At 42.6% G+C, this 242770-nt stretch overlaps 1 protein-coding gene across 3 annotated transcripts; it reads right to left on the reverse strand.

Annotated features, from left to right (window-relative positions):
* Window positions 1–21866: 21866 nt before the first annotated feature.
* On the reverse strand, window positions 21867–237286 carry LOC130148743 (sodium channel protein type 5 subunit alpha-like). 3 transcript variants are annotated; one of them, XM_056337668.1, is made up of 28 exons: window positions 237123–237286; window positions 197084–197402; window positions 195247–195365; window positions 189828–189917; window positions 186273–186401; window positions 181368–181459; window positions 173065–173295; window positions 157026–157089; window positions 143915–144056; window positions 142076–142273; window positions 138005–138187; window positions 135199–135600; window positions 125791–125923; window positions 122010–122248; window positions 116865–117038; window positions 115076–115432; window positions 92827–93297; window positions 79038–79184; window positions 72096–72216; window positions 62636–62790; window positions 58576–58749; window positions 43390–43512; window positions 36779–37060; window positions 29781–29834; window positions 28094–28231; window positions 26668–26772; window positions 25914–26184; window positions 21867–24157 (listed from the first exon to the last, which is right to left on the reverse strand). In XM_056337668.1, exons 2-28 carry the CDS (start codon window positions 197348–197350, stop codon window positions 22923–22925), a joined length of 6096 nt encoding a protein of 2031 aa, XP_056193643.1. In that variant the 5' UTR covers window positions 197351–197402; window positions 237123–237286; the 3' UTR covers window positions 21867–22922. The 3 variants fall into 3 exon arrangements, with proteins under 3 accessions (XP_056193643.1, XP_056193642.1, XP_056193641.1); XM_056337667.1 differs by lacking the exons at window positions 135199–135600; window positions 195247–195365; window positions 197084–197402; window positions 237123–237286 and having other exon boundaries at window positions 189828–189910; XM_056337666.1 differs by lacking the exons at window positions 79038–79184; window positions 195247–195365; window positions 197084–197402; window positions 237123–237286 and having other exon boundaries at window positions 189828–189910.
* Between the last annotated feature and the right edge of the window lie 5484 nt (window positions 237287–242770).

A 242770-nucleotide genomic window follows, 5' to 3' on the forward strand; every position in this document is an offset into this window, starting at 1 on the left:
TGCCATTAAAGTTGTAGCAGGAGCATGTTTATATAAAATTTAATGAAGACCTCCTTGGCATCAAAGAAGAAGGGTGTGACTTCAGCTTAATTACTTAGACCAACAGAGGTAGAACTTGTATGTTTCCGAGAATTGGCTGCAAGCAGCGTTCATAATTCAACCACCAAAGTGGACCTGCAAACAAAGGCATTCACCATACACCCCGTGGCTGTCCTACAGCGTTTACCAGCATGGTGGCTGTACATTTGATGACAGCTGAGACATAGCTCTTACGACATTTTTACTGTTTACATTACTCAATTGATTAGACCCACAATTACACTGTGGTAATTGTTAGCCAGGAACAGAGACTTCTGCTCTAAGCAGGCAGGTAATAGGATGTACCATAATATTAGGTTCCCTTGAAATTCTCAAACCAAGAGCCAGATTTAGGAGGTACTAAAATCTTGCTCAGAGCTGGGAAATTTGAACTTCATGGATCCTACCATGGCCAACATCTGTTATCCCTGTTGGAGGGCCCTGTTGCAGAAAAGGTGTTGGTGAAGCTCCCCCTTACTTGTTTTCTTTGCAGAAAGAGGTCACTTTTCTGATTTCTGAGTCATTGCACACTTGGAAGAGAAGTCTAATTTGCCTGCTCATTGCTAGACACATCCCAAGCTCATCATTTTCTACCAGGAGGCAGAGAGAACAGCCATTAAACGCAGCAGTGAAAGAAGAAAATCACATGCACAATTTGCTGCCTGTGCCTCTCCCCTGGGACTTTAATGCAATTTGGTGTATCCCAGCCAGTGGTGCTTGGCTGCTTTTAATTAAAAAAAAATTAAAGGATTTATGTTGGGATTAAATGGGATAATTATTGATTGATCTCTGCCTTCTAAATTGAAAAGCATTTGGATTAATCAGCTTTTAAGTAGGAAATCACTCAGCTCTGGACAGGAAGCCAGCTTCAGGCCCAGCACTTTGCCTCTAGCAGAGCTTTATTTTGTCCTCTTCCCCCAAAACCAACAGGCAATATTTTCATTTCTTGTCTTCTTCCCGATTCACACTCACAGCTTAGAAGAAAATTGCCTTCGTTGAGACAGGCTCTAGGTCACGAGTGTTAAGATCACCCTACCTTTGCAGGTTACCTTGCACTACACACAGAGAAATCTGCCAGGCTCTGTAGCATCATGATGCATCTGGTTAGGAGGTCTGCCATCCTCCAAAACCCTCATGCTGGCAACTGGGCAACCCACCTCCCAGGCAGGTCAAGTGAGTGCTGAAACACTCCATGGATGGAAAAAAGCAAGTTTGTACCAGCAGCAAGGCTGGTAGATCTGTCTTGTAGGTCAAGCAATGCAGATGGCCAAATAGTCAGCTCCACAACCAGAAGGGACATGTAAATAAAACTGTAGAGCTTGCTCTTGGTTTTGTTCTGGAACTGTGTATGTATCACTCCATCTAGAAAAGCAGTTGGAAATTAGGTTAAACAGGTGAGAAAGGTGGTAGGGCAGTATGAACTAAAAATAATAATGGCACACACAAAATAATAATTGTCTCCATCCCCAGCTGCAGAAGTAGGCTGCTGACCTAAGCACTGTGTGTTCAGGTTTCTGCATTTATATCTCTACTTGCATTGTTCCACCTGCACGAAATCAAAAGTCTTGTTAGCTTCCAGATAACCCTAAATGGAGAATTTGGAACAAAAAGTTTGCTATTTCAGGAGAAATACTATTTTAAAAGAACAGGGAGTTTCAGTGGGATTTTTCAGCTTCTGAATAAAATTCCCAGTTCTAATGAGTCATGTTCCCAATGCTAGGACTTCGAAGCAGGTTTTAACTTTACCCTTCATGAATGAGGAGAGCAGTGCCAACATCACAGTCTTTGTCTTGCAATTTATCAGGTGTTGGGAAATTTTCTTGTTTCATTTTAAAAAGTTCCTCCTTCCTCTGAAAACAGAATCCCCTTTTGAAACTTTTTTTTTAAGATTCCCCATCAGAAAAAAAGGAGGATACGTATCCAGAGAGACTACATTTTTCTAGGAAGCGTTTCTGCTGAAGTACTCCAAACACTGCAGTGCTGACCCAGTGTTGACTCACACATGAACCTCCCACAGCTAATCTGGTGGAGGTAGGTGACCTGGCAGCATGGTGGCAGATTCCATCCCTTTGCAGATGCAAGGTAATTCATACTTGAAAAGATGATCAGAGTTCCTCAGACAATAGTCAACCCTGTATTAATTGGGACAAAAGACCTTTCCTCAGCTCAGTGAGAGCCTCTCCTCCACAGACAGCCAAGCTCGGAGGGCAAAGCACCCATGTTGTTTCAGACCCACTCTCTGAGTGCCCTAAAATTATAACCACCCTAGCTATAACCCCTGAACCAGTCCTTCTGCACAGCTTTGTGAGCTGATCAGCCTAGCTCATGGGTGCATCAAGAGCTACTGATGAGGACAGGTAATGACAATATAAAAATGGGTAAACTGTTATTTGAACTCTAAAGTTTTTTGTCTCATCTCAGAGGGAACAGCCAGTGCATTTCCTCAAGTGGCCTGACCCTCAGATTGAATTTACATGTCTTGGGTACTGTCACAGCACTACCAAAACCAACCGGCTGCAGCAAGGCTTTTACCACCCCATCCCAGGTTAACTTCAATAAGTAGTTCCCACACCTTGCCCCAGCACAGCCACCAAGCCCCCCCAAGGTTTCAAAAGTTCATCTACTGTCCATGCTGTTTCTCCTTCCTCTTCAGGCCAGTCCACCCTGCTTCTTGCCTCTGCTGTGTCCGGATTACTTCCTTCTCCAAGCTCCTCTCCCAGCCAGACTCTCCTTATCTGGGTCCCCTTACTTCTCTCCTTGTCTCGCCTATATCTGGAATGCTCTTACTCTCTCTGCTTCTTCCACATCTCTCTTCATCCAGGGCTCCCCTTCTATCCCCCTCAGTGCTATTTAACTACTCAGCAGGAACCAGCCACAGCTGCACCTTATCCACGTCAGCCAACCCACGGCCCCTGAAGCCAGCCCACAGCTGTGTATTATCAATGTTAATTAACCTGCCTTCATTCCTCTACAATTCCTCTACAGGGTACAGGGCTCCCAATAGGATGCCTTCTAGTGGACATCAAGAGGTGAATGAGCTCCACCAAATGTGGACCAACTCCAATGGGGCCATGCAAGCCTCTCTGTATCATACTCCTGGTGCGTGTACTGGTCTGTATTTGAAGATAAGCACAAGGGAGAACAGTTTTGTCTACATGCCTATGCAGGCATATATGGATAAGACTGTGTGCACAAGACTAGTCAAGTGCATCAGTGTCGTGACTGACCCACCGGGAGGAGCTTTACAAGAAGGGTCCTGGTGGGTAATGAGTTGAGCAAGAGTATGCAAGGGTCCCTCGCAACAGTGAAGGTCTACCGCATTTTGGGATGTATGAACACAAGCGCAGCCAGCATGCCCAGGGATGTAATGTTTTCCTTCTCTTGAGCCTCATAAGGCCGTATCTGGATTGCTGTGCCCATTTTCCAGCTTCCCAATTCAAGGGAGATATGACAAACTGGAGCCTGTCCACTGAAGGGCCAACTTGATGGTGAGGGTGCTGGAGGGCACAGTGTGTGAGAAGAAGGGGACAAAATATATTTTCCTCAGCCTGGAAGGAAGAAAAGACTAAGAAAGGACCACGCTGCTGTTTTCATCTGCCTGACATGGGATCAATGAGAAAATAGAGCTGTATTTTTATTCAAGGATCGCAGTGAAACAATAAGAGGCAATGGCACAATTTGTGGCAAAGGAAATTAGATACAAGGGGTAAAAATCCCCAAAAGAGTGATGCAGCCTGGAACAGGGACTCAGGGAGCCTGTACCATGCCTGTCCCTGCTGATATTCACAACATGAATAGATTCAGCTCTAAACAACCTGATTTAACATCAAACACTTGAAGCAAACCCTGCTTTGAGCAGGGCATTGGACCTCCGGAGGTCCTTCCCAAACTAAATTATCCTATGATTTTATGGCACATTACTGACTTTCACTACAGAAATCAAAGTTATAAACCATAGACTTTATTCTAAGAGCTCCAGGCAATCTTTCAGATACTTGCAGTCCATGCTTTTAAATGCTTGCAAAGTAGAGACTAGAGACTGGGAATCTGATCTAATATTCCTTAGGCAGCGCGGGAAGCAGAGGAGACCTGATGTGAGTGCTGGAACCGGTATCACCAGGGAGACACGCTGCGGTCTGGGATTTCCCACGCGCTGGAGCCCATGCACCGGGCGCGTTGTACTCGGTAGCTCAGAGGTAGCAAGATGCAGAAGACAAGCTGCATCATGGTTGGCAGAGAAGGATATTTGGTCATGAGACAACAGAAAGACTAAATTTCTAGATGATGCTTGTTGTGTGTTCATCAGGTGTTGCTCGTGGTAGGAGGACACCGTGCCTGATGCCTGAGGAGCCTTTAAAGAAGCAACTAAATTGCCCCTGCAGGAGGGTGTAGCACCGCTAACCCCTTACCACATCCTTGCAGGCAGAAACTGGGGCAGGCAGCAGCTACTAACGTCTCTTCTGCCTACATCACTGTAGCCTGCTTGAGCAACTGCTTCTGCATTTAGAGCCAGCCCTGCTACAGGATGACTGCTCAGAGAGGTAACCTTCACCCATCTCCTAGGAGCCTCGCCATGCATTTCTTTCTTCTCCTCCCCCATCACTTTTCCATGACCTCAAGCTCCCCCTGGGAACTGTCAGAGTTTTGAATTATTTATTGCAGTAATGGCAAAAGCCCTGCAGAGCCCAGCTCCTTCTTCTCCATAACCGCTGGCTGTTTGGGACAGCTTAGGTCACCAGAGGGTGCTGCTGGGGCCCTCCAAGAGCCAGCCTGGTGGGTTGAAAGCAAAATAAAGGTGCTTTTCTGCCCCCACTCCTTTTTTTCTGTGCCGTGACCTGTGTATTTTCAGGCAGGTTGGCCTTTTCCTCTGCGCACTGCCCATTCCTGTGAAGGTAGGCTGTGTAAAGCTGCCTGTCTTTGCAGTCTCAGTGTTGCAGCATCCTGCAGAGAGATGGTACGTGCTCTCCTGAGATTTTGCTCATGCTTTTTCAAAAATTCATTTGGCAGCCCACCCCCAATCTCCTCCCCCTCCCCAGTACAGGAGGAGCAGGAGGATCTGTAAGGCTGGGTGGCTGACCATGGTTATGAATTAATAGGGTGTTCCACCACCCCAGGGACAAAAGGAGAGGGGGCGTGTGTGTGTATCCGTGCACGTGTGCTGTGCACAAGCACATACAGAATCACTTAAAACCAATAAACCCCAATGCATTAGTTCTGTGGAGCAGCAGGGAAGTCCGTCTGGACCTTTTGGCTTCTCGTGTCTAAATCTGCTGTTGCAACAGATTATCCTAGCAGTTTCTGAGGCATCCTTGAATTTAGTCTTACATGTTTCAGTACTGTTTGGTTTCAGCCAAATTAATCCTGGCTGTCACTTGAGTACAGTTAATGATGTTCTACTCAGAGATTTGCAATTGTGCATAATGGGTCCCTCCCTGCATTCCTCACGCTGCTTTCAGAGAGCTTCTGTCGGGCAAGCAGCAGTCCCTGAACTTTTTGTAAAGGAGTGCCTGAAAATTAATTCTGCACTCCTAAACGAGCTGCTTTATAATCCTGCTATCTGCTTCAGGCTGTCTCAGATTAGCACTATTTGCCAGTCACTTACCCCTCACTCTAAAAAAAGGCACATATTTCTAGCTTCTCAACAAACTGACACATTTGAGTTTCTCTTGCGTGTAATCCCACTGTTACCAATTCTAAGTGGTTTTTGTTGTTGTTGTTGGTGGTTTTTTTTTAAACTCTTCATAAGTTCATGTAGTCCAGGACTGGGAATTTAAGATCAGTAGTTCAAGCAGCTAGTGGATATATGCATGTGTACACAGTTCAAGCTACCTACGGATACATGTGCATTTATAATACTTGCAAGGGACACAGCCCCCAGATTTCATCAGGGGGAAAAACCCACCCAGGTAGGTTTGTAGAGTCACAGAAAGGTTCTTACAAAAGACAAGCTCTGAGGTGGAGTCGGTGGCTCTCCCCTGCCCACGGGTTTCACGTGCCCTGTGCAGGACAGTTGTGGTTATATAATACTGGCTCCGGAGCAGATGCTGCCGTGTCCGGGCTGGGAGATTATAGCTGGCATGCACGAGTAATGGAAGCTTTCTGACAAATGCAGCCACCCCTGTCAGGCAGGGGATTGCAGCGAAGCAGCCGGTCTCCAGCCTCTCGCTCGGTTGCTCTTCTCTGTGATCCCGTGCAGCTGGGATGGAGACGGGGACCAGAGCGGAGGTTGCAATGGGACCTGGCACTTTGCTGCGAGCCGGCAGCCTTCCAAAGCAACAGCAAATTAAAAGCAATAAATTCAGCAAATACTCTCCTGCTCGCCCCATGTATGGCTGGAGGTGCACTATGGGCTACAACTGATGGACTGTAACAGTTGTCAGGCATGGGTGTCTCGTCTGGAGGAAGATGATATACTGTGTCCAGGATGGTTAGTGTGTTCCTGTGGTTGAGTATCTGATTGAATATTTCTTCATGTTCCTTTGTGATTCACCACATGTTTGGTGTATCGAGTGTCTCATTACCTTTTTCAGTGCCGTGACTTGGTGCTGTGGCATGTGCAGCATAATGCCACCACGAAAATGGAACAGGCCCTTATCACAGTGTGCTGGGTATAGCTCCAAGATAGGCTTTCACACTTGGGTATTGAAAGGCTATCTTAACAATCCCCAATCTGCTCTGACTCTGCTTCAAAAAATCTCATGCTTCACCTTTTGGTGGCACAGGCTTTTTCCAGGCAGGTAGGAGGCAGGAGGGAAGCAGAAGCCAAATCTCCAGCTGCTGTTCACAGCAGCACTGCTCCCATCTCCACCCTTGACAGACTTTCTATGACTGATCAATGCCAGTCCCTGCTCTCCCCGACGGGCTGCAAACACAGCGTCCTGCCTTCTGACAGACACAGCCATCGCAGTCGTCTGCCTCCCAGCACGTCCCTCCAAAACCCTGGGCTGCTACACAGCATTAAAGTGATGGGCGAGGAAGAGCTGTAGCAAGTGGATTCAAACCGCTCCTTGTTAGTGCTTAAAGGCTGCCTAACGTCTAGATCCCATTAAAAAATCCTATCCGGTTTGGTTACCGAGTAAAAATCATTCAGGCATAAGACTAAATGAGCAAGCATTTCTAGTACGGCCGGTATTGTCTGGTTTGAGATGTCCCACTACTGATGCCCTTATGCTACCTTTACAGAAAAAACTAAGCTCTACTAGGGATAGCATCCAGCTGGAGCCTTTTCCTCATGGCATAAAATAATCAACAGGCCACCTCCTACTTATCCCCATTTGGCAACTTCCAGCTTCACCTCTTCTGCTGTTTTCTGGCAAAACAAGACTTTTGCGGTCGCCACCTGCATCTCAGTCAAGCAGGGAGATGGTGGGGGGGGGAGTGTACATTGCCGTGGCTTACACCGTGGGACATCCCATCTGTCCAGACAGAGCTGTGGGAGAACTCCCAGGTCACCTCATTCATTTCCTAAATTCCCACTGAGAAGGGCTATTTCTGAAAATAAAAGCAAAAGAAGTTCTGAAAGGTATGCAAGTGCCTTAAATTTGCTCATGACATCCCTTGGGAAGGTCTACCAGGAGGTTCTTCCTACCTTCCAGCCTCAGCTGAGTACCCATCTCTCCATTTACAGGCCGGAACAGTTACCAGTCAGATGTGTTGGAGCCTCAACCAAAGGAGGATTGGACCTTGCTGGGCTGCAGACACATGTGTTAACTTCTAATTAACACTTTAACGAGTCCTTTTTTTGCCCTTCCACCACCTCTGTGCACATACACTCCATCCACCCATTTCACAAAGGGCAGAGAAAGCAGACAGATTCCTCTGAGGGTTAATCTGCAACGTAACCCTGTGGTTGCACTTCAGGATCTTCTAGGGCTAGGGACCAGCGCCACCTGAACTCGTTTCAAGCCTGCTGGCCCGCAGCAATTTAGTTCAAACAGCACAGAGGTCAGAATGGGCTGCATAATTTACCCAAGACAGTGGCTGAATCAGTAGCTGATGCACTCTGTGCTTCTGTCTGTGGTTACATTGCCACCAGCACTCGAGCTATGTCATGCTCGTCTTGCAAAGGCATGTCTACATGATGCAGCTCCCAGCACTGGTGTTACCAGAATAAAATCTTGGGCTCCAGCCACCGTCCAAACCACAAAGCCTCCCATCCCTTCGTAAACAGCAGCTGCTTCTCTTCCCAGAAGTGACCACATTTCAGCAATGGCTGTCGCAATGTAAATATTTTCTAACCCACCAGAAACACATGGGCAGACTGTACTTCAGGGTTTCAGTTCATGAAGTGAGAGGTGCAAGTGTGGAGCAGGATGGTCTTACTGAGTTTATTTGTTCATAGGGACTGCAAGAACAAATGACCACATCTTCACTGTTTGAGAGCAGCGCTATCAGCTGAATCTGACTCCAAATGGTTCAGTCAGTTACTTACGCAAGAGTGTTAGAAGCATTGAACCACAGGAGGAAGAGCAGTGATCCTTTCATGAACCTAATTGTAGCAGAAGGGGGGCAGCTCCGTGATGCCACGTGTGGACAGCAACGCTGGCACTGGGCAGCCCATGCCACGTGTTGGTACCCCAGCTCCTGTGCTTCATTTGGAAAGCAGCCAGAGATGGGATTGCAAGTCATTGTGACTGCACAGACTCTGACAGCCCCACAGACCCAGCAATACCCAAAGAGGCAATATTTCACTGTGCAGCTAGAAGGAGGCTACAGAAGAGATTATTAACATCACCACCACCACCACAATCCTCTAGCACTGTGGTGATTTTCTGGACCTGTTCTGAGGAAAGCAAATGTGGCAGAAGGGCCAAAATATGTCATGGTAGATCAGGCAGGCTTCAGGTGACAGTTTTCAGTTGCTGCTTCACAGCAGGCTACTTCTTCATTCCCTTTTTCAAATTTGCATGAAGTTGGACACAGTTCAGTTGTTAATGGCATATAAAGAATATCTACAGGCATTTGAAGAGATTTCAGGTGACCTTGGTTCTTTACAGCACCAGCCACCGAGGACAAAGGCTGTCTTTATTCATGGCCAGGGCTGGCCTTGACATACGGTGTCCAGCAATGCGTTTGCAGAGGAGCAGGCTGGGTCTGGGCAGAGCTGGGGCAGCTCGTCTGCCTCTGCCACCCCGTCTGCACAGTGCTATGCTGCGGCAGCTCACAGCTCGCTGCTGCTCTAACAGTGGAGGGATGCTCTCAGGTGCTACAAAAACCCTAATGGGCAATGGAGACTTTCACCTCCATGACATGGTACAGCTTCAGGCTGGAGTGCTACTAGAGAGGAATTAGATTCTTTGGTTCGTAGCACTGACAGTAGTGCCAGGGACATCTTACGTGAGCTGGATGCCCAAGCTTGACCAAGGCTTGACATTCTTTTAGGCTGAATCTTAATGAAGCAAAAGGCAGATAAGGGAACAGTGTATTCAGAGAGAAAACAGTGGAGTCCAAATATTTGAGCATGATAGTTCAATATGACAACTTCAGCCAAAGCTGCCCTTAATAAATATACATGTAGTTTTGGTTCAGCCACAATGTTTAATATAAAGTTGACCAAAAGATTTGAATTAGGGACTTTGTTCAACTATTGAAAGAAAAACATCTGCTGGCTGCACTTCTTTCCTTGGAAGTCATGGAAAGTCCTGGCAGAGAATCATTATTAACCAGTGATGAGCTGGAGACCTCCATGCTGAGAGCCTGGGGGAGGGAGAGAGGAGCTACGGTGTTTCTGGAGAGCACATCAGCATGGTTGATACCCCCAGACTGCTACGTGGCCTCCCGTGAAGCATCCTGTGGCCCACCAAGACTTGAACACCAGCCATAAGCAACTCAGGGCAGACTGCCTCTGCCCTGTGGCTGGAGGATGTCAGTTGCCGGGGCTCTTTGGAAAGCATCTTGCAAAGAAAAGGGGAATCCTTATTTCCCTCTCTCAGAGCATGCTGAGCATGCAATCTTTATAGAGACTCTGAGTGTCAGCAGAAAGCTAACTCCTGGAGCTTGCCCACTGCTTCACATGCTGATTTGTGGCAGAAGATTACATTTGCTCTACATAAAAGGCTTTGCTTGTGCACAGCTGAATGATTACCCATTTTTAATGTGCGATGACAAGGACGACTAGGTCTTGAACCTTTTGGCCCTGCTGCAAGATTGCTTTTAGCCTGCAGTGCAGTTTGAGTTTTCCTGCTGAGTGTGGCAGGAGACATACCAAGATTTCTTAGATGCCTCTTTGCTCTGAACAGAAGGACAGCTGCTGTTACGAGAGATGCCCAGAGCACCCTTTACAGATCAGCAGCAGTCAGGCTGCACGCGGGGAGAGGAGGAAAGCTGATTTACTGCTGAGTCAGATCATTTGTCTCACTCTGGCCCTGGGTCCTGTGATGATGTTGCCGTCACTAGCGAGATGAGTTGTTTCTAGCATAGGAAGCCTCCTGCCTCCCTCCGCGATCCCCTATAAACAAAAAAAGGCATTTAGCAAACAGCAGGCAACAATAAGCGCAAACTGCACTTGCATCTTGGGTCACTGGCTGCTCAGGGCAGGTTTCTAGCCCAGCAGGTTTTCTCCCCAGGAGTGGCAACAGCAGTAGCCAGATTGTGCTTTGCATTCTTTGTGGTCATCTTCTTGCAAGCCAGCAGACATTTGAACTTCACCAATATTACATTTTGTGGTCTCTTTGTAATGCAAGTGTAATTGAGCTCTTTTATGGTTTTGGCTTAGTTAACATTGCACTCATTTTTAGAGTATAAAATAGCCTACCTTCTCATCCTCTAGAAATGAAAAGCATGTTTTGGCTCAGGGAAATATCCTCAGAAACCCAGAATGGAGACATGGAGTCCTCTCCAGGTAAATCACTCACAAATTCCTCTTGCAGCCGTGTATACACACACATGCAGACAGAGCTTTGCTTTTCTGGTTTTATTTTTCACAATATGATGAGATTGGTTAGACTTGTGAAAATAATAATAATAATAATAAAGTAATCAGACAGCCATTCCCCAAAGTCCTCAATTCCTAGGAGCCTACCAAGGAAAACTCAAACCGGTATATACCACACTTTTTGGTGACTTGACAAATTAGTCAAGTTCCTCAACAGGACTGAACAGATGGAGGAGCAAGCTGTCTGGGGAACTTCCCGGGTTGCTCCCCAGATGTGCGAGCCCTTTGTCAAAGCAATTATTCCCATACCACTAGATGAGACACAGCCAGGCGCAGACCTCAGTGCTGGCACACTATCATCTGGACTGCAAAACTGCTCTGAGCACTGCCTTCACTTGCTCCCTGTGTGCTTTCTGATAGCGGTAGCAGCTTGGTGGTGTCCCCAGGTCATCCCATGTCACCCACATTTAATTCCCCTGTACCATCACACTCCTTCCCAGTTCTCAGTGGTTGCCTCTCCTCACCAGATGCCTGCTCTGCCTACATTTATTTTCCCAACAGCCACTTCCCCTCTTGGAAGCTCTCGAAGCTTTGGTGGAGGCTGGTCTGACAGCATCACTGATAGATGAACAGTGAAGAATCCCTGGGACTGTTCTGCTCTAGGTCAACCTGCATCTCCCAGACTGTTTTTTCAGGGTTTAGGCTGGCTAAGGACTGCTCCAGCTAAGCAGGTTGGAAGGTAAGACCAGGCTCAGGGAGATCAGAGTTTAGTCCTGCCTTCCTATTTATCCTCTAGGCAGGAACAATGACCTGTGACTGGTTTTGGTTACCAGCATGGGTGTAACCTGTACGAGTTGGAAACACAGCCCAAGACATGGTCCATGTGGGTAAACAGGTCCACCTGGCTCACTGCTCCAAAGCTACTGATGTCTGAGATTAACAAAGAACATGCTTTCATTGGGCTTACCTAAATCCTACAGCAGAAGTGAAAAAAAAAAAAAATTAGTCAGAAGTTAATGTATATCTTTACAAACAAGGAAATCAGTAGAAAACTAGCGCTTGGAATCAGTGTAGGGGATCTCAACCATTTTGGAAGGGTGGGGGAATGAAGCATGTCTCATGCTGGATGTGAGGCACTGCCTTGTGCCCGGTTGAACAGCGAGTGCTGTAAGTCAAGGGACGCTTGATTCGTATTGAAAGGACCACCTCCTCATAGCTTTTGGCAGTGACATGATGCCCTTAAGAAAATCTGCACCTTGCAGGCAGACCTGTCTGACCCCATTAGCTTGGGAAAGAGATGAGTGTTTGGAATGGAAACTCTCATCCTGACTCTTTCATAGACCAATAAGACAGAGCACCAAGGTGCAAACATGAGAGTGACTCATAGCAAACAGCTGAAATAGAGATGATATCGAAGCATTAATAACAGCATCTTTGCACCCAGTGCTTAGAAAACCAGCTTTAGCGATGGCAAAGCAGAGTAGAAAGCAGACTTTGAGGGTAAAAAAGCTGTTTGTGGGCCTGACTGGAGAGCATGAAGTCTCCCTCCTTCAATAAAGGGATTTATTTGCTGAAAAGGTGATAACATCAAACTGACACCCTTGGAGAGCGAGCGTCCCAATTTAGGATAGCGTCATGAGTATATTTTGCCAGTCGCTATGAAGGTATTTACGCACATTTAATCCATGCAGTCAGCTGGTGTGAGAGTCAAAGCTCTCAAATTAGAGCTGGGTAAGGACCTTAAGCTTCAGGCTTCAGGGATATGGACACAGCTCTGAGACTAGAACCATGATCCTTGCAACCATCAGCTACCTACATCAAGAAGGGAGAGGATTACAAAAGCTCTGATTGCTAATTGCAAACATGATCAGATAAAGAGATTCCTACAGGATCATGTTGTATCTCTTTCCTTACTCTGGGAAGCTCCCTTTAACTATACTTGGGGTTTGCTCCAGGACAGCTTGCTAAGGAAGACACATCCCGGTTGCCTGCACAGAGGTGCTAACATGGTTTTACTGAAAATCCCCCCCACCAGTTCTGAGCATGTGGAGTAAATTCCTTTCAGAGGAACCTAAGGAGGATGGCCTGCTTGGAGCATCAAGGGGTGTGCTTGGTCCACCCTTCCCAATACGCATTGTGACATTGAACTGACTTGAGAGGTGGAAGCCAGCAAGTCACCCCCCACTCCCCATGTCACATACAACCTTATAAAGCAACAGCCCTACTGCCCCTGTTAGATTTGGACATGGGCCACGTTTACCACCTTCTGGAGCCTGGGTAGCTCTTCACCTTCCCCCTGTCAGTGTCCAGGAGTGTTTCTATGCCAAACACTCCAAGAATGTGAAGGCCAGCTAATCTTCAGCCTGATCTTCCCACCCTTCCCAGGGAGGCTGAGGTGTGAGAAGATCGCAGCTGCCAAGCAGCAGGTTCATGCTCTGGCCGCTGAAGCTGTTAAATCCTTGAGATCCTACCCGAAAATAAGCTCTGCAGCCTTTGTGGATTATGGTCCCCAGCCTATGCATGCCATATGCGAAATGGTGCGAGAACACGGGTCAACAACGGGGTGACAGACTGGGGCTTTATTCTTGGTGGCCACACCTGACTGACCCCCATGCACTCCTGTTTTCACCAGGGACAACAAATCCTTGGCTGCACTAAGGCTGCCCAATGTCAGGCTCAGAGACCCAACTTCACCCAGCCGAGTGTTTCCCTTTCTGGTTAACCGCTAAAAGCTTGCAGCAAAATGTAGAAGACCTCCCTGCAACCCAGCAAGCCTCCCTCCGTGAGAAGCCAGGTGGTTTTTCTGCCAGCCTCTGTTGTCTTGTCAGCGGATCAAGCGGCATCACCCACTTAGCATGGCTCTATTGCAAATGCTGTTGCAAGGAGTTGCTTTTTTGCCAGGCACATGCTCCCAGCTAAAGAAATTTCACCATGGCTTGAATGGCAAGAAACTTAGGCCTTAAATCAGAGCATTTTAACTGCATTTTTTCTTTCTTATCCTACCCCAACATCCAGCTGTGCTGTGTGCCCTGTTATTTGGAAGAGAGAGAAACAGCTTGGCTGGTAACTGCCAGCCACCCCAGAAGGGCTGGGGTTGTATATTGCAAGGTTCGTTTCAGAGGGATTCCTCTGACAATGAGGATAAATAGGACTCGAATCCAAGTTCCCCAACACAGCCCTGAGTTTTAACAAGAAAATAATGAAAAAGGATCTTATTTTCAGTGGACATATTTTCTAGCCTACCAAATCGTCTCTTTTGGCTTACTGTATCACAGTGCTTTGTGATACACTTTGTGGGAGGTGAACCTGACTGCTGGAGCCCCAGGGGCAGGAGCGCATCCAGACCGCTGCCCTCAGCACCTCCCTGCTGCCTGGAGAGGACAGGCAGGGCAGCCTTTTGTGCCCTGAATCCCCCAGTCTGGAGAGCCTGCCCAGCTAAATCCTGCAATATTTCTATGGGGATACACGAATGCTGGAGCACCAGCCATGCAGATAACCAGTTATCTGTGCTGTGCACACACAGAGGCATCCGTCGTGGCACTGCACGCCACCCTGAGCTGCTTGCAAGTCCGCATCACTGCTGATGCTATTGAGAGAGATGAGTGTCGCCCGTTGCAAGCGATTTGTGCCTGTGTCACCACCACTGAGCTTACCCCCTCACCCACCCACCGCGCTGCTCAAGAGCTGCTTGTACCAAAGCAAATCAAGGTGCTTCTATACTCCTACCCCCCACCTTACTTCTCCCCATATTTTCTTAACTCCTTAAACTTTTGATGAGAAGCACTGTCGGCAAGAGAGAGAGGTACAGGGCTGATCTTACTTCTAAGGTGCACAGCCATCCTCCCAGCTCCTTGTGGAAAACGCAAAGTACAATAGCTTCTGTCTCAAGCATCTTCCCGTTTGATAGTGAAGGCAAGCCAAACAAATCTCAAGGCACCAGAACATCAGATTTCCTGTGTTTCATGCCATGGAATTGATGGTCCCTGGTGGTTAAGCAAGTGTAAATGAATTGTTCCCCCTACAAATTGAGGCATTTATAAGATCTGCTCTCTCTATGGGCATGTTTTATCTTTCCTTATGACCTGAGCTCTTTTTACAACCTTTCCTGCTTGCTGAAGCCTTAGAGTGGATATCTCCCCAACTACTTATTTTTGCAGAATTCATAGGAATTGACTTATCTTTGAGACTCCCCACCCCCACCCCCCCAAATCAAAGCAGACTGAAACAGACCGGGGGGACAGACACAGGCAGGGGCAATGGATGCTGTGAGCCCTCACAGGCTCCTGCCCTCCTTTGAGGGCTGGTATCACCATCAGTCTTACCCTTCTGGGTTATGGGCTCTCTTTTCCTGCTGTTCAAGGGTAACAGCTATCTTCACCCCATTTCAACCACAGGCTTTGGAGAAGACCCTGCAGATCTGCAGCACCTCAGCACAGCACTGCTGAAGCACTTCACACAGCTACAGACCTCCTCCTGCAACCTCAAGAGCACCCCACCTTCAAACCACAGCCCCTGACGTTGTCACAGGCTCAGGAGGACCTACCTCTTTCTCTTCTACTTCCATCAAAGTCCTTCTAACAAACTTCACACTAATTCCAGAGCCCACAACAAACCCAGCTAAGCCCCAGACCATCCCTTCAGTCCCATAGTAAGAGAAAAGAGCTTGTTTAAAGCTGCCTAGCTCTTTCTCCACCTTGCTTGGCCTGTGGGGTAAGGCAAGGACAGGTGTAAGTAATGTCCATTCCTCTGTAAAGTTAAACATGGCTGTGACTGCAAGTTGTGGTCTGCAGTCTCCAACTCAGTAAAAAAAAGAGAATATTAAATTCCTTCAAGACCAAAAAAATGCATTTCAGAACTGACAGGGGTACTGTTCAAGCACTGCCATGCTCTGTTGTGAGAAAAGGCAGCCCTTTGCACCAGCCTGGGAAGGAGAGCAGCCCTAGGCATGCCCTGGGGATTTATCTCTCCCTTCAGACCTTGCCCCACTCAGGTGCAAACTGGGAAACAGCTATAGGATGGGGAGCATCATCCTGTGTGCTATAAAGGTGCAGAGCTGACAGGGGGGGTGTAGGTTTCTTGTGGTGTCTGCTCCAAAGCAGGAATGCAAGCTTTGCTTAACCTGAAGCTCTTTAGCTCAGCCTGCAGCATTTCCATGTCCACTTGGAGCAGGTTTGGAGTAGTACCTGTGCTCCTGCAGCAGTTCTGCAGATCTTCTGAAGGAAGGGGGTGAACAGATCTGCAGCTGTAATGTGGTTTTGTCTCTAAGCGAGACAGCTTTGAGCTTTGGGTCCACTTTTCATTATGCCTGGGCTGCAATTGCACGAGTAGATTCTAAAAAAACAACCCTGTGTGATGCAGTGAGTTTTTCTCCTTCTCGGACATCATGAAGACAAACCATGCTCTGGGTTTCTTCCTAGTAGAACTTAGCTGGTCCTCAAAAAAGTAAAAACTTCAGTGACTCCAGGTTTGTATGCTCTGTAGAAATCTTTATCACCTGCACAGCTTGTCCCTGAGCTAAAGATGAAAATTATTTTATCTGTGCTTGGTCTGCAGGTTTGGGAAGATTAAAAACTAAGACAAATGTGAGCAACTGGGACAGTGTATATGGAAAAAAAGGGTTGGAAACCTGGCTCCCTGCAGGGCAATTGCTAAATTCCCTTTGGCTTTAGAGTAACTGGGGTTTCACAGAAAACACAGGTATATAGTTCAAGTCATGTTTTAACAGATTACAGCATTTTAACTCATTTTAGGACCACTTTGCATGCTTTTATCATAACTGTCTCAGTCTTTGGTGTTTTTCTCTTAAAGCCCCAGGTTTGGTTTTTTCCTAATAGAGTTTTTAGAAAAGCAGATTGCTTGAGAATATGGCCAGGACATACCCTTGACATTTTTGGGAAATAAAAATAAAATAATTAAAAAACAAAACAACCAAAAAATACACCAAACCAAGAGATGTTCCTTTTGAATTAAAATCTCACTTTTCAAGCCACTCCAATGATGTTTGATCACTGGATGGTGGTTTCTGGGACTGTGCAGTGTTCCATGTAGTTATTCTCTAGAGGAAAAACGGACCTGCTGATGCCCTGGCCTGGCAGGGACTCGCTACCCAGCATAAAGCAACGAGACTCCGGGGACAGCAGCTGCAGCAGCGGTCTCAGAAACTTTGCCGTGGCAAAAGCATGTGGGCCAGGAGCTGCTCAAAGCTCTGTTTGTCAGCTGGCTAAAATAGCTCTGGCGGAGGTGCTGACAAACCCATACTCGCACTGCAGCCCAACACCTCCAGCCCTCGTGGGGTTATCAGTGACGTTTGACTCTGAAGCATTTTTTCACTCGCTGCCAATAGCTATTCCCCTCGGACTATTTGCTTTCACATGCTTTCCCTTTGACACGGCTGCTATTTCTTTGCAATATGTAAACACTCAGAAGGATTTCCATGTTTGTTCTTCACACGGCGCAGCCAGTCTTTCACAGCTGGCTGGGAGAATTGACATGAAGAAGCAGCCGTTTTCCAGGCATTTGGGGTCGATTTTGTTTTGTTCTTTTTTTTTCTTTTTTTTCTTTTTCTTTTTTTTCTGTGGTCCTGTCTGTTTTCTCTCTTTTTAAAGCCTGCTCTGCTCTTGTCTCAGCACCCCAGCAGCAGAAAAATGCATTGCTGTTGTCAGAAACACAGCACTGTCATTCTACATGGGTGTCCTTTGATACTAGAGCCCGGTGGAGGCTTCACACTGCAAAGCATTTATTTTTTATTTCTCCTCTTCCTACATCATCTTTTGATGATTGCAAAAATCCTCTGTAAAGCAAGCTGCTAATGTGTGGCTTTTCCTAAGAAAACTGCCTTGGTTTGCCTGTGCTGCTGTAACTGTCTGCCTTAACCCAGACTAGTTTCCAAAGTGGTCCTGGTTATTTAGTAAGACCACTTGCATCAAAAGAATGAACTGAAACCACTAAAAATAGATCTCAAGGTGAATGTGGAAATTGCAGGCCATGACTGATCTCACTGATTTCGCATTGGCTTGATTTAATAGATTTGTGGCTTTGCAAAATCAATATAATTTCATGGACTAAAAAAACCCCAAACAACATGCACAAATTTGGATTTACTGAGGAGCTAGTCCTCTAGGTTCCTTGCTAGGGCTGGAAAACAAGAAATCCCATTGGCAAAAGTTTTTTAAAATTTCATCATGAAAAACGGAAAATCTGAAAGCCTTCAGAAACTCCCCCAAGTTCTGCATGAAAATGAGGCGAGTCCTGCAACCCAAAGCAGCCCCTAGCACAGTGATGGGAACACACATATAGGAGTTAGGTCATTCTGGTAAAAATCTAGGCATGGAAAATTTTATAGCAAGGATTATGACCCTGAATTTCCTTCCCATGGGAATTTCGACCACAAATTCTAACCAGGTATTCCCTTAACTAACCAGACAAGGCTCCACAGAGTTCTCATCTCAGCAAACTGCTCCTTCCAACCAAAAATATCTTGCTGAAAACTTTTCAGATTTATTCTACATACACGATTACTCAGAAGTCATATTATTATATGATACATTTGAGCAAATCCTTATTAAAAAAAAAAGTATTTTCCACAAGTCAGACTGCCCCAGGTTAATGTAAAACATTATTATAAACTGATTTTATTAAACTAATTCAAAGGACTGAGTGGACTTTCATGGCCGTTTAAACCAGCTCTCTTTTTTTTTTTTCTTTTTTTTTTTTTCCTGTTTTAGTATGATTAGGAACCTCCCACATTTAAATAGAAATCAGAGCACTGAAATAGGGTAACCAAATCAGTGCTAGCCTGGGCGAAGATAAGGCTGATTCTATCAATGCTGATAACAGCTAAAGGTTGTCCCCCACCCTTCTGAAGCTCCTCCCAGGATCAAGGCATACATGCGTTGGGAAGGATAGTACTCTTTGTTTAGTATGAATTTTAACATATAGCTAATATAATAATAACCAAAATGCAAATTAATATAATTCAGCTGGAAAGACATCCATATTACCATTAAGCAAATATTTGTTTTATATATTTATTTTTTAATCTCAAGGTAGGATCCCGTATTTCCAGTAAAACCCTTCTTCTTCTAGCTAATCCTTCCGGGCAGAATGGGTTAAAATATCAATGATGGGCTCATCCTATAAATTACTCTGCTTGAAGAGAAGTTTTCAGGTCTGCTTCAAATTCATCTGAAGTACCCAGAAATTCTCCATTGATTTCAACAAGCTTTGGCTCAAGCCTTTAATGCCCTGTAGTTAGCCTTACAACGCACGCTGAACTGGAGGAGTTTCCTCTGACAAGCCTTCTAACAAAAGTCAGCCTGCATTTCCCAAACAAATGTGCTGAGAAAGTCTCAGAGAAATAAGATATATGTTGATAAAATAAAATAAAATAAAATTTAAAAAAAGGCACAGAAAATATTTGTTATCCTTATTTATTTAATAAAGAAACATAATAAACTTGAATTTTTCCAGGTACAAACAGCTTAATATGTCCTGTGATATTGGCTGATATTTTCCTTGCTCTTTTTGCAGCTTGAGTGATTCATGTGGTAGCCTTCATCGAACAAATCAACAGAAAAAAATGGTAGCACTCACCATGCTTATAGACAGTGTGGGCCAACTACTGAGTTAGTGTCTTTAAATCACTGCACTGGGAGGTTGTGTCATTGCTAGATTCAGATCAGCATCTCCAGTAATAAAGATCTGCAGCTGAGGTTATCAGACGTTTTCGAAGGGAGCCCTGCATACTATACAAAGACACCGTTCCCTCTTCAGTTCTAAAGAAATGTGCCACAAAACAACAGAAAACCCAATTGAAACCCAACCTTCCAGTTACAAAGGTCTTGAAAGTAATTTACAATTCAGTTTTAGAAAGTTGCACTGTAAACATCTATAGTTAAGACCCTCTTTCAGTTTGGTGGGGTTTTTTTGCATTATGATTTTTTTTTTTTTACAGGTTTTGGGTAGAAACCAGAATTGTTTGTAATTGCATCAGTACTGTAGGGTGTCACAGCAATGACGATGAAATGTTCGATGCAAGGGTGAAATGACCAGAGGAAAAGCTCTTCTCTGATATTATCAGTGACCAGCTAATTGTCCCATTACATCCCGACCGTTACTGGGCCTGACTCTTGTTGAATATTTTCTAATATAAGTTGAAAATAATCAAAATATTTTAAAACAGCATCACCAACACTGCACTGCTGAGTGCTGGCTGGCTTTTTCCTTGGGTTTTGAACAGTTCATATTGTATGTGAAAAAATCACATAAGAAATGCTCCTTTTTCTTAGTATTTCCCCCTCTTTTTTTATTCTAAAGCTTTGAAAGGAAAATAATTTTACCAGTTGTCAGCCAATAAATGCTCGTTCAGCAAGTAATGAATGTACTATTTTCTAATTAAACAGTTTCATTATAGGCAGCAGCTTGTTGCTAATGATCAATAAATCCCATTGAGAAGAAAACATTTGAATCAGTAAGTTGTGTCCTCTGAGTGTCAGCCACTCTATAAACTCACAAGATACATATATATGTATAGATATACGTATGTGTGTGTATATATATATATATGCATATAAATATAAAAATCACATACTCTTTCTGGGTGATATGTACAGTCAGAATAACATTACAGCGTAAATACACAGGGAATCTGTATAAAGTTTCTCTAATTTGAGAAGCCTTGAGTAATTTTGTTTGTTGAGAGGGGTTAGGGGTGGGGAGGGAGGAAAGAATAAAGAGTGTTTTCACTGTAAGGAACAAAGAGTAGTTCCCTTAAGTTAGAATCTAATTACATACAAGATTTAAAGGCAACAAAATGCCCAGAGGAACAGCCCTATGTTGTACACCATAGACATGGGGTTAAAAGGGCAAGAGAGCATGATTATAATAATACTTATATAGTACGGTTCGTTCCCTTATAGCACTTTGCAACCAGAAAGTCTTACAACACCCCTGTGAGGTAGGTAAGTATTATTACCCCCATTTTACAGATGGGTAAACTGAGGCACAGATAGGTTAAATTATTTGCCTAAAAATCATGTAGTAAGAATCAGGAATAGACCCCAGGAATCCTGATGGCAAATCCTCTGAATTATCCGATAGACCACTCTCAAGTGAATGCCTGAGACACCTCTCAATGAATGGAGAGAATATATTAGCCCATATTTACACAGATACATCGGCATCCTTTTGACATGTTGTGTTTACATATTCTGACTTGGTTAGGGGACAGATAACAATGGCCATAGATAAACTTGACTGTAACATGTCGCTTTAATTCTTGTTGCCAACTCCGTGTGGATTTTGACTCCTTTACAACCTGGGATGCAACTAAATGTCAATGACAATACACCTTAAATACATTCTTGATATCTTTGCTTCTCCAAGGTGAAAAGCACAATTACTCTTCCTTAAAGTGCAATGGCTCATTACAGAAATCTCAAGATTTTCCATGAAGTCCAACCAAACCCAAGTACAATCAGTCTGAAGGTGAAAAAGAAAGTCTGTAATGATGGACTTGTCTCTATATTCCATAAATACTTTCTCACATTCTATGGAGGCTGAAAGTTTAATAATAAATATGAGTCTATGTTAGGACATAAAACCTCTAATACTTTTCTACAGCCACACATCTACCTTTCACCCTGTTGTCATTTCTTTGGCCTGAAGCTGATGGACACATCAACCATAAATATTACTTTGCCTACAGGAATGAGGATATATCTATTTTCTAGTAGATTCTTTTTATCGGTTCCTGTACTTCTTGTCCTTCCCCGGTAATCTAATTGTACCATCTGAGATAATGAAAGATGGACATTGAGTAGAAAGGATTCAAAACCTCAAAATTTATATACAGATCCAGAGGAAATTCTCCTCCCACCTTCCTGAGCAGACTGTCGCAGCCCTTCTGCATAGTCCAATTGGTGTTGTTGTTATTATTATTATTATTATTAGTAGTAGTAGTAGTAGTATTTTTGGAGTAATACTGATGCACAGAGTTTCCAATAAGGCTGCTTAGCTCAGTGTTCCTGGGGAAAACATCACCTATCCCACTACCTTAACAGAAACTTTGCTTTGGAGCACTACACACAAACGTGATGCGCTACTTCTATGGCGAGTTTGATTGTGGTATTCAAAGCAGATTCTTGAAACATACTAAAAAATGAGTGCTTTTATTAACAGTTTTACAAACAGAATCCATTACTGTCTAGTTTCCTGAAGGATAGAACAAGCCATTTCTCTCATGATTTTGACATTATTTCCTTCTCTAGGTTTTTGTGTTTCTGCTGATGAGCAGTTGCAAGTCCCAAGAGGGAGGGCTTAGTGTAATAGACAGTTAAAATGCTGCTAATTTGATAGTTTACTTTGCAACAACTTTCCTCTTCAAGCGATGGGGATCCCGCAAGTTCCTATTACCTTGACTCAGAGTTCATCATGAAGAGTGTAAGGATCATTAATCTCCATGGAAAAAGAGACTTTTTTTTTTTTAAGTAAAAAAATATCAAATATAATAAATTTATGAAAGACCATTCACAACATATACAGTAAGTGTTACATTTTGCTACAGCAGCTGTGATTTTTTTTTTTCTTTTTAGAATGCAAGGTCATACATCGCCATAAGTAAACACACTAATATGAGTAAGACCTTAAATGAATGTATACAGCCAGGCTTTATCTGTGGATAGATATACACTGTGTTTACTGTTTTACAGTCTAGCATATTCTTATTCACACCATTGATATAACAGCTATGACCCTGCAAAGATCCTTCCTGTGCATATATAAATATAAATATTGAGCCAAGTCAAAAAGAGCAGGGTCAAAGGTTATATGACTTATTAGACTCCTGTAGTTAAGGGTAAAAACTCCACTGTTTCTTTTGCAACTAATTTTTAATAAGAAGGCTGCTTCAATCATTGTGTAGTTACAGCATTACATTCTGTAAACAATATTTTAAAGCATTCTAAGCAAACATTTAAACAATTGATTCTTTATCCTTGTCTGGTGAGAAGAGACAATCTATAGCCTCATCGCTTTTGCTCGAGTCCGTCATCTTCAGCTGGAGATTATCACTCGTACCTCTGGTGACGCTGTCGTAGGATGGAGGGAAAGATGTGGAGGACAGAGTTTCTGATTTGTCTATTGGCCTGCCATAGTTTTCGTTCATCATGAACGCAATAAGACCCTCCTTCTCGGGTGCATCGTCCTCGAGGATGCTGCCGTCAAAAGTTCTGTGCCGATACAAGTAAGATGCCTGCTTCATGGAGCGCCGAAACAAATGTCTCCTGTAGGCTCGCTGGATGACGATAGCAGAGACCTCTTCTTGTTTCCGCCTGAGAGTTGTTGTAATCGGTTCGTAAGAGATCTTAGACGGATTCGCTGCCATGAACTTCTCTTCCATCTGTATCTTAAGGGCATCCATCTCTCCGGATTCTCCTAGCACCCTTTTGGTAAAAGCAAACAAAATATCCAAGCAGTGGATCCTGTCTCCACTGACCATGGGCAGGTCCATTGCTATGAGTTTGATTTTGTTTGGTTTCGCTATGCGCAAAGGTTCTGACAGCGCGTCTGCAAAGTCTGAAAGTGCAGAATACTCAATAAACTGAGTGGCTTCAGGGTCAAACTTCTCCCAGATTTCATAGAACATATCAAAATCATCCTCACTTAGAGGCTCTGTACTTTCCTCAGTGGCTACACTGAAGTTCTCTAAAATAATGGCTATATACATGTTTACAACAATGAGAAATGATATAATGATATAAGTAACAAAGAATAAAATCCCTACGGCAGGGCTTCCGCAGTCTCCCTTTGAACCATTTGCATTTGGAAGGTTTGGGTCACAATATGGTGGTCCGGTGTTTAAAATAGGGTTGAGAAGACCATCCCAGCCAGCTGACGTGGTGATTTGGAAGAGACAGAGCATGCTGTTAGCAAAGGTTTGGAAGTTGAACATGTCATCAATCCCATGCTCCTTCTTCACATAGGCAAAGTTAGCCATGCCAAAAATGGCATAAATGAACATGACCAGAAAAAGCAAGAGGCCAATGTTGAACAGAGCAGGTAGGGACATCATTAAGGCAAACAGGAGAGTTCGAATTCCTTTGGCTCCCCGGATGAGTCTTAGGATCCGGCCAATCCGAGCCAAGCGAATGACTCTGAAGAGTGTGGGAGAGAAGAAATATTTCTGGATGATGTCAGAAAGTACGGTGCCTTGGAAAGAAAAGAGACACGCAGTGAGTTAGTACATGGGAAATAATGCCAGGCTCCTCTTTAAAGCAATCAGTAGGATTATGGACAAAATCAATGAAAAATTCTCTGGACTGGAAGAACCATGATAAAGGGAATGGCATTGTCATTAGTGTTTTCATGCCTATTTAATCTATGCAAACTTTCTTGAGGCTGTGAGCAAAGATGTCAGTGGTAGTGACAGTTTTATTAAGGGAAAGCTTGTCTACTGGGAATGAGAAACCAGGATCAACTCAGACAGGACACAGATATCTGCAGCTTTCAGCCATGACCCACCTGAGCGATTTATCTTGAGTGCGGCTGGTCAGAATTTTTCTGATATGACAGTATTTCTGTCTGTGAAGTGTTAGCAAGTCAGCACTGAAGAGCTGTTGTGCTGGGCTCGTTTTTCTGAGCCAGCACCACAAAAGCGCAGGTTTCTACTGGAAAGCTGCTTGGTTGATTGGTTGCTTATTAATTTTTCCCATTTGCCTGATGGGCTGGGAGGGAATTAAGGGCTAAGATTGTACTTGCAAGGAAAAGAGCTTGCATCCCTGTAGCTGAACTCTTCCTGCAGAAACAGAGCAGCTTGGTGGATTGTTTAATGACAGCAATCCCTGGCTGCACTGAGCTGCGCTGAGCTCACATCTCCCAGCCCAGCCTGGGACAGGTCTCACTGGCATGGCCCAAGTCCTCTGACACCAAACAACCTGGCTGATCACGCGGCAGCACAATGGCCAATGTGACAGGTCTGGTTAACTGGCTGTAGTGGGCATATCCAGAGCACCCAGCACCAAGGTTCTCATGGCAGCTGCATGGCAGTGATGTTCCATGGGTGACCCAAATCTGTGAAATCCAGGCGGTCCAAAGTCCCCAAAGCACAGGCTGCTCTGTGGGCACCAGAGATCTCCTGCACTGGGATCTTGCAGGTTCTCTGGTCCACCAGACAGGGTTCAGAGCAACAGGAGCATCAGTCAGTGAGAAGATGGCTCTGTGTTCTTAACATGACACCTTTTCATTCACCTATTCCCTCCTTCAAAATGGAAACTTTTTTTGAAGAGCTGAATTTCTGAGTTCCTTCTGCTCTCTGGATCAGTTGATCATCTTCCAGTTACTACTTTATTTCCAAAGTAAATGAAAGCTCTTTTGGCAGGATTTCAAATTCACATTTGACCTGTACAGAGTAACACCTAACTTACAATCTCTGGTTGGGGCTGCAGAGCAGCAAAAGACACAAATTAACAATAAAATGGTGTCTTTCTGTTTCTTCCCTTGGACATATGGGGGTGTGGAGCTCTAGTAACAACAGGGCTGAGAACAGACAGACTCACGGCACCTGCCCAAACCTGCCCTGAAGGACTATTTCATACTGTTTTAATAGAAAGTAAATAGCACAACAACAACAATGCACGTGTCCTTTTCATGTGGCTTTTTTACTTCTCTGTCTTTGGCTGTTATGCAGAACCAGGGTTAAGTGTACGGTGCCAGTTCTGAATGATGTTTTATCACTATGAACCATTAAGCGTACGTTGAAACCAAACTGTGTTACGATAAATCTCATAATTTTGCTGATTACACAAGTTATTGTTAGGCAGTAATTGCATACTAAAAAAATATGCTTAAGATCCAATTCTCTGAACTGAAAGTGTATATTATTGCACAGAGCCTTTAACTTTGTTTAATTAATTTTATGTCTGACTTTTAAACTTTGGAGTTTGGGTGAAAATGCAGGTTTACCTACCTACGATAGACAGAATCACGACAACAAAGTCAAATATGTTCCAGCCGTTGGTGAAGTAGTAGTGTCGCAGTGCCAGCATTTTGATGATGCACTCCCCAGTGAAGATGGCAACAAAAAGCATGTTAATTTTATGGAGGATGTTCACTTTTTCTTGACTTTGGTCATCCGTTTCCACCATCATGGTAACCATGTTAAGGCAGATGAGGATCATGATGGAGACATCAAAGGCTTGTTTTGAGACAACATCAAAAATAAAACCTTGATATTTGTTCTGGAGGGGAGGAAAATGTTTAGTTAGGGAATTTGAACCATGTCAAAATGATGACATCATTGTCTCCTGATTGATCAGAAAGCAGAGGAAAATAGACAATATACTACTTCTGATCGGAACTTCATAAGCTTAAAGATGATGACCAATGGTTGTATGATAGGGTTTTCAAACCCATTTACTCCTAATGCATCTTGAAACTACTGAAGAAACACCCTGGACTGGTGCCATGAATTGATTCAATGCAGGCATGCGGCCATGGGCATATGGAAATTGCAATTCCAGTCAATATTTCAGAACAGTGGGAATTTTGTGGCACAGGAGACTGGACTTGCAAATACTGTCCAAAATCTAAACATGTAAATACTAAGTGGCTTTCATCTGGCAGTGATCACTGCTCCTACACTGGGAAGTTGAATTGCATTTAATCTATTAAATACATATTCAGCTATTACACAAAGTTGAACCGAATTATGCCATTCTTACCAGTGGCCTTGGGATTGGCTTTTGAGGTTTCTTAGATCCCAGCTTTTTCATTGCATTATAATACTTTTTCTGTTCTTCTGTCATAAAGATGTCTTGGCCACCTAAGTATAGGGTGAGAACAAAGACATTATTTTTGATGAAAAGAGCTCCACCGCCCTCATCCAAAGTTCAGGGATGCATTCTCTTCTATTTTCTTCTTTCCCTTTTCATGTAGCTTTCACCAAAATATCTAAGAAGGTATCCTTCCTTGCCTGGGATGGAGTTAATTTTCTTTGTAGTAGCTGGTATGGGGTTATGTTTTGGATTTGTGCTGAAAACAGCGTTGATAACAGAGAGATGTTTTTGTTATTGCCCAGCAGCCTCACATAGAGCCGAGGGCTTTTCTGCTCCTCACCCCACCCCACCAGCGCTGGCTGGGGGGCACAAGGAGCTGGGAGGGGACACGGGTGGGACAGCTGCCCCCCACTGACCAAGGGGACATTCCATACCATACTACGTCATGCTCAGCACATAATGCTGGGGAAGAAGAAGGAAGAGAGGGGATGTTTGGAGTGATGGCATTTGTCTTCCCCAGTCCCCGTTACTGGTGCTGGAGCCCGGCTGTCCTGGGGGTGGCTGAGCACCTGCTTGCCGTGGGAAGTGATGAATGAATTCCTTGTTCTGCTTTGCTCGCACATGTGGTTTTTGCTTTAGCTGTTAAACTGTCTTTATCCCAATACAGGAGCTGTCTCACTTCTACTTTTCTCACTCTCTCCCCCATCCTGACATGGCAGGAGTGATGAGCGGCTGCGTGGGGCTGAGTTGCCTACTGAAGTTAATAGGGGCATTATGGGATGCAGCACTAGGAGCTGCCTACAGCGTGGAGGCAATGGGCATGAGGCACAGAGCAGTGCAGTCAGCCAAGGAGGAGTAAGACTCAGATTCTGCCTGCACTTGAGGAAGGTGAGAAAGGAAAACACAAGAACCTCAGCCCGTTGTTTAAAGCCTACAAAGCAGTGAGAAACAGAGCTCTCAAGCCAGGCTGCTCCTCCCTGACCCTGGCTGCACCCTGGGGCAGGCAGGCGATGGACTGAGGGGAACACGCTGGGCTGCTCTGAGGGACAGCGGTGTTTGTGTCGGGGGGACACCAGGGTGCTCTGTGCCCCTGTGGCAGTCTCTACCAGGGATCCCGTCTGCATGGAGCTGCTTCCCTGATTTCTGTGGGGAATGCAATCCCCCAGCCTGTATTTTCAGGATGCTCATCCTATGGGGGCATCAGGGGCTGCTACAACTGTGCTTCTGGAAAAGTCCTGCAAGGTGGTTTCTGTGCCTCTTCTGTCAATGCTAATCTCGAGACTAAGGTGGTAAAGCCACTGCTTGGAAATCTGTGCCTTGCCCCGGTCTCTGCAGCAATCCCAAGTGGATGTGTAGCATGTGCACTACTTATCTTCTTCTTTTGTTGGTTGAAATTGTCAATGATGACACCAATGAAAAGGTTCAATGTGAAGAAAGACCCGAAGATGATGAAAATCACGAAGTACAGGTACATGTATAAATTACATTCCCATTCAGGCTGCTCCTCACACTGCAAAGGGAAAAGGGAAAAGGGAAAATGTGAAAATGACGGCATCTCTGCACACATCAAAATACTCATGCAGTTCAAAGAAAACTGCTCATTGGCACTAAAGATTATGAAACAGAAAAAATAGCGTAACTCCCACTAGCAGAGTCAGCGCTCCTCGGTCTCTGAAGTTTACTACTGGCATCTGCAATGCCACGGTCAATTCGGCTGCATTTCACAACACTGTCACAGCCATCACACTGCTCCAGAAAGTGCAACTTCAGAATAAATCCATTAAAATGTTCTCAGTCTGATCCCAGAAGGGGAAAAGAATCAATTTTCTGATTACCCCTAATCTCATATGAGCCAATGGTACTTACAAAAACAGAAGTATGATCACAGTATAGCTAAAAGCTACTGAAAAACACTGCATTTAGAAGTACGATTTTTCTTTTATGGAGGGTGGAAATGAATAAGATCTCTTGCTGAAGAACTGAGCAATGCAGTCCAGTAATCTCAAATCACATGAACCACATTTGGCAAAAATGCTGAGATTTGCCCCAGCAGCTCCAGGTATCTAACCGAACTGCCAGAAGCTCACATTTCCCTAAACGCTGTATTTTCTCACGTGTAACCCATGAGTTTCATTCAGCAGCAGGGAGGATACACACATGTGTACATGTACTACAAGCATAAATCAACATCATGAGCTATGTTATGCAAAGGTGCTTCCCTGCCCCTATGATACCATGAGGTTTTTCTACCCCCTAGTCCTCTGTTTAGGGCTTGACTCCCTGTTACTCAGTTCAGCCTGTCAAATCAGCAGTACCAGATAGCTACCTCAAAAATTAAGAGTAAGTGTGATCTTTTTCCTTTAATATTACTAAAAGGGGGAAAGGAGACAACAGATCCTTTGATAAAAAAATAAACAAACCACGTGTGATGCAGCAGTAGCAAGGGAAATGCCTTTTTTTTTGTCTTTAGGAAACCAGAAAGCTGCACAGGAGGCAGGTGAGACCTGGGCGGTCACCAGCACCCAGATCTCCAGCACATCTCAAGCCAGCTCAGCCCCTTTCCCTGCCAGGAGCTCCCCCACCCTCCTTGACTGGAGCTGCCGGTTGCAGGGAACAAACTTACTCATGGTGAAGACATAGGGAGGGCTGAGTATTTGGGTTACAAGGGGAATGTAATCTAAACCCACCACTTTTAAACAGGTTCTATCATCAAAAGTTAGAACCTGAGAAAATACGGCAGTCAACAGGGAGACTGGAAGGAACAGAGGGGAAAATTTAGGGTTTTGGGAGACAGTCTCACCTTGGAGGTACCTCTCTGTGTTGGGAGTTTTGCAGTATGAATAGATAAATCAGTTGTGCAAGAACTGAGGGCTACATTTGTTTTAAGCTGAGCGTTGTGATGCCTTAGTAGCAGCTGCAAAAAATCAAGGTCTGCAACTTTCTTAACCAGAGAAAGACAGGGACTTGTAACCTGCATGTATTTTTTTTGTTGTCAGACACCACAAATGCTGCAAAGGTCAACGGGGAAGGAAATGATTAGTTTCCTTGTAGTGACTTACCTCTCGTGAATCCACTGCTGCATACATAATATCCATCCAACCTTTAAATGTGGCCTGAAAGAAAAAAAACGAAATGCATAATTAAGCATATTAAATAAGTGTATATTTAAATGATTATATCATTTCTGTGATGAGTTTTAAAAATGCAACGTTGAGCATGTTCTTCACAGTTAAGGAATTGCCTCTCTTTTAAAGCAGTATGTATCCCTGAGTTTATGATCATCTAGGTGTTTAAAATCATTCCAAAATGGCTTTCTCCTAGATTCTCTTATTCATGTTTTCTGATTTTCTTGCCTTGTAGGGGTAAACTAGAGGTTTTTGAAAGAGATTTTGAAAAGGAGAAAAAAGATGGCCATTAAATCTTTGGAAGTTTTGACCTTAAGAATTTCAAGTAATGAAGAAATAAGACTACACAGGACAACTCGGAGTGCTCTCCTGCACAAGTCTCGGACCAGCTGACACGCATCCCATCCATAGTGCTTGTCCAGGCTGACAGGCAGCAACTGCACTGTAGGATCCCACTGAAGGTTGGATTCTGCCCTCTTTTAAAACAGGGTAAATCAAGGCAAAGTTAAAGCCCAGGGAGCTGCATAAATCACAGCTGACTGGAAGGGAGCAAAGGCAATCAGCACCTGCTGTGAGCCCGGACCTGGAAACAATCTGCTTTACTGTTCAGATCTGATTTTTTTTTTTACATCAAGGTTTTTTATTTTTTTTATTTTTTTTAATTATTTAAACAAGGAGGGATTCTACAGAAGTCAGTGTCTCTGACTGGAACCTGCAATGCAGGAAGGGTAGTGGCAACACTCCTAGGAGAAATACACAGAAGTGATTTTTTACTATTCTGTAGCAAAATCATGACTTTCTGCTCTCACTATGTGCATCTCGTCAGGTGCAGCCTGATGCCAAACACACCTGGCATTGGGTCTGACCCTGGCCTAAGCCACGTTGCCTTTATATTCGTTCTCTGGGGTTGTTTCTCATTTGACTTCTGACCCATTTAGATTTAGCCTGGATTTAAAACCAGTGTGAGCAGATAATCAGGCATTTTTGGATTTATTCATGTAATCAGATTTACACTAGCATCCATGAAAGACCCACACCCAATATTTTTTTGCATCCTACTGACACTTAGGTTGAATTTTCTCCTGGTACGTAGGCACGCAATTCCAGATAATGCTAATATGAATTTGGCCAGTGGTTCCCAGGAGAAGCCCAGGCATTCGTGTTCAGCTAGGTACATCCAGTGGTTTTAGAAATGCTCCATTATCCACTCTCCACTATTACACTAAATCCTGAAGGTAACGCTGCCTTCCCATTTCCCTCTGAAGGCTACTGAACTAAAGCAAAATGCTGTACAAGAGGTCAACCGTATTTCTCATTCAACTATAAATAAAATAATGTTTGAAAGGTTGCATTCATTTTTGTCTACTGGTTGAAAGAGATTACACCCCCCCAACACCCAAATCAGAACACTTTGGAAAATCTATTCCATGGTACAGTGTTTTAAAAGCCACTTTAGATATAAAGTGTTTACAGGAATGATCAGCAGTTTTATAGAAACAAATAATTATTTGAAGTTGTCATGCTGATCCTCCTTAACTGTTCTAATATTTTACTTTTTTGCTGTTCTCTTTCTAATCTGATGAAAAACTTTCTGGTGTCATTTACAGTCACTTGCAGCTTCCAGCTCCAAGTGCCGTTCAGGAAGGGAGGGTGGGATGAAACAAGAAATCCTCTCTGTGGCACAAAACTATATGATCTTAGCCTGTACTTTTCTCCCACTTGGGAAGAAATCTTTTCTCTTGAGTAGCTGTTTTACCCTTCAATGTGTACCACAGACGCAAGAGACTCTACTGCCAGGCACAGTGGTTTATAGTGGTAATGGATGATGAAGTGATCTGACAAAAATAAATATTAAGAGAATGAAGTACTGTGATTTTCTGTTTTTCCCAGTTGTCCAGAAGTAAGAGAACTAAAAATCCATGGGGCTTCTGGAAAGCTTCCCTAGACACTTCATCTGCAGAGGGTAAAAGATACTGAGAATGAAAGAAATATAACACTGGAAAAGAAATTATTTATCTGGAATTAGTAACCACTTACAGTGTGGATAAGGAAGTGACAAAATCTTCATGGGAGTGTTTGTGATATTATCCTGCCTGGAAGCTATCCAAAGAAACACCACTTTCCACTGAAACTGTCATGTGATGAGATTATCTACTGATAAACTCATCTTGGGATGGGATTATGTTTTGTTATTTGACTGGTGGTTATAGCTGCAATGCAGTAAATTAGTGGGGAGGAGGATAGGTGGGATGGCACTAGCTGGAGCCTTAAAACACAACAAGCCTTTATATCTGTGAGTTTACTTGGGGTTTTGGGGGGGGGGGGGGGTGTTATAGGGGTTTTTTTTGTTTGTTTTGGTTTTTTTTGTTTGGTTGTGGGTTTTTTGGGTTTTGTTTGTTTGTTTGGTTTGTTTTTTTCAAGAAGAGGATTGCATTAGCGCAATAAAAATGGCTGCTTTTGACAGTAGAAATCCTGGTCTTTGCATTTCCAAAATACTTCTTTAAGCACTACTGTTGGTGAGAGAAACTTCTGAAAACTAAACCAGGCACCAGCAGTACAGCCAAACTACATGTCTGTAAGTTGGCTATGCTAACTCCACTGTCTGCTGGCTTTTCTGTCATATTTTTCAGTTTGTTCAATTTTAACATAGCAGCAATTTTATACGGAACATTTGTTTTATATCTACTTTGTGTTAAGATTTGGTGGGGAGGGCACCACTGAGCATTGGACCCACCAGGGCACCCCAGAGGTCTGCACTGCGCTGGGCTGTGTGGGCTCCAAGGGCACTGCCTCTGCTCCCTTTGAATTTCCACCAGTACTTCCTCATGGAATTGGACACAGGATCTTTGATCTTTGGACATATGGAGAAATCTACCCTGGTGCACCAATTTATGGTGTGTTCAGAAGCACAGACTTTTTGCACATTTTTCATCCACAGTGAGAGTAGAATCTGGCATTGCAGTTTACAGAAGTGCAAGAGATTGTGTAACTCTCATTTTAGACACACACTGCTGTCTCATGACAGTTTTGTAGCTGATTTATGAGCTCAGTCATGACTTCAAACCTGGGATGAGAGGCTGATTTAACTCTGTGGCTCCTGATTGCTGTACTGGTCTAGGAGTGCTTCTGTCATCTTCCCATCCCTTCTCTGGCATCCCAGAGTGAGAAAGAACTGTAGGACGTATTAGACGTAAGTCTATTCCTGTCTAAGGAGAACTTTTCCAAGCAAGCCAGATGGTATGGGAGAGACAACTTGTCTTCTTGGTGTTCTTCAATAGATTCCCAAAATTTCAAGATACATTGCAAAAAAATATTTGGAGGTGATCATAACATGAAAGGAAGGATTCCACAAGGGAAACGCAAGATTCCTACCGGAAATTTAGGCTATTTCTTTGTTCAGCTCAAATACAGATTTATAAAACATAGGTGCTGTGATCTGCAAAGCAATTCTGGGTATATAGAAAAAACATTACTGAAGCACTAGGTTGTAGCAATATTTTTTTCCTAACAGATTAGGGTGTTAAGGGTGTTCAATCCCCTGAAGAGTGAATCATCCTTCTTGCAAATTAAAAAGTCATTATAATAATGATCTTTTCTTCCCTGTGAATGAGGTATTTCTCTTGCTTGTAGAGTGAGCAGAGGCTACCTCCTATTTTAGTAATCTGTTCTGAGACAACCTGTTAGTTGGAGAAGCTTGAAACTTGACTGACCACCTCATGTGAATGTTTTCTCAGACTCATAAATTCAAAGTGGCATTGTCAGAATGTGATGGATCCTAAACAGGGTAGGAAAATAGCAGAGAATATTTGGGGAAAGTTTCATGTAGTTCTCAACCAATTGTCAGAAAGTTTGCCTCTGGATAGTAGGAAGCCTTAAAGCTTCCATAGTAGTAACTTCTAATTTCTTTAAATGATGTTGTAGAAGTGAAGACAGAATACTAGGCAGGCAGATTTGTTTTACATATTTCCATTTGGATTTTCAGACACATTCAGGCCTTCAAAGGTAACTTCAGAGTCACTTAAAGAGTATGTTGCAGCAGGAGAAAAAGTCAGCAGTCAAAAGACAAGTCCCACTTAAAAGCTCCTGTTTTGGACCCCGGCTGGTTGTAACCAAAATGCCTATCTCATCATTGCTGCGCACTGTCTCAGCCTGAAAAAAGATGCCTGGATGTGCCTGTCTCTTTAGGAGAGCTGAGCTGTTAACTGATCCCCTGCAATTCCCACGGTGGTTTGCTCATGAAACACAACCCCATATGGAGGATATTTGGCAAGGAGCACCTGTAACCGACACTCCTTGGCTGGAGTCTGGCAAAGGAGATCCAGATGTTTGGGCCCCTTCTCTGTGCCTGTCATCTTTATTGCCTAAGACTGTCATTAGCATTAGACATAAGAGCTCCAGGTGCAGGATGAAAGCTAAAAGCAATCCCCTAATGGCATCTGGCTCCTGCCTTTCCTCCTGGAAGAAGTCAGTGCCTGCTGTAGAAGCTGAACAACGTTTTGGGACTCCTTAATTTCCTACCATAATCAAGTTTGTCCTGCACAGACTCCACATTTACGGCATTCCTTTTGTACTACTTCTCTGCTACCCAATACAGGATCACAGGTTTGAAAGAAACGTGCAGGGTCATCAAGTCCATTGGCAGCTGGAAAATATCAGCACTAAACTGTCCCTTCATAAATGTGCTGAGGTGCCGAGATCCACCTTACAACCAGTTATGCTTCTTCTGCCACCACTGGTTCCAACAGAAGACAATCCCACCTGCTGAATGCAACCAGTATCACCAGTGCCATGTGCCCAGGAACTGATGCTGCAGAACAGTAGAAGACAGTGCTTCAGGATATTCCTTAGCAACACCCATTTATGAAAAGTTGCAGATTTCCAGAATGCTGGAGCCTGTGCCTTATAAAAGAAATGATGAAGGAGTAACTACTGTTCTGATGGAATTTTTTCACCAAACTAGGCATCTGTTATGTAGTCGTGGAGGAGATAGGAAGCTTCAGGTAAGCACAATATTTTAAACCGGGGAAATTTTGCTCAGCTACGTTGGATGTTTAAATAAAAGAAAAAGAAAGCACTATATAGAACGGAAAATCTAATTAAAGACGTTCAAAGTGAATTAATCTGCCCTGCATGGGTGAGCTGGATATCATAATTACATGCGAAAGATAAAAGCTTTCACTCTCAGCAAGTTCAGCTTTATGTCATGGAAAGAACCAGAAGGGGTTGTGCCCATTCTAACCTTTCTGCTTTCCAGAGGGTATGAAAGCAAAGGCTCGATGGACAGTGGTCAGAAAATCTCACACTCCAGTGTACGTGTACCAGGACACAGTGGATCAGGATAAGCATTTCTACAAAAATGAAAGCTACTTCATGGAGCTATTTCATGCATCTGTGACTGGGGGGTGGGGGGGGGTGGGGTGGGGAAGATCTGGGAGAAAGCAAACCTGTGTGATGGGAAGGAGTAGGGCTGGCAGATCCGATGGGGAGCTGTGGGAGGCTCACGCCCTCTCAGAAGGGCAGGGGGGACCCAGGGCAGCACCCTATTGCACTGCAAGGGGTGAATGTCTATACGTGACAGCTGACTTGAGCTCCCAGCATGCAAGTTTTTATCCCAGAAGCAAGGAATGCCGTCACAGGCAATTCAAGAAAGTAACGTCCCTGTCCAAGGGTGTAGCGAGGGACTTGTTTAATTCCATGAACATAAAATGCAACACAACAAACATTGCTAGTGCGTATCCAGCCCTTGCCATCACTAGGCTTCAGAGCAAGTTAGGAACAATGGAAATAAGTATTGTTACCACTATTTTACATGAGGGGCACGTGGAACTGAAACACAAAGCAATTTGTCTAAATTCACTCAGTAGTCTGGCAACAGAGCTCGGACAAGAAGATGGAGTCTCCTGTGGCTCTATCCATCGGGCTGTGCTGCATCACAACACAGTAAATCTCAGCACATATAACTCATTTATCCATGTTTTACATTTGCTGCTGAATGTTCTGTCTTTATAGATCAAGTATTGCCATCGGTTTTGAACCTCAACAGTCTCTTCTCTGATATGCTCTTGCCACCTTTCTGGAGACACCAGGCTGTATGGAGCACAGCAATCTGATCACCTCCACGTTTCACAGTTAGGTTCAGTCTGACTTGTGAAGTTTAGCAGGTGGAAATGAGGTGAAGAACCAGAATGAGAGGCACAGGTGTCTCTAACATCTCCATGGAAGGTAAGCAGAGGACTGTAAATTAAGACTCCTTTGTGATTACAGCTTTATGCAGTAACTTGAGCTGAGTAACCGAAGGCACTGCAACTTCATTTTTTCCCAGCAGAGCGTAGTGAAGTTCCAGGCTTTTCAGGGGGGCTAGTACACTCTGTCTGCATGAACAGTCCTTCCTGGGCCATGACTTTTTGTTTCTGGAACTGAACTTTGCTCTGGATTACAATATCACAAAATGGTCATAGAATCGCAGAATCATGGCATCATAGAATCACAGAATGGTTTGGGTTGGAAGGGACCTTAAAGATCATCTAGTTCCCACCCCCCTGCCATGGGCAGGGACACCTGCCACTAGACCAGGTTGTTCAAAGCCCCATCCAGCCTGGCCCTGGACATCTCAAGGGATGGAGCATCCACAGCTGCTCTGGGCAACCTGTTCCAGTGTCTTGGTCTTTAATTCTCCTGAACAGTCCAATTGCCTCCCAAAGGGCTATATTAGTGATGCACCAGAAATTCAAACTAAACCCAGAAGCTGCCATAAACATCCCTAGGCCAAATTAATACACCAAATATGACTCATTTACATTTGAGGAAAAGCATTCCCTGATGGGTGAGGGTGAAAAATTCTGAAAAGCATAGATGTTAACCGAGCCTTTAAACTGTTGATTTCAGTGGGAATAAGCAACATTTGCCCATTAGTTTCTGATGGTCACACTTACCACTTGCAGCAGAGCCAGGTACCCAGCACCAACATTATCAAAGTTAACTTTAACTTTTGTCCAGTAAAATGTGCCTGACACGTTATACAGTATGCAGTCACTCATGTTGTTAATAATTTTTGAGTCTAAAGGCATATCTCCTTCTGTCTTGTTAATGCATTTCCCAAACTTCCCAGCAAACAGGTTCACTCCCATGATGCTAAAGATAAGCCAGAAGATGAGGCAGACAAGCAGAACATTCATGATGGAAGGGATGGCTCCCACGAGAGCATTGACCACCACCTTGGAGAAACAGGAGAGGAAAAAGAGATTTAATATCATCACTTACCCAGATGCTTTGCTAACAAGTTGTTGTGCATCCTTGATTAACTAGGCTGAACCCTCACATGGTGACAGGTGGATAACTACTAACACTACTTGAGGAGCCAGACCACCATTGAAGACTTCACACATGATTATATCTCAATCACTTTGTAATTGAAGAGCTAATCTGTTGGCATCCCATGCATGGGATGATGTTTTTTCAAGGGAAATTTTTTAATTCAGGACCAATCTGTGAAGTCATCTTGACATCTCAGATCCTACTGGAAAATACACTCCAAACTATCTCTCATAATCATATGATTAATTGGAAACAGCTGGGGTACATCACAGTGTCTTAAAATAGACCAAAAAATAAGATTTCTGAAATCTTTTACTGAACTCAGGCCTCCATAGTCCTTGGAACGTGAACTCTAGCTGTGAAAAATATTACTTATTTAAATAATAACTGATTGAGACATAGTGTACGAAGGCAGCTTCCCCTGTCTGATCAGTATGCATGATTAAAACAGTGAAGCCTTTCTAATTTTGAAAAAATATGCATTATTTTTTCCTGTGGCATGCTGTAAAGTTCCTACACACCAACCCAGGCAGGGCTGTATACTTCTGTGTAAAATCGTATGTAAAAATAAAAGGTAAAAGGAGCTTTTAAGGTATTGGAATGATGGCACGGGCAATGAGCAACACTCTGAAGCTATGCAAAAGCAATAAAGGTCAGACCATCTACAGATCCTCTATGGCTGCCGGGTTTGAACGCAGCGTTATAATACCAGTACATCAACAAGGCAAGCTGCACATCATTTACCAATACTTTCTGAGGGAAGAACACTATCACAAAATATATTTTTCCCCTTCCTATGTCAAGAAGGTTTCTCCATATTCACAGCTTTTGGAGATGCTGCAGTTGCACAGTCCAGGCAGAGATGCCTGAGCGCCCTGCTGCAAGCACCAGCCCCACTGCGTGAATTTGTCTCCATCTCTGTCTCATGCTTTGGAGAATAAAATCTGGTAGGCAGACATTAAGCTCTTCCTCTTCTCCATCTACATTTCTGAAACCAAGACAAGGTGATATTGATCCATAAAAATTAAATTTTATTCAATTGTGAATCTGATTATGGAAAATATCAGCTCTTGGTTTCTCTTATATTAGTGTCCAATTTTCTGGCAAGCTAATAATGTAACATGCGTTTCCCCACCATTTTTGCATTGCTGAGGAAGAAAAATAGCCGGAGGAGTAATATGGGTTTCATGCATGTATAGCAGCAGCTTCATCTACAATGTACAATACAAAATTATGTAGCTCTTTCAAAATCCAGATTTATATTTTGTGCATTTATGAATGAAGCTAATTTTTATACAGGAAAAGCTGCTTGACCAATTTTTTATTTTTTTTCTGTATAGGCCCATTCCTGATGACTATTCAATTTCTTTCCTTTTTTTTTTTCCTTCTAATTTTATCTTTCAATTTGGGATGTTAATCAATGTCTAGCTTTGTTGTTCTAAGACCAAGTTTACTGTGTTCACCAAAATGCCAAATAATTTCCAAATCAAGGGCTTATTTGGATATAGCTTTGGCCTTTGTCAAAGTAGCTTTTTTTTCCCATTTGCTGTTATGCAGGACAATATTTTTGTTCAATTTTAATCCATGACAGCACAAAGCCACTGCACTTCTGTTACACATGCCGCTGCACCCAGCTCCCACCCACAAGCCCTGTGACAGGACACAGACATCCAGGTTTCAGCAGTGCAATCAATGGCGATGCCCGCATCCTGCTTTTTTCCTTCTGCTGAATTATGTTCAATGGCTTGTAGATAACAAAACACGACATGAGGCTGGAGCAAATCCTGTAACACCTCTCTAAATTAATTATTAACAGGGGCTTTCATTCTTCTCTCGCTGCTTCTGCTCTTACACCAGCCTGATGCCATTTGGTCTGCTGGAAGCACTCTTGATTTGCACTGAGACAAGTGAAAGGACTTAAAGACCTGGATACATAAAGGCAAGTTATTATCATAAATTCATTTTAGAAGTTTAGCTGCAAACCTTGCCATGGAAAGGGCTGAATTTCTGCTGCATGCAGGAACAGCAACATATATAGCCTCGTATAAGAAAAGGTTTCATACCTCTTGGTTTCCATCAACACCTTTACACGTGAAACCACCTTCCTGGTGACTTCTTTAGAGAGAGCCTGGAAACCGAGCCACCCCCTGCCCTAAACCACAGTGGGGCATATCCAGAGCCTGTGCCTGGCCCCTAGCTCTCCTGATCTCATGGGCGACTTCCCCAGCTGAAGCCAATTCAGATTTTCAACCCAGAAATAGACTTGCACAATGTGTCAATCCCCCCTTTGCTACAGCAGAGCCCCCCAGACTTCCCGCAGTAATTTCAGGCACAGGTTATAACACCTAGCCAAGCCTGGGCACAGCTTGTACAAAGACATCTATCTCATTTACAGTGCCATGATGTCAAATAATGGCCAAAAATTATATTATTGGATAATCTATTCCTGTGTCCTCTGTCCTCACTGTTAGAAACAGGTGCTGTATTTTTAGGTCCAATTTGTTGAACTTGAGGCACTAGTGATCTGCCATTAGGTATCTTCTCCTATCATTTCCATCTTTGCTGCCGGTGAGTTAACACTGAACATTGCTTTGGGTAATTAAAAAAAACCCAGAGCTTCTAACTGTCATGGTTCCTTCAGATTTCTAATCACACTCATAGCTCCCTGCAGAGACTTTCCCATTTTACCACCCCATTTCCAGCAGTTTGGTGGAAATCCAGTATTGAAGCATTGCCCTCTCCTTCTCCTCGCTAGGTTGTTTCCCTGCATCTTGAGGGATTTAGTAGTCACCTCATTTATTGGACCTGCCCAAAAGCTTGTGCCCTGTTGAACAGTCACCCCAACCCCTAAGCCCTTCTCAGCTTCTGTTTTCAAAGAAATGACCCTTGGAGTGACCTACTTTCCTCTTCCCGAGGTATACGATGTATATGGTTTTATTAAAATGCATGTTGTACAATTGATCTGTTTTTCACTGTGATCCAGATCAGTCAGTATAATTCCCTTATCTGCAATATCACTTACTGCTCTGCTCACTTTGTGTGTTGTCAGCAAAGATTTTATATTTTCTTCCCGAAGCTGTTAAAGTTCAGATTAAGGACAGTTCTCATTCTGAAGGATCCCTCACCCTGAGACACGCATCACTGAATATACGGTGTCATCACTGTTTGCAATTACTCTTCGAGATCCATCAGCCATTTTAAATTAATATAAAATATGTTTACTTGGCTTGGTACAAAGCTCATTTTTTCATCACAGTGTCCCATGGTATCAGATTCCTCTCTGAAATCTAAGGATATTATATCAGCACAGTTACCGTCATCAGCATAATTTGTAATCAAGTCAAAGGACCATATCACTTTTACAAGAACTATTCCCATGAAATCATGCTAACTAGCATTAATTATGCTATTTCTTTCCTGTACGTATCTTGTAGCAGCCTCACCATAACTTCGCCTAGTATCATTTTCACATTAAATGGTCTATCATCATCCCACTCATCCTTTTAAAATATTGCCATAGCCTCCTTTGCTGGGAAGAAACTTGCAGGGAAGTGGTGCCTCTGAAATCATTCCCTGATGGACAACAAATGAGGGGACATCGGAGATTTCTTGATTTGGGACAGACAGACCCAAGTTCATTTAGGCTGGGCTCTGATTTGGCCTGGAAAGCAGTGGGTCAGGCAGGGGGGTGGCATGTGCATGGGAACCCCCAGGGTCTACAGTAACTGCCAGGTGGGATGCTGGTCTTACTGGGGTCTTTTCTGGGGACAGAGGGGCAGGATGGCAACAGCTCAGTTTTATTTCCCAGAGCTCTCATGGGACTTGTGTCAAACTCAGAAAGGTCCCAGACTGTCTGCAGACAGGGAAAGGACTCAAGTCTGATGGTAACTGGTCCCCTTGGCCATCCGAGTGCTACTCTGTGCCTTTGCCTCAGGACCAATGGTTTCCAAAATTTAGGTACAGTGTCAATGACATAAGTGAAATAAGTCTCTTACTGCAGTATAAATGAGAACTTTTCTGCTTCTGTTCTAATCACGCAGAGATCTTTCAATTATTCAAGAAAAAGACATTATAATAGAGCAAACTATTATTATTTTCTTACTGTCAGTGTTTGCTTCTCAACATTATCATTATTTAGTCCATCACTGTGCTGGCAATTTTCCTGTGCATTTTGAAGCATATGAACTCCTAATAATGAAAGGTCTGACTGTCCCTAGTCATGTTAAGTGTGGTTAGACAAACTAAAAATAAAATGGTTTGATTTTCCAATAGCACGTATTCTCAATTACACTTTATCATCATTTATAAGCTAATTCACTGCCTCTGATAGCTCGGAATGACTTAATATATTTCAGCTGCAGCAGTAGTACAGGGAAGAAATAGGATGTTGAGTCAAGAACGAGGGGTCCTACAAGTATGAGCATGTTAGGAAGGAAACTTGCTGGGGTGATGCATGGGTCTATGCCACGTAAGATCTCCACCAAGCCAACCTCTTGCTATTCTCACCTAGAAATGAGAACTTATTAACGTTATTTCTTCCCTATTTCAGTCTCACTTTTCTGATGCTTTGGGCTAGTCATCCCACTGCTTTTCAGGTTTGAATCCAATTGAGTTAAACTGATGCAAAGTCATGAGTGAACATTCTTATGTCAGCTCAGAATACGTTAAAGGGGTTTCACGTGAACTTGCAAATCCAGCAGCAGAAGCTAAGCCTTCATAAGCCAGATTTAAACTGATTTGAGAGAGTCGATGCACAAATCACTCCAGCAGTTAAACCAGTGCAGCTTTTGGTAATACCAACTTCTGCTCAAACTGCAAATGTTTAATAAAGACTTGGAGTGAGGTCGTCAGGTGACATAGGAGTGAGATCTTTTATTAAGATCAGTAGTGTGACATCGCTTTGTATCAACTGAGGATCTGCTGTTGGCTTTTGTTTTATTTTGTGAATAACCTTTAAAATACTGCCTGTGTTTGCTGAAAAGAGAGTGGTGAACAAAACAATTCAGGCTTGGGTGCCCAGATGAACAGAGCCTTTACAATCTTTTTGTCTTAGTACTAACACAAAGGGGAGTGATATGCAATCAGATTTGTCTGATCTTCATCCACAAAAATAATGTGATTTAGATCAACACAAGATATGTGGGACAAAGCCATAGATCCCCAGTTCTGGTCATCCACAGAAGAGGAAAAGTATGGGTACAGGGTTTTCATAAATTGCTCTGTCACTGTATTTCCTGGGTTATCTCAGTCATTAAGACTTTTCTAGCCTTCAGCCTGCCTTACTGCAAGGGTATTGCATTGAGAACAGTTAATTGCTAGGAGCCCAGTGCATGGACTACACGTTTTAGTCACTGATGATTTGGACCAATATTCTGTCTGTAGGAAAAGTTTACCCTGAATATACCTCACTATGAAAGCTGTATATATAAAAAAAATTTTTATGTGTAATTTTGTCACAGATTTGCTTTATCTTGCTATGCACTCTGCAAGATTAGCAGTAAACTCATCTTATACAGAACACATCACCATCTGCAAGTCATGCATGGCACAAGATGTTAAATAAAGTGCTTATCTAGAAATAATTGATTAGTGTAGCAGGTAGGCTTAACAAATAAACAGGTATGCTGTGTGGATATAGCCATGCTTGCAAAGGAATGCAAGAGGGAAAGAGGTGGATGCACAAGGTGGAGCAACAAATACAAGCTACATGGTTTTAATGTTAATCCTGACATTCCACATTAAAACTGCAATCTGTTCAAAGGAAAGCTTTTATATATTCATTCATTTGCTTTTCCTATCTTTAGCATTTCTAATTTTTGCTTTAACTATTAGTGAAAAAGTCGTTAAGAACTTTCCCAGTCAGTCTCATTTTAATACATGTCAAAAGCAGGGAGCAAACTTGTAGCTTGGTTATTCCCCTGATACACCTTATAATTGAGAGGTAATTGTTAGCCAGATGCTTCCTCGGACAAAAAGCTGTTTTTTGAAGTGCAATATGACAAGTTAGGCAGCAGGATTAGTTTATTATTAAATCCACCAGAGGATAAATCTGTAACGATACAATTGCAATCAAGACAAAGAAGGGTTTTCTGATTTTGTTGTTTTGATAAAGCATTATCATTAATTTCCTTTGGCATACAAAATGAAGACAAAACCATGTGCAACAGTTCCCTGTTACATGCTTGGTGTCACACAGTTGAGCTTTGATCGATGCTTTATATGCTCTTACCCTCATCCCTTCAAATCTTGACAATGCTCTTAATGGGCGAAGAGCTCGGAGGGTCCTGAGGGATTTAATGGGACCCATCTCAGAGTATCCAAGTGTATTGGCGATGAGGCTTATTAAAGAGACCTGAATGGAGACAGAAAGCAGAATGCTTAATGGTTAGTACACGCCTGGCATTTCCCTTCTCTTCTGACTTGCCTTCCTGAAAAGAAACTGCTGATTAGTGGAACAGTGGGGAAAAAAAACCCCTTAAATGGAAGCCATTAGATTAGACCAACACAGAAAAAAAGATTTTTACATCCACACGTAAACAGAACTCCACTTTAATGGAAAATTTTTAGAAATACAGTCTTTCACAGTTGTTGGTTTTCTTCTAACCAAGCACACAGGGATCTTCTTAACGTCAGCTTGCACAAAGTGGGTGAGAAAGGAGATACCACTACAAAACCACCGTTCTGTGATGCCCGTGCTATAGGTTTGCTGTATGCTCCACAAAGTGTGTACATCTTCCACTATTGAAAATATGAGTCACACATTTTCAATGTGTGTTATAATTTAGGGCTTTCAGGGTGAAAGCACCTGTAAGATCTAACCATTTCCAGCAGAGATAAAAGGTTTTACGATTACCATTCAATTACTAATCTTGAACTTACTGATTAGAAACAAGTCTTCTAGACTGCTGATAGACATGACTTTATACCATAGACTATAAAAGAACGATGTGCATGACTCTCTGATTCTGCACTTTTTCATTTTTTTCTGCTTTCTGCACAGCCTCTAAAGGAGAAGGAAACTTGTCAGGCACTCAGCATTGAGGTTCATACCTCTCAAAGACTCTTTCATTGAAATAAACTATTTCCAAATCTGGAGACAGCATGGAGGGGTTCCAATGCTCTTCATGTTCTCAGAGTTTTAGTAGTGCCCAGCTGGTCAGAACTATCAGGCACAGGACTGGAGTCTGGATGAAATGAATGGCAGTGGAGATTACGGGTCAGATTAACAAATACATGGAACAACTGAGTTTTGCATGCTCAAACCGGGGTTCACAGCCTGTGTCCTTACCAAACAGGGTGTGAGAAACAGCTTTACAATGCCATAGGTATCATGCCAGTTTGCATGGATTACAAAAAGAACCAAAATTAGTTACCACATAGTGTAAAATATTACTTTCTTAGAAGAGAACTACGCATATTGCTCATCACAATTCCCTTACTCCCATCTTAGCTGTTTTCACAGCCCCAGTTATAGTATTGCATTATCTCACACTCACCAGTGTGAGTGTGCAAAGCTGACCTGGAAGCAGTGTGCTCTACCGGCATTTTAAAGACAGCAGCTAAGCCTAAACCCAGGGATTCTTCTTCACTACATATAAAAAGTAGGTGCTTAATGTAAGAGGAAACTCTAAGCTCCCCCGTGAGGATAGACAGGTCTAGTGGGAAACCTGCCTTTTCATTTTGGGATGGGATGATTCTTTCTCTGAATCCCACTGCCATCTGACCAGCCCACCGATGGATGACCACCATCACCGACGAGGTTTGTGATAAAGCAGGGTAAGACAAGCCTGGTCCCCTAAGTCCCAAGCTAGCATCCTCTATGGAACAACCTTCCTCCTGAATATGCATATATTAATGTACAAGCACTGTCTGTACAGCTAAGCATCTTTGCAAAACTTGCTCAGTTTGTTAAATTATTTACCTATTGGTAGCTTTATTGTGGCATGGCGGTGACAGCAAGCCTAAGGGCAGGAGGTCTCAGAGACACCAGATCTGGGCTGGGGCTGGATGCAGCAGGTTGGATATCTTCTGGGATAAAACAGCCCACCTCTGCAGACTAAGTGGCACAGAGGCTGGCTGTCACGCTGTAACATGTCACTCTTCAACAAGGTGTGACATAAACTCACCTCCCGTGTACAGACCCAGCAGCTGACATGGAAGAAAGGTCTTAATAAACACTTCTGCATTTTAGTGGGGAGTGTATAACAACATCACAACAGACAGACAGACTAGAATCAAGGTCTAATGTCTTAGACCCCTTAGACACTGCGGAGGTAAAAATCACCGGGTGAAGCCATTTCTCCCATCTCTAAGAAAGCAGATCTGAACCCCTGACATGAACACACCCGAGAAATGATTTTAAGAGTAAGTAATGCTATAGGTTTGACATGCTGCTTTCACCTCAATCCTGCTCAGTCAATGCTCACAGTTAAAGATGAAAATCTGGGTTTGACTTAAAAAACACCTTAAACTCACCAATGCTTCCAAACTGAGGCAGCACCCATTTTCTGTCTTCCTGATTTCTTACCAGCCCTGGTTACCTCCTGTACTCTGAAGCTGCATTAACATACAGTCCAAAGCCTTCTCCTTTCATTCCCTCTCCCCACTGACTTAATGTTGCCTAAACAATAAGAAAGGGCTGAAGGATTCATCTAATAGCAGTAAGCAAATATGCTTATATACATACTTCTATATATATTAGAGTGTATATATATATTATACGTTAAGAGTATAGCTAATATACTAAAGCCATCCAAACAATCACCTTAAAACTGTAACGTAACTGGCATTATTGAGATACCATGAAAGGACCAACACTGTGGCACATATTTCTGACTTTGGTGGAAAGTTTAGTGCAGAAAATGGCCTTAACCCCACAAAGCCTTGGAGGTTCCTATCCAGAAAGGCTGGAGGTGTAAGAAAAACAGCTCAATCACAGCATGCTCAATGATAGAAACCAAGAACCATACCATACCAAGGGAAGCTGGTTCATTTGTAAAATGAATGTACAGATTTAAAAGAAAAATAATCAAGCACCCAACAAGTGCCTTTGCTAGCTTCACCCACAATGATTGAAAGCCAGATCTTCTCAAGGTCTTCAGACTGCCTTGGTTGGTGCACCTGCATGCTTCCTCCCGCATCCTTGATTTATGTCCTGTAATTCCCCTTCCCCTCAAAGTAGAAGGTCTTCTGTTCAAATCCTGCAGAACCAGACTTCAGATCTGAGGTTACCGTTTTCTTTAGAGTGCCATAAATGTCACCCTGAAACCCATCACAGGTGCTGTTGTCCTCCTGACACAGATTTACACAGCATTAGATCTCTCTTCAGAGGATTAGGCTGCGAAGCTGTGTGATATTTAGCAATGATTTACAAGGCTGGAGTCAGAACTGATTCGAGACAAGTTGTTTAAATGCTTGGATGTTGGTTTTGAAGGTATCCCCATCAAATTTTATTTATATGAGAAATACTAACACAAGAGACTTGGCTGCTTGGACTTGATTAAAAGTGACCCAGAAGGCTATTTTTAGGAAAAATATCAAGCAGTTTTCCAAATTGGTGCTGACTGCCCCACATAAGCACAGCAAAAGGTGAAGTCAGCTGTTTGTGTAGCTGTTTTTTTTCTGTTACAACAAGGCTGCGCAGCTCAGAGCTGCTCCAAGGTTCTGCTCTGTGCTCCGCTTGGTATGGAAAATGTGCTGGCACCCAGAAAATGCCTCCAGGGTCAACGTAACCTCCAGATTCACAATACGGTGCACATTTCTAATCTTTTCAGTAACCATTTGTGCATCATTTTGTAGGTTTTTCAGAAAGAAATACCTCTGAAGACCAGGGAGCACAGTACCATTGTGGAGAGCAGGTGGATCCTAAGGAGTCGCTGTTGCCTGGAACCATTTACCATGGGCTTGAGCTTTCACCTTCACCTTTCAGGTGGCATGTGTGCTAACAGGTAATCTGCAGTGTCTCTCATACTTCTGTACACTTCTTCTGACCTAAGAAGCCATATCATTCCTATGATTGCTCTCTGCTTCTAGGATTTCCCCTGAGGGTCTTTCCAGAAGCCACTAAATCTTACTAAGAAGCTTTCACACCTTTCCAGCTAAACCTTCCATACCCTTAACTTAAGCAATCGTATCCTCCACGTTAGCTCTAAACTGTTCCTTACGCCCTTGACTTGCTGTTCTTTTGGTGCCTCTGATGTCCCCAGGACAAAGTCATCAATATTCTACATGGCATTAGCCTCAGTGTCTGGCCTGGCCAGCAATGAGGGCCCCTAAGCTGGGGAGGGATCCCCATAAATCAGTGTATGCAATCCTGTCTCCATAGATGTGAAAAGCAAAAGTTGCACGGCCTACGATTTCAGTCATGTGGCATCTCCTTCGCGCTCTTCACATCATCTCAGAACAGCCCAACAAGATCCCAACCTCAATGCTGTCAGCAACTTCCCAAAATTTATTCCGCTTTGTAAGAGCGGAGACCTGGAAAGAGTCAGCATTTACTGCCCAGCTCAATGGCAGTTTCCCAGCAATGCTCAGGCTCTAGGCAAAGCCACGTTGATGTTACCTACACAACTTGGCTTCTTCTTGCGATTGTGGACAGGCACAGGGTGTTGAGCACCCTCTGATCCTGGAATTTAGGGAATATTTTTTGCCCCTGTTCCTTACTTTCTTAGCCCAGGGATAGTTTTGTCTATGTATTTATGTATCTATGTATCTATAAATATATATACACCTATAGACCTGTATTTCTATACTCCTACGTATTTCTGTATGCAAGTTTATCTATACAGATTTTACAACGGTATTTATGACAGCCTCCTGGAGCTGTGTAGAGGCAAATGAACCCCACAGCTTTCATTTTTGCTATTTCCAGTATTATGTTCAAGGGGAAAATGAGAGCTTTTAAATCTTGCAACTGCATCGAACACTGGCAATGCCAGCTACGGGGATTACCAGGCCTGTGGCTGGTATTTGGAAAGCCAAGGTCGTGTAATCTATATGGCTCTGTGGCTTTAGCAGCACCGGTCTAGAGTGCCCCATCATGTGACATTCACATGTGTTTCCAGGGCGAAATCCAGAAGAATCAATGAACTCAGACTGCTAGAACACAGGCAGTGATCTCTGAAGAGAGGCTACCCTCACTGATAACTGTACAAAGTTACTGCTAATATGTTCTAATAAGAGTAACGTCTGAATTTCTTAATTATTTTGACAAGCCACTACTAGATTGTATTTGACCAAAAAAACCCTGTTGTCCAGGAATTGGGGATTTTTTTGGTAACTGCTTTTTTTTTTTTTTTTTTTTTACTATTTTAATGGAATATTGTTGTTTTTGAGATGTGAAATATGAGTCATGTATTTGTACCCAGGTGACACCCCTGTAGAGTTAGGTTCCCAGGGTGCTCACAGCAATTCATCGGTTAACAGATACGCAGCGGTTTTGGACTATCAAATTGTTCACTATGAACACACAGAGATAGTTATACAATAGGTATATATGTCTTCATTATCTGACAGTGACTTAAGAAACAAGTGTTATAAACCAGTGTAAACCCTAGTAAAGCTGTCAGAAGAGAATTTTAAGGCTGCCGAAAAACAGTTATAAAGTTGGAAGTGCAACGATGCGGCTTCCTTTCAGCACACACAGGGGAAATGGTCTTTAATCAAAAGATCACAGACTTTTTTTCCCAAGGAGTTATTGCATTTATAACAGTAGTGGGGTTCCTTCCTATATGCGTACATTTTCATAGCATATTAGTTGCATGCACAGACTCCCTAGCCATGAAATCGTGCTGGTGGCAGTAACCCAAAGGGCACAGTCTTTGGGAGCAGTGTTCCATCCGAGGCTGGCAGAGTTGCCTATAGCGAGGAGGTGGGTTTGAGCTGGAACAAGGGCTTCTGCTCTCTTTTTTGCAGTCCTTCACACCAGCCTAAAAGCACATCATTCCAGATAACCAGCGAGCATCCACTGGACCAAGCTGGAAGCAGACCTGAGCAGCACCATTCAAAGGCAGATGCTACTCAGCATAGGCTGCATTTGTTAATTAACCCCAGAGCAGCGCTGAGATGAATTAATAGCAGAGCCCAGGGAACAAGGAGTTCTGCCTGAGAAACAATAAAAATCCTCCTTGGCTGGTCATATAAGTCCTAAAACCCACTCTACTAAATGTCTGCCTGCTGCAGCACACAGCTGTGAGTGATACCCTGCAAGCTGCTGTCTCGGGGAGAAGAGGAGACCTCCTTCCCAGTTTGGGCAACAGCATATGTTTTATGCAGCTAGGGTTTTATCAAATTAACCTGCTTGTTCAAATTAGAGGGGAGGGAGCAGGGAAAAAAAAGGACATCCAAAAAGGAACACAGCAGCTGAGTTGAAAGCTCTAGCCACTTATTTAAATAAGCAGTTCTAGCTAACGCAGACCCCCAGTGCTTTCAAATAGCTTTTTGTGTGGCCCAGGAACACCTGTCTCTCCCTCTCTAAATGTGTGGTAAAAAGAAGAAAAAGAAAAAAAAGAAAAAAAAAGTAGAAGAAAGAAAGCTTGCATTAATTTGGGTGCCTCTTTTTTAAGCCAGTCTGGTTTCTCCTGTCCACTGCTGCCAAGGGTAGGATTACCTAAAAAAAATCTTCACTGCCTGAGCAGCAGCCCAGTGTCTCTAAGAGCCAGGCCTGTGGTCCCAAGTTGCTCCCCTTGATTCAAAAAGGAATGAAATCAGGTCTGTACCCCAAATGCAAACTGGAAAAACTACAGGGAAAGGGGAATTTGCAAGTAAATTGAAATACATGGAACTTCTTATTGCCACTCCGAAATAGTGTTGGGAGAAAAGGGCTTGTAATGAGGTTGGTATTCCCTTTAGCATCTACCATTTCTGAGCAGCTGTTTATTATTGCCTTATTTTTTTCAAACGTATCTTTACCCTTTCACTTTGACATTGCGTTTTCTCCCATATAGACGCAGAACTGTGTGATTGCACCTGCCAATCCAGAAATTGCCTGTTACGAACGAAGGGCATAAAGTTAAAGGAAAGTCTTAAAATGAGGACACTAGAGAGAGACTAAGGTGACCCAAACCAAATTCCCATCCCTGCTACCTGTTTCCTTGAATCACAACTCTCATGCTCAGGTAAAGACTATGAACCCCTTAGGGCTGCTCCAGAGTCAGCCCACGGCACGGAGATGAAAGCGTGTCTGCAAACGAGTTAATGAACAGCTTCCCTCACCAGCAGTGGAGTTCATTACTGTGTATGGAGTGCTCTCCTGTATTATAACATGATGGGCCTAGATTAATTACAAACAAAAATTATCTGCTGGAAAGCCTGGCGCTACTTCTTATAACTCAGGTTAAAAAATGCTTTCACATCATCCACTCGTGGTTTTTTTCTCCAGGACGTGTCCCCTTCTTTTTATGTTTGTATCCCCATCTAGTACTCAAACTAAGGCTGTGAAACTGCACATATTCTGACTTCTTGGGTTGTTTCCTTGTCCTCATGTCCACCCCTTTCAAGGCAATATTTCCTTTTCAGAGGGCAGCCTTGTTGCAAACAGCATGTGCCACTCCTGTTGGCTTAAATGCTTTAAAATAAATAATTATTGCATCCTAATTGCTTCCCTGGTGGTTTCCAAAAGAACCTCTTTACATCTCGCTGTTCTTTTAATCTGTCACCTCCTTTACACCTGCTCAGGCTTTACTAACAACTCCAGTCCATTCCCAAGGCAGGTGGCTGGGAATCAACTAAACCTCAGCTAACTTCTGAGGGTGAGTCAAACGACCTGCTGCCATGAGTTTACACCCAGTGAGATGGCAAACTGGCTTTCCAAAAGGATTTTCAGCTTGTCTCAATTCACCTTTTCACTGCAAACAGACACCTTGGCCAGACCTCCGGGTCCTGTTTATCAGCACTGGGTAGGTATGGCAGAGGGATGGCTGTGACTTTTGGGGACCACATGACAGTCCTTGATCAGACAAACCTTGGCCAAGACCCGAAGCTTTTCTCCTTGGTGCAGCAGCAGTGGCTGTGCGGGTGCAGATGCCTTGAAAGTCTGGTGTTTCTGCTGGGGTTTAGAGCAAAAGGGTTTCTCCATCAACTACGTTCTGCTTCTCATCCAGACGCTGTGCAGAGACAGCCTTGATTTAGGGCAGCTGAAGAGGAAAGGTCCTCTCCCCTTAAAAAAAATCTCAAAAAGCACCACATAATTCATCCCAGGGTACCCTCTTGATGCTGAATGCTGTTGTCAGGAGTAGACGGGAATATGCTTGATTATTATTTATTATTTGAAGATAGTGTCATTACGCCAGGGGTGCACATAGTGATTACTGAGAACATTTCCCTGGGGGCTCAGCCTCATTGACTACACTGCACTTCTACCCCAGCCGGTGGGAGCTGAGGTGCTGAGCTGAAGGCGTGCTTAATTCTGGGCAGGATCAAGATCAAACCTACTTACATATGACACGATGACAGAGAGAGAAAAAAATATGTCTGGGCTGTTTCAAAAGGTGGTGTTCTAGGTTTACTCTATTCCCCAAAGCATTTATTTAATCAGATGTTCCAAATCAATATGAAAAATACCAAGTTGATGTGGGAAATATGACAGTCCCAGCTTAAAAATCACCTCTGTTTATTTGGATTCTTGAACCTGATTGATCCTGATATTGTATTGAAAATGCGAGGATGGAGAGCGACTGAAAAATTATAGGATCCCCGACTTCTGCCAGAAAGGACAACGGTACAAATAGGAGCACATACTACAAGGAGGAATCCTCATCATCGTTTGCCTTAGCACAAAGCACCCCAAAGACAGTCAAACCAGGGAGGAGGCCAGCACAAAGTCTCTACACCACTGGGACACAGCTTTCAAGTTTAATCCCTCTGATCTCTCCGCACAAAAATAAAGAATCGCTAACTCCTCCACAGGCTGTTTCTCTCCATTAATTTATTCCTTCCTTCTCCTCCTGGCACCAGTCTTTTCAGCTGCACCTGCCCATCCTGGATGGAGCCCCAGTCATGGTAGGAAGATGTTTTACAGTCTGCAACAGCTGGGGTTCCAAAGGTGCTGGTCATCCAGGAGAGGAACTTAGGACAAGCCTCTCCTGCCCCTGCAGAGCATGTGGGACTGTCTGGACTGTTAAGAGCAGTCTACATGTCCCTCCCAGCTCTGATCCTCCGTGCAAGGGAGAACATCACTGTATAAGGAATTTGGCTGCTACAGTCACAGTAATGGAAAGGGCCAAGCAAGCTGCATGCAAAAGCTCCATAATTCATTAATTATTTTCTTTTTAAGCATATTCTTCTAAAAAAGGACATAGAGATGTGCTCCTTCTTTAAATAACTTCAAGAATTAAAAAATGGTTGGTAAACCTACTTCAGCACAATCAGAGCTGAGATGGGTTTTTTACACTACTTTCAAAAGTTGAAATTCTTCCACAGTAATTGCAACTCTTCAGTAATTGCAGTAATTCTTTGTATTGCAACCATTTTGCAAGGTGTAGGCAGGCACAGAGCTACTCTTACTGCTGGACTTTCCTCCTCACCCTCGTTTACTGTCCCCGTCCCTCCTGCTGCAGCATGCTTTGTCCTGCTGAGCCTTGCCTGAATCCCAGCTTCTGCTTCCACTTGGCAAAGGCCAGTTGCTCTCCTTTTAGCATCTATGTGGTAACTAACATGAGGTGCAAACCAAGATAAGACAAGACATTTGGATGTTTCTGCATGTGTTACGTTGAGATAAAATGTGGGGTGGCAGAACAGAGATTTACAGCATTGCCTGACCTGCTAACATGCATTAAAACCACTTATCTCATCTTCATGTGGATTTTTCTTTTCATGTATCCTGAATTAGCCAATATGTAGTAAAGCAGCACTTTTTTCTGCTTTCCTTTTTTTTTTTCTTTTTTTTCTTTTTCTTCAAAACCAGGCTCCCTGGCTTCATGGAAAGGGATTCTCTTTCCTGTTAGTTATTTGGGAGGTTTACGCCATCAGCAGAGGCTCAGAAGAATGTGCACTTGAGACATCTTCAGAAATCCCACATAAGCATTTTCTTTGAGGAAATGGAAGAAAACTAGTCAAAAAAGAACTCTGAAGTAATAGTACTCTGTTGTAGCCCATGGATTTTTGATAACTCTCAGAGAGCACTAAAAAGTTCACTCTTAAGATGTTCTCCAAGTGACAAGCTATATTATTTTTGTTTTGCCTCAGCTGTATTTTTGTCATTCTGTTCCTGTGTGCTTTTTCTGAACAGAAACTAGACGAAATTTGCATGCTTTTAGGACATTTTCCCAAGAATACAAATTGGATTTCAGTGCTGTTTGGGAACAGCTCATTACAGCAGATTGTGTAATTACTGGTAAAGCAAACAGAAATCACCTTGCTAATCAACAGGGAATACAGATGGAAAAAACAATTAATGTAATCATAAGCCATTAATATTTACTTCACGCAGCAAGTTTTTAATTGTCACTTAAAGACAATCCAACACAAGGGCATAATTTAATTCAATTCAATTTTTAACTAGGGATAGAACGACTGTTTTAAATTGTTCGTCTCAAACTCAAAGATTATTAGCTGCTGCTTAACTCGTCTGGCAATGAAGTATCCAAAGTAGAAATCTCAGAGCAAGCGCTTTCCAGGAAACTATCTTGGAAAATTTAATATCTGTATTTTTTTAAGCATTTAGTGAAAATGATGGTGTATTTAATGACTGAACATCCATGAGCAGTTCTCAAACAAGCAAACAGGAAATTTGGCAGCAAACAGGAAATTTGGAAAGCTGCTCAGTGGGGAATACAGATCTCTAAGTACAAACTCAGCAGCTCCAGGCGAACACCAAGAAACATGTTGCGTTATAACCATCCACAAAGGGTAAGGGGGGTGGGATGGGGGGCGGGTGAGCCTTACATATTATTTTGCTTCTGTAAAAACCTCTACAAAATCCTGCCTAGTGGACTTGTTGAATAACTCATTTGAGATGTCTGCCCTCCAAATCCATTGCTGATCCTTGCTTGAGCTATTTTGCAGACAGATACACTGCTTAAAGCTGTGGTGAGCCCCTGCCTCCGCAGCGGTACAGGAAAAGGGATGGAAGAAGCAATCCTTCTGCGTGGTGATTCAGCTGGAGAGAAACTGATGGGGCATCAGGGCAAAAATTGCAAACTAGAGATGATTTTCCCCTCCCTGCTTCAGGACACAGCATCAGGACCCACTGCTGGAGACAGCCGAAGGGGAAGGAGGCTGCCAGCATCTCTAAAATAACAATTTCCTAAGAAAACAACTTTCCCTAAGTATCAAATCTTGAAAGATGGGATAATCTTAGAAAGAATTGGTGGAGAAACCCTCATGTCCCCTCATCTCCAAAATCAGTAAATGACAATTGGGGTCTTTAAGCCTGGATGGGGACCAACTTTTGATCAATTAAATTGAACCCAAAAGCTGCAATGGAAATGATGGATTTTTGATAACGGACTTTTGTAGAGAGATGACATCAGTGCCCGTTTAAGAGGATTTTTCTGTGTATGCCACAGGCAATGAAACTTGGTTGTGACTGTTTTTTTTTTCCTAACCATTCTTACTGATGAGTTAGGGACTTCACATCCCTTTCCCAAGCTTCTGCAGGGTACTGGTCTCTCCCCTCTGGCTTCAGCGCACGATCCATGAGCGAAGAAGCTGTTGACTGCAACACCTCCAATCTTTGAATGATGCTAAGCTCCAGACTGATGCCTTTCCCGAACTGACCACTGCAATGGGATAATCCATCCGCTGTCAGCAGAGACTGGGGCAGAGCTCAGTATTAATTGGCTGAAGCTCAAACTAGATAAGCTGAAGATAATATTTATAGGTCAGAGGAAACAATTGAAAGGAACATCAAACACGACACCAGCCTGTACAACTGGTGGAGTTTATCTGCCTCTTGTTTTGAACCCCAACTGGCTCTGCCTGTCGCAGGACATGCCTGGTTGAGAGCAGTTTTCAGAAACATTCGTTCTGAATGCTATGCGCCTCCATCTCCGGCCAAGTTCAGAGCCCTTGTTTAATCTGCTTTGTACGAAGAGCTTTTGATTGCATGAATGCTTGGAAGATATCTATTCTTTGTGGAAATATTTGCCTGTGCATCCTAGCAAAGAGGATTTTGCATAAACACCATTCCTGATGGTGATACTGATGTCTGTCTACACTTAGATATACTACGGTCTCTGCTTTTCCCTCATTTGAAAAGAGTTGTGGACTGTGTGCCCGCTGCTCCAGTTCATGAGCACAGAGAGGCTATATTTGCAGCGTACAAGGAGGTTACTTTTAGCAGTACGCTTATTATGTCCAAGGAGGTAACATGTATAGATGAACATCAATGTTGATTTTGAATCTATCCAAATTTCAGCAGACAGATTCTAAGGCATCTTTCCCAGGTGCCCTGAGTTGAAATGAGCCTGTATTTTGTGGTTTGGTTACTCCTTCCTCCCTTTCTCCCAAAGAAATCTGTTGCAGTGTTGCTGATAGGACTTAATTGTATTGCAGTGTATTTAAAAGCCCTTTCTCATGGTTTTGCTACACTAGCACACTTCTTTGAGATGCAGAGAAGCCCATTATCAGAGATCATCCTTCAGGGATTCTACATCCAGCAAAAATAGCTCTTGGTTTGTAGATTACTGTGTGTTTTGATGTTCAGGCTTTGCAAGACAGAATTTTATTTAGTAATCCATAATTGTCAGATGCATCCTTTGCTGTTCCACTGGCCCAAATCAATGTCAAAGGTCTTTCACAAGGCAGGGTAAATAAATAAATAAAATAATAATAATAATAATAATAAAAAATCTGATTCAGCAGCAATATTCTTATACCACCCCGGGTTCACTTCTCATTTAGAAATAGTGAATACTTGCAAATTTTGAGCTGGTTTTATGAATTATTCACAACAGAAAAAGGAATCTGAGTTGCATTTGTACAATTAGAAAACACAGATGATAGATGGTTTCACATGTCCAATGAAAAATCAACCGTCACAGCTTGAATTTTGAATACTGATACCAAACTGCTAATGAATAATCTGCAGATCAGGAATTTTTAAGTGAATAATTTTCAACAAACAAATTTGAGAAAATCAGACAAGTGGTTCATCTGCTTCTTTTGGAGCAGCTAATTCGCCCATTCACTCCCTTCTGCAGCTCAGTTGCAGTGATTTGGTTCTCAAAGGACCAAAAAGAAAATGTAAATTGAAGTAAAAAGTTTGCTGGAAAAATGATAGCAAGTTCCTCTGCCAATTCAGAGTGGCAGGGTGGGTGAGCAATAGGGTAGGAGACGAGCATCTGTTAAACCCGCTAAAAATATAGTACCAGGTTCTCATAATCCACATTGGGCAATGACTTTGAAGAAAAAAATGGGGCATGGGAGAAAGCTTTAATCATTGAGAACACTAAAGAGCAAGCGATTTCCTAGAGTCAATCAATTACTGAAGCAACTCAAAGGTGGAGCAACTTTGTGGCTAGATCTGGAGCCTACAAGAATGACATTTAAATGTGGGTTAAGAAAATAAAAACCTCTGGGTCAGTGAGAAGGCTCTGGGGTGGGTTTTCTGGGGATAAGAGCGGGCAGTGGTCACCTTTCCCCTATAGCACTGTTTTATACCGTACGTGCTCTGGACGTGGGGCCAAGGAGGTGAAGCCCCTTTCCTCAGCCCACCTGTGGCTGCCTCTACAATCTGTCATTATACTTACAAACCCCACCAAGAAAAGGCAAACCTGTAGCTGAATTTTGGGGTTACATACTAACTTTGCATTCTTGTGTAGCTCCTGTTCCAAGAGGGTATTTCTCATGGAGGAAAGAATTTAGAAAGAAAAAACCAGGTTTTGTTTTACTGTCTTTGGTATTAATTAGATGTCATGCTACAAAGTATGTGTTTCTAGCAAGTGTGGAGATTGTTTCAAACTGTTAATGATGCAGCAGAGCTCCAGATTGTTTCAGTGAATTCATCGTGCAAAGTGTTGCTCCTGTCAGGAAGACTTCTACTTATAGTTGTGACAATATTCAGCCCTCATCCAGCCCTTCTAGTCTTTGGAAGCTCATTAAAACCTAACTTCAACAACAAATTCCTGGAAGCCCATATAATACTTTAGATGAGTCCTATTAGTCCCATTTTCGCAGATGGAGAAACCAGGAAAGAAAAGCTATGTCTTGACCCAAACCACAGAAAGCACAGTTTTCAGGGTTGGGCTGCAACTTAGGAACTGGTGGTTTCCAATTTTGTGGTTAGATAATTAAACCAGGCCTTCCTCTTCTATTGAAGCTAATCTGTGAAAAATGAATGCCTTCCCTTTAAGAGGTTTCCAAGCATGTATGCAAAGAGGAATTTATGACCTACAATATATGTAAAGAACTTCCTTCTCATAAATCAGTTTATTAAAGCTCTGGAGAAGCTTCCAAAGGCTCTGATCCAGCAGCGCACTTAGACATGTCCATAACTTCAAACAAGTAAATCGTCCTGTTGAAGTGCTCTCCTGGACTGGGGCCATAAAAAGTGCAGTTCTCCCCAGAGTCAAGTTTCAGATGTAAAATGGGGAAAAATAATTTAGCAAAAGTTTAATAAGTTACACAGTCTTGGCAAAGCTCTGCCAGTCTTCCACATTTATATCTCAAGCTAATAAGAAACGGCCTCGGGGAGATAATTGCCTCCTTATTGATATGCCATGATGAAATGTTCAACCTCATCTGGAGGATTTGGCATTGCTGGCTTCTCCTGAATTTGACAGATCCCACATCCAGACAATGTGAAACCTTGGAAGGGGCATGCCTGGTACTAGCAACACTCCTGGGGCATGAGCTCCCTTTTGTTTTGACTATTACTTGCTTTTAAGGATTATCCTCCCAGCAGAACCAAGCGTTGGGATATTTCAAGTATTTGGAGTATTTTGTAAGGTTTTGAAATAGTGAAATCACTTTGACAAGAGGACTATTCACACCTTCTTCTGGACTCCTTCACTGGTAAATACTTGGGAGATGGCACTGAACATACTGTTACAGGCCGCTGGCAGCCTCGCTGGGAAACTGCGCCAAGGACAGCTTCTCTAATCTGCTGAAAGACTTGTGTGTCGAGGTCATGTGGAGCATGTTGGAGGTAACTGGACCTGGTGCTAGCTGGGAGTGTGGAATGAGATGTTAAATGCTACAAGGAAGAGCGAGTTCCTAGGGACGAGAAGGGAATGTGACTCAAATTAGCAGGGTGACACCTCTATGCGATGACACAAAGCGGTCTTCTCTGCACGCTGATTCCTGGGGGTGCACAGTTACATATCAAGACCTCCTTCGAGCTTTGCCTAAGGTTGTTACTCAGAATCAGAGTGACAGCTGTCGTTTTGCAAATGCAAAGCTGCCAGACTTAACAGCCCATTCTTACGCACTGTAAAATCCAAGACAAGAAGCATCGTAGTTCCAAAATGATACTTACATCGACAATAAGGAAGTCCAACCAGCACCAGGCATTGGTGAAATACTTCTTGAAGCCATAAGCCACCCATTTCAGGAGCATTTCCAGGACAAAGATGTAAGTGAATATTTTGTCAGCATATTCCAGCATGGTTTTTATGTTTTTTCGATCTTCAAGGTAAATATCTTCGAAAGCCTGGAAGTACAAAAAATTGATTAAAACTTCTCCTAAGCTGTGTTGGAAAGTATCAGTGCTCCACTGCAAGTCTGTAGCATTATTTGATGGGATACCATGTAGGGTCTATGATTCTGATGTATTTTAATATTACCATCAGAAGGAGTGCACAGGCACACAGAGGACTGACCCTAACCTACCAGAGATCTGTTCAGCTTTCCCCTGTAATGGACATATGCTTAGCTATCTCTCTCCAACCTCTTCTGGCTGTGCTGACTAGACATCTTCTGAGTGTAAGAAAAGCTTGAGCACCCTAACTTTGGGAATGTGCATCTGTGAGCAAGGTGCCACCCCAAACTGCCCAAGGGCACCCTACCCCAGCTCCCGTTGGCTGTGCAGCTGCTATCAGGGCATCTCAGATGTCCCAGGGCATGGGAATCCAGTCTTTCAGAGGCAGAATCCGACCCTTACATTTAGTCAAAACTGGCTTATTGCTAATGATGACAAATTGGGTTATTAACCTGCCTGTGTAACAGAGTACCAGAGTTCCCTGGCTTCTGTTCAGCCATCACATTTCAGGTAGCCTCAGCTATCTGCCTCAACAAATGCTCATTATTATTCACTTAACAGAACAATTATGTTTTAAAGGTCAAGGTATCTATCTACCCATCTCATCTATCTCTAACTAATCTTAGGCAGGCCATCATCAAAGGACTTTCAGTATCTGTATCAAATGCAAACAACTTAATAACCCCTTTAAATTATTTAAGATATAAACCAATATGTCTACTAATATAAAACAAAGTTGTCTTATAATTTACCGTTCACTTTATAATATATGTGAAATAAAATACAGGATCCTAGTGTCAGGGCGGTGCATATACAGCCCATTTTGGGGCTTCTAAGTCGAGCAGTGTTTATGGTCTGCTTCCCCAGCTCCTTACACCAGCTGCTCCCGTGTCCTGTAACCTGGATAACCCAAGCTTTGATATATTACTCTCGTCCCATCGTATGACCCAGAGCACTTGGCAGCAAGAAACAACGCTGTTTGAGAGGGTCTGTGCTAATCATCTTAATTATCTGCATTTACATTTTTCAAGATCTGTAGCTACTTTCTGAGGAGCTTCAAAAAGTTAGCAAACACCCAGTGCCTGGAGATACAAGAAGTGTGTTACTTGTCACTCAAGCGGTCACACTGCTCTTTTGCCTGCCAGGGAACAGTAATTAAAGTGACAAGAAAGGTTTGGCACCCTGTGCCAAAGCTTGTCCATTTGTCCCCACACTTTGGGGTGACGTTTTCGCTGCAACTCAGTCTCCTATCTTGCCTTCAAAAATGATATTTCAAGGGTGTGAAAAAGCTGTTGGAGAAAGCCACAGAGAACAATACACGTAGAGACTGGAGTTTATCACTTCTTGTAGGGGCTCACTCACTTTGTCAGATGACTTGCTGTACTTTGCAATTACTGCAAAAATAACAACAAACTATTTAGAGTGATTTCCTCCTCTCCCTCCTTTGCTCTCCCTGTTTTCTACTAACTTGTCAAAAAGTACATTGTGTTTTGTCTACTACAAGCACTTGTGAGGAAAAAACAGCTTAATAAGGCATGAAAAATACACTACCTGAATGCCTCAGGTGTGCTGTACATTCTGCACAAGCTAGGGATATTAGCCAAACGACACAACTCTGGTGTTTTGCATTTCTTCACATTGACAATAGATGAAATCTTTGTGATACAAAACATCCTTAAGGGTTATTTATTCTGCTTTGCTTCATGTGTTAAAAAAGGAGTTAATCAGGATACCTGCAGTGTTATCCACAAGTACTATTTAAAACACAGGCTTCCATTTGGGGTGCTTATGGTTTAAATGCATAAGAAGGGGGTTTGGATCTTTTGCAGTAAGCTACAGCTACATTCTGATAGTTAAACTACCAAACACAAATATATGTTCTTAAATTCCCTTAAGAATTTAGTATGCCCCAGGGATGTAGCCAGATGAGCTCAGTTTTTGGAAGAGCTCACCCCAGAATAACAGAAGAACAGAGCCGTGCTGCCTCCAATGTCTCCAGTCCAAATACTGAAGCACAGTGCTGATATATGAGAAAATGCAGCATAATTTGCCCTTATACAGAATTGCGCTGGCTAAATTGAAAATCACAGAAAGTAAATGAATGCATGCAATGAAAATTAAATGAGATTTATATCGCAGCGTTCAGTATCCAAGGCACTTTTAATTACATATGTAAGGAAGTGTATTCATCTAAAGTGTATTATAGCAAGCGACATGCCCCCTTTAAAATGTGTTAAAAAGTAACATGCTGATTCTCAAGCTGGTGCAAAACCTGTCAGACTCCATTGATTTCAGCAAAGCTATGACAATTTTCAGAAGCCTACTATTTACCCAAGTTTTTCAGCCTCTTATTTTTCATAATAAAATAAAATCCCCTGGGTGAAATTTCTGCCCATCCCTGATGGACCTAGAGAACAGTCCATTCCTTTGCTTTTTGCATCAACATTTATGCACTTCCACCTTCTTGTCTCCCTGCAGAGACTTTCTTTAAACTACATAAACCCACTACTTCTGTGTTTCCCCCTTTTTTTATTATTTTTTTTAAATTTTTTAGGCCACTGATAATTTGTGTTGCTCTCCTCTGGAGCTTCTTCAATTAGCCCATGTCTTTTCCAAAGTGCAATGCCCAGAGCTGAAGCCAGTGCTCCAGCTGAGGCCTCCTTGATGCCAACTGGAGTGGAAAAACATGCTTATTTATACAGCCCAGTGGGGTGTTGGGCTTTTGTGTGGTGCTGTGATATAGTTTACTCTACCCTGTTTGTTTCCTGTTCTCTTTCCAGCTCTTTTTAGTCAATCTGCTACCTTACCAGTCATCCTGCTAACGCCTTCTGCCCGTGATTGCCCCTGATGAGGTGAAGCAGGCACCTTTCTAATATGATGCTCCTCTTTACTATTTAAGGCAGATTTATCCATATAGCTGAAGTTAATCCTGACCTGCAGAAATGCACAGATAACTTGTCCAAACATGGCACTGCCTGTGAATTTAGTAGGTTCATTTCTTACTCCATCACTAAGGAGATCAGTGACCACCAGACCAAAGCTTGGAGAACTCTTGAGATACACCGTTTGCTCTATGCTTAGGGAAAAATCTGGCAGAAATCCTATCAATTTGAGTGACATTCCTGACATGTAAATGAGCAACAGGAATGTATGTTGCCATCACTGCAAAGAGCCCAGGGCTGATAATACAGAGAGGATAATGCCAGCACATGGTGGGATCTCAGGAGGAGAGGATCCCTTATCAGGGTCCTGCGCAATGGCCACCCAGCCTCCCATACATACACATTCGGATGCAATCTGGAGCCATCTGTGCAGGGAAGGTACAGGGGTTTAAGCTAAGGTGTATTCAAAACATGGAGCCCACTAGCTCCACGGGTAACACTGATTCAGTGTCCCCTGCTTCTTTTATGATCTTGCTTTGGTAATTACAAAATGTGCTAAAAAAAAAAAAAAAAAAAAAAAAAAAGAGAGAGAGAGAAAGAAAAGGAAAAAAAGCCATCCCTGGAGCAAAATACAAGCCTCCAGATGGGAACTACCATGGAGCAGTGATGGGATGCTGAAGTAGTAACTCTGTGATACTTCCTCACACAGACATGCTTAAGGATTTGCTTTTCCAAACATATGCATGCCATAATTTTATGTTATAACAGGAGAAAGATCCCCACCATGGTAAAAGCAGGTGAAATCAGGAAAGCTGAAGACCTGTTTTGGCCCCAGATATGCTTGGCTTTGAGACATGATCAGTAAGGGCTCATAAGATCTTAGAGACAGCTAACTGGAAAACACCTCTGAGACCCATGTCCACCTTCAACCAGCTAGGAAATCCTGTTACATTTACCAGGGCTCCACTGCTCAGCAGGATCATGAATATGATGAAAGTTTCAAACCAGTTGTGTTCGACGATTCTGTAGCAGGTTTTCCGCAGCCTCCACCAAATTTTGCCTGGAAATTTTGTGATGTCCACTGAACAGCATGGGAAGAATCGCACGCAAACTGAAAAGGAGCAAAACAAAAATAAAGCAATTGTTTAAAAAGCCCATTTAATTCTTAGAGGTGCAATAAGGAGCTGACAAACAAGATTTCTTCTAGCAATAAGCTGCTGCGTGGAGTCTTTCCTCCCTTGTTTTTCTCACCAACCTCTTCTGCTCTGCCTTTTGCTTCCCCCTCTCACTTCTCTATTAAAAAAAACATTCAAAATCACTTAAAATGTGCCCCAGTGATTTTTATGATACAGAATATGTTGACCATGAGTCACTAGTGACCTAGGTCAATCACATTGCCTTGGTTGAGCTCAGACAACACCCCTGGTCAGGAGTAACAACTCCAGCAGGGTATTACCAACAGTTTCCACATCTTTTTGAATGGAGGAAGGATATTTTCTTGTTACTATGATACCACTAGAATTACTGATTAAAAGTGTCAATCTGATGAAAGGGAGATGAAGGGAGAAGGTGCTACAGTGCAGATGGGACCAACGTGCTGAAAAGACTCAAGAAAGCAAAAGCAGGAGCAGATTTTGATCTCTTGGACTCTCATGAGTTTAAACAAGGGATTAGAACAACTTTGGAAATGTCAGCAGAAATTTAGACATCCAGGCCACAGGAGGTTCCCTGCTCATGCTTCATAGTGCTTTCTGACCTTAGTGACAAATAGCATGTGATAGTTAAATGCTGTGGTTGCAATGGGCACCACACAAGGATTTCTGATAGGCAAAACCATGGCCATTTTTAGTTTCCTTAGCAACATTCATTTGTTACAGCAAAGGGATATTACCATTGGTAATGGACAGATCCATCTCTCCCATTTTAAAAAACACCATGGGCATCACCTTGTGCTGGATAAGAACTTAAAACTGTGTGAGAGGACACTCTGGTAGCCAGGACTTTCCTTTTCCAGGCTGGCCATTCAGCCTTGTGTCAGGAATTTGCCTGAAATTTCACAACTTTTGCTAATGAGAATGACCCTCAGAAAAACTTTATTTTCAAAAAGCAAACTTTTTACCCTACATTTAATCCATGTGTTGTATAGAAAGAGTCTTAGTTGTGGAGCTTTATCAGTCCCATCATAAGAAAAAAAAAACCACAGGCCAACTGCCTCCATAGCTGAAAGTTGGCCAAGGTCACTAACATGTCTTGAAGCACACAACAACTGCTCAGAAGTGACAAGGGAGGGCATCTCAGTGTGCTGATGTAATGCAATGTTATTGCAAATAGAAATAATATTTAGGCAAGGAAGCTCAGGAAGGAAAGAGGGTGAGTGCCAAGGTTACGCAGACAGCAGGTGCTGCTAATTCAAGGTGGCATAACTGAGGTGCTTGAGCTGCATGTGATGCACAAGGAGATCAAGTGCAACTCCTGGGATGCCAGGATTCCCAAGCAGCTGGAAGTGGGACTGTGCTGGCAGCAGGCTCATCCAGGAGGAAGAGAGATGCTAAGTCCGCTACGGTCCTTCTGGCACTTTCTATAAGTTTGTATTACCTCGGATCCCTGCTATGGAGCAGCAGAATTGTAGGATGTTTCATACATGAACCATGTCCAGAGCTTCCCTCTCCCTCCCATTTCTGAGATTTTGGTTAGGTGTAGGCTCGTGCCCTGTGTGAGGTTTTGGTATGGGACTAACAGGATAGTAAACCATTTCTGCAAAGGTAATGGGACAATGATGCAAGTAAATAACTGTCCTCTAAATGCCTGCATCACACAAATAAGCGCCAGTTCCCAGTTTAACACTGTATTCTGGGATTCAGAGAAATTCTGGGCTCCATTGAAATACACTAAATTAATCAAACTATTTGAGAAGGACATAATGCTAGGAGAAGATAGAAATGTAAGAACCATCTCTGTGCCTCTTTGTAGGTCAGGTACCACTCCAGCAAAGGCAACTATTATCTTTCTAAGCATTTCAATCCTAGCCACCAAAGAATCACGTCAAAGGATAAAAGGATATCACATTAGTCACTACTTTTTTGCTAAAACCAGTACACTGCTTGTAGATGGTAATGCGTGTGATTTGGGTATATTTTAGGAAGTAGATACATGGAACAGACTTCAGGTGTGCAGTACTGCATGGTACCAGGGTCCCTGAGCTAACATACTCATAAGCTCTGCTTAGAGATGCCCATGAAGAATAATCCCACCAGCATGACATGACAGAGGGGACTTTTAGTTGCATCTCAGCAGCGCTGCCAGAAATCTCTTACACTACTTCTTATCCCACAACCTTTAGCATCGTTACCATATTTCAGATGTCTGCTCCACAATCTGTGCTGGTATGCAGGTATGCTGGCAACCTCACTGTCAACTCAGCTTTGGATCAGGAAGACCAAAGACATGGTCTCAGAGCCCTCATTTGTCATGTGAACAGCCTAATGAGTATGTTGCTCATGAGGTAAATGTGGATTTCTCAAGTTAAGCAGAAATCCCCCTTTGTACTGGAAGTAACCTTTGCTTCTAGCAGAATAAACTTTCCATGAGCTTACCTCCTTCCCATAAACAGTTTAAATTTGGGGAAAAATCTGCTTTTTTCTGACTTCAAACATTTGTCTAGAAACTTTCACCTCTTTTCTCCTAAGTTACTTCCTAGATGGGTACTTATCTTTTTAGTCTTTAGACGAGTGCCTGGGCTCAACTGGTAACAGGCATGACATGCTCTGTCACGCTCGTACAGAACAGAAATGCCCTGCTAGTACTGATAGAAAAGGTTGGGATCTTCCAAGAGGTGGTTTTCCCCACTGTAAGACAGTTGGATGAATCATTCCCTGGAATAGTCTGCCTCTGCCTTTCCACTACACAGGAAGCCTACATGATTACCTGAGCCCAGTTTCAGCTAAAATTAAGGGATCACCTTCAAATTAAACACTAATGAGCAGGGCACTATGAATTCCAAAGTCACTTCATTTGTGATGGAAAATACCTACAAAATGGTAAAAACAGGCTATTGCTCATTCAGTCAGCTTCCATCTGATAATCTACAGGTACAGAGAGGTAGTTTTAAAGACAGAAAGCCAGCTAGGACCACTGATCTTTTTTTTTTTTAATGCTCTTTGATGACTTTCATACAATTCTGATCTGAAAAAAAGTCCTAGTTACTGCCAGTAATACCTTGCAAAATCCAAAATAGCTTCTCAGATGAGTCAGCCCAAAATCACACCACTATTAAATCCCATGGTTTTGATAGAGCCCAATTCAGAAATGTTTAGACCAGATTCTGATACAATTACGGATGTGAAGTAGCACTTCCTTGAATAATCATGCTGGCTGCAATTCAGATGAAATGCTATTTTTAACTATTCATACAGCAAACATAAAAAGAGAAAATGGAAAGAAAAATAAGAAAACTGACCACAAACTGGTCTTTTAATGAATTGGTAAAGTTCTATTTCCATTTCAAATATTCTGATTTCCCCCACTGACTGTTGTTTAGTGCCTGTGCTTTCCTGGACTCTCTCGTAATGGTGGTACCCTACTGTTCTGGTGACCTTGACCCAAGCTTAAATGCTGAATTAGAAGCTTCACATAACCCAACAAAAATGTTTACTTGACCTCGGTCAGCATTCTAATAGGGTTTTTCTCCCCCTCATTTCTGTGAAATCAAAATAATAAAAATATTCCAGTGTGTCTAAGGCATGAAGTGGTTGAGTCTCTGAGCAATCATCACTCCAGCTAGCTTCTATAACAAGGCAGGCGGTCAGCAGAGCCCAGCTTCAGGTTTTGCAAGCTACTTTATCCACACGAAGAAGACTATTCATTAACACCTTTTAGCACAGCAAGTGTCAAGGCAGGAATAAATCCTTTGGCGTTTCTTATAGCAGCATTACTCATACAGCCTTGTCTCATAGATTTGTGCTATCCCCCTGAAATCAATGCTAGTAGGGAACGCGTTATGCAGAAGCAGCTGACCACCTTGTAATTTAGTCAGGACTTAGTTTTGCTGCTGTAATTCATGTTGAGCTACATCTTTTTTGAGAGCAAACTGACTCATTTCCACCATGATCTTTTGGGTAGTAGGTTACTGCTCAACAGAAACACAGAACAGCAGAAAAAGCCCCCGCAAAGGGTCAAGTTATTTGCAGGTAAATCAGTGGAGCTGCACAGAGCTGCACCAGTGGTTAACTTGTCCAAGAACAACATCTGGTTTCAATTCACTTTTGAACATTACATACCATTTCTCAGGAATCAGAGACCTATTTCCTAAAAAACGTTTCCAAATGCACCGGTATACCATGATATTATTTACTTGTTGTTTGTTTTTATAACAGGGGAATTGTTCCCTTCAGTCACTGGGGTGTCCTATAGCACAATCACAAACTGCAGATTAAGACGTGTTCTAAACAGCAGTCTCCACTACAGGTGTCACACAGAAAGCTCTTACTTAAGCATCTGCCACAATGATAAATAAGATACTAAAAAAAAAAAAAAAAAAAGAGGACAAAAAAAAGCAGCAGGAATTTAATTTACAATGCATTTTGTGTAAGTATTTCTTTAGTTCCACATTCACATTTTCTAGCCTGGTGCATTATAACTATGAAGCTTTTAGATGTGATCGCATTACCTTGGTGTATTGGGGAAAAAAAATCTTTGTGAATGTGGGAGCTGTACAGCAAACATTTCCTCCTGCATGCATGACAACCATGCTTATTGATTTCAGGCTTTCTAGTAAAGACTTTACGAATCCACTGCTTGTTCACACTAATATATGCATTTAAATTTACATTAAATTATTAGATATGTTTTGGATGGATTTGGCTGCTGATCCTCTTCAATAAACCGGGAAGACCAATTGATTTCCTCTGTACTGTGGTCCAGTAAGTCTGGTACCTTGTGTTCAAACCGCAGCAATTTTGTTACTACCTTTACACAGGAATTCCTAATTATGGGGACTTTCATCTTTAGAACAAAACAGTATTTTGCTTAGCTTTGAATACTGGTTACAGCATTGCTTGGTATGACACAAGGAAAATACAGCTTCCTCAGCATAAACTCGAGTAGGTAAGTATTTATAACGTGGTTTATATATATATATGTATGTATGTATGTATGTATGTATCTGCCAAGCTGGGTTTCCAATGGCCAGTCTGCCTGGCTGTGCGTGCTCCAGCAAGAGAGCAAGCCTGGCTGTAGTCCCTTTGGAAGTCCCCAGCTGTGTCCCCATGCTGGAGAGAACCTGATCTCTGTGGACCCTCCTTATTTAACCCCTTTCTCGTCTTCTGGCCCCACTAACCCACCGGCATGCCTGGTGGGGTTTTATCCTGTGCAGCTCTAGGGCTGACACAGAAGAGATCTGCATCACTGTCTCCAGCATCCAGGTACCTAAAAATCACATGGAGATTTGAGTCCTGTATGACAATCGGGTCCTGCCAAGAGAGCATCTGACCAGGCCACAGTCTGCTCGATGTTTTTGCTCTCCCAAGGGGTTTACAAGGGTACGTTTCTTGTTTATCTGCTGCTACTCTCCTCAAAACCTATCCTCTTGGAGGTCACTACAAATAATGGTGTGATGCCTTGAAGCAAAGGCAGTGAGCAGCCTGGTCTACCGCTGATGTCAGCCTTGCTTTGAGAGAGGGGGTGGATGAGTTGAAATCTAGTGGTCCTGTCCAACCTGAATTAATTTAATTCTGTGCACGCAATAGGACTGTAAGAGTCTTATCATGTCTGAAAATTGTATACAACAAAATGCTAGCATGCCCTTCCTGATGGAAAAGTACACTGCATCTCAGGTATTAAGGCTAGAAAAAAGATATACTTTAAAACTTGTTTTTGTTCCAAGATTTTTTCCTAGGATTAAAATGAACCCATTTTGTTGGGCTTGGTTTAGTTTTACTTAGCTTTTAAACATCATCTGGTGGTGGTCCCTGTAGCTTAGTTTAGATTTGTTCAGTTTAATGATCTGCTTTTGCTCCTCTCTGCTCTTTCATCTCTCAAGAGCCGCTAGTTGTGGGTGGGGGAGGGCATGACGCAGATCCCATAATTAATCAGAGAAACCTCTCTTTAGCACATGGCATTTTCCAGCTGCAATAATCGCTTCTGCATGGTCACATGAAAAAGGGGGTTTGGGTGTCCTCAGTGTCACGAGTTGCGATCAACCACGCATTGAGCAAGGTAGCTCATTCTCGCACGATCATCTGACGATACTCCCTTGAAACCTTTGCCAGCGGGCTGTGTCCGGGGAATTACGCTTAAGGACATGGTGAAAACTTTCTCCTATTAGGGTCTGGGAGACAGGAGCGTGCTGGGGCCAGGGGGGCTCTCTTTGGATGACCTTCTGCGAGACACAGAAGATAATGTCCAACCAGACAGTAATTTTTGATGCAGAGAAGGCATTCCAATGGAGGTAACAGGACAGGAGTGTTGCAAGGCATCTGGAGGAAAAATACCCAAATAGCTGGCATTGCCTAGATATTGTTTTCCCATCAACTGGCAACAAGAATGATCTCTCTATTTCTATCAGGTTTTTCCCAGCAATACTTGCTAGCTGCCAGAGCTGTGACCCTACCTTGGCTTCACATTTCCTGACCCAAGAATGTTCCCTATTGACCCTAATCAAAGCTATTTTGAGATGATAACGAATTAACAAGTCTCCCCAAGAAAAATGACCTATGGCTTATCTGGGTCACCCAACTCCGGGAAAACTGTGACCTCAGGAAACTTTCAGCAACTATTTCAAGAACATGTATTATCTTCGTTGCCTTTGTTATCTGCAAAAGGGGGCTGAATCCGGAACATATTTGTTCAGGACATAACCTATGCTGGATGTGTTTAGAAATGTCATAGTTTTTAGATAGAAGTCATAGAATGTCATAGAATTTAGATAGCTGGTGAGCTAACAAGTTAAGAACTTAACCCTCCCCCTCTTGCTGTTCCTCTTCATCTCACCTAATCTCCTTCTTTCACAAATATTAGCTGGTCATTATCCCAGATACACCAAATATTGTTGTAGCTCTTTATTGCAAGCCAGTAAAGGCACCGCTAGATTAGCTTGCCCTTCAGGCCCTTCAATACTTCATTGCAGTACTTTATAGCCTTGTCATATCTTAGCTAATTAGACTGTGGTTTGTTGGCTTGCTACTGAAATGACAACTGCATGAGGTTTAATTGCAATGGTAAGTTTGGTTAAAAATAGCAGAAGGTATTTAATAGAAGAAAAGGATAGGAAAATACTTTATTTCCCTGCATAAATAAAAGCTAATGTTAATGTCATTGCTACAAGAATAATTTGGACTTGCAGTTTATGGCACTTTGACTTGAAATTTTATGCGTGAATGTTTACATGTCAAGTTTACGCATTTTTGCCAAATCCCTGAAGAATGGGACCAAGTTTAGTCTACACAGCGGCCTTTGAAAAATCGGCATGGATATGTGCTGCATGGGAAAGCAGAGTAGATATGGTGGGGAGGACATCACTCGCAGACACATCCCCAGCGCCCCTGGACACCCTGCACTGGGCAAAGGGCTGGGAGCGGGTTCTCCTTCAGTTCCCATTGAGGGCTCAAGGCTCAGCTGTCCATAGCCTGGGAGAACAGGAAAGCACCCTGGCTTGAACATGGACTGGTGAGGAAATAGGAGAGAAGAGAATAAATGGCAAAATGCAGGAGCAGGGGTGGCCAGGGGGAGGGCAGCAGGAGCCAACAGGGTGGATGTAACCCAGAGCAAGCTTGGGTCTTGGCCCACACTGCCTTTGCCTCTACATTTGTCTGCTGCCAAGATGGTGAGTCGGCTTCAAAACTGGCTTAACGCTTCCAGTGATCTATTTAGAAGAACACTGCTTGCTATCCTGCATCCCACTGACAGCTGTGGAAATCTGCAAACTGGATTGGTACTGATGTGGTCCTGCATGATGGAGGTTCAGGCAGTTCTGGTTATTTTAAGACAGAGCAAATTACAGAGTGCTGCTGCTCTGGGAATGAATCAGGGCTGTGCACTGAAAGAAGTGATGGGTTGTGTGATGTCCACCTAATTTCTTTTAAAAACTGGAAGGTGATCATGGCCAACCAGTTTCAGAATTTGTAAACCAGCATCTGACTAGCACCAGGCTTACAGCATAGGCTTGTTTAAGCAATTATAATATAATGTCTCACTTTGCAGTGCACAACATAGATTGCTGCTCACTAGCCTCATTAAGAAATATATTGTGAAGGAATGAAAACACCAGGTCTAATTTCTAAATGTTATTCTATGGGCCAGAATAGTTGCACCATGCTTTCTTCCATCAGCTGCATTAATTTTTGGCTACTGCTTTTAAGCAGAGCTGCCAAAAAAATGTTTAGATCTTAGGGACATTTGTAAGCCCTGCAGGGCTCCCTTACCTCATTCAATCATCTTTCTCACAGATACAGAGATGCACATTTTTGCTGACTTCAGGGGCATTCATATACCCAGCAAATCATCTCTGTCTGATCCCATCTGAGCAGCTCTGTTTTTATTTATAACGATCCTTGAATTTTCAAGGAAGTATACTAACATTCAGCTAACCCTATTTTTCCTAACTCAGATTTAAAGGAAAATGAGGAATCTGATGGAGACAATATTTGGAACATAACTCATTCTTGACAAGAGATAACTTAGGATATTATTTACCTATTTACCTTTAGATTTACTTTAAAATAGATCTTCTGATGTAGTGAATTTTAAAACTGTTTTGGAGCAGGCTGGTGTTAAAAAAAATAATAAAATGATGACGTATGTAGGTATTAAAAGAGTTATGTAAATGTGATTTGTTGTTATCTAAAATAATTAGGTAAAATAACCTTTATATAGTGCATCCCTGGTCATATGAAAGTTACTGGGCATGTCAGTCTTAACACACTCTTTAAAACAAATGGAAGCGAGTCCCTGGGACTCATGATATCTCCAGACAGTTTCTGTTAACTGCCTATGTACTTTTAAGCAACAGAAACATCCTTATCTGGTCAGTTGTCCACCAAATTTGATCACGCACACATACTGGAAGGTAAAAATCTTCACTGGCCAAGTTAGAAAAATCAACATTTAAAAAAAAAAAACAAACAAAACAACTTCAAACCTTTATGGCACAAATTATGATGAATAAAAGCTTAGCACTTTAGAAGCTGCACAGCCTTTTAGAGCATGCTTTTGGTTTATCTCACCTTGGAAATCCAAAGACTAATGGTAACAAGTGATTTTGAGTGTGTGCTTGGAGCATTACGGCATCTAAGAAATGAAGTGCATCCAGTGAAATACAACTGCAAGCAGCCAGAGCAACGCAGTGTGAAGGTGGTGAGATGTTCACTAAGAGAAGAGGAGGTTCCTCGCCTCAGCATTGCAGTGAAATACGCAGGCCCTTACCTTCAGGGAAGCAATCCTCAGGCTCCATCAGCTCCTCAGCAAACTCAGGGATCTGCTCCAGCAGTTCTGCAGGATTTGTCAAATCCACTGTGCTGCCTTCAGAAAGACTGATTTCATCAAGCTTGTTGTCAACAAGAGCAAAGACGAGGAAAACAAATGGGTCAATGGCCCCGAAGGAAGTAGCGGAGTTTTTATTCCACTAGCCAATATCCCAGCTAAAGCCACCACACAGAGACATCGCCATGCACATCACATGGTGCCCGCTCCTCCAGGGACAGCTCTGCCTGCACTGCCGTGAGCTAACAGCTGACCCATCCACCAGGACAAGAATAAAAAGTGAACACACAGAACTTACTGTTTAAAACAAAAGAGAAGCAAACCGTAGAAAGATAGTGAACAGCTACTGAGTGATGGTAGGTGGAAGCTTGGAATGGTGGAACCACTCAAGATCTTAAGGCTTGTACATCCTGAAGGCTTATACCTTCGGATGGGGGACCAGAAGTGGGACCTAGCTCCTGAAATGCCGAAGGATGAATCTGATGACCTGCGTTGGGTTTCTGTCTCTGGGGCCTAATGCCTGAGGCTCCTCACCCACAACTGATGGGTGAGATCCGCACCTTGTCAGTCAGAACCATGCTCTGCTCCCTGCTGCGACAGCTTCTCCTCTGAGATGAGCAGAAGTCCCTCTGGCACCAGGGTCCAGCCACACGATGCTACAGGCACACATGTGTGAGGGCTTTTCCATCTGCCTCATCCCAGACCTGACTTGTTCCCACGATGTGATGTGTCCCCTTACCTTTTGGTCACCTGCTTTGATCTCAAGGTGATGCAGGAGGGGGGACACATGGCTTTGGAAAGCCTCTCACAGGCTCTATCGCTTGCCTGAAACTTTTGACACCCCCGTCTTAGGCGCATTGTTTAAATTCAGTGTTACTCAGATCCTCCTCTGCAAAATGGGGACAAGAATATTCCTGCTCCCTGAGACTTTGGTTGTCTTATCTATTTAAAGCAGGAACTGTCAAGTAGATCTGGGTAAAAATTTCTGGGGAATATAGTATTTTAAAAAATTGTTTTAGAGGCTGAATTTGTTATTAAAGGGAATAAGATATATGATTAAGTAAGTCACCCAAATATGAAATAGATATTTCATTTCAAATTAAAACTTTCTTTTAGCAGAATCAAAACATTTTCTTTAGAAGAAAGCAGGATTCCCACCACCACCACCATTTTATTTTACTAGTTAAAATAAAACATTTCCATGTTGTGTTAACCCTAAATTATATTTTACTTGATTATTCAGCTTGGCCACTAAAGTGAAAGCTCTAATATTTGCCCAGCCCTGCTCACAGTTTGTTTCTGACTGTATTAGAGCACTACCTAGTGTAAGTGGGCAACACAGAAGCTGGTATCTTCCAGGGTCATATTAATGCAAAAAAAAAGCCGTAAGCAGGAGTCAGGAGAGGTGGGTTGTTTGTTAACTTCTTATTCTGTTCTCCGAGTACCTCCTGAAATAATTTTGTGCTTTATCCTGCAATACTACCGTCTCCATTTAAAAAAAATGAGGACAACAATACTTACCCATGCTTTTAAACAATCTGTGAGATAGTTATATGAGAGATGGCACGTACACATAAAATATTTTCATGAGGATGATGGTGATGGAGTTAGAGAATAGGTACAGCTTTATATATTTATTATTAATGTGAAAATGGGCCCTCTGTTTTCCAGTATACAGTCAATGCAAAATTTATAGCTGAATTCAGAGAAATGCTGAACCTGGGGTAAAATGGGCAAGATTGAACATTCCAGCAATGCTTGCAAGCAGGGATGGGAGCTACTTGTTTGCAATTAGCTGCAGCATCCAGAAGGTCACAGTCTTGGCTAGGGTTTTTAATGCTCTACTCAAAATAACTGCAAATAATCAAGAAGAGACCTTTTAAAAAGAGTCAGAACAGAAAGCACAGGTCAAAGACATGGATAAAGCTTCTAAAAAATCCATATTCAGAATGCAGCTGTTGTATAAAGCCCATTTTCTACAGATTACCAACAGTATATGATGGTGGAAAAAATGTCTTACCAAGCTCTAGCACAGTCAGAACTTTCTGATACTGTTCATTAGGGAATGCGTTTAGTCATTATTTGTTCTGTTATGAAGACATCAAAACACAGATCACCAAAATAGTCCTAAATTATATACAGCTGTAGGATGTAGAAAATAGGGGTTCCAATGAGAAAAAAAGCCTTGTTGGATACAATTCTTACCAATAGACAGAAATCAAAGAAAACTGTGAGAACATCAGCTTGACAGCATTGTCAGTGAGACAGCTGGATTTAGCAGAGACAGGTTAGGAAATTCACAGAACACAATAGGGTGCAATTATAATAGACTGCAAGGAAAACATCTTGCAGAATCGAGAATTCTTCAGAGTTATTTATCAGGAGGAGTTTTCAGAAAATATTGGAATCCATCATTGTCACAGGGAGATGGGGAACACACAAGACAAAACAGACAGGGTTTCCTCTGAAAAGCCTTCAAAGATGAAAAGGCAGTGAGTGGGATTCCCAAACAGCAGGCAAAGGTTTGAGGGTCCAAAGTGGGACTAGAAAAAGAAGGAACCATACATATGAGAAAGGAGGGAAAGATTAGGAAAGCTCGTAGGAGAGAAGCAAAGGTTACTCTTTGCCAGAACAGTTAGAAGGGATTAAGAAGGTTTTAATGAACTCAGTAATGGGAAGAAAAGAGCTAGAGACATAGTAACAACTGGTGAGGGAGATGTAACTAATCAAAATTCAGTTGCCTAAGAAAATAAACTCTTTTTAAAAGATTCCAACAAGGGGATCATTAAAAAGAGGGGGGAGAGCCTGTTAGAATTAATACAACTGTAAGCAGAGAAATATCTAGAAAGCCTGAAACATATTTAAATCGGCAGATCCAGACACGGCACACGGCAGGGCATAAAGGGACCCAACACACCGAGTTAACACACTGTTAGGGGTCAATAGTGAATGCTCATGGAAAACTGGGAACAGCCCAGGAGAGTAGCAGTAAGTAAACGCAACACTGAGCTTAGGGAAGAGAAAAAGGGAATAATCATGGGAATCACAGATCACTAAACACTTGCTGTAGCTTGTGATTAAAGTAATTACATAAAGACTCAGAGGAGAAAAGGAGAGTGCTTTCTCAGAGTGAAATGTCAGAGGGAGGTAAAGGCAGCAAGGTGGCTCTCCTGTGTGCTAAGGGTACCGTGCACAGATGAGGTGCAAAGAGGCCAAAAGAAGGCAAAAAAGGCAAACAGATAATCTCCTCTTTCTTTCTTGGAATAAGTGAGTGGAGGAGGTGTAGCAGGCAGAGACAATGGGACCATCAGAAGCCCTTTTGGGAGAACCTCCCGCTAATGCCTAAAGTCCTGCTGCAGAGGGTGGTTTTTACTGTATTTCTGGGTGGGGTGGCCGGTTTAGATACCAGACAGGGCTTCCAACCAACTGCTTGTGTCTGCAACAACAGCAAACTGATCTGAGCGGGTTTTTCAAAAAGCCTTTAGCAGTGAGAGGCTGCAATCTCATTGAAAGTTGATGTTTGCTTAAGGCTTAACCCTCTTATCTCCCTTCCTCTCTCCCTCGCCTCTGCAGATCACAGCCTTAATCTATCAAACTGACATATGACATATAAACCTTAAGAAAATACCTGGATGTCTATTATAGAAAAGTCTACTTTTAAAATAAATTGTAATAAGCCTCGATTCATCCATTGCTGCATGGAGAAAAGCCATCCTAAGGACCCAAATATAACACAAACTTTGTCTTCAGAGGACGTGTTCTTTAGGGATTAGGGTTAGCATGATCTTCGCTAAAGGTATAGAAGAGGTACTGACCGATATAACCTTCACGTTAGCTGGTAACCTTAAATCAGGAGAGTACTGAAACTGAGGAAGCAGAAAGAAAAAGAGAAGTGAAACATGGAGAGAATACAGCAAAATGGGGCTTGTCTCAAAACAGTCCAAATGAGAGAATTCCAGGAAAATTTCAGTGGAAATCCTGGAAGCCTGGAGTAATATTAAAAAATTAGAGGTGATTTTGCAGTGGGATAGAACAACGCAGAGAACCTATATGAAAGGATCATGTCTAGATAATGACATCCTACTTCCTCCCTTTGCGGTTCTGTGGAAGTTATGTTTGGAATATTGTGCTTACTTCTTGGCAAAGAAGTTCCCCCAAAAAGGAACAATTGAGGGAGTTGCAAAGAAAGAGATTAAAAAAAAGGACAGATAAGGGGCGCAGAGATACTCATTTACAAGAAATAATGAAATGAAAGAACAATGGTGTGTGACTTCAGGGGGTGAGCCAAAGACAAAAGGAAGCAAAACCCAGTCTATTAAATTAAGTTATATTAATTAATCAAAAAGACAATGATTGATAAAATTGGTAAAAGACAGTAATGACATGGCACTTTGAAAGGGAGGGGGGCGGGGGGCAGGAAAAGAGGGCTGGTTATTGAGGCAATATAACCAGCCATGAGATTTTTTTCTAAGCAAGTGAATTGTTCCCTTTGGTAAATGAAGAGTTATAAGTTGCCTGATACATTTAAAGGTAGATTCCACAATGTTGTACAGAGTATTTTATAGGGCAGTATTTGGGCAGAGAAATCAACCTGTTTGTTCTCTGAACTCTTATCCACCTGTGACACCAATGATTGTATTCCTATGGTGTCTTCCTGATGATATATATGGGATGAATTTTTAATCATATAATGTATCCTTTACTGACATCGGCAGTGTTTTATTCAGGACACGCTCGATGCTTCCTGATATTGACTGCATCACCCCAGGCCCTGCCTCTTGGGCAGACCAAACCTCTCACTTCCTCACAGTTGCTGCCTTTATTTGGCCAGTTGCAAGTTCTTGGGACATTCATCAAAAAGATGATTAGCATGGCCTCGTGTGCGGGCACAAAGATTACTTGGGAATAGGAGGGCAGTGAGTATGTAATGTCCACGCAAGATCTGGCCTTCAAAAATAGCATCCTTTGGGCTCTGCTCTTTCATGTTGGCATTTGCAGCCTCATGTGAACTTCCGCTTGATTTCAAGTCATCCCTGGATTATTGCCATATTCCTCCACCTCTTTCTAAGCAGCTGCAAATAGAATCAATTATACTCTACTATAGAAAGGTGACATTTGTGTCCCAGGACCCTTTGAAAGTTGAGGGAGGAAATGGGGATTATTTCTTTATCACGATGTTGCTGAATATATCAAGGCTAGACTGTTCCTGATTTATCATGACATTTTGCTATAGCACTTAAAAAGGACATCATTTTCCAGCCTCCGTGTTAGGATCACAGGGTTTATTTATCTCAAAAAGACATTTAAGCATGAAGGATACCTAATCCCCTGGGAGAGAACTGCTGAAACGGCCTTCTGATTCCTCCTAGTTATAATGCTTCATCTCATTATTTTAAAGTTTTGGATTTCTTGGTAAACATACATACATTTTTTCCTGAGATTGGATATCGAATATTTGAGCCTCCTTTCTCTGAAGTTTAGGACCTTTTCTTTCTGAAGGTGAAGTTCAATATGCCAAGAAGTATTCTGGCAAGGAGGATTGCTCCTTAAAGGAATGCTTCGTGGCTAGAGGATTTCTGGTTACTCTGAGTGGAATTTAGCTCACCTAGGCGTACAACTCATCTAGTTACCTTGGGCTGCCTTTATAGTCAGCGGAGAGAAACAGGCACTTTTAGAAGATGATTCATCTGACCTAATTTAAATGTTGATTTCAGCCGGAGATGAGACACATTTACCTGACTACATTGGCTCCAGACCCTCATTGACTATAAAGGGGCCTCAGATGACAAGTTCAGATGCAGATGCTTATGTTTAGTTCAGTAAATTCCACCCCACATGCCAATACAAACCAGTAGGCCTGGAGAGCATGAGCTCTGGCTCTGTGGTGGGTCTGCTTCCTGATGTCCTGTCAAGAGTTCTCCAAGGGATTGCTTCTGCTGGGCACCAACTTGCCAGCAGTTTTATAGCAGAACTGGGAGAGATGTGATGCATGTTGATACTACGCCATCTTTTCCCTTTCATTAATTCAGTCCCCCAAAACCACCACTGGTTCCAATCTCAAGGAGCTATGGAGTGCCCCAAACTCCCAGGACATCACACAAAACCTCCAGTTCCTGATTTTGAAGAGAGGAATCCATCGTGCTCTAACAACAAAGGCAACGTTATGTCAATAAAATGCTAAATCTGAATGGGGAAACCCTCCAACAAGCCAGCAAGTAGGGTACAGGGAATTTAAGGCCTGGAGTCACTCAGTGTACAGTAGAAACATGTGTATTTTTGGTATTCATGTTTATAAGGACAACATAGTCCTACAAGCTGAAAAATAGATGTCAGTGAGTATACATCAGCACTGAGCTGCGCTTTGGCCAACATCAACTGAATGATACTGAGGCTTACTATTTAGTTAGTATCTCCATGTCAGCTACTTAAATTGTTGCACATTTCTTGGGTCTGTGTGCTAACAGGAACAGGAATGGTTATCTGTGACAGATAGCGGACACCCTGCAGTGAACTCAAGGTGCGGATCTGCCAAGTCAGCAGATGCCATTCTTAGAGCTACTCTTCAGTGGGAAAACCCTCACATATTTGCTCCTAAAATAAGATGGTAACATTATAGACGATCTTGTGGTTTTTTTTCCCAAAGCCTCTTAGAGTCCCATCTTACTTTATAATGCACATTTTCCAAGCTTTCCGATTATTTTTACAACAACAAAACCCTCTCTCTTCTTTACTAAGACTGTAATACCTACTACGTACTATTGCTTTCCTACCACTTGACAAACACATATTTTTACAAGCCAAACCCCACACAAACCAGTGACATGCACTACGGAGCCGGTGCAATGAATTGCATGCAGTATCAGGTAGGAAAGTTGTTTCTGTTACCTCTTTTTGCCCTACTGGAGGTGGTGGCTCAGCCTTCAACTGCTTATCCACGTGCAACTCACTTAACTCTTCACAAATCTCAGAGTTCTGACTCCGGGCGCCTGGGCTTTGGCATCGCTGCCCCCTCAGTTGCAGCTGTTTTTCCTGCTGGAAATAATCCTAGATGGGTTTATTTTCTTTTTCTTTGATAGCATGCTTATTTCTTAAGGAGAACTATCCAGCTAAAAGAGAAAATAGCCTGGACTATACTTGTCAGGGGAGGACATCTTAAGGAAAATGGCAAGAAACAAGATAACACAAGCTTATGCTGTGACTTTTGAGCTTTAGCAACTGGATATGTCAAGATATCTGGCTGTAGAAAATGGAAATACAAATAGACCAGCTCTTTTTCTGAGCTGTTGTTGCTGGAGCAGGAGAAAATTCCCTTTTAGTCTCCATTTTGAGTCTGGTTTGGAGACACAAGCTTCCTCCAGGGACCTGAGGCACACAGAAAGGTGCTGCCAGTCCGGTCGAATAACCAAGGGGTGTACGCTGAAGTTGTGCGATCAGGTGGCAATACTCAGTGTTTCAGCTGGAGAAAGGCAGGAGTGCAACACCCAACACTGTGCTGCCACTCTACTTGAAACAGCGTGGAAGAAAACCCACCTAGAGGGAACAAGATACACACTGAAGGGGAGGAAAATGCAAAGTTCACTGGAAGAGATAAAAGGTACCGAAAAGTAGATGTGGAAAAACTGCAGGTAGACAGTAAATGGATATGGCTCCTATTCAGCAAAATACTTAAAGACTATTTTGCACCCACTGATGCCAGTGGGACTTAACTGCAGTCTGAGAGGAGAAGGCTTCCTTAAGTACTTCCCTAAAAAGGGATGGACTCTGGAATCAGAGCAATAAATATTTTTCTGCACACCCATCTGACTAGATTCATTGCTTGCTAATATGAGGGGCACCACTAAATCCAGCCACTTCTTCCTGGGGTGATGATTATTGCTTCTGAGCTCTCTAGAAGGACTCCCAGGACTAATGGAAGAGGACAGTATGTTTGCAGGGTCAGTCCCTCCATCTAGAAGCCCACGTTCTCTGCTGGTGTAAATCGGTGTGGCTTTATTGATTCACGTAACCCAGGGATTTCTCTGAAAACTCAATAGGTCATCACAGCACTACCATCATTTGTGACATTTCTATCACTGCTACTAAAATATTAACAAAAACTTTAGCCCGTTTCAAAGAGTTGTGCTGAGTTGCTTACTGAAGGACTTCCATGCTGAGGAAAAAATGACCAGCATAACAGGATTTCAACAGTAATTATTGAAACCTATTTATCTTTCACTTGTCCAGCTATTTTTTTTCCCCTTGGCTTGACTGACATCCGACGTTATTCACGTATTAAGCGAGTTTCCCTTCCCCAGGGAGCCGCAGCCTACCTGCCTCAGTTCTAAAGCCACATCACCACAGGAAGTCCCTCAAGAGGTACCAGGAGCAGAAAAACACTTTATACCAAATATAACTATCTGAAAGAACAGATGACACAAAGGAAGCAGCTGGTTAAGCAAATTGCTCTCCGTCTAAATACTTTTGGACTGTCAGGTTTGTACCAGTCTTTTCAAATGTCATTGCGTGTTTCTAGAAAATTAATTTAAAATCAAATTACTTGTTTCCTGCTTCAGAGGGCATGTGGTCTAAAATATATTCTAACTTTAACAAATTAAATTATGCATGTCCAAGCCTGTACCCTCTGCATAAGAATGTATTACATGCAATTTCTAGGCACAGTTTAGCACCGATTTTCACAGGCCAGAGATTGCTCCTTAACCACTGAATTACATTTTTGTCCCTGTCAAAAAGCAACACTCTTTTTAACGTGCATCTTTGGAAACAGTGTAATATTCAGGGGAGAAGCTAATGTGGAAGGCACAGTATGCCCAAGTAAGGCGCTCAGCCATGAAAAGTCTTTTTTTTTTTTTTTTTTTTTTTTTAATGCAATGTGCATACAACTTAGTACCAAGTAATCTTAATGGCATGTATTGGTTATAGCACTAAAACAACAGAAACAATTGTTTCGTGTTCAAAGTGCAATGTAATCTGGGGTGACGTCTCAAGTTCATTTATGCAGAAAGGTTGTGCACTCAGAGTCATTAGAAACTACACAGTGTATGAGAACAGACTGTGTAACTCAGTTGATCTGACGAATGTTCAAGTTGTTAAGCAAATTATTGCACTAAGCTAGAGTCAGATGCCAAACTTCAACCAATTCTCTTTTTACTAACTCCTCGGTGTGGTACCAAGACTTAGCAAGGCTTTCCTAGAGACTAAACTCCAGGAACCATGGACCCAGCTGCTTCCCAGAAATCACACTTGTGCCAAGTATCCGATGAATTAACGTTAATTAAAACTGATGAAATACATCCTGGCAAATTATCCAATGGGGACAACATGGGCATGTGGGACAATGATTTGGTTCATCCCCATGTGGTTTCAGACTTGTCCTGTAAATTTATATGGTGGGAGAAAGTCTCCAAGAGAAGTAGACTCTTCAAAAAAATCTGGTTGTATAGACTGAGGCCCAAAAGGAATGTGAGGGAATCCACAAAGTTTTTACAAGCAACTGATGCCAGCCCTGGGAAGCCACTCTCATGGGATGCCACAGTCTCCTCTGCAGCCCACAGCACCTGAAGATCAGCACAGACTTGCCTGGGGAAAGGTGCTTTTGGTTTACGTTGTTTAACTTCAGACTGTTTGCTTTTGTTCTGATTCCAGATGATTCGTTCTTCTGGCAGCAACAGCAGCAAGTTTATCTCCTGTCAAGCTCCCTGCCGTGGGTGGTTTATATAATTTGTTTTTAGTTTTTGTATCAAGTGCCATGTTGCCAAGGCAATACACATTGTGTTAATATTTATTGATTCAGTTGTTTTCATAATTTATAAAGTAAAACCATTCAGCAATACAAAAGCTTTGGGAGTGCAAACGGAGGGTTGGGAGGCCAGGCCAGGCTTAGCTCCTTTACAGCATAAACTGGAAGTTTGCTCTCCTCTGCTCTGCTCTGGGCCCTAAAAACAGCTGATCTGCCAACACCAAACCAGTAACGAGCACACAGAGGAGGACGGACCCAGTGTTGTCCCTTTGCCTGCTGCAGGCCAGCCGCAGCACTAGGAAAACAGCAACCAGATTGAAAATAGACCATAATCTGGGTGACATCTCAAGTGTGTTTGTGCATGGACCCACATACTTGTTTGCTGACACAAATAAATACAAAGGCTCCACACTGCATTCTGCCTCTGAAAAGCACAGATCGGCTAATTGTTTCACGCTTAAATGGGGATTAGTGCAAATGCCGCTCCTTTGGAAAGAGGACTTGCTGTTGGCAAAACAAGACAAATACCTGTCATCAGCATGGATTCTCTTTATTCCTTCCCCATGGAAATATCATTTTTTCCACCCTGTGCAAACAAATTTAGAAAGAGGATCCCAGGACTTGTCTTTCAGATGGCGACCCGTTCAAATGGGTTCTCCTGATGCTTCACTCACTCCCTAGATCATGACCCTGGCTTGTAACATTTGTTCCCTCATTCCCTGGCCACGGCTGTTGTGGGAAAGAAGACGTGCAAAGCCTTTGATAGCAGGAAGCTTCCTGTCCCAGGCAGGTGGGGAGGCAAGAAATGGGAACTGGCGCTGGAGCCCTCCCCCTTGCAACTGTCACTGCAGAGCCAGCAAGCAAGGATGAAGGATGTGCCAGGATAAAGTTAATTTAAGTTATTTTATGAGGTTGACAGGGTATCCGCTGTCTCTGGTGTGACAGTGCAAGTACAAACTGCCCTCTACTCAGTCTACAGTGCAATGGGAAGCTTCAACCCTATGTATCTTCTCTACTCCCCACCAGACTCATGCATCCCTCTGTCTCTCCAAAGATGAGTTTTGAGACACTAACGGGATTTCAGGAATGCTCAGGTTCTGTGGTCACTTTCCAGGAATGAGCTGGTCAGGGCATTTCCAGGTGCAGACTCAGGGCAGTGGAGGCTCATCCTGGTTGTCCCACATGCAAGGCTGCACACACTTGACCATACAGGTGGGACCCTGCTTCACCATGGGACATGGTCCATCACAGGAAGGAGCAGCAGCCAAAGATGCTGGCAACAGAAATGTCTCTGCTTTAGCCATTCATAGATGACAGACACTGTGAAATTGAGCCTTCTGAAGAAATGCAGCTCAATAGAGCAGCAATTAGTCCTTTAATAGATGACAAAATATTTTAACCTGCAAAGCTTCCTATAGCCAGTTTCAGGATACCATAATAGGATTCTGAGGAACTTTTCATGTATAGTAAACCCAGTTCAGCAGTGCGACACACATAGCTATGAGAGGATTGTTTACGCTGTAAAGTAATTGTTGATGTTTGTGTTCCTCCTTGCAGACAGCTATGGATTTCATAAAATTACCGTGCCTGGTAGCAATTGGCATCCTTTCTCAGCAACAGTTTGTGTCTAGTAACTGGCATCCTTCCTCTGCAAAGAAGCCAAGAAGTAAATGATCGTGAAAACTGAACTGTTTATATCCTACCTCTACATAAGTGGAGAAGCAAGCAGATTGCAATGCTGCTGAAATATGGCGAGCTTGCATTACTGCCTCGGTGGCACCTGTTTGGTGTGTAAAGTAAACAGGAGACTACAGTCTGCAGAGCTCTTGGGCTGACAACTCTCAGATATGTGAATTTAGTCTTTCTGAAAAGCCTTGGAAAATCTGAGTTAAATGGGAGAGAAATAAATAACCATGAACCAGGCAAATGAATTGTGGGTTCTTGTTACCAGAACAGATAGTTTATGATCTTGGTTCTCCTCTTTCACAAATAAATGTTAATCCTTGTAGCACCAATGAAATCAGGGGATTTATCTTTCTGCACGTTTAGCATGAGAAGAAAAATCACCAAATACATCAGGAAAATTCCCTTGCTTCCTTAATATGAGAAGGGGAAGATTAATATCACTTATTCTGCCAGGAATAAAAGAGGGCTGGTGTGCAGCTGTCAATTTTAAGTGTGCACATTAAGAATCTCTCTAACCTGGTTTGAAGAACTGCTTCTGTAAAGCAGTGTTGCTGCTACTCAGTTTAATGAGAAATCGGAGGAAAACCTGGAGTGATACCACACCACAGCACTAGGATTATAGCTAAGACACAGAGAGGATTCGTGCTACACTATGTTCCTTAACAACTGCATTTTATTAGCAGACTACAGTGTTTGCAATACTGATGTAAAGCCTGTGAAGTCCTACCTTAAGGCTGCAGCACACGTACGTAGTTTAAGAGCTGCAGATTCCTCAAAGAGGGTATGAAAGCAGGAAAGAAATAGTCTAAACCTGATTATTTGAGACTGGTCATCCCCACTTTCCATCCTATGCCACCTGGTCCATCATTCCACTTCACCAGGCATCAGGCTGACTTAGTAGACCAATTTTTGTTCAGTTTTGCAGCCCTTATCTACCCCTCCCAGTTTTTCCTCCTGCCATTCATCTGTGCAAAAGCCAGAAACAATCTGGTACAAAGTGAGCAGTAAAACATCAGAATTAGGAGGTGCTGCTTGTATTTGCCATGTGAATCCATCTGGATATTTTTTTCTTTTTCTTGATCACCCAGCCTTTATAGGGACCCCGTTTATTAAACCCCAAATCACTAACACATGCACGCTGAAGAGCAACATGGGCAAAACAGGTTAAACACGACAGTCACCAAGTTTAGAAACAGCACAGGCCTGTTGCCCAGCTCCTGGGCAGATGAAATTATGCTCCCAACTTGGATGTCCACAGGTCCTAAAGGAGTTTCCAGCTGTGCGGTCACCTGCCAGCATTAAGGCTGCTGAAGTTTGAAGTTACATCTATGTAGCCAAACACAGAACTTGTTCTCCCCGTGGAGCTAAGAAACGCATTTTTGCTCCCAAAAGTCACAGGGTATTTGGTAGAAAATGGCAGTACTTGTTCTAATAAAAAACAATGGTCCTGTGAATACTTAGCTGGATAAAGATACCAGAAATCTGGCCCTTACAATTCAGAATGGTGAAGGCTAAGGCTGGCCAGAAACCACAGCTGCTCAGCAGAGGCTGTTAACAGCAAAAACTCCCCTGGAACCAGCCTGCCCTGGTATTTTCTCTCATTTTTAATATTGGTGAAAAAAAACCTTTGCCAGAGCAATATCATCACAGCCTGTAACTGCCGGTCTCTGCACAGGCGTGGGATGCTCTGCCAAATGTCATCCCTCAAGGAGGGACAGAGCAGTTTAGCAGTGCTCCTTCAAGGATGAATCCAGAACATTTTAAGTGTTTGAACTCCAGCCACAGAGGGGCGAGTCATGTTATTTCTAATGGCTTCTGCACTGCTGGCCTAGGATCTTTTCCCACACTGAGCAACACACGGCCCATAATAAAACATAGATTCATTATTCCAAGGCTTGACTCTTAAAATTAGTCTAAGTGTGAGAACTTGGCAAAAAGATGGACTGCCAAAGTTAATTTAGCCTGTTATCAATTCAATGGGCTTAAATAGGCAGTAAAAGTGTTTCTTAAGTGTTCATTGTTGAGAGTTCAAGCTAATACCTTCTGCTAAATTGCATTTTGAAGTTTAATCACAATCTACTTTATGTTTCTTTTGTGTAATTGGGATATTTCCATGGTATGATATGAAGAACTCAAACTAATGGGCTTCTCTGATGGAAGTTTAAATTTTGGAAGTTTGCCTTAAAGCGCAGTGAATGAGGCTGCCTGAAATAATCTGGAACCTTTCACCCAACTAAGGTGTTAATATTTTGATCATGAAAAAATTCTCATATTATTACAGGTAATAGCAACAAAATAACCATGATTTTAGATTTTTTGGGGTTGGACCATAATTAATGGGAGTAATTTCAAACCCCCGACCCATGCTCGCATGCCCTGTCTTTCTTGGCACAGGAGCTGCGGGGGAACTGGCTGCTGTTCATTTCGTCCAAAACGTTACATGTTGGCATTTTCTTTACCTAAGGGAGAAACGTGAGAAATGCTCATTTCTGGGCAGCATTTTGCTCCAGGGAGGGATATGGATACTGGGAAAAGGCACCCAGTAAGCTGTGACTGACACGTAGTCCATGGTCTGGGCACTTGTCCAAATGCATGTTGTCAAGTGCGCTATGCCTGATATCGGTTCTTTCAATGCCAGGCTTTTTGGGTTTTTTTCTCCCCCCTCTTTCTTCCCTCCATCAGCTCCCTGTGTTTCCTGCACCTTAGGCATTATGCTGTAGATAAATATATTTCCCTGCCACCCTGTACTGAATCAGCACCCTAAAACCTTTGTTCGCAGTGTGACTGCTCTAATCACGTCTGCAGAGTTCTGAGATGGAGTCTTCTCCTTTCTGCCCCATCGTGCTGAAACAAAATAAACACAAATGTCTTTCTATATGTAGAAGCAAAGATGAGGACATAGGTGCTTTAAATCTGCTGTTGTGATTTGTAGTCATTTTTCTAATGGCCTTGCTGCTTTTCTTCCAAAGACAATAAATACAGAAATGTTCTATTTTATTGCTAAAAGTAATTAGCAAATAATTGAGTTCCACGCAGTTTTCAAGAAATGCAAAGCAAAACAAAACAGTTAAAAAAGGGAGAAATCCAGGCAAACTATGTATGTAATAACACTGAACCCCCCCCCCGCTATCCTACTTAATAATCAGAAAAATATTGGTGCACATAAAGCCAGCAAAAAGAACGCTGTAAGATTGATTGCGTGCTGCATGCATGTATACGTGTGGGTTCACTCTCCTGCCAGTAAGAACTGGGGAGTCATCGACAGAATTCAAAGAAATTTTATCCAGTTGCACTAAAAGAGAACATGTCCCACAGACTGGAACTGAAACCAGACAGGATATAAATACTGTTTGAAAGGGCATTACAGTTCCTGACAATAAAGTATATTTCCTGCAGTAAAAGGCTGAAATTAATGTACCCTGTCAAACAAACACATGACTTCATGGTATCTCTGATTTATAGATGTTAGAATTATTAGGAGCATAAGACATTGTCACAAACAATTTTATATCAAAATCTTTATGCACTGGCGTTTTTATAGCAATTTTCAATAATTTCAGCTACCCTTATGTCAACCTGGAGTAATTCTATTGACTTTTACAGAATCACTTCAGGTTTAGGAGCAGGTCTGTAATACACAGAAATTGTACAGTAAAATTTCCACTGTATACAAAGGAAACAGATGGGGGTCCAGGTGCAGATGGTGAACTCTCTGTTACCTGAGACATTTCATTCTTTTTTCTGTCTTACAAATGATGTATCATAGCTAAAATAAACTTACAGGCTCTGTGCAGAAATTAGTGGTTGAAGTCTTTGACTCAGTGTTATGAGAAAGCCAAACCATGATGATCCCAATGGTCCTCTCTGACCTCAAAATTATCAATCTCTTACTGGTAGAAAAAGGCAAAAAAAGTCATCAGAAACATTTTCATCTCATCCAATGAAATAAAATGAGTGAGTAATTCTGAAATAAATATGGGGAAGAAGAGAATAAAAGCTTGGAATTTTGATTCAGGGCAATATAGAAACTGTAGTATTGAATAGAGAGTGCGGAGGCAACCAGTTCTGTCGTTGGCATGCACAGAGGCACTTACTCATCTAAAGTCTGAAAATCTGGTTTTCCTGGGAGATGCATGTGGTGGAGCCTAGGCAAAGGTATGTCTATATATACATGCGTACGTACATACATACATACATATGTATATATATATATATGTGGGGAGCACTGCCAAGCGAGAAAAAAAATGTGACTATCATTGGGAAAGCGAGGCGTGCTCTGGAGCAACCAATACTCAGTCAGTGTGCAAACTCCAGACAATGCACACCCCTTGGGTCCCCTGTGCCCACCCAGACCCAAACCCCTTGAAAATCACAGCAGAAGTGCTGCTCTGCCTTGCAGGGGTCTAGGGAAATCACACTGGGAAGTGCAGCTGTGCAGGTGAGAAACTGGGAAAACCCTGGGAGGCACTAAAAGACACTGTCCCCTTCCCACAGGCACTATTCCCTGCCAGGTCACAGGAAGGTGAGCCCGAGCAGGCACAGCAACAACTCTGCTATTTCAGGATTTCTGCAGCCAGGGGTGAGCCTCAGGCAAGAGGATGGGCCAGCCCTCCGCCTGCTTGGCAGTCTCAGGACGGCACAAACTGGCCAGAGTGGGAGCTGGGATGTGGTCAGGGCAGCGCTCCTACGGTGTGTGCCACGTGTCGAGCAAGGGGTAAGGAGCTGAAGCTGCAAAGCGCTCTGTCCCGGCAGCAGGCAGCCAGCACTTTCCGTATGACCCAATTAGCCACTCCGTCGGAACAAATCAATAATGGCATTTTCTGAAGACAAGCAGGCAAGTGCTGCTGGCTCGGCACTGCGCTGCATGTGAAAACACAAAGGTGTTAGCTCTGCAGAAAGCAGCATCCATCCCTGGCTTTGTCACCGCAGAGAGGGCAAACGTGAGGTGTGGCCAAGAGCCACTAGCCACCGTGGCACGGATTTTCTTCTCAGGGGCATGCTATAGACAGATCAAGTTCAGGGCTGTAGTTTCAGTAAGGCAGGCCATGTAGTAATTACATAAATGTAAGAAAGGGGAGAAAGCAATAGCAACCCTGTCGGGCTGACTCAAACAACAAGGAAAAGGTAGAGCCATCTTCTCAGGTGATATTAATAAAACGTCCTGACTGTAGGAACTCATCAATGCAGAAAAGGATCCCAATAGTGTGCGGAAAGACCTGGGTGTCACTGAAGTCTGAGGTAACAGAAACAAGCCTGAGTCCAACAGTGAAAGTGCAGGACATCATACTTCGGGGACTGATTGAGGATACCCAGCGTTATTTATCTGGAACCTTCTTTTAGTCCGTTGATCACAGGATTCCTCTGAACCACAAAGTGATGTCACCGAGAAAAAGGCACACACTGAGCTGTGGGCACCTTGAAGGTTAAGCAGTACTAAAGCAGGTAATTTTAAGATTTAATCTTTGGACTTATATATCTAATGTAAATGGTACAAACCCCGCTGATGTCTGAAACTTTCAACGTAGTTAAATTGCAGGTAAGTTCTGGTAGGATCCACTGTGTTAGGTGGGCTGGACTGTGCACACTGAATTGTGAACTGTCCCCATAATCTTACTCCTTCAGGAGACTGAAAGCTGATGTCACATATTAAAAGATTGTCTTTACAAGCAATTACAAGACACTCTGCGGAGTTTCAGGAAAATAATTTCCACATTTTAAACACCTAGGAAGCCAAAATAAGAACCCAAAAGAATCTTGAGAAGATGCAGCCAGCATGTTGCTGCTGAGATTTTGTGAGCTGTTTTCCTGCAGAACAACCCATATTTAAATTATACACCTCAAAGACGGGGAAAATGGAAGACAGCTATTCTTGTTCTCATTATAAGGCTAAACTTATCAAATCCTGAAGAAATCTTCTTCATCTGGACTGACAGGGAAACACCTCCCCAGCACTATAGAGCAGGGCAAGGAGGGGGGGTTATGTAAAGACATAAGCTAAAATGTTGCAGTGATGGGCATGAAAACGCGTATCACACAACAATGACAAATGAATTTTTGTCACTCAGCTTTTCTTTCTGATCCTCTCACCATGTGAGTGGGCTGCAGGCATGTGTCTCCTGGCTCTCCGAGCCAGCAGAGCATCTCACTTACATCTCAGTAATCAAAGGAGATTTAGAATCTATCAGGTTGGGCTCGCTTCTTCAAAACCCTCTCAATGACAGTGCCACAAATCGGTAGCTTTCAGGAAGACGGCTGCTGCCAGTGTAAGCTTTGATAATAGAAATGGCAGCTGAAATTTAAACTTAGACATTTCTATTACTCAGAGGAAAATGTGCAGTCACAGAAGGGTTGCTCATCATCTGAAATTTCAAACTCCTGCATGTAACACTGTGGGGCCCATTTCTCATAGCCACAAGGGCTTACTTTAGAGTAGTTTTGTGACTTTCTGGGAAGAGCCCGGCATTGGTACAGGAGCTGTAAGCTGAGCTGATCATCACCCTGAAATACCCCACTGGGATCAACAGCTTTGGGGTTCTGCTGGAGACCAGCCTCCCTTTAGCCTCTCTGTCATGACAGATGAGTCCAGACCGATGTGAGTACCCAATGCATAGAATATGGTCCAGGATCCTCAGCTGACAGAGAAAGTGTAAAGGACATGCAAGGATTGTGTAGGTTCACCGAGCCATGCCCTTGAGAAACATACATACATATACTCCCCCTATAGTCCCTTTTTATGCATCTCCTTTCGCATCCTATCCCCTGCTATTGCACCAAAATCAACATGCATGAGGAGGACGGCATGTTCTGGCAATGTTGCCAAAGGGGCTGCTAAATTCCAGGTCAGCCAACAACTTTAAAGAGAAGCAGGGCACATCATTGTCTTCTCCTGAGAAGCAAAATGTATATACACATTCTCTTTGTACATACTAAAATGTTTAAATATGTAAAAATATGGATTATAATTAGAGGAAAGTTAGAATAGATTTGAATGTTTAGCGTACCCTTGGTAATTCTCATTTCATTTCTGCATGATGCCCTCCACACAAAAAGATACTTCACTGTAATTGTGCCCTTTCAGTGCAATCATGTAAATTTTGCTCTTGTTTGCCTTGTTCTTCCTTTGCCAGCTCTGCTGTGGTTATCATGGCCATCCTGGAGGGAAGGAGGTGAAGACTCCCATGGAGCTGGATTAAAGATGCTGGGAGTGAGTGGGGAAGTTTATTTCTAAGTCCCACATGGCTGCCCTTGATACAAGAGCTAGTACGCTGTAATGCCCACAAGTCTATATTCAGGGAATGGGGATTTCATACTGACCTCCAGGTGAAATAATTTCTTCTGCAGTAACCTATGTGTTGATCAAGAGATTTTTTTTTTGTGGGTCCAGACATCATACGTTTTTGCAATGGGCATCATTACAAATGACAGACTTTTGGGTTGTTTAGTGGTTGCTTCCTCATGGCTCTGCTCCTTATGGAGGGATTTACAGCTGTGCAAATCTATTAGGGTTTTGCAGGAAAGCAAATGCAAAGCTCATCACACAATTACAATTTCTGCTGTTGAGCTTCTTCCTATTTTTGTGTATTTATTATGCCAATGTATTTTGAGTCTTTGAGTTGGAGCCCCCTTGCATGCACACATTTTCCTCTCTACAAGTCTGATAAAATTGTTCACTGCCTGTATGAACTTGCTTCTTGTTTGGACCTTTTCAGCAGCAGACCCTTCAGGCCTGCAGGCAAAGGTTGCAAACCATTGATCAGGGCTACGCACAGCGGAACAGCAGTGACCTGCAACAGCAGCTTGTCAAAGCCTGGAAAACACTATTGACAAAGCTAATTAATAGATTTCTCTACTCCACGCCTTCTAAAAAACAAAACCAGAACTCCAGAACGAAACACATTTACACACTATTTGACGTGTTTACACTAGTCAGTATTTGCATATCAGCTGATACTAAGAAACCCATCTACTATATTGATATTTCACTTTCCAGGTGTACTCTGCTTGTAGGTTTAACTAATGCAACGCTGAGAATAGAGAAGGACTTCAAAGAAAAAAAAACCGTATTATCCATGCCACCCACACTAATCCACAGGTCATTTCAATGAAAGTGTTCCTTGAAAAAGATACAAAAAAGTCCCTAAAAGTGTTTATCAAAAATGTCAGACTGCTTTTTTGTGTTATCCCGGTGTCTGTTTGGATAGTAGGGCTTGATGATAAAGTTTTCTGACCCCTTGTTGTCAGCTCCTCAAGGGGATGATCAGTGTGTAAGACTTGCTGGTAAGCAGATGTACCAACAGTGAAAAAATTTCTGCAACAGAACAGCAGAAATGAATGTTTAGCAGCTGATTTGTGCCCACCTCCTGACACAGAGTCCTTCCTTGGGGCTTTTTTAGAACAGCCCTTCCCTAAGGACAGTTTTGCTTTGAAACTCTCTTCCCCTCAACTGAGAGACTGGGGATCCCTCCTGACAGCTGGATGTGAAACAGGAGCCTGCTGAACTCTGCAGGTCTCAGCCGGCATCGGAGTATGCTGTATCAAGGCTGGAGGGTCTGGAAAACATTAACTAGATATGGTGTACGAAGCCAAGAGGTAAAGCTGGTAGAAAGGGGCGAGGGAGAGAAGGAGATAAAGAAAAGTGTTTCTGTGAAGACTTTTCTTCGTTTCACACCAACACCTCTCACCGTACAGAATTTTTCAGCCTTTACTACTGGCTGCTCTGGGGAAAACATAAATCTGCCATATCACACCAAAAACAGGCAAATAACTATTTTTTTCTGTCTGAATACATACAATTACCTATCTTCTCTTTCTCTGGTGCCTCTGTCTTTTTGGATTTTTAAGAGAACTGCCTGGCCCTCAATACTTGCTGTACAAATCAAACCAAGCCATTGCCCACGCACACTAAGAAAATCCCCTGTCACAGTCAGAGGACCTAAGATTTGTTCTGTAACATTCCCATGATTCAGCTGAAAGAAAGAAAAAAAGAGTCTTCTGTGTGAGAAAGGGTTTAATTGCTTTGGTTAGAAGAATTAATCTAGAGAAGCACAAAGAATACAAAGAAAGGGAATGGCTCTTGTTGGAGACTGAATTTTGCTCTTGGATATGCATCTGTAACTTCTTCTGAAGTTAACAGCGTATCAAAGGCAGGATTAGGCCATGGGACACTTGCATCATGAGCCATGGATCCTGACCAAGGGTGGGAACAAAGGCCATCTCTAATAAGCTGCAACAAGTACACGATTAATTGCCTACCTGCTCCATTTCCGTAAAGGTGCTCTGCTCCTCGTCTTCCTCCTCGATGTCTGACTCACCCACAGCAATAGGAACACAAATGGACAGGTCAGGATTGGTCATAAAATCATCATTGTCTGTAATTCCTAGGTGTTTCTCCCCATTTTTATTCATCCCATCCTCAGCATGGTTCTCTTTGTGATTCTCCATGTCTTTGCCAAGCTCAGCGGCTGTGTGACTGTTCACACAATTGTTAAGGGCACCTGTATTCTGGGCAGCAAGCTTCATCATCGCCTTCTTTTCAGCCGTCGTCTTGGGGTGCCGGAGGACGTTGCAGCAAAAATTCCACATGGTGTGTTTCACGTACTGAAGACCCCTGTTGATCCTAGCAAAAGCAAGCTGCAGGTTGTTCATCTCCCCATCCTCATCTGGTGCTGAGAGGTTGTCAGCGCTGAAAGAGCTTAGCAGCAAGGCAAGGAACAGGTTGAGCACCTGGAACGAATAAAGTTAAAAGGAAATCAATGACCCTTACATGTGGAGGATGGATGTTTGGTCTTGGAAGCAGAAGGGTCCGAGTCTCATCTCATCTGTGTCACCGTAACACCACCATCGTTCGTGGAACTATGACTAATTATAGGTGGTTGCAGTAGGAAAAGGAGGTCTGCAGGCATTTCCAAACACATATTTTCAGGTGCAGAGGCATAGCATGGACAATAGCACACTCCAACATCCCCTTTCCCCCTCCCACACCCCAAAATACAGAAAAGAAAATACAAAGCTCAGAAACAGAATATGGGATAAAATTTCCATTGGAAGCTACATAGTGTAAATGTTCTTATAAATGGTAGTATAATGAATTTCCTGTAATTGCCAGTATTCCATCTTGGAGAAAATCACTAACTGCAACCCCAATTGACATCAAGAAAGGTACTGGGAAGAATTTTTTTTATGATGAGAGTGGTGAGGCAATGGAACAGGTTGCCCAGGGAGGTGGTAGGTGCCCCATCCCTGGAAGAGTTCAAGGCCAGGTTGGATGGGGCTCTGAGCAACCTGTTCTAGTTGAAGATGTCCCTGCTCACTGCTGGGGGTTGGACTAGATGACCTTTAAATGTCCCTTTCAACCAAAACTAATCTATGATTCTATGATAATGTTAAACAAATGCATGGCACAAACCAAATATTACACTCTAAGCATTTGTATTTATTTTCACAGATAATCTTGATTTAAATATCCTCTGGGACATGAAGAAAATCTATTGTGACTCTGAATAAACACCTAAGAGGTCACACAGTTTCACAGTCTTTTCCCACCAGGCAAAAGCAAGCCATCACAAACTGGATTAATGTGGCCAGCTCTGAGCAGGGCTCACCCGCAAAAAGCAGGCTCGGTCCTGGAAATGCTGCTACTAGTCAGGAAAAAAACTATTTGAAAAATTTCACAGGTGTGTGAGAAGATCCAAACTGAACTGGAGACTGTCAATTGGCTTTCTCTTGTTCCTGCAACTTCAGAACTGTCTACCTTTGCTGGTAGGGCACAGCAAGATTAGACACAACTAACATACTTGGTGATTTAAATCTCTTTTAACCTTCCCTCCCCCAGTAAATACAACTTTATCAAATAAATAAAGCCGCCGCCTTCTAGAAGGCTATTCCCGGTAATATATCTTGCAAGCTGATCACCGCTTGCTGTGTGCGGGACATTACACCTGCTCGTGGTCTGAGCAGGAGTGAATTACAGCTTTTGGGCTGGATTGACAAGGGCAAGAAGCTCATACCAGATGTAGATGCCTGGGATGACAGGAATGGGGCAAAGGTGATTTAAACCGATATCAGCTAAAATATATTTACCCCAAATACACTAAGAACAAATTTCCTGGTATCAAGTCATGTGCTGCCTGTACAAGGTGGGTGGGTGCCAGCTCTGTAGCATTGCAAGGGGGAGATCAGTGCTGCAGCACTTGTGCCATTTTAGCAATAAAATGGACTTTGTGAGGATATTTTCTCCGTGATCTCTTAATGCTACCAGAAATACTTATAGGTCCTCTGGCTTCTGTCTTTCCGATAGTATTTTAAATTTATAAAGTCTGCTAGACCAAAACAAACAGTACAAAATGTACTTATATTTAACTGGACCTTACCAAAGAGCCATAAGCTTTTGCTATCATCCCCCCACCCTATTCCCTCTTATTTCAAATATTTAGAATAGATGAGCTGGAATTTTGAAAATCTGGCCTTAATCACTCTGGAGACACTGCATTTGAAGTGGCCTGTCAGTTCTGCTCTGTAAAGTACTCTTTGCAATCACTGTGATTATAAATGAGAGCAGTTGGTAGCACAGCAGATGCCCATATCCACTACAAACTACTGAATAAACCATTGCTGCACTGAGCACTATCCTGCTCTAAAGTGAGATTAAAACTAATTGTTTCTTAGCTGGTCCATCATACTGGACTGTCACTGACAGCTTGTGTGGGTCTCCTCTTAATCATTGCGGCAGTCTGGTATGAAACAATCTATTATTTCATATTCCAGTCGGAGGTATTACAAGTGATGTTGTCTGATAGGTAGTTGAAAACCAGAGCACTGGACACACTGCCGAACAGGTGGGAGCCCATCGGTGAAGGAGTTCCTGGGAGAATCACTTTAGCCATTTTCAACCAAGTTTGATAGAAGTATGGGGTCTCAGAGATGACAAGCATCCTGAAAATAAGCATATGTCTAGAGAAGAGACACTGCCCAATTCACCAGTGCAGACAGAGCTTGGAACAAGCTACAGCATGTCTCCTTCCCAGTGGCAACCTAGGGACATGGGAAGGAGCTGGAGGAAGAGAGGGAATAAAGAAATCCAGAATAAAAATATTCTGAACTTTATAGGTTCAATTCAGTTACCTTAACAAAGGTATCTACTGTTTTTGAGATTTTCTGAGACATCTGCACCAGACCTACAGGAGATGTGCGTCCTCCTAAAGCTCCAGCTATCATCCAGCCAGGGCACGACAGTTGCAGCAGGCAATCGACTGGTGGTGGTTGGGGAACTGAATCACTCTTCAAGGATGGCAGCTACCTCCAGACCCACACACCAAAGCTTGAGGGTCTAATGGGGTATCTAAGCCCTGTTTCAATCAAAAGAAAATAATCACGTAGACAACAGAGCCTGATCAAATCCAGGTGCCCACCTTTGGCTGCATGCATCTGCCAATATGGAGTCACCTAGGGCCAACTGACCCTAGCATGCCCAAGTCATCTTGAGGCAGGTGGCCAACAGGACACACTATTATGGGAAACCTGTGTCCAGTTGGAGGCCAGGATGGATAGCTTACAGTATCCCCAGTGATGCTAAACAAAACTGAGTCAAGCCCTAGAACTCTGCAGACTTTAGTGGTAGCTCAGATGTCTTCTCTGTACATGAATAACTTTACGTAGGTACCCAAATTTTGTTCTGAAGCTGAATTTCCTGCTATATTTCATTCATTCTGCTGTTCACAGAATACCTTGGTTGAAATGCCTTGTTTTACTTTTCTGTGTTTATTTCGGATGTCAAACTACAGTTACATAAGTTTATCCAGATACACCTGCAGGTGTATATAATAGGTGGTAACATTCTTAGTATTGTTATTTACCATGGATTATTAAGGCAATGTTGTTTGCTTCCCAGAAATGCAGCTGACATTTTGCACAAAGAGCTATTTGCACTTCATGCTTTTAGCCAAAAATAAATCTCAAATATAATTCTCTGCTTCCTTTATAAGCAGGTAACCTCAGAGTTGTATTGCTGGACGTTCAAACAGAGTGAACTGCTGTATAAGCACTTTATGTTTACTTATTCCCCCCATTTCCCTGTACACTGCATTTTCCAGAAAAATGTGTGCTCAACCCATGACACACCACATTTCCTGTAAAAGGTTACTAATAATATCCAGTTCTCCTGGTTGCTAGCGCAATGCTTTCAGTTTAAGTAAAAGCAAACTAAAGACTAATTCAGTTTTCAAAAGCAATGGCAGATTTGTAAGTCAGTATGGATCCCCTTAAAACGAAAACTGCTTTCCAGTTACACGGAGCAGCCAGACTCTGAAAGTGGGTCGGTTTTTTGGTCTTTGATGTAAGGAATCAAATGACAGATGCACTCAAAGAAACCCCAACTCCTTTAGCATAATGATGTTAAACATTTACCCTAATGACAATACAGCATGCTTTCACAGACTTTCTCACTTTTAATGCCTTTCCAAAGCTAGTGACTCTGGTTATGCTGCTATAAACATATATATCATACCATATAAACTTCCAGCTTAATGTCAGGTGCCTCCCTGAGATGCTTAAGCTGGAGGGCTTAGGATGTCTCTGCGTGATGGAGACAGTCTGGCATCCCAGGAGATGCTGAAGAGCTGAATGATCTCTGGCAGTGGAAGCATAAGCTAGGGTTTAATATCTTGCAGCTAGATTAAAGTTAGGACACTTACTGATGCAGGCCAAAATAACTAACATAGAATCACAGAGTATCTCAAATTGGAACAGACCCACAAGGATCAAGTCCAACTCCCTGCTCCTCGCAGGTCTATGTAAAACTAAATCTAACAGCATCATCCCATGACTTGTCAAACCCAGCCAGGTGTCCAGAAAGTGCTTCTTGGCGTCAGTCTGGGACTCCATGCTCCAGGCCAGTGGTGGCCAAACTTTATAACCAGGCAACCTTTACCAGGTTAGAGGAGAGCTCGGGATGTTTCAGCCCCAGCCTGAGCAGAGCTGCAGCACACAGGTAGCAAGCCTGGCATTGAGCAAAGTGCTGTGCCAGTTCTGTGGCTGCAGCAATTGAAGAGCACAGAAGCATGAAGCCATGAATTTAATTGCTGGCTCCTCAGCCATGGGGAGAAAGCAGGCTGCTGGAAGGACCCCTCCTCCCCAGGGAGTCCTAGGCAGGGGCTGCTGGTGGAGGCTGGGACCCACATGCGCTGCCATAGTGGGCTGTAGTCGGAATACCTCAGCTCCATCACCTCCTTTTATTTTGGCCAACACAGGACAAAAGCAGACCATTTCATTTCAGATGACACTTTCTCACCAAAACCTCCTTGAAAATATTTCCACAAACTGTTGCTGAAGTTAAAAGACACTTGGAGCAAAAGTGTCTGACTACTCCCTCATTTCCCTTCAATTCTTGTACTTAGCTTGATTTGGGGAAAATGGAGGAATATAGATCTTTATGTATCTAACCTTCCACCTGTCATTCAGTCAAACAGCATGCAGCCCTGCAATCCTTCTGCACTCCTGCAATCTGATTCAGCAATGCATTCACTGCCCTGCACCCTCACTGGTGTCACCCAGACGGAGGGCATTTGGCACCCCACTCAGCACTGTGCCAAACGTCGGCTGGAAACCCACTGGAAAGTCTAAGGCCATTTCTTAGCTGATTGAAAATAATTCTGGTGGGGTTTTTATTTAGCTAGGAGCAAGAATGACATTGCACCTGCACAGGTTCAGTGGCAGGTTTAAGCCATCCCCAAGGTGAGGTCCTCAGCTACTGGTCTTCTTTGATTGCAGAGGATCTCATACGAGCTCACCCATACAGCTTCTCCTGTAGTGGAAACCGTCTTGACCACACACTGCCAACAAAACAAGTAACTTTGATTTTCAAACCCCTGATCCTTTCCCCTGTACGAAATTTAAATGAACTTTCACACTCAGCAGCCACTAAGGCCAGACATTCTCATCTATCTGCCCAGACCACACAGGACAAACCCTAGCAGGCTGCAACTGAAGATGGGGTCACTGCTGTAAGGGGGAGGTTCATAGAGCAGAGCAGTTCAGAAGCAGCTCTCCGAGCACTTGTTTGCTTGTAAACGCACAGGACACTTCAAAGAACCGCAGATGTGTACCGTTCTCTCATCTGAGGGAGACAGAGGACGGGGAGGACAGCTACAGGGGACTTACATCACCTGAGGGTGCTTCTCTGTAGTAGAGAAATCTCCTAGGAGCCAGCTAAGAAGGTTTCTCTATAACAACAGGGTCCAGAGCAGAAAACATGCCCCATCGGTGAATTCTGTCATGCAAAAAAGAGAGCAGTTAAACCCAATTGTATGCCTGTGGCAGCCCACTGTCACCGCTGTCACTCAGCTGCACAGAAAAGCCCAGACAGCACAGCACAGTGAGGCACCTGACAGGATCACCAGCTACTCATCTCATACTTTATTTTGTGGATAAAACAGGACCCATACACCTCAGCCTATTCAGACCCACTTCTCTGGCAGTGCCTGTTAAACACAGACCAGCAAGAAGCTCTTCAAACACTCCCTGAGCGGTGGAAAAAACTGATTTTCTTCTTTCCTGTTTGTTTTCTGATGACAATGGACTTCTGCACTGTTCTTTGGCTAGCACAGGTGGGAAAGATGCAGTTTTCTCTTTGGAGGCCTTGATGACTCCTAGCAAGCCTAACACAATATGTACCAATTATTTTATTTTGTTTAGTGTAGCAAGATCCATGAAGCTGCAAAGAAAAACTGCTCATAAAGGGGCTTTCACTACATCAAGGAGATGTTAGATCTCAGTTTAAGACAGAGACTTGCAGTAATAGGTCATCTGGCCCATCCCTCTGCTACTGGAGGATTATCCCTTTCCTTGGAAGTGTATTTTCCAGTCCTTTGTACATTTTCATCCCAGGGCAAAGTTTACCAAGGGGGAGTACTCCTGCAAAAAGCAATTTACATGATCAGTTATTTTCTATATTCCCTTTTCTATTTTTTCGGCTATTTGTGCTTGGATAAGAAGCTTATACCCTCCCAGCCCAGTTTCTCTTTATCCTGTAGTCAATCTCATAATCCCATTCTCATAATATCTTAGTTTCTCGCTGACAAAATGATCATGATACCCCAGGTATGGCATGAGGTCCTTGTGGTCAGGGCAAGTGGGAGAGGACACCGGTTGGAGCAAGGTTGACCTCCTTCATGCTCCTTGCCCCAGATCAGCTAGGAAAACACACCAAAACGGGGACATGGATTCCCTCTCTTGCAGCCATAGAACTTCCCAAGCGGACTGTGCTTGATCCTACAAGGCAAGCTAGCCATTGTGGATGAAATGTTTACGGAGCACCATGGTACCAGTTTGTTGCAAGAGGAACTTTTGCTTATCAACTCCATGTTAATCTGTTTGGTAAAATAACTGATCTGTCTGTTTAAATATAAGAAAATGCAATATAATAAAAATAATGCACCAAATTCAGCCTATTTCCCATGCAAAATCTGTCAACTACTTTATGGTGGCAATGAGAGTGGGTGTTCTCCACATAAAAGAAAAAATGGAAGTAAATATGGTGGGAATAATTCTTTCATATCCATCTACTAAAAGTGGCTATAATTTCAGTGATTCCATGTGAATGATTTCCATTTTCCCTAAGACAGACGAGAACAAGGCCTGATTTTCCCCAAGCTTCACAGCTACCACGTGCATCCCCTGCCTGTGCAGAACAGTGCTCGCAGGCAGTGGCTTGAGAAGCACAGCCTTGGGCACGGGTAGCACTCACACTGCCTTCAGGGGAGGCAAAGGCATCCGGCCTTCTCTTTGTTGACAGGCTAGGTCCAATCCAGATGGTCAGAGGAGCCTGAGCCCCATGTGTCTCATCCTAAAACTGATGGCTGCACAGGTGAGATGCAGTGAAGGAATCAAAGTGCCTTTTCTCCCCATTGACTGTGAGGAATGGGTAGGGTGCTGGCACAGCTCCAGCTGTCTTCATGGTAGACTCCAAAAACCAGTTGAGATGAATGCGTGAGCTTCCTCCCCCCCAGCCCATGAGTGGGTTTGTGGTATTGACCGTAAGGCTACGAGTCTTGCTGACTGTTCTCCACTGTGGGTATTGACACTATGTTTCCCTGCAGTTTCAGTGGTCTCCTGCACAGCCGGTTGCCCTTAAGTGGTACAAGGCAGAGAAGGGGTGCTGGGCAGCAGCTGTGCTCGCCCCTGTTTGATGGTGTGTGCATGGGTGGGGGGAACAGTCACCCTTGCTTCAGAGTTTAAAGGGCATGTATAATTGATGGGGCAGATTCCTCAGCGCTGTTCTTGCCACTTTACGTGCTCCTTGAGTAATGGAAAGGTAGATTAAGCCCATTAATTATGCTTCACAGCACCTTTGTGTCACATTAGAATTCTTTGAGCTCATTCTAAGCTGCCACTCTTCCCTCCCTGCATTCTGTGGAGCCATAAGCCTGCACTAGCATCGGGGCATGTCAGACCTGGCATAGGTACATCCCATCGAGAGGGGGAGGCAGGCAAAGGGCACCAGCTGAACACTGCTCTTGCTGCCAGTCTGACACTGGACCACACAATGAAAATGCCCCTCCAAAGGGGGTGGCTGAACTGGGAGGGGAGGCTGGTGCTTCCACAGCTCCTGTCTCGCCAGGACCAGCCCCTAGCCTCTGCCTCTCCTCACCGCCAGCCTCTGCAGCACCCCACAAGCAGGCACAGCGAGGGGCCTATGTCCATGTCACTGAAACACAGACATGAGGCAAGCCACGATGCTTCTTACCACAACCTGGTGGATTCCTCATCCTGCCAAGTCTTTTTCATGTGTTATCCACCTACATGGGTATTAGCAAGCACACAAACTGTGCCACTCCGAGTGCTGGTCAAGAGCTACTGAACTGAATTTATATTAATTTTTTTAGTTGATGACTTTCAGTGTTTTTTGAAAGTAATTTCCTTAGAAGTATCAGAAGATGAGTGTCTGGAAACCAAGTGCTTCCTCAGTCACAAAGTCCTATATGAGAGAGAAGGGTGGGATGGTGAGTGAAGGCAGATAAATTCTTCCCACTAGTGAAGCCACAGCATAAAACCAAACATGTTCCCACAGGCTTTTCATCAGATATCAAAACAACACTAATTCATCAGCATAGCAAGAACTCCATCAGAGCTGCTATGGACTTCTCTAACCACTGTCTAGACAGAAAAAAACGTGCTATCAGACAAGTCCAGTTGCAAACCTCTGCCAGCAAGAGAGCTGTGCTCATGATGCTGGAGGCTCAGCACACCCCATAAGCATTAGGGAAACTACAGAAAGTTTATTGATTACAAACAAAGACACAATTACCTTGTGCTAAGTCAACAAAAGTGTTTATCTGTCACGGTGATGAGGATGTCAAGACAATTAGAGAGCAAGACAGTCTTGGATTGACTGAACACGCCTGAGTCTTCGCTGTTGCTGCTCCCTGCAAGGAGTGATGATAGGTGACAAACACCTGTATTATCCCTGGAATATTTTCACTCCTCATATGCAAACACCACCTCATCAACTGCTCTACCAATTATTGAACACAAGACACAAGAAAAAAACATTAATTTTGGAAGTTTAAGCTCTGTTATTCTTACCTGGAGACCACACCAGCCCTAACCCTGCATGACTGGGCTCATGTGAAGGACACTGCCCGGTCAAGGCAGAGTGAGATCCCTGGAGTCATCCCTTTAAAATTCAGATCCTACACCTCCCCTGAAAGGGGGACACCCAGCTGTGACCAAAGGTTGTGCTAACTCTTGCACTTAGTTATCTACAGGCCACCATGTCTCTTGGGCAGTCAGGACCAGAGACCAAGAGAAAGGGGTAATTCCCATTCACACATGGCAGAAAAAATCTGGGAAAAGGTAAGCCAGAGAGCCAAAAAGATAATACATTCCTGGAAACAGAATAACAGAGAAAGAAAACCAGTGGTAACGGCCACAGTAAGTAATGACTTCCTTGCAGCCAATGTATTACACCAAAACAAAATCAATATGAGGGTAGGCCCAGAGATTAGAAAATTAAATCAGAGAGTTCAAGGAATAATTAGTATTAGCTTTGCCTTTTTTTCTTCCTTTGTTTTTTTTTTTGTTTGTTTGTTTTTGTTTTTTGTTGTTGTTTTTGTTTTTTTTTTTAACATGGAGGGGAACACTGTTCCCTTTGAAATGTTGCTTTCTAAGCCATTTCCCACGTTTGGTATTATAATTTGGGATTCATTATGGAATCATATATACCTATTAAGTGAAATGTGAAAAGGGGAATTCGGGAGGTGTAAAGAGGTTCTCATTTTTTGCACTTTGCAAGTGCAGATTCCTGGGAGGGCAGAACAGTGACAGAGCTGTCTGCCAGCCAGGAGGGCTTCTTTCAGAAAAGCTACAAAATAGATTTCTACTAGTAATTTTGAACAATACAAAATCTTCTGCCTTCGCAGCAAAAAGCTGGGCTTGCAGCTTTCACACACCTCTGCTGGAGAAGAGGAGAAGAGGTCCCACTCAAAAGCAGGACAAACCCCTGCCTTTCATTAAAGAAACAGGGCAGGAGCATTTACCACCAGGAGTGCCAGTGGTTTCCAGAATGAGAGCCACCCTGCGCTTGCTAGGCAGGAGGTGCTGACACATACACCTTGCTGCTGTCCTAACCAGTGACCCGATTCCTCTGCCACCATCTGCTCCTGGCTCCCACCGTGCCCCCAGTCAGCAGCCCATCCCCTTTGGTTTCTGACTGGGCTGTGGCTTCTTCTGCAGGTTTCTTAATACCTCCTAAAGCCCCAGGGAGATATTCTTGTTCTTTTGCAAGGAGAGCGAGGCGGTAGATGTCCTTTCTTCCTGCAGTTTATGTCTACAGGATAAAGCTGGCTCTGAGCTGTGCTTTGCAGAGAAGCATTACTAAAACATAAGAAAAGCACTCTGTGGAGTACTGGCTACCAGCCTTCAAATCAAGTCTGTGCTCAACCGCCTGATCAAAGCAAACTCTTCTTTCCAGGCATGATGACCTCATCTTTGATTACCTTCTTCTATCAGGAAATACACAGGTGTTTTGCTGATGTGGAAACCTGAAAATTATTTTATTTATTAATTTTACTCTGGGTGCCTGGCTGAAATCCCAGCAACTGGGGTTGCTCAAAATCTTCTTCAATGCAAGATGGACATAAAATTGGGGAAGCAAAGGAGAAAGCTGGTGGTGTTAGTTGTCCATAAGAGCATTTTTATAAGGAACCAAAAGCTAAATAGCTAGTTCACTTTATGATCTAAAAATTGCATCTGCAGTAGTAAACAAAGACAAGTCAAGGCTTGTTCTCCATCCCTGCGGGCAAGCAGCTGACCTCCCTTCCCCACTCTTCCCCCAGGCAGGATTGCTTCCTGGCTGCTGTCCCCAGCCAGGGCTGTCCCCTGAATGCCCAGGCACCAGCTGGGATGGGGTGACCAGGGAATCTGCTAACCAAGACAGAGGAGGGATACTCCTAATGTTTGAGTTCATACCCTAGCCAGTTTATAGAGGCAGTCATCTGCTTTTGTTTTCAAGCAGAGAGACTTCAGCGGGCATTTTGCACTTGCTGAACCTCCCAGAAATGGGATGGAATGACATCTAAACGTGGGAGACGAGAACTACAGGAGAGGAGAAGTGACATGGAAGTCCTCCTGGAAGAAACACCTACACAAAGGAGTTTGTAGCACAAGGAGCATGAGAGTGCTCTTGCTTGTGTGGCTGCAACAAATCAGTGTATGTGAGGGGGGCAGAAAGAGAAGGGAACTGGTGGTGGGGAGGAGGCAGTAAACAGAGGGGAAGGGGGACAAACTGAGAGTAGAGCTGCTTGAAAAACATCTATCCCTGAAGACAAATGTAAGGGTTATACTTAATGAGAACTCATTTAAACAAGTCTGGCTAGGGATGACCCGAACAAAACAGGAAGAAGAAAAAATAACACACGAAATCTGGAGACAGGGAAACAGAAGAAGAGACTTAAACAGCAGCAAAGAAATAAAAATGTCAAGAGGGATGAAGAAACCACCGGTCTGATTCTCCTTTCCTTTGCAGTGTTTGCAGTAATACAACATGGATGGAGTAGATCTGTATCTGATGGAGATTCTCCTTGCCAGTGTGGACCAGTGGTTTTATTGGATCTAGAGGAGTTTAACAGAGTAAGAGCCAGCCAAGCTGACTTTTGGGAACAGGAGGAAATGTGGGATGGTAGCAGGAGATCAAAGGCAGGTCCTTTTTGACTGCAGGAACTTCTTACTGTTCAATAAGTCCCCCAAAGGCAGGAAACTGGTATCTAATCCTGTCTATTACATTTAGCTTCTTTGGGAAGCCATATACCATGTTGCCACGTACGTGCTAGGTGAAGAAATGCAGATATGAACATGCACTGTACATGGAAAAGATAATTTCCAGGCTTTTTCAAATATCATACACCTCCCGAGAAGGTTAAGGCTGTCATGACTAGCTGATTGTTTCACATATCCCTTTTAACAAGCTATTTCTAGAGGCAACTGTTAGAATGAACTGCTCACCGCTTGGTTTCTGTGGGGAAAAATAATATTTTTAACTTTTTTTTTTTTTTTTTTTTTTAAACAGAAGCATAAGATGTTTAGGATTAATGAATAATGTATTAAATTTGTACCACCTGGTCTAATGTTTTTAACATTAAAGCCTTGCTGTTCACTCAGCACATGCTAGGAAGAACTCTGTTGTCATTACCCTTTCAATGACATCCAGACAACTCACATAGTGACATTAATAAAAAGGGACACATTTAGTTGTACCTACCTTTGTACACTCTTGTCCAATTAAATTTGACTCAGTGTCTTCTAGATTTTTAATAACCACCTGGCTATTAACAAGAACTTAACCACTGACAAAACCCTACTTTCACTATTAACCAAGGACAGGTGTAGTAGAAAGAAATGAGCCATATTTCTGCTGATGCCTACTGTATTAACAGGGCTGCAGTTTTTATTTTGAAAACTCAGCTTCTCTCCAATCCCCAGACTACAACCAAATCTTAACAAACAATCCACTACTATCACCTTCACAAATAAAATATATATATGCACATATACACATGGTGGATCCTATTAAAAATATTTCATTTTGTCAACAGTTCACATAATGGAGTCAATGCTTAAGCAGTGTATTTAGAGAAATATCTCCGACTTGGAAACACAATTAGATCAAAAGGCATAAGGATGGTTTCAAAGGGGCAGGTTGATTGAGCTAATGGATTAGCACTCTTCTTCCTCCATATTTCTAAGTAGTCTCACTCCCATGAAGGTTAATGGGAGATAGTTTCATGTTCCCATATATATATACCTACAGAGGAGCACTAGCATTACTATCAGATTTATTCCTCTCTGATACATCCCAGTGACTCATTTGTAGACCAAGAAGCAATACTTCTACCAATTAAAGAATCAATTTTACCAATTAAAATCTGCACCAAATGGCAAAATCTGCCACAGCCCACCAATGAATCTGATTTGGGTTATTGTTTTTGGGAATTTCTTATTTCACAGATGAAAAAAGAGCCTTAGTCCAATTCTGTTTTCAGCCTCCTTCGAGCTGCACTAGAAGAGAAAGCTTGCTCCCCCTCTGTATGCCAACTTTTAGTAGGATTTTGGCTGTTTGTATTTTAAAAGATATACCTTTCTGTGGAGGGGTGCTGCAGGGAAAAAATTGGCAGATTTTAGTAGATATTTAGCATGGACACCGTATAGTACCTTGAAAACAGGAACTGAACACGTTTGTCCCCTAATAGAAGATGTGTTCTCAGATTTAGTCACCAAGTGCCAAAATTCAACTCTTCAGCAGAAACAACTGAGCCTGTGGCAGGGTACAGAAACTCATAAATCTGGAGTGACAGACGGAAGCAGATTACTTTTTAGGAGTATATTTTGAAAGTAGTTCCTTGTCCCATCTCTTCTCAGGTGCATTTCCCTCACATCTCTTGGGCAAAGCAGCTCTGTATCTCCTGGCTTTGAACGAATTCCACTTAATCTACCATACAATGGCATTTTTGAAACCCAGCAGTCTTTGATGGTTCATCATAAATATCCTGAGGTTAACTCCCCCAGACTTTTCCACACAAGCATCTGGTGTTATACATGAAGGTAGGATATATCTACTCAATAAAATAAATGATAGTAATTATGTAAGCACTTATAAATTACACAAGTTTTAAAGCCTGGAGTCTTAGACAAAAGGTTTGTCTTTAAAGTAACCCATATGTGGATGTAAGCTTTCCACCCCTGCTAGCAGTCATCAGAGGCAACTGGACTAATTGATGGTTGGTGTAAGGATTTATCTTTTTGATTCATCACATGATGCTATCTGTTTCTGGTGGACTTTTCATTACTTTTAAGGATGTTTAATACTTAAGTAGATATAGTCAGATGTTTGCTCAAAAGCGTGAGCTACCTGAGTGCTTTCCTTCCCAGACACTGCTCAAGCAAGGATCGATAATGGGGAATACAAATAGCAAAAATGGCTTTGGACTAGGCTGGTAGCTGCCTTGAAAAATACGAAGGGAGAAACTGGGAAATGTGCTGGGGTTTAACCACTTTCTTCTGAGGTTTGGATTCTCCAGCATTACACTAAATGTACCTGCTGCCAGCCATAAACACACATCAGTAGAAACAAAAAGGATGGTAACGTGCTGACAGTTGTTGTGACTGTTTTGCTTGTGCCCCCAAAAGTGCTTATTCATGTATTCTAGGTTGCTCCTCTGCAAAGCTGCATGTGACTTGAGAAAGAAAATTCGCCTCCCTTATATAAGTGTCCAAATTGATGAAACAGACTCAAATGACACTTCCACTTCTCTCTAATGATCCCTTGGGCTCCCTGGCTTCTTCTGGACCCTCTAACTCTCCAGCCCCCATCTCCAGTATTCCCCCAGCTCTCATTATGGCTCCCGCAGCTTTCTGATGATCCTGCTCCTCCACAGCGTCCCACACGCACTCCGCTCGCCGCTTTGCACATTTTGTGTGTCCTGACAGTGACTGTTCCTGACATGCCTATTCTTGCCTGTTTGTCTACTGGACTTCTCAGCTGATGTAATCAAAACACAAATGCACATTTCCAGAATGTTGGGAACTGCTGAAAGAGCAGATAAGGTGAACAGCAGCATCCAGGACAGAGAGAGCAGAGGGAAGGCAGTGCTCATGCAAGACTTGGGACAACCACAACTTTTACTTTGAATCTCCTCTGGATGCACATTTCCCTGAAAAATGCTGTTCTTCCTCAGCTTTATATAGTTGCATCTTATCCCATTTTCCTTCCATTGTGAAAGAAGTGGAACTGGTGGGCCCCAAGGAGAGTACCAGTTTGGCAGTAGAAGTACAGTACACAAAGTCGAGGACATAGACCTCTACTGTCGTTTGAAATTAAAAACCTAAAACCTAAAATGGTGTCACTTGGGCTTGTAATACTATCTCCCCAAACTTGCTTTAATTTCCAGCTAGCAGATCTAACCTAGTATTTACAATTAGAAGGCACATAATATTTTAAAATTCCAGTTCATTTATATTAATCATCAGGTGCAATGCAAATACTACATTTCCCTCCAAGGAGATTAACCTTTATTCACAGAGTGAATGTCTTAAGTGGCCTCCATGAATAAGAGCATGTTTGTCATTAAATGTAAAAATAATTACTTGAATCAGGGCATCAAGTCTCACTGCAGCTCTTCAGTTGTATATTCCTCTAGGGACAGACAGAAAAACCCACGAAAATGGGGCTTTGGTAGCTCTAGATTTGTACGTAATTTGAAAAGAAAATAAGAAGATAGCTGGAAAAGTGTTATCATATGTCATCCCTCTTCCATTTTAGTGTATTTATTGGCACAAGAAATCTTGATGAATGAGGCCTCATTCCTTTAGGGTAAAGCAGCCCTTAATCACCCTGTGAAAAGCTTCATGGTCTTGAACCCACCTGGTGTAATGTTTCATGTCTTTTAGAAGCATCAGAGTCTTGATGTAGCTTCCTTCAGTGACAGTCCCATCACATCAGGCAGAAACACAAGTCTCATCTGAAGACTTTCTTTGGCCATCATAATATGCTTTGGCTGTCTGTGCTCTTGAAATGTAAAATTATAATCCACTTTCACCTAGGCCTGTTAGATGTTATTTTGCTATTACTTGTGATTTTACCACAAGAGACGGTGATAGTTCTCTATATCCATTTCATTTAAACAAAGAGAAAATCTGACACATTACCATAAACCTCTCTCAAGCCCAGTTGTGGTCTGCTGAGAAATTTGCAGTGATGGAGGTGTATCTGTATTGGGTGAGACAGGACTTTCTGGCTACTTCTACACTAATAAATTAAATGTGCCTAGGAACGTTTTCTGGCACCAAGGACAAAGGCAAAATATCATCTTGCTCCCTATTATTAAACTTCTTCATACCCTGTACTGACCACAAACTTCCAGCTGGGATAGTCCCTTGCCTGTGAAACTCCCATACAGCCAGTCAGCTGATGGATTCCCACAGGGTGGGCCACCAGTTCTCCTCCACAGGTCAGTTCTTTCTTTCTTGCCCTGCTGCAGAGACATGTCTTTGATAGAACAGCCCTGGTAATGTGCCATTTTATCAACAGAATTTGGCTGCTAAAGATCAAAATAGTGGTGAATGAGACCTAACGAGGTTTTCTTGGCACATGACCAGTTTGAGAGTCCACAGATTTTTAACCTGAGGGAGATGTAGCAGCACTTCCCTAGAACATCTCTTCAAGGAACTTCCTCCACTGACTTGTAGGAAAGGTATGTAGGGAGAGGCAAACCTCTTTTTTTCCAAGAATGAGGCATTTCAAAAAATATGTGTGTCACAATCATGGGACATGTTAAAACAGAAAAAAAAAAATCCATTAAGGCTTCCTGAGACGTGGAAGCAGAATAAAAGGATGGATTCCAGGTGTATCTGACTATTTCACAGAAAAGTTTCCACTGAGTTTAACCAAAGTGGGCCAGTTCAAACCTCATCCAAACCATACTGAGCAGCTCTGCTGCCAGGCAGTCAAATTACCGTAGGAAGACGGGACCCTGGAAAGTCCTCTTGGGTCACCAGGTCAGGCCCCCTGATAACATGGATTATTTCCTTCACAAACTAGTCAAGCTCCATCTCACACGTTTCTGGTTTGGGGCTAGTCAGTCCTGGAAAGCCCTCCTGAACAACCTCACTGTGCTGATAGTCAGAAGCCTCCTTTCCAGTCCTAGCCTAAAGGTACCTACAGCGATTTATACTCCCTTGATTTGGGATGAGCCATATCCTGTCTCTTAAGCTCTTCTCCTCCCATGCCTAGCTCTGCATTCCCCTCATCTCAACTTATCAATGTCTACAAATATCTTAAGGGCGAGTGTCAGAAGGATGGGGCCAGGCTCTTCCCAGTGGTGCCCAGTGACAGGACAAGGGGCAACGGGCACAAACTGAAGTTCCACCTGAATATGAGGGAAAACTTCTTTACTGTGAGGGTTACAGAGCATTGGCACAGGCTGCCCAGAGAGCCTGGGGACTCTCCTTCTCTGGAGATATTCAGAACCCTCCTGGACGCAATTCTATGCAACCTGCTCTAGAAGAACCTGCTTTAGCAGGGAGTTGAACTAGATGATCTACAGTGGTCCCTTCCAACCCCAACCATTTTATGGTTCATATTATCATACTTTGCTTTTCCCAGTAGTATTTAATCTTTCTTGAGCACCAGGCATTAATGGGGCGTATTGCATATTCAGTATTGCAGATCGCTGTGCAACAGCATTCATACTCTCCTTTCTCCTCTAATTACCTTCCCTGATACCTATTAGAATCTCATTCACTTTTGTAATAGGTGCAATGTATTGGTGTATCGGTACGTCGCACTGGCTCAATCAGCCAGAGTGATATGTGCACGGAGACAGCTACAGACTTTGCCTCCCAAGACTTCAGGAATAGAGTTAGGTACTTTTAGGGGTTATTAAATCTGATGTATTTTAGATGTCTTTTTGGGTAAGATATTTTATGACTTCACAGACTCCATTAACTAGATCTGACTACAAAGGCATCTCCATGCAATTATCTCAGATGCAGATGTCCACAATGACTGATATGTATATTTTTATTATCCTCTCAACCATTTTTTGTTGGTAAGCTACTTGGTCATAACATAAATTCTTAAACAGGGCTGAGTACATGACCTTACACTTTGCATTTCATAATTCCATGCATCACGTATTAATTCAATGATGATTCAATGGTTATGCAATCCTTCCTACAGCATAACCTGATACTCTAGAAATTGGTGGTGCTTCCTACCTGTGTTCTCAGAAAATGTCACTAATATTTTCTAGAGTGAATAGTATTTCCATGGACAGTTGATAAAAGGAAAAGCCTAGTACTGATCCTAAAAGAGCACTTCCAGCCCTATATTCCATCTTTCAGGAAAATTTGGAAGATGTCACTTCCCGGGTTACAGACTCAACATCTTGGCATGCTTGTGACTCCAGAAAGACAAAATCCACCATAGAAATGCAGCAGGGAATTACCAGCTTGTGGAGGATTGGGGAACGGTGGTGGATTTGTCATGGAAGTACTAGGGGATGTGTGTAAATCAGGCAGAAGTGAGACAACAGTGGTCCAGAAACCTGCAGCCCTGAAACTCTGTTAGCTTGGGTCAACACTAACTGATGCTTTTTGGGTGCTTCCTATGTCACGCACAGCCAAATCGGAGCACAAAGACAGGGAGTGCTTTTCTGCCCTGTGTCCAGCTGCCCTTCACTTGGTGGCATTTCAGGAGAAGCTGCTAGAAAACAGGCTTCATCCAGATGGCCGGCAGAAGAATAACAGGGTGGCGTGGCCAGCATACGTCACGCACACACGATGAGGTTGGAAGGTTGTTGCGTCTGTGATTGAAGTGTCAGTTTTATTCATGCACGTTGTTAGCACCAATTACATGCAATTGTCCCCTGAGAAGTGGCTGGTGTTGTGCTCGACTCTCACATCGGCTGACCCGGCAGAGTAGGGGGCACCAGGGACTGGCTCGCTACCCAAATCCCCCTACATCTTCTTAATAATTCCCGTCTTGGTGATTTTCCTTTCTAACCCCAGTAATACAAACATGTGTAGGAAATATGTTAAGCCTTTTACAAAACTAAACAGTAAGCACAATTATTCAGTTAGCAATTTCAGCAGCTCTTCCTTACAAATGAGGGAGAAAATATTTTATTATCTGGCTGTTCAGCTTTGCCTTCCAAAGCAGCTTCAATGACCCTAAAAATGCCATCTGACAGCAGTAGCACAGTCTTATTGTGCAAAACACGGTTACATAGCACATAATTTTCTAAATGTGTTGTGAAGTTTAGATCTTCGAAGATGACTCAAACATCAGCTGACCAATTGCAAACATCATTTCATGTGGCACTGCACTGGTCCAAGACATTGTCAGGATTTATAAAAACAAACCAAAGATTTAAGATTTACTAAAACTCCTTTCAGAAACATGAAGTTGCCCAGGGCACTTACAAACTTTCCTGGCTTTTCTTTCACCATTCCTTTGAATTTCTGTTAGTGGGGCTTGGTAAGACCTGAAAACCAAACCACTGAACATATCACAGAATTACAGTGGCTGTAACTCTCCCAGCACCAGTTTGCAGCCCTAACAGTAGTTAAAGAGCGTGTCTGCTCTCTAATGCTTAGCCTGCAGCCGGGGAAGTGACCACAGTCACTACCATAAGTACTGGCAGATGTGACAGATAAAGGTGTTCAATTTGGATGGGTGTGCAGATGTGCTACACTGGGAACAACACTTCAGGATTTCCCTCTGTGCCTTCAGAGACGAAGAAAGTGTTCAGAGTCCAAAGGAGATACAATCTCAGGATTCTATTTGTCTTATCAGAACGGACTCTTGAAACAGCAGAGGAACAAGGATCTCAGTGATTTAAAAGAGAAACATTTCTGGCAGAGATTACAGCAGAGTTATAGGTAAAAGATTTAGCACTCAACTCCTTTTGTTTTAAAGAGCTTGCGGTGCTTTTTGGCTACCACAAGTTTTGGGTCTGATGATGTACAGCAAATAAGTGAGTTTGTGATTTCAATCCTCTCACTGAAGAAAGGAAGAGTTTTGCTGATGCCAGAGGAGTAAGATGACTTTCTCTCTACCTGCTAACCAACATCATGAAATCTCTGTGTAACACATCTGATACTGGAGGAGTCCCATGACTGAGAATCTGCTGTTCTTTTTGCAGCTATGAATAAATTATTATTTATTTATTGTGATCTGCAGACACTAATTATTCCTCTTTACCAGCCATTGTCTCATGCTTACAGAAATGCTGGCCGAAAAGGATAAAGCTAGGAATTTTTCTTTCAGCTGACCAGTAACTCCAGTTTATCCATGCTGACAGAGTTTTTCAAGATCTGGTTTTACATCTGGGACAGACTTTTTTGAGCACTGAAGGTTAAGTATGTGTAGTTAATGTTAACGCAACCTCTGCTGAATCAGATTTTATATTTAACAGAACTTACACACATTTATGAGTGTGACAATCTAAGGGCATCAGCTGTTGCAAATTCACATCCTTCAATAATCCATGAATATTCTAAATGCTAACATTCTCCCCAGAATTTACCACATATTTTTAGGTTTCATTATCATACACAATCCATTGCTTAATGGCAGGGGGAGATTAACTTTCTGGATCTCAGGCTAAACTCCCCAGAAAGATTTGCAGAAAGTAATAATTCACCCCCAACTCCTCTAATCACATTTAGTTCCAAGAAAAATCTATAGAAATGGGATGTTAGGGGAAAAACTCAGAAGTTTTAGGCACTTTCTGAGAAATCATGGTTTAATCTTTTGACTTTTATAAAAAAGCCCTATAAAATATAATTTGCTCTTGCAATCAACATTTTCAGTGCAAAACTGATTGTTAACATATAAATCAATGTAAACAAAACAACACACTCTGTTTTCCTACCTCTTTCAAGAATTTTTCTATCCCAGCAGCTGCGAACCAAAACACTGGGTACTTAAAAGCACAACCACTAAAAGCAATCGGTAGCAAAACCCAACATTTTTTGTAGCAGCATCTACTATTAAACAACTCACTACATAAACAGTAAGCCCATTAGGGCTGCAATGTCAAAGATGCTCTGTAAGCTGAACAGGCAAAACATTTCCACGAGGACTGCAAGCCAGCAAAGCGCTCCATAAGATGTCAACAGGGAAATACAATTCAGTCTTAATAGGTTCAGAGCTTATGTAAGCCTTGCTTATAGGATAGTCTATTAAAAAAGCAAGCGAGCTAGTGACATTACTGGAAACACAACCTGCAGCTTCCTAGAACATGCAGAATAAAGACATTCAAAACTCCACGCAAAGTCATTGTGCTGGCTGTAAGGTTCGCGTGTTCTGGACCAAAAATGAAAGGAAATAAAACCATCTCCCAGTATAGTGACAGCCGAGGTGATACTCACTCCTGTATAGAAAACAGATCTGGAAGCCCTTCAGCCCCATGAATGGCTTAAGAAATAAAATCATTACAACCAGCCCACGTGCCTTTCTTCTAGTAAAACAACATCTGTTCTGCAAAAAACAGTAAAGCCTTCATTCCTAATTAGTTATGCAGTGCTAGCAATTTTGTATTTGGGGTATGAACAAGTTTTTCTAGGTGACAACTTGATTCATTGAATTAAAGACACGTAGCAATGTGAGATTTGCTATTTCTGGATAAAAAAATGGTACATCTGCACAACTGTAAGGAACCGATATATTGATAATAGCCTTAAACATTAATCACTGCTCAAATTCAAGCAGAGTTGCTGCAGAAAGCTGTTCTGCTCAGATTGGAGAGGAGCTGAAACAAGCTGTAGCTGCAAAGTGAGCTGCAGCTCCCTGACTCGGTAACCACCAGGCTGTCCTGGATAGCATGGCTTGAGGTCTTGGGAAAGTGAGATCTAGCTAGCGCTTCCCATCCTGGAAAAAACTCCTGTGGTAACACAAGGCAACCACTCATGTGCACAGCAGGGGTTGCCTAAACCCCTCACAGCCACGGATGAGGAGCCCCTGCGACGCCGCTGACGCGCTGAGCTTGTGCAGACACAGGCTCATGCACCCTTGCCTTGTACATAAATGAGGCGTCCTCTCAAGAGCATCAAACTTGAATTGGTGAACGCTCAGGTGAGACCTCCACCACCAAGACTAAAGAGAACTAAAGGGACACCACTGGATCCGGTGGGTGCTGAGATCTCTTCTCCCCCCACCCCCTTCTCCTCTCCTCTCACTCTTTATGGAATAATGACCAGATCTAAGCAACAACGCGGCACAGGACTTGCTTATCCAGTTAAAGTAATCACCACTGAGACATCGTACCTAACCACGTCTTGTATTTTGTATTACTAAATCATAAAACTGGTTGGTTGGTGTCATTCCACTTTAATTCAGTCCAAGGGTATCACGAACTAGGTTGTCAGTCCCAACTGACATCCTAAATGACTGCTTCCAGGTCACAACACACACCCACCATGAAAGGGAGAAAAAAACATTTTGAGAACTCACCACCAGGTTTCCTATCACCATGACCAACAAGAAGACGAGAAGGCACAGTGGCTGCCCAGCTACCTCCATGCAGTCCCACATGGTCTCAATCCACTCCCCACACAAAATTCGGAAGATGATGAGGAACGAGTGGAAGAAATCATTCATGTGCCACCGTGGCAAATTGCCGGTTGTACTTATCTTCTTCACATTGTCAATGTAGCTTTTCCCAAAAAGCTGCATTCCTACCACAGCAAAAATAAAGACGATGATTGCCAGCACAAGAGTGAGGTTACCAAGGGCACCTACTGAATTACCAATGATTTTAATGAGCGTATTTAAGGTCGGCCAGGACTTTGCCAATTTGAAGACTCGCAGCTGTGAACAAAACATAAACAACAGTGTCAGTTCACAGAAGCAACAGACATTTCAGCCAATCAATTATTAAAGTGGTTAAAACATGAAAGATGTTAAATACCCCAGTGTGTGTGATACAAGGTGATTTTAGCTATACCTCCTATTAACCTCACTACGTCTATTAATAAAATATCAGTTGGGCTTCTTGGATGGGAATAAAGTTTTCCAGAGCTATGTTCTGTCTTGCTGGATGTGCTTTTAGAGGCTCTTTCCCCCAGTGTCATGGTGGGGAGAGGATGGAAGGAGGAAATCTCAGGTCTTAATATTTTCTTTTACATTGCTTTTCCTCCTCAAATTAAACAGTCTGGCAGGCATCTGGTGGGATGGGGTTTCGGGCTTGATCCCACAAAGAGAGAAGCAATTCCTCTGTGTTTCAGAGCAAGCCTCAGCCAGATGCTATTAGTTGTTAGCTCCCAGGGTGAAAATCACCTCTGTGCCGAGGATCACGCAGTCTATGCACAACCCACGTCCCACTTAAGACCTATTTTAAGGATGTAAATGGTGCCTAACCCTTGTGCTGTGTTTTCAACTGAAGGATTAATTTCAGGTCTACTGAAGAAGGATTGATCAAAAACTGACAGGAGACCCTCAGCACCTAACACCAGTGGTGAAAAATTTGCATTTTTGAGCAGTGCAGAGAATTTTTGGGGAAAAAAAAAAAAAGCCTTCTGTTAAATGTAACCATAAGGGTTTATTTTCCTGGTCTTTCCAAGTTGTGAAGCCATATCATGGCCAGAATGATTAGCATGGACATCCTGGTACATGAAGTGCAACACAAATCTCAGGCTGGCAAGGAAACTACTTTTCTGTTCCAATATGTCAACAGTCTCTCATTAATAGAATACCACTACCCTGTGCATAACAAAGGAGCTGACAGCTAAGGAGTTCCCGTGAAAGACAGATGCTATGTTATGCTGATCAGTTCTAGAAAAAAAAAATAAAAAATCACTCTGTGAATAATTCAAAGACATTTTCTTTTGACAACGTTTAAAAGAACAGTGGCATGTTTATAACATAATTTAGGAATAACAGCTTCTAAAACAACAAGTTACTGGCTCTTGCATTTCTTGGGCTATCAATTATCTGACTGTGCTAACAGGTGTACAGGTATAAAATGACAGATTTCTATTACAAATTGGAACTCAAACATTTTAAGTGTGCTACAAGTACCTGGCACAGCTAGAAGGAATCAAATTATGTTCTCATTTACCCTGATGTAAATCTGGAACAATTCCATTTATCCTGCAGCCTGTAATTAGTGTCATGTACTGTTCATCAGTTTGTAGCAATTAAGTCTTTATCGGCAGATGCGTTTTTAAGAAAATATGTTGTATTCATGTCAGAGTTTATATGTAATAAACCAAGAGGGGTAAGAACAGAATAAGACCATTACCAGTCGAAAGGAGCGTAAAACTGACAGGTTTCCCATGCTGGACAAACCCAGTTCCATCAGGCTTAGAATAACAATTATGCTATCAAAAATATTCCAGCCCTGCTGAAAATAGTAGTAAGGGTCAAGGGCAATTACTTTGAAGATCATTTCTGCTGTGAAAATCCCAGTGAAGACCTGCAGAAAGAAAATATGAAGTCAAAGCAACCTCTTCAGCACACCTTACTTGCAAACTTTCCGGTAATAGAAGTGAACACAGTGGATAGACATTTTACAATAATACTTTCTTTTTCATGGGTGATTCTTTAATCGCTATTACAACTTCGTCTAGTCTTTTTACAGTAATATTTGACACTGCTGTAAGCTTACAGTGACATCTGGGTTCAAGCTCTGGATTGGAACATACGTTTCCATCTCTTTCCATCATCTGCGTAATCCCAGTGATAAAAAAGAAAGTGTAAAGGTGCCTTTTATTAAGGTTAAATCTATTAATTTCAGTGGAGAAACCCAAATGAATGGAGCATGAGTGTTAAGGGGTATTTGGGCTGTAGCATATGTGCTGTATTATCCCTTTTTATTTTGTTATCATTATCAATACCAGGGCAATGCAAGCCTCCAGTCATTCTGAGGTTATGGCTGGCAGCGGAGGTGATTAGAAACTCTAATTTGAGTCCTAGCCTGGTATTTTATTTATTTTTTTTTTTTACAAATAGTCACAGCAATTTTCTTTTCATAGCATCCCGGGAACACATTGCTTATTTATGACCCAGTTCAAATGTCATATGGTGGAACTCCTAATTGGAACATTTTTCTTTAAAACAACATATAAATATTACCTATGAGGCAGAGGGAGAGGGAAAGAGAAGGCTGCTGACAGCAGATTCAGTTTTAACACATTCCTGCAAAGCATCTCAGAGAATCAGATCTTGTCCTTTCGTCTGCCCTCCTTAAGTAACAGTTTAAATGCACAACGCCAGGCTACAGTCAACTTAAAATGACAAAATGTGGGCACCGAGTTCTTCATATACAGTTTTATTTTCATTCCAAGTCCCAGCATAAGCTGCACAGAGTTTCACGTTTCTGAAAAACTCTCTATTCTATATGTATATTAAAGCACATGGTTTTCTGTGAAACAAACAACATTAATGCACTGTGTTGGTAAAAAAAGAGAAGGGAATCCAGAGCTGACATATCCATAACATACAGTCAAGGAGAGATGTTTTCCTTCCAATAAGCTGAATATTTGCAGCATTATCCTAGCAAAACCGATCAACTCTGAGCAACAGAGATGAGAAACCCATTGAGATGTGGAAGGAAAAGTTATGATTATATAATTGTGTTATTAAGGAATAAAAATAGTCATAAGCCTGCATTTGAGGAATGCCTGACTTTACTCTGTAATGCTTCAGGAATAAATTCTTCCAAGTGACCATTTAACACAATTCCTTATGTAAAATACCTTTTCTTTCTCATCAAGAAAATCATACCTTGCATTGCAGCAAAACCTTAGGCTATAACAACATCCCATCACCACCTCATACCAAGAACCTAACACAACACCCTGTCTCATATTTCTATCTACCCAACAATTTCTGAATCACAGTGGTCAGAAATACCAAAGATTCCCACCAGAACGCTCCAATTTCCCTTCGGACAGAGAACAAGACAAAACTGGATGTCTGTGAAATTGTATCCAGGGGACTGCCTTAAAAACCACGCTACCACGCTGCGAACATTATGCAACCGTCTTGCTGAGAAATGACTCAGGAGGATCACTTTCTTTGCCTGAATCATTTGAATCAATAGCCTTCTGAGAAAGAAATGTCACAGTAAGAAAGCAAAATGTCTGAGCCTTCTTAAAGGCATCAGGAATCATATACGGGTACCAGCTACGGATTTCAAATGGCAGTTGTCAGGTTGCCGGCACCTGGTATGCGGTGACTGCACTTGTCCAGGAGGCCGGATATTTAATATGATCAAGGCTGGAAAGGAAACAAGTAACTTAAGATCCCACCAGTGCCAAGCATGACACTGCTGATTTGGAAGACTTTGCCTTAAAAAAAAAAAAAAAAAAAAAAAATTATCTATAATTTCAGCCTTTTAGGTTTTAATAAAGTATCATGGTATCTGAAGTTCAAAAGGAAAAAAATATTGGGGGAATCTTGCTCTATCTACCCATTATTTAAATGGTGCCACTGCATAGGCAGATGAACGACATAAAGATGTACATGAGCTTGGCTGTCCTGATCATATTTGAAAATGTTGATTCCTGTAACTGATGAACTAAAAAAGTCTGAAGGTAGCAGATGCTGCGTGAAGTAGATAGACAACTAGAACGGGAGATCTCCAATGACTGGCAGCAGACAAAGAATTGCTCTTGGAGAAAACGCAACTATATTCTGCTTTCATTCTTTCCTTTCTCTCAGAAACATTTGTTTTGAGGAACAAATGCCAAAGATCTGCCCTTTTTAATATTTGGCCCCATTTAATGCTAGTATAATCACAGGAGGGTTAGATGCAATGGGAAGGTGACAGCCAGCCCGCGCAGGGGCAGAGGAGGGGTCTGGCAGCCTGCGGCTTAGGGTATGCAGTCACCTGGCAGCCTGCCCTGGGGCTGGGACTCCCTTCACTTGCACAGGAGACTGCAAAAAATGTCATTTTTCATTACTAATGACTCTGCAAAATCCTCCGCAAAATGGAGATACCTTCCTCTGACCTGCTCTACTCGCAATCAATCCAATTATGGAGGTAAGTAACTATGTAGTAAGGCTGGTGAGAGGGAGCTGGGATGGTCTGGCCTCTCACAAACCCATCCTGGGATCTCAGGGGAAGGGGAGTCCCATGCCATCAGCCTGCTACAAAAAATATTAGCAAGCTGTTTTGCTTATTTTACACTTTAGCTTGAAGAGGAGAAATAGCTTTAGGCAGTGCTGAGAAACTCACAGTGAGATTTATTTATTCATTTATTTATTTATTTTTCAAAATTGTGCAAAATTTGCTTTGCAATTCTTCCCTCTAGTCATTGTGTCTCTTGCCTTGTTGGCACTTGGCACAGTCCTGCTCAGCCCCAGCAGGTCTGCAGGAGCTGTGCTGGCAGGAGGGATGCCAGGGGCTAAAGTTTCACTGCCTGTGGTCTGCAAAGGGAGAAGCTGATCCACCAAAAGCAGAGCAAGGAGCAGACACATTTACTATCCCAAGTGCCAGGTGGAGAAACAGCAACGTTGCCACCTGCTCTGGTGGATACTGGGTCCGAAGGAGTTTTTTTAAGTCATCTTAGAAGGCTAACAAATCGTTGAGCAACAGCAAGGAAGGCTGGCTGCAAAGTAGAGCCGGATGCAGTCCAGTGAGATGACTTTCTGAGCTACCCTTATCTACTGCTTTCTGCAGAGCGTAAGAGCATGGGTTTGAAGCAAGAGAGACCCGAACAGATTTTTGCTCAGCACAACAACAGAGGGAGATTTGCCAAGACACAGCAGCTGAAAAACTGGAGACTGGTCCCACAGCCTAGGAGAAGCAGCTCAACCTGGCCAAGGAGGCCTAGAGCTGAGAATAACAACGACGGGGGTAAAGAAAAAAATGCATATATGATGTACCAGATATGCTAGGACTGATTGAAAAAGCCTGATTATTGCTACTACCCACCTAAACCTGCCAGCGTAGGATGCCTCTCACTAAAGGCAGATGTCGCATCTGTGGTGTCTCTGCATACTCCCACTCTAGTCGATGGTCACTATAGTCACTGGCCTCCAGGACATAGTTCACCTTATCCAAAAGTAAATGTCTTTAAAACATCACATAAATCGTGCCTTGAAATTGTCCATTACTCTCCACTGACTTCAAAGGGAGACAAAGGCAACTGGCTCAGAGATTTCTGCGCTGTAAGTATCTAAAGCTGGGCAAGGTGAATCCCACTTTGAGATACTGCAGCCTTCGTTTTTACAGAAATAAAGGGATTTTTTCATCTCCACTGTGACCTTCTCAATGCAAACTTAGCAGCATCCACATTACACGTTACTCCAGATATACTTATGGTATTACAGAATATCTCTGCTTCTACCACTAGATGTTAGGGGCAATTCCACCACGCCATAGCTAGATGGCTTGTGCCTCTTCCAGTACACACCCTTCTAAAATTAAAAGGATTTTAAACACTAAGTTTTAAAGCAGTAAACCACAGTAACTTTCAAACATAAACTCAGAGAAAGAAGATTAAAGAAAAAGCTTCCGTTTTGTACTAACTGCAGAATTTGAGTGGCCCCCTGGGGTAACAAATTGTACCGCATCGCCTCTGGAAAGGCTTTTCTGCTGTCCCTGCAGTTTGGCTGCAGATCTGTCACTCTGCTTTTCCTTGGAGAAGTGCAGTCTCTGCTTACTTCGCAGCTCTATCCCCGGCTGCTCCAGCCTGCACATGGAGAGTTTCCCCTCAAAGCATCAGTCACTCTTTGCTCCATGTCCCCTCTGCCTGGGGGCTTGCATGGGACCCAGCATACACTGCTGGGCAAGGCAGGGAGGCACAGAGGGACATACAAGGACATACAGAAAATGTACCATAGGCACCTTCCTGCATACATATCCAGCTACAATCAAACACCACTCTATTTCCCTCCAAGATCTTGCCTTGGGTTTTTTTGTAGTTTGTTTGGGTTTTTGTTTGTTGTTGGGTTTTTTTGTTGTTTGTTTGGTTTTTTTTTTTTATTAACTTAAAAGTCACTATTAGTCACAAAGAACTGCAGCCTTATCATTGCTTTACCAGAAATCCCAAATAAACCTCATTAACCTTTCTCTTATCTTGTTTCCTTAAACAGATACAAAGTAGATAACTATCAGGAACAGCCCAGAAACATGGCTTTAATGGTTACTAATAACATTAGAATATGTCAGTTTAATAAAAATAGACCTGTGTCCTTCATTCATTTTTCTTCACCCCTGGAAAGAGGTGACTACGTGGACTTGCTTGACATGGGTTTACAGTTGGACTCTATGATTCTAAAGGTCTTTTCCAGCCTAAATAATTCTCTGATTCTATGACATGTCATAGGCCAAGCAACGCTGAGAGCATATCAAAATAGGGTCTTCCCAAACGGCAGCTAAAACTTTAAAAAGTGACAAACACATCTCAGGTAGCACTTCAAGTTTGCATTCACTTACCAAATTGCCTATGTAAAGCATGTGGTCAAACTCTTTCGTCATCTTATAATGCTCCAAAGCCATGAAAAGCGTGTTCAGCACAATGCACAGGGTGATGGTGAGGTCGGTAAATGGGTCCATTACCACAAACTTGACAAATTTCTTGATTAAAAGCCAAAGTGGGCAGCAATCCCAAATGAGAAATTTAACAGCAAAGTGGTTCCAGCAGGGAGGACATTTCTGGTGTGATTCCTCAAGCTCTAAGTCACAAGCAGTAAAGTAACAGTCAATTCACACCGAGTTATATGACAAGAGAACACTTAAAATGACTCATAACATAGAGGAAGACCCCTGAATTACCCCAAACTTTTTTTTAGGATAAAAGTATTTTTTTCCTAATCGGCTGGCAAACTACACACTTCGGGGTTTTTTGCCAGTTGATCTGCACTTAGTAGACAGTGACCTATTCTGAAAGTAATAACCTTTTAAAAGTGTTGCAAGCATAAAGGGACAATCACACTAAATATGTAAAGTCCAGTATTTTATATATATATATATATATATATATATATATATATCTCCTCAGATTTTTACTCTGTTTTCCATTTTGCCAAGTTCAAATGGATAAGAATACAATGCCTTCATTTAACTTGGAGTAGAATACGTTATTTTCATCCTCAGGTCACATTTTAGAAGTATCTTAAGTAACACTTTTTAAGGCAGTTAAGAGATGAAAGAGATTAAATCCAATATTTAGAGCTGATTTAAGCACTTGCAAGCCAGATCATCACTGGTTATCAATAGGGTTTCTGTTCTTGATGTGCAATCCAAAACCACATTAAGCATCTGATTTCTTTTGAAAGGCCCACATACAAAATCAGGGGAGTCCATAAGTCACTTTGAAAATGCTACTAAAACTCCAGTGTGCTTTTTAAAGGTGCTTTTAAAATATTACCTAAAATACAACCTTTATATGTTCATTTTCCTTGAGCACAAAAGAATTGAAATAGCTTCATAAGTATAATTTGCGCTAAACGGTGAAATAGAAAAGCCAAAAAAGACAGTTAATGACTGAATGATAATGATTAGCGGAATTGCTTAATGCTTTCCTTTTCTGATTCCTTTATGGGCATGGAATGCTGTATAACATTTTTAGTCTATATAATTAGAACCTGCACTGATAACAGGAAAACTTTAGCCAAGGCTGTTATTTCAATCGGTTTATAAACAGCCTCCTCTCTCACGTCAGGATGAACTCTCTGGGCATTTTTCTTCATTGCACAACAGAACTACAGTATTAGGTGTCTTCTAGCAAGCTTTCAAAGTATCAGATGATATCCTACATGCACAGGTTTTGCACAGGCATTTACACAGCTCCAAGATCTCTGGCAAACCAAACTGCTTGTGAGAAATAACTATGTCTTTCCAGCCTCCAAACAGAACGTTTAGAGGTAAATCTCTAAAAGGATGTGAGAACCATCCATACCCAAACAATTTCAATGCAAAATCCTAAATTTGCATTTTTTTGGAAAGCCACCTCTGAAAGTAATAGTTTAGGGAGTCACTTCCTAAACGTTCTAATTTTCCAGGTAAATCCAGAAAACACCTGACTACATCCATACCCCTCATAATCACTCCTCAGCAACCCTGCTTATTCCACTGTTATTAATTTGGGGACCTACGTGGTGGACACATCAAATTAGTGACTTTTTCCTGAGGCTTCACAGGACACAAGCCCCTTTAAGCCCAAGTCGCTGCTATAAGGGGTAGTTTCATCCCTCTCACCCTCACCAACATATTATTTCTCTGTCCTTCTGCCAGTTTTTGTGCGCCTGGACCTTCTCAGTGAGCTGGTTCTACCGGTTGACCCAAATGAACACCAACTGTACAGTCAAATCAAACTGCAAGAGCACAGCAAGGGAAGGAGGAAAGTGTGATTGTCCTGTTTTGACAGTGATGTGGCATTAAAATGGTTTAAATCAATTAAGAAGCCACATCCTTTCCCACCATAGGTGATCTTTGGAAATTGCAACAGATTTAATAGTGTTTTTGAAAAAAATCTGCTAAAGGAAGGGTAAAATTGGACTCAACTTTTTTTCTTTTACTTTATATTGTTTTAAAAAATGGTCAGAAAAACACAGTCAAAGTTTGTATTGGAGGTATTTTTACTCTGATTTTTAAATGAAAAAAAGCCTAGGTCCTTCCTTGTCTGCAAGGCTTTACAATGTCTGGGGAAAAACAGCCAGATGATGACTGCCCAAGAGCTGAGAGGAGAAACCAGGTAACTGAAAGGGAAGGGATTACTGGTCTGGCTGTTTCGCAGTTCGGCACAAATTATAGAGCTATTATTACAGGTAAAGCCTGTGATACATTTTATTCTTATTCGATATTCCTCTTGTTAACACGTATTCAGTTTCAATGACTAATCAAAGCCTGGGAGTTAGGAAACCTTTGATAAGGATTGAAACAGTTTTCCATATGAAGCTAAATATGTACAACCTCTGAGTTACCCTAGACTTGATGGTCTCTGTTTCTGTGGTAAGAAATAATAGAAATAACCATTACATAAATAAGAGGTCCAACTCAGACCTTTTAGGCATTCTTGACACACTGCAAAGAAGCAAATCAATCACAAAGCTAATTGCTAAAAAACCCTCAGAGAACAAATAATATGTGGAGTAAACTAAACACTGGAATACATCGAAGTTATTATTTACCTATTAAGAATACAACTCCTTATTTATTTAAACATATATGTATTTTTACTGGGCACAATACTGGTGAATATAACCACAGGCGATGGTAAAAAGCTGAGGAAGAAGGAGGGCTTTGTGGTTTCATGTTGGGCTGTCTCCAAAGGGCTAGGTCCAGTCCCTTTCTGCAAGGTATCTCCCAGATAAGCCCCTCTGGCTTGCCTTGCCTTTCTATTCTTCACTAACACAGACAGTGAGGCTGCAGGAGAATCCGAAATTTCCCTTGCTCCACACTGTGCTCTTGACAAACATTTTCCTATACTCTTAGCTGCTGCCTCGTATCTTGTTTCAATTTACAATGTAGGAGACATGAGGAACTGTAAGGAGCCCTTTCATGCTGCATGTAAAGAACCTAAAATGTGAAGTCTTGCTGTAAGTTGTTGTCTTGCTATCCATGAATTTGTGAAAGAGAAGTGCAAAGTTCCTGTATGTGGAAAGAAAGGGAAGGGAAATCCCTTTCACCTAATGAGCAGCCTAATGAGCAATGGAAACATTTGCTTGGAAATATTTGCATGGACAAATGGGTCCTTTGAGCATCCTTAAATTTCAGAGTGGGATTCAAACACCCACCAAACTGTCCCATTAGCTGCTCTGCAAGGAGGAGACTTTCCTCCCCCACAGCTTGGAAGTTCTTCATGTAGCTGGTGACTGCACATGCCAAGCTTTGCATCAGCTCTGGAGAGATGAGATAGAAATGTACCTACAGTCACCCAGTCTGGTGCTCCCCCACCCTGCATCTTCATTAGCCCTGTGTAATCAAATGCCACGGGAGCACAAAATCTTATCAGATCTGATTTTGGTTATATGGCCAGCATTATTTTTTTTCAGGATTTTTACAAGTCCATGGGTAAGGCAGTTATTATTTTGCCTTCTGTTACAACATTACCTCTGTCATAGGGGTCGCAATAACTTTCTATAATGCCTTCTTGAAAAACAATGAGAGTTTAATATTAGGGTTCTTTGTTCTTTGTTTAATATTAGGTGTCACTTTGTTCCTGCCAATCAAGATGCATATGGCTTTGAGTTGGGCAACTAAAGACATGTCTTACCTTCCAGGGCACTGGTGATGATGCTGACAGCGCTCACTGCCCTCTGCCTCTGAAAGGGTTCATCCGAGTGGTCCACCGACGGGCGGTGGGGCATTAAAAGCTGCTTCTTGCTTGCCTCATCTGAGGGAGAGGTCTGTTTAAATGAACACATTGGATCAGCAGAACAAAACCAAGGCAGATATGGTAGCATTTTCAAAATTGACTAAGCACTATTTTTCCCATTTGAAAAGTCCAAAGCTCACTGATTTCCCAATTAGACACATGCTGACAGAGTACTGCTTTTTAAAACGACACTTTGAGCAATTTTGGAAACTTTGTCCTGCCCTTTACCTTCACGTTTTCCAGTGAAAGATGCAGGTGAAAATAAAGGAATGCTTCTGATGCCAGAGAAACAGCAGTGCTGCTTCAGCAAGCACTTTGCTTGTGAAAGAAGCCCTGCTTAATTACATTAATTAATCCATTATTTCTGAAATGTGTTAACTGTTTAATTATACGGCTAGAAGTGAAAAAGGGGTGTGGGCAACAGCTCCATTACAGGCTTCTGATATCATACCAAGCAAACTGACTCCTCAACACATGTTTTCTCTTGTTCTGAAACACTGCCAAATCTCAGGAACACATTGTCATTCTGGTGATCTTTGGTGTCAGGGATTCTGAAGCTCCATAATTAGGGGAGAATCTCAGCTTCTTTTTTTTCTTAGGAAAAAATAAAAAATAACCCAAGCTCTCTTATTTTCATGTTTCTCATGGAAAAGTTTTTTAAAAAGCCCCAAACCCAAAGAAACAGAATACCAGAAAAACAGAACTCCCAATCTGTCTTTATTTAATGCTTCATTTTAAATTAGTTTTATGCTTTTTGAAGGCTTGGGTTTCAGAAGTCAGCCAGAAACACGGTATAGCTGCAGACACACACTGTAATAAATACTTTATATTGTCAGCTCACAGGAGCAAGATGTTAAGACTTTTATTATTAAGAGGTCCCACTTTATACAGAGACAAATCCCACTAGCTTTACTCCTCTAGTTCTCCCACAGGCAGAAGGAAAGGTGGGGGCCGAGGTATAAGGATTTGGGAAAGCCAGGTTCATCATCATTCTCTGTCACAGGCCTCCTGGTTGAGACACTCACTCTCACAAAATAAATGTTTTAACAGCCTGTCCTGCTCCTCCAAGCATACAGGCTGTGAGTTCTGATACACTATGTAAGCAAGAGAGATGCACTGTAGATAGATGGGTACTGATGGCTCTTGCAGTATAGCTCAAGGAAATGTGAAAGGAGAAGAAATCCTTATGAAGATGATAACTCCTGGTTTATAGAGATGTCAGAGTAGCTGCTTTTGCCTCTCCATAGTCAAATGAGCTACAGGAATTGGATTCAGTCTTCTGGATCTTCTCACCACTTGGGTCTGAAATGGCCCTAACCACCCCCAGTAGCACCCAGGATGCCAACCAAGATATGCCATGGGCAGCAACTCCACAGCTCTGCCACCAGCACACAGAGGGACTCAGGATCCCTCCTCTTCACCATTTCTCTACCGAAACTGCTCTTCAAGCAAGGCAACTCTGTGAGAATGGCAGGAAAAAGCGCTGGAGCCCTACGAGCTGTCTGTCTGGAGTGTGACCTCTTCAGGGCAGGGGACATCCCCTTGTCAGATGGTCACAAAGGACACAGATGCTGGGCCACAGGTTGACACCGAAAATAATAGCTAGAATACTGGTCCCAGGTCACTTCAAAGTACTGTAGTTAAAAATACCAATCGCTGCAAGACCAGAGAAGAGTAAGGACTTAAAACATTAAAGCAAGCACTTAAAACATTAGCTAAGCCAAGAAAGCAGTAATGCTTCAAAACAGCTTTTATTTTTTTTTTCCTTTCTAAAACATTCTCTTTTGTTAAAACAATCGGCTCGTCCATTCAGTTAATGATTCAGTCATCTCCAAAGCAGAGGTGTAATCAGAACCTATTCAAAGAGACTCCTGCTTGTGCATAACATAACAAGAAAATTCTCTGTCCTTGCTTTAGGAGCTGGGGAAACCAGGAACAGTATTTCAGATGCATTAGTTCACTTGATGCCCTTCGCCTTAAAAATATCCAATAAAAACCAAAGAAACAACCACAAATGTTTTATTAATGAAGAAAGCATCTACAAAATTGCATAATCGTTTACACCAGTTTGGAGTACATAACAAATACATGGGGCTGAAAAGAAATAAGTAGACAAGGAGATAAAAAACCATGAGGGAGACAAATTTCTAAGTAGAATAAAATAAAAACGTAAAAGAAAAAAAAGGGGGAAAAAAAGCCAAATAAAACTCTGACTCTTCCAGTTCCCTCTGTCTGTAGAATGAACCATAACAAAACCTCAAATCTCAAATTCCTCTGGATCATCTAACTCTTACACTGTACAATCTTCCCATCCCATCTGACTGGAAGCCTAGGATGTACCAGCAGCATGTCTGTAGGTAGTCCCATCCCCAGAAGTACCAGTTTTCTGACTGTCAGGAAGGATACTATATTCCCCTTTATGCAGGCAGAAGTGCTTTTGCAAAAGTTATGGGTTGGTGGCCTTTCTCTGAAAGCCACGTTTTACAGGTGCAAAAACAATTCACTGCAGAGGTAAAAAGTCAAAGGAAAAACATTCAGAGATTCATTCCTCCTGATTTTTTATTCAACTAAACCGGCGTGTAAATGAAAAATTCAAGTTAAAAAGGTTTGGCATGTCCTGCATAAATAACAATAATAATAATAATTATGATAACGATGATGATGATAACAATAATAACAACAATAATAATAATAGGGGAAAAAAGCAGGGAACTGGCTTTTTCCCTAGGTTTGATGCAGTATTCTCAACCCAACAAGTTTTTTAGTCACTCTTTTTCTTTCCAGCCCAGCATTCTCAGTGCTGTGACCCATGTCATGAGAAGCGGTCCCCAGGACTTCAGGAGCTCTGCTGCAGCCAAGGGGACTGCTAGCAGTCGCTGACCTCCACACACACAGGGGTATTTCCGAAGAAGCCTTGTGATGGCTCCTTCCTTCACCTTGGAGGGGTAAATTTGCTGCTGGCCCATGCTCAGAGCAAACGCTGCTGTAAGTGCCAGCCACTTGCTCGCCCAGCTGCCTGAAGCCCAGCTCCCCCTGCCAGCCGGCAGGCAGCAGAGGGTCATCCCTGGAGCCAGGACACAGGCTCTGGCAATGGTGGGGTGTAAGGAACACTGCTGTGCTCTTGGCAGGAGGACCAGTCTCTTTCCCAACAGAGCTGTTAATCTATCACATAGCCAGCTTGCCGTTTACAATCAAGTATTTTTTCCAGGAAATAAAGTTTCCAACCAGGTGATTTGCTTAAAAATCTTGAAATTACTGAGGGAAGTTCTTGAACTTTTGTTCTTTGTAAAGAATAGATATGTGAGAGGGTTTTTATATATATATGTATTAATTTTAGTACAGAGATAGTTAATAGTCACGCAAGGAACCAGCAACTTTTGCACTCTGAGATAGAGAGCATCTCCAGGAGCGGGACAAAGACTATTATCATCACAGAGAGAATACAGGCGCAGTTGTTCATCATACTTATATTCCTATAGAAATTAAGCAAAAATAACAGCAGTCCCTACAGTTATGCAAGGAATATCCTTAGGACCCAGATGAGAACTCATGATGGAGTTAAAACACGGGCACTTCCAGAGGGGTGAGATTATTTGTGTTGCTCCCTGATTGACTGGAAATGTTTCTCCTTTGGATTAGCTAAATTCTATAGGGACAAATATACAATTCAGTAATTTACATGTAAATGAAGATGCATAACACTGCAGAATTATTTTCTTCTGAGTGCCTACACTTCTGAGCTATGTCAAAACTGTTCTGTGAAGATGTGCTTATACATGGCAGCATTTTAAAGACCACATTTGGGAACTGGGACAAGTTTAATTTTCCTTGTACAGTAAAAATCTTTTCAAGCAGAAAAGAGGTGGACAGGCCACACCATGAACAATGGACCCAGTAAGGCACTAGCACAAATATTTAATGAGATTGAAGGTGACCATAATAGAGCACAGCTTTAAAAAGAAGCCATTCAATTTTGAGTATGCTTGATTATTTAAAGAGATGCACCACAAACTGGAGCAGCTTGCAATATTTGTGTCAAATCTGACTGGTTTAGGCTTAGGATGGGCTAAAGCAAAGTTTGAAATGAGCAGAATCTAAAGCCACGGTGACAACTCTCTGTGTGACAGCAGCAGAGGGCTAGCTCGCTTTTGTCTACACTGGCAGCAATTTTTGGATGGCTTGTTTTGTTGACCTTTTTTCTGAGCATGGAAACTGCTAACATTTTCCATTTTCACCAGTCCTGTGGCAAAGCAAGAAGGGGAAAAAAAGTAATTTTACCTCCAGGCAGTTTTAGGATCAACAAGAAAACCTTACACCAATGCGGTCAGCAAAACAGCTTTTTTTGCTCAGCAACAGCAAAAGTCAAGGTCTTTTTGGTTGTTGTTGTTTTGGGGGTTTTTAAAATAATGAAGACAAAAAAGATAATCTTCTAAATCCTTAGTTTGGCACTTTGATAAGCAGCCTGGCCTTTCTTAAGGGCTCACTCCCCACTAGTTTTCACTCCTGTCAAGCTAGCAATACTCAGCGTTTCTAGTTTCCTAAAATAAAAAAAAAAAAATAAATAAATAAACAAAACAAAACATATGTGCTACCAAAAGGAAATTTAGGAAGAGTTGTAAGTGTAAGAGGGACACCCCGGGTAGCTCCGACCTCAGCCTCGTTGCCCATCCCAAAGCCATGTCACAGGTGGCACGGCTCTGCTCCTGGGCTGATGGGGAGCTCTGATGAGCAGATGCCTCAGGGAGAGCGAAGCAGTGGGGAGCACCAGCTAACAGCCAGCTGCCCACCTGCAAACAACCACCTCCTCAGTCCCGCATCCGTTCCTCTGCCCCTTCAAATCTCAAAAATAACTGGAAAGTCAGGATAAACCAAAAAGCTTGCAGTTCCCCTCCAGAAAGGGCTCCAGTTGGCTTTAGGAGGCAAGAGGGGATGCTGTCACGTGCATTTCTTAACCCTTGAGAAATTCTTAATGACAACGAGTGACATCTTACTCATCCTCATCAGATCCCACGATAAATTGAGCTCCAGGTAACAACTCATTAACTTAATCCAATTCTGTTTAAACAGATCAATACCTTGTGAAGGGAGATGTTACTCTAGCCTCTTAACTAAGAAACATCAAGACACAACAGAAGAATACATAACTACAAGTAAATACCTCAGGAATGCGCAGAAACTTTAGGTTGTAGCGTACCCTGAAGTTACTTACATAATGTATAGACTTTCTCTAAAAGAGGTGAAAGCCCAAACTCCCAGCCCAGCAATCAGCAGGAGCATAAAAAATTTATCATTTTTCAAACCTCTGCATCTCAGGTCAAGTCAAAAACCATTAGGAACTTAAGCACAGTCACCAGGTTCTGCTTCTGTCTTATTTACACTGGGGTAAGTTTGATGAAATCAGCAGCTGCACCACTTGAAGAAAACTGGTAGGAGAACAGGAGTGGCCCTGACCCAGTCCTCTGCAGGATACACCACAGATTTCCAGGAGAGTGACTAGGACTTACGGTGGGTTTCTTAAGACAAGCTCCCTGCACCCCTTGGACTTAAATGCCTGTTGCTCTTCACATCCAGGTGAAGATGCCTGACCCAGAGCCAGCTTTGTGGAGGGTGTTTGCAGACTGTAATTTCATATTGCACTACTTTGCTCTTCATATGACCTCAGTGGGCTTTGTAGCCTGAACACTGCCGTGTAACCCCCTGTGCTGCCAAGGGCAGCCCCCCAACAACGCTGCCACCACTCCTTGTGAGTGCTTTTATGTGGCATGGGAACATCAATGGGGGCAGCAAAGTGTGCAGATATGCATGGGTTCCCTGCAGAGGATGGGATGTCCATCCTCTTACTCAGACTGTGCGCTGAAGGCCCTGGTGACTTGGTAGGACCGCTTTGATGGAGGAGGAGTGCACGGATGGATGCCTGTCTGCATGGACCATGCCACCCATGGCCAGCAAGCCTGCTAACCAGTCAGACTGCCCCAGCTGACAAGGCTGATGGGCCTAAGCACCATCCATTGAGATTATCTGAGATCTCTCCTGTTTCACTAGCTGTATTCAGAGATTAGGGGATGGAGATGGAAAGTGCAAGCACACTTGGTTTCTCATGGGAACACACTCACTTCCATCTGTGCCAAGGCAGCCAAGGCCAAGTGAAGACCATTTGAAAACTGGATTTTTGAGTTTACATGCTCTTCTGCAGCCAAGTGTCAGGAGAACACGCATCTGAGTCACCAGCCTGAACAGCAGGACAATGTGCTGTAGCCACCTCTCCCAGGGGAGAGGGCACAAGCTGCACAGATGCCTTCACATCAGCTCAGCTGCCACCCGCAGCCATTCCCATGGGCACACAGCCCTTGGCTGGGGCACAGGGTAGCAGTTGCAATGACACAAAGGCATGAAAGCTGTTCATCGTGGTTCCAACTACTTTGCCTGGGGTGAAATCTTTGGGCTGAATGTTGCTAAAACTGATCAGGCTAAAATTCTCAAAAGTGCTAGTGACTTTTTGTGCTTTCCCTGAGAAACCTTAGGAGGTCCTAGTTTGAAACCATCTGCTGAAACTATAGTCTGCTTAAGGGCTGCAAGCTGGAAACTCAAAACCAGAGATGGTCAGATCTTATTTGATGTTTACTGTGCCTTTTAAATCCGAAGTGTTCTTCCAGGCTTTCCCCAAACCAGGGTTCAATGGTCTCCCCACTCAGCAGCAATCAGACAGGTCTGTGTTACATTCATCTGATACTACTGAGCATCACAGAGGGACCTAAACAAATGCATCTTCAAAACTTAATGCTGTAAAATGTGTTTTGCCAGCTCCATCAACTCGGACATTGTGTTTACATGAGTGAAGCCACACTTACACCTCAGGAAGCTGCATGTCAGGGCTTAATGCATATTACAGTGATAGCTTTTTATGGACTGCTCCTTCTTTTCTTGTTCAGGGAAGATACAACAGCATAAGTGGGTCCTTATTCATCATGGGCTTACACTCATATAAAATAAATAACAGCAGCAGGGTCAATGCGGTTAATGAGGTAACTTCAGCTTCACCCTGCAACATCTTTCTTTTGCTTCCTCCAAACATACCAAGATTCTACAAAAAGAAGCCAGAGCTGCTGACAAAGAAAAAACTCAGTGTCAAATTTTAAACATGGAAAAGGCAAAAAATAATCAAACAAAAAGCCCAGAAGCATGTTGATTTATCTCCCAGCACACTGAGGTGTTGGATTTGCTATTTCCTTTTGCCTGCACTCCACGGCTGAGGCTGCACGTTTGTGCCCAGCGCTTATGGTTCCTGTAGTGAATACATCTGTACAGCAATGGGCTTCTTGCCAATTAGCTTTTAACTCCAGCTCACATTTTCTGGATAGATTAGATACCAAACCTGTTTTGCAGAAGACACAACATCCTTCACATTGCATCACTGAATGAGCATCTGTTACTATAGCGCCTGGGTGTTATTTCCTAGATGACCAGGGAGCTGCCAAGCAAGCTCATCCACCCTGGCTGTTCAGTTTTCCACATCCATTTTTTTAAAAGGCAGGAAGCTGGCAAATGAAAAGAAATGCCGGCAGAGCTCAAAGCCTCCCTGTCACCTCAGGACCCAATCCTGTAACATACCATTATTTCCTGTGAAAGGCTAAGTGCTCTCGTGCTTTGTTAAGCTTTTTCTGGCATCCAGGAGATCCTCAGCAGCCTGCAGAGCTGCTTTCCTTACAGAGAAAAGAGGGACATCCAGTGCTCATCTTCTGAGGCCTTTCTACTTTGGTTCAGACTTTTTTTTTCTTTAATGCACAGGGCTTTTTTTTTTCTTGCTTGCTTTTTTTTTTTTTCCCCCACCAAGCTAAGTCCAATAAAATTCCCACTATCTACAAATAGTGTTTCTGTTGCTTAGCTGTCTAGAGACTGCTCTCAGGACTGGTTTTCCTTGTCTGCAGAGAGTAAAAAAGGGATTACCAAAGTCCTAAATGAACGAAGGTGTGAACATCTGAAAAAGCAGTAACAGCCTCAAAACTGTCAGCAAAAGAGATAATTCTCACACCAACCAGCTTCCCACGCGCAGCATGGCCTCTCCTCTCATGTACAGTGCGAGAGTCTATTTGCAGGACTACAGGGAAAGCCTGGATAGGTGAGGAAAAAAATTCTGTCCAAAGCTTGAAAGGGAAGAAGCCGCCTGACTCTAAAAAAGCTACTTCTCAATTTACTGATAATCTGACACCACGGCTGGGATCCTTCTCGCTCACCTTTCTCTTTAGGAAATGCCTTGCCTAATACATGTTAGAATCACATTTGCTTATTTCCCCACCGATGCAACCTGGTTTTGGCACCTTATTGCTCTGCTTGAACTTCATCTCACCTGACTTAAGACACCTCTGATAATTCTTCTACATCTTGGGCTCCCCTTGTGGTTAAAGTTAACAGAAAGAGGCACTTTCAGGGAGAGAGATTATTCTGGCCCATTTTCAATCTCTAAAATGAAATAAATCCTGCCCACACTGATGGTAGTGACTAGACCTCTGTTGCATTAAAGACTGTTGAGGGTGATGAGCTCCAGTGCAGATTATCTACATTAAGAGATAAATTCCCACCACATCAAACTGGCAACCTGTCCAAATTGCCTGCCTGCATAGCAGCTATTTTCAAAATAACATCTCATGGTTTTCCAAGTGAATTCATCCTGGGGTCCTAATGTTATTTGTCTTAAGAGTTTATTTACAGCCTTATTAAATATTTTGCAGCAGTGGTGCTTTGCAGCAAAGATCCTGACAATCTGAAAAAGGCTTGAAGTGTGTTGATCATCTGCTCATCTTTTCTGGGTGTTATTTCAACTGGATGCTAAACCCTTCCGGGAACTACCTTTGGACCGTAAGAACAGCCCTTCACAGTAGCTATACGTAATACCAGAGCTTAGAAGCAAACAGATAGCAACCAGTGGGAGAAAAAGCAGTCCCAAGATGGTAAGACTCAAACCGAATCATGTTAAAAACATCATTTTCTAGCCACTGGACAAAGTCAGATATTAAAATGTCAAAAGAAACTAACTTAAAAAATGTCCCTACAAGGAAAGAAAATTCATATCAAACCCAAGACGTAGGTATTTGCCTCCAGCCAGCTCTGAACAGTTAAGTCTCACCAGAAGTCGTGAACCTCTTACACGGCACTAGACACAAGCCCATTGCCTTCCCACCCTGCCTAGGACGCTGGGTCTGGGTTTCTCACTGCAGACTGCACATCGTGTGTACAAATTACAGCAAATCCCAACAACATTTAGAAGGAAACAAGAGTGTGAATCACATACAAAAGTTATAAAGTACTCACCAGGTCGCCTGTCCCAGGTTTTTCCATAATAACTGGGGGGAGCAGTAACCCTGCAGGAGAAGTAGGGTCTGGGTTGAGTGCCCCGGTGCCTCCTCCTATCAGGGAAACCACACCATTGCAATCCACTGAGCTGTTCCTTTTGCCCGTCTGGGTGTAGTTGGGAGTAGTAGGGTGAGAACTATGGCTCACTTGACTTTGCACGCTTGGACGCCTCCCAGATCTTGGAATTAAGAGAGAGCCCCGGTGGCTTTCATTTTCCCCAGCAGTGCTGATCTCATCATCGGCAAAATCTGTTTCGGAGCCAGTGTCTCTGCCACGGAGTCGGAAACTGAATATGCTTCCGTGGCTGGTTCTGCGCTTCACCAAGTTTGCACTGGGACCATAACTAATGCCAAGGAGAGTCTAGAAACCCCCAGAAAGGAAAAAGGGGAAAGAGAAACAACATTTTGCAACACGTTTTCAGGAGCAAGGAAGGTCTGGGGAGAGCAGTAAGTTCCACTTTAAATCAAGTGCTTCAGAGAAAGACTTAATTACACGTAGCCAACCTTTGCAAAGTTAAGAGGTTGAACAGTCATTCCTAGCCATTAGGTATTTGTCTAATACTTGACAGTTAAAGATGTACTGAAACAGGAAGGGTCAAGGTGGCATTCACCTCGTAGTGTGATACTTCCTTTGCTTCTACTCCCCACCCCCGTCTGGTAAGTGCCGAAGGACCCGGGAAGGCAGCACAAGGAGTGGAAAAGAGGAGCAGGGAAGGGGATCCAGCTCCAGTTTACTGCATTATCACACATCTGTGATCTTCATAACAGCTAGGGAAGGAACGTTGCAGTGGGAGAAGAAGAGATAAAGAAACAGGGCAGGAAATGAACTGCAGGGGAAATGAGAAGAAGAGGGAAGAAGAAGAAGCAGAATACGACGGAAGAAGGTGATAAAGGAAAAAAAAAAACGAGAGCAAGAAGAGGGATATGGTTTATTATTCTGTAAAATTATTATCCCAATGCATATGGCTGCTTTAAGGGGTAAGTAACCTCAGCACACAGGAGTCTCCCTCACACTCAAATTTTATCAGCCTTGAGGATCCACTCTGATGTCAGCTAGTGAGAGTGCAACTCTGACAGAGCATCAGGAAGACATAGCCAAGGACTAAACAACCTAAACCCTGGCAGAGTAAAAAGGATGTTCAGAAAATGCGTAAGAAGTTCAAGCCTATCCCCTTCCCTCATATCTGAAGAAGAAATTATTGGAGTAAGAGCATTTAGGCAGAAATACTTTTGATTTTATGGCCTGTACAGAATTGTCAGCTTCTTCAGAACTTTCTCATGAGCCAAGTGTGTATGAAGAGAGGTCAGATCTTCACAGCATCCACAAACCAGACAAACCAAATGAAGCCTGATTTCATTTTGCACAGTAGCTTACACTACTGAGTTATGTAATGATGCTATTTTGTGACCCTGGTACAAGGAAGAGTACAAACCCCAGGCCCCTTCTAACTAAAAACAACCCGTTTGGATTGCTACCAAATTTTAACTGGTCAGAAATCCATGCCTGGGTTTCCATGGCACAGTCATTGAGACTGATTTCTGATGGCAACACACTTCCAGCTGCTCAGATTGCATCTGAGTGATGACTCAGCTTTACTCCCTCCAACCATGCCAGACACAGCCTTGCAGAGAAGATTTACTATGAGCTTTGAAATGTGTCTCCCATGTTTCTCATGCATATGACATCCAGGGGCGAAAAGTGAAAACACAAAATATTAATCTAAGAAACAATGTGCAGCTCCAATCCACGGTCATTCTGGTACATGGTGTCTTGAAACCCATCCAGAATGAAGCTAAAGAGCAATTCTAGCTTTAACAGAAGTGTGATTTGTAACGCGACCCATTCCACCAATGAGAAAACAACAAAAACTATTAGATTAAAAAATGCATGTAATTTACAGAAATCTATCTCTGTGTAAATTTTGTGAGCTGGGGAGTCAGTAATTGGTCACATTTACTTACATCACTTACAACTTTTCTATGAGCTTTTTATGGCTGCCAAACATCCCTAAATTCACTGACAACAAAATATAAAAAGACTTAGCCCATTACATGGCTATTCAAAACAACAAAATAAACTGATTTAAACTTTGCCCTCAGTTAAGCAAAGACTAATTATCTGAAGCTATTTATGATCATTTGATACATACGGCATGTGCAAATTCATATTCATGCATGTCAGTAACATTTACATAAAACCCTATTTAACAACAGTCTCACTCCATTTTTTCCCCCTGCAATAGAAAGTAGAAACAAGTGCCACAAAGTTTTGACTTGAAGGCAACTAGCAAAGGAATATAAAAATGTTAATAACGTCTTTGTATAGCATTTATAAAGCTCTCAGAGACAAGCTTCCTCTTTTCCTCCTCCTCCCTTTTCTTTTTAAGCTTTGCAGGTTTCTTCTAAGAATATTTTATCTCTAGTAGGGATAGGATAGATATAATCAGGTGAATGAAATTAAAGAAAATAAACAAGATTGTGGGTAATCTTGAAGCAGGGAAAAAAAAACAAACCACAAATCAACCCCAAAACTGAAACAACAGATTTGTAAAAATGTTTAATGGGCATTTTTAATTAATTTTGAAAAAAATTTGGTAACATATCCCCTTTCACTGTTCTAACACAGACTGTCTGTAGGTCAGCCATGATATTAAATATCCGATTTTCTTTACAGCTGAACATTTCAGCCTTAATTGCCTATTCAGAGCCTGGCCTAGCCAGCAAAGCGCAGTGTGGAGTAAGTGACATTTCAGACCGTGGCTTACCATTCTCCTCTGACCGTCATCATAGTCACACTTGGGATTCCTTTGATCTTCCCCATACTCTTCTGCCCCCGAAGATTTCCTTTTCTTTCGCTTATTTCTTCTTTCTTTGGCATTTTTGGATGCTAAAGGTGACATTTCCAATGAGCTGAGTGACATTGAATCAATTCCTTTAGCAGCTAGTGCCTGAAACAGGTAGAAGGCGTAAAATTTATTATTTGAGTTAAGGATGTCAGTGAGAACTAATAATTACTCCACTTAGCAATTATTTTTCATTTTAAGTTTTAAGGTTGTGTAGAAGATAAATTAAAAATTTCAGGTGGCCATGAATTGTAAAACTATCTCACGTGGCTGGAACTGGTCTTAACTTGTTTCTAACCTCTACATTTACCTGTAGGAAAATAAACAACAAGCAAGACAGGTTCCTAGTACAAATGCACACAAGCGGGTCTGCCACCCAGAACGGATAATGGAGCATTAGGAATGGCTGCATAAAATAATGTGATTTATGCGAAGCTCACACACAAGGTCCTTCAACACTTTGGGACAGGAACAGCCTGTGTGCACACACCTGTGGGTGTACACTGGGTGCACATCTCTCAAGTAACACTTCTGGTGCCAGCTGAAAAAAAAATGTCAAGCTTAGGGACCTTAGATTAAGCCCCTGCTGAACTTCAGCCCCTTGAACTGGGAGGGCTGGACAGGAGGGCAGCCAAGCTGGCTGCAGGGATTTTTCCTCCCCTATCACAGACGGATGCTAGGAACTGCAAGCAATTCAGCTGGCACGTTTCTGTAAACACTTCTCCCGAGCACCAGCACAGGCAGCTCTGATCTGAGATACACAGAGAAAACCGTGGGCTTAAATGGAGATAAGGTGGACTTTGCTTTGCCATGTGCTTCAGTGCTGTGCTGGTTATCTGGTGGGATTGCTACAGGAGCTGACTGATAACAGACCAAATGCTAGAAACCCAGCAGAAGTCGAATGCAAAAGCCTGAGTACCCAGAGCCACAGTCTTGGAAGAAATGGGCAGCCAGGAGGGAGAAGCAACAGGTGGAGGGAGGAAGCAGCAGCCTGCACCCTTGCACTGGGTCCTCATCCCTGGTGCAGGCAGGAGGAGCCGGGGGGGGCTTTGGGCACAAAGCACCAGGTCAGGCTTTGAGGTGCCAGCGTCTTAGTGGTACACACATCAATGGCCTGGAGACAAGCCCATTTGCAAACCCCCAGCCAAAACACATAAAGTGAGTGAATTATTTTTTTTTAAAAAAAGCCTCTCCAGGTTCCCAAGAAGAGGAGGAACGGATGAATCCTCAGTGCTATTGTCTGTAAGGCACTAGAATCAAACAGGCAATCAGCTCTCCGCGGCAAAATACTCCCTTCCTCCCACAGGCATCAGTCCAAGGAAAGCGAAGGCACTTAACAGCCATGTAAAGAATCAATCATGTATTTCAAGGAGTAGCGGTACCTTATCAAGCTGAGAGCACAGCAAAACTTAATTCCTGTGGGAAATACCTTTCGTGAGCAAGCTGCTTAGAGCGGAGAGGAGGAGGGCTCAGGCACTGGTCTAGGCTGTTTGGGTTTTTTGGTTGTTTTTTTTTTAAGTCAATTGATTTAATTGCGATGCTGAAGTGCTTTCTCTTCATAAAGATTCAGCAAGTCTTTTGGTGTTAAGTTCAGGTTTAGGAATGTGTTAGACCAATCGTGTAAATTGACAGACAGTCCCCAAGCAGGCCTATCAATTATATTTCTGCTGTCTTTATACTGCACAGTGCAAAAGCTGGTCTAAAGAGTTTCGGTTTTCCTTTCTGATTGCCATCATATTTTGATCTAGAAAATATTGTAGGTTATGCTGCTAAGCATGCTGTACTCTTACTGCAAAATAAGCTAATCTTCAACTTCTTGGCATTTTCTTAACTATTGCTTGGGCTGAAATGCTTCTGCCCTCCATACCTTTCTCAGTTACCGAAGAAGGATTTGGAGCAATTTGTTTCTCAGGGCATGGAGGATGTCCCCACATCCTGCCTATCTTCCCTTTCTGGTTGGGTTCCTGTGACTGGTCCATGTCCTGCCCCTCAGGCACTGCAAGCCATAAACCACCGTAACTCCCAGGGGCCGGGGAGTGGTATGGGACCAGACATGTCTGGCAAGGCCGGGTGGTGGCTGAAGGATGGGAGAAAAGCTTAGCCCCCACGGGCCCTGACACAGGGATTATGCGGGAGATAGGATGTGAGGCAAGAACTTAGCGGTACAGTGAGAAAGTTAAAACCAGGATCTTGATAAAGGCTTGGAGAGCAAGATCAAATCTGAGTAGCTCTGGAGCGAGACACCTGAGAAGGAGACCTCAAAGCTATGTGGTACAGCCACCCAATTCACTTTCCTGAGCCTCTTCTTCCAGATGTCTAATTTGAAGCATTGAGGGTTGATTTGCAGAATTACTGGGCTTCAATAATGAACACAATGGACCCCAGTCGCCCTGCTCCTAAATTTCCTTTCCATAAGATTAGGATAATTCTCCAGGAGTATTACAAATACAAACAAGTATTTTCGAATCACACCGAGCCTGAGCATTGACAAGAGGCACTGAAAAACCTCTGAGGCTGTTAGTCATTTTGTCTTTGAAGCTGGCTTTTAATACCTGAGTTGGGAAGTCTGCTCGAGCTGGCCTAAGGCTACAGAACAAATGATGAGAAAGCAAAGAGCTGCTCTTGAGTCATGCACTGCCCGCCCTTTGCACTGAACAGGGCACAGGAAAAAGGAGACATGGCTGGCTGAAGAAATGACTGTGTTATAAAGCATATAGACAAATGGGCACAGTTTAGGTTTTCATAAGCAACCTTCATTTTGACATATTCTGACTTGCAGGGCTTAATGTTCCCATTTTGTGTACATACAGGCTTAACCGAAATCAAAGCCTTCAAAAGAAAATTCTTTAATATCTTTAATTACAGCTGGAGCAAAGTTGACTGTTATTAGGAAGAGCTCAGCTGGAGCCAAAACACATGAAAATTTGTATAAAATAGGTAGGAGTTGGAGCTCAGTTTGGTCCCTTAGGTTACAGCAGAAAGTTACTCTGTTCAAAGTGCCTGTACATGGATGAAATTGCATTTACCTATTACTTAAACCATCAAAAAAGATCTTTTAAAGGACTTAAACGATGTATAAGCCTCTACTAGCACTTTGTTAAGGGTGAATTAGATTTTCTATTTTCTTTCCAAGGATTTAAATAGGATTTGTATTAGGCCCTGAAGTTGTATGTACCCAAAAGAAAATTATGTATATTAGTTTATATTGTGTATCAAGGATTTATTTCTCTGAACCACAGTGCTATGTGCTATTTCAGACTAATTTTCTTATTGTCTTCTTGTTCACAGCACCTAAAATGTTCTCTTCAGCTGTTTAGTAAAGGCTTTCTACCCCACACAAACCACATGCAAATTAACCAGTGTTATTAAGGCTATACAGCTGCATCCACCATTTGGCCTCCCTATTTTGCTTAAACTTAGGACGTAACATTAAATCCGTATCTTCTGCATAATTTTAAAGCTTAATCTCAAGATCTGCCTGTTTGCTTATTCAGGAAGGAAGTCATATGTGCTTCAAACAGGTTATCCTACATCTTTATCTTCATTATCGGACAGTTGGATGTTCATGGCAGTTTGAATGAGACATTGAGGGAAAGAACACGAGCTGAAGTGGTGGTAGAAGCAGGCTCAGCTGGGGCTATGGCTGAGCTACCAAAATAGCTGGTTTGTGCTCAGATGCAGATGTATTATACCATCATTAAAATGTCTTGTATGCCAACCAATATAAATTCCTCTGCTGACAGATGTGGTACAGTTAAACCAGTACTGCTCTGGATATGTAAACTCCGAATGGCCCCAATCTTAGCAGGAAGAGACATCATTTTTCTTTTAGAGAGAATTGTAATAACTTTGTCTAGGACAATAAACATTAAACTGCTTTCAAGTAGAGTCTTACTTGGGTTACCATATAAATGTAAAATAAAGGGAATGTGAATCTCAGATTACCATCTGTTCAAGTTACCCACGGCTAATCATGTCACATAGTTTACTGACCTCCTGCTCTTTCTTTAACATCTCCATGGCTTCCCGAAACTTTCTTTCCTTCTCCTCTGTTTCAGCAATAGTGGCTTGGTTCTGCTCCTCATATGCCATGGCCACAACAGCCAGAATCAGGTTCACCAGATAAAACGAGCCCAGAAAGATGACCAGCATAAAGAAAAGCATGTAGATCTTCCCAGCAGATCTGAGAGTCTGTAAGTACAAAAGTAAAATCACTAACACTTGCTTACAATGTCTTTTACAAGAAAATAATAATAAAAATATTAATATATTTTTTTAAACTTAGATTTACAATATGATTCAATTCAGCCTTTGCTAACAGCCCAAACAGAATCCCTTTGATGATAAACAACAATCACATGTAAGGAAATAATCTTCACACCAATAAATTTTTAAACCTTAGTTAAAAATTATATGCCTTGCAGTAAAATTCATTTATAAAAGAAGAATGCTTTCCTCCTTTACTAAATATCTCCACTGTTTTTCTTTTAGAATAGATAGTCTTATAATCAGCTGTGGTGAAAGCTTCCCCCACGTAGCTCAATCTCTTTTTGCCCATTGCACAGAAACCCTCCGAGCAGGATTCACGTTGTATCCCTTTAGATGTCTGCAGTCTAGGTCCTTTACAGTCAGTGGGGAGAAAAATATACTTTTAGGGTGCAACTCATCTGAATATTATTTAGGCATCTGCTTCAGAATAAGAACCACCCAGCCTTGGGTGCCGTTGACTGTATTGCTTGGTTCTTCACCAGAACTAGGCATAACTGGAGTTTAGGGTACCAGGCTGAGCTTATATTACAGCTATGTCTCATGTTCAGTGACTTGATGCTAGTGATAGAAACCCCTGTGTGATATTATCGGGTCAAAGAATAAAAAGGCGTGATGTCCTTATTTTCCATGACAGTTTCAGTCTTCCACAGTTGTACATGCAGCTCTGTGCCAAGTAAGCCAATAGAGTTGTTTAAAGAATCTTCAGTTTCATTGTTTTGCACTTTCTTGAAATGAAATTGTATAACTGGCTACATGTGAAGCTGAAATCCCTAATACCTTTGAAGATGTCTACCTCAGTACCTTCGGAGTAGTACCTGTCAGCACCAACTCCCTTGGTTTCCTTACGAGCATGTTCTGGTTTTGGCCACTTTGAGATGCAGAAGTAAATCTTCAGTGGCTTCACAGACAGAGTGTATCACTCAGTACCAAGCCATCATACGCAGTTCTTCAGAGTTCACGCACAGGTCATGGAAATACACACTAAACCAAACATTTACTAGCAGAGCACCTCGCACACGTGACTGTAGGTTGACTGTGACTCCATCTGTGGCTGTCAGGTGTCCGTGACAAAAAGCTTGCACCAAGGAAAAGTGATACGTACCAGGTAGTCTTGCCGTTTGCTCAATGTGTGGTCATTATCATGCCTTGCAAAACCAGAAATGCCAAGCACACAGGTGCTTCTCTAGTCCTTTTCTGAGCTGGATTCAAAAGATTAGTTCATGTTACACCAGCCACCAATAAAATGATTAAGTGGTGATGTGCTGATCTTTCTTAAGTAATGAGCTTCATCTAGATTCAGGTGAATTACCCATTCAAAGTATTTTTCAGCACAATTTTCCCCCCTTTCCCCAAGCACTCAGCCTAATGTCTTCTGGTATCATCGCTCCTAAGACAATAAATTAATTGTAAAAATTGATGGTTTTCTCCAGAACAGGCAGAGCACAGTTTACCTAATAACCAGCAATTCTTTCTTGTCTTTAATTATGGGATTTAATTATGGGAACTGTAACAAGACAATGTGTTTATTTTATACTTTTTAATAGTAATAAAACAATCTCATACCTGTTGATAAAGACGCTCCCAATAATCTTGAGTCATAAGACGGAACAGAGAGAGAAACGCCCAGCCAAAAGTATCAAAGCTTGTGTAACCATGGTCAGGATTTTCCCCGGCCTTCAGACATATATATCCCTCAGGACACGCGCTGCAAAACATGAAAGACAATACACGAAATGCATGTATGAAATGTGTGCAATGCATCATAGACGGCTTCAGCATGAAGAAACTGGTTTCAACGGGAACATATTGAATGCTCTGGGTTAAGAGCACAGATCCTCAGTGGTAAATTCCTTCACTGGGTGAAAACACAGGGAACAGGTAGAAGCTGACTTCACAATACCAACGATCCCTGCAACCTTATTTTTCCCTTGAAAGGATAGACTGGAAAATGTTAACCATAGCTTGAGCTGCAACAGCAAACGAGCACCTAGCATTTCAGATATTTGGAATAGACTGGAATCAGGTGCCTAAGCAGGACTTTAGTGCTGAAATATGATTTCTCTTGGCACTTACTCCCAATTAAGGATCATAAACTTAGTGTCTCCTGTTACAGTTGCGGGTAATACTGTGATGGTGATCCACTTTTTCTGGTTACGTAGTCTGACACTGGCTGAATGACACCAGCGTGTGCCATCTAAGCACCCTCCCGATGGCTTACTCTGCCTGACCTTGCACTCACCCCCTGCCAGGACTAAATCTTTAATCTAAGAAACTCAGCCTTTTGTTCCACTCACCGCTGTAATCTGGGGTCATGACATTTTTTTCTATTTCTGCCAGGAAAAGGTTTTCCTTGTGTGCCTTGCAGATTCACCTATTAAATGGCATGCAGATAGCATGCATTTTACCGGCTCTCATCAAACTTTGAGACTCTTTACAAGTAATTTTCTAGCTCCATATGTCAGAAGAGAAAAAGAAGGCTCTCAGTGGTACTATGTAAGTACTGAATTGCATCAAGTGAAACGTGTGGTAGGAGAGATGCCAGGTCAGCGAGCCACCCTCTCTCCCAGAAAGCTGCAATATCATTAGACAAAAGACCCCACACTTGTGCATATCACAAGGTACTTTCCAAACATAAGATATGCTCCATTAGAAACCGAAGACATAGAGCAATATGCAAAGGCTTTACTGCTGTATGTATCACAGGAAGAGAATATGAGATTAAGGACATGGTCAGCGTCCTGGAGCCCTATAGTATTTGGGAATTTATTAGGTGGGAACCACCTAACTATCATCTGGAGCAGCAGCTCTCAGTAGAACTTGTGGTAATGCCAGCTCTCCCTGTTCTCCTTATACTTCACATAGAGATGAACCTGGTATGATTCGGTGCAAATTCTAGCTAACACAACTGGAGATGGCTGGAACAAGAGGGACTGTGAAAGCACTTTGTCAGAGATCAGAGACATTGTGAGAGACCAAGTTCCAGGCAGTGTTTTGATAACAGAGCAATACCTTCTGTCCTGGCAGATGCTGAGCTTGATGTTCTGCCTGTCAGATGGAAGAATCAAGGTTTTCTGAACTGCCTTCAGATAGGATGATTATTGTAATATCCAGCCATTTCAGACACATCACCAGTCATGTAGAGTGTGTTCAATGTGTACAGCTTTTAACTTTTTTTTCTCCCAGTAAAAACCCATAGTGTTTCAGGCACTGCTATTTTTTACCAAAGCAGAATATTCCCACAAATTGAAATGCAAAGTAGTAATACAAATAATGCAAAGCAATTTTTAAAATGCCACCCAAAAAAGAAATTGACTCCTGAGAAAGCAGAGTGTGTCTCAGTGTGAAAATCAAGTTTTTTTGTTTTTTTTTAAATATCAGTTTTTATGCTGATACAAATCAAACTTCCACAGCACAGGATAGCAACCTTGTACTGCATGTTGAAAGGAGAATACATTGCTATACGTTTTGAAGTTATATAAATCTATGGTGTCAGCCACCAACATCAGACACTCAACAACACTCTAAGAAAAATCTTCATTGAATATCAGTAGTCAAACACAAATTTTTAAGTGAGTTGGCTTTGAACGCTGAAAAAAAGGAGTGCTGAAGCATTGCAAAATGTGTGCATATCCTTGTTCGCAGTAGTCTTCAGAAGAAGCAATGAAAACTGAAAAAGAACATTTGATGTTTAATGAATTAAATGAAACACACAAGTGAGAATATAATAAGTGATTCTGTCACCTTCAGTAGAGCCAAGTCAGTTAATGCCAGTTGAGAATTTAGACAATAATAACTATATCTCACAAAGAAAGAAAAAGAAAGACACTTTAATTTTTTTTCCCTGCCAGCCTAGAAATGCCTCCTCTAGATCTTTCCTACTTCGACTACCTATTGTTTCCTGGTAAGAGCTACAATTGAATAAAAATTACAGTAACATTACTGAGTTAGAAGAGAATAAAATGGAGAAATCTCAGCTTTTTCCCCTTTAAATATGCAGAGGCAACATGGAATCTCTTGTATATCCATGTCCTTTTTTGAGGCAGCCTTTTCACTAAACCTCTCCCAAAGGCAGCATCTGCTGTCACTCTCTGCCATAGAGACATGAGATTTCTGTCTCTGATCTGCTGCTGCAGACAGCCTTCAGTGCCCGTGACGTGTTGCTGACACTGTTTAAGAGCTCTGAGTAATGGATCCTCTGGGTTGCAGAGAAGGAAACCCTTTCCGCTTGCTTGCACTAAGACATCGTGTCGGGACAGGACATGAAAATTTTTGTAAGGTTTCTTATTTTTGCTGTGAGAAAATGACTGCACTCACACACTGTGTTTGGCTGGAAACTAAATGATCGTGTCCAGAGGTGTTCAGTCTTAGTCTTCCACAAAAGACCAGTCCCAAGTGGCTCCACTGAGCTGCTCTCATCACTCACATTTCAACGATATTACTAATGGCTAAAAAATTTGAATACAGCTGTGAGAATCTTGATGGCAATTACTTTAATGGTGAATTTAAGCCTAGGCAGGTTGGAAATCAGGTTTCATCCAGAATAAGTTGCCTAAAACTTTGGGCAAACTGGAAACGTTGCCATTAATTTCAATATGAGAAAGAGAGACTTTCCTCTTAATCTCTTCACCATTTTGAACAAGAGAGTCTGAAAGAAAGGCGATATTAGAGGCATTGCAGGTGTATTTTCCTAGGAACCTCTCAGCACTACGAGATTAGAGGTTACAAGGTCACTCTTAGGTTCACCGCCAGTGATGCTTCCTAGGGAAACTCTGTTTTTAATGCAGAAGGACATTAGAGCAACTGCTCAAAGCACTTTACCATAGCTGCTTGGAAAGCCACAGGACATGGAGATGCAACTTGTCTGACTGTTAAAGTGAGCAATGGTAGCTCAGATTAGTATTTTCTGTTTATAATACAGTCAGTATTTTTTAGTGTTTCATTCTGTCTTTATGTATCCCTCAACCTTTTTCCACTCAGCAGTAGATTGCTGGTGTGAAAAGATCTGTCTGACTCTACAGTGAGTGTACACAGTTCTCTAATATTATTTTCAGGTGTAAGAGCATTGAAACGAGGTGTCTTCAGCACAAAAAGCATGAACTTCAGCTCAAAAATGCTACTAATGTTAGCTCACATACTCCTTACAGAAACTAGACACTTGAGACGAAATATCCTACTTTTCAACTCCTTATTCTTGCTCACCCTCTTTTGTAGCTAACAGAAGCGATAACCCGTGGGGTACGGGAACACGTTAAAAACACTGACAGGAAAACAAAACGCTGCTTCCCAGAAAAACACTCTACAGAAATTTAGGTGTATGACTCTCACTTGAGAATAGAATTCTGCAAATGGCACCATTTCCTCTGAAGACTTTTTAAAGGAGTCTCAAGATTTTGCTGAAGCGTCTTTGATGTATAATATTAATCCTTCCCCTTCAGATCTGTTAGCAAACTCCTTAGCTCCTTTTAACTCAGGGAAGCATTTCACAGGATTGCACTCTCCTCTGATGCTCAGGGATGGGCAACAACAACAAGCTACATAAATATAACATCCTCCACAGGAGCCTCACAGGATGCTGTTCAATTGATCACAATGAAATTAGTGTCATTGATTCAGAAAAGTTAAAAGCATCAGTCTACCTAGCTATCCATCAGGCTGTAATCACCATTGTAAACTGGCATTGGTACAGGAAATTAAAGAACATAAGAAACAGCCTTGTTTAAATAACACAGGTTGGGAATGCCAGAGAGTTGTAGCTGAGGGGCATAATTACAAAATGCTCTGCCTCAGGAGTTTAATCTAGGCAAGCCAAGTAACCTGCTGATCCAGACTGTAGTGGCCAGTAGGGCTGTGCAATAAAAGATGATTTGTAAAACCACCATGTGCTGGATTGTAACATTCAGACCCTGAAAGCACGCGGAGGGTTGTCCAGGAGTTAGCATCAAACAGCTGGCAATGTCAGCTACGACATCTGTAAGGCAAAAGCCGCACTTTCATGTGGTTTAGGATGGAAAGGCATATCATGGCTTGCTACACAGAATTGCTTATGAAAGAAGCAATAATGGGAGATAAAGTGCATGCCACAGACACGCCAAAAGTTAAAAAAGCAAAAACGTTGTGGTAAGGGGCCCTTAGTGTCCCTGCTCGGGTTGCAGCTTAAGTCCAAGAATGCAGAAACCAAGCTGAAATGTTTATGGCCGATGTCTTTGACACGTGGCTAGTTCCAGAGGAATGGAAACCACCCTTGTAAGCACGGTGGGGTTCCAAAGCCTGGCAGCAAGAGCTGGCAGACAGTGCCCATGGCCTCCAAGACTTGTTGATGTGCATGGTAGAGTCTTCCTCAACCTGCCTTTTGGTGCTAAAGTAATCAGGCCACAAAAGAGAGGCTTAGATCTCCTTTAGACCACAGGCCTGGGTGTTTTCTCTGCACTTTCAATGTTTTCTCACTTCTCTTGGCTTTGAGGGAGGAGACCAGCAGCCAAGCAAGGAGTGCGTGCTCTGCAGTGGTTGTGGGGCATCAAAGATCCCTAGAACTTTTGCTCCTACCTGACGAGATGAAACTACCCATTCTGAAACAGGGCAACATTTTTAAAAAATTGATGTTGTAAGGGTGACTGGGCATGTAGGAGACAGGGCCCAAAAGGCAGCAGCACCCCAGCCAGAGCCGGGCATTGCTGCCAGCAGGTGCTCAGTCTGCCTGAAAGTCACAGGTCACTCTACTTCCTCTGCTCTTTCTTAAGTTGTTATATTAAAAGAATAATTGTGATTAGAGTGTCTGAATTACATTTCTCCATTAATTACCACCTGAGAGCCAACATCTGGCTCACAGAAGCACCCTTCACATCAGATAGGTCTGACTAGGAGCCCCCAGCAGTTCTCACTCCAGGCATCTAAGGGGTCAGAGAGAATTTGAATGGTCTGAAAGGAAGGAAGTGCAAGCAAATCCAGCCAAATGCTGTAGCGGGGGAAAAAAAAAAAAAAAAAAGAAAGAAAGAAAGAAAAGAAAGAAAGAAAGAAAGAAAGAAAAAGTAGAAGAAGGAAAAGAAGAAGAAGAAAAGATGAGAATAAAGAGCAACATCAACCAGGAGCTGAAACTGGAGGAGAAAAGGGAAGGAGGTGCTCATGAGCAGGCTTGCTCACAGACTCAGAGCACCCACTGACCTGTGCATGCCACTGACTTGTATCCAGGAAATACATTTCAGCCTCCCCCACTGGCTACTTGCTCAGGCAGATGGAAAACCACTGGTTTCAGCCTGAGACATCAGACCCCTCCATGCATGCACATAAGCAGTGAGCGGAAGAACTCCCTCTGCTGCAATGTGGCTTTTTCAGACTTCATGCTACAGCAGGGTAAGGAAACTATCATTTCTTCTCACTCAACCCAGTGACCAAACAGCAGATCTTCTGTCTACCCCATCAAATAAAATGTAGGGCGATAATTTATCATCATAAACGTAATGGTAGATTACTGCTTAATGAAGATTGTAGCCCCTAGTAAGTCTGCTTCTCTCATGTGGCTGATGAGCTTATTACAGCTTTGACTAAGAGGTAATATTACCCATCCTTAAGAATTGAGTGGATTTGGAGTTAATCCCTACTGCTGCTGTTTAACTAGAGACATGATCTTCCAAATACACAGCAGATCCCTAGGAGTGAGGACTGTTATTGTTGCCCCTAAGCCTGTATAATACCTAAAGTTATGCCCATGGCCCCTGCAGCATCTTTCAGGTGACATGCTTTCTGTTTTTTCTCAAACTCAAGTGAGAGTCTTTCTCACCATGAGCAAACCATCCTCATTGTCCTGTCACTGTAACTAACACAGAGTAGATGGAAAAGTTTATGTGATTTACATCAGAATCTAGTTAAATTCACTTAAGGTATGCTGCGCAGTCTGAATGTTTGTATTAAATTCATTAATACTGCTTACTAATCCGGGGTGTAATTACATTATTAGCTCTGGTAGTTTAAACAACACACTTCATTCTTTCCAAAATTCCTATGCTTTTGTGACATTTGAAGAAGTCACACTTGGGGATTGTATCCTTTTCCTCACTCCACCAGCCTTTCCAGTCCAATACCCCATCACACTGAATTTGGTGTTATGAACACACCGGTCCCACTGGGTACATGCCAAAGCTCCCCAGTCCCCCGTTCCCTGTGATGGACCCATTCATGCAGCAAGCTAAACACACCTAAACAGACCATGACCTGCCTGACAGTGCTGGTTAGTCCAGAGATCACCTGCAAGCAACAGATTGTTTCTCCTGACCTTACCCATTCATGTAACTCCCTAGGAGTACGTATGTGTAACTAAGCTGAGTACCATCTCCACCCCACCCATCCATGGACTGCACCTCTGAAACACAAACCCTCCAAGCCCACAAGAGCAGAGCTCTTCTCACCCTGCTTGTCCAGCATCCCACACAACATGGCCTGAATGTGAGGCCTTCTTATATTAAGAAAACAAAAACTAATAATAACAATAGCAGTAGTAATACATTTTTTTAATAAATTATTAATAAGATTTAAGGGCAGGCAACTCAGAGCTGCAGCAGTCCTAATTGCCAGCAGCAGAATAAAAGAACTGACTGGGCGCATTATTCTCTGGTGCAGTTCCCCAGTTTCCAGCACGGCTGTGGCTGTGTTACTAGGCGCGTTTGCTGGTAGCCAGGGGACTAAGAGCTGTGGGAGAGCATGCTGTTTGACATGTTCTTCTGGCAGACATACACATTGTTCCAGGCTCTCTGCCTGCCAAGGGCTGGGTGCGAGCTGCAGCGCTGGGCTCTGCAAATTATTGTGATAGGAGCGCTGCTCCTCAGCACAGTGCATGTTTCCCCTCTACCCTTGAGGGGTGCGATAAGCCTTTGCAAGGGACTTTAAATCACTGCATGGAGGATGCATAAAGGCAAAAGAATGATGCTATATCTCAGGAGATCAAAGTGCTGCATCGCTGTATATGCTGACATGAATCTGCTGGTAGTATGGCAGCACGGAGAACCTCCCGTAAAAAAGGTTGCTTTCGGTGCTCATGGTGACTATGAAAACAGGCATTTGATGCAATTTTATGTGCTGGTATTAATTACCTTAGTAAAATGCCCCACACAAAAGGAAACAAAGTGGGGTTTTTCTGATGATACCTTAGAAAGTGTTAGGACTTGCTCAAAAACTTTGAGAAGCACTAGACCACACGGTCGCTCCTTCATCCCTTATATGCAATAAGCTCAGTGACAGCAGAATTTACCAAACCATATAGAATCTTGCCCCATGCTGTACATTATTTTAATGTACCCTGTTAAGAAAAATCAAGGTCATAGTGAGGATAAAGGTAGCTAAAGTTTCTATAGCAACAGTTACTAGGATGCAGTTGCCAAAGGTGCTTTCTTGTTGCATCCTGAAGTAGCTTTACTGGCTGCTTTTCCTTCCTGTTCACTAGTCTTTTTGGTAATATCAGTACAGACACGATGCAAATGTGCTTTCATTGTCAGTATGATCTTGTAGACTATTCCTGCCCATGAGCTGAATAGATAGGACATATCATGTGAAAGGGGAAAAAAAAATTAAGCAGTCTGACCTTGGGATCCAAAGGGGACACAACTGACTTAAAACAACGCACGCTTTTCTGAAAAGCCAGCTCCCTGTTGTAGTTGCCAGTGAAAAAGTCAAAAGAACAATGATAAGTTCTCTTTTTTGTCAGCTTGTTTACTTCGTACATTGATAGCATCTTGTCTTTTTCTCTTTCTCCTAATGGACAAATTTCCTTGCTGTTTCTATTGCTCTTCCAAACCTTCAGGCAGAAGGGGAAGAAAAAACAGCAGTCTAAGCACAGCAGAAAAATGTCCCTGTGAAATTACAACAGGATAAAAGTGGAAGTGCTTTAGAACTGAAATGTATCTTCCTTTCTCCTGGACAGGTAATTCCAAGATGCTGCAGCCCCTGAAAGTCTTTGTGAGTAAGCACAGGACTCATCTCATTGAAATGAACAGTTAACAGCCATGGCAGTGGAGCAAGCTGTAATTGCAGGGGCGGCAGGAAGCAGGTTGCTGTGGCCTGACATGAAACGCTTCCCACATCCCACTCACTGGGAGATTTGGTCCAACGATCGCAGCAGGGCGATGCCTGGTAGAGGCATGGCTGACCTGCTCCAGCAGGATGCCTCGCTGGACCTGAAGGTGGGATCAGGATTGCATCTTCTCCTGAGAGCAGTGCCCTTGGAGGCTCCCTCTCTTCTTTGCCTGGTGTTGGCCATGTCCCGTTGCCTGAAGCTAGGTGCTGAGTGCCCGGATTTGTCCTTGCTGTAGGTCGTTGGATACACTGTAAAGCATTGCATCCAACTACTGGTCTTCCCTTCAGCACTATTACTGTAAATACTCATCTGTGGATACGGCTTAACTTTGCTCCCAAGGGCCACTTTCACACAGTAGGGTAGATGCCTTCAAAAGGCTCGTGATGCCTGGTTATAGGCAGTGTATGGTGCTGCTCGCTGTTACCTGCGGTTCTGTAGCCCTTGCAAAGCATAGTCCACTTGATGCTAAAACCAGATTTCACCAAGGCTATAGCAGCTTTCAGCTTCTGCTACTAGCTAAGACCTTCCAAATATTTCATCATTGTACCAGATCTTTACTGGATCTTCCTCAGGGCTAAAACAAGGTGTTCAAAATTGGATGAGCGATACACTAGGAATTAAATTGAAAAGCAAATATATGGAATTTGTAATCCCTTTGAAAATCAGACTGTCTGAGCTTTCTCCATGTATTTTAGTCAAATCAAATCAAAGCAGGTGAAATTGCAAAAAGAACCAACTTGGATAATTCTCAGTGCAGCCATATCCAAAGGAACAACCAAATTTAACCCCCAAAGACATCTAGAAACATGAATAGTTATGCAAATAAACTACATTTTTATTGCTAAAAGAGCCTTGGACTTAGCACTGCTTCCACTCTCTGACCAGCCTGTGACACACATCTCTGAGCAGATGATTTTTCCATTAATGTAGTGCTCTAAGTGTGCTTGTTGTGAAACATCGAGCACACATCACTAGCATTCACTTTGTACCTAAGGACATCTTTGATCACAATCATTTGATTTTCTCTCTTCTCCAAACATTACTTCTTATTTCCATTGGACTTTCTGTCCCTTGTAAATACAAAGCAAATTCTTGCAGTACTTCAACGGGGAAAATGCAGTTGGATAAACAAAATGAAAAACAACAGAGAAGTTCTATCTGATTAAATGAAGAAAAATCAAATTTAAAGTATCCTGAAGAAAGTTTCTGAGGCATCACATGGCAAACCACACGGATAGGTTAGTCCTTGTGCAGCTAAGAAATATGCCATCTCCCTGACATTCCTACCGCATCCCTGCAGAGTGATTTTTGAAGAATCTTCCTGAGGTTGCTTGAGCATTCCTAAAAACATACATTTTTTTTTTCTTCCATTTGCCAGGTAAAGTAGTAAAGACATGTTTGCTGCTGCTAAGTGACATACATCTATCCAAATCCCTTCTGAACTAGAATCAATATTAGCTAGATCCATTACCTCCTGCTTTATTGGCAGTTTGGGTGCTTGTTCAGAAAACAGTCCCTCCTAGTAATGTAATAAAGCCCCCACCTTGGAGATAATTGGGTTGTCTGTGATATAGCATCCACTGATGATCATTTCCCTGCTGATTTTGGCCTGCTACTCCAGCTCAGGTTGCAGTCTCCATCACTACACACTGTTACATTAGACCATCTGAGTCTCATCACCTAATAATTGCCATAGTAGATTTATTTAGATTTTTTTTTTTTACTCTTCTATAATAACAGCAACCAGCCAAACCTCAGAGTGTCATTAGCATGCTTTTAAAAATGCACTAAAATGGCTTTGTCAATTACCTCAAGATTTAATACCCTGGCCACAACACAGATATCCCTCACTCTAACAACAAATCCCTGCAGGACTGCACATACAACACTGCCCATTTCCTTTGGGTCCTCAGCATACCCCAGAGGCTAATAAACTCAAGCTCCAGACTGGGAGCAGAAGCAAGCTCCACAAATGCTATGAACACCCAGAAGTGGCCTTGCCAGCTGTCTTTCCATACCCTGCCTTCTTCATGCCTTGATGGGTTCCCAACTTAAGCATCCTCACTTGTCATGAATTTCATTACTAATAGATGGGGCAACCACAACCTGATGCATCCTCTCACTGTTAACTCACCTCCCTTGATCCTGTGGTGCAACCTGTCCCGAAAGGTCCCACACATTCAGATTTTGTGTTTTACCACTTAATGCACTTGCTCTTGGCTTTGACCATTGAAGGGTAAGAGAAAATAAATCCACTCTGTTAGGTGTGTCAGCCTGTAGATTATTGGTCTGTCTATTTTAACAGGTGGGAACATATGACTTTGCAGGTCCTCTGAGTCCTTAGGATCATCTTCCTAATTGTCTTCATGTCATTAAACAACAGGAATGGATGACTGACAGGAACTCTGTGCAAGGTATAACAGATGAGACCACGCTTGCCAGTCCTGAGCTAAAACCCCACTGTAAGTAGGAATATTTATCCCCATTTTAGGCATTTAAAACCTTATCAGGTGGCATTAAATCCTTAACTAAAACAACAAGAGCCTGAAGAAGAAAGAACTGATGCGTAAAGGGAATGTGGGTTTCCCTTAATGGCACGGACACTAATAGTTTTGATGTATTTATCAAAACAAGCACAAAGGCTTTAGGTGTGAGGGTGGCATTTTCATCTTCTTATACACCAGAGCTGGAAGTTCTTCCCTGGCTGTTTCAGGCTGTGACCCTCTCATGGGGAGAGTGCCTCCATTGGAGGTTTTCTTCAGTTACTGCTTTTTGTTGACACGTTGCAATTTATTGACTTTCTAGGGAAGGAAATAAGGGTGGTTTTGCGAATATGCCCTTAATCCAACCCTTAAATCCATACAGGCTACTGATATACAGATGCTCCATGAATATTGCATTAGTATTAAACTTCCCACCACCTGGATGATTCCAAAGCAGTAGTCCCTAAACTATGCCTCACAAACTACCTATAACCTAGTTAACCCTTCTGCCATTTGCTCATGACCTTAGCAGCCTGCCACCACCATGGTTCAGGTCATCAGAGAGAACAATGTAAAATATTTTGTGATGTGCAAAATATTGTTGCCGTGCAGAACATTTTTTTTCCTCCGTATTACTGCCTATTGACTAGCAAAGGCTGAAGTCCACCAGCATAGGTACATTGCCAAATCCTGGGATCCCCGGGAAACATCCCAATAGTCTTGGAGTCCAGCCTGAGCCTGGATAAATGCAATGTATTACAATCAACAAAGCACTTAATTAATGAATGCTGACATTGTACCTTCTGTGGAACAAACAAAGAGGAAAGCATGGCCCTCTGCCCAAGGAGCTTACAGTCTAAATCAGACTGGTAATACAGATCAGACCACAAGACATGCAGAGGGAAGGCTGACACTTCAGCTTTCTCTTTGTCCTATGTAAATACAGATACAGACAGTGGCAGCAGAACATAAAGCATCTCTTCAGGACCCTGTGGCTTTTATTACCCGCCTGTCCACAAGCAAGTTTAGATTTTTATCTTCCCTTCATCTTCCTGCTGCCTCTCTGTGCACACATGCCTCTCTTCTTTTCACATTAAGTTCTTCCTAATTTACACCTTTCTTTTTCCCAGTCTCTACATTTAGTTCTACCAACTCAAAACATCTCCCTCCAGAATTAGATCACCTCAACTCCTCTCCTCACTTGACCTAGGTCACCCACCTCCCTGGTTCAAATACTCTCACATATTTAGATCCAAATCTCATCCATCCCACCACTCTAAGGTCTTTTCTTCCTTTTCCTACAACTCTTAACAGCCTACAAGCTTTACAAGGTTTATAATCTCCTCTGCCCACACAAGATCCCATCTTTCTCCATCACATCCGAACTCTTCCATTCCCATAAAGATCATGAGAACCCGTCAAATAAAATCACACTCTCGGATAATGCACTTAGACCCTGAGGACTGGATGCAGCAGGAACTGTTAGCATCTACAGATGGTAGGGATATGAATGAAATCCTTTATGCAGAGTAAGTCAGTATACCACAGGAATTATTCTGGATCTCTTTACTGTCTATAAGAAAGAGAAACATGTGCAGCCTATAAACATATCATGTACAAATGTAGATCACAACTCAAAACTGAGTACTTCCCCATCTCCAAAGCATGCTATTTTGGGGACTAGAATTTGTTGATTTGTTTATCTTCCTTTGCCAAAAGCCAAGAATTCATCATCAGTCTAAATCCCTCCAGCTTTCCTGTTTCATTTCCTTTAAAATACTCTCCACTCAGCCAAAGTGTTACTTAGTTTTCACTGGGGTTTTTTTTCTGAGAAAATTAAATGTATTGAAAAAGAACTGTAATAAGGCCCCTAAAGATTTCAGACCTGAATAAGTGACAAACACAAACTTCTCTTCCCTGCAGTTCAAAAAATTGAATTGCTATGCACAATATTTTCACTATCCTCTCTCCTATTATGACTGACACAAGGAAGTTGAAATATCTAATTCATGCTGGTAAGAAGTGGACAGAACTGAAGCAAAACATAGGGGGGAAAAAAACCAAAAAAAAAACCCAACAAAAAGTGGCAGCAAAACCAAACCAGAAGTGATGATATTTTTTAAGTACTTACCCAGCATCAGAGCTATTGCCACACAGTAATACATCTTCTGTACCATTTTTTATGAAATAGTTCACTGCAACAGAAATAGAGAAATAGCTTTTTAACAAGTACATTCTGGGAATTAAAACATTCACAAATATCATCCACCAACCAGCATATTCAATTGCAACAGTAATTGAGAGATGAATGGCATACTTTTGCTTTGTTTTGCTAATTTTAACCTCCATAAATTATAAAAAACAAATAGATGTGTTCAAAGCTCTTTAAGCCCTTGCTGTTTGTATTCCACAAATGACCGGTTTAATAAAGTGGCAGCAAGGCTGTGGGCAATGTTTGTAGGAAACATCACCCAGCCATGTCCCTGGCTGCTGTAACCGAGAACGTTGCTACTGAATACAGTATAGCACTACGCAGCAAAAGCAAACCATAAGCTTGCCTGTAACTTTTAAACTCTACACTGATGAGATACATATTAATTGAAGTTTGTGATAGCAATTCTGACTCATAGGTTAAAAATGCAACCAACTATAAGTCAAAATGTAATAATACTAACAAAGCAGCCCACTCCCCCAACCTGGCGGATTCTGCTCAGTGTAGAAAACACACAGCGTGAAGCGAAAGAATCAGAAAAATGCACCTTGTTACAGATCAAACAAACAAGGAAGTATTCATAAAGACAAATATTTGTCAATGTAGTCATCTGTAAAGGCAACGGAGAGAGACACACACTTCTCAAGGCGGACTCAGAGAAGCAAGCTAAATTTAAAGTCCTCTGGATCATTTGCTGGTTGACTATCAATGAGGCTTAAGGAAATTAGCCATCCCCAGGCTAATGAAAGCCTTTGTGTACACACTCCCTCTCCCATCCCCAGCCAAAAAAAGTTCAGAAAAACAGAACACAAGGCAAACTTCTCAAAAGGATAAGCAAGATCAGTTTTCCAGAGAGAGTCTGAAGAAAAGGAAATGTTCTAAAGAGCATCTCTAAAACCTGAAAGGCAGCATGGATGAACAGATAAAAGCATTGCTCTAGGAACATAATAAATGCAAAACAGAGGCCAGTAGCTGAGTGATGGAGGGTAGATAACCTGGTGCACAGAGAGGATGTGATCCCCTGTTGATATAAGGCATGATGGTGGCAGCCTTACGCAGCATGTGTTTGTGAGCAGAGGGGCCTCAGCAGATGATGCTCGGAAGAGGTTCTCCATTCTAGGCTAACCCTCTGTTGTGAAATGTTTTAAAAATTAAGAGTGACAGCTTATCCAGGCAGGCTATGCAAAGAATGCTCAATGGCTCAAGCCACCGAACAGATGTGCTGTGGCTTTCTCAGTAAGCTGCGAGCAGCGGAAAAGCCCTGCCCTGCTGCATGCCAAGAGGGAATTACTGTCCATGAGTTTGTGGTTACGAGGGCACATGATGGTGTTCACAAGTTATCAGGGCGCATATCCTGCTCCGACTGTATGCTTTTCCACTTTGTCTCACATGTGGGCTTTCTACAGAAACACCTTGACTGACAGCAACACCCAGGTATTCAATATGTTAAAGGACCTGTGGTCAATCACCACAGAAGCGGGAAGGATGCCAGGTCTTCCACCTCCTTTCACCCTCCACTTCTGCTAGCGCAAGACTTCTGCATTTCTTAGGAGAGATGCTATCCTTTGGGGGGATACACAGAGTTAGTGACACTGACCCACCAGACTCTGCTACAGAGGAAATACAGCACAACCATGAGATGAGATAAATGACTGCAGAGGTTCTACACCTTCTTAACAAGTGGCATCACTACATGGGGTACCCTGAACTTCACCAACGTGCACTCCCCCCTGGGAACTTTTCATACTGCAAATGCCAAGAGTGGGAGGACCATAGATCTGTCCGTGCGTTAACCACATTCTTTGAGGGCTGATTGAAGTTCCGGAGCACAGTGCTGGTTGAAGACTAAACCAACACCTCCTGGTCAGTCAAATCAGAAGACAAGAACAGAGTCAGAAGACAGATGTGAGAAGAAAAAAAGGAGACTCGGCCAACAAGAAATTTAAAATCTCAAAACCAGACAAAATTCTATTGTCTGTTGTGGACTTAAAAATTTACAGTTCTAAACCCAGCAACGTGGCAGGCACCAAAGAGTGCTATGAACTGTGCTGAGGAACCGGGGTGTAGAAGCTGCTGGGAGGGGGTATCTTCACCACGGGGTCTGCAGCTGCACAGCAGCTGCACAGCAGCGTGTCACAGCTGCCGTGCCAAACCTCAGCCTGAGGAAGAGCCGGATTGCCGATTCCCTGCTGACAAATGAAGGGGGGATTAGAGTATTAGGCCCAAGGAGACAAATCGCTGTATTATCAAAAATGTGCACAACAATCAATTTGTCATTCAAAGCAAGTTGGCTTGGATTTCAATGAAGGATGCCAGGCAATCAGAGGTCTTTAAGAAGCAAACAGTCATCACTCCTGCTTTTAAGAACAAAGCACCTCTGTATTGTATTAACCGGTGGCCTCTGCTTCCCATCAGTTAACTCTAACATGGACAAAGAACATAAAGCTCCTTTTTCATTTACAGTAGGATTTTCTCTTTGAAACATGGACTGCTCAAACCGATCAACGCCACCTGAAACAACAATGACTTTTTCATTGTCTTGCAAGATTGCAAATAGGTTTGGTTTTGTTTTGTTTTGTCATTTTTTTCACTGAAAAAATTCAGCATGTCCGTGGAAAACAAAACAGGAAAACAAAAAAGACAAAACTGAAAACCTCCACATTAGATTTTTTCATTTTTTTGAAGTAAAATCAAGGCAAAAGAGTATTGTTTGTATGCGTGTGTGTGTGTGTACATAATCTTTATACAACATGCCATTCTTTCCAAAGGAAATTCTAATATTTTTTTTTCTATCAGCTTTACTAAAATGTTGATGTCACAGTTACCGTGTATACAATGCCTTTTAGGAACTTTTCTACAGGAATTTCCAGAGCAAGGTAACTACTTGATCATATTAAAATATTTTTTTTTAAAACAGGCCACAATAACACTGGCTTCATATCAGTTTCTGGTCAGTCCCACAATATTTACTACATTGTTGCCAAATAAACTCATCTATTTTTCAGTAATACAAAACATTTTTTGTCAGTAATCAGCAGCCAAAAAATCAACAGAAATATGTTTTCTAATAACCAGATGCTATATTCTCCAAAACATATGCACATTTGTGCCTGAGCCTTATAAATACATGCTAAGACCCTGTATCTCCAATGCTCCTGACATTGCATTACTTGTGTAAGGTTGATTCCGCTACCATGAAACAGGTGTATGATGAATCCACTATGTTGCTGTTGTCTTCCCAGGGCTTGTGTTTTAAAGCTGCTGAGTTCAGTAAAATAATCCTGTAAAGTGAGTGCTCACAAGCAGCTTACTACCTTCTTACAGAGTTTTGTCGACCTACAAATGACAATGAGATAATGGCAACTGCTTCAGCCAAAGTGGCTCAAGGACCAGCAACAGCAAGATTTGACCCAAAGCCAGAAACCCACACCCTTTGCTGTGTACAGGGTATGACAAAGCTCACACTACCATAACCTCACCACAACTAGTCTAAATGGGAAGAAGTAGAGGTTTATCTCCACCTACCATGGATCACCTCTTCCTTAGTATTGACATTAACACACCTGTAGCATCAAAGAATAAACACTCCTCCAATGAATTCCCTTAATTGTTTTCAGGAAAGGGTTAATAACAAATATTATGCAGCACAGTTGTTATATATTACATTATTATTTGGTTGAGGCTACTGATAGCTGTTTTTAGATGTGACATGGAGCCCAGACAGCAACCGTGACTGCAGAGTGGAGTAACGTCTGCTCTTCCCCATCACCAGAGTGAAGGGACCTTACACTAAACACAGCCCAGGAAATTACGTTCACTAATCCAGCTCTCAGTTACAGTTACATCAACCCAGAGTAATTCAATCCCCTCAGCATCCTCAGAGTTCCTGGCTCTCCAGGGACACCAAGAAGCTTGGGAGCAGCCCTAACCATCGGTGGTCCCTTAAGGCTTAAGGCTACAACAGCATTAGGAAGATGAAAATATATTACCCCGTTTTTCCTTCCATGAGTTGCTGTGTCTCCTGCAAATCCATGCTCTGCCTCCTACACTGCTCCAAGCACGCAGCAATGACCGTGTTTTTAAAGCTGCTGTATGCAAGTAGTGAGAAAATACACAAATCCCTCTAGACTATTCTTGCAATATCTTCCTTCCAAAGTCAATTCCTCAAGCTTCTCATCACTGCTGCTGTTTCATTCTGTTTTTTGGTTTGTTGGGGTTTTTTTCCTGATTTATTAATATCTTACAGGTTTCTGCATTGCTCCCTTCCACACCAGGCAATTCTAACAGAGCAAACATTCACAACAGCTCCATGTCAAGCTAAAAAAAACCCAAACCACAAACTTCCTCAAAAAAATAATTAATTCTAATTAAAATTATGCTCCAGCTTATACTTTCCACACCTACATCACACCACTGAGCAGAAAGCCAGTGGGGTACCTAAAGCTGCAGGGTAGAAGTCCTCATTTCTGTGCAAAGGAAAGGAAAATTTTCTAGTTCAGAAAAATGAAAAAGGTTACAGTCCGCTTAAATACATGGTTTCTGAGTCCAGCTTCTCTTCCTCCTTTGAACACCCAACTGAAATGCTATTTTGACTCATCTTACAACAAATTCATTCCAATTTGAAAACCAAGTATATATTGCCACATTTGCACAAAGAGACGCATTCGAATATCATTAGTCACTGCCCGGAGAAGAGTCCTCTGGCTGACTTTCGAACAAAAACTTCAGAGAGGTGTCTGTTATCTGAGACTATTTATTGCAGGCACACGGGTGCTCACTGGTTGGGGGACTTTCTCCCCATGCTATGGCTGGCACAAAGCACTGTCAGCCACCAAACGTCCTGATTCCAAATTTAAAATGCAATTCAGAAAGCCCCATCACCTTACAGTTATGATACGTGACACAGAAACAAAATAGATAACACCCCCTCCTCGCCCTTTCGCCCACCGGCACAAACACACTGTACCTCTTGGTAATACATAATAATTAAAAAGAATCCTTGCTGCACTTGCTGCATGCACACTCTGTCACAGACGGTGAAGTCTCTAATAAATGAAATTGAGTTTGAAGATGAAAAACATGCCTCACAAAAGCGATGGAACAGGCTGTATTAAGGGTATTATTAGGGAAGAATGCTTGGGAATAAATGGCACTGCCAGTTACTTCTTCCTTGTTAAAGGGGACTGCAAATAATTATAATAATCAGTTACTCTCCTGTTGCCCACCCCGTGACAGGGGATCAGCCTCTCTTCTGCTGTCCCCTGGCATTTGCTGCTGCCGACCCTTCTGTTGGGCTTTGCAGGCTCTCAGGTGCTCTCCTTGCTTCCCATCCTTCCCTCCCTCTTTCCCCAGGCACTCACTTCTGGCCCAGCTCTCTCCTGCCACCATACCCCAGAACTGTCTGGAAGGACATTTTCAAAACTCCACTTAAAAATGAACAGGAAGAGTTAGTTGTGAGGATGGTTGTGTGGGTAGAGGGGACAGAGATTAAGGGGATGGCTTTTTTTTTTTTTTAAGAATCTTACATACAGCATTGGCTAATATGTGACTTTAGGATAAATACAGCCCTGAGCTGTCCTGCAGGAGATACCGAGGGGCTGGGAGGAGGGAGGAAAGCAGTCTCCTTAAGCTCTAGTGTCCTTAGACAGGTAGACTCCTACCAGTGCTTCTCCCATGGCTGAGAAAAGCCATAGAAGCAATTTCCCAGCCAGGGCTCAGCAGTCACCATAGCCTAGAAAACACACCCAATTTTGATAGTACAGCTTTTTCCCGCTTTGACAAAAAGCTACTAAAAATATCAATCAAGCCCTCTGCTAGATGGCTCCCGTGCACTAGGAAGAGGCTCTGAAAGCCTCAAGGATCCAAAGTACCTGGTCTGTGCTGCCTGTATGGTCCAAGGGAAGGAAAAACATGTCAGGAGGGAAGGGAAAGCATGTCAGGAGCAGTTGGAGCTGCACACTAGAGGGGAACAGAGAATTTAGATGCTGTCAAATTGGCTTGGGTACCATGCCAAGTCCATGAGCATCCCAACAAAGATGAGAACGGAGACAATAACTAGCAATAAATACTCATGCTGGCATTTAAACCTCTTCAGATAGCCTCCTTCCATGTCTCTGTGTCTGACCAGTCACACAGACCCATGCTCTTAAGGCCGTAGGCTGCACAGCACATAAATAAAAGCACATTTAGTACCACTTGTTTGGATGTACGCTTCACATGAATAGGCAGCAAAATGCCAAAGTGTGCTCTCTGAAAGTTTTGTAGAGGTTTTGTCTTTTGGGGAGGGTTTTTTATACATTTGGCACAAAAGAATTAAAATCAAAAGCTGTGACAAGGCTTGAATGCATTTGTGATTACAGGCAGATGCCAGAAAAATAGCAGAAAATACTCCTGCTTGTACTGTGATATAGAAAACAAATTAATTGGATCAAACACTGACTAAGAGATGGAAGACAAAGGTTAAGATGAAAAGTCTATGTGCCGTATTTCTGTAGGCTAACAGAGAGTTGCATCTGCACCACTTTATTACATTTATAAGTACAACAGAAAGAGAGGAAGAGCAGAGAGATGAAAAAATCTACTCTACACAGTATTTTCCTGATCAATCAACTGCAAGGCCAGGACTGAAGGAGGAACACTAGAAACACCTATTCCACTAAAAAAATTAGTGGAAAAATGCAAAGTTAGGCATTATGTTGTCAGAATGCGAAGTAAAGCGGAGAAGGAGAAATTCTCATCCATCTTCACCCTTGTCAACTTTTACATACCCTGTATCATTTCAGCTAAGAGATATGGATTCAGTTAGGGATCCTTAGCCAATATTTTTGTATAATATGAAGATGTGATCAAAGAAAAGTGTAATATTGAGATGCAGGAAGAAAAGGATTGAGTACTATACAGGAAATAACCTATAAATCAGTGTTTGTCTCATCCAGTGCTGTTTAATACCTTTATCAATGATCTGGACGAGGGGATCTGAGTGCACCCTCAGTACGTTGCAGATGACACCGAGTTGGACGGCGCAGGGGGCTCTGCAGGGTCTGGGCAGGCTGGGCCGAGGGGCCAAGCGAGCTGTGTGAGGGTCACCCCGGCCCCGTGCCGGGCCCTGCCCGGGGGTCACACACAGCATCCCCCCGTGCTCGGCCTGGTCAGGCCGCCCCTTGAACCCTGTGTTCAGGGTTGGGCCCCTCGCTACAGGAGGGACACTGAGGGGCTGGAGTGTGTCCAGAGCCGGGCAGGGGCTGGGGAAGGGGCTGGGGCACAAGGCTGGTGGGGGGCGGCTGGGGGAACTGGGGGGGTTAGCCTGGAGGAGGCGGCTGAGGAGACCTTATTGCTCTCTACAACTACCTGAAAGGAGGCTGTAGGCAGGTGGGGTCGGTCTCTTCTCCCAAGTAACAAGTGACAGGACAAGAGGAAACAGCCTCAAGTTGCACCAGGGGAGGTTTAGGTGGGATATTAGGAAAAATTTCTTTACTGTAAGGGTTGTCAAGCACTGGAACAGGCTGCCTAGGGAAGTGGTTGAGTCACCATTCCTGGGGGTAGATGTGGCACTTAGGGACACAGTTTAGTGGTGGACTTGGCAGTGCTGGGTTAATGGTTGAACTCAATGATCCTAAAGTCTTTTCCAGCCTAAGTGATTCTGTGATGCAGAAGACAGACCACAACATTGCTTTCAATAGGGTAACTGCTGGACTGGAGGGTACTGAGAAGCAGGTAATAAGAATGACTGGGAAAATTTTAATAAGACGAACAATTGGAAGAATGGAAATCTTTTGTCTTAGAAAAGACAAAAAAGCATGTTTTAGAAAACAGAAAAAAAAATAGCATGTTTTCTGGAAAATGAGAACAGGGAGCTTTGTGTGCTCACAGTCACAGAACATGATAACAATGTTTTTTGCCCTAAGAAAATGAAGGGGGGAAACAGGAAAAAAAAAAGAGAAAATACTTTCAAAACTAAAGATAAAAGAAATATTTTTCACTACAGTTGCCATTTCAACTGCTGAAGTTACTGCCACAGGCTGCCCCTGTGGTCAAAACATTCAAAGAGAGTTCTGTTGCTTATCTAGATATGGATATTTAGAGTTATAATAGTTAATGCTAATAAAAAATTAGAAAAATATCTATACTTCAGGGTTTACTAATTTGTTCTGGAACACATGGGGCTGCTCTGAGTGCCACAGACAGGTGCTGCTGTGGGTACACCAAGGCCAGACTGAGCCTGGCAATTCCCCATATCTCATCTCCACCTCACTTGGGTGAATTCAGCATTGATGAAAAGTATCAGGAGAAAATATTTCTTTACTTATTCCTTAGAACCAGTGCAATAAGGGAAAGCAGCAATGCAAGCTGTTCTCTGCTGGTGGGCTCACAGTGCACCTGAACTGACTGTTCCGTGTTAAAAGTGAAAGCTACCTCTTGCCTTTGCAAGGCATGTTATTGCTGAACCCAGAGCAAGCAGAAGTCCATGGACAGGCTCCAAAGGGCACAGACGAGATCCTTTCAAATGCACATCACTGTGCAAGTCAAGTGGTATTTTAGTTTGGGAGTTTATGAACAATTTGAAGGTGCTGGAAAAGTCTGAAAATGTTCCATCTGAATCTTTTGCAACACATCTTTCCTCTAGTAGTTCTTTCCTTTCTATGAGCAGTAAATGTGGTGATGAGGGCAAAAAAAATGTACCTGGGGGACAAATCTTCCTGTTTTACAAACTGTTACAAAATAAGAATTTACTCTTTCACCACAAGGCCAAAAAAAAAAAAAAATCTTACTGAATGTTTTGGAAGAGACTGTGTTGGATACAACAGTACCAATTCCTATGTTTTTTTTGATCCTTGTACTCCTTTTGCTCAGCCGTCCTTGTACTATTTAGCTTAAAACATTAAAGTGCACAGATACAATACCCGTGTTAATAATGCATCAGAAAATTAAGGCTTGAGCATTTATGAAGGTATTTATCAAAAGATCCACAGCACCTGAAAAAAGCCACAATATTTATAGTTAGCAGTGGAGTAACATGACTAGATTCCATGCTGACAAGCACAGCCTGAAAGCCCAGAGAGGTTCTTTGTCTTAATCATTGGTTCATACACAATCATGCATAATAAAACACCTATTCCAGTCTCAACCTGATGTATTGCTTCCCTCTTTCTTCCCATCTCCATAATTACTCATTAAACATTCACTGTCTTCTATTACCACCTCAGACAACACCTCAACACTCCAGCTCTCCCCAAACTTGCTCCATTTGTTATCTGACTTGGACATCATTACTTTCTATACAGTTGTCATACAGTTTCAGAATATCTGTTCATACAGTTCTGTTTCAGTGGTTCTGAAAGCAAAACTGAAGCAATTTGTCAGGTGGAGCTAACAATCAGGCACAGAGCTTAGAGAAGATATATGTGCATACACACGTATATTTCTATATATTCACAGATATATGCCTCAGCATCCATGCCCGTTTATTTCAACAGTGCATTACACCTAGAACATCAAAGAGGAGGATGTGTAAAGGCTCCAGAATGATTTCACATTGGTCTGGAACTGCTTCTGATTTATCAGCTCTGTGGACCCTTCTCGAGCACACAGGAAGACCATGATTTGGATGGGTATCACATCAATGTTCAGCCAGTTGCTTTGCAAGCAGAGATTATCTATGAGAAGTGCTCACCTTCCTCAGCCTTTGGCATCTAACGTGGCTGGTTTTGTTGGACCACCTCCCCAGGCTGCCTACTATGATTAAAGGATGGAAAATGAACCATGTTCCTCCACAGGCCACCTCAGAAAGTTCCTTCTCTGAATCACTCCCATCACATTGTTGTATGTAATTGGGAGCTGCAAAGACTAGGTACCTAAAATAAGGACCTAAACTTCATGTATTTTATGCATCTTTCTAAATATAGAACCTGAAGCAACCATAAGTCTTCCAGGTCTGACTGGAGATGACAAAACAGATATTACATTTATATTTATCTGGACTTTTTCTTCTTAATTAAAGCTTCCCCCGCCTCCCACCCCCCCAGCCCCCCCACCCCCAAGACCTTTTGTAACTACACAGTTTGACTTCAGAAGAGAAAAATCACTGCCATGAAATGAATGCCAGAAACTAGTCTGCAAGAAAAAAATAACAACCCTTTTCAGCCCTCTTCTAAGTTATAAAAATAGCAGTTGATTCTTCCAAGTAAAAGGTTAATAAAGCTTAAACATTCTTTTTTATTATTATTTTTTTTTATTATTTCAGTTGCTTGGACAGGATTATCTAAAAGAAATTACAGGGGTTTATTTTACCTTACAAGATACTGATTTTAAAAGAAAACATATACAGAACATTTTGAAAACAAGACCTTTTCAGAGTGTCTTAAGTAGGGTATTTAGTTTAAAGAAAAAGAAAATACTGGGGTTTGAGACTATCATCTCATAAGTGATATTATAATAATTTTATGAAAATTTTAAGGCTTTTTTCTTAAGTGTTTTTTCTCATGCATTTAGCACTTACACTGAGCCCTGCTCTACAAAAGAACACACTATTTAAACTCAGATTTCTACTTACTGCTTACTGACTAGTCAATAATCCATTTTAGTAATGGAACACATAAATGACATTAAAAATTCTACAATCATCAGCCATGTGAACCAGCTACACTCAGTCCATTGGTACATCTTTTCTCTCTCTAAGCCAGTGACATATTGGACAACATATAGCTTTCAGTCCACTAACTCACACATTCATAAAGCTTCACTTCATCAAATACATCTTTAATTTAAACACCACAACCTAAGACAGGCTTTCAAGCACACTATTTGCAGCTGCTTTCCTAGAAACCTTTACAAATACTGGAATTAAGCTTGCAGTCTTTCTATCAGCTGGTATTTCTGCACTATTAGGTCTCCTAAATATAACGGACAGCTCAAGAACTTTGATATTGATATATTGATCTCAGAATTTTCATAACACTGTGGATGTAAACTATCAATATTTTACACTTTTTTTTCCCCCTTTATTTCATCTTTCTACATGGCACTGCTGTACCTACACCCTCAGATTCCCTGGTTTGTTATTATCAATGTCTAAAACAAAAATTCCTCCTTGGGCTTATTGATTGCAGTCCCTTACTACATGTAGAATGGCAGGTAGGAAAGTAGTTACTTACCAGTAGTCATTTCCCAGATGAACAACCTGTTGCCTCCCTTTTAACTTCACCACCTGCGCTTGGCATCAAAATTTTTTTAGCTTGATTCTACCTAATGCTCAACTGTTCCCCCAATGCACACTCCATTCATACAGGCAAAGAACAGTCCTTTGGAGGAGGTTGGGAGACCTGATGAGCTACTTCTGCTTTAATCTTCCTTTTCCCCCTTCCTAGGTTTGCAGTGGTAAGCATTACTCATGGATGGCAAAACCAGACTGGAATAACTTTTCTGATAAGCTGCCTTCTTAGAGGTTGGTGTGTAAATTATGAAGACCTAGAGTCGTTTAAATGGATGGGAAGAATAGAAAAATCCTCCTGTTCATGAGACAGATGTTGCCCACCAAAAGGCAGATTTCAGACCTGCATCTCCAATGTGAGTTGAAGAGAGACTAAGCAGGAAGCTCACCTTCCCACGACTGCTGTGCCCAGGAACTTAGCTGAGACACCAGAGGCACCTGCGGTAGCTCAAATGAAGTTTCTTTAACAGTATTAAGCTTTTAATGACAATGCCAAGAAAGTCTGCTTCTTGACAGTCTGATCAGGAATATTCAATGTCACTTTTGTATGCTAGGACTTAGTGATTAGTGAAGCTAAATGGAAGAGATCTCGCAGCCTGAATTTTCCCACTGAATCCCCATGCTAAGGGCTCTGTCCCTTGCTTCCCAAGTTACCTGGCACTTCCTCCAGCTGCAGGAACTATTGCAATGATGGAAAAAGCAAGCAAAACATTGAAGGGATAGGTAGGAAATTTGTAATCCTGATGGGATTCAGCGTATATGATCAGCTCATGGCAGATGTACAGCAGGAGGAGAGAACCCAACAATTCTCAACAATACTAGCAGCCTTGTAGCGTAGGATTGGCCAGTTCATGCAGGAAAGATGAAATAACAGCCAAAGGCCTGAAAAGGGAGGTGGGCGGAGCTGGCTGCTTATGGATCTATCACGCACAGGAATGGACCAATATTTTTTCTTCTTTTTTTTCCGATTTAGGAAAAAAAATATTTTTCTTTTGCCAGCAGAATTCCTGCCACCACCAGTCCTAGTGCTGGCACGCTGCCTCTACCAGTGGCAGAGGCAGGAACAGGGGGAGCACCATCACCCAAGACAGTCGTGGCGACCACAGTGGGAGAGCAGGAAAGTACTTGTGAGTCTTGAGCGTGTAGCTAAGGGAAGGAGTTCCTGAACCCCGGGAGCACGGTGGTTATTTCCTAAGGATCACCCAAAAATCAAGTGTTACCACGTAATTGTGGTTAAGCCAATGATGATGCAAACAAAGTTTATAAACTGACTTTTTTCCCCAGCTATAAAATCAAAAGGATTGAGAAGGCCAATGAGAAAAACTTCCTTGCCTGAGGGCTGATAGGAGCTAAGGAAAGAGGATACAATTAAGTCCAGATATCAAGTAATTTTTAAGTAAAAAAGCAGAGCTGAAACTATTCCAGGCCTTCTACACAACCAAAATGTCTCCTGTACCAAGTGCCTGTGGCACAGTTATCTCAAGCTAAAAAGGGCTCAGAAAGACTGAAAACCGAGTTCTTATCTTTCTTTGCACATCATGACTAAGTGTCTCAGCTATTTCCTCTGCAGCACCAGGCAATTCTTCACTGTATTATCCTTTTTAGGGTTTCACTCTTTTTTTTTCCATTCATGCAAAAAAGGTTCAAAGGCACAAGAGGAGGCCGATGGCATTTCAGAGGCTCCCTGCTGTCCTTTAAAACATTAAAACTCCCTCAAAGAATCCAAAGCAAACTTTGCATTTCCAAGAAGAGCAGAATTGGCATATCAGCCTGTTTTGACTCTCTATTTTGGTGTCCTGATGAACAGAATTAATTCATTTTTCCAATGTTGCTTCTGAGTGTTTTTTACTCCTTTATTTCTTTACATCCCTTTTTTAAAGAACGTATTATTGTGAATCTCTGACAGTACTTCAGGGTTCTGTTTTCTTTTTTTTAGGTTAGCATCCCTGCTTCAAACTAAGTGACTCAGCCACATTGGTTTCAAAATCTCCAAAGAGCTTTTCTAATTGTCTGTGCTCCCTTCAAGTGAACTCTATCTCAACATGTTGGCCAATTTTCTTCTCTAGTTCTTCTTCAGAATAAACACTGACACTACTCCATTTCTTAATATATTCCTCTTTTTATCTAATTTGGTCTGCCTACACTTTAATCTAACTGTATGTATTGCCTAATTCCCTTCAGTACTTGAAATTCGGACTGTTATTAAATTATGGTCAGTACTACTCTGCGAAACAGTCACTTCATTTCACCATAATGCTTATGCAAAATGAAATATAAAGCACTATCTCATCTAGTTACAAAATGAGCCAGTCCTTCCATTTTTGAATTGCTTTAGTGCAATAGTCAACACTAAATGAAAATCCTACTTAATACTGTTCTCCCCAGCCTAATAGCTAAGCCATCTTCTCCAGCATTTCGAGGAACACTTCATTATTCTTATTCAGAGGTCAGTACACTTTTCCTATAAATCTACTTTTCTTCTAGTTCTTCAGTGGCCTGCTGCATTGACTCAACACTTCAACTATTTAAATAATTTTTGTGCATCCACCATAACTGACGGCTGTTTGCCATAATGCACCGTGTCCTTATTTTCAGATATTATAAAAACATGAAAGCATTCATTGATATTATTATTACTCTATTAATACCACATGGTCAAACTTTAATTCACTTTAATCCATTATCTCACCGAGTTGATAATCTTTGTAATAGGTAAATCTCCTTCAGTGATAAAAACTATATTTTCATGACCATATTAACCGTAACTGGATTTACTAAATGGATTTATGGGAGCATATCCCCTCCTCCCCATATCTGGACCACACAAAAATCTTGCTCATGGTATGCTGGAGCAGATGTATAATTCCTCCCATTTAAAGCAGTGCTGCAGCTGGCCCTGACATTAACTGTATTTTTAATAGACTCTTCAGTGGTACATTTACCCTACTTCCATTTCCAGAGGGCCAGACTATCTCCACAGCTCCATTTCATCCCTTCACCCTTATTGCAGGGCTTTATACTTCCAGCCATCATTTATTTTATCTCTCAATGCCTCTGTGAGAGAGGGAGAGCAGCACCTCACAGTGCTGTCAGTCATCTGTGGGTGAATGAGCTGTAAAGTGCTTTAATCCACCAAAGGTACACGGAGATCTTTACTAGCTCCATGAGCACTCATCTCCAAGCTGGAAGCATGGAGAGCATGGCTGGGAAAACATGTCAGCAGGCTCATCACCAGCCAGCACAGATCTAGCATGGATTTTTAGCTCTGGCAAAAAGCTTTTTTCCCTTTCAGATGACAAGAGGCTCTGACACAGGGACATAGAGAGGACATGTAACATGAAGGTCAGGGTCAGCCCCAAAGACAACGCTCATTCAGGCAGAGCTTTGTGGACTGCCCTTCCTTAATGCTGCATCAACCACATCACGCCTAAAGACACCAATGGTGAGCTTTTTATTCCTCGAATGATACTTTTCTAACATCACTGCTTCCAAGGCTGCTCAGGCTGCAGGGAGAGGAATTGAGCAGGAAGGCAGAAGTCACCAGTGGAGAATGGTGGGACTGCCCTTGGCCCAATCCCTGAGCCATGTAGCCTGGCTGAAGAGGTGTACAATGCTAAGGAGCCAGCAGGAGTTGGAGGCAACCTTGTGCCAGGTCTTCAACAAAGCCCTGGGTCAAGCCAGGCAACTTCCAGGAGTCAGGCACAGGGTTTTTATAGTGCAGGTGGCTGGAGATACAGGACTGCAGGGTCCACACAGTCAGAGCAGAGCTACCCCGTGACTCTATCACACCTCCAACCAACCACATTTCCAGGTAATGGGTTGACTATGTGGTTCATTCTTCCCTTCAATATAAATAAAATACCAAAGGTCACTGGTCATAAGTTCCTACAAATACACATCAGTCTGGCTGCTTCCTTCCCCTCAGGAGCATCTTTGAATTGTTTTGGATGTGAGTCCATGTCCAGTGCAACTGGTGTGGGTCCTCCAGTGACTCAGAGAGTTTTGGAGCAGCAACAGCTGGGCCGCTTGTTTACAATTTGAAGTTTACTTGCACAAAATGCTTATTTTTTTAAGATGTTAATAAATTAGTTCAGTGAACCTATTTCATTGTAATTCAAAGTATAGCAGACTGTAAAGTATTAAAAATTGCTTTGGCCTAGAAAACAAGCCTTTTGATAACAAACATCAGAGCGCCAGATACCACAGGATGGCCCAACCTAGATAATGAGTTAGGGCCCCAATAGCATAACATTTCCTTTAAAAAATGCTCTTGGGATTTTTCAGATTAATAAATACTGAATTGTTTTGCTTTGCTTTTTGATTTTTTAAGACACTTCATTCAAATTTTGAGTTTTGCTAGAAAATGCAAGAGCTATAAATTGTGTTAAAGGAACAGCGTGCAAACCATGCCCACGCACAGAGCTGAAATTTTCATGTAAGTACTATTTCCAGGAAAGGGAGCTTTAAGAAAAATATCATGAGACTCCTTAAAACTTTGAAAATCATGAATGATGCAGCAAGGACCTTAATATGTATCACAGGAAAGCACCAGAAATACTTTCAGCCTGACCTGTGAAGGCACCACAGAGATCAGAAAAAGCTACCTATGTCTTTTGAAACCACATCAACATCCTGAAGAGCCAGTAGTCACGTAATGGTGCATTTGCTGCTTCACTTACACATTTTGGTCAACACGATAAATAACAAAACCAGCCAACCAAAACCCAGACAACAAGGTAAAGAAGAGCTTACCTGGATCACTAAGAAATTCCTCTGAGGTGTTCCACATCCTACCATCCAAATACAATGTGCCATTGGTGGAGTTAAACTTGGTGTAGTCCCTGACACACTTGTGTCGCAAGTTGCCCATGAAGAGCTGGAGGCCTATGAGGGCAAAGACACTCAAGCAGAAAACGGTCAGGATCATCACATCAGCAAGTTTCTTAACAGACTGGATAAGTGCACCTACAATGGTCTTCAGCCCTAGGAAGATAAAAGCCAAGAGTTTATAGACTGAGAGGCTGAAACATGTCTGCAGATAGCTACTTTTCATGATGAAATTCTCCATGGAAAGGGAAAATCGGAAGGGTTTCTATTACGTGTTTGTAACTGGGCAGCAGAAATGAGAGATGATCCCCATGAATGTTTCGTTTGGTCTACTTTTGTCTGGAAAGAAGGTCTTGGTATTACTCTTACACAAACATTGATTTAAAAACAGAGGGAAAGAACTGGATGGAGGAGCAGTGAGATACAAAAATATTCATGGATAAAGAATACAAAATGGTTTTTATATCTTCATGGAGCTACAGTAAAGGCTGTAAAGCCTAAATCCCACTGAATTTTGAGAATGTGAATTAGTTTTAAATCACTCAGGTGATTCTGATAACTTTATCCCTCACACAAACAGATGAAAAGGTATGGAAATGTTATTTATTCCATGATTATTTTACATATTTCAGTGCCAAATCCAGCCTGCTGTCCTCATATGAATAATTCCTCTGCCTCCAATTAATTTGCTTAAGACAACAAAAATTTGGGATTAGAAATAAACTAAATAATATGGGCAATCAAATAAGCCCAGTGGAAACTATTTGAGTAAACCAACCTGAGGCTCCAACAATACCTGGGCGAAGTTAATCATTTTATTGCTGCCAATGTAGATAAATCATCTTATTACAAACACCAAAGGCTTGGGTCACACAAATCAGCTTCTCCTGTGTTTTTTCACTAGCTTCAGTTTATTATTCTATAAATATACAGCTATAAATAATTATACTGTTTTCTCAAAAAATATTGCTTGCTTTTGAAGTGTTCCTGGAGATCAGCACTATTTGAGCTGATTGACTATTACATGAATACGACAGAAAAGCACTCTTTCTGAAAAAGAAAGGCCTTTCTTCTAAACTTGCATGCTGTAGTTGTACGTTAATATCAGATGCACAATGGTAGCAATCTTGTTGTTTCTTTCCTATTTATATTTAATTAATACTCGATAAGTAGTAATCAGTGCTGCTGATAATCAGTGTCACCAGCATGGCAGCAGTAAGAGAAACTGAGTTAAATGGAAAAAAGAAAATGCAAAGAGGAAACAGGAGGAATTCTCCTGGGCAATACTCAGAAGCACATCGATTTGCTCACTGAATATGATCATACACATTAAATCTCAGTTCCCTGGAATTCCACCCCAAGAGTTTGGCAGCCACAAACGTTGAGCTAGTGCTGTATAATTTAAAATAATATGAAAATGTGCTTGAGGACTCATAGGAAGGCGAAATGGGGTTTTGGTCTTGCTTAAAATTCAGCAGTTAGAGTAAGGGTGATCATAGTTTCTCAAAGGAGGACGAGCTGCTAGAATGGCCAACAGGTCCAGTAGTCCCTGTATCCAGCAACCTAAATTATTCCACACCTGCACGGGATATTGCCATTAGGTTAACCTATGAAAGATATTAACGTCTATAAAATGGCCTTTTAACCAAAAGGAACTGACCCGTCAGGTGTAAGTAGCCCCCCTTCCTCCACTAAATTCTTCATTTGCCTCTTTAAAGCATGGTAAAGAGGGAGAGGTTAAGCACTTCCCTGCTCTACTTAAAAATAAAACAAACAATACTGCAGTACAAACATCAGCCAAAAGCTGGATTTTCATGCTGTTGGCACTCCTCACCAGAAAGAGGTTTTACAGATTAGGTCAATTTTATTCAGGTACCTAGAAAAAGGCCAGCTTTGAACTTTTGAGTCCTGTCTGTAGATTTGGCTACCTATTTTGATGCCTAAATAAGAAACATAGCTGTTCTGATAATCTAATCTTGGGTGCACTTTATAGCCAACCTGGAAATAGCTTTAGTTGTAGGCCAATTCTGAAGGATTTCCTGGGGTCTCACCGTTTCACAGTAAGACCTTTAAGACAACCAGGTCTTAAACAAGTAGTGAGGTGCAGAAGAAGAAATTTGTAAATGCACTGGAATATTTTTTTTTATTTTATCTAATATTCTGAAATGTTTTTGAAGATTCGCGTCATTGGCTGTCCTTTGAATGCACAGATGTTCCTTCACTGAAGCTGGTGAACCCTGGGAAGTCCAAATGCAAACCCAGTCTTAAGAAAGGGAAAAAAGCCAAACTACAGATTCTTTTATGGCGGTACCCTCTGTGAAATCCCTGTAGCACATTTGTTTGTTTGTAATACAAATATGAGCTTGGAGCCCAGTAATTAATCTTACATGGGCACAGACAATAGCAGTCCTAATGTGAAACAGGGATATTAGGAAACAAGACCTACAAAATCCTAATCACCAATAAAGACTATCTGTTTTTAAAAATCAGGCCCCAGCATTGTTAATTTCAAGGTCATTTCAAGAAACATGTTTTTCCCAGTTTACTTACTGGGGTTTTAAATAGAACAGTAATCCTATACTATTAGTTTTACAAGTTCATTCCTTGCAGGTAACAAATAATTTCTTTATAATATGTCTTTGCCCTTTACTTCTTTTCTTCTTTTGTTGTTTTAATAGCACACAGACTTTTGAATGGTTTAAGAAGAGAATGCTTTAGTAATACAATTGCTCTTAATTAAAGGCCATTTAAAAATAACTTGTAGTTTGCCTCCTGGACCTTTGTTAAAACTTTCCAGGAAAACTATTTGAGGAGTGGTATACTTACAGTCTAACTGTTTTTTCTCAGCCTTTAAAAACAAAATTTTCTCAGAAAATGAGGTAGCGTCCATCAAGTTGCTTGACACAACTCACTGCTAACGCAAGTGGTTAAATCACTGTTCACTTAAACTTTCTGTGTCTCATAAATGGAAGGGCTGAGGGGAAATAAGGACACCCAGAACGTCTTGCAGGTGCTCTGCATTTCTCTGAACCAATTCCATGTTTTGTAAAAGCAATGCTAGATGTATTCAAATTTAGAGCACTGTTAAATCTTCTAGATAAATAATCCTCCTTTGAAATAGTGCCAATGAGAGCACTGCAATATAGCTTAATACAAGATACTATTTATGGGGCATTAAAGGCATTTACTTAATTCTTGCAAGTCAAACATCAAACCAGGCAGCATGCAGAAAGAACTGAGGATCTGATCCAAAGCTGTTAATGACAATGGGTCTATAGATTACTCCCTGTGAAGTAATCGATACAGGCTTTTCCTGAATCACTGAATTCTTTCCACATTTCTGGGTCAAATCCTGCTTGCATGACACGAAAAACACCATGAAATCCAAAATCAGTGGAATGAGTGCTGTATAGGCAGCCTGACATCTGCAGAAAGCAAGAAGGATTTGGCCCAAACATTCCTGTTAATGCAGGTAGAAATTACCACATTCAGAGGTTAACAAAATAATCAGTTTTCAAATGCAAATCAGAAGCCATAGAAAATGCAAGCAACACCAAACAATGAGAAATGGCAAGATCCCAAAACACCATCCATTCCTTCTAGGAGATGTGAGAAAGTATTAGCATAATTCGGTATGACATCCATACTAGATGTTGGCAATCACCTACAGAACATCAGACACTTTCACGCACAGTCTGGAAACAAGGTGGGAGTAAAAGGAAAAACAGAAAAAAAAAAAAAAAGGGAGTGTGACTTACACCACAATCATCTTCACCTAGCCTGCTCCTTCTCCTGAGGATATGTATGTGTCTTGTAAATGTCTGCATGAGTCGTGTGCATGTGGGGAGAGAAGGGCTCATCCTTGATGAATTTATTTTGTCATTAGCCACTCAGACATGGGGAAGCAGAGTGTAATAGCATGTTGGCAAACTTGGATGGTTGTCAGCATCCCTGTAGACCATCTTTGCATAGAAATGTGTCTGTCAGGTCAGTCTCCAAAGAAAACACAAATATGCCATGTATTTCTCACCTCTAGGATAGTCACTTTTTGAGTTAAGTGATTCACCCACCAGAAGGATGACGTTTATCTCTCTGCAGGGGGGGTTCAGTGGGATCGAAGTCAGTGAACAAGGGTCAGTCTCCTCCGCACAGTCTTAATTCTTGTGCTCCAAGCCCTTTTCTGGTGATCAGTAAAGTACTGGATAACATTCACAACACTATTTATAGCCTTTAGACTCACACTAACTTAAACGGGAGCTGGATCAGGCCCCAAAGTGCCTCGGCCCAGTTTGCTATGAGGTCACCTTTCGCCAGTATCCTGTCATTTTATGTGAGATGTCTGTGATGTACACGCCTGCTCCAGAAAGAGCAGTGGAGCTTCTCTGGATACAGGCACTGCACAAAATCCTGGTGGTGATGGTGACAACAGCCTGCATTTTGCAGGCTTTTGATGGGGAGGCACAGAAGGGCATACCTCAGGGCTTTATATTACATCAGTCGGTAGTTATCAAAAACCTCGGTGATTTCCATGCAGATGGACCGTGATTTGAGACCCTCCTACTGTCATGGGAAAGGTTCCTACTGAGCACACTGGGACTTGGCTACGCTGGTAATGGGAGACAAATGAGTGACTTTAGTGGGTTGTTCTGCTGCTGAACATGGTTCCTATCTAGTTTGAAAATGAATGAATCCAGTTGCCATGGCAATGTGCAAGATGCTAATTAATAAATAAAATTACTGAGAGGTACAGGTTTTATGCTCCTGTAGAGAAAATCTTACCTAATTTTAAGCACCTGAACATAAGAGATACCTGAAGGAATTAGAAACTTTTTTCATTTAATGAGCCTGGATAAACAGATATCCAGCTACAGCACAACACTTGCTTTCTCTTGATATCATGGGCAAATCTGGAAAACAGAAAGAAATGGATGTTTTTAGTGCAGGGGCATCCACGAGGGGATCCATGAAGGTCCTGTGCTGTGTTAAGGGCTGCCACAGAGAGTGAGGCACTGACCTGACATCCTACACAGTGGCTCTAAGGTAAAAAATAAAGAGCTGATAATGCACCAATAAAGAATGAGGCTGGATAAGGGTCTGGATTCAGAGATGGGACCTGCAGGTGATCCATGGCCCTGGGGAGCAGGAGGCACTGGCATGACGGCAACCAAATTGAGCCCCAGATGTCCAGCGAGAGGGAAGCACATGGCCTGCTGGTAGATGCTTATGTTTGTGTTGCTGACTCTGGATCTGACCCCATCTTCCCAGGGCAAACCTTCTAATGGAGAAAGCAATGAGATGCTGGAACAGACTTTTCAGGAAGATACCAAGACCTCCGCCTTTGAAGGATTGTTAGAAATCTGGAAATAAATATCATGCCAGGTCTGAGCTACAATAAACACAGCCTTAGGCCAGGGGAGTGGACCCTGAGAGTTTCGGAGATCTTGAGACCTGTGAGTCTGTGTCTCCTAACCCCCCCTGTGCCTGCTTGCGCACTTAGAGCCAGGCATTAAAGGCAGGTGAGATTTTTAAAAGCACTAATTGTTAGCTTTACTGACTCCCTCTGGAGTCAATAGTGAAACTCATTGATTTCAAGTGAAGCAGAATGCCTTTGAAAACCAGCCTCTAAGTGCTTTGCTGGACAGAAGCCTTACACCATGGAGGACTTGGCCCGTTACTTTCGGTAAGCAATTTCCCTGAGCATGCTGAGTCCAAGTCTGTTTGTGCAAATATAACTACCTGATGGAAAAGTGTGATCAATTTTATCAAGGAAAAGCTTAGATATTTGCAAAAGAGAATACATCTCAGCATTCTTCACCTAAGATGTAAAAGAGGAAGCAAAAATAACAATCTCCCCCTCCTCCCTCTAGCAGCTGAACTCAAAAATCTTACGGAAGATATTACTGTTCATCACCTTTTCATTTTTAAGCCTATTGTGGAAAAATATTTCATCTCAGCATAAGCCCATGTTATCATTAAAACCTCAGACTGATCTCAAATAAACAGCAGCATCATGCCCAATATTTCTTTTAAAATATATGTCTAACTGAAAAATGGACCGACTCCTCTCAAATTATCTGCTAACCTTAAAAAGAAACCTTAGCTGTCTTTTACAGGCAGCTAGGTCTTCCATGGCAATGTGTAGCCCTCCACATCTGTAATTTAAACATACTGAGGGAGGATGGGTAATACTGACAATAAAATCTAAGGCCAGATATTCTATTAGTGTATCTTTGTGCAGTTCAGTCACCAAATAATTTAGTTACTGGTACCTAAAAATGCAGGTACCAAAACCCTAATCAAATAGAAAGAAATAAAGAAAATATGATTTATTATGTATTACTCAAATAATACTACCCCCCACCCCACCCGCCCCCATTAACCAACAAATGGAACAACTCGGTGTTTAGTATCATTGGAAGGCTTTGGGGTGTGTTTTTAAATAAAGTTTTTCTGAATCGCAACACTTTTTTTTTTTCCCCCACTAAAAAACAAGCCAAATGTTATCATTTGCTGTAAAACAACCTTCAGCTCCAACTCCGATATAGGACAGCTGAAAATGGCTATATATTTATATAACTCAGCAAAATTGACAGGCTATGCTCTGAGAGGCTCAAACCTGAGAGAAGATGGAAAGTGAACGGTGTCCCCTGGAGATGGCTGTCCCTTCAAGTTAGCCTTCAAATTGCTAGCAAAGGAAGCTAGGAAACTCCCCTTTTCTGTCTGATTAGCCACTACTATCTATCCCACCTAATCTGTAAAACTATGCTCAACTTTCTATTTCCCAAGGAAAAAAAAAACCCTTTCTCAATGGCAATCCAATTAGAGAAAAGTTAAAAAAAAAACCTTTCTGCTAATAGATTACTCTTTTTTTTTTTTAAAGAAAAAAATTAACATAGCAACTGATTTCAAGCAATACCAGCCCTAATGAATGACCATCTTAAAATATTCTTTAAAAGCTGTATTTTGACACACACTTTCAATGAAAAGTACCTTGCTCTTTCAGTAATTCCACTGATTTTCATTAATGTTGGAATGAGGCAGTAAACCCTAGACCCATACATAGGTTTTCTTCAAACTTCAATTCCACAATTCCCATTTCTAGTTTATACTCCATGTGAATGCGGCAATTAGTTGTAATACGTGTCCCTATAAGCTTACACCACAGAATTTGTTTGAGTTTATATTTTAGTGTAGATGTATGCAATATAATGTGTGGAAAAGCCTTTCTAATCTTGAAGAGCTGTGCACGAGAATCTGACTGGTTCTCTTGACAGTTTGAATATTTTTGACATGTAATTGCCAACATCTGTTCAGGATTATCACCGATAGGATCTACCATGCATGGGTTTTGCTATCTTCTCTACCTTGTCATGCAGGTTGGAGATGTTAAACACTGAGGCTGAATGAGACCTGTCCATAGATAATGCTTGGCAAGAAAGTATTGTCACATGGTTAGTCCTCAGTGGACTCACCTCTGCAAAAATTACTTAATAGTAAACATTATTTATTATTTTAAGAAATAGTAATAGATTAAATGAAAAGCTATGAAAAAAGCTTTTTTCACTACCAGATCTGTAGTAAAACACTGATTTTTATTACTGTTTTTTTTGGGGGGGGGTATCATATCCTCAAAAATGTGAGAAAATACGATTTGATGAAATTCTGAACCTACTGCTATCAACTACGAAACATTTTCTGACCTCTTCAGAGTCTGAAATTTAAACAATGTTTCTGTCACATGCAAATGGGTAAACACCATGACAAATTAGGCTATCTATGCCTGCAGTCTTGAAACCTCAGCTCATAGCACAGATTTAGATTACTCTATCGATGTGCTCTTAAGCACGAATATGCATTTTGAGGTCGTTAACCTTCCATTTTTAAAAATCAATATCCGAAGGCTTTAAAAGAGTTTCGTTGCCACTTTCATATGGTTCATGAATGAGTACTTTACGTACGTGATTCACGAGCCGCTGCGTACCCCTGTTCTTACAGCAGCACTTGTCTCAATGAGGTCTGTAATTTGGGAGGCACTCTAATTCCTTCTGCCCACAAAAAGAGTATTGGAAAAACACATGAAAAATGTATTCTATTGACAGGTCACATTCCCTACATTCCTCCATTTCCTGATCAGTGTCTACGGTTAAGTCATTTGTAATTACTGTGTTTACTACTGGAAATGGCATGTAGGCTTTAACTGCAGCCGGAGTGTTCAACCTGATTTTCACCTGAAATGACTGAGATTGTTTTCAGCGCCCGCAGTACTCTGAACGTTCGTAAGGCTGAGACATTGCCCAGGTCCACAAATTCAGTTATGTATCTGTAACAAGGGAAAGTCACACATAGACAATGACAAAACACCAGCAAAAAAACAACAGTCAAAGGGACAAAGAGAGACAGAGAAAGAATCACTTGTAGCTGAGAGCCAAAACGTAAGGATCAGGGCTTCTTACCTGGGATTACTGAAATAGTTTTTAAAGCTCTCAATACCCTGAAAGTCCGAAGAGGTGAAACACTGCCTACATTCACAAATTCTCCTACATACCTGTAGAATTAAGTCACAGTTATTTGGAATTATACAATAGAGTATGAGACTTGTCTGAATGAAGAATGCATTCATACATAGCAGGAGCGAACGCAGCCAAATGAGAGGTGCATCCACTTTTCAGGCTGTTCTTTGATGCCATTTGTCCCAGGTTTTTCATAGTACACATTATTTCAAATGTTTCTTGAACTATTAAACTTATCTAATAGGCATCAATTCTTTAAAACTAGCGGGTGAACTTTGCTATCATGCTGTTCAGCAATAAATACTTCAAAGATTTTACCATCATGTAGTTTAACAAAAAAATCTTTACATTATAAGAAACATGAAGTAATTTTGCTGCTCTTAAAAAAATACAAGCTTCACATACCCAAGTAATTTTCCCATAATAGCTTCTGCAAACTACATATAGGATAACATTGGAAAATAACAGTACAAATGTTTCTAGTGGGTTATTTATTCTAAGATATTGTATTCCGTGGTAAAGCAGATGTTGGTTTCAAGAGATGCTTAAAATTTTATTTTGTTTTGTACATCAAATTCATGCCCTTTGGCTGCAGGAAGATGGATTTTGAATTAATATAATTGCAATCCTACTAAAAACTATTCATGATTAAAATACTAGTCCCAGCTCTTCACTGCCATGCCTGTTTTGGTCATCATGGAGACCCATGCCACATCTGAGCTAAATGCTCCCAGGAGGGTCAGTGATGGAATGTGTTTGGTTTTATTAGTGTCATACAAAATCATCTCCTCCTAGTCAGTATGCAGCAAAACCATAGTCACCACTGTATCTTCTGAACAGAAGAACTCTTGGACTCTTTAATTTCACTATTCAACTTCTATTCAATTTGATTTACATATTCTACTTCTTTGAGGCATTTGTTTTTACATGTTAAGGAAAAAGCTCGCCTGGTTATTTTACAAAGCCTGCTTAACTGGGCTTTGTGCAAAGGCCTCTGGGGAGGACAAAGCATCCTCTCCATATCTACTAATCCAGATTATAGCCTAGAAAAGCAATATTGCTTCTCCTCTTCATAATCTCATAGGGGAGTCTGGCAAAGATTTACCTGTTTTCTCCCCAGGTTTATCCAGTGCTTCTCTCCCAAACTCTTCTGCAACATGCAGGGGTGAGAAAAAAATAATTTGGGGAGAAGCAATAGCATGGGAACATGGTTTTGCTGACTAGAGATTTGAAAAAAACCTCATTATTAATATTTGAACAAGCACATGAAGCAAATACTACTGCTGCTTGTTCACAATAGTTAATTAAGATTTATTTCATCCATTTCTTGGATGAAAGTGCAGCAGACCAGTCCCTCTGTATCGGGGAGTAAGAAGCAACTGAAATACCCATCCCAATTTACCTGTTAGCCAGGGAATTGCTTGTTGTCTTTAAGCTTTTGGCAGGGCATTTTCCAACCCAGAGTTACAGCTGCCTCTCCCTCGCCTGTCCTGGAAAGTACTCGCTGGCCTAGGAGACAGTGACCTAAGCGGGCTGTTCCATGGTTTCCTCTGAACCCACCCGTGGCCCCACAGAAGGTCACAAGCCGTGGCGGTGGCTGTTAGCACAGGATGAGGGAAAAGCCCTTGAGACCTGTAGCACCTCTTACTCTCTAGTGTGCTATTTAAAACTACTCTCTGTGACACAATCTGTGCTGTTTCTACCCATAAAAGGAGGTAAGAAGCTATTTTGCAACCAATGTTAAAGCAAGCGATGGCCTTTCCGCTATAACACCCATCAGTGTTATAAACTAGCTAAACCTTTGGTCCACCTAAATCTCATGGCCCCTTACCCAGCTCTCCCATTTTGAACCCTCATGCCATCTTTGTTTCCAGATACAGAAATACTTCTAGCATCACACTAGCTACAAGTGTAGACAGCATTAGAGTTACTTGTGTGATCAGTCTAACTTTAAATTACTTGCAAGTTGGATTTATTGGAAGGATAAATCATATCAGAATAGAGTCGATTACCTAACAGTCTGTACTGTGGTGCTTGCATACTTGGGAAGGAGGTTTCATTGTACATCTGAAGATCATATTGCAGTCACTTTTAACTCTCTCTCTGCTGCCTATGGGCTCAAGGAAACACTTTCCTATTTCTTATCTATTATGAAATTCCAATTATTTTTCTTTTTCTTCCCCCTATTCTAAAAATGTTAGTATATTATGCCTTAAAGTCAGAAACAATACAAATGGATGCTGGTTTAGAATAGTACAGCCATTGCTATAACTTAATGTTGAGAAGCTTGATTTTCTGCAGTTGCAGACCCCCTGTTTTACAGATCTTCTAACTAGGAGGTAAAATACATTTGGAAAGAGTATTTAAATGTGGCTAGGAAATAAAGCACAGACAACCAAGCCTCTCATTAAATAAGTCTTAAGGAAGTCAGAATGAATCTTTGGAGTTGAGCACTGACTGGCCATTCAAGTCTAGAATTAGAAAAGAAAAACCATACAACCTCTGGGCACCAAATACGAGTTCCCACCAGCAGGTAGTGAATTGACCTCTGGGCAACTGTCCGCCCCAAGGTCTGTGCAGACCTTCACATCTTTCCAGCTTCCTAAGCCACAGACACCCACAGATGATGTGGACAGAATTTAAGGGATAGCCAGACCTTGTCCCATACTGACTGATCAGACTTGAATGTCAGTGACAGTAAATGAGATGCTCCCAGAGGAGTCCTGCAGAGTCAGGGCTGATGCCCCAACCTCTGTTCGAGCTGAGGTGAGGTAGAGCAGATGCATTGCCAAGGCTGCAAGCTCCTCCTGTCCTTTCCTCTGCTCTTTTCTGCCTCAATGTCAGAAACCTCCTTCCTCATAGAACAGAGGGAACCCACTCATGGAAACCCTCCATGTTGTGTGGAATTCAGAGACCTGCAAATATACTCACGTCCTAACTCATGAACAGATGAACTATTGTACCCTGCTTTTACCACCTATCTAGCTGATGGGCAGGACAGCAGGTTGGTGATGCTTTGTGTTGTTCTGTCCTGCCTTTAAATGTTGCAGGAGAATTGCACTTAGCACTGCTTGAGGAAAAGTTTAGCTGAGAAAAATACCTGATGTGTGCTGACCTCCAAAAGCTCCTCCCCATCTGCACTGAATTTTTTTTAAAAGCTTATCACGATGGCCAGATGTCAGTTCAGCCAAATCCATAGGAATGCAGTAACAGATACCAGGATCTGGCCTAGGGCTGGCTTTGGTCCAAAGCTTACTAAAATAAACAGGAGTCTTCCCGATGAAGTCTACACAGGTTTTACACATTGTCATGGTGTACTGCTAAATGCTGCTAAGGATCATAGAATCATAGAATATCTCAGGTTGGAAGGGACCCATAAGGACCACCAAGTCCAACTCCCTGCTCCTTGCAGGACTGCTTATAATTAAACTGTACAACCAAGAGTATCATCCAGATGTTCCTTAAATACTGGTCCTGATCCCTGTACCCCACCAGAGTTGTACTATCAATTTCAGTGGCCCTCACCGGTGTTTGAACTAAGTTTGGTTGAATATTTTTTCCCAATCTCGGTTGCATTCAAATATCACAGGCCCAGGAGTTCAGCTCAAATGTCAGTGCTAACAGGTCTGCATTTCACTTAATGCTGTAAATTATGGGGTTTAAAGATGGCAATGAGATCTACATCCAACCCAGAACAGAATATAGGTATCGTTAAGCAGAAAATACAGGGAGATCAGATGAAACCCTTCTATGACAAGGAAATGGGGTCTTTTCAGGACACCTCTACTAGCTTCCACTTCAAGATGACATGTGCTTTTCTCTCTGACTATGAAGAAAATCTGGATCTCTAGCTCAGCTGGAGATACCGACAATGTCAGACATCTGCCTGTGGCCAGAGCTCAGGCTGACCCTGCGTCTGCTGCGAGCGTTGGCTGACTGCTCCCCTACCCCTGTGTATTTTTAGCTGTCTAGATGCCACAAATCCATCAGCTCCTCCAAAGCACCAGAACCCCACATGCCCTGAGCATACTCTCATGATCCAGGTAGAAGTATAGAGCTGAAGGGCAATATCATGTTGGGGGCCAAATTTGTACTCCCGGAGATATATATATATAAAGTTTCAGAGGCCTCTAAATGAATCCTTTATTTTAGAAAAATAGTAATTACTTTCAGAGTGAAGAGGGATTGTGAAGTGAAGAACACAAATACGACTTTGGTGGTGTTATGGATAAATAGAGTATAAATAGGGATTTAAATGCATGGGTATTCAGTCACACTTGTAACACTTTCTATTCAGGGCTATGAAGCGTCCCAAAATTACATTAGATAGAAAGGTATTATTACAGATATTTTACAAACAGCTCTTTCTGTGGAGCTCAGACAGAGAGTAAATAATTTCTCCAAAATAGTCTAGTGAATTGAGAGAACAGAATCAAGGATTCCTCTGACTTCTTCCTCTGAAACCAGTCAGGAAAAAAACCTCCATCCTAACACACTTCAGCATTTTCTCATTTTCAGTACATTTTGAGGTTTTTTTTTTAAAAAAAGATAACAGCCAGACAACTTTTTAAAAAGTTCTACTGCATATTGCTGTCTTGAAAAATATAAAGGAGTGCTACTTACGCCATAACAATAACACTGAAATCCAGCCAGTTCCATGGGTCTCGAAGGAAAGTGAATTCTGTCATGCAAAATCCTCTCGCCAATATTTTTATCAATGACTCAAAAGTGTAAATGCCAGTGAAAGTGTACCTGGGGAATAAAGTAGCCAAGGTAAGCAAGAGCATTAGCAAGCAGTAGACGGCAGGCATGGTGGAGGCAGACTCAACACAATGCTACTCACATGAGACACTTCTGCCCATCTCCTTGGGATTGCTCATGTGAGTCATGGCTGCAGCACCAGGCCAGACCAAGGAATATGTAAGAAATGGGAAAGCGCTCATCACAGCCCCAGGATGAAGATAATTTTCACCATAGGGTGTACCTTGATGAGCCCTCACTCAGTAAGTCAAGCATGAATGCTGTGCTATGGGACTTTTGAAGCTCTGCCTGCAATTGCCAGTGAAAGAGGAATGGATGATGCCACATTCCTTGATTTTTCTCTGATTTGAAGGAGGGTGGTTCTTCCATTCATACCTCTCATCTCTTCCTGCCTAGGACATTTTGAAGGTTAAAAAATGTCACCATTTGGTTTTATTAGCTAGTAAGGGCATTTTTCCTGCAACTTCCCTTGTGTTCCCTATCAATGATAAATCACGCCAGCCCTGAGTTAGACAGAATACCCTGACAGAAAAAGAGTAAACCAGCTCCCACCCAAATAATATATGTAATCATTTTGACCTGCTTGACAGTAAAAGAGACACAAGGGTGTTTTTTCCCCATAGTAAGATTAGTTGTTTATTACCAATAGCCTCTTGACTGTGATGATCTTGGATAGAACATACATACTACCTTTCGTAATAAAGATGATACTTGTAATAAAATTTAGCAAAATCTCTGTGGAGGATAGTAACGTACCTGACTTATAACATTCAGATCTGTATACACCCAGGGCTCTGCCTACCATCAGAGACATGCTTCAGGGCATACAGCACCTCTTTTTTAATGTTTATACCTGATACATCTATCCCAATGGGACTAGGTATTCTAGGTTATATCTTAACAAAAATAATAAATGTTTAGTATCCACCACTAGCATTCCCTACTCTTTTTTTTCCAAATGAAGATGCAGATGATACCAAAGCCTCTAAAAAAACCCAAACACCTAAAATCCTGTAAAGCACAAGTCTCATAAATCATGATGTTAGGGGCTTTCACTGGAAACCCTAACTTGAATTTTCTGTTCAGCCCCTAAATGTCAGTAGCTATAGTGGTGCCATCATATACAAAAAATTGTTGGGATTTCTGTTTAGTAAAAAAAAAAAAAAAAAAAAAAAAGTTGTAAACAATTCAAAATAGTAATATAAGGAAGAATTTAATTATGGATAAAAAGGTAATGTTTTCTTTCAGCTGTGTTCCGCCGATCTGCAGCTGGGCACACATACAGATAGTGGCAAATCTCATGCCTTCCTGCCATCATGTCACACAGTAGAACTAGTTACACATGTTATAAAATCTCAGTATGCTTTATCTTAAAACAGAGATTAGCAGGACGGTTTTTTGTGCAAAAGCGGATGCCAAATGTTTTCCACATCTCCTCTTTGACCATACACCTAAGCATTATCTTGTATCCGACTTTTCATGTTTAGTTTTGCTCTGGTATTTCAAATATAGGTCACCCATGTGACAGTCCCTTTAAGCATGTGTATTCAGTAATACATGCAGAAAACACATGCAAAGAACTAAAAAAAATACTTAACGGTACATAAGCTCATTAAAATGATAAAGCACTTGTATTTATTCAGCATGTCAGATGGTTTAATTGATTGTATAATCATCATCTAATTCTAAATGGATCGGGCAAAGTCCTCCAGCAACTGAACAGCTTCTTTAACAACAGAAGTCAGGATTTTTAAAATGTTTTTAATGGAGGGAAGTTGAATTGATTTCTTTTTTCAGAGTGGTAAGGAAAACATTTTAAAGGAAGATCTAGGACAAATATTTGCACAAGGTTACCCTTGTATCCCCTGTGAGTCTCTGGAACAGCAGAACAAAATGGATTAAATGCATCTTTTCCAAATCCAATATTAATCAATTTGAATTACAGTTCATTGGGTTATTTTGCTCCTCAGAACTACTTGCCTTTGATTTCATTCCATGCGTTTGAGGAGGAAAAGCTGAGAGGTATGAGGGGATGTAGAACAGGAAACATGGAAGGATTTACTCCATACTGCGTGAGACCGTTTGCATGTCTTGCACACCCTGCTTGATGCACTGATAACACCATCCACATCTTCCTGCTTACGGAATACACGACAAGCACTTTGGTATTTTCCTCCAGAGTGTTCAAATTCCCAACTGTAGACCCACTGACCAAACTTTGACTCACATGGATGAGATGTCCATATTTCAGCTGAATACATCATGGCTATGGTACTGTATGGCGCTTTTCAATAGGAAAAGGACAACATCAGGGGAAAAGGAAAGTCACAACCATACTGGAGGGTACTACACTATACAGAAGTACATGAAACATCCTGGGATTAGGATGTTATTGTGATCAGATGAAGTATTTGGTTCAGTGCTGTCTATAATTAGTCATTTATGGCCTAGAAGATGTGCCCCACATGATTTTATGAAACCTAAAATAAGGGCGTTTTACTGCCTTTCCTTACAGCCCTGAGTAGACCAACCACCAGGCTATGGAGCAGCAGATGGTTGTGTTTATTGTGTGTCAGTCAAAAATAAAAAGTGTGTTCTGATTGGTTCAATGAGCCAAAATAATTGTTCAATGCACTGTAGGTTGATTAGCTTGTACATCTGGTATCTGTTTCTAAGAGGAATATTTTAAAGCAACTTCAAGAAATGAAATGGGCTTTCTGAAGCCTGTTAGCCTCCTTTAAAATGATTTTTTTTAAAAAAAACCCAAAAAACCAACAACCACCCAAGCAAAAAAAAACCCTGAAGTGGTATCTTTGCTATTTTTTATGAAGGTTTGACAAGGTAAAAAGACAGGAATCCTCATACAAGTGTTCCCAGACAATGTTATGCCTGCTCTAGTGTATGCCTAGCAACGATTACAGGGGAACACTTCTCATGATGCACCCAGTCCAAAAGAAACTTTTGCTTCCAATAAGTTTCAGTTTAAGGACAGAACTAAATATGTCCAGGAAGAATTTTTTGAAATAATTCAGCCTATTCTAATGTGTCCAACCATGAAGTTCTTGCATGGGAAATGTGGAAGGTTAGCCAGTTTCAAATGGAATTCTCCTCATATGTGATTTCATTCAGATGTAGCATAGCAGGTGCATTTAGTATGCAATATAATCATATAAATATATATATTAATATATAAAGCAATAAGTATGAGCTTGTAGACTAAAAATTTTTAGTCTGCTTACTAAGGGAGTTTTCAGTCAACAAACACCTGGAAAAACATTTTGTCAGGACAGATACTATGGTCAATATTACGGGAAAGAAATTAGACAACAGCAAACAAGAGGAAAAGAAGGATGTGACAAATGGAAGAGGAAGGATGAGATAAGGACAGGGAAGCTGTAAACCAGCAAGGATACTTACTCAACATATTTATTCCATGATGGAGTCTCTGATTGTGCCATGAACACACAATTAGTTAAAATAGTGCACATAATAAACATACTGAACAATGTAAATAAGCGAATTAAGGAAAACAACATATATAAGACTTCATAAATTTTTGTCATTTCACACAAGATATGACAGCTCACTCATAATTTGCAAGTTGCTTAAAAAGGACTATAGACATCTGTTTGCAGGTGCATAATGAAATAAATAATTATATAAACATAGAAAAATGCGGGAACCTTCCCTGTTTTTTTTTTTCTTTGCCTGCATCTTTTATACATACTTTATACAGTAAACAAATGTACTGACTCTGCAGTCTTCTGAAAATACAATACCCCAAATTTACAGCTGTGTTGGTCAGATGACAATGTGCATAGGTGCACAACTTTGTATGAAAAGAGGGATTAGTCTCATTTAAGTATCTACGGAAAAACCTGTGTCTGCAAATTCCCATTTTATTTTGCATCCTGAAACATTTCTCAGGCAGTAGGGCAAGTAATAAATCTGGTATTTCTAATCTCTCTAATGGGCTTGAGGTCTCGCTTTCAGTATAAAGTTTCACCAAAAGCTAATATGAGTTTCAGAGCACTAATTTTAAGGCTTGGTCTGCAAACCCGCTTGGCAGATATGCAGGCTTGGTCTGCAAAGCTGACTGCCTCAGCTGGGGCACCCAGTTCCCTAATTGGAGGCTAAAACAAACCTCCCAAGTGTATAGTCCCTGCACTTAGCTGCTAAGCTGAGGCCATAAATACAAAAAGGAGCACCCTAAATCGAATTCCTGAAATTGGAAACATAGTTCACTGAACTGCTCTCCTAAAAGCACATGCCACTTTCTGTAAAAAAAAAAAATTACTAAACACGATGGGATTCTCCTGCATAAATAATAGGTCTCATGCTACTGGAGAAAGTTTAACTAATGAGTTTAAGTAGACAAATGATAAGGCAAACAGCCTACATCTCAGCCCATAAGCTGGGACCCTTCCCAGGGAAGAATGGCAGCATCCAAATGTAAATTTCTTTTGCCTTCTTTAGGGAAAAAAAAAAAAAAGTTGAGATTTTTTTTCACCTCTTTACCAATGCCATTGGTGTTATTTTTTATTTGAGAATAGTGATCAAAGAATATATTTTCAAATATATCCTGAAGTATTTGTATGAAAATTGTCCTTTCACAGAGCCAAAATCTCTGCTGAATACAGAGTGGAACATTTTCCGATGGGCCACGTAAGCAGCTATGAGTTTGAGTTGGTAGCAACCAACCTGTCCATTCCCCAGTGCCACTGACAAAAGCAGTAATTGAACTCAGAGGGACTGCTCGTCTCACAAACATTCTCCACTTCTGGCCCAACACCTCTGGCTGAAGGACTGGAAGGATATCTGATAGCCAGTCACATTTTCTCATGTCAGCTTGAGATATGTTTCTATAAGTTGTGTCCATCTGGTTAACAATTAGTTTATAAGCTGCAGCCAGCCTAGAATACACTGGATTACTTTTTCAACTGCAGTGAAATGCTATGAAAACAACAATAGTAAACCAGAGTGGTATCTTCAGGCCATGCCAAACAAATACTGTACTTCAACTCCAATCAAAGAAATGCCTCTATAACCACCCCTTTTAGGATGACTGGTCTGATTTATACATCCCTGTTTCTTTGTAGTATAAGCAGAATCTAACAGCTTTCCCAGATGCTCACTTACAGGCAGGTGTCATCACCCTCTTACTCAAACACCGAAGAGAATATACCAGAGAACACAGGTTGAAAATGTAAGGGGTCAGCTTTGGGACATCAAAAGCACTATGAATTCAAAACGAGTTTCATGACCAAGCTGAAAACTACAAAGAACATAAAAGAATGAAACATTTCAGCTGGTCATGCACCGAAGTCAGAGATCTGCTTTAAAAGAAAGAGAAAACAGAAATTCCTACCTGAAACCTAATGCAATTGTTTGCATTTGAAAAACTCAGTGATGATGATCTGCTCAGAAAGGACAAAGGAGATGAAATTGTGATAAGCTATATTAGCAGCATTGTGTATTACCTATTTTAGAGCTGCTACTAATTCCGGGTTTTGACAGCCTACTCATCCATGACTTGACATGGCTAACGCATCCCAAAATATTGGTTGGACTCTGTTATGGACAACAAGCCAAATATACTAAGCTACTAATCAGGATCCTTTCTGCAATAAATTAAACCTACTACTGCCAATCTGAGGTTATAGAATAGGCTTTGCGCAAACTGATTCTAAAGTTATAAATTTTATCTTCTCACACAAAGATACTGAGTCAAATACGGCATACTTCTATTCTAGACTTCATTATGATGGATAATTGTTAATTAGCAGACTGAATACTAGAGGCTTTTTAAGTGATCATTGCCAAATTACATATAATATGTGCAAGCAAAGGTTAGTCCCAATCAATAGTACATATAATTGGTGCTTCACAAGGTCTCATTTTCCCTTACGGAGGAAAGTGTGTAAAATCAGATAGGAGAAAACTTGCCAGCAGAAAATATGAACAAAGATTGGAAATTCTTTAAGATTTGTTTTGTTTTGTTTAAATGGGCATGAATCCATAATTCCAGCATCAAGAAAGGTAATTTTGGCTAAGACCCCATACTGGATCAGTGGCAAATTGAGAGTAACTATCCGTATTACCTAGAAAAACTCTGAATAGGAATAGCTATGAGTTTTATACAGGACAGCAAACTGCTTGGAGAAACTAAGGACAGCACAGGATGGTCCTTGGCTTGCAGGCAAGAAGAACTAAGAGCCTTTTAAGCAGAAGGCATCAATGAAAAGTTACAGTGGTTTAATCTTATTAATAGGTGGAGATATTAAATAAAGATGTTTGTAATAGCTAATAATGATGCAGAAGGCAAGAAGTGTTCACCCAACGGGATGCAGACACACACTCCCCGTGTCCTCTGTGACAGAAACGGACCATGGCCTTGCTCTGGGCAGCCGCCTGGGCAGCGGTCCTTTCATGAGGCCTCCTAGACTTTGAAGAAGAGGAAAAATGCCTAGAAGAGATTTAGGGATATGTTGTTAATTGGAATAGTTTATATTACTAGGAGAATGTGGATGTTTTTAACATTGGAAGGGTGTATTTTCGAATGTCTAGACTAATCCAGGATGAGCAGGGAACATACAGGATCTACCCTGCCTGAAGTCTCAGAGGGAGAACTCCATATACAGCTACTTAGCCAAGAAATGTGACCCCCACAGATTCTATGTAGGATGATTTTACTCTGTGCTCTCTATTCTGCTCTACTATTGGCCTTCACAGTACATTCAATGACCCGAAATGGAAATATGGCATCTACTAAAGAAGTTACTTCAGATACTTACGTGACAGGGCACCATTTGCTAATGCTCTTTTTTGGCTTTTGCCCTGGGGAAAATAAAGATTGCTTGATTACACTCACACCAGACAATAGATCTGGTTCCCAGATTCATGCCTGTGACATTATCTGCTTGAGTACTTGCCGATTCAGGCTCCTTTCTGCCTGGGATACTGGCTGCCTGCTCAGCCAACTGGCCTTTGTGTTTCAGGTAGGTGTGAAAGATCCTTATTGACAGAAAACAAACCAGTGCCTAATGCAGGAACTTCAGGGCAGTTTCACTAGGACTGGAGCTGTTGCCTCCTGCCTGTGCTGGCCAAAGATCGTTGGATTTCCTGACATTATCAGCGCAAGGTGCTAACTTGGGTCTTTCTGGGACTAAAATGCTATTTTCATTGTGACCTTCCACTCCAAATTTTTACACTTATCTGACCACATTTCTGTTCCCAACTTATCTTTCAAATTCACTCATCTGCCGTCTTTATCCTTGGAAGCAATGTGAGGAGGATTTCTTGCATACTTCTCTTTTGGCTGACTGCTACCAAGGGCACGTAGTTTCTGTGTATTACACATACCTGTGACCTCTTGGCTTCATTAGCTGGTGTAGAAAAAAGTCAGCAGAAGACAGAATAGGCCTTCAAAGCTGGAGGCAATATTCACACATGCAGGTTTTTTTCTAAGAAGTTAAAATTTTCAGGTTCTTTTAGCCATACCTGTGCAAATTTGTTGACCCCAATTAACTTCAGCAAGGCTGTGCTGATGTAACTGTACCTAATAAACACTGTTGGGCTCTGGGTATGCAGCAGCACATGTTGCTTGCATGTATAATCTGATCCATAAGCAAATCTCTCTGCAAAATTCTATGGTGTATTCTTAGTAACCATAATAATATCTTGCCTGATATCACATATTCATTTTTGCATAGAAGTATTGTAACTAGAAGCTTTACCTGCTTTTCCTCTTGCTAGAATATCTATATCCTCACTTCTTTTCTTCTCACTGTATGGACAACCACTGGTAATCTGGTTACTTTCCCTATATTTTTTTTCCTGAAATTTGATAGTAAGCCAATAATTCTAAGATGCTACCTGCTTAGTATTTATTAGTTCTCTGTGGTGGACATGAGCATTGCAGGTGAGGGATTTCCATCACTAAAACATTATGCGATCATCACAGCAGCATGTGGAACCTTTGAATTACCACTGCCAGGTCCCCCATGCACACCATACAGAAAGCAGGCAACTCATGAAAAAGGATGTGTTTTTAGTAATGTTCACACAAAGCTGAACATTTGGGTCAGTTTGGTCTTCCAGAGAGATGTGACGATGTCAGAATATAATGTTTTTGTAGCTGTGTTAAAAAAACAAGCCAAAACCAACCACTGCAGCCTATCTTGCGTGACTTCAGAACTAGGGCTAGGGGAAATCAGGCATCACCCTTTCATTGAAAGGTCCAGCAGGCCAACCTGTGCTTTCATTCCTAGCTGGCTAACACATTGCAATAAGCAAACTTAAAAAAAAATAAATGCAACAAACCAGTTTTTTGCAAGTTCTGTTTCAGGAGAGCAAAAAGATTCAGTTCTGAGGCAGTACAAAAATAAATTGCGTCTTCATATGGTGTCACAGAGTCTCATGGGAGAGGGTGCTTAAATGCTCAGTAGTAAAGCTCTCCATCAGTGCAGAGTTCCCCAGGTATGCACCAGCCTCCTGGCTCCCTTCCTTTGTAAGGTACTACACCCAGTTTCTTCCACTGACTCTTTACTAAACATGACCAGGCCCTTCACACCTTCTAATCTTGAGTAAACTCACCAGACTCTCCAGCACACTTCACATTGTCTGATGCCAGCAGTATAATATCATCCTTTTCATAGCTCACATAACAATATAAAACTGAACAAACCAAAAATCCAAGCGTATTTCTGCTTGTGCAAGCAAATTCAGCCAAAAGACTTAAAACAGCTTAATGAAACAAAATGGTTTCTGACTTCCATCCATCTGTGTTTAAAAATCATATAAAATACATGAGGAGGGAAATCAACAGAAAGGATATGAATGTACCAAAATTTTAATTGCTGCTCTTCTGATTGGATGGAAAGGACTAAGTACATACAAGGCAGGAGTGGCACTAAATCGAAAGATTGTCTTCCCTTTGTTCAGTACTATAAATGTCTGGAAAACAAAATAGAAAATGAGAACATTCAGTATCTGCATTGATGATCAGCTTTTCCCAGCCCACATCCCTTTGGGAAAATCCTGCCAGTATCCCATACTTCCTCTCCACTCCCTCCTAAGACCCACAAATTCCTTTCACTCAGCGAAGAGTTTAGTCCAAGAGCCTCCCAGTAGAGCCATTGCCAGTTCTATTGCAATACCCCAACTATTTTTTCTTCCTTCATCCTTACAGGGTCCTTTGCCAACACCTCCATCACGGGGCTGGGAAGAGAGAGGAATCAACTGTAAAAATAAAAAACAACCTGGAGACTAAGATGTGGTGGAGAGACTTTTATGATGCTCTTCTTTCCAGCCACTGGCAACCTTGCTATGTTGTTACTCCATCTTCTCTGCCTTGAGTGCTTTGTTGCTCTCAGTTGATCTCTTTTGTCTCACCAAGTAAGAAGCTGCATGCGGCGCAGCTCCACAGCAGGATCTGACCCCCGCACTGGGGCACTGTCATTGTACTCAGGTTAATACGGGCAGAGGAAACGATACTGTGAGTTATCTTGAATCCAAAGCAAAGGTGAATTGGATGCTGGCCCAATTTACAGAGCTCTGAAGGTGCCCCACAGTGCAAAGACAAATGAATATTCACTCTGAGACAGGATCAGGAGACCCAATAGATCAACTCTAAGCTACTCACCCACCTTAAGTCTAAGACCTTCATGACACTAAAATTGCAAATCTATATCCTGTTGCTTGTGCCCGGGGATAGTAGGCAAATTGAAAGGTAAATTAATTCTGGCCCTTCCAGGTAAGTAATTTATTTGTCTTTATCCATTTAACTTTTATTCTGTAGTTCTTGCACTTGTTCCTACACCGTTCTAATAGGAGTAGCACTGCGGTCATATTAATTCATTGTTTACAGGAAATAGCATAGCCCAAAATCAGGAACAGGAACATGAAAGAACTGGAAGCTGCCTAAAAATACACTGTGCTTCCAAGCCTTATTTTGTCCTCCATTTTGCAAATGTTTGGAAAGGGGAACGAACTGTAGTAAGCAACCAGCCCAGCTCTGCTGTCAACAGCCTTTTGACAGAAGCTGTTTGCACTGTTGTGGCTTTAGTCCAGCCTACACGTGATTCCTCATCAGGTGATCTCGCTTTGGGACAAAGCTTACCCTTCTGCACAGTGCCAGCATTGCACATGCTACTCACATCTCCCTTCGGCTCTATTTTGGTCCTCTTAAAGGGAATTGAACTATCCCCCAGCAGGAAAAGAACTGCTGCTCTCCAGGAACGGTTGTGGAGGTGTCTCCTGCTCTTGTGCAGAGTGCTAGCACAAGACTCAAGTCACCCAGAAGCCCTTAACATTAAGGGGCTTAAGTGATAAACAACAGAACTGTGAAGGGTCAAGGCTCATGCAGAAGGCAAGGTAGGGTCGATAAAAACCTCTGGCTTAATTTAACTCAGCTACTGCTCTGCTTTTTTCAGACACTGCATATTCATACCCAGAGTTATCTGAAAACACCCAAGTTTTAATTATGCTTTTTATCCCTCTTTGCCCTCCTGCTTAGATGTTTTCTGGGAGCCCTGCTCATGCCAAAAGTCTGATCCTTTATCTGGAAAAAAATATTTTTACTGGCTGCAGAAAGATAAAAAAACAGAGCCCCCAGAAGAGAGGCAGCGTTTATGCTTTGGCAAGAGGAAGGAAGCAGGCTGGCTGGCGCTCACCTTACGATCATTGTAGAAAGGATCAACGTCCTCCAGTGGCTCCCCAATGAGCTCCGGAGGAACAGTCCCATAGATATCAGGCAGCTTCTTGCAAGCTTGCAAATCAAACTGAGGCTGAGGTTTCTCTTCTTCACCCAGCTGCTCTCTGTATTCCTGCTTTGCATTCCTTGCAAGCTTCTCCGCAATTCGTTTCTCAATAGCAGCCAAGGATTCAGGCGTGAACCGGTGGAAGCTGTTAGTACCCGGTGGTAACAAGAAGTCAGCCATCTTTTCATCCTGCTTTGTCTTTACTGGTCTTTACTCCTAGTAGTGGAAACAGCTGAAAAAAAAAGTACCAAAGGTTAGTAACAGGAGCAAAGTAAGATGAACAAAGCCATCAGAATGAAAAAAAATAAATAACTTGTAGGCTATCTACTATCAGGAAACCCTTTATCTATTTTTATGTGGTTAGCAGAACATCAAGGAAAGCAGAAATGGCTGAAACTGTAATTTCAATTAGAAATCACTCATGATCAGAGCTAAAAAACCTTTGTAGATAGACTGTGGAGTATTCCTAAGTTTTTTCTGTCACTTGGGATCCTAAATCCAAACTAAGGAGTAACTTAGATTCATACAAGCTTAAGTTTCATTGGAAGCCACAGGGAATTGGATTCCTAACTCATTTTTGAAAATGCAGCTCTGGGAGTGGGTGAAAAATGTGCCTAAGTTTACTGCAGGGCAGACTTAAATCAGCCGATCTCTGTCCATATAATGCAAACTCTAAAAATGCCCCAGCTGTTCTATTCCAAATTTAAAGAGTGAAGGGTCAAGTTCAGATTCTTAAATCACATAGAAATTCTTCATAATCTCTGTCTTAGGCTTCTGCAACATAATTTTTATTTTCCTTTGGGGTAGGAAATAGCATCTTCAAGACATCTGTCATAACTTTTGAGCATTTTCTTCTCCACACCCTAATATCTGAAGGATGTTGGAAGCCCAAATGTGCCTGGCAAAGCCCGACCTTCACGAGAGCAATCCAAGCTTCTGAGATGCTGAATAGCCACAGCTGCCAGTTCATCACATCTGGAAAGGAGGCTCCTTCCATCCAAAACCAGTTTGAACATCTAACCCAAACCTGTGAGGTGTGACCATCTTGAGTTGATGGTGCTTCACCGTTAACACTTCCAGTCCCTGCCTGCATGAAAACAAGAATTGCCACATTGCTTCAACTTACGCGAATAAAGCCAAGCGTGAAAAATACCGCAGAACAAAAAGCTTTCTTGTATCTGCACTAAACAACATGGATAGCTGTGAAAATTAATGTAAAACTACTGTTTGGAAAGGGATGAAGCTTATCCCTGTTCTAGTAGCCTGCACTAATCCATCCAAGTTCACAGAAGCTGCATTTTGCAATTTAATAGTGACTTTGTGGCACGTTTTTCCAGCAAAAGAAATCCACACTACATAACAATTAAAACTCATTTCACAGAAGAAACACAGTCCTTGCTTTTTTTACCACCACCAGACCATTCATACCAAATCAGAATATAAGCTGATGACAAACAAAATAGTAGATTTTGAGGTGGGCTACCCGATTGCATTTGTCGACGCGTGCAGGATACAAACCTTTGTTCAGCCGCAATTGTTGTTTTCTGCTTTCAGATGGTATTTGTCTATTTACAGGGGATAGTTCCAGATAGTTTGCTTCTATTAGGCTCTGTGATGACAGCATTTTTGTTAGCAAACACGACTTTAACTGGACTCTGCATGACAAATAGCATATTTATTGACTCAATTTATTTGAGTAAAGTACTCTTTCAAATAACTACTGTTTTTCCTATTCTGAATTCGTTTTAAAATGAATTCATTAAATTGTCATTGATCACAGCCTATCATACAGGAATGATTTACTGGAGCTTGTACATTATACTCTGCATCCCTGCTTGTTTGAACAAGCAGGGCTAAAATGAATTAGCCTTCCTGGAGTTTGAGTATTCTGACATTCTCCTTTATATTTATTGTCTTTATTCCTTTCCCCTCACCCCCCACATCATTTGCTTTATCCCCTTCCTCCTGAAAAACAGGAAATTTGAAGCTTTCCCACAAACTGAGTTTTCTTATGCTTGACGCTTTATGACTCAGCACCAGTGCAAGCGAATAGAATTTTGTTTTCTGTACTTTACAACAGTACAGGTGACCAGAGAATTCTGAGTTTTTTGTCACTTCCAGTTTTGTTTCTTCACAGTGAAACCTGTCTCAGTGCTGAAGGGGCCAACAAAAATGATCAGTACTACTGGCAGGGCACAGACTAGGTCTCTCAACTGAGAGGAAATCATTGCAGGCTGGTAGTTGAGGTCCAGATAATTATGAATGCTGTGAAGATGGCAAATGAGGAATGATAGTTTGCTCTTTCTTATCATACAAGAATGGTGAAGTTTAATGTGAAATCACAGAGCAGCAGGTCTGAAACAACACCAGACCCACTTTGCACAAGGTGCAAGGTTATCCTGGCTGTGTTGGCTGCACATGGCAAGAGTTCACAAAGCCACAAGACAAATCCAAGGGTGGAAGGTCCATTAATGGTTTTAAACACCAAGGTGCCATCTCTGACTGAGAAAATCCCTCAGCCGCAGAACATGGGTGCGTGCAAGAAAGACTGCTTAGGTTTGCCCTATTTTCACACTCTTCCTAGGCTATCAGTCTGGAGAAACCTGACGTCTGACCTGATGTACTTTTGTCCTTACGTAGCACTAATGCAGACACAAGACAGCCTGCGCTGCCTTGGCCAAGGGCTTGATCTGCTGCCGACCCTGCGGCCAGGCTCAGCTTGTGCAGATGTGGAAGTGCAGAGAAGCAAAGTCAGTACCATACAGCTGCAGGTGCTCGAGATCTGCATCGCGCCCACCACCTGCTTCCAGCACTACAGAGCACGGGCTGAGTGACTACCTGTAACCTACCCAGACATTCCCTCTGCTGGAAAACTGGTGGCAGCCACCTCTGCACCACCTTCTCCATAAAGCCAAACAGAGATGGTGGAAGTACTTTACTGAGTTGGTAAGAGAAGGTGTGGAATGTCTTTCCTAAGTGCTGCAGTTTGCTTGATCACAGAAACTGAATCTTTACTAGAATATTCAGCATCCCCTCCTCAGACTTCCTTAAAGACTTCTGAAAGAAAGCATTCTGGGCAACAGAACTCGTCAAAATTAAAAAAAAAAAAAACACCAAAAACAAACACAAACAAACTAGGGGATGGTGAGAGAGATGAAATAGCCAGAAAAATGTAATCAAAATGAGGTTTTAATTATTTTTTCTTTAAAAAGGGAATTAGTTTTTGTTTAAAGCTCTCTCTTATTAGAAAACTGAATCAATTTCAGACTGGTCAAAACCAGATCTTTTCAATTTTATCTGCAAATTCCAGAAAGGTAGCTGCCTAGGAACAACTGGAAAATCCTACACAAAGGTCATTAGAACTTTGACTACTCTTTTATTTACTTTTCCCTAAGAAAATTACATTTTCCAGCATCCTTACATTGCAAAATCTTGACATGTTTTATCTTCATAATGTGTATAAGTTAAAGTTCCAGATTTTAACATCTGTATATATTTAGCCTAATTCTTTTTTAATTCCATACGCTTTCAGGAAATGGACAAGATAATTTTGTCGGTCTTTTCTATGCCTAATTTCTTTTAATCTATGAATTGCAAACATTTCTACAAATAGCCAGGGTTAGCCCAGATGTTTCTTAAAAGGGTGAGAAAGCACCACTACTTAAAAAGGGAAATCATCAATGACTGAACCAAAGAGCTGGAATGCCATTTCTTAAGAGATAATAGCTGTTGTGACTCACATTTTTACAATATGAGCCTAAATTTTTCCATTCCTCTCAGGCATATTTTTGAAGTACAAGGCTTCAAACACATTATTTCTGTGATATCACCATGCACAGAATGAACATTTCCCTCTTGCTTTGTCAGTTAACATCGGTTCTTGCTGATAAAAATGTACTGGTTATGTAAACAAAATGTGCATATGAAAATAAAGCCCCAAGATGCATATTTTCTATGGTATGGCAAGAAGTGAGAACGCTACAAACAAATAAGACATTGCTAGTGCCTGTATTTATTCAGAAAGATAAATGCTGTTTTCCATTACAGTTTTACCTTTACTGTCATAGGCTTCAGCCGCTCCAGCTGAGAAGACCTTTCAGGTTCTCAGAACATGGCCTGTATGCCCTACAAGCCTTTCCCCGTGTCCCCGTGGGTGAGGGACCATCACCCAGAAGGCCACTTTGGGCACTAGGTTACCTGCAGGGGTGTATGTACAGGGAAAGTGGGTCCTGCTCATCTCCAGTAGCTGCCCTCCTGCTTTTGCATGGCCTTTGCAGTCACAAACCACCACCTTAGCACCTACCACCTTATTGTGGCCCAAGATGATGACGTGAGCCAGCAGGGAGGTCCCACCCCCCAGAAGAAACAGGGAAAGCAGAGGGTGAGGTCCTTGCTGTGCACTACACCTGGTTGGACACTGTCTCCAGAGAAGTCACGGATTCTTGCACCTCCGTCTCCTGCTTGCACAACGGCACAGGAGTCTTGCCTGGCATAGCATCAAAGACGTGCGCGCATATATTTCAGACACTCAGCAATGATAATAAAGGAGCCAAGCTTGAACATCAACAATGTGAAAGGGGTGATCACAGCTTAAAGGTTAGGTACCTCAGACGTGCTCGTCCTGAGTAGGATTGTATTCATTTAACCCTACTGACTTCCATAATGCTGCTCAAAGAAGCTGCTGCTGACCATGGGCTGGGGAGACGGACAGTAGCCCGTGACAGCAGGTATCTTTCCACTGCGGCTCTACTAGACTTAAATCTTACAAAATAACAATCAGGAGCCCTAAATTCTTTGGTTTAAGAAATGTTTGTGACTAAATATAGACTTTGCATTCCTAACTGCTGTGGTAGCAAAAACAGCCATAAGGATGGGTTTCTTTTAAGTGTTTGAGACTACATGGAGCACGGTCATCATTCACCCCCCACCCCCCCCATCTTTTCCATATAATCTCTTTGGCATTTTCCTTTGACCTGCAAAGCACAGCAAAACATGAAGATAATAGGCTAGGGAGATAAAGAACATAACAATGACACATATAATTTAATGTCACTGGCCTAGATTCACAAATTCTTATGCATAAATTTACACATATGCACAAACATTTTACCATATTTTAAAAGACTGCAAGGTGACATGGGATTGCATGGAAGTTTTATTCCAGCCAAGAAGTAATGGCTTCATGAAGAACTCCTGTTTTTAATTAAGATCAAATAAAGACCTTCTACACAAAGATACATAAAGATCAAGAGGCTAAAGGAGTCTAGGTGACTTAGTCTTCATAATTTTACTGATAATCAACAGGCAACCTTTGGAGACTTATTTCACTTATATTTATACCACACTTCACATTCCACAGCTAGGTGGTGTCATGGGAAATTTTCTTTTAAATGAAAAATTTCATTTGCTGTTAATATGCACGCTGAGGGTCTGTGAGCTCACATCAGTAGAAGGGTGAAGTGAATAATACAGTCCTTGAAATTTTACACAGCACATTCATTACTTCTGCTTAAACTGATATCTGGTTTGTTTCTTTTTTCCAACAGGCATAATTTTGTCAAGACCATAAATAATTATTTTTTTGTAGCGCACGTTCCTAACACATATAATCAGCCACATCTCCAGCTGGCGTAAATCAGCACAGCTCTACCCATCTCAAGGAAGTCACAGCAGCTGGGGAAGCGATCTGTTAGGACCAGAAATATTCAGATAGAAATGCTCTCTTGAAAGACAGTACATTCACACCAGAGCACGAACACCAGAAAGCGTGTAATTGAGGCTTTAAAGAATGGCCTAGAAGGTAACAAAGCTTGCAGGGAGCTGGAAAACCCTGGGTTTATTTGCAACACATGAAGGCGATCTGCAAATGCTTCTTTACCCAGAGACACCTTGTTGGGTAAGCTCAGAGTTGAAGGTGCAAAAAGGGGTGCTGGAGACATCAACACCTGCCGGGGACCAAGCAGGCTCCTGTGGCTGGCCCACAGGGGAAAGGTTTTGTATTCTACAAAAATCTGATGGAAACACTGTGATGTTTAGCTCTCAAAGGAGATCTCCTAGGAAAGGCACAGCATTGACATCAGCCCCAGACTGATGTGGGAGGAGCTGTGAGACAGTTCCTCTTGCTGCCCATGTCACAAGGCAAACCTGTGGGTTGACATGACACTGAATAACACAGACCTCCTAAAAGCAGCCCTGTTTGTTCGCCATGCATGCTGACTAAGGGCAGGCACACATAAGTAAGAGAACTCACTGCATTCACATCAGTGGGGAAAAAAAACAACACAAAATGTCCAAACCAAAATCTCAGAGTCACCAACCCACAAGCCTTTCCTCACAACCAGCAATGTCTACACTGTATCTTCTTTTAAATCCAGTTTAATGAGTTTTGCTGGCGTCTCTCTCATCAGAATCACGGCATTCTGACATTACCAATGACTTATTGATAAGATAAAGTCTTCAGAAAGCTAACATGTGTTACAAGGAAATGAATTCAGAAGATTTCATCCCGATATTGAAACAGTATTTGGGGATTACAAATGTTATGCCAAGAATTAAATGCTGGCACTAAGTCTTCTCTTATGATAAAATATATATTTTTAGTGAGCTAAAAATATTCTGCTTTCTTTGCAGGTGTTTTTATTTCAAATTATGCTGCAACCAAATGACATAAATAAGCAAGAGGGAAGCAGCACATTATAGTTACCAAAGCGCATCTCTATATTTTGCTGAAAATTATAATTCTCTGCACCCAACAGGTTTTCATGCCTATTTTAATTAACTAGAGATTGGCCTCAGTTATTTTACTATAAACTGCTCAGCCTTCAGATCCAGGGGAAAAATTATTCTCCTTTGCTACTCTGAACCAACAGAGCTTGCAAAGAGCTACCAAGAAAGAGGAATGTTTTCAGCTCAGGATGCAGTCACTAGTTTTTGAACAAGAAATAAGAAATCTACAGGAGAACTCCATGTTGTGCCAAATATAATATACACTGCTCACACCATTAGGTGGTTTGAATGCTCACATGAATAAAATATAACAAATCTGGTCCATTTTATTCACAGAGTGTTTTGTAAAGACATTCTAACGGATACAGGAAGTTGTAAAATGGATATTAAAATATGTTCTGAAGCCATTATGGGTTAGTTATCCTGCTGAAAGAAGGCAGGTTTTATGCTGGCCACCAAAAGCTTGGCTGCATGCTTCTAGGGGAGAGGGAGCCATGGCTGGAAAGCTGTCTGATGTATTACCCCAATGTTATAGGTAAGGCATCACTGATCCTCTCCTCCATTTAAGTTATGGAGACACATTTCATCAGCAGGGAAAACCAAGACTTATAAAAGCCATCACCAGAACTGGCATGCTCACATTAAAAAAAAATGTATGAAACTCTATAAGCAAAGCCAGGGCCTCTTTCACAATTTTAGCATTGAATTAAGAGGCAAACACGACGTAACAACTGAACTTCATTGCTAACCGTGAGCAGAGCAAAATAGGTTTTCCTTCTTTCAGGTGACAAAAAACAAAAAGAGGCCGAGGTGTAGGGCCAAGAAAATACTGGATGTGAAAGCTGGGAAAGACAGACTGAAGTCATGCAAAGTCAAGCAGTGGGAGGTGGCAGGTCCCCTCCCGCACCAGCAGATAGGCGAGGCAGCAGGTCCTGCCAAGTCTGCAGCATCAGCAGCACGCTGCTCCACAGCCACCATCCTTCACTGAACTCCACCCCATTCAGACTCCTACGGTACACCCAGCTTCCCATTCTTCTCCACCTCTATACCTTTCCTATTCATTAGCTGAGGAAACGATCGTATCCTCCCACCTACTTTATTCCAAGTCAACATAACCTTTCCACAAACCTCTCCCTGTCCACAGCGATAACCCTCAAGTGACACAGACATCAATCCCCTGTGATTTTGGCACAGCTACTTTATTCTCCTCTTTGTCCCACGCAATGCATCTCTGTCTATCATGGTGGGTTCCCCCGGACAAGGACACAGGGTCCCTCTTTGGTTTTGGATGGTGTGGGATGCTAATGGATCCCCAGCTACTGGCAGACATTTTCAGTGCTTTTGTAATAAAACACAAGGAGAAAAACAAAAAAGCACATTTTAGAAGTGCACTGGCAAAATTATCTTCCCTGGTAATGGAAGTGGAGCCTCACCCAGGGTAAATTGAACAGGGACCCTATCAGGGAATAGCTGGTTGCTGCTTGCTGGGGTATATTGAAGATTTGATTCATTATTTAGTGCACTGTAAATGTGACAATACTATTTGGATAAAGCTAGCGGATCTTCCACGCTGATGGAAGAGATTCCCCCCCCCCTGCCCCCGAGAGACAGAAAGAGATTACTGCTGTCCAAAGAGGAGGGATATTCTGCCCGTTTGCAATTGAAAACCGCCTGGGTTTGGTTGCCAAGTTTAGGAATCAGAGCTAAGGGCTTACATGGGCTCTGGGGGTGCAATCCTCAGCTCACGTCAGTCAAAGGGAATATTTTGTGTAACTGCAATAGGCAGTGGGTCAGACCCCTGGCGTCACAGAGACAGAATTATTTAATTTCTGTCATTCCTTTCAAATACATTTACTTCAGTGTCTCAGCGCAGCTTCATGGAAAAGACGCAATGGATGCTGGTGCCGACTGACAGCGGTTTGATTTGAATTACATAATGCTCTAAACCATTATGTAAATGAAGCTGACAGAAGCATGGAGGCAGAGAAGCCAGGGATTTTTCATTGGGTTTTTGCTTTTTTTTTTTTTTTTTTAATACCTAGTAGCCTTTAATGTTAGCACCAAGATTGCCGCCTTCTAGCTACTACATTTTGCTGGTAGGTTAGCTGGATTAAACTTTATTTCTCCTTATGCTAACTAAAACCTAAACTGCATCTAAGCAAATGATGGGGAGCATCTAAAGAGTGGTCAATGTGGATGATTTTAGAGGTGTATGAGTGAGTCACATTACCAGGAGTGGTTTTGGCTGTGTCCCACTGATGTCAATGAGACTCATGCTTTTGAGAACCCTGTGGCTCTCCTGAATATTTCCCTCCTTCTCCCCTGTATAATTTCCTCATCTTTTTTACATGGGAGAATTTTTCAGAGTAAATAACACATTGCACAAACAATTATTTTCCAAAAGTCATGACATTTTCTGTTAATTAGCAATAATATAATCATCCAAATAAAACTGCTGAGGACATTGCATTTACTAACAAGCTACATCCAAATATGCATTTGTGTCAACAACGCATGCTTGAGTGGTCGGTCATACTCAATTGGGCCTGAGGCACAGTGCACTGGAAGCATACAATAGTGGCCTAGTATCGCAAACCCTGTTGTGGCTTCTTGCTTAATTTAGCTTATGGGACCAAACAGTCAATGAGTAAACCAGAAAATAATACATCAAGTGGCCTGTGAAAGAGAAACATCTGATGATGGTATCAATGCAGGACATTTTCTAAATGGAAAATGCACTAGTTCCATAATCTGGGAACTTGTTTGCACTTCCTGAAAGAAAAAAAAAACACTATTCCTAAAAATAACTTTATTATTAGTAACAGCAGAGATAAACAGCAATTGCACCAAGAAATCATCTAATATCTTGACCTTAATCCCCTCCTATATCCAGGCTTCTTTCTGCACTGGACACCCACAATAATATACGAATACTGGGGGCAAGGTAAGAGCCACCAAATGACACTATGTCTAGGGTCCAAAAATGATACAGAAATGACTGTGCTGCCTCAACATTCAGATTTTTTCCCCCTTTTCCAAGACAATTTCAGCTGAAAATAAAAACATGACAAGAACATGAAAGGCTTTGGTCAGGTCTCCTAATTTTTAATCTGCCATGTACAGGGCTAATAATTCAAGTACTGCCTGCTCCTCTATACATTCACTTGAATCTTTATCCATCTTGCAGTATAGTTCCTCAGCTTAGATGGGTCAAATAAAGTATTGTAGAAAATTTTGGCTAAAAAAATATATGTATTAGATATGCAACTCTTGTGAAATAGCCTCATACTCAGGACAGAATGAATCCAATAAAATCTAGCTTCTCTGATGCATTCGAATAGAATAGCCAAACCAAAGAAATGCAGGATGTTAGATACGCAGGGAGAAGTAGACACTGTTAGGACATGAGTCATCTCTCCTGTTTTGCATGTCTACTTCACTGAGATAAAACTCTGCTTCAGACCCCAGTGAAGGTCCTGACAGTTCAGTCTGTGGGACACCTAAATTTAGGTGTTGATAGATACCTGTAGGTACCTGTGAACTGAGTGTCTATGCTTGCATGTCTGCATTTCTCTGACAGAGCAGGGGCACCTGGACTGAAATCTGTCCCCCCAAAATTCAAACCATTCTGGAATACGAGCTTTTCCTCTGCTCAATTCTTCTCAGACAAAAAGGGACCTGCTACCTGCAAATGCGTGGTGGTGAAGGGATGGAGTATGGGACTGTCCCACTCCAGCAAGTGGCAAACTTAATACTTCTACAACAGCTTTCCAGTGCCCACAATTTCTTCGCAACAAGAAGTATAGATCTTCAGTTTCAACAAATGGCATATGTTTAATTAGTTAATCACAACCACATTGTTCCCAGAAATATGATCACCCAGGTTATCCTGACACTCTCAGACTCACTATGGACTCACAAATCTGGAAAAAAAAATAATTCTGTCTTATATTTTCTTTCTGCAAATGAAAGGGATATTTGAGATCCAGACTATGCTGATACATGGGCAAAAGTTGTTTTGGGCTAGTGTTTTTAAAAGCACATTGAAATATGTGCTGGTGGCATCCATGAATCCTAGAGGACCACAACAAAACAACCCAAAAAAAGAGCTGAAAATGCACAATCATCCTAGTTCACAGCCAATTTCCTACTCACGTCTTGGGCTTGTCTTGCAGTTTATGTCAAAGCATATAGTGATTTTAAAAGCAGAACAAGTGGGATGGCACAGTTCCTCTCTTCCCACACAAATGTTTAGCCTGGCTCCAAAATATGCTTCCCTGACTCTATTTCCCTTCCAGAAATACTCCCAAAACTTGTAGTGCTAACTCCAGAAAAGCTGTTTGGAATCCCAGATCTTTCCTGCCCATCTTTACTGCCAGAGAGAGAAGAGAGAAATGTAAGGGGTTAAGAGGCAAATTTGGATGATATTTCACAGATTCCCCTCATCCATGTCTCCCGGATATATTTCACAGTCTCCAAGGGCCTAATAGCCATCCTTTACATAGGATGGTTGTGTATTAGGTCCCCTTTATCTAATAACTATCTATGGTGGGCTAATCCAGTCTGAGGAGGGGGGCGGTTAGAGAGCAGCTTGGTGGGCACCTGGCAGCCAGACAAGGCTAACCCATCCCACCATCCTTTGTGGAAACTGTGCTTGCTTACTCGATCTCCAAGTCAGTGAGCTGCAAAGAAGTTACAGATGATGTCCTGGTCACAGCAGACCAAATTGCAGCTTTGTACTGCAGCCTTGGGCTTCAGCATGAGTTCTCCTACCTCCCCTTTCCACACACCCCCTGAAGGGATGGAGCTGGCAAAAAGAGCTGTGTTAAATGCTGTCACAAAACACAAAAAAGCCTGTCAGCCAGCCCTTAGGTCCAAGCAAGAAGAACATCTTAGCTTGAAAGATCAGGCCATTAAAAGCATTACTGATCCTCTCAGTTCTTACAATTTATAATATTCCCAGATGAATCTAAATTAAACTGAAGATTCACATTAAGAATGTAATGGGAAATCCCACTCCACATACTTAACATTTACTCTCACAGTGGCTAACAAGAATAAGATAGTCCAGGACAGAGTTCTGTTGGTTTACCTTAACTCCTTCTCCTTACACACCCGAAGCAGAAACATCTCGGTGCCTGGTCTACTTGTATCTATTATTGCAGGTCTGTATGGCCTGACAGCACAGACATCACTGCATCCATTTCACTCTGTGCACACTGCAACGATCCCAAGAACTGGTGGTTTAAGTGTGCTTTGCTTTCTGCTGCCTGGTACAGGTAGGCAGCAGAGATACAGGTCCTGCTCTCCAAGTCCTTCTGATGTGGCTAGTGATGCCACCAGCTCTGGCCATCTCATACCTCACTCATCACCACCTACTCCCTGCCCTGGCAAACCCAGACTGGATTTGTCTTTCCAAAAATGCCTCCAGACCCAGTGCCAGGACTGTTCACCACGCTGACCCCGTTCCTTGCTTGTTCTCACACCTCTGTCTTCATTTGGAAGCTCTGACTTAAACTAACATGACTACAAACCAAATAGAAATGTTTTACTGCGCATGTCTAAAAATAGAATCACAATCATCTATGCTTCCGTTACTTTAAAACTAAATTTATCAAGAGATTATTCTTCCATGAGGTTTAGCACACGAGAAGTCTTATGTTTTAAAGTTCAATCATTTCACAGTTATTTATGAGCAGAAAATCTTACGGATTAATTTTATAAAGAAGCACAACCAGCTTGGGGATCAGATCTTCTTTTGGTGTAAATGGTCAGAATAATTCTGCAGCCCATCAAGACAGGTTTTGGCTTTTTTTTTTTTTTTTAATGTTGTTTGCCATGTTCACAGATAATGTGTAGCTGAGCACCAATACAATAAAATATAAGGGTAATAATTCTATTTCAGAAAAATCTTCCCAGTAACAGATAAGATGCCTATGACTGAATAAGGAGAAAGAAAAAACACATATATTTCACCTGTGGGGTTTTTTTTTTAGTTTAGTTTCTACACTAGACAGTTCTTTGAGTGCAATTGATTTTGTAGTTTCCTCTGTAGTTTCCAATTAATCATTCTCCCTCTTTGTGAAGACGTTTTACACAAAAACAGGAGACAGGAAAACATTTTAAAATAGGAAAATGTGCTTATAAAACCACAAGACTGGCATGGATACGCAGAAGCGCAGGTTCTGTATGAAGCCACCCTTTGGAGAGGGAAGGAGAGCAGTGCTGCCTGCCGTATGTAGCAGCTGACTGCAAATTTCCTATTGAAACTCTTTCTATAGAAAAATGCTTTTCCAATAGAGAAGCATTTTAGTAAAAATCATCTACTTTGAGATACAAATTTCTTTCTACAACAAAGAAGCCTCCAAACTGAAAAGGGAACAGATTTCTCAGAGAAAATAACTTTTTTCCTTTCTTTTCTTTTTTTTTTTTTTGGGGTGGTGGGGGGAGGGGGATACTTTCTCTCCAAGAATGATGGAAAACAGGCAAAAAATCACCCTAATCACATCTCGTTCCTGGTTCTCCCACTGTCTCAACAACTTTCTGCTTCTGTTTTTAAAGTATATGAAAAAATTTGGAACTTCAGATAGTCATTTTGGTCCCAGTATAAAAATGTATTTTAAAATTATTCAGGTTTGGCCAGACAAATGACATCTTTTCAAAACATCTATCAATAAATGGGACCATACCTATTCAAAACCATAAAAACATGCTTTTCTTTTAAAAATAATCATTAGAATCTCATCCAAGCATAAACCTTTTGACTGAGGACAAGGATCTTTTGGAGCTTTGAATGAGTAACAATGGGATTATTACAAAAATAAATAAAAGATGAGCAAGCTGCCACTTAAGCTATGGATTTCCCACTGCAACAGCTTCAAAACTTTCTTGAAACACAACAAATTAAAAAGAAAAGGGAGGCAGACGATAAGGCTCTGTCTAACTGATAGCATGAAAACATCAAGCACTTTGATTCAGATTAATAAATAATGACGGCGTGTTATCCAGGAAACAGTGCAATGCCAAGTCTGTTTGATCTCAGACCAACTGTTGGGTAAAAGTATTCTGAAACGCTCTCTTGGGCAAATGGGCCAGTTGCATCTCATCTCTGGGACTTTGATTATTTAAATGGGGGTTTTATTAAAAGAAGAAATGTCATCCTAGAAGAAATTTTATACCATATCACCTTCCTAAGGGCAAACTCAAGCTTTACTTCACTTATTTGGGAGGCTGGGGTAAGAGGAGTGGGGGAGCTCAGAGCATCCTCTGTTATTGCCCACCTACCTCCTAAATCAAGATGGAAGCAATGGGAAAAGAAGAAAAGAGGGAGACTTGTGAGCCCTGTCCCTTGCATTTCAGGACTGTCCCAGAAAAGCCAGGAAATCATCCTCCCTGCAGTTCCCATAGCAAGAGTTGCGAACCCCCAGGAGCATCTCTTCGTCCTCAGCCCTGCACAAGGAGCATTACTCTTATTTCATGGCTGGGAGCACATGTCAGCCTGGCTTAGGTGCACAGGGATGTTGAACATTCAGTGCCCCAACACACGGAGTGGACAACAATGTCCTCAGCACCCCTGGAGCCTTCTCCTAAGGTGGCTGCATGGCTGAGACGGCATGTGGTATGAGGAGGCTTTCTGGATGGACCAGCTAGAAAGTCTCCTCTGGCTCCAGCTGCCATATAACCCCTTCTGTTGCAAGCTGTGGCTCCAAGCCTGACTCCAACCCCTAAAGGACACCCCGAGGCTGACAGATGAGCTTATTGCAGTCCACTTTCAGACGGCAGAAATCGCTGCTTTCCCCCAGATCAGTCTGCCACAACCCACTTTATTTCCAAAGGAAAGTCCATCATCTTTCAGGCTAGCGCTCCCATTTCATACCCAACTCTTCTACAGCACAGTTCTCTCCCTGTCCTCGAAAATTACTAAAAAACCTCTAAGTTTACAAACATGCATTTCCCAGGCAGGTGCTTCTGGACCTGCTCACTTTTTTTCAGTATAGTCATTCCCCCCATGAAACACCCCACTGGACACATGGCTCTTTCCCTACCAAACAGGGCTTCAGCAGCCTGAGAGCTCAGCTGAAAAAAAACCCCAAGCACTAATGCAGGAAGCGTAAAGAGATCTGATAAATGCTCCAAAGCTTCATCTTCCAATAAACATATGAACTATAGCAACTGCCAAGAATTATGACTGCATGACATTACATCCAGCTCCTTGCTCTTATTAAAAAGTAAGCACGGGTACCCGATGTGCAGATGGGCAGTGCCACACAATCTGCTCTGCTCCACACTCTGTTTTAATGGATGCTCATAGGTGGTCACAAAGCCAAAGTTCTCATCTTAGCACGTGAACTCTGCAAACAGCTGCTTTTACGGTTTGCTGTGTTAAACGGCCTGAAGTGAGGGATTTGGGACTTTCTGTCCATTTTTGTATGCTCTGAAATGAGATGCCTTCCAGTCTCCTTCCTCCTACAGGGAATAGAACAGACACTGATCTCTAGTTTTAAATAGAGAAAGGCAATTTGCACATTTTTTGTAACTGAAACTTAATATTTTTGGAAAACACTGAACTGATGAGCTGCTTTTTGCCTGCAAAGCATGAGAAGTGACAACGTCAGATCTTCAGAAGAGTAGCAAGATCACCAAGATATGCGATGTTAAACTGGAGAGATCACATCTAGCAAGATGAGGATTGTTTCACATTCATAACCCCTGATTTGACAAAGTGTCAGTTTAGTAGGTATTGGCTGTATGGTTATCAAGATCTTTGTGTGATCACACTAGCAGCACTTGCCCTCAGTTCTCATAGCTAATAACAAAGAAATGATGTTTTGGAGACTGTTAACATTAAACTGATTTTAGTCTATCAAAAAATTTTGGCTCTATTAGCTGCAACCCTGAGCTGTAAGAAAAATATTCTGTGCCTTTTTAATAATAGTCCTGACCTATGTAACCTGAAATTTCCAAAACTACATCTGATCCAAGTGGGATAGGGGGGCAAAGAGGGATACTGAAAGAGCTGTAGGCAAGAAAAGTTTGAATTCGGCATCTTCTAAAAACACTGCCAAGTCTTAATGTGCTGCAGGGTCCACAATCAAGATGCACTGCCAGTGTCAAAGTTGCATCCCCCAGATTTCACTTCTGGAAATATACTTCAGTCTTGTTCACCCTCACTCTGAGTAGTAGCACTATGAGTCTTTGTTGAGACTGCTCAGATTTTCCCCTTGCTTTTATACATGTTGTTCCTTGGTGTGCTTCTTAACAGAAATAGGGCAGCATAATTTATTAGAAGTGATGGTATTTTGATCTGTGACCATCAATAAGTCTGTGGCATTCAGACCAAACACTATTATCAAGACATCCATTGAACTGGAAACAGCATTAGAGAAGAGACAGCTAACCCAGCGTTAATCAAGACTTGCTGTTCTTCCAGTATCTGAATATTGCCATCAGGCTTTCTGACAATACCAAACCTCTGGCAATTCCAGGCGATCACACACTGATTTATTCAGGTGGTCACGTAGACAGGTGACTTGTGATACTGCGCTACAAGGATTACATCCCAGATTGACAGTTAACTTAATCATTTCTAGGGCTATGCACAGAGTCCAATGTTCACATCAGATTTTGCATGTCAAGATTCAAGAAACTGCAAATAAATAAGCATCTAGTCACAAATTTGTCTTGCTCTACCAGCAGTAGAAATTAGACAAGGTACAGTATACATTTGGAGACCAGCCCAGTCTCCTGAAGAAGCCCTTTAGCAGTCTAGTGAAAATCACCAGTATAACCAGCATGTTTGCCTCTCTGCCTGACCACAAGACTCTACCAAGTTACAGTCCCAGCTAAAACTTTAGTTCAGCCAGCATCTACAGGCTTTTAAATCTGGAGCTCAGGTTGCAGTTGTGATGGTCAGCTCTAAGAACAGCATCCCCATCACCATTCTGCACAAAGAAATTGCAAGCCTGGCTCTTTCCGCCTTTCTTAATATTTATGCATCTGGTCTGGCAACATCCATCATCAGGGTAGCCTTAGTAGGTGCCTGAGAGGGATGAAATAATAGCAGTTGCAAAAATGAGGCACAAGACGGATGGGAATAAGGAGGGTGGGAGGGGGCTAGTATCGGGAGTCTTTCAGAGTTAGGTTATATGAGGCTGTATCTCTTGCAGCAAAGGAAGAAAACACACCACCACAAATTAGCAACAAAGGGAAACAAAGAGTCTGAGCTGCTTTCAGTGAGGGTGGGAGAGGGGTGGGAGAAGCATTTGGCAGGACCTTGTACAGAGTATACATTGCTGAGGAATCAAGGCCTGGGTAGAGGCATAAAGTACTTTGCAAGGCATCCTGCGACCTTTAGGCGTGGGCAGTGGCATGCCCCTGGACAGCACAGTGTGCACCCCAGTCTGCCATAAATCAACCCCACAAACATGGGGGGCAAAGCTATCCATCCCCAGCTGCCTCTGGAGAGCAGTTTGCCAAAAGCCAGCATCTCCACGCTCCCCGGGAGGAGAGGAAATGTCAGGCTTCAGCCAGGAAACTGTTTTATGACCCCAAGCCATTTTCTGGCTGCGGTAGGAGATGGTGGGGGTCCCCCCAGCTGCACACCTGACGTAGCCAGGGTGAAGGTGGCTTGGTCCCTCCGGGACAGCAGGCTCACAGGTAGCGACCCTCTTGAGTGCAGTGCTTCATTATACACACCAGATTAATCCCCTCCTCCCAGACTTCTCCAAGACCGAACTTGGCTGAATTTTTGCTGCATTTTGCTGCATAGTCAGGGGCTTTAGATTAACACAGACAACAAAGCAAATTACTAATCCTGAAGACTGGGCATAGTACCAAGTGTTCCTTCACGATATTAAGTGCCCAGCTGAAGGGGAAGGGCAGGGAGGGATTTTCAAGTGCACACAAACTTTTTGAGCCTCTGAACTGAAGCCCAGCCCCAAAAATTCCTGTTGCTATTTTTCATTCTTTGACAGTAGCACCCAGAGGCCCCGTATGAAATTGCTTTGCAGCTAAGCACAGGACAAACTGAACGAAGGGCAGGAAGGTGTGGAGTGATTTGCCTCTTCCACCAGCAAGATGGAAGGGATCCCAGTTCTCCCAGACTTTGCCCAGCAGCCCATGCTCTGCCTCCCCGTGCAAGAAGTGCAGGGGCACAACGAGCTGGGGTGAGACACATTCAGAGGTTTGAAAATCCAAGCAAACACCAGATGAAACTTCTTCCTCGGCAGGTGTGAACATAATCTGGTGTCTATCACCTCAAACAACCATGTTGCCCACCAGCTCTTCCCAGTTCCTCCAAATAGAGTTCAAAGCACTGATTTTGAGCCATAAAACCTCTTCTCCCTGAGGGTACTTAGAAGATACTAGACCTCGAGCACTACAGGTGCAGTCTCTCCAGGCCGTTGTCTGGAGCTCATTCCCCATCCTGCTCTGGAGAGCAGCCTTGTGGGCTCCAGCAATGCTTGTAAGTCAGGCATGTCCTGATGGCTGAGGCGATGGGGGTATCAGAGGAGCAGGAGTGTGGGAGGAGCGCCGTAGCCCAGCTGGCTCACTGGATTTGTGTGTGTGGGAGGCAGGTGTGTCTGCTTGAGAATTTGTACCCTCTTTGCTACACAAACAGGAACACCGAAAACTGAGCTAGAAACGCCAGGATAACCCAGAACCCCAAATCTTAGCTTCATACTTTTCCTTCACATTTCAAAATCCATGTCCCAGAACATGCCTTTATTTAGCCTGAAATTAAATTCCAAGTCTTAATAACCTTCACAGGCTTTAGCTATTTTCCTTCTTGCAACTGAGGCTGGCTTCCATCCCAGCACCCTTCTCTCAGATGAAAGGCTCCATTAAACCCAACCCCTGTTCCGGCACTCCTCCTGGATCACGGGATCATGATTAACAGAGTTTGCTCTCAGATGTGCACAGGGATCAAAGGGTCATCAGCTTTGTTGTACATGCAAAGTGGCAACCTCTTATCTGGACACCAAGCACAGCACCTCGTGGACTTCCCCACTTCCCAGAGTCTGGGTTTATGAGCTGAGCTGGCAGCTTCTAGACAGAAAAATGATGCCCATTGCAAAAGGTGCTGATCAAATATGTATTCATGGCTGTGATGAGCACAGCCTCATAACCTTGATCAACTGAAATATTTCCATGTTCACATCTAGGCTGAGGAGAAGCAGCAAAGTCCTCATCAGCTGCTCAAGGATTCAGAAGGACCAACTTGTTGGCTTGCCTTACAGCCCATCAACAAACCGTGCCTAGTCCATGGGGCTTGTCTCCTGGCAGGGAAATCCTGCTTTGGGCAAGCGGGTGTTCAGATGTGGGTAACCAGGAGTCACTCCTCACACATACACAACAGATTCCAGCAGCTGAGACAAGGGAATGATGCCACATCAGTGGGGTGACCACATTCAATATTGCAGGTGTAATGTAAATCAACAGTCAGAAGAAAGGAGAGCAGCATTTCTGTATGTGCTGCATCACTTGCAAATAGATACTCAGAGCTTCTAGTATTAACTATCGCAGATGCTGAAAAACCAGAATGTACAGAGGACATAGCACTAGTCCTTGCACTAGATTTTTTTTTCCCTTTTTAGCCTAGTTTTCTGAGGAAAAAAAGCTTATCTGATCATGCTGTCTGTCTTTTAATCCCCTCTAATAACTTTCGAATCCATTGCCCAATTTCAACCACACTTGAGACAGAAGTAGGCATTTCAGATGATACATTAAACACCCACTCATCCTATAGAAATGAAGAGCTAAGTAAAATAAATCAATGGTAGTTAGTGTGCCCGCTAGGGTGTAGCTCCAGCCCCTTACCCGTTCTGAGAGATGACAGTCAGCATGTCAATCGGTTTAGGGATGCAAATGAATCCTCAGTAAGCCGTGGCACACACTGCCACTTCACCCCACAAGTGGTCAGGAAGAGACTACAGGCTTGAAAGGGCAAGTTAAAGATAAACGAGCTAGATCCACAGGAAATGATGCTGAATTAGTTTTGCTACTCGCAAAGCAACAGGAGCTTTATTTATCCCGTCCAAGGGCAGTAACCTTAGAAAAGCAGAATCAGTGTGGCTGTGCAGGGATTAATGTTGGGGCTTCGTCTCTTATCCTTTTCCGCCTTGAAATGGTAAAGTCTAAAACTTAGCTCCTGAAGAAAGAGGAGGAAAACAACACTGATAAGGTGAATCGATCCCTTAAAGCAACACCCTGCGGAACAGTGAGACCATGAAAGATGTTCAGCTCTCCTTGGCGGCGTTCAGTTCTCATTTTGGTTCAGGGATAGCAACTTCATGCAAAGCCTCTGACCAGGGTGGTAAAGCAGCAGGGAAAGACTCCCACAGGAGCCTGATTGTCGGGCTAAAATCCTACTCTCCTGAGAAGCAGCATATGGTACATGAGAGCTGCAAAAGCAGCCTCTGAATTTACACACCCTTTCAGCTTTATTTCCCTGACTACATGAACCACCTTGTAGATCTGCACCTAGAAACGGAACCTTGCTATCTTAGCAGGAGGTCTTGTGCACACACACACAACGTGCTGAAAGCAAGTTTTAAGCCAGGAGCAGAAATACATCCCAAACCCACGTGCCCTCGCTACAAATGGGTGCAGACAAGCACCAGACTAACAGAACTTTTTCCCACATGGCGAGCTCAACGTGTTTCAAAGCTTCCACACACAAAAAAATAATCTAGCTCAGCTGCTATATATCATGAGAAATGGCTGATGCGCCCAGCACACTGGCAGACTGCCCGGCTACCAGCTGTGGTCTGATTTCTAACCCTGCTAAAAACAGAGATCTGCCAGTGGACACAGTACATCAGAAAGTGCAGAAAACAACGCCTGCCTTCGGATGTGCCTGTGAAACCGCTACCACGGCCAACGCGATGCACACAACACTGTAGGCAACACTTTAGGCAGCTGGGCTATCTTCCCTGTGGCTAGCAATGACCTGGCATCCTGGAAGTCAGTAGGAAAACTCAACCCTGGGTTCTGCCTTGAGGGCAAGAAGTTCAAAGGACTCCCAGACTGGCCTGTGGCCAGACTGAGGAGTGTTTAACCGGGTGCCTGTAAGAGGCATTTCAGACATTCCCATAAAAATGCCATTTCCATGTAAGTCCTACACAGGCAGGCTTGTTCCTTTCCTCTCCCAGTCAAGGAATGCAGCAATTATGCCCACAATGGGAGGTCATCTTCCCGCTCAGCAGCCAAGCTGCTTTCCCATCAGCCAAGCCCTGGTTCTGGAGGCAGCTCTCACCTCAATATCAGCGCCTGACAGGCAAACCAGAGCTGCTGGCTTTGAAAATGAGAAGGACGAGGTACAATTTAGATGACTGGGAGGCCAAACTAGACTTGGAATTGTTTTTTTGCGGTTGGCCGGTGCAGATCTGAAAGGTCCATGATCTCTAGATACCTTGTGCTCTGTCCTTCTCTCCTGCCCACGTGAACACTTCCCAGGCAGCTGGTAGACACCCAGTCCTAGAATAAGGATTGGTACTATCTTAACTACAGCAAAGTGAACCTCAGCTGTAGCGTGATAGGTGTCTTCTAAGTACTGCTAGGAATATAGTAGATAATACCACCACTTGAGGCTTGACTTAGCACTTGGTCTTGATCAACACCCAATTCAGAGGAGGTGGGAAAAAAAGTGTGACAGCGATGTCATTTCATGCCTTCACCATTTCCCCTACTTGTTAAAGAGTAGTATATCTGCATAGGTGGTAACTGGTGCCTAACTTATGAGTCAACTTATGAGCTGCAGCTCCCAAGGCTCACGGGTTTATTGTGAGTGCAACAAATAGCCTTGGGTGTGCAGCATTTGTTGTGACAAGCTGGAAGAAGCCCATGGATCAGATGGTGAAGCTGTTCTTCCTACTAGCAGGTACGCTTGTCTTCTCTGCTGAACCAGCAGTGCACCTTCTTCTCCTTTTGCCCTTAACTTCTCCTCCTTTTTGACTACTTTTAAAATATTTTACAGATGTCGTGTGCTCATGGCTAATCTCTCTAACACACTTTGAGCAGTTTTGTTGAGTCTGCATTTTCAATCTATATGGGGCTACCATCAGGGTTAGAGCCACTCATACCAACACACTTTGAATTCTCTGTCATTCCTACAGCACAGTCTCCACTTGCATGGCGAACTCCACGCAGAGAAAAAACCAGGAAGGCCCCCAGGAGAGGTCTGTTTTGAGGATTGGAGAGCAAAATAGACCTTGGCTGAAAAACTCAGCATCCCTGAAGACAAAACCTTTTTTTTTCCCCTTTTTTTCTGTTTGATCACCTAAGCAGCACATCCTTGCCATCGTACTTCAGCAAAGCGCGCAGTGAGAGCGCAGACACTCTAGGTTCATATGGCACCAAGGCAGAGACAGAGGCACCTCCAGGCAATGTCTGAGGTCATACAAGAGCACTGCCATGCAAGTTGTGTTCTCTCCACACCTGATTAACCACTCACATGCAGTTTCTGTTCATGAAAAGCCTGAATCCAGTGCTGTCTCTTGGGGAAGGAGGTACTCCTGCTTGGAAGGAAGCAAAAGCAAGGTGATGGGGAATGTTCTCCTAAGCAGAATTCAAGGCAGGAAGGAGTGGGGAAGGTTTTGGAGAGAAGAAAAAAAAAAAAAAAAAAGCATGGTGGTGAAGATAGGAACTCTGGAGAGCTATGGGTGGAAATATCTTTCATCAGGTCCCTGGGACTGGAAGGTGCATGCTGGGGCTATCTCTGGAGGTTCGAAGAGGTGATCCAACAATTTCTTTGCTAGTGTACAGTGCAGGGCCAACTCTCTGCTGTGAAGGACTCTGGGCATGCAGTTTGCCATCAGCAGACACAGGTCTCCTCCCTGGAGAGGCAGCCCTCTCCTCCAAAACTGTGACTCCCTTTGTCTCAGCTGCTGCAGCCTTTCCTTTGGAGGATGTCTCAGCCCAGCCCAAGCTGCCTTGAGACTGGTGGAACTGGCAGTAACTGCAGAGCTTCCCAGCCCAACTGGATCAGACCTTGGGAAACTGTCACAGCCCTCACTCCAGCCCCATGCTGAGTCTGTCCTGTGACTTCACCCGTTCTCCCCACCCGGAGAAACAAGTGTCGTGTCACATTCAATAGAAGCCAGGAACACTTTTTGGACATTCAAAGCGCTGCCATTAAAAAATAACTTTTAAAAATAGTGGCAAGTAACACATATGAATACCTTCTTTGACTTAAATCTAAACGTGTGCTTGTGCTCACAGCACCACACCGTAAAAACACATTGTCATCCAAAGCTTTTACCTCCATTAATACAAAATTTTTGCCACTTCCAATACAAAATTGCCGCTTTGGTGACAAAGAAGAGGTGTTCAGATTTTCAAAATACAGACGAGGCCCCTATGGATACTCAGGCATAAAAGTCACCATTTACCAAAAGACGGTTTTCTCAGTCTGTAATTAAACAACTTGGAAAGCGACTGGCCTCACACCCAAGATGTTATTGCCTGGATCAGTGCTTTACACATGGAGGGGGAACTAGAAAACTGTATCAAATATAAAATGTTGTTGACTGTCAAGAAACCATGAAAAGCACAATAAGCATCACACATTCACTTTAGAAATTTGAGGGTGCAGAATGGGAAAGAAAACCAAAACTAGTAACACCAAAAGACACAAAACATAATTTCTATTACTCAATATACAGCTGTAGTAAATGCTTAAAGTGCTACTTACTTAATGTTAAGACCCATTATTTTGACCATGGGAACAATTATAAGACAGAGGTGGTCCTGGTGATGGGTGAGGATGAATGAGAGCTCTTTCCCTCACCAGCACTCTCTGTAGTTTCTTCCACCTTCCTCTGCTTCATCGTTCCTTTGCCTCCTGGAGGCTCAACCCACCAGAGGAAGAAGATGGGATGGAGTAGAGCAGCCACGGCTGCAAGACTCCAAGGCTCAGCAGTGTGGGGAAAGGTGAGCCTGAGAAATCATGTTTTGTCCATTTCTAATTTGGATACTCTCAGGTTTCCCATTAGCAGCAGTGAGGGATGACTCACCGCTCACCAAATCCCCTGCACACCAGAACTTGGACTGAAGCACTCTGCACACACACTGAGTCTGCAATGGAGCAAAAAAGAAACCCATGGCCTCCTGTGGTGATGGGGACCACAGAAGCATGCGTCCCTCCACCCATCCCTGGCATCCCCCAGTACTCTGCAGGATCCAGACTGCAGCATAAGGTAGGGCAGGCTGCTGGCCTAATTCCCCAGTCCTCCCAGTTCACAGCGGTGCAATAAACCAGCTTTCCCAGCGCAGAGGATGGTGTCACACTGAGCACACCTAGGTCATGCAGTGCAGAGCCCCGTTAGAGATCCCTGGACTAACTCCAAATGAGTAAAAGCATCCATAGCATATAATACAGCAGCACGTGACAATAGTAGGTCAGGTCCTAGAAGCAATAAACCCACATTAGCAGCGTGTAAAACTATGCTAAGTAGCCTCTCCGGTTGTGCCCTGAAATAAAATAGCCTCCTCTGGTAGTTCTTTACTGCAACCACTTACATGAGCGCCTGTGATTTTTTAGGTGCACAGCAAAAGCTCTTGGGGCATGGACTGCCCCTTGGGCACAGTGGGATGAGGAGGGGTGATACGGACCCCCGCCAGCTCATGCAATCAGCCACAGAGAGATAGTGCTGCTCTTGCAGCAGGGCTTGCCCCCACCTGGTGCGTGGCTACCGGCAAGGGGCATGGGACGAGAGGCGCTGGGAGAAGCAGTGCCTCCTTGGGGTGAAGGGCACCCCTTTGACCAAAAGTATGGGAACCTGACTGCTTCTGAACTGAAGAAGTATACACTTGAATCCAAAAGTAGGATCTAGAAATTGCCAAAACTAAAAGTACTCTGCCGCCTCAGTAAAGCCAGTGAAGAGCAGCTTTCCCACCAGCCCAGTTTATCATTATTATTGACATTTATTATTACTCCCAGGGCACGTAAGATAGGTAGATGGTCCCTGCCACAAGGCTCTTACAAAGAGCCTAAATTCTTTATACAGAATCCATGTTTCTTCCAGGGGACACCATCCCACAGCTGATACTAGGATGAAAGGGAACGCAGCAGAGATTGCGCTTTTGTTACACATTTTTCCAGAAAATAACTGATTAAAGTTTGCATTCCAAATACAACTATGCTGTAGGCTTACAAAAAAATCTTCTCATTTGAAAGTCATTTTCCTCCTCTGCATCTAGGACAATCAGCAGCATGAAACAGAAAATAATAATAAATAAATATGCATCAGCCCAGAGTTCATGTTCAGTCAAAGCCAGGAGGCCTTGCGTGTCTCGCTAAGGGACCCCAGCATCAGTGGGCTTGAAAGACTGAATTCTGATGCTTTCAGAAAATGGAAGAAAATCTCAGTGGCTTGTAGGGATTCAGTCACAATTTGGGAAGTTATCCGTCCTCCTCACACAACCCTTGGTGCTCAGCCCGCTGACCCAGTGCTATAGCTCACCTCCCAGCCTGGGCTTTCCCACAGAGTAGAGGGCTTCTCCTGAAGTCCTCAGTGTTTCAGCCCAGGCAGAGCACGCTGAGGCCACTGACTGTCCCAGTGATGCTGTTTTTTGTGGTCTCTGGCTTAGGATGAAGTCAGAGAGGAGCCATTTACTGCTTGGCTGCCAAAAGACAGTGGCTGTAGGATGCCGACCCTGGTATCATTTTACTAAGTCCCAGTTATGTGTGGGCTGTTAGCAGAAACACAGAAGAGGGTGGCACGATATTGCAATCACACTTCATGTGGGGAAAAGACCATATTTGCAGCTGCCATCATGGGATATGATGTGGGAACATGTACCCGACCACTTTGTATTAACGGCTGGGGGCTTGTAGCCCCCCTCGGTCTGTCCTTTATTAAAAAGGAGGCATCAAGGTTTGGTGATGTGAAGCAGATCTGCCGTGAAAGGACTTCACCCTTAATGAGATGCTGGGGACTTTTCCCTTTCCTAATTTCCCAGATCCCTCCAACACCCGCTGCATCGACCTTCAAATCCCACGTTGGCCATGAAGTGCAGAGCCTGCACAGTCACTCTCCCTGGGCACTGAAGGGCTCAAAAAAGTTTCTAGATCCATCCTATGTCAACCAAAATGTCTTGTGTGGTGCAAAGAAATGCTGCACACACTCTGTAGTGCAAAATGCTTTAAAAAAAGAAAAAACAATGAAAGGAAGTCAAGAATAACACATATAACTTGGATGCCAGTGATAGAGTACAAAGGCCCAGTGAGTAAACCGTAGCTACAGACATTGCTGGACTTTTTAGGTACAGGAAGGTACTTTTCAAATACATAAGGAATAAATTGTGTCTTGTAAGTACTGCCAGGCACAACACCACGGAAAGGGCAGAAATGTTCAATACGTATTTCTGTTCTGTACTTGGGAAAAAAACATGCGATGGAGCACTAATATGCTGAGAATGACATTCCTTCCAATTTAAGAACAATAAAGAAGTACCATATACACCAGCTTCTTTAGCTAGACTTTCTAAATCAACAAGTCAGGATAATTGCACCCAAGAGTTACTACAGGCTTGGCCAAGATGTACTCTGAATATCAATGTGGCTTTCCTAGATAGTGGGACACTGTTGTAAAGCACCAGAAAAAAACCACAGTTGTGGCAGTATTTTATACAGATAAACAGAAAGATCTGAGTGACTGTCGGCCTCTCTGCCTTCTGGGTAAAAGAGCAGAATAGCTGATGCAGAGCTTGGTTAATCAGGGCTCAGAGAACAGTAATATAATTTGATGGGAACATTACCCCTGTAGAGCATTTCAGTTCTGATATCCAAAACACAAGGGTTATGGTCATAAACTAGAAAGGTTTAGAGAACTATCACTAAGGACAACTACAGGCTGGGAAGCAGGCTCATAGTAAATGCTGTGGAGAGCTCAATCATACCAAAGATAAAGTAAAAGGATGAGTTAATCACTATACCAGCACCCTTGCACAAACACAGCTACAACACTACTACTCCATGTATTACAGAGTACTTTGCAGTCTGTCAGAGTAAGATAGAAGAAATCCAGTGGTCAGGAACGAGAACAAAAGAAATATAATATGGGCGTAATGTGCACACTTTTAAGAACATAGTTTAACTAGGTTACTAAAAACTGAAGAACAGAAAATCCATCCTCCTCCATTCCTGTTTTCTGGATGGCATATGTTGTAGCTCAAACATTAATTATGAGGAGCTTTTTGCTATTCTGGAGACAGAGCAGATCATCAGTTTCACTTTATGGTTTTATAATCCCTAAAGTATGGGGTTGAGCCTAAATTTTATTGTTGTTTTTTGGGCTTGCTTTTGGTTGTTTTTTTTTTTTTTTTATATCCCTCTACCGAATGAACAGAAAGGCACAAACTGAAATCCCATACCTGGGCTTCAAAATACCATACCACACGGTGTGTATAGAGCTCTGCTATAAAATGTGATGGGAGGGACAAGAAAGCTATATATGTAAAATAAACAGATGCAACAGCAAAAAGTAAAAATTACTGCAGATCTAGACAGGGTCAGGGTCCCTCACTGCAGAAAGGTGGCTCAAATCTCTGCTCCTTTTCTTCTCCAGCGCCTGCTGCCACCGGGGCTGCATTACAGACAGGCAAGCATCGCCCTGCGACACCACCTAATTGGCACCCAGCCTTCCAGGGAGTGGGAGATAGTCAGGCTAAAAATAGGCTGTCCTCTGTTTTGGCTCTCCCTGCCTTCCGCCCCCCCTGCAAAGGCACAGGGCTGGCGGTCCAGGAAAAAACATCCAGAAAAGCAGCAGCCTCAGTGCAGGGAGCTGGCTGGTATTTTGAGGAATGGAAGAATGAGATGAGGTGCCATCGGGGTGATGCTGAGCATCGTGCAGATGGCCCCTGCCTGACCTCCTGCTTCTGGGAAAGAGCCATTTCCACCACCTTTAGCACGAGAGCTGCAACCTGAACCCCCGGTCCCATCGGAGGTGTGGGGACAGAGTGGAGCCACACAGCCCATCCCTGCCCTACGGGATGCTGTCCCCAGCTGACCCACAGCCAAAGCAAAGCAGCTCTCGCGGCAGCACCCGCGGCAGCTCCCTTGTCGTTCCCCACTTGAAAACTCCCTCCAGCCACCCTGTTATCCGGCAGAGGCCTTTGCTTCAACAGTCCGTGCAATTTCTGGTTCAAGCAATCAGCATTTACAGGCAGCAAAGCCTCACAGGACAGCTTTTAATAGGAATTTCATTGACATTGAAGATCTTCATAGGACTTTGATGAACACTTGAACTTTAGTCTGACATTTAAGTGCCTAAAACTCTGTATGAAGCCCAAATTAAGAGATCTTACATTCTGCTATCGATGCTTTCTCTCATATGCACCTCTACAAAACTCCCAAACCTCAGTAACATTTCAGAAAGCATTGGTTCTGCTTTTAACTGGACACGACAAGTCAAAATCAATTAGAGATTGATCTCAATTTTGCTTTTTTTAAAATTTACTTTTGGTGTGCAGTTCAGTAACCAAAGTTAGGAACTGCAATCAATGAAGCTACACTTGCTTTGTAGCAAAGCTATTGCCTAGACTATAAGATGTTTTGCAAAGTTTCCCAAGCTCGTAGAGGCAGCTGTGTAAATGATGTCACTTACTGAATTCTGCGGGGTGCTCTAACAGCAAGACTGATGGGTAGCCTAATACATTGTGTAGTTGCTGTAAGCAATAATCTCCCATGCTAATCACAACTTTCACATTCATTAACATTACAGGAACCTCCTGAAAGAAATCATGTACCAGGGAACCATTCAAACATACGCAAAGCTGGCTATCTATGGCCATAAAGCTAGCTTTCAAACTGGCATTGGAAGGAACATACCCAACATATTTTACATCCCACAGACCTAAATGTGTGAGCTGCCGCTTCTTGAGTCCTGCAAAGCACTGTGCATGTTCAGCTGCCACAATGCAAAATGAAAAAAAACCGATGGCGCTCTGCATTCAGGGTGAGATCCTGGTCCACTGAAGTGAGATGAGAAAATGCCCTTTTGCAGAAGCGTTCCTCCATGTGTGGCTGCTCAGCTTATTTCCTGCCAGAGGAGGATTTTGGCTTAACGTTGGGGAGGGATAACTTGACAGGCTCACAAAAGTTAAGGGAGTATTACTCCTTGGCTGCCCCCAGGGACCGTCCTACCATAAAAACAGTACAGGCGGCACAGTCCCACCTTGGAAAATGAACCTATCAGCCACAGGGCTGATGGGGCTGTTGTTAGCAGCTGCACGGCCATGCCATGGTGGTCAGCAGCACTCCCTGATTTACAAAGCTGCTATCAGTCCGGGGACAAGAAGCTGAAAATGAAGGTGCCCAAGAGGAGTGCATGGGATGAGGAAGCTCCCTGGATGGGCTTGCCCACACACAGGGAAATACCCTTTGCATTTTGCAGCACGCGGGCTACTGGACCTGATGGGGGCACTGATGGTCCCTCCAAAGTATGTTTTAAAACAGCTTTCTCCTGGTCCTGGCAGACAAGCAGCCCTCCAGAATAACCTCTCTGACAGAGACAGAGCTCCTTAGCTACCCAAACCAAGGGCACTAGCTTGCCATTAACCTACACCATTTTCAGCGCTGAGTGCGCACACGCATGGTATGTGTTTTCCCTGGCTGCTTGTGACCTTTTAAACTCCAAAATAACGATGCATGCAGTTAACTCTTGCTCCTTTCCTCCTAGAGGTGGCTTGGCCAGCAAGGACATTGCAGAGGACAGGGCACAGCTCATCACATGCCTCTGCATTGGATCTGCCTGGGACAACCAGGTGGTTCGCAGCCTCACACTGCTACGATTTATCCTTTGGGGTCAGAAGACCCTGTTACTGTTCATCAAGAAAAAAGGCAGCCAGCATGCGTGCATGTCGCTCCCCTAGCAAGACGCTTAAGATTAGCTCAGAAAGCATACCTGGCCTTCAACACCCTATGCAATATATAGGGGGAAAAAACATTTTGATCTGCAACCAACTGCAGAGGGTGGGTTTGTTTTATCAGGGAAGGCACAAGCTGTTGCAGAGCGGGTCAGGGAGGAGGAGTCCAAAGGTGGCTTTCAGCCACCTCCATGCTGCTTTGATCCCAGGGCCATGCTGGCCGCAGGCCAGTCCCTGCTGTGGGCTGCATTAATCTGCACTGGCTGCGGGTGCCTCCCAGGAGGCTCAGTGGCAGCTGGGGATTACCACGGTCAGGGACGCCCTCCATTTTCCCTTCCTCGTACCACTCACAGCGATGGTCAGGGCAAGGGAAGAAATAGCCACAGCTTCGTTGCATGGGTGCACATAGGTAGTGGGTATCCTCAGTGTATCCCCTATGGCCTCTCATCCCCGTCTGCACCAGCTTCTTGCAATAGCTGGGCACACATGTCCCATCGGACACCACAGATATGCCAATTCCCAGCAAAACGGGGAATATGCAACTGGTGGACCTGGAAATTGCATTTTTCAATATCCCTGCTTCATTCCTCATTTGGTTATATATATATATATTTATATATATGTATAAAATATTTATTTTATATATACATATATGCATATATATGGCTATTAATCCATATCTGATGCATGTAAGTGAGCAGCAGTACCAACACAGTCAAACATTCTCCTCACACACAGAAAGAATCAGCTATGACAGCGCCTGGGGCAAGATTAGAACAAGAAGGCCATAGTCCTCTGGGACATCATCTTTGACCCTCTTTCACCTCCTCCAGTCTTTTCACAGGACCACAGGCTCTGTCACCGCTGGGGGCACCTCTGGTCCCTGACTCCTGACACCCACTCCTCAGCAGACAGCACATGCAGACCTATCGACAGCCTCCTGAAGCCAACATGGATCTTTGGCAGGTCTGGATCAAGCACTAAACCCATATGATGGAGCCTTTTCAGATGTGACTTCAAAAAAGTCTGAAAACCTAGGGCTTTGTTTCCAAGTTCTCTTTAAAACTATACAATTATAGCCTACACCTAGCATTACCTGATCTCCTGAACCTGGTTTAAGTAGGTTAAGCAGTCACTGGCCTGGCAATGGGTCATGAAACATAAAATATAATACAATATGGTATAACACAATAAAAAAAAATCTGTGAACAACCCACATCACCTAAGTAATCTGCTTCCCTATGGATGTCTGGTAGATTCATTGCTGTGTAGTATAAGGCTGAGTCACCTTGCAGCCACTTTCTTCCGTATGACACTCCTTTGAGTTGCTCTAAGGCCTACCCAGGAACGTCCTTTGCCAACACTTGCAAAATCCAAATATTTTTTAGCCCTCAAACTGTCCAGTGGGTTCAAAAGCTACAGGAGAGGACAGGTGCATAATGACAGCAATGGGAAACCGACTGAAAAACCAAGCAACAAAAGATGATTTTCTACAGCTTGCACAATGAACCACTAAATACACAGAAAATTAGAATTTCCTGTGCAATGAAGTAATTATGCTATTTCCTTCTTATATTTAACCAATCCAAGCACTAAAGAGATACAAAAGACGTTACGCCAGGCATAATAGTTAATCTAAAAACTCCTAACAGACATTTTTAGAAAATTCCAGGGAGGGAATGAATGATGTTTCAAAGTGTAATGTCAGATCCAAAATCGTCAAAAGGAGCTTTACCTTTGGCTTCACCAGGCTCTGGATCAGGCCCTTAAAATAGTTCTGGAAATGTTCCAGAAAACTTATTTCAGCTACCTTTAAGCTCTGTGCTTTGCAGCTATTCAGTAATTTTCACTGTTAGCATTAAACTGTCCAGGTGACTTTAATGCTCGGAAACAAATCCCCCGTCTCCCTTATGTTGCTTTTACACTGACGCTGCGTCACGAACTTCAATAAACAGCCTCCTGATTCACCCTGTTATGAGACAGCGAGCAGGATTAGGCACCAGAGATGTGTCTAAAAGCCTTGGTTTTGGGTTCTGAACATCACTTTAACTAATTAATAAAAGAAAACCACAGCCCAGAATCTTTCAGTGTCTTCAGACCATAACCTCATATTCAGCCACGTGCTCTGTTCCCAGGAGTCTAGAATCACCAGGTCTCTCTCTCTCTCTTTTTTTTTTTTTTTTTTTGATTATTGTTATTATTATATTGGGGGTCTTTTTTTGCCATCCTGCACACTTCTTTTAAAAAAGTGATGCATGACCCAGCACAGCACTTCTAATTTCTTTCTGGCCTGGCCTGAGAAGCAGCTAACGAGCTGGGAGCTTCGCAGGGTCCTGACTATTGAGCTCACGACACACAGAGCAAGACCTGCCAGCCCAGCACCGCTCAGGCTTCACCAGACGGGGAAAACCTGGGGAAAGCGAGAGGAATCTTTAAATAAAAATAACCATTTTTCACAGTTCTAATGGCACATGAGGAGCAATGCTGCATTTCACAGCTACAGGAGAAAGCAAGTTCCCCAGGCCACCCTGGGCACCTTGCAGACACTCGTTTGGACACCGTGTGCTCACCAAAAAAAAACTTCTGCGCCTCGTCAAGTTTAGGCAACTTCATAGAAAAGCAAACTCAATGTAACTGAAGCAAAACTTCCACTGAAGGCAAAGGAACCCAAGAAGTCAGAGACTTTCCTAGGAAAGTTTCTACCTCAATTTCATATTCCCGTGAAGAATTTGGAGCCTCGATCCAACACTGCCCGAACCCAGCAGGAACAAAAGCACAACAGACCTACGGGAAATTTGTTCTAGACTAAAGCACTAAAGTACTTCTTTAGCTGAAGTATTGCTACAGAAGTATCAGGAAAGGATGGGACATGGGGGGAAAAGCACAGAGAAGATATATTCTGCCTTTTTTTTCCCATATTCATATGATGATTCCTTTTCTTTTTCTCCTTTTAGCTATGACGTATGGTTTCATAACAACTATTTACTTTTCTCTCTTTATCTAACAGCTGTCTGCTGAGAAAGACGGAAAAATAAACTAAACGTTAAAAACAAGAGAAACTATTCATATGCAATGTATAATTGCATGCTATATTTAAATCTTTGTACTTTATCTGTCCAATTATATTTAGTGTCAACAGGAGGGGGAAAAAATCCTCCTTACTTTCTAAAATTAGCAACAGAATTTGTATATTGTTTTCAGATACAACTGCTCTTCCTCAGAAACTTTTGCCAGGGAATAACTAATGGTTGGAGACAGGGAGCCCGCCCGCCTCGGATGTGTTTTGACATTGGCCCGCTAACGGTCACCTAGAGCAAAAAAAAAGGGGGAAGTTCTGAGGGAAAGGGCTGTGTAAAACTGGATTAGCTCTGCCGAAGTCAGACGAATCAATCTGGATTTACGTCGGCGGAGCCGAGGAGGAGGATTCATCCCTCTGCTTGATGAACACAGGGGTGAAAAGAGCTACAAGGACTTCAGCAAAGCGGAGGAACTTTGCCACACGCTGCAACTCCGAAGGGGTTATTTCCTAAGAGACACACAAGCACACGCCAGCAGCAGCCCCTGTGCTCACATGAATGAGACTGACACGCACGCATCGAGGGAGATTAGACCTCTCGACGTGAAAACGCTATTGAAAAGAGATAAGGGGGAAAAAAATAAAAAAATTCTTAAGATACTTGCAGTGCTTTCCAGACCCTCCTGCTGCAGACACTGCTGGCAACGCCTCCGGCCCCTCCAGCAGTGCAGAAGCCGCACATAGCTCGATGTCGGAGGCTGGAAATCGGGCTGGGGAGGCAGCGGAGACGATGTGCTTGGCCCCGGGGAGGGAGAGAGAGAGGGCGGCTGCGTCACGCGTCGCGCCGGCTGTACTAATATGGGGAGCAGCGGTGGCCAGAAATCCTCGTCCGGAAGGGAAGGACAACCCCTGTAACACGAGAGCCGGCACGGGCGCGCGAAGCGGGGAGCAGGCACGCAACCGTGGGGGGCTTCGGAGGGTTCAGGGCTTCCCCAGGCCAAGGGGATGGCACCGTTGGCTGCATCCGACATGGCAGGCAGAGGAACGGGATTTGGAGCAAGGGGGTCCCTTCCCTGCAGCACCCAGGTCTATTAAATGCGGTATAATTACCCTGCTTATAATCAGGAAGGTATTTTAAAGAGGCTTTAGTGTGATTTTATAATTGTGCATTACATAACAGCGACTAACGTGTCAGGCCTCAGACAACACTAAATGCCTGTCTACAGGTCAGTCTGCAGTAACTGTAATGATGCATTTCAGAGCTGCTCAGTCTGAGCTAAACCCCCCCTGTGATTTCATCCTCACCTTGCACCCCCCATCCCTGTCCAGGGGCTTCGACTGCATCTCCTGCGGGGCAGCCGCTCGCAGAGCCCCCTCCCATCACCAACAGCCGACCTCCCATCCCTCTCCCTCACCCCATGCCCACTCGCCATGGCTACATTACGGGGAAAAACAAAAACCACATCAGAGAGCTGCTCCCCTTTAACCAGATGTACACAATTTTCTGGGTTTGTTTTTGTTTGGATTTTTTTGTTTTGAGTTGTGTTTTTGGGTTTTTTTTCCCAGTTTATTTAATCATCACTTTTTTTAAAGTTCACGTTTCTTGGGATTTCCCAGGGGCGGTGTCTGTGCTTGCACAGCCCAGCAGCAGAGATGCTCCTTGGAGGACTGAAATGGGCTGGCAGCGGGGCATAAAATCTGAGCTGGCTCCTACAGGGGTGGATTCTTGCTTGCTGAAAATAACTAGAAATGATCCCTGTGTGTTGTCCTGTTTTGATTACCCAGGACCAAGGTTCTGTAAACCTGGAGCCGTGATGCACGCAAAGCTTGTCAGACCCAGCATGCTGTAAGCCAGCTGGGAGGAATGTTGGCGTATTCAGCCACCAAGGCACTAACAAAACTGTCTGTTTCTTTGGATAAAGTGGCCATATCTTTACGATAAGAAAAAGAACCTCGGCAAAATCACTTTAAAAAACCTACAGTCTTTGAGAATGGATTTTGGCCTAAAATGTTAATATCTGAAATCTATCTTCATCTAATGGATCTCAAAATAACTTGTTCATGCTCAAGTTTCTGCATATCTTCTTATTATATAGATGATTTTATTTTCTCTAGGGCTTTTAAAAACATCAGAAAAACCCTCAACCACAACTCCCTCCTCCCAAGACCCTTTCAAAACTCAAGACCTGGCTTTTTGTTCAAAATCAGCCTTCAAATGCCCTAAATACTGAGAGAGACTCCTTAATTCCGACACAGACACCTTAATCCTGCCCACGGTCTGCATTCAGTCACCCCACTTTTCTACACTTAAGCATGAACCTGACACCAACAAGACTTTTTAAATATTCCACACTAATAATGGAGTTTGATTAAAACTAAAAGCGCACAAGTTGCAGATGCCTTTCAAATAATAACTTGGACACAGAGCGGTTTTAGTACCTCAGGAATCCAGCAAGCTTTAAAACGAATCTATAACCTGTTGGTAGGGCTCTCACCATTGCAATAGAAAGCCTCTGTGGCAGAAGTTTAGTGAACCACGAAAGTTCAATTCAAGCTGAAAGATGAAATAATCTAGTACAGAATGGACTTATTTTTTCCAAGATAAAAAAGAAAATATTCTATTTTAAAAATTAAATTAAAAAGGCAAAGGGAGAACTCAGAGCTTATAAGAGTTTTTAATTTTTCTGCATGTTTTGGTACAACATGATTATTATTTGATGTGTGATATCTCTACATTTAAAAAGCTCTTGCAATATTATGATAAAAATAAAACCCAAGCCATTCTTGTCATGCAGAACTGTGATTAAGAAAGGCTTTGTTCATTACAAAGAGCAGGGAGGCATGTTTTTGCCATGAAAGATAAGGGATCTTTTGACATCAATGAAAATTTTGCACACAAAAGATTCACAAGGTGACCTCCTCACAGGAGGCCAAGCTGCACCCCCTCAAAGATGGGCGTGTTAGAAGAGAGGGAATTTTCATGGTTCATTTGCCATCTTTCCTGGAAATATTCCTCTGTGAACTGGGACTGATAAGAAAGCTAAAGCGCAGGGGTACAAACGGTCGTCATGACAGCTGGTACTACATGCATTTAACAAAACCAGTGCGTCCACTCTGACACCAGCCCACTTAGGAACTGGGATGGGGGATAACTTTGGTAAATTTTTCCTCGTTCTTCTCCCAGACTGAAATCTGGGATCTCACTCACTGCAACTGGGCAGCCCAGAGCTGGTCCAGTAACACCACAGCAGAATGAGTGAGAAATAAATAAGGAAATGTTATTAATCTAAGGAAAACAAGGTACATTTGAAAGTGCGATCTTATCACCTGCAGCTAAACTTAAAGGAAGCCACTGTCTGTATAATGGAGCAAAAGGATCCTCCACAACAAACTTTCTGAACTACCTGGATCTCTTCAGTGACACAAAAAAACACAAGAAGGAGAGAGGGGTTAGGGACATTCCAGTTCTGGAAAAGTTTTCTTTTCCTCATTATTAGTAACTCTAATTACTTTGAAAGAAGAGCAATGAGATAAATCCTGCAGAGCCAGAAATGTGACCTGATTTCCTTCCTGATTTAGAAACTGTCACTTTGCAAGAGAAACCCAAAGAGACAGAGCCAGGTCAAAGTGGGCCCATCAGTTTGGTTTGCAGAGTAAATAACAAACTAAGATCAACAGAAATATCACCAGTGTTTTCTTTTGGTAGGTGTTCATAAGAACAACTCTATTTAAATGATAAATAACAGAAGTTTACCTGAACTCTTTGCTGTCATACATGACACCATGGAAGAGAGATTCACTAAAAGCAAACAGGAATATACCCAACCGACTTCATGTATTTTCCTTCAGGTTAGACGGTAAAAGCGAGAGGCAACGGTAGAATTTCAACTATAAATTGCTTCATACTATGATTAAGGCCCTACCTCAAGACAGCATGTAAACACAAAGCTGAAAAGTCAAGCATGCACTTAAGAGTGACGCTGCTCCTGTGATACCTGAGTTTTATTTAACAGAACTGAGAAATTACTTGTTGTCACCTTTTAACTATCAGAGCTGTAATTTTCCAAAGTAATTCTTGAGGACAATTGGAGACAACTTACAAGGTAGTAATTTTCAGGAAGAACTGAGCACCCACCCTTTGAAAACAACAGGTCTTTTCTATATTTTTCAGATTGAGCCTCCAAAACCTAAGGCATCTAAGGTTATAATAGATAATAACCTGTTCCTTCTGAAAAGCATGACCAGGATTTCCGAACAACCACCAACACGTTTTAATATGTGATCCAAAATGTTCTTTACATACAGAGAGAATTCCTTCAGGATAATAAGCAGAAAACGGGGGGGAGAAGGGAGAGAAGGGAGAGAAGGGAGAGAAGGGAGAGAAGGGAGAGAAGGGAGAGAAGGGAGAGAAGGGAGAGAAGGGAGAGAAGGGAGAGAAGGGAGAGAAGAAGGGAGAGAAGAAGGGAGAGAAGAAGGGAGAGAAGAAGGGAGAGAAGAAGGGAGAGAAGAAGGGAGAGAAGAAGGGGGAGAAGAAGGGGGAGAAGAAGGGAGAGAAGAAGGGAGAGAAGAAGGGAGAGAAGAAGGGAGAGAAGAAGGGAGAGAAGAAGGGAGAGAAGAAGGGAGAGAAGGGAGAGAAGGGAGAGAGTCAATCACTGTCTAATACCATAAATAGGATCATTTAAAGAAATTAAAACTAGCTACATTTCACAAACCTCCCCTGTCCATCAGGGTGTCATTTCCTATCAGTACATTTTAAAATATAAATTTGACAACACATTTAAGTCAAGAACACAGCAACTACTCAACATTTTTCTGTAGTCTGTAAAAGTGCTGAGAGGTATTAGCTGGTGCCACAGGTGTTAGTCCATCATAGTGAGAACCGAGGCCGTTTCCTGATTCAAGCCAGGACTAAAATGCTTTCAATTCTGTTGCAGTTTTAAAGTCTGTACCCATAAGCTGTCATTCAGTCAGGAAGCCTCATGATCTACATACACCCTTCGTGGTCAAGGTATTTAGGCTACATACCCAATGATGCAACTGAATACCTTCATGAGCTCTGACAAATGATTGGGGGTATGAAACAATACCAGTTCTCTACCATACTGTACAGAGGGTTTGCATGCTTTAAATCTGCAGGACTCCTCACCACATAAAATACGTCTCCGTACAAACACGGGCATCAGGATCTGACCCTCTGAGTTTGTAAAAACCCTTTAAGAGTTTCAGTCAGAAGTGCAAAGCTGTACTACGAATGGATTCAGAATGAGTGTCAAGAACTGAGGAAAAACCACATTACAACATCAAACTCCAATCACTTACAAGTAAGATAGTCATCTATGATTGTTTCTGCCAATACTGTGATCTGCCTCATACCAAAGCTTACACAAACATCACTAAAGGCTGAGACCTTTTGGTACATTAATCTAAAAAATCACAACTTGCCGGGCAGGCTTCTATTGCTTAAATGTTGAGACACTTGCCCCCAAAGGACATGCTTTTTTTTCTTAAGGACCCTCTATTTCCGAAGCTCTCTGTCAACTGTGCTTGCCATTTGAAAAGGCTACACCAGAAAAAAACCCAAAAAATTACCAAAGGCAGTGGACATCGCTCCAATCCCATTTGCATCATTCCCATCCTGTCCTGACAGCGGGCTCCCCTCAACTTTTTTTGGAACTAGGTATCTCATTGGAGGCAATGCGCTCAAACCACCAGCAGCAACACTCTCAAGACCACCACTTTCTTGGTTCGTTAGAATAAAGGGGTATCACTTCTCACTGCCTCACAGCTCTGACCTTTTCAATTCTCTGCCACCAAAAGCTTAGAGGATCTGCCGGATCCATCTGCAGCTCCACCTGGCCTGCTTTCCCACGCCAAAAGGACGGATCAAATATACGTGTCTGAAAACACATCCCTGCTTTTTCTTCGTACCACCCGGGGGAGAACCCCTCCCCCAGTTTCAGACGAGAAAGAACCTCCAAGACCACTTCTGCAAAGCCCCGAAATCCTGGGAAATCGCAGCAAAACCAACTTCAGCACCTTGGACAGGAGACACGGACGGAAAATCGCCAAAATCGGCTCCTTGGCCCAGAAAACGCTGCGCCTGGACACGACCCTCTAGGACACATCTGCAGGCCTGGTTATTTTTAGTATTGACAAATCCTCTTTGAATCGCTGCGTTTATTCCACCATCCACCCTGTCTTTTGGGAAGAGCTGCTCGCCAACCTGGCGGTGGGAGAAATCAGGGCCACCAACTCTGGATCCGATGCCCGTCTTGCGGGATCAGCAGCTGCCCTGGTGGCAACTGGAAAAAAAAGCTGGGCTCAAACACTCACAGAGCTCAGCTCATCCTTCCCAGGCCAAAGGAGACCTGTTGGCATAGGTGTGCGTGCCTCGTGTGCTTCTCTGCTTCCTAGAAGCTCATCTCCACCTCCTCACCCAAATCTCCAGGAAAAATAAACCAAAAAGTTCTGTTTTATTCCCATTGCAGCCACGCTTCAGTTGCATGAGTTTTGCTTTAATTTAGCTTTCGTTCTCTCTTACAGTGCTCCCAGTATGTCACTGTCCCCCTCGGGGCTGCCTCCATCAAACCACGATCACCTTGCCAGGGTGCAGCACAGCTCTCCCTGTTTTTCTTTTATTTCCATAAGCCAAGACAAGTTTTTAATTTGTGCCGGTAACAACTCCAAACGTTTTAAGCAGAGAGTATCCTCCAAACAGCTTTGAGGTAAGCGGTGCTGTCGAGATACATACTTAAAATATGTCAGTTCTTACAAGTAATACCAGCAATAGTCTCACGATACAGGAGAATGATACATTTTCCCTGCCACCACATAAATACCCGGTCTTATTCATTTCTTCCCTTCCAAAAGTGCCACCAAATTCCTGCTCCAACACACCTGACAGCACATGACATTAACCCGACCGTTTGCAGAGTATTTTCCTGTGTTGTTAGTTCTTTCAAGCACTTCTGGGGGTGGGAAGAGAGATGGAAACTAGACAGATTCCCAGCCAAAACTACCCTTCAACAGCAAAATATACATCTATAACTATACCTTCCACCTTTACAGCCCGACGCAAGCTTTGCTGAGCGCCCTCCGCTCCCGCCCGGCCCCGGCCGCCTCCCCGCCACCCTGCCCGGACGGGACGGCTGCGGTGCCACCGCTCCCGCCCGCTCCAAGGGAAAGTTCGGGGAAGGGAAAAAGCCCGGCACTACCAGTTCCTCCTGCACGACACGCTTGGAACCGGACGTCTTTTTGTTTGTATTTTTGTTTGGTTTGTTGTTTTCTTTTTTAATTTTTATTATTATTTTATTAACAAGCAAACAAAAAAGAGAAACTTACATTGGTTTATTTAATTTTTCCTGCTAAACCAAGAGTCCCAGAGCCACTTCATTGTATCCACAGAGTTTTAGTCCCCAAGCGGCACCGTCCCGCGGGAAGGGCCCGGCTGCTGGGCGCGGAGCTGCCCGCCCGCCGCGGAGGGCGCATGGCTCGGAGCCGCCGCGCCGTCTGTGCGTGCGGCTGCCGCGGGAGCGCAGCCCCGGCCGGGCGGGGGGCGGGCGGGGGCGGGGGGCGGGCGGGGGGACCGAGGCCACGCCCCCCGCGCCGAGCCCAGCCGAGCCCGGCCGAGACGGGGCGGGCCCGCAGCGCCCCCTGGCGGCGGTGAGCGGTGAGGAAGGTGAGGGCTGAGCGGGGGCGAGGAAGAAGGGGAAGGGAGAGGGATGGGGAGAAGGAAAAGGGGTGGGGGAGAGGCGGACGGAGGCGGCGGCAGGAGAGGGGCGAAGGAGCTCTGCGGTGGGATGAAGACGCCTGGGGAGAAAGGTCGGAGGGGGGATGGAGCTGCACTGCAAGCTGGGGGTGCCCCGCGAGCAGGTTCAAGCAGCAGGAGAGAGACAGCAGGACACAGCGAGGGGTTCCCAGCACACAGGGGAGGGGGGGACAGGTGGGGCCAGTGCCCAGGCTGTCCCCCCGATCACCCCCTGGCCAGCCATGGGCCTCCAGGAGCAGGGCCTGCCTCGCACCAACAGGGCAGCAACCTGGTGAGCAGGAACGATAGCTTCCACCAAAAATAAGCTGCCCAGCGATGGCCGGGAGGGTCACAGATGGATGCTTCTAGGTGGAGAGTGTGGTGTCAAGAGCTGGCTGGCAGTATTGAAGTATTCAGGGTGGTAAAAGTGGAAGAAACTTCTGAAGAACTGCAAGAAGACCTCACGATAGCCAGCAGGGTAAAACAGGGTGTGCAGGGGAGGCTGGCATCATTTTACTGGTTTGGTGATGGACTACAAGGTGGTGGTTATCACTCCAGGAAGAGTCTGGAGCTGTAATAAACACTCCTATGAGCACAGATCAGGGTTTGGTAGCTATCAAAGATTCAAGCACTGGGAAAGGAGCAGATCATGTAGGGGAAAAAAGCTGAGGGGGCTGCAAAACAGCCCCCCAAAATGCAGCAGTGGCCCCAGGAAGGTTGATGGGGAGCAGGTCTCCATTAGAGAGCAAGTCCATGCTCAAGGAAATTACCAAGTGAGGGATTCAAAATATACAAGGACTCAGAAATGGAAAAGCAGCGAATGAAGAAGCATAACATGGGGTTGAGCTAGGTGAGGAAGAGGAGGAGGGAGGGAGACAAGAAGAAGGGGTAGAGGTCAAAGACTGGAAAACAAAGACTACAAATGAAGGGAGATGGAGGGGAATGAGGACTAGGAAAGGCAGAGGAGGATGGATTCGAGCTCCCTGGTGGGAAAACAGCTTGGGAAAGCCTAGAGCCACGCAGAGGTGCAGAACAATACGAGAGGTAGGAGATAAGGGAAGATAACTCCTCAGGGATTTAATCACTCGAGGTCAAGCTGAGTGGTGGCTGTGCAAACAGAAGGAGGTTTTCAGGAGGATTCAAAGCCATCAGAGGACATATTTTCAGCACCAGAAAGGCAAACTGTGAGTCCTCAGCAGGTCAACTCCTGCTGTTGGACTCCTACCGCTGTGCTGGCACATCTCTGCAGGATGTCTCTACTTTACAAGAGGAACAGCTTTCTTTCCAGCAGAGTTTAATAGGTTTCAAACACCATTTAAGTTCAACTAGATAAAGCAAAAAATATAAAAACTAGATAGAGCAAAAATGCTGTGCAGGGGTTGTTGCTGGCCTGGGCCCAGCAGGCTGGGGTCACACTGTTCATCTCAACAACATAGCCCCAGTGGAGATCCTCCATGCTGGGATGGCTATGGTGTGGTCCCACCATACAGACACTCTCAGCACCCAGAAACACCCCCAGCTCTGGGGCAGCAGGCCCAGCATCATGGTAGGGGCGCTCAGAACAGCACAGACCCCTACCTTGGGAGACATGCTCTCTACATCATTCTGAAAATTGTGCTTCTTCCCCCAGATCATCCAAACACCTAAAAAATACTATCATGGGATTGCTGGGCTTGTGCTGAGGGAACAGGTAAGCCTATTGCTTCTTCCTATGGAGGAGGAGTTAATTAACAGACTACCTTGGCTGTGGCATAGTGCACTCTGCTGAGGACAGGTGAAGATTTATATTTTGGGACAGATTTACAGTTGGATGCATTTGAGGGAATTTTTGGGTTGATATATCCTTGCCTGTACTTTCACAGACCAGAACTTGCCTCTGCAGGCTGATGTTACGCAGGCATTGCTGGAGCTAAATTCAGGAATTTCATGTGAAAGGGGCCCCAGCAGCTAAAAGTAAATATTTTAGCCTCTTCCATCCAGTTCTTGCTCCAGTCACAATCCATGAACAAAGGTCCTCATCTCTGTCCTCCCTCCTTCCTGAGGAATCTCAGTAGAAACGGTCTTAGGGTTGATCACAGAAATGAAGGGGGGAGCGAGCCAGGGGAGCCAGCAAAGTCTCTGTCACAGCCAGGGAAAGGAGGGGAAAACCATGAGCTTTCAGTTAACATCCCACCCACTGCTCCTGAGCTAACCATTTCTTGTCTCACTTGTGCAGTCTGCAATAGACAGTGCTACTGCAAATTTTCAACTGGGGGGCGGGAGGAAGGAGGGGGAGGAAACACTGGTAAACTCTGATGAAACACCGGGAAGACATGTCTGTTTCATCTGTCTTCAGAAGTTGAAAAATTATTCCTAATACTAGAAAATCCTCATTCCTGTGATAACAAAAATCTTCTCAACCTGAACCCAGCTTATAGAAAAAGCAGAGCAATATTTACAAAGGAAATAAGATTAATAAAAGGTAGGAAGAAGTACAGGAGGGGCAAACTACCTGTCAAATTTATTCCATGTTAGAAGCAGGACTGAGGTGGTTTCCCCCCATTTCCTACCCCCTAGTTAACTCACAGCCCAGAAAACCATCCCTCCCTCCTGTTTTCAGTTCAAATGTGTATAAGTTATTTGGGTTCTTCTTTCTAAATTGCCTCCTTTTAGGCATCGGTTCAGGAGACATAGGACTTTAACCCACGAGCATATGCTGAAGGCAGTGCTTCAGGGGTGGGTTCTGGATCTGTGCAGCATCAAACACACACAGCAAGTGGGGAGCATCCTTGGCACAGGAGCAACTCATAATGCAAACACTAATCATAAAGCAACCATGTTAATTGGAACCCTATAGACAGGCTGATCAGAGAGAGGATAATTGATTAAGCCTGTGCTGTCTTGCCAAAATCTTCCTTTCTGGAAGAATCATTCAGGTAATGCGGCCTTACCGACTGTCTGAAAAAGTTCATGCAAGTCAGCTGAAATCCAATAAATGTGCATGTCAGATGGAAGTAAGTACCAGCAGCAAAATGAATACTATGCGGGAGATCAGTTGATGTCATCTTTCTATTCAATTCTCTCCAAAAAGATACCTTTTTCCCCACAAAGCAATCACTTTTCTTAAGGGGATTATAGACAGCAATGCTGGTTGCAAAAAGCCATTTATTCTCCCAAGATGTTTATAAAGCCTTTCTTTCATGCCATATCCCTACACATTTGTTACTACCTTTTTTTAAGGTAACAAAGAAATTGAAAAATATGCAGTCCTTGAAACTGTGAGAGTTTGGAGAACAGTTTTAGTTTAAAACATATTCTTCGCTTTTCCTTAAAAAAAAAAAAATGCTGTTTTAGAAACACTTTTCTTGCAAAATTTCATTTGGTGAAAAAAATAAAAAGTATTTTTCTTCAAAATTTGAAAGGTTTTTCCCTGCTGGTGTTCAGTGGAGTGCTTTTGATTTCCACAGACCCCAGCTTTCTATAAAGCCTTTTACTACCTGGGTTAAGTGCTGCGAGAAGCTCCTTTAGCAGGAGGTGTCATGAGGTTGTTGCACACAACTCAATTTAGCCAATACTTCCCTCTACCGGGAAAGAAAAATAATGTGATTTGTTGTAATTCCCTTTGGAAGGAAATGAGATACCAGGACAAGAACAGTTTTCCTATCTAAGGATAAAAGGAGATTCAGGGCATGCGGGATGAAGAAAGGGCCTCTCATTCAGACCACCAACACACTGCTCATTTATTAACCAGGCAACAGGGGTTTGGCCATCCCGTACTGACCCCCCTTCAGTAAGGATCCCCCACCACAAGCTCCCTTCTGGCTTCCCAGCCCCACAGTGGGCGAATGGAGCAAACCTGCAGTGCTGGACCCCTCCACATTCCCACCTCTGTGGCATGGAAAGCAGAAGGTCAGCTCATGGTTTGCACCAGCACTGAACCCACTGCTGGGACGCATCAGAGATGGTGCTAAAACCTCATCACGTAACATTGTCTGTGATCTGGGCTTGTCCTTCATCTGCAGTAAGAGCCCTGATGTCTTCTCATCCCCCACTTCAATTTCAATAAGCAAAGAGACCCTGACATAAACCCAGCTGCTGTGTCAGGATACATCTGTATCAGTCTTCAGCTTCCATCTTTTAATTAAGTGTATCATCCTCATGGAGCATCTTTCATCAAGCATCCATGGGGAAATCCTGTAACGCCTGGCTAAATTGCTACATTTGTTCAATCAGACTCAAAAGATATAATCCTAAAGTGAGCTAATCTAATTTAATGGGGGGAAAAAAAATTACAGGCAGGCAGTGTCTCTGTCAACGAATGTGTCCAAGTGTGAAGAAAGCATTCAGTGCTCTGATAGACACATCAATTTTACTTTAATGATGTGAGCTGTTACTTTGTTTCCCTGAAATGGCTCCCCCCACCCCAAATTAAGCCACTTTTATGTCACACCAGAAGACAGCTGCATTTTAATTTAGAAGAGGATGAAGGTTATGCTGTGCTGGGCTGAATTATGTCCCATTACCACGCTCTTGCCGCTTGTGAACAGCACAAATATTTGGTGATTTGGCAGTTCAGAGAGCAGAGCAACACTGCTTTGCTAAAGTGGGGAAAGTGTTTACACAGGGTTTAGCAATTAGCACTGTCAGGAAGGCAGAGCCTGGGTTTCTCGCAAAGCTTCTGTTCCTCCCATGTTCCCTGTGTCGTAATGAATCGTAGGCTGGATGAATTTCTTATACCCAGAAGGTTGAGAAAAACTTCACCTCGCATTAACTTTCCTTTGCTAACTTCTTCCAAAAAATTACCCAGCCCCCCTCGCTTCCCAGGTTAGGTAAAGGCTCCTACAAAGGAATGGTCATACATTGAGCCTTTGCAAAGTGACTGAGAAATATATTCATATTCCCTTCTTTTTGGGTCAAAAGCACCAACTTATGACACCAAAGTTGCTTTATCCCTGCAGCCTCTCTAGCAGAGGACACTGCCACCTCTTTAGCAGCTTTGAGGAATGGCAAGGCTTAGCACATGGAGGGAACCAAGAGAGCTCCTAGGCTCAGCTGGAATTTGGACGCCCCAGGGAAACGTTTCAGTGGGTGGTGAAATCTAAATGTTGCCAAGCTCTGTGAGAGTTTTGGCTGTGGTTTCCATATGGAAGGGCTTCAAAGCAGACCAAAGAAAGGTTAACCATCTCTAGAAAAAATTTCCCCATAGAATCTAAAGCATCTGGAAATGTTTTGGCCTTATAGACACTGCAAGATCAACCATACC

Source organism: Falco biarmicus, chromosome 4, assembly GCF_023638135.1.
Source record: "Falco biarmicus isolate bFalBia1 chromosome 4, bFalBia1.pri, whole genome shotgun sequence".
NCBI classification, from domain to species: Eukaryota; Metazoa; Chordata; class Aves; order Falconiformes; family Falconidae; genus Falco; species Falco biarmicus.

What these genes read in the sequence shown, in the direction of transcription:
- LOC130148743 (XM_056337668.1), bottom strand. Translation starts at nt 197,350, where the DNA reads ATGGCTGACTTCTTGTTACCACCGGGTACTAACAGCTTCCACCGGTTC. An exon ending in AACCTGGGACAGGCGACCTG is followed by an intron (nt 125,924 to 135,198) that starts GTGAGTACTTTA and finishes TCATTTAAACAG; the next exon opens with ACCTCTCCCTCAGATGAGGC. An exon ending in CAAGATTTGAAGGGATGAGG is followed by an intron (nt 37,061 to 43,389) that starts GTAAGAGCATAT and finishes TGTTTCTCCAAG; the next exon opens with GTGGTGGTCAATGCTCTCGT.